This window comes from Dermochelys coriacea, chromosome 5 (genome assembly GCF_009764565.3).
Source record: "Dermochelys coriacea isolate rDerCor1 chromosome 5, rDerCor1.pri.v4, whole genome shotgun sequence".
Lineage (NCBI taxonomy): Eukaryota > Metazoa > Chordata > Testudines > Dermochelyidae > Dermochelys > Dermochelys coriacea.
Window position 1 is genome coordinate 89,458,893 of NC_050072.1, and position 242,783 is coordinate 89,701,675.

General features: G+C 42.2%; 3 protein-coding genes, 1 long non-coding RNA gene and 1 other non-coding gene across 22 annotated transcripts; 3 read left to right on the forward strand and 2 right to left on the reverse strand.

Annotated features, from left to right (window-relative positions):
• Positions 1-17,239: 17,239 nt before the first annotated feature.
• On the forward strand, positions 17,240-33,571 carry LOC122460390. Its single transcript, XR_006281666.1, has 3 exons — positions 17,240-17,539; positions 30,495-30,498; positions 33,561-33,571. It is a non-coding gene; the product is annotated as an uncharacterized LOC122460390 (long non-coding RNA).
• Positions 33,572-95,301: 61,730 nt separating this feature from the next.
• On the reverse strand, positions 95,302-95,461 carry LOC119856472. Its single transcript, XR_005293321.1, has one exon. It is a non-coding gene; the product is annotated as a U1 spliceosomal RNA (small nuclear RNA).
• An 8,807-nt stretch (positions 95,462-104,268) lies between these two features.
• On the forward strand, positions 104,269-183,921 carry CDC14B (cell division cycle 14B). 16 transcript variants are annotated; one of them, XR_006281686.1, is made up of 15 exons: positions 104,269-104,604; positions 119,178-119,271; positions 120,582-120,657; positions 127,292-127,384; positions 141,061-141,137; positions 144,815-144,881; positions 146,149-146,211; positions 149,446-149,533; positions 149,867-150,097; positions 151,978-152,116; positions 152,278-152,431; positions 153,217-153,317; positions 156,386-156,530; positions 178,952-179,017; positions 179,279-183,921. XR_006281686.1 is itself a non-coding variant. In XM_038401223.2 (15 exons), exons 1-15 carry the CDS (start codon positions 104,457-104,459, stop codon positions 179,316-179,318), a joined length of 1,554 nt encoding a protein of 517 aa, XP_038257151.1. In that variant the 5' UTR covers positions 104,269-104,456; the 3' UTR covers positions 179,319-183,921. The 16 variants fall into 16 exon arrangements, 15 of the variants coding, with proteins under 15 accessions (XP_038257151.1, XP_038257154.1, XP_038257152.1 ...); XM_038401223.2 differs by lacking the exon at positions 156,386-156,530 and adding an exon at positions 174,983-175,099; XM_043515186.1 differs by lacking the exons at positions 104,269-104,604; positions 156,386-156,530 and adding exons at positions 112,989-113,118; positions 174,983-175,099.
• Positions 183,922-191,722: 7,801 nt separating this feature from the next.
• Positions 191,723-215,403, reverse strand: HABP4 (hyaluronan binding protein 4). Of its 3 annotated transcripts, XM_038401231.2 has the most exons (8): positions 214,851-215,403; positions 204,694-204,844; positions 203,589-203,750; positions 203,326-203,397; positions 201,749-201,832; positions 196,080-196,248; positions 193,627-193,809; positions 191,723-192,270 (listed from the first exon to the last, which is right to left on the reverse strand). In XM_038401231.2, the coding sequence occupies exons 1-8, from the start codon at positions 215,152-215,154 to the stop codon at positions 192,214-192,216; spliced, it is 1,182 nt and encodes a 393-aa protein (XP_038257159.1). In that variant the 5' UTR covers positions 215,155-215,403; the 3' UTR covers positions 191,723-192,213. The 3 variants fall into 3 exon arrangements, with proteins under 3 accessions (XP_038257159.1, XP_038257160.1, XP_043371130.1); XM_038401232.2 differs by lacking the exon at positions 203,326-203,397 and having other exon boundaries at positions 214,851-215,397; XM_043515195.1 differs by lacking the exons at positions 191,723-192,270; positions 193,627-193,809 and adding an exon at positions 195,765-195,868 and having other exon boundaries at positions 196,054-196,248; positions 214,851-215,377.
• Positions 215,404-222,747: 7,344 nt separating this feature from the next.
• ZNF367 (zinc finger protein 367) lies at positions 222,748-236,355 on the forward strand. The gene is made up of 5 exons (XM_038403410.2): positions 222,748-223,524; positions 226,513-226,663; positions 231,554-231,673; positions 232,027-232,165; positions 233,632-236,355. The coding sequence occupies exons 1-5, from the start codon at positions 223,186-223,188 to the stop codon at positions 233,867-233,869; spliced, it is 987 nt and encodes a 328-aa protein (XP_038259338.1). The 5' UTR covers positions 222,748-223,185; the 3' UTR covers positions 233,870-236,355.
• Positions 236,356-242,783: the final 6,428 nt, after the last annotated feature.

Genomic DNA, 242,783 nt, shown 5'->3' on the forward strand with positions numbered 1-242,783 from the left:
TCAGAAACAACTCTGACATCATAATCAAAAAGGCTGACAAAGGAGGTGCTGTCGTCATCATGAATAGGTCGGAGTATGAACAAGAGGCTACTAGGCAGCTCTCCAACACCACTTTCTACAAGCCATTACCCTCTGATCCCACTGAGAGTTACCAAAAGAAACTACAGCATTTGCTCAAGAAACTCCCTGAAAAAGCACAAGAACAAATCCGCACAGACACACCCCTGGAGCCAGGACCTGGGGTATTCTATCTGCTACCCAAGATCCATAAACCTGGAAATCCTGGACGCCCCATCATCTCAGGCATTGGCACCCTGACAGCAGGATTGTCTGGCTATGTAGACTCCCTCCTCAGGCCCTTCGTTACCAGCACTCCCAGCTATCTTCGAGACACCACCGATTTCCTGAGGAAACTACAGTCCATTGGTGATCTTCCTAAAAACACCATCCTAGCCACTATGGATGTAGAAGCCCTCTACACCAACATTCCACACAAAGATGGACTACAAGCCGTCAGGAACAGTATCCCCGATACTGTCACGGCTAACCTGGTGGCAGAACTTTGTGACTTTGTCCTGACCCATAACTATTTCACATTTGGTGACAATGTATACCTTCAAATCAGCGGCACTGCGATGGGTACCCGCATGGCCCCACAGTATGCCAACATTTTTATGGCTGACTTAGAACAACGCTTCCTCAGCTCTCGTTCCCTAATGCCCCTACTCTACTTGCGCTACATTGATGACATCTTCATCATCTGGACCCATGGAAAAGAAGCTCTTGAGGAATTCCACCATGATTTCAACAATTTCCATCCCACCATCAACCTCAGCCTGGACCAGTCCACACAAGAGATCCACTTCCTGGACACTACGGTGCTAATAAGCGATGGTCACATAAACACCACCCTATATCGGAAACCTACTGACCGCTATTCCTACCTACATGCCTCTAGCTTTCATCCAGATCATACCACTCGATCCATTGTCTACAGCCAAGCGCTACGATATAACCGCATTTGCTCCAACCCCTCAGACAGAGACAAACACCTACAAGATCTCTATCATGCATTCCTACAACTACAGTACCCACCTGCTGAAGTGAAGAAACAGATTGACAGAGCCAGAAGAGTACCCAGAAGTCACCTACTACAGGACAGGACCAACAAAGAAAACAACAGAACGCCACTAGCCATCACCTTCAGCCCCCAACTAAAACCCCTCCAACGCATCATCAAGGATCTACAACCTATCCTGAAGGACGAGCCATCGCTCTCTCAGATCTTGGGAGACAGACCAGTCCTTGCTTACAGACAGCCCCCCAATCTGAAGCAAATACTCACCAGCAACCACACACCACACAACAGAACCACTAACCCAGGAACCTATCCTTGCAACAAAGCCCGTTGCCAACTCTGTCCACATATCTATTCAGGGGATACCATCATAGGGCCTAATCACATCAGCCACACTATCAGAGGCTCGTTCACCTGCGCATCTACCAATGTGATATATGCCATCATGTGCCAGCAATGCCCCTCTGCCATGTACATTGGCCAAACTGGACAGTCTCTACGTAAAAGAATGAATGGACACAAATCAGACGTCAAGAATTATAACATTCAAAAACCAGTTGGAGAACACTTCAATCTCTCTGGTCACTCAATCACAGACCTAAGAGTGGCTATACTTCAACAAAAAAGCTTCAAAAACAGACTCCAACGAGAGACTGCTGAATTGGAATTAATTTGCAAACTGGATACAATTAACTTAGGCTTGAATAGAGACTGGGAATGGATGAGTCATTACACAAAGTAAAACTATTTCCCCATGGTATTTCTCCCTCCCACCCCACCCCCCACTGTTCCTCTGATATTCTTGTTAACTGCTGGAATTAGCCTACCTGCTTGTCACCATGAAAGGTTTTCCTCCTTCCCCCCCCTGCTGTTGGTGATGGCTTATCTTAAGTGATCACTCTCCTTACAGTGTGTATGATAAACCCATTGTTTCATGTTCTCTGTGTGTGTGTATATAAATCTCTCCTCTGTTTTTTCCACCAAATGCATCCGATGAAGTGAGCTGTAGCTCACGAAAGCTTATGCTCTAATAAATTTGTTAGTCTCTAAGGTGCCACAAGTACTCCTTTTCTTTTTGCGAATACAGACTAACACGGCTGCTACTCTGAAACCTGTGATTAAAAGATAGGAAGCAAAGGATAGGAATAAATGGTAAGTTTTCAGAATGGAGAGAGGTAAATAGTGGTGTCCCCCAGGGGTTTGTACTGGGACCAGTCCTATTCAACATTCATAAATGATCTGGAAAAAGGGGTAAACAGTGAGGTGGCAAAATGTGCAGATGATAACTATCTTGAGTAGTTTTCTAAGTCCCAGCAGACTGAAGAGCTACAAAAGGATCTCTCAAAACTAGGTGACTGGACAACAAAAAGGCAGATAAAATTCAATGTTGATAAATTCAAAGTAATGCACATTGGAAAACATAATCCCAACTATACATATAAAATGATAGTGTCTAAATTAGCTGTTAACACACAAGGAAGATCTTGGAGTCATTGCGGATAGTTCTCTGAAAACATCCACTCAATGTGCAGCAGCAGTCAAAAAAGCAAACAGAATGTTGGGCATCATTAAGAAAGGGATAGATAATAAGACAAAATATATTGCCTCTATATACATCCATGGTACGCCCACATCTTGAATACTGTGTGCAGATGTGGTCATCCCATCTCAAAAAAGATATATTGGAATTGGAAAAGTTTCAGAAAGGGGCAACAAAAATGATTAGGGGTATGGAATGGCTTCTGTATGAGGAGAGATTAATAAGAGTGGGACTTTTCAGCTTGGAAAAGAGAACACTAAGAGGAGGTATGATTGAGGTTTATAAAATCATGACTGGTGTGGAGAAGGTAAATAAGGAAGTGTTATTTATTCCTTCTCATAAAACAAGAACTTGGGGTCACCAAATGAAATTGGCAGCAGGTTTAAAACCAACCAAAGAAAGTATTTCTTCACACAACTCACAATCAACCTGTGGAAATTCTCTGCAGAGGATGTTGTGAAGGCCAAGACTATAAGAGAGTTCAAAAAAGAACTAGATAAATTCATGGAGGATAGGTCCATCAATGGCTATTAGCCAGGATGGGCAGGGATGGGGTCCCTAGCCTCTGTTTGCCAGAAGCTGGGAATGAGCGACAGTGGAAGGATCACCTGATGTTCACCTGTTCTGTTCATTCTGTCTGGGGCACTTGGCATCGACCACAGTTGGAAGACAGGATACTGTGCTAGATGGAACTTTGGTCTGACCCAGTAGGGCTGTTCTTACAATACTTGTATGTCAAGTCTCAGCCTGCAACATATTTTAATTACCTAGATCATAAAATGGTTTGCTGTTTTTTCTCCTGCACTGCCCTTGATCTCTGTGCACTTTAGTTTATTCCTCATTCACACTCATATTCATGCCCAAAAACACAGTTGCAAACAGATTTCCATTGGAAAATGCCAATTAGTCCAACCCAAAGTATTTCATGGAAACCGTTGTAATGAACTGTAGTCAAATCACAGTTCCCTTGCAAACTGGTTAGGTTCCCTGCCAGCTTGTCTAGGATTCTGAAGTCTGCACTCTGGGGCTTCCATGCTCTCTGTGCAGAGCTAGGGTTCTAATGGATGATAACCAGACCCACAAGACATCACCCCTGATCCACTTCTTCCCTTGAGGCCCCACCCCCAACACTCATAGGGTCTTCACCAGCATGGCCGAGGCTCCCTTGCTTGCGACCTGTGGGATGCACAGAGCCATGCGCTGCAACAAGCTGCATGAGCAGCCTGGCCCCAGAGGCAGTGCTGCTGCACTGCCTCCTTCCTTCTATTTAGGGTTGCCACATTTTTCACGGATTAAAAACAAACAAAAAAAACGCCACAATGGATATCAGGGCTTGTCATATGGCACCTAGACACACAAGCCAAAACCCAGATGTCCAAGAGCTGGGAACCTGGCAGCCTTGGCTCAAGCTGTGGACCCATAGCAGGGATCCTGGAAGCCCTGAGACCCTCAACTGGAGCTGGGCCTCTCAAGCCTTCTGGGCTCCTTGCCACTGACCCAGAAGCCTGGAAAACTCCTGGGCCAGCTGGGAGTCACACAGCTAAGGGAGTTGCAGGCACAGCAATGTGGTAGCCTTAGGGTACATGGCCCCAGAGCAGTCCTCATGACGAGCTTCTTTAGAGCCCCAGACCCACCTCCCAACAGTGAAGCTGCAGGGGATCATATTTTGTTTCAGAAACACCATGTTTAGGTATCTCAAATGAAACTTTTTAAACCCTTGGATTTGTGACAAATTTCAAAATTTCCTGTAAAGATTCATTTAAGTTTTGGCCAGCTCCATAATAGACCAACAAATTCCCAAGCAGAGGTACCAAGAAATGCCACACTGCTGGTGATCTCATGTAGCCTCAGTGGTGTGATACAATTGCCAATGATGGAAATACACTGAATACCCAACCAGATCCCCTTAAGGACCTAGGCAGAGATCAATCTCGGTGGCACTCAATCTGTAAAGTGGCTGGATCCCCTTGGCATTTGCCAGGATCATGAGTTATGACAGACTGAAAAGGTCTTTCTCTATTTGAAAAGAAATAAAGAAGCTCCCCTTCCACTTTGCTAACCTCATGCTTTTGAGCAGTGTATAAACCCTACAGGACTCTACCTCCCATTATTATTTATCATTTGTATTACAGTAGTGACTTGGTCCCCTTGCAGTAGCGTAGCTGTGGGGGGGGAAACAGAGCAGTGGCCACTCCCCCACCGAGCGGAAGTGGCGCCTTTTTAATTTTTATTCACCTGGCAGCGCTCAGGGTCTTAGGTGGCGGGTCAGGCGGCGCTTCAGGTCTTCAGCAGCACTTCGGCGTCGGGTGCTTCACTCGCTCCGGTCTTCGGCGGCATTGCTGTGGGGGAGGGGGTGTCCTTCAGAGCCGCCAAAGACCGGAGCGAGTGAAGGACCCGACACGGAAGTGTCAGTGAAGACCCAGAGTGCCGCCGGGTGAATACTGGGGGGGGGAAGGGGCACCTTTTTTAAATCTCCACTCCCCATTTTCTCCACCTGGGTATGCCACTGTCCCCTTGTGCTAGGCACTGTACAAACAGATTAATAGACAGTCTTGCCCCAAAGAGTTTACAATCCAAGGGTTTGTCTACATTTACAGCAGTGCAGTGGCATAGCTGCAATGCTGCAGCGCTGAGTGAAGACACTACCTACGCTGACGGGAGAGCATCTTCTACCAGTGTAGGCACTCCACCTCCAAGACATAGTGGCTATGTAGATGGGTGAAGCCCTCCCATCTACATAGCACTGTCAACATCGGGAGTTCAGTGAGTATAACAGTGTTGCTCAGGGGTGTGGACTTTCTAAGATAGAACGTCGGAGAAGGGAATATAGTATATAAGCAGAAAGAATAAAATGATGGTTTGAAAGTCTCAGATTTGCATTAGTAGGCGTGGCATTTCCATGGATAATTTCCATTAAAGGTGGCAGTGTTGAGTGTCTCCATTAGCCAGTCTGTATTCACAAAAAGAAAAGGAGTACTTGTAGCACCTTAGAGACTAACAAATTTATTTGAGCATAAGCTTTCATGTTATTGGAGGAGTGGGATACTATTCAACATTAGTAAGTATGGCAGAATCTGGCCCATAAAGTGCAGGTATGGAATACTCTTTGCTGCTCAGTCATTTTATTGTAATGGAAGTACTACACTTTGTCACACATTCCTGTAGAATATGAATCCAGCTGCCCTCCATTTGAGTTCAGATTCCCATGCTATTCACAGCATTAACAGCTTAGCTGGAGTCCTGTCATCTAACCTACCAGGTGTTCCGACAGAGTGGCAGTTCAAAAGCGAAAAAAATATTTCTGTCAGTCACTCAGTAACACAATCCTGAAACAAGCTGTGTTATACAATTGGCACTGTTCAGATCTCTCCATTTCATTGGAGGGGACAACACTGAATACTTGCAAGTCACATGGAAGTCATGTTCCAGTTATTCTTTGACAAGTGCAGATTACTGTTTCCCTAAGCCAAGTTATGACATCAGTGGTACCTGCCAGAAATTATAGTGCAGCTCAAATGTGGCACTCCTCCTCCCTCTCCCCGCTACTGAACTGATTCAAAATAGCTCATGTCACCAGTCCCAAATAAAAATGAGTGACGGATGAAGAAATCTCAGTGGTTACTCCCACTGCCCACAGTGAGCCTCATACAAAAGAGGAACCTAGAGGTTAAAATTGACAGTATTCAATAATCCCACAAGAGAATCCATGTTTTGGCAGAAGAGGAAACTACTGTATTATAAAAGTAAGCTTTGATAATTTAATAGATTACATTTTGTATAGAGTAAAATATGATTTTCTCTTCATATTTTGATTTATTACACAACTGGATATATAAGCAAGTGCCATTTGCCTTTTTAGATACTGAAAAGTTTAATATTACTTTTTTCCCCTTTTCTAGGTTTGATTTTTTAAAATTTTATAGGAAAATAATGAGACTCTGCTCAATTGATAAAGTCTCAGATGTACTCTCCTTCTAATTTGTTTTTCTCACTTGTATTAATTCAGTTCCTTTGGGTTTTTTTATTTTGCTTCCTCATATAATATGTCTGTGTGTTATATGAGAACTTGTGTAGTTACTCACAAAAGAAAATCTGGAACCTTATAGATTTGTAGAGAGACACTTTTAACCTAAAGATGCATCCTACATACGTATATAAGCACATTTTAGATCCTTATTAAAAAACAGTTTTTAAAAAGTACATTAAGTGTACTATTTTAACATCTCTACAGTGCTGTATAAAGCTACATTTAGGCAAACAAATCTTACTTGATGTCACTAAAAGTAGAAGACTAATTAGTGCTTGATAAAGATGAGAGCTCAAGGGGATGATGTGGCTTGGGCCCCCCATCCCCATACAGCTGTCTGTCATCTTCAGTGGACTAGGTGCCTAGGACATTCCGATCAAAATAAGAGACCCTAAACATTCATATTCAATGTGCAATCAAACTGGTTGGACAGTCAAGCTGGTTGAAAATTTTCTGACTAAGCCTCTTTTCAAAAGGAAAATGCTTTTTAAGCCAAAATAAAATATTGTGGGAATATTTTTAGTTTGACCAAGGTTTTTTGTTTGTTTGTTTTCAACACACATTTTGGTAACAAAGCTCTCAATTTAAAAAAAATAATTTGTTTCACTTGGAAGGGATTCTCTCCTGCTCACTTCCCTCCTTTCCCCAATGGAAAAAAGAGCGAATGTATGATTTTCCCCTCATCAACACACTGTTTCAGCGGGGAAAAAAAGGGAAAATTTAGAACAAGGAAATTTTATTTTTTCCACAAAATATACTCCTTGCTGCATCAGCTTTATTGAATACACTAAAGCATTAATGAAAGCAAACGTGTTATGAGAAGAGTTTCATATATTATTAATTAGCAGATATTATCTATGTATTTTAATATAGGTCTCAGTTATGGGGGAAGTCAACTAGAAACATTCAAAAGATATATTTGTATGAATAACTGAGAGAAAAATTGATAAAAAGTTAAAATGTTTTTCCTCTGTTTTGACCAAAACCAGCTATTTTTGTTAAAAGCAACAACCAAGATTCATTCCTAGTTCTACAGGCTTCTACTGGTATAGACCATATCAAAAAGGTTCCCCCAATGATTGATCACCCACACACCTCACTCCACCATCCTCCCTGCAAAAAAGGAGAGAGTAAGTTGCAGTAGCAAAATACTGGTTATCAGCTCCCTTACACCTTAAAGGGGACCTGCAGTTACCCAAACTAAACCCACAAAATAGTAGGATTAGTGAAGGGGTGTGGTCAGGATATGCAGAAGTGTATTGATTTAACACCTTCCTGAAGTAGCTTTTGCCTGCAGACCAAAATTTACAGGAATAACTAAGCTATACTGACAAACATCTTTATACTGGTAAAAAAGTGTGGCCTCACTACAGGGTTGTACAGCTGTAATTATATCAGTTTCTAAGCCAGTGTTATGATAGTGGTACAAAAACCATGTGCAGATCTGTTTCCAGCAGAAATCAAAGTTGCTTCCAAGCAGAAGCCACAAGGGAGAGCAGTGAAAAACCTATCAATCTCCTTTAGAGTGAATTTCCCTGGACTACAGGAGACAAGGTGCAGGGATGCAGAGACTATCTTTACAGATTTCATGCTACATTTTTCAAGTGTGATTTGCAAACCTGATAGGACAGCTGTGCATTCCAGTGCACTGCACAACCCAATGACTTAAAATTTGACTGCATAGTTATGAGGTTACTCTTTTACAGTGACTGAAGTTATCCTTGCCAATGTGCTGAAATCTTATTCTGCAGTGCAGAGCCAAATGTAGTAAGTGACCTGTTTCAGCAAAAACACAATTTGGACTATGTGTAATTATTAAAATTGTGTTTTGCCAACCTAACTCACATGAAAAACAGGCTATTAAACCTCAGTGATGCATTTAGTATTATATACCTCAGACAAATATCTATTCTTATCTTTTGAGAGAAGACAGCAAGCTTAGAAAGATACTATTAAACGCAACCTCTTTCACGTATACGAGGAGATATATAAATAATGGACTCTTCCTGCTACAAGGGACACACAGACTAGTGGTCTCAAATATGTTCCTCACGTGAATAGATTTCAGAAAGCTCATTGCATGAATCTTCACTCCACAACCATCACTCACATCCGTCCCAAGCCCCCCCAATTAAAGTTCTATGGGCCCATGATAGTTTTATTGTTGTGTAATCTTCAGCTATTTTAGGTGCTATTTTACAGTTGTGTCTTTATAGGGGAAATCTTGTCAAATTAACCTTTAGCAGACAGAAATTTGATTCCTGACCTTTTCTTCCATTTCTCTGTTTAATGTTACATCCACTGCACATTTCAAAGTGCATAGGGCCATCTAAAATGAATCGGGGTAAAAAAAAAACCACATTGTTTCCTGGATTCCTTGCTCTCTTCTTACTCAGGCAAAACTCCCAGTGTCTGAGCAAATACTTCAGGATTTGGCCCATAATGAATTTGGATTCTAGCTGACTTCAGTTGAGTTACTGTTTATTAACCCCAGTGTACATTAGAGGAGGATTGGGCCCAAGAAGGGCAATTTTGACTTGGAGATGATTTAACTGCCTTGGTTCCATTTGAACAGTGGGGTACCCAGAGGCGATTAGGCAGAAAATGCATATCAGCAACTTGAGTAGAATTTGAAATGTTATAGTCAATTTTATAGAATTCCAGTGATCTATTAGGATATGTATTTAAGAAGTAGGAAACTAATGGTAAAAGGTTAATGAAGGAGCACTAAAGAATGTGGGTGTTCAGAAAAATCATTCCCATATGGAGCTACCTAGATAATCCAGCTGAACTTTTAAATAGACTTAGAGGGGAAAGGGCTATTATAGTGAATGTGTGACACCTACCCATTCTTCTGAACATGGGTGCTCCAACATCAATCCCACAGAAAGGGTGCTTTCAGCATCAGAAATGCTGAATGGTTAATACTGTGAGATGTTACGTTCCATATATCAATCATATAGAATATCTACAGAGCAATGACACCACAGCAATGCAATTGGGGTAATCACTCACATTAGAATTTGTGAGAAGTCAATGCCATTCACTACCCACTTGTTTTAGAAAGGAAAAATGTGTTAATGGGAAGTATTAACCGAGTAAATGCCACTGGCCAGCAGGCAGGCTCAGAATCACACATCAGAATCATGATGGATCACAGTTTTCAGAAGGACCCACTTATGTTGGAACCAGCATAACAAAACCTAGTGCCTCGAAGCTGGGCACCCAAAAAGGGAGGCATCCAAAACTGGCAGCTACTTGTGAAATATAAGACAGTCATTGGAGCATAAAGAAACCCCTTACTGATACCACATGAAGAGTTTCTAATGGATTTTTAAAAATCAAATGAAAGTTCAGTATGTTGCGGCAGAATCAAATGCGAGTCAAAGGAGAATAGCCTTTGGAGGGCAGACCAGCTCAGATAGTTCATCAGGGGACATCTGAGGAAACAGCATAATTATCTGAAGTGTCAAGTAAGTAGCTGCCACCGCTGGAAGAGTCTTTTAGTGTTGTAATGATCCACTCTGCTAAGGAGTAACTATGAGTAATACAATCATATTCAGTCTCTCATAACATATCACTGGAGAACATATTCTAATGTTTGCACGATACAGGTTTTGTTTCTTTATAAGATTATAGCATTAAAGATAGGGAAAGGGCATGTTTCATTGAGTCATTGATGTATGCTTGTTTTTTTAAGATGAGGCCATAAACTGGAGAGCAGTACAGTAACTCCTCACTTCCGTCTCAATTAACCTTGTTTCGTTGTTACATTGCTGATCAATTAGAGAACATGCTTGTTTAAAGTTGCGCAATGCTCCCTTATAACATTGTTTGGCAGCTGCCTGCTTTGTCCACCGCTTGCAGGAAGGACAGACCATTGGAGCTAGCTGGTGGGGGCTTGGAACCAGGGTGGACCAGCAGCCCCCCTAAGTTCCCTGTGCAGCAGCCTCCCAGCAGATTATCAATTGCCGGCAGTTCAGCTGTCCCTCCCACCACTGCCATGTGATGCTCCCGCCCTCTGCCTTGGAGCTGCTCCCAGGAGCCTCCTGCTTGCTGTGCAGGGGCAGGGGGGTTCATGTCAGGATGTCCCCCTCTCTCCTGCTTCTGCACCCCATTTACTCCATCTTGCATAGAGCAGGGGGGACACACGACAGGGCTCAAGACAGAGGGAGCTTCCTGGCAGCAGCAGCTGCCTCAGTTTGCTGATTAAATTAAAAGGCAGTGTACTTAAGAGTGGAGTCAGGTACTTAAAAGAGCAATGCACATCTCTCTCTCTCTCTCTCTCACACAGACACACAGGATGTGTGTCTCTATCTCCCATGCTGTCTCCCCTCCTTCCATTCCTGCTGCCTTGTAGAGTATGAGGCTACATTAACAATGAGTTAACCCTTGAGGGCTCAGCCAATTGCTAGTTCATCACTTAGTAGTAAGGCATCCCCTGGGAAATATCCCACCCTCTGACTCCTCCACCTCAACCAAGCTTCACAATCATCATCACTGTGCAGCCGATGAAATGAGCTGTAGCTCATGAAAGCTTATGCTCAAATAAATTTGTTAGTCTCTAAGGGGCCACAAATACTCCTTTTCTTTTTGCAAATACAGACTAACACGGCTGCTACTCTGAAATCTATCAGTATACAAGCATTCAGACTCACCCAGCAGTACCTCCTGCTGGTAAGTCTTGGGAATTAGCTCAATTTCCAGCCCAGAGCACCCTCCACAGGCCAGTGATCCACCTTACCTTTGGCTCCTGGTCCCTCCCAGGACCCAGTGCCCTTGCCCTGGGTGCAGCCCCCCTGGCAGTACCCCCACTCCCTGGGTCTCCCCACCCCAGGGAACCCTCACCCTCTATCCCCACATCACTTCAGTCATGGCTACTGCCAGTCACTGTCTAGCCCATGCCCTGGAGTTGACTGCAGTGTAAAAGCCAATCATCACAGGCAACAAGAGGTTTGGACTGGCTGCCTTTACCCACCCTCAGGCTGTCTCTCTGCAACCCCAATACCTATATGGGCCTGGGACCGGGACCGGGACCGGGACCGGGACCAGGACCAGGCCCAGCAGCCTGGGAAGTTGCAGGCCGAGGCCGAGGCCGAGGCCGAGGCCGAGGGCTCGGGCTCGGGCTCGGGCTCGGGCTCGGGCTCGGGCTCGGGCTCGGGCTCTTCCACAACCAGGCCTGTCTCTCTCTCCAGCCAGAGAGAGTCTGCCTGAGCTTCTCACTCCCAGCCTTTATAAGGGCCAGCTGGGCCCTGATTGGGGTGTGGCCCAGCTGTGGCTACTTCCCCACTCAGCCCAGCTTCTAGCCCACAGCCCTCTCCAAGGACTGGCTTTTCAGCCCTTCAGGGCAAGAGCAGGTGACTACCCCCCACTACACAGTATTAAATTGTTTGTTTAAAACTTATACTCTGTGTGTGTGTGTGTGTGTGTGTTTGTGTAGTCTTTTGTCTGGTGAAAAAAATTTCCCTGGAACCTAACCTCCCCATTTACATTAATTCTTAAGGGGAAATTGGATTCGCTTAACATCGTTTCGCTTAAAGTCTCATTTTTCAGGAACATAACTACAATGTTAAGCGAGGAGTTTAATACTATTGTGATAGTGCCCCAGTGAAACAAATTATTATTAAAAATGACATTATTATTGACAAAGTACTTTAGACAAAAGATGCTAATAAAACAGATGATTGGCCCCTCAGAGTTTACAATGAAACAGCTTCCTATATATCCTTCTGTGTCAAATGTTTACTCATCCAAGATTTCACAGAAGGGATAGATCCTAGGTCTTTCTTTTCCAAACCTGCAGACACCTCTTGACCTAGAGGAAAATATTTGCTTGCTCCAGTACCCATCAGGACCAGACAGTAGAGGACAACAAACACAACAATCAAGCTGGTGTGATGTTCCATCCCATAGATAATTATGCTATACATACTCACTGGCCAGTACATGCTCACTTCCCCACTTTCTGCAGTTAGACAACACTCATCCTTGGGCATCTAGACTTCTCAAAGGAAAATGATTGCATCTGGAAGTTGGTTTTCAGTCGTACTAGTTTGCCAACCTCTTTGGATGGACTGAGCATAGAGTTTGACCAAACTATTCATTATGATGGAATTTTCATAGCCAAAAAAAACCCAGTACCAAAGTCACCCCTCAGATCATAGGTTTAAAGGCCTTTTAAAAGATCTTTAGCATTAAAATGCTATGTTATATGGGAAGGACTTATACTTGCCCCTTTCCCTAACTTATGCCACATCTGATTGTTCCTTCCTGCTTTGTTGATCTACTAGTGGCAGCATGGCACCCTTTACAGGTCATCCAATAACTATACAATTCAGATTGGCCTTCTTTAGTGTAGCTTTATTAGATTTTCATAAAAGTATATTTATAAAGGTTGACACCTTTCTTAGAGCAGCCCCACAAATACCAACAAGGACCTATGAGGCAGTGGGGATTATCAGCCCCATTGTAGAAACCTGGGAAACAAACTCTATAGCTAGCATAGTACAGGTAAACGGTTGATGCAAGGGACTTCAGCAGCAGATGGCAACCAAGGTGCACACTGATCAAGATGAGACTATAATTAGTAACCCCAGGAGCATATTTTTCTCTCCCTTCCTCCCTTTCATCTCATGCACTTGATTCTGTGAGGGAACTGGGGGTTATTTAAGGAGGATGATATGTGGGATTCTGTTTCATGTTCGAGGCAGAAGCGTTACGTACTAATGAGATCATATAATGCATGGTGCAGTTTTTCGGTTCATTTCTTTTGGGAATAAGCAACTGACTGAGCGTAACTTTTCAAAGTATCATTAAGGCCTGATAACCCTATAAGCATTCGGTGGTATCAGTAGGTACCCTAGGCATGTTGAGAATTTTAATACCCACCAGAGTTTGAATATTGTACATTTAACAAGGAGAAATCTCCCTGCCTTCTGCCCTTTTTCTTATAAACTCATCTCTCTATTTTACCAAAGCTGTGTTTTTAACAGTATTTAAACTGGCATTTTGATAAATGAGAGAACAAGGACATAAGCTCCCTAAGGCTTCACACAATGTGTGCTTCACATTTTAGATGTATAATTCTCTGGCGCATTTTGTGCTTGATATTATTTGGAACAGTAACAGGAATTATTTGGAACAGTAACAGGAATTATTTAAAAGTAACACATACCCTACAGATCACCACCACCTATGATCTCTTGTAGAACCACAGAAGAGAGAGAACCTAATGGGTCTTTCCTCTTTCTCTAGCCTAGTCTTTGATGAGGGCAGCATTGTTTCCTGCAGAATATTTTCTAGTGGATTGGTCAGTACCATTTTAAGTGTCTTACATATTGGGGCCTCTACAATGTCCCTTGGAAGACTATTCCAACGGCTACTCATTCTGTACCAAAAATATAGGAATAGCATGCAAATAATTTCTAAGCACATTTCACTGTCTGATATTTTATTTCTAGGCAGAATAAGACTCAATTACCAATTTTTGTATGACTAGACTATTGCTTTATTGCATTTTATAAGAAAGTATCCAAAGTTTTTGCAGGTTTCAGAGTAGCAGCCGTGTTAGTCTGTATTCGCAAAAAGAAAAGGAGTACTTGTGGCACCTTAGAGACTAACAAATTTATTAGAGCATAAGCTTTCGTGAGCTACAGCTCACTTCATCGGATGCATTTGGTGGAAAAAACAGAGGAGAGATTTATATACACACCCAGAGAACATGAAACAATGGGTTTATCATACACACTGTAAGGAGAGTAAGTGATCACTCTCCTTACAGTGTGTATGATAAACCCATTGTTTCATGTTCTCTGGGTGTGTATATAAATCTCTCCTCTGTTTTTTCCACCAAATGCATCCGATGAAGTGAGCTGTAGCTCACGAAAGCTTATGCTCTAATAAATTTGTTAGTCTCTAAGGTGCCACAAGTACTCCTTTTCTTTTTGCAAAGTTTTTGCAATGTGTCATGTGCATCAGTTTAGAAGTTTTAACAAGGAAAGGACTTCTGACCTTTGGCTTACTTTTCAGAGAATGACTAAGACTATCAGCTTCAGACGCCCCGATATCTTTGTCCATGATGCAAAAGAACTGAAAAACTTTTGGGAAAAAATCATTGAAAAACACACTCAGCAACAACAAGGCGAAGACTCTAGATTAAGCAGAAGTGCCCTGAAGAAGTGAGTTGCATTTTTTCTTTTGTAAAGCATCTCGGTCATATTTCCACATGATTCATAATAAGGCAGACCATTACTAGTTTGCTTTATTCACAGCACACAATTTGCTGCTAGCTGTTTGGCATTTTTTGTCCCATATTTCCATAGCTCTCCTATGTGGAAACTCAAATGCCCCCTCACCCTTGGGCCCCTGGGTTATTCTTCAAAGGCTTTGGAGCACAACCACCTAAAAATTAAAATGTATTAATATTATAACTTGTGACAGCTGGGAAATAGTGAGATTTCTACCTGGAGTTGGGACAATGAGTAAATGAAAATTGTTAAATTAAAGGGATAGACAAACTGTCCATTAATAACTAGAGTAATAATGTACACTTCTATAGCACCTTTTAATGTATTTCATAGACTTAACATTTATGAAGCCCCACAGTACTCCAGGGACGGAGTATTATCCCCACTTTACAGCTATGGAAATTGAGGCACACAGAGATCATGTGACTTATTTAAGGCTATGTCTCAAGTCAGTGGCAATGCTAGAAGTAGAGAAACTCAGAAGCCTTGCTCCCAATGTCCTTTTAACTACTAGATAACTGTCCTGGTGTAAGATAATCAGGTTGTTGACAAAGTGAGAAACTTATTATAAGCAGTTAGACATACAGCATCCCTCAAATGACTAAAAATCTACAGGGTTACAGTTCCACAAAAAGGGGGCCATGCAGAATGAAACAGCTCCCACGGCAATCACAAATCATGCTATTTGTGTGGAAATGACATGGGTTTTTTTCTTCATTTGAGTTTTTTAAAAGTGAATTTTGTATAAAGAATAAGGTGCACAAAAAAGATATTTTATTTGCTGAGTGTTCCAGAGCAATTCTGGCTGCATCAAAATAGAACCAAGCAGGTCCCATTCAAGATAAGCTTGACCAGTGCCTGAGCTGTTCATAAACTGTTCTAATTCACACAAAGTTAGCTTCAGGAGGCTATGTACATTGATATTGCAAAATCTGCAGGGTTGCTGACTACCATAGCTGATATCCTGGAAGCATCAGCAGCTTTAACTGAAGATGAGTGTTCTCTCTGTTCCTTGGGACAGTAGTTAACAAGGAACAGCAAGGAAAATACTGTGTTTTGAATGACAAATTTTTTGGCTAATTACACTGATTTCTGAGAACCTGAATATGCTTACTTGAGAATGCCAATGTCAGTGTAGGACAGATCAATCTGAAAAGGTTAAACCATCATTTGCAGTCAAAACTGGAAACCAAATTAATATAAGTAACTGTGTAAAATATCCACAACCTTTACTGCTGGGTAATTCTGAAATAAAATTGCTAGCTGCTGTCCTTATTGATACATCAAATGTAATTTGCAAAAAATATCCAGTGCTATCTTTAGCTTCATGATGTGACATTTGATCCCATAGTATTATCTTTGTCAAGTGTTTGATACCCATCATTCCACTGGAAAACTACAATGGCAATAGATAACTTGCAGTGGTCCTTATGACATTTCCTTCCCTCTACACCATACTGAACCTTAAAACTCTGTGGCTTCTCTCCCTCATGACATCATTCCCTTCATTATATACATATAAGGTTTGATGACAATGAAGAAAAAGGATTTGATTACGTTTAAAGGTTCAGGACACAAAGTAACATCACAATTACAGAATGATATACATAGGCCTTTCCATGGTTCTTTTTTCTTCTCCAGTGCAGCATGGTAAATTATGTTTTCTCAGTGCAACTTTAAATTTGCATATCGCGTGACCTTACCAGAAAGAGTATTTCTGTGTGGCCTTGAGAATGCCCCAGAGGAGAAGGAAGAGCATTTCATACTAATGAGAGTACTTCAGCAGTTGTTTGACTCATTAGGAATCCAGGAATGTCACCCACTGTTGAGTGATACCATCATTGCCATCACCATGCTCTGTGTTCCTAAACTAGAAAGCCAGAGAAATGCCTACATGGTAAATAAATCTAAGGCAAGAGCCTTGGTGATGAAAGAGAGGAGAAAGCTTTGATATCACTAAAAAGATCTAGATACATTTGAAAAATTTGGCTCAACGCTTACTGATAAGAGTGTTTGTTCCTTGTTCCCAGACTCCGACATGAATGGACCCAGAAGCTGGAAGGCCGAATAAAAATGCTACAAAAGTCCTGTGGAGAGCAGGAAGCACAGATGTCCCTATTATCAGTTGAAACATTTCAGCCAATAGATAAAACAGCTGCATAAAGTTACTATTGGAAGATAGGTTTCAGAGTAGCAGCCATGTTAGTCTGTATTCGCAAAAAGAAAAGGAGTACTTGTGGCACTTTAGAGACTAACAAATTTATTTGAGCATAAGCTTTCGTGAGCTACAGCTCACTTCATCGGATGCATTCTACAGCTCACTTCATCCAATGCATTCACTGAATGAATCCGATGAAGTGAGCTGTAGCTCACGAAAGCTTATGCTCAAATAAATTTGTTAGTCTCTAAGGTGCCACAAGTACTCCTTTTCTTGTTGGAAGATAGGAAGTATTGGTCCTGATTCTGATTTCATGTATACCATTGTTAACCACAAGTAACTCCACTAAACTGGTGAGAGATCAGAATCAGGTCCATTGTTTCTCAAGAGCTCAGCCTGCTCCAAAAGCTACTGTAGGTAATAGTAAAACCCTGTAGAATTTCAATAAGTATTACAATGAAGATGCAAGACTATAGTACATGATTGCCAAGTATCATCAGTTCTACATGATATATCATTTTGATGCAGAAGGACTTAGCTTTGCATTTTGAAGTGCGACATAAACACACATAGGAAAGAAGATCACTTATTTAATGGGTTTAATACATTCAGATGCCTGGGGGTGAAGTTAACTTGAGCAGTTTGCACATTTCCACTTACCGAGATCAAGCATACTGTGCCTGACTTAATGTAGATACATGCTGTTCTGTCTGCTTTGATGAGCCGCCTGTGAAGTGAGATAAGAATTACTGTGTCAGCAGGTTAGAAGTAGCAAAAAAAATGGAATCAGGAAAAAAAGAATGAGCACTTTTGGTCAAAATACAGGTGATTTTCCAAATCTTCATTTTTAAGTCAAGGGAATAAAGGATTTTGGCCTTGGTGTGAGTTAGATAAGAACAAGGTTATGAATTAGCATCAGGAATGTCTGGGTAGGAGAGTAAAGAAATTGAAGTTTGAAGCAGAGGCAACAATGCAATGTATCACAGTATTCATGCTCCACAGCGTATCACTCACCAATCTGAGATAACGCAAACACTTGCTGCATTTTCTTTAAAAAGAAAAAATAGGACAGATGAAAGGTAGTGAAATATGGATTAATGATGCATAAGAATATTTCTGTAGCCACTCTGACACTTTGGCAATTCTTGGATTACTTCTTGTGCATAACAATCTATTAATCACAGGTTTCAGAGTAGCAGCCGTGTTAGTCTGTATTCGCAAAAAGAAAAGGAGTACTTGTGGCACCTTAGAGACTAACAAATTTATTAGAGCATAAGCTTTCGTGAGCTACAGCTCACTTCATCGGATGCATTTGGTGGAAAAAACAGAGGAGAGATGATGATGTTGGTGATGGCTTATCTTAAGTGATCACTCTCCTTACAGTGTGTATGATAAACCCATTGTTTCATGTTCTCTGTGTATGTGTATATAAATCTCCACCAAATGCATTCCACCAAATGCATCCGATGAAGTGAGCTGTAGCTCACGAAAGCTTATGCTCTAATAAATTTGTTAGTCTCGAAGGTGCCACAAGTAATCTATTAATCATTTCAATTCACTGTATTGACTGCCACTTGCTGGAAAACAGTGCACAAATGCAAAGAGTTACTTCTATAGCAAAGCCGAGCCTTATTCTCCTTAACCTTGCACCCTGTGTAGTCATTTACATCAGAACTAACAGAATGTAAATGTTACCAAAACCAGCATGTTAATGACTACAGCTGGTCAAAACCTGGAATATCTATTCCATGGGAAATGGACATCATGAAATTTGTTTTTGTTCTGAATTGGAACTAAAGCAATTTTTTCAAACTTTCCCACAAAACAACATTTTTGAAAAATATTGTTTGGGGTTAATCGAAGCATTCAGGTTTGATAAAAGTCTAACATGTCATTCAGATTTTGGCTTTTTATCTCATAATTTAGACTATAAAATAAAATAAATTTCAAATAAAGTCATTTTGAAACAAAACTCCCCAAATGTCCCATTTTGAAACACATTTTTCATTTTTTTAAACCAAATTTCGACAAAAACAATACATTCCGGCAGACAGTTTCTCTTTTGACAAAAGGTACATTTTCAGAAGGAAAATGTTCTGTCAGAAATTTTTTGACCAGCTCTAGTAGTGACTTGCACCAACTTTTTTACAAGGGTAATGCACTCCACAAAGTACAAGGCCCTCTTTTGGGCCCATCCCAACTGATATGTACTGTGATTGCATGCTTTTCAGCAGACTATGAACTTAAAAATCATCAATATGCTGAGTTATAATAAAGGTGTAGTTGCTTTTAACTGTGCAATATAAGTCTCCTCCTTGTGTGCTCATTTAACCCAAATACTTGTTGCATTTCCTTTCTTTTTTTTTAAAAAAAGGGATAGGCTAAATGAAATGTAGTGGAAAATGAATTAATGATGCACAAGAATATTTCTGTAGCCACTCTGGCAATTCTCTATTACTTGTGTAAATTATTAGGAACTCAGTTCTGTGTTTTGATTTAAACAAAATAACTTCCTGAGGGCTTCCTATTCCATTCTGTATAAATTCTTATACTGACTTCATCACCATCAATTTAAGACAACTTTCCTCTCGTATGGCAAATTAAACAGGATTTGAACCTGCACCCATTTACACACAAAAAACAAATTCCAGCCACCCTTCCACTAAGCTGCTATGGATGTCTATAGGAGGTGAGATCTGATAATCTATGAGAGTAGGATTCCCTTTCTACAGCCCTCTGTCCTGACTGGCCACTCACATTTTTATAATGTTGCAGTTCACTAACATTAATAGGGGTTATTTGCATCTTATATTTGGTGTGAGAGGAGAATCAGGCCCTTTGTGTTTATATAAGGTCAACTGATTCTTTTCTATTAAATTTCTTAATGAAAATATTTCTAATGTACACTAGGAGTTTTATTGAATTATATCTGGTTGCTTAGAAAGTTAATAGTAACATTATGTGAGGCAGCTGAAAAGACTAAATGAATGAGAGCAATCCGCACATTCGTTTAGGAATTCAGCACTCTCTAGAGAGTCCTGGAGACCCACATGATGCCCCTGAGCACTAGAGTTTCCATTTGGATCTCTGAGTGGGCTGAGGGATGTGTAAAATCATTTCTGTTGCAAGCAGATAGCATCATATTGATTACATATCCAAGGAGTCTCATGAGCATTGTTTATGCCAGCAAGTATACAGAATGTATTTCACTTGTGAAATGTGCTCATGATACATTCATTGCAGGAGAGTATGCACATAGCTGGCATGAAAAGCTAAAATCCTCCCACTTCTAGTCAAAATGCAGTCCTTTGGAGAATCTGAGTGTACATGCATTAGAGGCACTTATCTGTCCCAACACATTTTACAAGACAGCAGTATCTTAGCAACCCTACAGGATTGAGCAGCAGCTACTTTTAGCCACCAAATACATATGTTCTGCCACTTTTTTGGTGCTACTATACATAAGGGCCAGTCTGAGAAAAGAATCAAGTGCTAGAAATTATTAAATTTAGGAACCAGATGTAGCTTTACATAATGGACTCGGCTATGGACAAAACCCAAGGCAAAATGTTATACCAGCACTTTAGATCGTGCCCTCTGCTTTGCAATTATTAGCAAACATCTTTGAAAGCAGCAAGCATAGTTTTTGTGAAAAATTAGTCAAAACAATTCCAGCTGGAATGGACCATCCAAAAAATTGTGTCTCACTCATCTCACTCTCAAAAAAACCCAACAAAACACAAAAACACAGATTATACAACATGTGTAATCTGAGCCTAAAGGATTTTCCATTAGTTATATGCTATGCCTATAATTAAGGGCATCTACATGACATACTATTTCTCACTTGAAATTCCTACGTTCTGTTAGGATACATCTGCACTGCAGTTAAACACCCGCAGCCAGCCAGGGCTCAGGCTGCAGCCTGACTCTGGGATCCTCCCATCTCTCAGGGTCCTAGAGCCCAAGCTCCAGCCCAAGCCCAAATGCCTACTACAATTAGACAGCCTTTTACCAGAGCCTTAGCCTGAGTCAGCTAAGGGCCAGTCACAGATGTCTAATTGCACTGTAGACATACTTTTATTGACTATAGGCCTTATCCTTAAGCTATGTCTACACTAACCCCCAAATTGATGCTCTGGGGATCGATGCACCAGGGTCAATTTAGCAGGTCTAGTGAAGACCCGCCAAATCGACCGCAGATCGCTCTCCAGTCGACCCCAGTACTCTACCTCAAACAAGAAGAGTAAGGTAAGTCAACAGGAGAGTGTCTCCTGTTGACCCAGCGGTAAGTCAGCCTAAGCTATGTCAACTCCAGCTATGTTATTCACGTAGCTGGAATTGCGAAGCTTATGTCGACTTACCGCGCTAGTGTAGACATAAACTAAAAGTACTTACTACCAGACATTGACTTCAGCAGGAAAACTCCTGGCAGTAAGCATTACTTTAAGATGTGTTTGCAAGATCAGGCCCATGATAATCATTTTCCAAAGCAGTTCATTGTAGTATCAGAGAATTATAGCTTCAAAGGAAGAATTAGTAGCAGGAGCAGATGAACTCTCAAGAAATAAAGATCCAGTAAAGATATTATCTCACTCAATTTGTATCTCTAAAGTGTTTTTCTAAGAGGCATCAGTAGGTCTTTGAAGGAACACTGTTAAATTTCACCCAAAAATACAAAATCTGTAAAAACTCACTTTACTATTAATTCTCCCTCTCTCATATACACACACCCACACACAGTGGAAACTTAAAAGAAAGAAAGAAAGAAAGAAAGAAAGAAAGAAAGAAAGAAAGAAAGAAAGAAAGAAAGAAAGAAAGAAAGAAAGAAAGAAAGAAAGAAAGAAAAAGCTAAATTTCTCTCCTGTTGTGTTTACAACTCAACCACTGAGACCCTGTACTAAGATATGAGAACCTGAATGTGAAATTAATTAGAACCTGGCCAGAATGTAACTGATAGTCCATTCTATTATCCTTGAGAACAATGCAAAAAACAAAGTAAAAGAAACTCCTTAAGTTCAGTAGTGAAAAATAAGTTTTCAAAATTCATTTAGTTTGAATATCTGTAAATATAGGAAGATTTTTTTAATTAAAATAAAAAACCCCAACAGGTCATGTTTAACCTGACAGGCTCCTTTAAACATACCTTAATGCTAAAGAAACAGGTTTTCTACACAATTTTATTAACATTTTATTTTTGTCTGAAATCCCATTCTAGTTAAACTGTGGATTGTGCTTAGAGTTTTTGGGTACAAAGTTTGCATCTGTACCTAGCTAAGAGAACAATATCACCTGTGGAGTGATCACTTGCAACTTCTGAACATAATCTTTTGGGAAAGGACCTGCAGTTGCTCTAGTGACTTCTGAATCTTAAGTCATGTCTGCACTCCAGACACTGCAGTTAGTATATCACTTGTACGCATGCTTACTTGGCTTCTTGCATCAGCACTACGCAAACTCACAAAGAGTGCTTGTGATGATGCACACTGTAGTGCACTATGGGTAGATATCCCAGTGTGGAACCTGCCACCATCCAGCACAGCGTCTATTCAGAAACTTTTGGCAATGCACGGTGGGGCAGAAATGAGTCACGCAAGGTTGACTGGGAACAAGGGGTTAACTTGCCAGCATGCAACTGTCTCTATCCCATAATATCAACTATATCCCATAATTCTTGCATCTTAAAAAAAAAATCACCATGAACCCAGGAGGCTCTCCTCATTGTCACCATCTTGGACAGAAGCGTGGAGCCTGCACAGCTCTGTAGTAACAAAACCACAGCACAGAAAATCCTGTGCAATTTAAAAGCAAATACATTAAAAACTTAAATGAATGGAATAGAACTTACGGGGAAGAGCATTCATATCTATTTTACCTACACAAAGAGCAATCGTGGTTTTCACACATCCATGTATGTGAAGCTATAGTTGTCCTTAATGTCCCCAGGGTGGAGTGATGGGGTAGGGATGTGGCCCTTGATACCATGTAGAATGTTAAGGGGGTTTTGGGAGGTGCTGTAATGGATTTCTCCATGGACTGCAAAGGAAAGTGAACCTGTGATTGTTGAACCTGCAGGTCCACAAGAGTGTCTGCAACTAGCGTGGGACAGATGCTGGAGGACCTTAGGTCTGATCTACACTACAAAGTTAGGTCGATGTAAGCTACCTGGCATTGACATAGTTGTGCATTTATCTAAACTTAAGTATGTCTCCCACAGATATAAGTGCCCCTTTACAGCGACACAATAGCCCCAGCTCTCTGAGTGGCCTTGAGCCATGGTTGATGTACTGAGGTCGACAGCACAAGTCGAAATGCTGTGTTACCTACACAAACCCTAACAGTCCTCCATCACCTGTCCCATAATGCCCAACACTGACCACTCTGGTCACAGTTATGAACTCCACTGTCCAGGGGTTATGAAGACTGGAAGAATCCACATTGTCTCCCCCTGCACTTTAAAGCCCCAAGAGCTTTTAAGATGCATTTTCCTTATTGTCTAGCTTGGGGAGCATAGCTAGCAGCAATCCATCATTGTGTGCAACTGCTCAGCTGACCGTGCCGGCTACACACTCCAGAAGCACCTACTTTGGAGTAGACAGGAGATATTGATCTCCTGGGCCTGCAGGGCAAGAGGCTGTGCAAGGGCAGTTATGGACATCTTCAAGCAGATGCAGGGGATGCAGGAGAAGAGGTACAACAGGGACTCGCCAAAGTGCCATGTGAAAGATGAGTAACTGCAGCAGGCATATCAGAAGGCCAGGGAGGCCAACAGTTGATCTGGTGCTGAGACACAGGCCTTCCGTAATACAGAGAGGTGCATGCCATATTTGGAGACATGAGCACCACCCTATTCTCCATCATGGGTACCTCTGAGGATCTCAAGCCACAGGCCCCTTGTACAAACAGCAAGGACAAGGAGGTGAAGGAAGGATGGACCTGCAAGATGGTCTAGTTGTGCTGTGAGCCAGGACCTGTTTGAGACTTCCCCACAGTTCAGTCAGTCTTGGCAATCAAGCAAGGGCAAGCCCGATACAGGGGAAAGAACTTCAGGTAAGTGTGTAATTCTATTTCCCATTACAATGATGTACTACTGATGGTGCCCCCAATTTAACAGGATACAACTATTGACTTTTTCATTAATCTACTCATACTAGAAGTAGTGGTGGTGATTTGCTTTTCATTCTGCTTTTCAGCTGTGAACCAGTTTATATATACAGGGATGTCCCTTGAATGCTCCTTAGAGATCTCGACGAAACTTTCATGGAGATATTCTGCAATCTGCTCCCAAACGTCTCTAGGGATGGCTGCCTTATTTCTTCCTCTGTGATAGGACACTTTCCCACACCAGGCAACATTAGCTTCAGCAGGCACCATTGCAATACACAGGCTAGCAGCATACAGCCCCAGCCTGTGGAAGATGGTACTAATATTCAGTGCCATTGCCCTATATTCATAATTGCTCATTTTTATGAAGCTCCCTCCTCATTTTCCTCATTCTTGGCATGCCCTACCCATCATGGCTGGAGCTGCGAGGGGCACCATACACAATCATTCCCAAACAGAAGTGTCAATATGCATGTCTTCTTTAAAACTTCAGGGGAGCAAGGGAAGGGAGTTCTGAATCTTAAGTTTCGATTTCCATGGTGACTATATTGACAATGGTACTTCTCTGTTTTATCTTCAGCTGCTGCTGTTGAGGTCTTGAGGGGTTCCCCCTCCACACCTATGGAGCACCTGAGCCAGATAAGGGGAAAAAAAGAAAAAAGAGGTTTTCTTGGGATAACATGTTCAGTGAGATCCTATAAGCCAGTGCTGCATCAGACTGTGAGCAAAGCATCTGGAATGTGAAGCTAGCCAGAGGAGATAAGAGTACACAGGAGAAAGTCCCAGCAGGAAGAGGAGAGGGAGATGTACCAGGACATAATGGGGCTTGTCTGGCAGCAGACACAGATGCTGAACACTCTTGTGGACCAACAGGTTCAACAATCACAGGCTTGGTTCCCGTTTCAGTCCATGGAGAACTCCCTTACAGTTACCTCCCTACACCCTCCCTCAACATTCTATGGAGTATCAAGGGCCACATCCCTACACCTACCACTCCGCCCTGGGGGAGAGTGAGGACAACCACAGGTTCACATGCACAGATTTGTGAAAGCCACGGTCGCTGTACGGGTAGGTAAAATGGACATGAATGTTCTTTCACCTGTTAAGTTCTGTTCCATATTCATTTAAGTTTTTAATGTATTTGCTTTTAAAATACACCGATTTTTCTGTGCACTGGTTTTGTTACTGCAGAGCTGTGCAGGCTCCATGCTTCTGTCAGAGATGGAGACAGTGGGAGAGCCTCTGGAGTTTGTGGGATTTAAAAAAAAACCCCACGAATTAAAGGAATATAGATGACATTATGGAATGGAGACTGTTGCACGCTACAAGTTGACCCTTTGCTCCCAGGCACCCTTGCATGCCTCATTTCTGCCATTCATTGCCAAAAACTTCCCAAAAGACAGTGTGTTGGATGGTAGTTGGTTGCACACTGGGATACCTGCCCACAGTGCACTGCAGTGTGCATCAACACAAGCACTCTTGGTGAGTATGCGCAGCACCGACACAAGGAGTCAAGTATTCCTAGGCACAAGAGTGGCAGATTTTATGCCAACGTAACTTGTGTGGACCAAAGTTTGGAGAGTAGGTATGGCCTTACAGTTGACAGAAGTAGTGCAGTATCTACCCTTCTGCTGCATTGACCTCAGTATATCAACTAGGGCTCCATGCTGCTCAGTGAGGTGGTATTTACAACATCACCATAATGGGGCACTTACATTAGTGGGAAACAAATGTACGTGTAGACATATTAGCCGCTAGGCTGATGCAAGGTGGCTTACATTACAAAGTTAGGTCATTGTAGACCAGGCCTTGGTATGTTTTCAAGGTAATGCTAATTTCAGTGCAGTTCTAGCAGGGATTAATTTTGGCCCTTTGTACTGTGTTCTCAATTATGTGTACCAGCAGTTTTATATAGGGAGAAATGCTAGTAAGCGGAAAAAATGTACAATCAGTTTTACACACACAGGTTTCAGAGTAGCAGCTGTGTTAGTCTGTATTCGCAAAAAGAAAAGGAGTACTTGTGGCACCTTAGAGACTAACAAATTTATTAGAGCATAAGCTTTCGTGAGCTACAGCTCACTTCATCGGATGCATTTGGTGGAAAAAACAGAGGAGAGATTTATATACACACACACAGAGAACATGAAACAATGGGTTTATCATACACACTGTAAGGAGAGTGATCACTTAAGATAAGCCATCACCAACAGCAGGGGGGGGAAGGAGGAAAACCTTTCATGGTGACAAGCAGGTAGGCTAATTCCAGCAGTTAACAAGAATATCAGAGGAACAGTGGGGGGTGGGGTGGGAGGGAGAAATACCATGGGGAAATAGTTTTACTTTGTGTAATGACTCATCCATTCCCAGTCTCTATTCAAGCCTAAGTTAATTGTATCCAGTTTACAAATTAATTCCAATTCAGCAGTCTCTCATTGGAGTCTGTTTTTGAAGCTTTTTTGTTGAAGTATAGCCACTCTTAGGTCTGTGATCGAGTGACCAGAGAGATTGAAGTGTTCTCCAACTGGTTTTTGAATGTTATAATTCTTGACGTCTGATTTGTGTCCATTCATTCTTTTACGTAGAGACTGTCCAGTTTGGCCAATGTACATGGCAGAGGGGCATTGCTGGCACATGATGGCATATATCACATTGGTAGATGCGCAGGTGAACGAGCCTCTGATAGTGTGGCTGATGTGATTAGGTCCTATGATGGTATCCCCTGAATAGATATGTGGACAGAGTTGGCAACTGGCTTTGTTGCAAGGATAGGTTCCTGGGTTAGTGGTTCTGTTGTGTGGTGTGTGGTTGCTGGTGAGTATTTGCTTCAGATTGGGGGGGCTGTCTGTAAGCAAGGACTGGTCTGTCTCCCAAGATCTGAGAGAGCGATGGCTCGTCCTTCAGGATAGGTTGTAGATCCTTGATGATGCGTTGGAGAGGTTTTAGTTGGGGGCTGAAGGTGATGGCTAGTGGCGTTCTGTTGTTTTCTTTGTTGGGCCTGTCCTGTAGTAGGTGACTTCTGGGTACTCTTCTGGCTCTGTCAATCTGTTTCTTCACTTCAGCAGGTGGGTATTGTAGTTGTAGGAATGCATGATAGAGATCTTGTAGGTGTTTGTCTCTGTCTGAGGGGTTGGAGCAAATGCGGTTATATCGTAGCGCTTGGCTGTAGACAATGGATCGAGTGGTATGATCTGGATGAAAGCTAGAGGCATGTAGGTAGGAATAGCGGTCAGTAGGTTTCCGATATAGGGTGGTGTTTATGTGACCATCGCTTATTAGCACCGTAGTGTCCAGGAAGTGGATCTCTTGTGTGGACTGGTCCAGGCTGAGGTTGATGGTGGGATGGAAATTGTTGAAATCATGGTGGAATTCCTCAAGAGCTTCTTTTCCATGGGTCCAGATGATGAAGATGTCATCAATGTAGCGCAAGTAGAGTAGGGGCATTAGGGGACGAGAGCTGAGGAAGCGTTGTTCTAAGTCAGCCATAAAAATGTTGGCATACTGTGGGGCCATGCGGGTACCCATCGCAGTGCCGCTGATTTGAAGGTATACATTGTCACCAAATGTGAAATAGTTATGGGTCAGGACAAAGTCACAAAGTTCTGCCACCAGGTTAGCCGTGACAGTATCGGGGATACTGTTCCTGACGGCTTGTAGTCCATCTTTGTGTGGAATGTTGGTGTAGAGGGCTTCTACATCCATAGTGGCTAGGATGGTGTTTTTAGGAAGATCACCAATGGACTGTAGTTTCCTCAGGAAATCGGTGGTGTCTCGAAGATAGCTGGGAGTGCTGGTAACGAAGGGCCTGAGGAGGGAGTCTACATAGCCAGACAATCCTGCTGTTAGGGTGCCAATGCCTGAGATGATGGGGCGTCCAGGATTTCCACACACCACACAACAGAACCACTAACCCAGGAACCTATCCTTGCAACAAAGCCCGTTGCCAACTCTGTCCACATATCTATTCAGGGGATACCATCATAGGACCTAATCACATCAGCCACACTATCAGAGGCTCGTTCACCTGCGCATCTACCAATGTGATATATGCCATCATGTGCCAGCAATGCCCCTCTGCCATGTACATTGGCCAAACTGGACAGTCTCTACGTAAAAGAATGAATGGACACAAATCAGACGTCAAGAATTATAACATTCAAAAACCAGTTGGAGAACACTTCAATCTCTCTGGTCACTCGATCACAGACCTAAGAGTGGCTATACTTCAACAAAAAAGCTTCAAAAACAGACTCCAACGAGAGACTGCTGAATTGGAATTAATTTGCAAACTGGATACAATTAACTTAGGCTTGAATAGAGACTGGGAATGGATGAGTCATTACACAAAGTAAAACTATTTCCCCATGGTATTTCTCCCTCCCACCCCACCCCCCACTGTTCCTCTGATATTCTTGTTAACTGCTGGAATTAGCCTACCTGCTTGTCACCATGAAAGGTTTTCCTCCTTCCCCCCCCTGCTGTTGGTGATGGCTTATCTTAAGTGATCACTCTCCTTACAGTGTGTATGATAAACCCATTGTTTCATGTTCTCTGTGTGTGTGTATATAAATCTCTCCTCTGTTTTTTCCACCAAATGCATCCGATGAAGTGAGCTGTAGCTCACGAAAGCTTATGCTCTAATAAATTTGTTAGTCTCTAAGGTGCCACAAGTACTCCTTTTCTTTTTACACACACAGAGACACACGCAAAGCTTCAATTGACATGTTATATTATAAATATTGGGTATTGCTTTAGCAGTGGTTTTATTAGAGCCTATCTAGTGATAAAGCAGTAACTTATGAATTGAACTCCAAAGCTTTATAGATACTCTGCTTTCATTCAATACGTGTGATTGCTGATTTTGTTCAGATGGTCCTATTTATAACAACACTAACCACCACCAAAAAGTTAGCCCAACCAGCAGCAACAAGGGCAGCTTAATATATAATATCAGAAGCAGCAGTTATTATCCACCATCTCAAATGAACAGCTAATAACCTGGAACTAAATCCCTTCAGGCTCCATTTATGATATGTACATACTTCTGCTGGAGTGATGACAAAATACTCCATTTTCTCAGGACTAATGACCCTTCTATAATATGTACTTTGGGGCTGACACTCCTATGGAATGATTCGTGTGTCAACAAAGTAACAGAGTGCAACCACATTTGGAAAAAGTTTTATGCCTAATTACGGGCCTGGGATTTCAGCACTTCTAGCCCAGAATAGGCCCCTCTGGAGCTCTATGAAAGCCGTGCAGCATGGTTTTGGTCAAGCAATTCTCTGCAGCTGGTTTGTTTATTTGGTTTTGATTTGGCTTTTAAGGTTCAATAGGAGCTCAGGATGGAGGTAATTAGGGTGATCAGATGTCCCAATTTTATAGGGACAGTCCAGATTTTTTGGGGCTTTGTCTTATAGAGGTGCCTATCATCCCCCACCTCAGTCCCAGTTTTTCACACTTGCTGTCTGCTTACCCGAGAGGTAATGAATATGTGATACTTCACTGTGTAGAAATGAGATACTAGAGACTATTACGTTTTGTTGGTTCCAAAATGTACTAAAGAACAGTCTGCCCTCATTATAATGAACACCCCAAAAGACAGACTTTTTTCAGCCCAAAGCACCTTTTGAAGAGGATTTCAAGCCTAGATACTAGTATGTCCTACAGCTTCCTGACATGGATTTTGACAGTGATGGGTTAATATATTTAGCACAAATAAAAAAAGATTAATGATGCAAACAACCAAGTACAGCTTCAATTGTATTAGCTATAGTGTTTGCCTTACTAGAGGTTTTGGCTACATCTCACAGAATCATAGGGGCGAACAGGAGTTGTTGATTATAAAGATGCAGACAAAAGGGACATGATGTGCCTGTAATCATCTTGCACTAATCATGTCATATGCTTAGGACACCTGCTCACATGAACACTCTGTCTACTAGAAAATCTGAGTATATACTAGCTACCTCACCTGTAAGACAGCTTTGAAAAGTACAGTGTTAGTACAGCTAGCTGGGAACTGTTCAACAAAATATTTTTTCATATAGAAAACGCTGATTTGTGAAAAATGAACTTTTCTGGTGAAAGTTACCAGTTCTGATGGCCCAGGATGGAATACTGGTCTGAAAGAAACTCCCAACCCCAGTGGTTAGGGCACTCACATGTGATGTGCAAGACCCAGGCTTAAGTCCCTACCTGATTCAGACCAAAGACTTAAACCTGGGTCTCCCATATCTCAGATGAGCGCCCTGAATACCAGGCTACTGGCTCTTCTGGGAGCTTCACTTGTCTGTGAAAATTTTTGGAAAAAGTCTTGGTTTTGTTCCACATCCTAAACATAGAAATGTTGAAATCTTGATATTTTCATGAAACAAAAATCTTGTTTTACATCCAGCTCCAATATTAAGGCCAAATTCTGCTTGATTTTCAATGGTACTATTGCTAAAAGCCCAGCCAATTGATTTTGATTACACTTGTGGTTCAATATTAAAAATGTTCATGCGGCCAAATACCCAAGTTTAGGCAATTTACTGTCTTAAATGAATGGAATATAGTAGAAAAAGGAAGTATGCATACAAGGGAAATATGGTCTCAATGGATCCTCTATAAGGTGGATCAGTGCTGGGTCCAGAACTAGTCCATATTTTTCATTAAAGACTTAGATAAAAATTGAGGATGACACAAGCTCAGAAGGGTTGCAAGCACTTTAGAGGATATGATTAGAATTTAAGACAAACTTAACAAGTTAGAGAAATGATCTCAAATCAGCAAGATGAAACTCAACAAACAAGTGCAAAGTACTACACTGAAGAAGGAAAAAAAATCAGATGCACAACTACAAAATGGGGAATAACTGGCTTTGGAACTGGAAAATAGGAAACCTGTCAAAGGCAAGATACACTTTCTTTCTCCTGGTACAAGTTTGGAGGTATCTGCACAGGCAACTTGTTTGGAATGTAATATTCAAAAGAGAAATAAGGAAAGGTATACCATTTTACCAGAAGAATAAGACAAAAAGCTGATTGATAAAATTTAGTCCTGGGCCGGGGGGGGGGGGGGAGAGATGTACAGCATGCTTTTAGCTATGATATAAATATAGGTGTGGGGGGGGAAGTTATTTTAGAGCAAATCTTCTGTGTAAGGTACACCGTGTTCTGAGAGAAACAGCTTCCTGGAGAGAGTGGTATGGAATCATAAAAATGTAGGGCTGGCAGAGACCAGTGGCACATTAGCCCAAGCTTCTCTTCTCTGTTCTCATGGCATTCAGCTCAGTCCTGGGTAGCCCTCCTGGGTGTGTCCTTGCAGTATGCAATCTTATGGTGAGAGAGGGAATATGCAGGTGAGGCATAAGAGAGCAAACTGACTGAAACAAAAACAAAAGAGAGGAGAGTGCGAATGACTGTGGCAGGACATAACACTAGGATGCACAGGATGAGACACAAGGAAGCCTATCCAAAAAGGAGTGCCAAAAAAGAAAAGTTTTGAACCATTATTTTATACCCTTCTCTGTACAAAAAAAGGGCATCTGAGATTATGAGTCTGACTAAATGTTTAAAAGTGCTCTGGTTTGTGCCATGTCTTCCATATTAAAATTGCTCTCCGGTTCTCTTTTGCTTGAGTTATACAAAATTTTAAACAGAGAGATAAGAAATTAACCCCCAAACCATTGTGCAGTATTGCTCACCTCTACACATTCAAAGTCATGAGCCAGGCCCCCCAGAAAATCATGAGATGCGTGGGTTTTTTTTAAAAAAAAGCCAAACAGATTTAAAAAACATTGGGAGCTTTATATTAGCTTTCTGGTTTTTGAGTTTAAGGTGCCTTTGGGTCACATTTTCAGGCTTTTCCTGCAACCGTAAAGGCTAGAAGCTTAGGGCCAGATTTTTACTAGGCACATTGAAAGTCTCAAGGTGCTTATCTGGCCCTTATTGTCATGGCCCCAGCTACACGGGCACAAGTTAAGCATGGGTCCTGGATTGGAGGGGACTCAAGAACATGGTCCGACTCCGAATCCAGCCTAGCGGTTGAAGGCCAGAAGCAGCAGTCTGTACCAGTGTCGCACACTGTCAGATCAGCTCAGAATTGAGCTTGATTAACTGTACTAGGTCAAAGCCACGTAAGCCAGCCAAATTAGGGTTAGTGGAACTGAGGCAGGAGTGGAGCAGGGGTTCAGGAACCAAGGCCGGGAGGCAGCAGGAGATGGGCTTGCTCCTGACCCTTAGTCTCCTGCTCAAGTATCAGGACTGCTTCGCAAGGTCTGTTTGCCATAAACAACCAGGGATCCACCTAGTTGTACAGACACCCTGCAGGTGTTTTTCCTAGGCCTTAAATAGTATGCCTGGGCCAATCTAGGAATACAGTTTGCTCCAGTAGTCAAAAATCTCCCTGGGTGGGACATCCAGTGGTGCTTGAACCCATAGGGCTTATAGGCTGCAGTTTCCCACTTTGCCTGAGTAGTCAGGTTGCAGTGTGGACATGGCAGCCAGCAGCAGACCCAGGTTTCAGATCCTCACACTTGTGCCTTATTTTTAAATGAAAGCTGAGATTCTCATAAAATCGCTAGACTCCAGAGCTGGGTATTTAAGGAGGGAAACAAAAGTACCAAATACCACAAGTCATGATACAATTGCCAGACCTTCCAATATCAATTGAGAGCAGCATACCCACATGGAATTGTTCCATTGAAAATACCAGTTGTTACTTTTCTCTGATCCAAAGCCAAACTGTTCTAACAGCATCATCTTGTGACACCTTCAAATGAGGCGCACATTAGCACCAAGCTTGCAGATCTTGCTGTTACAATACTTACCTACTTCACGGGTAAGGCAGATTAAATGTTCTGAAACCACAACATACTACGAATTTTAATTAAATGCACTAGCTATTTGGACATGATGCCTTTCACCATCTCTGACTATCCAGGCAACCATCATCCACACCTTTGTTACCTTTATCCATGACTACCATTATGGACTGTAGAGCTACTGCTGAAGTCCACCTGGGAGATCCAATCAGTGCAGAACACAAATTGTGACCACCAGCTTGATCATAGCAAACATGAACATCTAGCACTTATATACACTGGTTCAGTTGGTTTCAAGGTGCTGATTTTTAAGCCCTGAATGATTTGGGGTGCAGTTATCTCCCAGCCTCTTAAGATTGGCTGGGAAACATTTGCTGCCAGAACCTACGTTAGAATACTTTGACACTAGTTCTAATCTTGTTTACACCAGTGAAAAAGCCTGTGCATTCTACAGTTACTCCTGATTTACACTTTTATGTGAAAGAAGACTCAGGCCTTTCATGTCAACTGGCAGGACTTTTTCAGCTGACGGCCTTGATCTTTGAAATTCTTTCCCTCTTGGTGTCTATCACAGCCCAAATGTAGTAGCCTTCAGACTACAGAGCAGGACATGAATATTTTATTCAACTGGCAGAGCAACAGCGCTACAGAAATTAGTAAAATAATAATTCACTGTCCACTGATCTATTTAGATAGCATGAAAAGAATCAAATATGGATAGACATTCTTCGTAGCTTTATGGCCCCTTTGACAAAATTCCAAAGATATGTTAAAATCCAATTTACACAGAGTGAGTTTTCAATAAAATTTGCATCAAGGAAAGGAGAAAAGCAGAAAGAACTGAGTGGTTCAGAAAGACCTCAAGTACAAGATTCAAAATAAGTTGCAGGCAAACATTTAACATCGCTAAGGTTATGTCTTCAAATCAGAGTTTATGAATATCCAGGCTGCCTCAGGGCATGGCTACACTGCAGATGTAGAATGCCAGGAGTTAAACCAGCCCTCTGAGACCGCAGCAGGGAAAGCGCTGCCGCGTGTTCCCACTGTCAGCTGCAAGCGCAGTGGCAAGGCCACATTTGCGGCACTTGCAGCAGCATTGGGAGCCCTGTATTATGGGCAGCTATCCCACAGAGCACCTCTTCCCATTCTGGCGCTGTGGCTTGTGGGAAGGGGGTGGGGAGTGTAGGGCATCCTGGGTCCTATCCCAATGTCCCATGATGCATTGTTTCACATCCCAGCAATCCCTGTGCTTCCATCCACATCTGGCGCCATCTTTCAATGGTTTTTGTACTGCGTGCTCTGTCTTCCCTTTCAGTCTGCTGGAATGGATCCCGAACTTGTGAGGAATATGCTGATGGGTCTCACCAGCATGTCACAAATTGAAGTCGAGTTACTCCTTAAGCTACAAAGTGACAGTGAGAAGTCCAATGATGTTGTCGACTCACATAACGCATAAAACACGAGATTGCTTGTGGCATTCACGGACATGCTCACCACAGTAGACTGCCACTTTGGGGCTCGGGAAACAAGCAGTGAATAGTGGGATCACATCGTCATGCAAGTCTGGGATGACGAGCAGTGGCTGCAGAACTTTCGGACAAGGACTTTCATGGGACTATGTGCTGAGGGCGCAAGGACACAAGATTGAGAGCTGCCCTGCCGGTGGAGAAGTATGTGGCTATTGCAATCTGGAAGCTGAGAACTCCAGACAGCTACCAATCAGTCGCTAACAAGTTCAGAGTAGGAAAGTCAGCCATTGGAATCGTGTTGATGCAAGTTTGCAGGGCCATTAATTGCATCCTGCTCAGAAGAACCATGACTCTGGGCAACGTGCGTGACATTGTGGCTGGCTTTGCACAAATGGGTTTCCCTAACTGTGGAGAGGCCATAGATGGGATGCATATTCCAATTCTGGCACCAGACCACCTAGCCTCCATGTACATAAATTGGAAGAGTTATTTCTCAATAGTTCTTCAGGGACTTGTGGATCACCATGGGCATTTCATGGACATTAATGCAGGCTGGTCCAGAAAGGTGCATGATGCACGCATCTTTCAGAAAACGGGCCTGTTCAGGAAGCTGCAAGCTGGGACCAAAAGATCACCATAGGGGAAGTCAAAATGCCCATTGTGATCATTGGAGACACCGCTTACCCTTTAATACCATGGCTCATGAAACCATACAAAGGGAGCCTTGTCAGCAGCAAGGAGCGGTTCAACAACAGGCTGAGTCAGTGCAAAATGACTGTTGAGTGTGCTTTAGGCCGTTTAAAGGGCCACTAGCGCTGTGTATGGGAAGCTGTAAGGATTAGGGATGCCTTGAGGGAACAATTTGATGCTGAAAGCCACCAGTAATGTTTGGTGCCCTGCACGGGAGCGAAGTGCAGTAGTTCCAATGCTAGAAGGCATCTGTGTTTGCTATGTATGTTGCACTGACTTGCAGTGCCTGTTGCTTTCCTGGGCTACAGTATCTTTTCTTAATGCAATAAAGAATGTTTGCAAAGCCAAAAACTTCATTTATTGAAAAGAAACAACTGCTGGGGAAACACACATGGCATGATAGATGTGTGCTATGTGGGAGAAGGGAAGGGGATGGGGTGGGGAACAGGACAATCACAGATTTGCATATGTCCTGTTATCATATTCAGCCTTCCTGTCTGGAATGCCATGCAATGAATGCTGCACTTCAGGCTAGCTAAAATGCATGGTGATGGGGGTTGAGTGCAGTGAGTAAGGGTTGTAGTTTGCAGGGCTGGGTGGTGAAGCTACAGGTAGTGGTAAGAAACCAGATGTTGGGGGAAGTGAGTTGATGGTGACTTAGGGGCACAAGGAAAAGAGTTTTGGGACAAGGGCTGCATGGACACAAGGGCACGGATCTGCTCCGTCTGCAGTACTACGAGTGCCTGCAGCGAGTCCGTTTGGTGCTCCATAATGCTTAGGAGCCACTCAGTGCTTTGGTGCCAGCAATCTGCATTCTGCTGGTGGAGCCTCCTTTTGGAGTCCCACCACTTGTGTACTTTTTGATTTTCAGTAACTTCATGCAGAAGGTCCTCCTTGGTTTTTTGCAGCTGCTTCCTGATTCTTTCCAGCCTTTCGGCTGTTGATAACAAGGACAGCTGGGAGCTCAAGGTTGCATCTGTAAAGCCAAAATACAACACTTAACAGAGGCAGCATTATTCGCACTAGATAGAGCAATGATTCGGCTGAACTTAAGACAAGCACAGTACACATAATAGCAGAAAGTGCCCATCCCAAAGCGAGTGCACATAACCCACAAGAGCCCCGAAATGGTGAGTCAGCACAGTGTCAAGGCGGACTGATTGTTTCAGGGCCATACTGTCCTCTGGGGTTCTGTGCCTTGGGGAGAGCCAACAGCTGCAGGAGGTCCTATACTGAAGACTGTCCCCACATTTTCCACAGGGTGAGTTAGTCCTGGAAGATATCTCGCTGCTGAGGATGACCTGGGAAGCAAGGGAGGGTCTTCTATTACAATGCGGCTTCTACCCTGGTCCTTATGCCACTAGCCTGTGTGCAGCAATGGTCCCCCTGTCCCTCATGGCACAGTGGTGCGGACATGTTAGCCTTACTGGGACAAGGAGCACAGTAGCTCTGCCAAGGAACCTGTGCAAGCGGGTTGCCCAGCTTCTGCATGAGACCTTTGATAAGATCAGAGGCCAATTACCGCAATGTGAGGGAGCACTTCAACGCCCCCTATTCCGCATCTAGGCATGCACACAGCCCTAACCCTTCTTTATGCAACCCTCCTTGCCCCAAGAGTCTGCACCAAACAACTATCTTCTAAAATAAAAGCCGCTTACCAGCCACCTCCTCTGCTGTTTGTTCTTCCACAAGCAGCATCCGCTGCAACTGGCTACCTTCCTCCTGGCTTGAAAACAGCTCCTGGCTGCATGCATCTGGCTCTGGGCCCCCCTCCTCCTCCTCTGCACCCTAGTTCCCGCTTTCCTCCTCCTGCCTTGTTAACTCTGGGCTGCTACGGCCTCTGAAGTGTCCATGGTGCTCTTCGGAGCGGAGGTGGGGTCACCCCCAAGTATCATGTCCAGCTCTTTGTAGAAATGGCAGGTCACAGGGGCAAAATTGGAACAGTTGTTTGCCTCGTGGGCTTTGCGGTAGGCATTCCGCAGCTCCTTTAATTTAACCCTGCACTGCACTGCACCCTGGTCATGGCCCCTTTCTATCATGGCCCTTGATATCTGCCAGTAGGTATCGTAATTCCTACAGTGAAAGCGCAGCTGGGACTGGACAGCTTCCTCCCCACAAACAGTGATGAGGTCCAGCACCTCGCCATTGCTCCATACTGGGGATCGCCTAGCACATGGAGGCATGGTCACCTGGGAAGATTTGCTGAGAGCACTACATGCCTTGCTGAGCAAACAGGAAGATGAATTTCAAAATTCCCAGAGAATTTAAAGGGCAAGTCTGATGGTTGGTCACCTGAGGGCAGGACAGTAGACCAAAGTGATGACCATAGTGGCTAGAACAGGTATTGTGGGACACTTCATGGAGGCCGCTCAGAGCACATTAATAAACCAGGGCGTCCACACTGGCACTGCGGCGCTCCAGCCGGGGCACAGCAAGCTTTATGCTTCTCGTGGAGGTGGAGTACCAGGGGTGCTCCAGCCGCAGAGTCCCGGCGCTCTACATGCCTTGCCAGTGTGGACACCTCAGGAGTTAGGGCGCCTGGGCTGATTAAATGTGCTCTAACTTGCAAGTGTAGCCAAGGCCCTAGACAATGCTTTAATGCTAGTACCAGTATAAAAGAATTATAAGCAGAGTGCAGCATATATATTTGCATGTATGCTTGCTAAACTTGTAATCCCAGTTTTGAATAAATTAGTTAGCACTAATCAGTTAAATCCTCATAAGAATATATCACTAGTTTCATGTTTATTTCCTTTCTCCCACTTGGAATCTATCTTGGATCACACATGGGGAGCAGGGAGGAAGAGAGGCCAGTGAAGTGGCATGGTTTCCGCCCTCAATTGAATCAAAGGCCACATCCTAGCGCACAATATACTCCATAACAAATACATTGGTCATAAACAAGCAAACCCCTCTCACTTACATTGCAATTCTCCCTTCCCCCGCAAATAACAAACAGCTGCTTCTTGCATGGCTGTGGTCCTGTTCCCCAGGCCCTTCCCCAAACAGGTTGATGAACTCCAGGCCAAGGCCATCCTCCAGTGAGTCCCTCTGGCCATGTGGTCTGTTACAGTTTCTCTATTCCCTCTGCCACAAGGGTTTCCTCTGGCTTTATTAGTCTGTCTACCCCCAGTCTAAAAATCAGACTGTTCTGCCTCGAAAGCCCATCAAACATGGCAGAAGGCTCCACGTTCAGGGTGGTGCTGAGAAGTTGGTCAAATTCCTCATAATAGGGGCAGGTTGACAGGGAATTTCCATTCCTGACTTCAGTGTCTTTTGCCTTGTGGTACACACCCTACAGGTTTTCTATTCTATACCTGCACTTAATTGTTATGCAAGACCTTGGTATGTACCTCTGCCCAGCTAGCAGCATACGGCGTTACAGAGCTCCTGGATGAAGCTCTGGAAAAGAGACTGTTTGAATTACATGACCTGTGCAGAGATGGAGCAGGTCTGTGGAACAAGGGATTTGAACACCAATCAGGTATATATAAATGGTTAGGTGGCTTCTAGTGCCTAGAAGGTGAGTAGGTAGAAGAGCAGGAAATACAGGGAATTCTAGGAAGGCACTGGAGGACTATCCCAACCCAAGCACTGTAACTCAGGCTATAGCTGCATCCATATTGCAAAACGGGCAGAAAGCAAAACCCAGGATCTAACCTATAACCCCAGCTGGGTAAGCAAATCCAGGTTCAAATACACATAAACCAGAATAAAAGTTTGTACGTGGACAGTAGGGGGGAAACAGAGGGTTGGGCTGAAATCCAGGTGAGAGCGTGAGTTAACTCTATGATGAAGACCCTAAAGAAAGGGAGCATCATTAGAACATGATGCTCACTACTACTTTGAGGGAAAGACAACTTTGCCCATTTTTTAAGTTTTGAGAGTTGAACTTTGTTTTGTTATTTATGGTTAGATCAATACTCCAATTTGCCACAATTCATTTTAAGATTTTGTTTTAAATGCATCTTTCTCCTAAACAATTCTAACTTCCGGAGAATGTGTCAGAGTTAATTTACCTTCTTCCTGCCACAAGGTTTTGCTTTCATCACACAGGATTTCACTATTCCTGATCAGGAATTTAAAAAAAAAAAAAAAAAATCTAATAGGAGCTGGCTCTGATTGGCTATAAAGCCCAGGAGGTGCACACAGTACAAGGCCTTTCTGAGAGGATACTACGATACTCTAATAAACATCTCCAAAAACAAAACAAAAAACCCCTAAAGGCACTCAAGAAAAGTATTTGTAAGATACCTTTTCTGTAGGAGAAATAAACTAAGCTGTTTACTATAGCACAGCACAGGGCATATTTGCTGCCAAGAGTTTTCTTGTTCATAGATTTTGTAAAAAATAGATTTCTCTGCCGTTTATACTCCCCTCCTTCACTCCCCATTCAATCCTTGTAAAAAGGTAGGGATTTAAAAAGTGAGAAAAACTTTCATCCCCATCAAACTTTCCATAAGTTTCTCCTCTGCACCCCAAAAAGTCAATTAAGATTCCAGCTTCTCTCCCATTTTCAACAATTATTACTTTGTCCCGCTCTATTCCCGTGTTCAGGTTAGCACATAGTCTGAACAGGTCACTTAGGCCAAAGTTTTCAAACATGACTGAAGCTAGGTATCTAAATCCATAGAGCCAAGCTATGCCATTTGGGAACTGGCCCAAGTGAGGATGGTACAAGCTACTCCCCAGAGTCCCCCTTTGAATACAAACTGCAGTTGTGCCTGGACCTTGTGAAAGCAACACAATGAAAAGATTTCAGAGTAGCAGCCGTGTTAGTCTGTATTCGCAAAAAGAAAAGGAGTACTTGTGGCACCTTAGAGACTAACAAATTTATTAGAGCATAAGCTTTCGTGAGCTACAGCTCACTTCATCGGAATGAAGTGAGCTGTAGCTCACGAAAGCTTATGCTCTAATAAATTTGTTAGTCTCCAAGGTGCTACAATGAAAAGAGACTCCTTGCATGCTCTTCTTTCTGTCTGTACTCCAATCTCACCACAGTAACATAAGGGCCATTCACTATATGGCCCATTTTTAGCTTGATATTTAGACAAAGTTTTCAAAGGGATTTAGTACCCACAGCTACCATGGGAGGAAAACAAAAAAACAAAACAAAAAAGCCACAGAGGAGCGGAGAGTATTTTCCACCTTCAGAGATCAGATCTTTTTATTTGGGTGCCTGTCTCCAGCACCCGAGTTGGAGAATGTTGGCTTTACCATCTCTGTGCTTCACTTTGTCCACTTATAAAATACAGATTCCAATCGCTGCCCTGAGGTAAAGTGTTCTTTAAAGTACTCTGGGGATCTCATACAAGTATATTTTGTATACTTATATAATACATTAATTGCTGCCGCTATTCAGAATGAAAACTGACCTGTTGGTGCAATGCAAGCAAAGTTTAATTACTGGTGTTACTAAATCCCATTCCCAAACTGATAAAGGAGAACCAGCCTAGCAAAAAAGAGGCAAGTTTGGTTGGCATATCCAGCACCAACAGCAACTTTTCTCAGCAGATAGACAAGGAGTCTTATTAATACACACTAAATGGCCAAGGAGCCAGTTAGCATTATTAGAAATAAATAAGGCTAAGTTTTTGTCATGGTTATTTTTAGTAAAAGTCACGGACAGGTCACGGGCAATAAACAAAAATTCATGGAGCCTATGACCTGTCTGTGACTTTTACTAAAAAGAACTGGGGGCAGGGCTAAGTAGGGAGGAGGAATGGAGTGCCATGGGCTGTGGGGGGAGGAATGATTGACAGGCTGCTGACAGCTGAAGCGGACGAAGTCACGCAGGTCCAGTAAAGTCACGGAATCCATGACCTCCAAAACTAAATTGTAGCCTTGGAAATTAATAACTAGAAATGGGAGGCAAGGGGAAGGGGAAATGTGGAAAAGATCTTAAAAAGTGTTAGAGCCTTCTAACTATCACTAGGAACGCACAGTAAGGAATAGAGCCCACTGCATGGCAATTGTACATTAATGAATGTTCTCCACTCATCTGCTCAAACACCCAGTGTATTTAACACTAGGAACAGATGAACTTTTAAAGCCAATATAGGATTGAGCGGTGCACACATGCCCATGGAATCTGCTTCATGGTGCATTTTAAAGAGTTTATTTCCTCTGTACTAAAGATAAATCAAGGACAAACAAGCTGGAAGACAGGGAATACTGCCACCGCTTTTGAAATTGAATCTCCCTGATGTTTTCATAACTCTACCAATTTGGGGGTGGGGAAAATTGCGTGGTTTAATTTAGGTTTGGGATTCCTCAGCAATGATGCCTTCCCATAAACCTGACTGGGAGGTGGGGGAGTGGAAAAGGGAGAAATCTTTTACTAGAGTCCTAAAAATAAAGTGTATTACACACTGTCCCACTATAGTACCATTTAACTTGTGTAGCAGATTCATCAACCCAAATATAAACAACTCTAAAAAATGGTGAGGTATTTTGACCAAACAGATGATTTGAAGGGCATGGCAAAGAAGCAATCTGAACAGCTGTCAAAAGGGCAGTCTTTCCACAATGTGGTTAATGTTCCACAAAGTTCCCCATTATGTGCCTGTAAACTGCTTTCCAGAGAGGCACTGCATAGTGATGTATTGTTTCCACATATCCATGCTCACTTACCCTATCATTAAAAATAACTTCAATAAGAGATGCAATTTTGCTTTGATCATGGAGAATTGTAATAGAAACAAATCCCATGCCCGTTCTTGTAAAAGCTTAAGTTAATCTACACAATGCGAAAAATTTATTAAATTAATGACTTCTACATTTGGCTTACCAGCCTACACCATGTTTCTCTGAAATACATTTTTATCCTTCAGCAATCTGGATCGTCATATCCATAAACCATTCCATTCTGTGCCTGTTAGGAAACTAAACCATCTAGAGTTTTGCTAATGCTTTCCATATTATGCATATTTCCTTTCAAATAAAGTTTCCTCCAGAACAGATTTCTCCTAACAGTTTTTGAGGCAATATTTCCAGAGCTCATAATTCAGCCAATATCCCACAAATTTAGGGATATAAAAATTAGCTGTTTAGCTAGCAGCAAAAGTTCCGCTTAGGGAGATTACAAACAGTAGCTACTGTCAAAGTTATATAGGGTCATGCATTTTCCTCCTATGTAAAGATACACAGAGGGGGAGGGAAATCACAAACCCATGTGGATTTTGATGTGAAACCACTGAATTAGATTCTGCTAATCTACCAACTGTCCTCCATCCTGCACACCCCCTCTACAGTACTAATGAGATCATGGTAAAGGAGTGAGACCATAAAAAGCTGTGAAGACCAAAGATCCATAGGAAATGCTGATCTCAAGTCTGCAGCTGCAAAGCAGGTAAACAGAGGGACTGAACCATTTCACCAGGCCCCTTCCAGCACCACCCTTTTGATAATGGCAGCATAACTGGTTTATAGCCATGCTGCCACGCTGTGCTCTGTGATCCCTCCCCTATTGGCTGTAGACTCATTGACTTGCATTAGACTACTTACAGTTCATGGAATGAATCACATATGTAAGTCTTTGCAGGACTGGGGCCACAGAGTGCACAGGAGAGTCCAGGTATTTTCCACATTAGCTACTTTTCATAACAGAGCGTGGGTAGGGATGGAGTGCCATGAGATGAAAACAGAGCCCCCATGAAGTCAATGGGAGTTTTGTCAGACTTCAGTGGAGCCAGGGTTTCACCCATAGCAATTAAGAATACCACTTAAGGAATGATGTGGTGTTAGGTTCAATAAAGGTTCAGGTTAGAGGATTGTAACCAACCCAGAATCTCTCACTATTATTTTGAGAGAAGACAGACAACTGCCACAGTTTCCTCTTCCCCCACACTGTTCTCTTTCTACTCTATCCCCGCTTCCTCCCACTGTCTGCTTCCACCGTCCCCCAATTCCTTTTTGTTGGCCAAAGGTGGCTCAATACCTCCCTTGAAGTTCAGAGAAATACCTGTCCATACCCCCAGAGGATACTAATGTTCTCTGTGAAGAGAAGATTGCATCGCACACATCAGGAATCCCAAAACGCCTATCGGAAAACCAAGCTTTTTTCAGGGGCTGGTGAAATTATACTCAAATCATTAATGTGATAAATTTCACAATATTTTATAGATAAATGATTCAACATTTTTTTTCATTCTTTCCCCAGTTGATAGATCTGAGCATATAATTTAGGAATAGACACCAGGGGTGAAAGTAGGCCGGTCCAGCATACTGGTAAGAAGTGTCTGCCGGTACCGGCCCATACGCAGCTGATGTTAAAGTGCTGCTGCGGCCCCAGGGCCTTTTAAATCACCAGGCCCTGGGGGCAGCTGCCCTCTCCTCCCCCATTAGCAGCCCTGCGATTTAAAAGTGTGTGTGTGGGGGGGGGGGGGGGGAGTGGTAAAAGGGGCAGCTGTCCTGGGGCCAGGTGATTTAAAAGGGCCTGGGGCTCCCAGCCACCGCAGCAGCAGCCAGAGCCCCGGGCCCTTTTAAATCCTGAGCCCCTGGCGGCATGGGCCAGGCAGCACGGATGGATTGGCTGGGGGACACTGACCCCAACTCTACTCCTTCTGCTTGAAGCCCCAGTAAGTCATCTGTGCTACTTTCACCCCAATAGACACCTATTGTGTGAGATGTCTAAAATACAAGTCAATGTTTCATGATTTGCCCAGCCAACTCACTTTTTGCAAGAGGACCCAAATACCATCCTGCTTTCAGAAACTGCTATTGCACCACCTATTGGAAATAGATGTAGAAATGAAAAAGAATCTTGGTCACTTACATACGAGTTAAAATGATTATTTCCTAGTGTTTGTTTTAATTATAATCAAGTGAAAATGTTTTACACATATAATTTTAATGTTTGAATAGTTTGTTTATGTAGAATTTTAAATAAATACATTAACTTAAAAATAAGTCACCCTAATGTGCAAAGTACTGGAAATTGATGGCGATTTGAATGTAACCCTGTAGAACTATGCTGATTTGTGCCAGTGTAGGATCTGAACAAAAATGTTAAGCTTCAGAACAAAGCGGATCCATATTGATATGAAGGATTTTGAGCTGCTCTATTTTGTTTCCAAGCACAGCACAGAAAAATGTTACTTTATCATCATCAACAGAGAATAGGGGGAAAACCAAAATAAAATTAAATTGGTAAGAAATAAGGTGGCAGTAGTAGACCATAACAAATACATATACTGCATATTTTAAAGATGATGGTTTATAGTTCAAAAGTCTGTTAATTTATCTGTTGACACACAGCCAAGGGCAGTGGGATAGTAGTTCTAAGCAGCTGAACCTATGGCTGGTGTGTTGCTGGGCAAATGTGGAGCGAGATTAGTTAAAGATCACTCCAAAACTGTAAAAAAGGGGTCAGCTAGTCCAAAAACAAGTGTGGGTCACCATAGATTTAGCAGTTATGATTGGTCAAGAACAGGAGTGGGCAAACTTTTTGGCCCGAGGGCCACACAGGGGTGCAAAACTGTATGAAGGCCAGGTATGGAAGGCTGTGCCCCCAAACAGCCTAGCCCCCATCTCCTCCCACTTCCCACCCGCTGACTGTCCCCCTCAGAGCCCCTGACCCATCCAAACCCCCTGCTCCTTGTCCCCTGACTGCCTCCTCCTGGAACCCCCCCAACCCAAACTGCCTCCCCCAGGATCCCACCCCCATCCAACCCCCCCTGCTCCCTGTCCCCTGACTGCCCTGGCCTAGCCACACCCCTGCCCTCTGACAGGCCCCCTGGGACTCCGCCCCCTATGCAACTCCAACTGTTACCTGGCCCCTGACTGCCCCAGAACCTCCCTGGATCCAACTGCCCCCTGCTCCCTTTCCCGACTGCCCCCCGGGACCTCCTACCCAACCCCCCACCTGCCGTGCATGCTGCCATCCCCTTACCAAGCTGCTCTGAGCGGCAGGAACTTGCAGCCCTGCTGCTTGTGCGACAGCGTGGCTGCAGGGGAGGGGCCAGGGGCGAGCCTCCCAGGCCAGGAGCTCAGGGGCTGGGCAGGACGGTCCCATGGGCCGGATGTGGCCCGTGGGCCATAGTTTGCCCACCTCTGGTCTATAAGTATGGACCAATCAGAGAGGGTCTGAAGGCGATTAGAGAATAGGTATGCTAATGGTAGGACTGAAAAATAGCAATTAGGGATCAGGCAGGCAAAAGTTGGTTGGTTAGGAGCAGGAGAAGATCAGAGAAACCTATAAGAGTAAAGAATAGCAAGGAAGAAGCATCTCAGATATAACTATTTCCAACCTCCTTTGAGTCAAATTCTGCCCTGATTTATTACTTAAAATCAAAGTGGGTTACACATTTTAAATCGGCATAAATAATAAATCCTGGCGCAGTCTGTAACCTTGACATCTCTATCTCACCACCTTTAGAACAAGATTTGTGAAAATCACTGCCTCTGCTGAAGTCCTCAGGTATATCTTCATCTCCTCTTGTCTTGACAATTGCAGCTTCCTCCTCTGTGGCCTTACCAAGACCCAGTTCCTACAACTGCAGCATAAATAATAAAAATGTGCAGCATTCTATTTCCTGATTTCTTCTCAGAACAAAACATGCAACTGTGTTGTTCCCATGTTCAAATAATTCCATTGGCTACTCATTCATTTCAGGAGCCAGCTCAAAACTGCCCAATTCTGAGAAAACTGAAATTCTCAGAAGCTCTCTCTCTCTATTCCCCTCCCAAGTCTTTCTGTTTAACAAGCACTGGCCTCTTCTCCACAACCTCACCAGGGCAGCTGTAAGAGCCTTCTCCTTACTAGAGTAACAGAGACCATTCATTTTGCCATATTTTTGGCATATAGTTCACATAAGACATGCTGCAGAGCCTAAAGTTGCATTTGCTGGTATTCCCTAGTGTGCTATAGAAAAGAAGTGGCTTACCAAGAAAAATAGCTTATTGCAGAAACATCTGCATTAGCTTAACTTGAAATATTTTGCACCTGGGATAAAAATAGAAGTAGGATGCTTGTCAAATATTTTTAAAATTTTAATCCTCAGATTTACGCCTGTCATCAGCCTGTAGGATAACTTGAGTTACAGCTTCTGGATTCTAAAATTCCTGTCTTGAATTCATTGGCTTTTTCTAGTATTCCACAGTATTATTTTTCACAAAGAATAGATCCATTGAAATGTTACTAACATGTGCAAGAACTGAAATCCCTTTTCATTCATATTTCTCATAAAGCGATTAAGAAAGTGACCCTGAGAATAGTAGTGTCTTGTTCTGTACCTGGTTTGCAATCTCCTTCCCTTCAAACAAGTAGCCATAATGTCATTTCATTCTTCTCATGTGCGGCTGCCACCAGCTCCTCCTTCTGCTAACGCATATCACTGCACACTTTTTGTTCTCTACTTTTTCCTCTCTTCCCCCAGATATCATGCTTCAGGCTTCTCTGGTTTGTAAGAGACTTTCCCCCTCTTATGCTTTTCTTTGGAAACCATCATTGTTCCCGGTCTTCTCCTGTGGCATACACTTAAAAGTAAAAGCGGGGAAAATATAAGTCCATTACCTCCTACCTGGGATAAATTTACAACGGATGATCTGCAGAACCAAGAGTAACATCGCTTTGGAGCAACACTGTGTAGTATCATGTTTGGATCTTGAGAGTGTAGATCAGATGTTGCCAGAGGGCACAGTAAATAAAAACGTCCTCTATTGGTTACTAAATAGAAGTTAATCTGAACAGAAACCCAGTAAAGTCAACAGGTTCCCCCTTCCCACCCCAGTTCAAATGCCACACACTTCCCATTTAATAGACATGCTTAGTAAGCATTTTGGATGGGTAATTGGTAACCAAAGTATTTATTTTCATTGGTATTCATTTACTTCTCACTTAATGGAGAAGATTCTTTTATTAACAGGCATTTGAGATGGGATTAGTCTGTTGGAGATCAGAACCCTACATGTGAGAGTCAATCTGAAGTTGTTCTTTTTTTCCTTCAGACTGCAGGTCATTTAGATGGCAGATGTTTGCTCAGATGGAAAATTAGAATCTGAACTATTTTAATTTTTATCCATCTTGAGGTCTGAGGGAATACAAGTATCAAAGTGATCTTCAGAAATAGGTAGCTTATTTATATCCCTTTGAGGAAGTTCATTCAAGAACCCTCAGAAGTGTTACATTTTAAAATGTTGACAGGAATAATAGAAGATATACAAACAGATTGTCAGACAACTAGAAATTAAAAGCAGCATTGGAAGTTCTAGATTACTTATTCTTATTAGCCAGCCTAGATAAAAGCCCTGGGGTAGAGAGAGAAAAGGACCAAAGTAATGTTGGAGGGACATTGAACAAGCTATAATTAAAGTTCTTCCACTAAAAAAATTTGGATGGATGGATAAAAATACTAAGACCTGAAGCCTTTTTAAATCATGCTAGGTTATGTCTGATTCTATAACCTGATTGGAATACGTAGACCAAATTAAAGCACAGATGTCAAGTTTCCACATTCTGAATCTTTCCCAATTGACCCAAATATTTGTAGAAAGCTCCCACTAACTATGACACAAGCTATCTTTTGATAAAGAATTTCAAAACTATCAGCTTGGCATCATATTACTAAGAATGAAACCATATGTCACCTAATGACTTAGAGGGGATATTGGCATATGGAGCCTTTCACATTTTAGCTGCCAGTTTGAATCTGGCCCATGTCAGTAATGACCAAAAATTGCTACCATCTGAAGGCTATTTGGTAGCCTGTGTGAGATGAGTTGACCATCTCAAGCCAATTCTTAGAATTAGGATGTCTATCACAAACCCACTACCATAAATGGCTCTAACTGGAACACTTGCTGGTGCTCTCAGTTGACAGGCCAAGGACTAAACAACCCTAGAGAGTGAGCTATCTTCTCATTTTTGTAGAAGCTGCCCCTCCAAACAAGGGAGGAGATATTAACAGGTCAAAGCCAGAAGTTTGCACTAGTACTGTCTATCCTGTAGCTGTAGTATGGGTGACATCTAGCCCTGGGAAAAAAATTTCAGCCAAGATTTTTTAGTTATTTTATTTAATTAGGCAAAAATGCACATTTGGCAACACCAAAGTGTTTTGCAAATTCATAGCAGTTTTGCAAAAAATTGTTTATTTTGGGAGGAAAAAAGCCAAAGTTCTGAAAAAGCTTGAAATATTTTGTTTTGACATTTAGAACCACACGATTTCATTGTTTGGTTCAAAGTGATTTTATATTGAAAATTCCTTTAATTTTTTTTAAAACCCCAAATGTTTAAAAATTTCTCTCAAAGATCTAAATACATTTCATTTCAGGTCAAATAAAACTGTTTGACCCAAAATGAATTTAAAAAATTTTGATCAATCAAAAATGGGAAAAAATTGTTTTTGTCCAACTGGCAATGAATTTTCTGACTTTTGAAAATTGCCAGTGAACTGGGAAAAAAAATCCATAATTTGCTGATTTCTAGTGAGAGTGCTAGACACTGAAGCTGTAAAGTCTGGAACTTTTCACAAGCACTAATATTCACTTTATTCCCCTTCCTTTACAAATAAAGAAGGGAACAACGTTACGAGTAGAAAAGATTAAAATGTTAGAACAAGCGTAGAAGGATCCAAAATTATCTTATTGTATAATGGGTTAAGAGAATGGTAAGTGGGTAACAAGTAGTTAACATCTTTTGAAATAGCACTCCTGAAGTAGGAAAGAACTGAGGGAGTAATGGCAATATGTCGATTGCTTTGGTAAAATACCAAAAGTTCTGAGAAAGAAATTCTACAGCCTCTTGTGGGAAAAAGTTACTGGAAGACCTATCCCAGATGATCTAGAATTTTCCCTGTTGAATATGACTGCTCAGTTCTCTTAGCAGAGAAAAGATTACCTATATATGGTATTTTTGCTAGTTAAATTTAAAAAAAACTCTTATGCCGATTTAAAAAACTCTCAAAACTGTTTTATGCTGGAAAAATCTGAAGAGAGGGATGGGCATATGCAAAATGCATATGCACTGGCTACTGTAGAACTAGGAAACATGGAGACCAGGTAGATGAACAAGTTAGTTTACACTGGGCCTAATCTTATTTCTAATGAAGTCAATAGGAGCATAGTCATAGAGATGGTCAAGAATGGATGTATACTGCAGAAGAAACTAGAAGACTATTTTGAGAACAGGGCTCTTCTTCCTGAAGAGACTGCTTGTGTGTCTCATAAGGTTTGTTTTGTGCTGGCAGCTTTTTTCTAGTCACAGCCTGTGAATCAAACATACATACCAGAAAGCAACACCGTTTAGTTAGTCCCTTTTGTAGCAATTATAAATCAATAGTTGTAGAAAAATATGTACTGTACCAAACAAGTATTAACCTGACAGTGTCCTTTTTAAACACTATAGATAGTCTAGTTATTACAGTAATGTAGGCCACCTGAAGCCTTCTTGTGCTGTCAAATGTTGCTTGGGGCACAAACAAGGCTCTGCCATCTGTCTATTCTGGGCCACTCTTTTCATGTCCTCTATGTGGTTATGTCCCATAAGTTTTCCCTCTCTGAGTAGTGTTTGATGGAGAGATTCTTTTAGTTGGCCCTTTTTGTAGTTTCCTCCAGCTGCCCAATGGCACACCTGCCAGGGCAAACACTCTGGGGCTTCATTCTTAACACATGTCCCAGATACTTCCACCTTTTTAACTGGATAGCTTTTGAGAAGGTTGAACTGTGATGAATCTCAGCATGTGTCATTCATTCCATTTAATACTGGCATGTTTAAGGCATTTGCTTTTGAATAATCTGAATAACTAAACGAGTTTATATTCATTAAGTCGATACATTGCTACATGCTTATTTCCTCTTTGCTACTTATGCTATTTACTATTTGCATTTCACTTGTGTTAAGCACTGAAGTGAGACTCGCCAGTTATATTTAGAACTTTTCTAGTCAGCTGGCATCCCTCTCTCTCTTCCATGCACTGACACAGAGGTTTTGTCTGGTTGCAAACACTGCAAGAGACGGTTTAAAAGTTTATAATCTTCATTTAAAGCATTTTAAAAGAAAATAAAAAACATGTATATTAGGTTTGGATTAACAAACAAACAAAAACACAAACTAAAGTTTGAGCCTAAACTGGCAATAATCTTTAAGAAGAACTATAATACATGAGTAGACCCAGTAGTCAATAAACAGAGCAATAGTGTTGAATAACGATACAGACATCTATATTTAAATGTAATAGTGTCTATCTAAACACTTGGGCCTCTACACAATTAAAAACACAGCAAGAGTATATATCCTTAGTGCAGTTAAAATACCAAAACAGTTTTTAAAAATCAGGGGAAATGGCATCATTCTGGGATAGGTAATTGAGCAGCATGATGGGTCTGGCTCAGCAAGAGTTTTCAAGTAATTGATTTTGGTGTGAAGTGCAGGGATTTTTGAATTTGTACTGGTTATGGCAAAAGGAAGACCATACTGCAGCTGGTAGTTGGACTGGAGGACTAGCAATAGAGAGCATGCTGTGTGCCTGGAAGAAGGCTTATCTCCCCTTTGCTGTACTTGGAAAAAAAGTAAAATATTTCACAGTAAGTAGGTGAATCATTGATAAAATGCACATACCCATCATTGATCAGAAAGAGAACAGCCTGCCATCCCTCCTTTACAGATGGGTTTGGTTAAATAGTCAAGCTGCTGGCTGTTAATGTCCAATCAGACTTGAACACAAATGTTCCATCCTGTAAGGTGGATTCCTACATGAAGGTGTGGAAGTGTATCTTACCTGTTTGAACCTCTGATCAGCAGTGACATGATTTTTTTTCCCATTGATACTGATATAAGTTAACTGGTTAATCCTTTTTCAGACTTCATAACAATGAGATCCAGTCACTATGTAGACATTAAAGATACATGTGTTTTAGCCTGAAATTAGACATGTCCTGTTTATACCTAGTCAGGAGAGAGGAAAAGTTGTTCAGATTCCAGGGTAACAAGTTAATGTCAGAAATTCCAGTATCTTGAACTTTTATCCGGACCAAATTTGGGCCAAAAAGTCAAAATATCAATTTCCCCCCACAAAACAGAAAGTTCAGAACATTTTTGTTTGGAAATGTCAAAGCACTTTGTTTTGGTGAAGTTTGACACGAAACAGAGTCCACCAGAGCCGCCAGAGTAGGGAGCTGTGGTTCAGGTGTCTATGCCCCTATTTTCTTCTATAAGATAGGAAATGTAATCCAGTCAGGGAGGCTATGATGCACCACAATGGATCAACCATGCAGTGCCTTATGGGAGAGCCTGGCCCACAGAGAAGAATGGGTACATAAGTAGACTGGATCTATATTTATGCATACAATCAGTAACTTGAGTACATGATGAAAGCTTAAGTACTGTCAAAGACGCCCCTGCCAAAAAAAAAATTTACTTTCATCCCCAAATTCCCTATCTGGGCTTCACAAATGACTACACACTCTTCCAAGACAAGTATATTTCCTAAGTTAAAAATCCTGTCCATTCTGATTGCTACATAGGTCGGTAAGCTTGATAAGAATGGTGTTGGGGAAACAAAGTACACTCTGTGTTTACCCCAATGTCATAAGGAGAAGAGACAGGGAAGAAAATTTAAGAGGTAAGACGACATGCCCATTATTATATTTCTAAAGCAATACAGTTTCTTTGTGTGAAGTTGTGTTGCTTAAGTTCTGCATTTACCCAGTTTCCTAGTTATTGATTAGAGCCTCTAACTTCTACAATTTTTACCAATTCATACAATGCATCTCTACCAACTTGATCAAGACTTTTTCATGCTTTGGAAATGTCCTTTTATATCCTTCTCAGAGTTTTATCAATTCCAATAAGCCCCAACTCTTTTTTTTAATCATAGACTCTTGAGATGTATGCCCTAATAATATTAGATTCTGGATACTGGGTATCATCTTTATTGCCATATGCTGCACCCTTTTCAAGGTAATAAATAGCTTTTCTGTGGCACGGAGACTGATACAGCACACAGTATTCCAGTTGGGACACAAAATTCTGATCTCCTTCACATCCATAAAGGGACTTTGTTAAGTTTACGCAGATTGAATAAGAACATAATTCGGCCTAGGGAGTCTTATAAAGATCTAGAATAATAGTATGACCTAAACAGTTGGTTCTCTGCTCTGTACTAATATAACCAGGTAAACTACAATGACTCTAGTAATGTTTTTGTTGCTTTCAGAGTGGTAGCTGCGTTAGTCTGTATCAGCAAAACAACGAGGAGTCTTTGTGGCACCTTATTTATTTGGTCATAAGCTTCCAGGGGCTAGAACCCACTTCATCAGATGCATGGAGTGGAAAATACAGGAGCAGGTATAAATACATGAAAGGATGGGAGTTGTCTTACTAAGTGTGAGGTCAGTCTAACGAGACAATTCAATTAAAAGCAGGATACCAAGGGAGGAAAAATAACTTTTGAAGTGGTAATGAGAGTGGCTCATTTCAGACAGTTGACATGTTATAGGTGAGTAACAGTTGCCACTTTTAGGTCTGTTATTGAGTGACCAGAGAGATTGAAGTTTTCTCCTACGCCACTAGCCATCAACTACAGCTCCCAGCTAAAACCTCTCCAGCGCAACAAAGATCTACAACCTATCCTGAAGGACGATCCCTCACTCTCACAGACCTTGGGAGACAGGTCCAGGGCCGGTGCAACCACTAGGAGAACTAGGCGGTTGCCTATGGTGCCAAGTGGTTGAGGGCGGCAGTGGAGCGGAGGTGAGCTGGGGCAGGGGGGCGCAGGGAGGGCTGCCTGCAGCAAGTAACGGGGTGGGGGGTGGCACACAGGGGAACCGCTCCCTGCCCCAGCTTACCTCTGCTCTGCCTCCTCCCGAGCACTGCTTCTCTTCCTCCAAGGCTTGCGTACCAAACAGCTGATTGGCGTCGCAAGCCTGGGAGGCGGGAGAAGTGGCTGTGTGCTTGGGGAGGAGATGGAGCAGAGGTGAGCTGGGGCGGGGAGGGAAGGAGCAGCGGGGAGCTGCCGCGGAGGGGGGGGGGGCTACCTGGGCTGAGGGGAGGGAGGGAGAGAGGGGGCGGCAGGGAGCTGCTGCAAGGGAGGCTCCCTGGGCCGAGGGGGGCAGCGGTGGGGAGCTGCCGCGGTGGGGAACTGCCACGGGGGGGCGCAAGGTGGAAGTTTCGCCTAGGTGTGAAACCTCCTTGCACCGACCCTGGACAGGCCAGTCCTCGCTTAGAGAGACAGCCCCCAATCTGAAGCAAATACTCACCAGCAAACTACACACCATACAACAAAAACACCAACCCAGGAACCAAACCCTGCATCAAACCCCGGTGCCAACTCTGTCCACATATCTATTCAAGGGACACCATTATAGGACTTAACCACATCAGCCACACCATCAGGGACTCATTCACCTGCACATCTACCAATGTGATATATACCATCATGTGCCAGCAATGCCCTTCTGCCATGTACATTGGCCAAACCGGACAGTCTCTACACAAAAGAGTTAAATGGACACAAATCTGACATCAGGAATCATAACATTCAAAAACCAGTAGAAGAACACTTCAGTCTCTGGTCACTCAATAAACAGACCTAAAAGTGGCAATTCAACAAAAAACTTCAAAAACAGACTCCAACATGAAACTGCAGAACTGGAATTAATTTGTAAACTGGACTCAATCTGATTAGGCCTAAATAAAGACTGGGAGTGGTTGGGTCATTACAAAACCTAAACCTATTTTCCCCAATACTAATTTCCCCCTACTGTTACTCACACCTTCTTGTCAACTGTCTGAAATGAGCCACTCTCATTACACTTCAAAAGTTATTTTTCCTCCCTTGGTATCCTGCTGTTAATTGAATTGTCTCGTTAGACTGACCTCACACTTGGTAAGGCAACTCCCATCCTTTCATGTATTTATACCTGCTCCTGTATTTTCCATTCTATGCATCTGATGAAGTGGGTTCTAGCCCACAAAAGCTTATGCCCAAATAAATGTGTTAGTCTAAGGTGCCACAAGGACTCGTTTTTGTTGCTTTTGTAATTTTACTGTTCACCACATTTCCAGGGAAGTTTTCCTTGCTAAAAATAAGCCTACCTTAAATGTTATTTGCTATCAATACTAACTGTTTGAAATACTCCACTGATATAGTGATGAACAAGCTGAGTATAAGTACACCATAGATCAAATTATCTACCTGAGATGGTGGGCATATTAAGATCACTTGAACTTCATTTGCATGATCATTCTGCAAACATATTTGCTGTGCTGCTGACTGAAGCATTTTGAAAGACACTTGAAATTGCTGTTTAAAAATAAAAACCACCACATTGCATCATTGAGTATGCAGGAAATGAAATGTGTTACCTCTTATCAGTTTCAAATTAGGTTCAGCACATAACTGTCTGAAGTGACCACACCTAGCAATAGTTTACATGCATCTCCCAAGTAAGCTTTTTAATCAAAAGTAATCTGGTGTTAAGCATATTAAAAAGCCTTTCATTAACCAGGGATGGGTTTGATTTATTCATACACTGTGCAACATATGTTGCTTATGCTGTGGTCTACAGCAAATAAGTGTTTCAGTTTCTGATTGATGTTTTGGCATGCTGCCTGTTTTCAGTTTTTTTATTGTGCAAGGTATGTATTACAGTCTCCGATTGCTGGCTTTCAGTGTTGCATGGGCCTCTTAACATTATAAAAGACACACCCTTTGAGGGGAAAAAAAAAAAAAAAAAGACATTAGGTGGCACAGGCAATTCTCTTTTACACTAAAGGTCTTTTCACACTGCTCTAGCAATTGTAGGTTACATTAACATCCTTTGTAAGTTTTCAGAGTGGTAGCCATGTTAGTCTGTATCAGCAAAAAGAACGAGGCGTACTTGTGGCACCTTAAAAACTAAAATTTGAGCATAAGTTTTTTCATGTTCTCTGTGTGTATATATCTTCCTACTCTATTTTCCACTGCATGCATCCGATGAAGTGGGTTTTAAGCCCACGAAAGCTTATGCTCAAATAAATTTGTTCGTCTCCAAGATGCCACAAGTGCTCCTCATCCTTTGTAAGGCCACTCTATGCTGCAAGAGTGGTGTAAAATGGTCTTTGTCATTAAGAATCAGGCCAAAAGGTTTAGTTAAATAAGATGTTTCACGCATGTGTGCATGCATGCGCACACCAATTTATGTAACATTAGAGTTCAGCAATAATTACAAAAGCTTTACATTTTATGCAAGTCAGCCAGTCCAACAAACACCACAACACATGCATATCCCACACTTCTAAACAGAAGAAGAATGGTCAGGACAATCAGTACAGCAGGACCGGGCTCTGTTACACACTTCCTTGGACATCTCATTTTGAACCAGATTTCTAAAAGTATTTTGGAAATCCCAGTAGATGCCTATCAGCATCTTTAGGTGCTGAAATCTCCTTCAGTGGGAGTTGGTGGTAGGTACTTTTGAAAATCTCACTAAGGTGCCTATCTGCATCTTTAGATACCTAAATGCCTTTACAAATCTGGTCCTCAAGTTCTGTGCCTCAGTTTTTCCATCTGTAAAATGGAGAAAATAATGGTTTCTTTCTCACCTGGTTTGTAAGCTCTTTGGGGAAGTTCAGATAGATAGACATACACACTATATATATATATATATATATATATATTTTTAGAGAGAGAAAAAAAAAGCCAGGCTCCATTTAAATCAATGGGAGTTTTGTCAGGGCTCTGGTGTTGGTTGGGTTCTCTAGGTCAGTAGTGTTCAAACTTTTTTTTTGGGGGGGGGGGCGCAGTTGAAGAAAATTTTTGATGCCTGTGACCCAGCAGAGCTGGGGACAAGGGGTTTGTGCGGTGGGAGGGGCTCAGGGCTGGGGCAGAGGGCTGCGGTGCAGGGGTGAGGGCTGCATTGTGGGGCCAGGAATGAGGGGTTCAGGGTGTGTGAGCGGGCTCTAGGCTGGCAGTGCAGGCTCTGGGGTTGGGCCAGAGATGAGGGGTTTGGGGTGCAAGAAGGGGTTCCAGGTTTGAGGGTGCTCAGGGCTGGGGATTGGGGCACGGACTTACCTCTGGCTGTTCTCAGTCAGCGCCACAGTCGGGGTGCAGAGGCAGGCTTCCCGCCTGTCCTGGCACCGCAGGACCATGCTGCACCCTGGAAGCAGTCACTCTGGCTCCTAGGTGGAGGTGGTCAAGCAGCTCCACGTGACTCTCGCCCGCAGGCACCTGCCCCCCACCCACTAGTTCCCATTGGCCAGAGCTGGTGCTTGGGGTGGGGGCAGTGTGCAGAGCCCCATGCCTAGGAGATGGGCCCGCTACTGGTCACTTCCAGGGTGCAGCACGGTGTCAGAAAAGGTAGACACTAGCTTGTCTTAGCTGGGCAGCACCGCCAACAGGACTTTTAACGTCCTGGTCGGCAGTGCTGACCGGAGCAAGGCGACCCAACTCCTTACATGCTGCGACCCAGTAGTGGGTTGTGACCCACAGTTTGAAAAACACTGCTGTAGGTGGTACCATAATACTAATTATAACAGCTTCATATTTTTATGCTTATCAAATCACCAGTCAAACTATAAACAAACATTCATTCTTGATTAGAAAACTCACCAAGACACAGTTTAACTTTCAATTACAGCTTTCATTGTAATACCTTCTGTGGGTATGCTAAGTGCCTTTCACAAATCAGAAACTGAAAGGTAGATGCTTTGATGCATTGTCAAACTCCCATGCATTGTATAAACTCATTATGTGCAGAGTACAATTAAGCAGAGCAACAGCATAATATGACTTGTTCCTTACTTTGCCAAAATGGGTAGAGTGAGCTCAACTACATGCCAGATGCACAAATGAAGTCTTTACAGATGTGTGCACAGTTCTTGAGCAGCCTTAGGCATCTGGGAGCTAGAGAGTCATCACTGAATAAACAATGATACTACTTTGTATCTAGATAGCACCTTAAAGTATTAGCTAAATACTCCTAACATCTAAGTGAGGTTGGGAAGTAAACTTAGATGTCCTAATTTCACAGAGAGGGAAACGAGCAGAGAAGTGATGTGACTTGCCAAAGCTACACAGCCTATCAGTTGCAGAGTCAGGATTAGAACTTAAGAATGTCTAACTCTGTACCTACTACTTATTTCTACAGATCAAGCTGTCTGTATAATAGTCAAGGTACTAGTAATAACTCACAACAGCTGCTAAAATGCCTTTAGAGGTACAAATTGAAATCTAGGATGTGGACTTGGGAGGAAGAAGGGAGGCAGCTGACCCACAGGAATACAGGAGCAAGGCCATTTTTAACAGAGCTGAAGAATACACTTGAGATGAGTATACAGCATCCACCATACTAAAATATTAGACATGACAAATGCACAGAAGACACATTATCCCTGGCATCCTTAACAAGTGTCCTTGTGATTTCAAGGGAAGGAATAGAAGCTGAGTTTCTTCTCTGCCTCCTGCATCTCCCAGCCCACACTCCCTTCCTGTATTACCCCTTCTTTCTCCTTCCCACCTGCTGATCTACTGTGCTTCTTTGGCAAGCAGCCTCTTGAGCATGGAGTTATTCTGGGTTATAGAGAATAGAGAGTTCCTACCTGTGAGAAAGTGGGTCAGATTGCTATGCTGGGAAAACCACGGTTCTGTCCTTCCTGATAACAGAGCTTCCCTTCTGCCCAGCCCAGGACCCCCAGAGACCTCCCTAAGCCCTAGGAAACTGGCCAGATTTGCAGTGGTTTACAATCTGCATGTGCGGGCATGTTCCAGTTCTGCTTTGAACTGAGATGGAACTGAACTGGAGGAGTGTATGATCTAACAACAGACAAGATTCACGTGGAACCTTATTCCTTCCCTTCACTGAAAGTAATGATCAACTGAATTACAAATAAAGACAGTCACACTTGTATTTGAGATGCAGGCTCATCTGTGTCAATGACATGATACTTGTATGAAGAAAAACACAATTATAGTGATAAAGAAAAAAGATTAATTTTACACACATTAATTTGGCAATATTAAAAACATTGTAACATTAAACTAAATATCAAGATTTATTGAATTCACAGCATTGCCATATGGAACATTTTTATATTCTATTCTGTCTACAAACTTTAAAGTGCATCTATACATTTATCCAATTAAATCAGATGGAAACCTAATCTTAATAAATAGCACCATCTAGTGGAGTCCTTTTCTGAAAGCATCCGATGAAGTGAGCTGTAGCTCATGAAAGTTTTTGCTCATATACACAGCTGCTACTCTGAAACCGGTCATAAATTTGTTAGTCTCTAAGGTGCCGCAAGTACTCTTTCTTTTTGTGAATACAGACTAACATAGCTGCTACTCTGAAACTTTTCTAGCTAGTATACTGCAAAGACCTCAAGGAGTGTTTATTTAGGAACAAACCTGCTATAGCCGATAGGAAAATAAAATATAATTTAACTGTTAATATTTAGTATATTTAGTAGCCTTAACAAAATTAAGTATAAAATGATCTTCTGTAGCACATATGCAACATAATATCTTGAATGTTGATTGCACAAATTTAGAATTTTAGTACTTAGCTCAGTTGGGTCTAGGCCTGGATAGCTCAGGGGATTAAAATACAAAACCTACATACCATAAGTATCATAATTAAAAATAATCCATGTTATTCAGTGGCATATGTGAAATGGGTCCAGTTTCTAGTTGACTGGGTATCACATGATAAATCCACAACAAGTGGCACTAACTGTCAAACACTGACTGGAGACTGAACTACTGTTAAACATACAGAAGTGGCCCTTCAGATTATGGTTGAATGAAAATTGGTGGGCCAGTGAGGGAAAGCCTGAAATGCTGCTGCTTATGCTAGATCAACTGTCCGGATACAGACTGAGGGCTTTGTTTTACAGCCCTGTCAATCCAGCAGCTTTCCCCAGTGCCAAAATTACAAAGAAAGTAACAGAACGCCACTAGCAGTCACCTTCAGCCCCCAACTAAAACCTCTCCAGCGCATCAAAGATCTACAACCTATCCTGAAGGATGATCCCGCACTCTCATAGATCTTGGGAGACAGGCTAGTCCTCGCTTACAGACAGCCCCCCCAAACCTGAAGCAAATACTCACCAGCAACCACGCACCACACAACAAAAACCACTAACCCAGGAACCTATCCTTGCAACAAAGCTGTTGCCAACTCTGTCCACATATCTATTCAAGGGACATCATAGGACTAAATCACATCAGCCACACTATCAGAGGCTCGTTCACCTGCACATCTACCAATGTCATATATGCCATCATGTGCCAGCAATGCCCCTCTACCATGTATATTGGCAAAACTGGACAGTCTCTACGCAAAAGAATAAATGGACACAAATCAGATGTCAAGAATTATAACATTCAAAAACCAGTCGGAGAACACTTCAACCTCCCTGGACACTCAGTTACAGACCTAAAAGTCTCAATTATTCAACAAAAAACTTCAAAAACAGACTCCAACGAGAAACAGCAGAACTGGAAACCATTAAATTAGGCTTGAATAAAGACTGGGAGTGGATGAGTCATTACACTAACTAAAAACTATTTCCCCATGCTAATTTCACCCCTACTGTTACTCTCACCTTCTTGTGAACTGTTTGAAATGGGCCATGCTGATTATCACTACAAAAGGTTTTTTTCTCCTGCTGATAATAGCCACCTTAATGGATTGGTCTCATTAAGAGTTGGTATGGCAACCCCCATTTTTTCATGTTCTCTGTGTATATATCTCTTCATCAGATGCATGCAGTGAAAAATACAGTAGGAAGTGGGCTTTAGCCCAAGAAAGTTTATGCTCAAATAAATGCGTTAGTCTCTAAGGTGCCACAAGTACTCTCTGTTCTTCCTTTAAAAATTAAGAATTTTAGTACTAAGAGCTATGGAGTTGTTTTTCTTGAAATCAATGAGTGCCTGACGGAAAAAAAAAAAAAAAGTCATACAATCACAGTTTAAGGCCAGCAGATCATCTAGTCTGACCTCCTGTATAGCACAGACCATCAGAATCACCCAGCACCCACACACTAAACCCAACAAACAAACAAAGTATAACAGTCCTCCGGAGACTACATTACAATGTGCCATAGGCAGAAAATAGGAGGGACCAAGGTGCACCGATACCTGAGGTCTCTGCAATGGCAGGGAAATGATTAAGTGAGATACAGCCAGATAATCCTGGCAAGTGACCTGCATCCACATACTGCAAAGGCCAATCTGACCTAGGGAAAAATTCCTTCCTGACCCCACATAATGGTAATCAGTTAGACCGGGGTGACCAAGCTGTGGCTCTGGAGCCATATGCAGCTCTTCAGAAGTTTATATGTGGCTGCTTGTATAGGCACCGACTCCAGGGCTGGAGCTACAGGCACCAACTTTCCAATGTGTCAGGGGCGGGTGCTCACTGCTCAACCCCTGGCTCTGCCACAGGCCCTACCCCCCACTCCACCCCTTCCCCTCAGACTGCTGTGCCCTTGCTCATCCCCCACCCACCCCCAGAGCCTCCTGCATGCCATGAAACAGCGGATTGGGGAGGGGAGGGAAGGGGATGTGCTGATCGGTAGGGCTGCTGGTGGGCGGGAGGAAACTACTGCTGACGTATTACTGTGGCTCTTTGGCAATGTACATTGGTAAATTCTGACTCCTTCTCAGGCTGGCCACCCCTGAGTTAGACCCTGAGCAAATGAACAAGAACCAGCCAGCCAAGTGCCTTAGAGAAAGAATGCTCAGTGCCACCTCAAAGCCCTGGCCCTCCCCATCCAATGTCCTATCTCTAGCCATGGCCATCCCTGATGCTTCAGAAGGCGATGATAAAAAACCCTAACAGAATATATTACCCTTCCTGACCCCTGCAAGCGGCCAGCTGAAATCCTGAATTATAAGCTTTTAGGAACATAAAATATAAACTTGAAGTAAGCACTAGAGCTATTGAACCTGCCCCCTACCTTTATAAGCAACCCCGCCATACAATCCCATTCATAAATGCATCCAGCTCTCTCAAAACTAATTAAGTTGCTTGTCCCCGCAAATCCTATTGGGAGGCGGATTCCAGAACTTCCCTCCCTTACCTGATGATTGGAAACCTTCTTCTAATTTCCAGCCTGAATTTATTCATGGCTAGTTTATATCCATTTGGTCTTGTGCCAACATTGTGCTTTAGCTTAAATAGCTCTTCACCTTCCCTCATATTTACAAACAGCAATCGTATGATCTCTCAGCCTTCATTTTGTTACACTGAACAAAGCAAGTTCTTCCAGACTGCTCATATAAATTAGTCCCACCATTCTCCTGATCAACTTAGCAGCTCTTCTCTGCAACTGTTGTAGTTTGAAGTCACCTTTCTTGGCCAGAATTGTACACAGTATTCCAAATGAGGTCTTACCAATGCCTTGTAAAATGGCATTAATACCAGTGGCAATCATAACAGAGAAAAAAAAAGTGTCACCTGTAATGTTTCTTATTCTTTGTATTGATCTTTTTCAGAGTAATTTCAGTCTATTTCCATTTAATTTAGGATACCCAACCTTCTTGTATAGAACTGATCAATAGACAAGGCAGGTATTCATCCTACTCCAAGAATCTGTAGGGATGAATGGAAATGCTATGAAGTGGTTCAGAGCCCTCCCACTCCCCTTCTATCTAACCCAGAGGGTGTTATGGACAACTGTTCCTCTACTTCCAAAGAGTCAGTCCTCTCCTCTACATTATTTAGCATCCTTCTGTGCAATTCAGAGAGCTGAGAAGTCAACAGAAGCTGAAGTGGCAGAAATACAGGGATGACACTCAGCTCTACAGCTCTTTTATGTCAGAGTTAAAAGGCATAATCTCCCAACTTTCACAGTGTTTAGCCAAAATCAATATCTGGATTAAGAACTAGCTAAAAGCTGAACGCTGAGAAGACTAAGTTGACAGGCAGCAGTAGTGAAATGCTAAATTGGTGGGAATGATGATCAGCCACCACCTCCAGGGGATGAGCAGAAAGGTCTCTAAACTGGTGACATTTCAGGACCAAGGATGCACGTGCTCCTCTGGCTGAGTGCTGGGCATGTGGCCACACAGAGAGGAGAAGAGAAGGCTGATGCCTCAGGCCTGCTACTATGTGGGAAAACGGTATTCAGAAATGTATGATGTGATGTGTCCTTGTAAGCCACAACCAGCCATGCACTGGGCATTTGATCTACAAGGTGATGGCATCAGAGGTGGCAAGAAGCAACATCTGTACCGAGAAGTGGCAAGAAGCAGCAGCAGCATGGGGATAATGAACAGTAGCAGCAGCAGCAGCAGCAGCAGCAGCAAGGGTGGTTGAGGAGCAGCAGTGCCACAGAAGGTGGTGACAAGCAGCAACACGAGAGCAGGAGGAAGGGGACACAGCAGCAGGAAACGGTGGTGAAGGAGAATGTGCATGTTGCCAATGGCACCAGAGTGAGTATTTATTCAGTGCTAGGCTGATGGTCTCATGAAAGGAACTAGGACTATTTAGCACCATGACATGGACTTCTGAGAGACCATGCAACTGCTGACCAGTCACAGATGGAAAGCATGTCTAAGCCTTTATTACTGAATTCAACCAAGCTCTGTCCCAAACAGACATCTAGTGGCTATTATATTGCCTTTGAAACAAAAAAGTCTTTCCTTTTATCATTTTAAAATTTGTCGACTTTCAATTTGTTCAGATTTTCCCTTTTTCTTACATTATGGGAGAGGGTATATGAGAGAGTGAGTTTTCCCCTCTCTAAAACAAGGTTTGACTAATGTATTTTTATTAAAGCTTCCTCTGCAAAGACAATGCCACTATTGGGGAGAGAGCTAATTTCTGTTTTGTCTCCTTGTCACAGAGTTTACTCACCATGGGGGAAACCACCTTGTAGCTGAATCTGGGGATTAGCTCTGCCCAGTCAAATGCCTTCTGTTTCTCACCGGTGCCACAGCCCCTCTTGGTCTCCAGGAGTCTCAGGGGCTCATCTTCATGGCTTCACCCTCCAGCCAGGTCACTATACAGCTTTCCCCTTCCAGGTTCATAACAGAGTCTCACTGGACCAGCTGTCCAGGTGCTATCCCAGGCAGTCCTCCAACTCAAGACTGTGCCACTTTCTCAGTAGCTGGTAGTAGGAAAACCTATGCTGGCCAGCTAATCCAGGTTCCAACCCAGAGATCCTACAGTCATCAGCCAAGGTCTACCATTTCAACTCTTGCTGCCATTTCCCTGTTCTTCTTCCAGCTCCAACCTCTGCAGTGTTCTAAGTAAACCCTGTCCCCAAGAGTCAGGATCAAAGGGCTTCTACTTTACCAGGCCCAGAGAGTGACTACAAACCTCCACACTTCTTGGCCATATAGAAGTCACTGCCTACTCCTGCCCAGGTAGGCTACATCTTCAATTACTGTTTCTCAGTTAAGCCTAAATTTCCCCCCAGATGCAGCCTACCACATAAAATAGCCCCTTCTGAGACACCTTAACCCCTTTAGGGATAATGTAGAGCGAATACCTCATCACAGTCATACATGATCATTAAAATCATCACCTCAGCTCTAATTGCAGACTCTTTACTGGTCATGATAAATAAGACAGCAATAACGCAGCTTGAGTTTCAGATCCTTGTTAGAATTTGCAGGACTAGAAGTTAGAAAGAATTACTGAAATTTAGCACACAGGAATGTCACTAAAACAACAAATATGGTACCCTATGTGACAGGGTCAGGCCAGATGGCTACAGGAGAGTAATCCTATTGGGATCTGGGCAGGCGAAGCCCGTCCACTGCTAAAGGATCCCCCCCCCAGCCTAAAAGGGGGATCCACAGGACATAGATGCCAAAAAATCCCAGGGGACAACTAATGAAATAAACAGGGACAGGAGTGTGGTCAAAAAGGGTCAAACGAAGGGAACCAGACGGGGACACCGAGCAGAGAACCCCGGACAGCGCCCACTGCTCCTCAAAGGCGTCAAGGGAGTCAGAGGACGCCGCCCAGAGGAACTCTGCCCGGATACGTGAACGGACCGAGGATCAGAAATAGTCCCCACAGTCACAGGAGACTCCATTGGCCAACCTCCTCACTCTGGCCATTTTAGCTAGGGCCAGGAGGAGGTTGACCAGGAGATCCTGTGACTTTGTGGGGGCCATGGATAGAGAGTGCATAGATAAGAAGGTGAGGGGAAAAGTGCAACTAAAAGCGTAATAAAATATTGGTGAGGAGCCAGAATAGGGGCTGCAACCTGGCACACTCCAGGTATGCGTGCACCAGGGTTTACCTCACACCGCAGAAGGGGCAGGTGTCAGGGATTGAGGTGAACCGTGCTAAGAACACGTGCTTATGGCTCTGAGAAGAAGCTGCTAACCGACATCCCCGGCGGGCCTCGGGACTAAGATGGAACATAGGCTGGCCCACCGGGGCTCCTCACTCTCCAAAGGTGGCAGGAGATCTCACCATTTTGTATCGGGGCGGGACACAAGGGTGAGGAGCACGAGCATGTATAGATGTTTTCTTGGTGTGGTTTGAAAGCTTACAGTGAAGGGGTGAGGGGGTCGGTTGGGTCCACGGGGCAGGGGTCCAATTAAAAGGTCCGGTGGGCCTGGGGTAGAGGATGGGCGGGGCGTGCCCTCGTGCAGGACCCAGTCGAGATAAACCCGAACAGCAGGAAGCAGAGCGGCCTTCAACCTCCTGAAGTATGCGCCGGGGAGTACAAGGTCTGGAGATCCCCATGCGCTGAGTGAGCGTCAGGGGATCCAGCCAGTCTCCCCGGTCATAGTCCAGGAGGTCTCTGACTCTTGTGACTTCTGCCAGGACCAGCCTCTGGTGCACCGAGCAGGACTCTGCCACCTGCACACAGAACTGGGGGTTATGTAGCAGGGGCTCCGTGAGAAGATCTGCCCCCTCGGTGGCCGCCACGGACCTGGTTGTTGAAAAGAGTTTCCAGGTCTGGAGGAGGTCCTGGTAGAAGACCGGCAGCCCGGAGAGGTCTCATGGAAGACCTATCGGATGGAGATAAAGGAGCTGCCGGTCGTATCTGAGCCCTCGGAAGCGGCGCAGGAAGGCGTGCGCCAGTATGCTCCACGCTGGACTACCTGCGCCATAAAGGAGCCTCTGCAGGGCCTGGAGGTGGAAGACATGGACCTGAGTAAGCGGACATTTCAGGCCCTGCCCTCCCTCCTCCAGGGGTAGATGGAGAACCTCTACAGGGACCCAGTGCAGTCCTGACCAAAAGAACTCCAGAATCTATGTCTGGAGGTTGACCAGGAAACCCAGAGCCGGGACCAGGGTGTTGAGCCAGTACCAGAGCATGGACAGGACTAGTTGATTAAGCACCAGCGCTCTCCCTCGAAGGGAGAGGCACCAGAGTAGTCCTGTCCATTTCCGGAACTGCTCTGTCACCCCGCCCTCTAAATTCTTCCAGTTCTCCGGCGGAGAGGGATGCGTGGCAGAAAGGTAAACGCCGAGATAGAGCAGCGAACCCGTGCTCCACCAGATGGCCTGAAGCGTGGGTAGGGAGGGAGCTTGCCTTCCACCAGTCCCCTACCACCAAGCCAGAGCTCTTGACCCAATTGACCCACGCGGAGGAGGCTGCTGAATAGATGGCCTGGCAAGCCTCCACCTGTGCCAAGTCGCCTCGGTCCTGGACCACGAGAAGCACATCATCAGCGTACGCCGACAGGACCAGCCGCAGCTCTGGCTCTCACAGCAAGCCTTTGGAGGAGACAGAAGAAGGGCTCAATCGCCAGAGCGTACAGCTGGCCCGAGAGGGGGCACCCCTGCCGTACTCCTCACCCGAAGCTGACCGGTTCGGTCAGAGTCCAGTTGAGCTTGACCAAACACTCCGCGGAGGCGTACAGTGCCCAGAGAAAACCCACAAACTGGTGTCTGAAGCCAAACGCTTGCAGAGTCCTCAGGAGATATCCATGATATCTGATCTAAGGACAGGAGGGCGAACGACAGACCATCCCTACACCCGAGTTCCAAAAGGTCCCAGAGCAGATATTGATTGTCAAAGATGCTGCGGCCTGGGACGGTATAGATTTGGTCTGGGTGGACCATGTCCGCCAGCATAGACCCTAGCCGCAGCAAGATTGCTTTTGCCGTGACTTTGTAGTCCGTGCTGAGGAGCGAGACGGGACACCAATTTCATAAATCGCAGAGGTCCCGCTTCTTCGGCAATAAGGCGAGTACAGCTTGCCTGCACGAAAGAGGGAGGACCCTGCTCTGCAAAGACTCGGCCCAGACGGTGACTAGGTCTGGGCCGAGGATGTCCCAGAACACGCGGTAGAACTCCACAGTCAGCCTGTCCATGCCTGGAGATTTATTGGTGGGCATGCAACAGAGGGCTTCTGAAAACTCTGCTAGAGCGAGAGGCAGCTCTAGCCGGTCTCGGTCGCCCACGCTGACTGTCGGGAGCTCCTCCCAGAGCATTCTGCAAGCGTTAGGATCAGTCGGATCTGGGGAGAAAAGGCTTGCATAGAAGGCTCTTGCCCTCCCACACATCTCTACCGGATCTGTGAGAGGGGGTGCCGTCTTCTGCCAGAAGGCAGGTGACATGTTTCTTGGCCCCCCTCTTTTTCTCCAGGGTGTAGAAGAAGCAGGAGCCGCAATCCATCTCCCGAAGGAGACGGATGCAGGATTGAACAAAGGCACCCCGGGCCCGATGGTCCTCGACAGCTCGGAGTTCCTCCCGCTTCTCCTGGCACACTCCGCAGAGGGGCGGACCCTTGGGGCTGGCGGCCAGACGCCTCTCCAGCTCTAAGACCTCCTGTTCCAACTGCTCTATTGCCGCATCCCTCCGTCAGCTGGTGCGCTGGGTGTAATCATAGCAGAAGAGCCAGGCCTTCCCTGCACCATCACTGCACCGAGGGAAAGGCACGCCGCTGCCCTCTCCAGGCCAGCCAGAACTCCCGGAAGGATGCCACGAAGCCTGCGTCCTCCAGCAAGCTGTTGTTGAAATGCCAATAGGCCGGCCCCGGCCTCTCCACGCAGAGGGAGGCCGTCACGGTGGCTAAATGATGGTCAGAAAATGGGGCTGGTCGGATGCTGGAGGAGTGGGCTTGTGAAAGATGGAAGCATGATAAATAAATGCAGTCCAACCAGGAGTGGCTCGACCAATGGGCCTCCACCTGGACAAAGGTGAACGTGGAAGTGTCATCCGGGTGGTGGTCGCACCAGACGTCCACCAGGGAGTGGTGTTCAACTATCTCCTGGAGGGCGGCGGCGGTGGCCAGGCTCTGCTTGGTCCCCGAGTAGTCCCGCTTCTCGAGGGTGATGTTAAAGTCCTGTCCCAGGACCAGGTACTCCTGAGGATCCAAGGTGCCAAGGAAGGTGGACGCCTGCTGATAGAATTGCAGCTGCTCCGGGCTCACTGCCGGAGCATACATGTTAACGAGGTTGACTACGAGCCCCTCCATGCAGACCCAGAGGTGCAGCAGGTGGCCTGGCACAGCCTCGGCGACCCCCAGCACCTTGGGCCGTAGGTCGGGGGAGAACAGGGTTGCCACTCCAGCCGTATGAACTGTGAGATGGCTAAAGTAGACCCTGTCCCCCCAATCCAGCCGCCAGCTGTCTTCGGCGGTCAGATCCGTATAGGTCTCCTGCAGGAAAACTACAGAGTACCCCTCTCCCGAAGGAAGGGGAGCACCTGGGACCTGCGGACACCCATCCTACAGCCACGGATGTTCAGTGTTGCGATGGTAAGAAGTGCCATGAGGCGGGCTGGGGGGGGGAGGGGGGATCCTCGCCGGCAGGGATGCTCGCGGCTCCCGATGGGCCGCGCAGCAGTCCGTGACCTACCCCGTAGGTGAGTAAGGAGTCACGGAAGAGGCGGACCCGCTGGTGGGCCGCGGCGCCCTGCTTCCCGGTCCTTTTATCCGCCCCCATGAGGGCCCTTGCGGCCCGGAGGATTTGATTAAAGTCCCCCCATCGCTGGAGAGCAAGCTGTACTTTGTTGCGGGAGTCACGGACGTCTTCTAAAAACTCCTGCAACTCCTCTCGCAGCGCATGGAGGGGTGGGGTTATGGTCTCCTGGTTACTCCCCGACAGGGCCCTTGGTACAGCCCCGTGGCCCACCAAGACAGGCAGACAGGGTGCGGACCTCCGACATGGCTCCTGATGAGTTGGCGCCACTAGGTCCGCCTCAAACCCTAGGGCGATAGGGGGCGGCGGAGGGAGGATAGCAGCCCCTGGAGGGTCGGGACAGGTAAACACAAAGGCCGCTCCCTGGGGGTCATCTACTGGAAAAGGGAAGGAGACAGCCCCAGGGGCAGCAACAACATCTCAGGAGGTGGACAGGATAGGGACAGGAGTAGGGGCAGGGTTAGAGGCGAGATTCTGGGTGGGGAGAGGGCTCTCAGTGATGCCGGGTGCAGGCTCTATGGTGGATTTGGCAGCCATGGCATCATCAGGCGGTGGACTCTTCTGTAGGGCCCCCTCCCGGGAAGGGGGTCAAATGCTCCTCACCAACGAGGGGTGCCCCTGGTGGCTCGGGTCCCGGCCGCGTGGCACTGGCCGTCGCCTCAACAGGCTCGGTGGCCCTTGGTGGGGTGCCATCTCCAGGCAATTGATGGAGAAGTCCAGGGGCTCCTCGGAGGTGGGAGCGGAAGTAACGGTTAGGGGGAGGGAGCATGGGGAAAGGGGGGCTGGAGTGAAGTCGCCCAGATCGAGGCCTGCTGGCATCGGGTCATCCTCCCCCTGGATGAGCAGGGTCAGACCCAGGGCCTCGATCTCCTCATATATGGACTGGAAATCATTTTCCACCACCCCGGAATTCTCCCTGCCGGCACCCGACGCAACGGTCGCCTCGGGGCACACTGACGTTTCAGATGGCGCCAGGGCAGGGCAGGCTCCCTTGCGGGCCTCGGAGGGGAGGGACTCCCGTGGAGGGAGATACTGCCTTCTAGTGCTGCCACATCTTCCCCAGCCGGCTCTGGTGGATGGAACACACCCGTGGGTAAAGCGGAAGGCTCAGCATCGGTGCCCCCCTTCCTGGTCTTCCGGGGGGCCTCTGCATCCGATGGGAGGGGCAGAGGCGATGGCTCAGGGACTTGGGGGGATAACAGTGGGGCAAGACAAGGGAGGGAAGATCTCTTGGGGCGGGTCCTCTCCCATGCCCAGCGGTGTCCCTGCCGCACCCTCCTCTACAGGCCCTACCAGATTGCAAGCAGCAGGGGCAGGGCTCTCCCGCTCATCTGGGCATAGTTGGGGAGGTGCCCTTTGGGCCAGAGCGGGAGCAATGATGGACTGGGAAGGAGGAGGGGTGATTTCAGGTGCCAGGCAGCCAGGGGCGCAGGTGATGATGGGGCCGGTGCCCTGCTGGGGCTCGGGGGTCCCGGATGCCCCTCCTTGCCGGGCCAAGGGGTAGCCCCTCCGGACGTGCCCCATCGCCCAGCAGAGGAAGCACCGGGCCTCCCCCGTGGAATAACGCACCCGGTAATGGGCCCCCTGGTAGGGGACTAGGAAGGACCCCTCCAGCGCCTCTCCGTCATGCACCGCCGGCGGCAGTAGAAGCTGCACTTGCCGGCGGAACGAGAGGACATGACGGAGGGCGGGGTCTTTGCAGCCCAACAGGAGAGGCTGATGACAGAGATGGGCTTCCCCAAGGTAGAGAGGGCGGGTAACAGGGTGGCACTGGGGAGAAAGGGAGGGACGGAGGTCAGGACCAGGTGGACGCCCAGGTCCTCTAGCAGCCCAGGGGGACAAACACACCCCCCACCACAAGGCCCTTCTCCACCGCCTCCTGGGCGGCGGCCTCCGATGCCAAGAAGAAGACGACCTTGCCATACATTTTGGAGGTGACCACAATGGCCGTGGGCCCCACCACCCTCGCCAACGCCCGCACATAGGTCTCCACGTGGGGCAAGGCGGGCACCAGGAGGCAACGGACGTCGTGCTTCCTGGTCATGGTGGGAAAGGGGCCCCGTCCGCTATAGATGGTAGTGGAGGCGGTGGGCAGGAGAGATGACATAGTGGCAGGCGGGGGGGCTGCCACCACCTGGGCGTACGCCCTGGGGGCGGGACACCCGCAGAGCTGGTGGAGGGAAAAGCGGGGAGGGACACCCCAGCTGGTGGTGGGGCCGGGGCATTGGGGGCAGCCCCTGCTATGGGGGGCTGGTCTTCTTAGCAAGGCCCTTCCCCTTCTTCTTACCCTGGCCCTTCCCACCAGCTGGGGGGGCTCCCCCAGAATCTGAGGGGGGAAGGACGTGGCAGCAGTGGAGGTCATCCTGGTGCCCATCGCTGCTGGTGCCCCAGCGGGGGTGATGGCAATGATTTGGCAGCAGCAGCGGAGGTAAAGGCTTGGGGGGGTGACGGAGGGGCAGGCAGGGGAGGGGCAGCTTGGGCTGCTGGAGGGGCCCCACCCATCTCATCCCCCACCATCACGAGCAGGGAGGGAAGGGGAGACACCAGAAGGAGGAGGGGAGAGGGGAAGCAGGTCGACCACTCCTCCCCGCTAGGCTGCAGGCAGGGGAGGAGGGCGCCAAAAGGGGTGGGCTAAACGGGGGGGTAATCAGGAGTCAGTCATTGACACGGGGTGAAATTCCAGCTCCTCTTGCTGCACTAAGAGAGGGGAGGATACAACAACATTGGGGTGCAGTGAAGAGGGTTGAAATTAAAAGGGGGAGTTGCACAAGTGCATGGGCACACGGAGCAAGGGGCTAAGTGGACTGGAGTTAGGGCAGGGAAACCAAGGGGCTAGCTTCAGAGGCTGGGGCGGGGCAAACAAACAAAGGCTGCAGAAGGAAATGGGTGGGGCAGGCAAACAAACTGAAGCTAGTAAGCGGGGGCTGGGGCATAAGGGGGGGCAAAAGCTGAAAAGGGCAGACGGGGCAGGTTGCAAGGGCAAAGCTGTGAGGTAGGCAGTCTGGGGGGGGGGCACGTGCACCCACATGCACTTGCACAAAATCTGTTTAGGCTGGTTGCTGCTTCTGGGCCAAAGGGTGGAATCAGGGCATGGCAAGCCAAACAAGCAGCTGAGTCCAGAGGCTGGAGCTGAGGCAGATGGTATACAGCCAGTGGGGGTGGTGGAGGGGGCAGCGGTGGTGGTAGTAGTGGTGGTAGGGGTTGGGGGGGACACAGAAATGGATCAGGGGGAAGCTCCATACCATACCCCCTGTGTCCCTGGAAACACAATCAAGACCCCCACCACAAGAGCACAGTTTGAAAGTTACTCAGTCTTAGGGCCCCCTCCACAGTGGTCTGCAAAGTCTCTAGGTGCTCCCCCACTAGTAGATGGTCCTCTTCTTCTCCTCCTCGGGCTTCAGCAGCTCCAGGTAGCAGACTCCACAGCAGCAGCAGCTCCAGGAACTCCAGGTGGTGATCCAAGCAGGCAGAAAGGACCCCTCTTAGGTGGTGGTGGTATCCACAGCAGCAACAGCTGGGGTCCCTCACTCTCCCCCTCTGGGGAGCAGGCCAGCAGGCCCCCCCCCCAAGGGGCTGCAGTTGGAGCAGTAGCAGCACCCAAGGGCAGGAGGGTGCAGCAGCCAGCCAGCAACCAGGTAGCAGAGAACGGGGGGGGGGGGCAGGGGGGAGAAGGGGTGGTGTCTGGCCTAGCCAAAGGAGCAGCTGGAGCAATAGTCACAGCAGGGAGAGCTTAGGGCCTAGTAGTAGCAGCAGCCCTCTCCCTCCTTCTTCCTCCAGGCCATAGGGATTCAGGAGTGTAATCAAAGAGAGAGTTCTAGGTCCCTGATTAAGCAGATCTCTTTTCTCTAGATAAGGGAACAGGGAAGGTTCCAGAACAACCAGGAACCTTCTGGAGACAATTAAGACAGACAGGTTGATTAGAACACCTGCAGCCAATTAAGAAGCTGCTAGAATCAATTAAGGCAGGCTAATCAGGGCACCTGGGTTTAAAAAGGAGCTCACTTCTGTTTGTGGTGTGCATGTAAGGAGCTGGGAGTAAGAGGCACTAGGAGTGAAAACGTGGATTGTTGGAGGACTGAAGTGTACAAGCATTATCAGGCACCAGGAGGAAGGTCTTATGGTGAGGCTAAAGAAGGTGTTGGGAGGAGGCCATGGGGAAGTAGTCTAGGGAGTTGTAGCTGTTGCACAGCTGTTCCAGGAGACACTCTAGACAGCTGTATTCCACAGGGCCCTGGGCTGGAACCCAGAGTAGAGGGTGGTCCTGGGTTCCTTCCCAACTCCTGGTCAGACACAGGAGGAGTTAACCTGGACTGTGGATTCATGAAAACAGCCAAACTGAGGGCTGCCATGAAGCTCCAAGGTGAGCAAATCTGCCAATAAGCACAATACCCACCAAAGCAGAGGAGGAACTTTGTCACGCCTATAATGTCAGGGATACAGAGTCAAGTGTTGGACATACTGCAGTGACAGGAGCTAGAAAAATAGATTACCCAAATAATTCTCTTCAGTATACCTGTGATAATATATTTCTCTGGTTCCAAAAAGCTATGTCTAAAAATACTAACCTCTTTGCAGTGTTCACAGAGCTTTTTCTTATGACCATTGTAGGTTATGTTGATAGATTAGATTTGTCATTGACAACACTTATATGCAGTGTTATTGTAGCTGTGTTGGTCCCAAGATATTAGAGAGACAAGGTGGGTGAGGTAATATCTTTTATTGGACCAGCCTCTGCTGGTGAGAGAGATGAGCTTTCAAGCTCCTCTCTCTCTCAGCAACAGAAGTTGGTCCAATAAAAGCTATTACCTCACCCACCTTGTCTCTGTAATTGACAACAACTGGCGTTCAAGTTTTCTTCCTATGTACAGCCAATTCCAGAATTGTTTTGTGCCCTTGAATTGTAGAGGCTACAAAATATAAAGATTCTTGGCTCTTGCACAGCTAAATAATTATCACTTATCCTGGCAACAAATACACAAAGGGTAAAAATCACATGTCCTAATCACATTTGTACAATATTAATTTCCTCAGTATACAATTCAGCTTTTAGTTAACCTTGAAACTCATACAGCGCAAGGGTCAATTATATAAATAGGATATAAAACTGAACAAGTCAGAACACGATAAGAACCCAGAAAAAGTTTCACATACTCAGAAAAAGTAATAAGCAAAACTGATTTATTAAGCTACCTGCCATACAGGGTTATATTTTACTGTAGACGTATTGTGTAAGCTAAAATATTACTGTATGTTATTGCAATGAAATAAGTTCAAATGTCCTGGAGCCAGTGTCCTGTGCTACCATACAAGAGCTCTGTGTTTGATTCCAGGCTCTGTTGTTGTTATTATTTATAACTGTAGTGCATAAGATCCCAAACCAAGATTGGGAGCTCCATTGCGCTATGAAACATAGCAAGAGACAGTCTCTCACTTTCTGGATTAGTATGGGTTGAGAGCACTATATGAACATAGATTATACTAGCATTTCAACACTGTTACCTAGGAGTCTAACGTTATAATGGGTAAACCATCTGTGTGTGAGAGAGAGAAAAAAAGTGGAGTGGGGGCGGTTACATTTAGATCTGGCCTCTCTGACTCCAGAAAATATTGAAAGGATTCTGTCTGGAAATCAGAAAGAGGTTGGCACTCAGCCCCACTCCTATTTCCGTGGCTTCCTAACAAGCATCTCAGTGAAGTGTGTTTATTTAAAATCAGCAAATTGAATTGAGATTGTTGTACAAGTACCCCTATAGGCCTGTAATAACAGTAAGTACAAACCATCACCAGAGCATGGCAGCCAGAAACAGAGTGGACCTAATCTGCCTTCAGCTACACTGGTGTAAATCCAGAGTACCCCCCCTTGAAAAATAGTGGAATTCCTCCAAATTTATACCAGTGTAATTGACAGCAGATTTGGCCCAGCTTGTTCAGTGGCCACCAGGGTCTAAAAAAAATATGCAGTGATACACAGATGTGCAGTGAAGTTTGAAAAACATGCTCTGTCTTTTTTGAAAGCATGCACCATGAATATTAAACAACCCCCTGCCATTGCTGCCAACAGCATTATGTTCTCTGTTACATGCAGCATTCTTCAGAATTCTAATGACAAGTTAAATTCTAACATAGAACAGGCAGGTAAAAGTTCAGGGAGCAGCGCCAAGATACGGTGTCTAAGGGATAAAAGACTCTTCCATAAATTTACATATTTCTTTCTTTTTTTGGTCTGGGAATCCAAAATAATTTTTTCTAATAGACCCCATCTTGTCTCTAAATTGGTCCATTTTTATCAGCATTAGAGGTTTTGGAGAAGGATTCTGATTGCCAGACTGTGCAGTTCCCTCAGGCCTATTTTGCTTTTGGGGAAAGGGAAAGGCTTGCTGTTCCACTACCCTCATAAAAGAATGGGTCAGCCAAATGGGTCATAAAGACAATATATGCATGGGGCTGCATGAAAATTGTGGAATCTACCACAATTTTCTAGTGACCTTACAAATGTGTTGTGAATGTCTTTGCAATTGGATTTCAAGGCAGTAAAGGGATAAAATGATGTTTAGAGTAAATGTTTAGACAGAAAGGTAGTGGTGAGAGAGTACTGTGGTGATGTGATAAAGGACTGTTTGAATGACTAGAAAGTGTGCACAATGCCCTACAGTCCTACCACTCATCTGCTAATTAATCTAATTTTTTATTTAGATCTTCCTGAAATATATTGTATCAAATACTTTATAATAGACTAAGAGATATGAGAGGACTCCATTTCTCAAAAATTCACCACAGCTTCCAATTTATCATTTTACAACAATGATAAAATTTAACTATAATTTGTGATTGTTCATCTGCTTGAAAGAACTCGTTTTTCAGTAGCAATCATCTTAGATCAGGTGTGGGCAAACTACAGCCTGTGGGCTGCATCTGGCCCACCAGCCATTTTAATCCAGTCCTCGAGCTCCCACTGGGGTGTGGGGTCTGGGGCTTATCCCACTCCGACACTCCAGCCAGGAAGCAAAGTCCGGGGCCCCTCCGCGCGGCTCCCGGAAGCAGCGGCATGTCCCCCTTCCGGCTCCTTTGCATAGGAGCAGTCAGGGGCCTCCGCTCCACACCCTGCCCCTGCCCCTGCCCCTGCCCCAAGCACTACCCCTGCAGCTGCCTGTGGACGGGGCAGTGCGCAGCAGAGCCACCTGGCCGCGCCTCCACATAGGAGCTGGAGAGGGGACATGCCGTTGCTTCCAGGAGCCATTGGAGGTAAGCACCACTCAGAGCCTGCACCCCTGAGCCACCTCCCTGGCACCCCAATCCCCTGCCCCAGCCCTGATCCCCCTTCAACCCTCCGAACCCCGCAGCCCCAGCCAGAGCCCTCACGACCACCTCCTTTCGGATCCCCTTCCTGCCCCCTGAACTCCTCATTTCCGGCCCTGCCCCAGAGCCCACACCCCGAGCCAGAGCTCTCACCCCCTCCTACATCCCAATCCCAATTCCGTGAGCATTCATGGCCCGCCATACAATTTCCATACCCAGATGTAGCCCTCAGGCCAAAAAGTTTGCCCACCCCATCTTAGATGGTAGCAAATTAAAGCTAACACTTTAGTTCTTTGTTAGAGATGGTGCCTTCTATCACTGTGGCCTGTGCTCCTGAAGGCATATCCCATGGACCGTCATTTCAATGAGTCCCAATGTAAATTTAAACCCTTGTTAAATATCCATTTCTAAATGTCACATTTGAGTGAATATTTGCTTGAATAAGCAACCATAAAAGGTATTTTATCTCTGTTGCACTGAAGAATAACTTAGGGATGCTTGCTTGAAAGGTAAATGCCACTGCACTGAAAGATCAAAAGTAGACTATGGAACAGCAAACATTTTAACACTCTAAGGATGCAGGGATTTAGGATCTCCCAACTGCACAAAACCATACAAGTTTTTGAATACAACAATGGAGTATTCAGCACAACTTATTCCTTATCCGTTCAAATTCTTCTCTATCTTGAAGAAAGCCAGTGTACCTTTGCAAAGCTGTAATTGTCCGAGTGATGGACTGATGCCCCAACAGTTGGAGGTAGACTCAGATTTTGAACACCCTAAACATGAGGATATCTAAATCCAGGGGCTCAATTTGGACCCATTTCTTAGTTATTGATTATAAGCTATTTGCAAGAAGAAATAAAGCTGCTTTCTAGAATGAACTTCTAGACTTCTTCAGACTTCTGACAGAGTGCAGTGCTCTGTCAATTGGGATGATGTAGCCTGCTCCGCACCCACCTCTCTCCCATAGTATGCTGCACACAGACCAGAGCAGAGAGGAAGCAGGGCCATGGCCCTACCTCCTCCCAATCTCCTCTGGGGTCATATGTTTCCCTGGGAGCACTCTGAGAGAATATCCCTGTGTTCCCGCAAGAGCAAAGACTGCAACCGTCCCTGGACTTTACATTGGGCATACAAGGGAAATGTGTGTGTTTGTTTGTGTGTGTGAAAGAGATCCACTGAATTCCTCCATGCCCCTGAGTTCTCATTCAAGGGCCAGGGGACTTTCTAATCCCGAGACATGATGGATCAACATGATTTCTTAAAAGGAACATAAAAAGGTTGCCAGTTAATTATCCTTGATATTCTTCTTCTTTGGGTTTATATCTCCCCTTTTCCAAATTAGGACAGCAAGGGCTGGGAGGGTTTGGAATTATTATTATTTATGCAGAGTATTACCACAATACTAAATTAACCATAAATTCCTTTAAGTCCAAAGGCCAAATGGTATTTTATATAGTTGCTGTAAACATGCCTAAAAAGGCTAAATAATAACCAATTTACTACATCCAAACAGTAACAAAACATTTATAAGCATTTGATCAAGATATTTACAAACAGGCTAAACCCAGCGGTGCTTAGAGCCATATTGGTCAGCTCCAATGTTGTCAAGCAGGTATTAGCAACACACCCTTTAAGAATTTAGTTTTTAATACTCTTTAACAAATAAGTGATGTCATTGCCACTTATTGACTTCAGTTAGAAACCAATTTGACAGTTCATCCTTATTTCCAGTCTTAATCCAGATAAGATTTACAACCGCCTTTCTTCCCAAAACCATTCCACCCTGTCTCCTCCCATCCTACTTGCTGACCAACAGTCTTTCCATTGCACCTGTGTTCACATAAGCTTTAACTTTGGCATGTGAGTTGGCTCATTTTAAGACAGATTCTTTCTGTCTTACTTAAAACCATCTGCAGTCAGATGGTCAGAGGCCTTATTTCTAGAAACTTTCCCTTATCCCATTAGTTATTCTTTAAACCAGAAATCCTCTCTACTTTATTCCTCCTGGCCTTATTATTTTCAAGGCCTTCCCTTCTACTTGCTAGTCCAGGCCTTTCTTTACAACACACACACATATATATATTTCCTTAACCAATTCTAACCAAAGTTAACCCTAATTCTTTAATTTTATATTTATCCTAAAGGGGGGTTATTAATTCTTTTTATAGATGCATATTTATGCTAATAAACTCTCCTGTATGAGTAATTTTATGACTCTAAGTCTCATTTTAAAAGATGCATTCTTTTACCTATTATCATAATACCCTTTTGGGAAATTATAAGCATGCAAAACATCCCAAGGGAAAAAAAGCACATCTCTTACGAACAGCTCCTGTCAGAAACCTTGCAGCAGACTTTCCACTATGATAACATATTGCAGATAAAAAAGAAAGGCGAAGTAAAAATGGAAGTTAATGATGCACACGGAAATTGTCATAGAAAACAGAAATCGGAATAAGAAAAAGCAGAGATGGTCTTTTGTTGAAGCACCATCTTAAAAATAAACCCAAATGCTGTTAGCTTTAACTGACAGGTTGACTGATTCTGGGAAAACAAGACATAAGAACATATAAGCAACAGTGTGCTGTGCTTCTATGACACCAAGTGGTTAACCTGCAAACTTGCATGCCAGTTATTATTCTGTGCTCCTGCACTATAGGCCAGTGACACAGCTCGGCATAGAGCCCAGGTCTTGTGAATCCCAGCCCAGTGTTCTAGCCACTAGACAATACTGTTTCCCCAGCCTCATAGCTGCCCCTGTCTGTCTCCCCAGATACCTGGGACCAAAGTTCTCTCTTCCAATAGACCACCAGCAAACAACAATTGCGATTCTTATGCTTATTCACTCCCTTTCACCCTTCAATGGGGTGTTCATTTATTTGTACTCAAGATAGTGTTCACTTTGGAGAGCAAAATCAATAGATTAAAAAGGAACAATCTCTTAGGAATCACACAAGCAGTCTGTGGCTACAATAACTGGCAACTGGCCCCATCCAGTTGTTTTTAAAAATAGCTCACAAAACAAGAGATTTTGTTTAAAAACTGTTTAAAATGAAAAGCTTCAAACCAAAATGACAATTTCTCACAGTGGGCCACAAATGGAAAGGGAAAGATTAAGTCCAGGGCCTTGAATTGGCCCTGGAAGTGAAACGGAAGCCATGGAGGACTTGGGTGATGTGTTCTCTGTTTTTTCTGCTAAGGAGGTGAACTACAGCATTCTACTGGTAGTTTCTGTGTCCACCATTAACCCCAGATATAATGAGTTACTGTACTCCTGTGTTGATGCAACGAACACAGATCACAGTGATCAAATTTTCATCCTAAAGAAATAGGCATGATTACCAAGCAAGCTGGATGTGAAAGAAACATTTCTCGCTCCTAATGCTAGCTCAGAGCCCTGGGTTTGTGAAAAATCAAGTAAGACTGCGCTGCCTTAGGCAGGCAGAGGGTAGATACCTTCAATGGAGGTCAGCCTCATGTCTGGATCCTTGAAGTATTTCTCTTCTCACCAGTATCACTGCAGTCCCACCTGCATCAATTGTGGCTGCTCTCTGTCAAGTTGCTCATCTTTAGCACGCAGTGGGACACTTTAGTGGAGTTGATTTCAAATGGATTAGATTTTGTTGTTACCAAATAAGAAATGTCATTGCCCTGCCTGTGTGTTTTCAGTTTTAAGTGTTTCCTAGAATGTAAATGTGGAATGTAAATGTGACTCTAGGTGAAACAAACTGAAATATAGCAGAGGACACAGTTTGCCAGTTAGGCATTGGCTAACAGTGGATGTCATATGGACCTGTATCACTGAAGTGAGAGTTTGTGCTTCAGTGAGGCCCAATAATTCTTCTAACAACCTGGTGTGTAGGGAGATTGCGCCTGCTCCCTTCAGCAGGCTGGTGGGGGGGTGGAGCCATGGTCCCACCTCAAACCTGCCCCTGTCAACTCCCTCTGAGGCAAGATGCAGCCCCACGTACACAATCAGTAGACTCTGCACTCCCCAAAGTGCAGGAAGCGAAACTGGCATTTGTGTGAGGTATGCATTTGGGGAGGCTCCATACACCCCAGTGCACTCCCCAACAGGAGGCCAGTCTCACTCTAGGCCTAAGAGTTTCATAAACTTTTATTTGCTCAGCAATGTTACTACATGTTGTAATTCTCCAGAAGAATGTATTACCTGGTGGAGTTTCTTCCTTCCTTCCTAGGAAGCAAACGTCACTGACATCTAGTACCATTTATCAAAAGCAGAATCAGTATCAAATTAATACCCTGAGACCATATTAAACTAATATCCCATGGTGTCAGGGTGAATGCAATCACTAGAAGTCCTGTCTTTCAGATGAGATATAAAACAACCTGAGATCCTGAGCACTTGTGCTAATAAAAGATCCCCAGGCACTTTAGATGAGGGCGCAAAGTTAGCCCTGAAATTTTGGCTAAATTACTTCTTTGCAATTGCATTCCATCAACCTAAATGAATACTGCATTCTTCTTTACTTCCCAGTTCCCATCGTACACTTTGGTGTAAAATTGGTGTGCACTATTAAACAGCTGACATGTGCCACCCCAGAGGTGGCTTCAGCAGTGAGTGGTTTATAAAATGCTATGGGAAGGAAAGAATAATGTAAATATAGCAGTTGTAGTAGTAAAAGGGCGTTATTCAACCTTTGAATGGATTCAACCTTGAGTAGGTAGTCCTGAGACCATGGGCCCCATTCATTGGGCATGAATGGAGAGAAGCCAAATGTGGCAGAATTAATTGGAGGTATTTGAAAGAGAGGGACTGCAGCATTGCCAACACCAAACACTCAAACATCATAAGTCAGCCCCCCACCCCAATGATCTTTTTAAAAAGAATACATGTTGGGTTCTTTATTTGCCTTCTGTTTTTGAGTCTTGAAGCTGCACTTGGGTCACATTTTCAAGATTTTTTCCATAACCAGGAGGACCGCCACATTTTTTCTCATTTAATGGAAGTTGTGATTCTCAGGTGATACTTGTCTCCAGGAGCTGGGGCTTTAAGTGAAACACCAGATCACAAACCCCACAATAAAATAATGAGAACTAGCAGCACGGTGACTGATGTGTCCACAACATGCTTCCTCTCCATCCCCTCCATTCTATAGAAGCCTTTTCATGTGAGTTTCATATTGTCAATGCTCCATGAAAATTTGGGAGCAGATGTTGATGGACTTAAGGAGTGGCTGTACTTTACAGCATGCTCCCATCCACATCTCATGAATGTCGAAGAGGGAGTTAATACACACTAACGGGAAAATGTGCACAGAAAATGGGGGATTACACTCCTGCAACATGTTGTCCCCTTCATTCTGACTGTACAAAAACCCTCTGGGGGATGCCATGGCCATGTCAAAACCTAAGGTGTAGGTAGCAAGGTGGTTCTTATCCCAGAATCTGTAGGGGAAATCACTGGAATCCTTCCAACAGGGGAATCTTTCTTTGTTGCAGGGGGCATTCCATAATACTGGCTCAGCAACCCAACTGCAAATCCCCCTTTCCTCCGTTCTCTTCTTCTGGAACTGGAGACAGTTAAATAACTCCCTCTACAAGACAATAACATTCAGAAACTTCCCAGAAAGAACAGCCTAATTCAGCCCAGGTTAGATAAAACAAAAAATGTATTTGCTGTAAAAATACACAGGAGAAAAACATGCCGAAACAAAAGAGAGATTTGTTTAAGTGACCTGCAAAATTTCTATGAAAAGCTGAGTGTAGAGTAGCTATTCCAAAAAACTATTCCAGAATAACTTCATGTGTGGACACTCTTTTTCTGGGAATAAGAGGGTCCTGTTCCAGTTTAGCTTAATCCACTTTGAAAGTAAATTTAAATAAGTGGGATTCAAATGTGTCAAAAGTGTTCACACAGAGTTATTCTAGAATAGTTATTGCACTTTAAATTTACACCCTAGCTTTCAGATTGTAGACAAGCCCTTAGCTACCAAGTTAGAAATTAGATGGTTACTGTGATTTAAAGCATGTTGACACAGAGACACTAGGAAAGTAAAAACAAATTAAATAAAGGTGTGAATTTAAAGCACATTGAACTATTGTAAACCCCTCTACGGATGATCTCTCTCTTTCAGAAGTAAAATGGCCTTAGTTCACTTTAGCTTTTAATTCACAAAGGTTGGAGGATCTGGCCTCATGCAGTATATTTATAGTATGTCTATGTTTAAATAAGAAATCTTCCTTCCATTTTCCGCTTCCTTCATAATTGCATTATTTGCTTCAACAAGGCTGTTAATCTGCTTCAAAAGATACTATTTAGCTTCTTAATGAAGATGAATTATTTATATAGTTCCATACTTTGCCCTATTTCTCAGTACTTTAATTAATCTTTCTTCTTGATACATATATTTCTATTAGAATTTGTATTTTTATGCGCACACACAATGCTAACAGATAAAAGGGGGAAATGCAGTAAATGCAAGTAAAATGTACATTTTTAAGTACTGGGAATCATGAATAAAATGCATTAACATATCAATGGTAACACACTCCTACATAATTGAAGTGTCTGTGAGTGATCCAATGTTATGTTTGTAAATTGGTAAAAGAGTCACTGATGTTAGCTATCCTGACTCACATATTGTTATTTTATTATGCCATGGTTCTTTATATTGAGTCAACTCGTACAACAACCTTCCATGCCTACCTCCAATGATTTCACACATGAAGAAGAACAGAAAACTAAAACAAGAAAAGAAAATTACAAGAGAATCACCAGGTTGATCCCACCCTAGTATCATATCACTTCAACCCTGCAAAAAGCCCTGTTAGAATCTGCTTGCATTTTTCCTGCTATGCCTTTATAAACTTATTTCCATAAACACTTACATTGTTGCCTTTAAATTGTTTCATACATCAAAATTTTACACAAAGCAATCTCTGCCATTTTTCTATATCAGTCTTTGACACTGGGATCATATAATTTCTCCATCTGAGTAGAATTACTCTGTTGGCACAAGAAAGAACAACTGATATCCACTGTTTAAAAATTCTTGTTGGAACCTTTGGCATTTCATTACAGAATGAATGCCTCATAGACATCCACAACAAGCCCCATCGACTTCTGTAGGGTTCTGCTTATACAGCATAATTTGCAGGATTGGGGCCTAAGTAGTTTTATAACAAAATTATCTGTGCCAATGCTGGCTACCCTTTAATTCTGCCAAGTAAAATTATGAAAAGAAGTAATAAGTTACCGTGCAAATTCAAACTATATGGAATCCCATTTAAATCAGTTGGAGATCTGCACAGAATTTGAACATATCTTGCTACATCTCCAGCAATCACCACTTTCCACTAATCCAACTCGTACTCACGTAGCCTCTCTTGAGGGGCTACAGACTCTGTTGCTGCTCTGAAATGGGAAGTCCCTCTAGCGCCAGGTGGGAAATGGAAGCAAGACCATCTACATGGCTTCTCCGATATGTATCCCATCCTACTTTCACCCCCAGTCTCTCTGCTAATGGTTCAGGCTACTACTACAGTTCTGGAATGGGGAGACCATCACCTGTAGGCCACCATTTTTATTCCATGCAGTTCATGACTAGATAATTCAAGTGAATGGTAATAGGAGAGAAAGTCCTTCACCTTTAGGCCACCACATTTATTGTTCATTCGGGAAGGGCACAAAAGTGAAAACTATACAGTTTATAGTACTGGGGTAAGCACATATATCACCCCATGCAGACATGTAATCAAAAAAGTTAATGGGGCAACATATTTTATTCATTTTCATTAGGGAATATACCTGTGTATAGTCTCACAGGTCTGTAGTCATTAAAGGTAGAAAAAAATCCCTGCTAGACTGGGCACTGGCAAAAATTCCACTGACTACAGTGGAAGTGGAATTGGATCCTAAATTAATTCCCCCAGCAAAGACAGGACAGGAGACATCTTTTATATTAAATTGATGTTACCCTTGCATATAAATTAAATTTTAAAAGGTCTTTTTAAAGCATTGATCTGTGCTAAAGTTAGCAAGAGCTTATGACCTCCAGCTACTGTATTGTACCATTCATTGGCCCCAGAAAGAGAATTCCTAAACCATAGCCAACCATCATAGCTGCTATAAGTAGTGGAACCACCCTGACTGAATCCATTACACCCAACTCTCCTTTATACACAGAAAATATGAATATGAAGAAAAATAGAAAAATTATTTTCTATGGTATGCTCTTCCAGTGTAGCCACAGGCAACATAGTATTGAGGGAAATCTGGCTTCAGATTACTTCACTGTGAGCAAAATACTTTCTCTTTATTGAAAATAATTACAATGTTTAACCTTTTTAGAAATGTATTATGTATTTGGATAATCAGACGCCAATGTAGGAGTATTAAATAAGAGGGCTAAATTCAAGCCAAAATAAGTATGTAATAACCAATCCCCTTCTACTCTTGTGCTTCACCTCATAATCCTTTAATTTAACTTACATTACAATTTAAATGTTCAGAATATTTAGCTTACTTCTAAAATCCCTAAATGCTAACCAGCCATATGACAAACTATCCAGTTACTTTGTATTTATGTTGTATCCCATTCCTCATGCCTTGTTTCTATTTAGTCTATTTCTTTCAGACACCATACATACCAGTAGCACTAGATTTTAAAAAAGTGAAATAGTTTCTCATCATGTAATTAACTTGATTCAACAGCATCTTCTCCTTTACATCCAGCTGGTCACCTCTGCTCCTCATTTAGAGCATATGGGGTGGGTAGCTCCATAACGGAAACGAAGGGAAAATTGTGAACTCTGATTAAGTACATTGAAGGCTGTGCTTATACTGTGAGATAATATCTGCATGGTGCACATTTTGCTTGATATTGCTATGTTTAGTTTTGCTGTGAAGTCTGTAGTTACCCCTAGAGTAACTACCACCAGTGTTAACATTGTGAAACCAAATACAGACAAGATCCATGGGAATAAAACTACTTTTCTCCACATATAACTATGATTGTTACCCTTTAAGAAAAAGATATTTTAATAGTGTTAAAATTATTGGTGCAAAGGAGGAGGTGACTAATTCAGACAATTCCTATTATATTTAAACACTCTCACTATGGGCCCAGTCATGTAGCCCTTATTATTATGAACAGTCCAAATAAATCAATGAAATAAGAATGAAACTCATAGAAATAAAGATTGCAAGTTCAAATAGCTTATCTGGAAATTGTTGGGTAGGGACTGAAAATGTAGCATCTCCTCAGGGATAATAAACGGAAAACTATATCAGGAGATGAGACTATTTTCTATCTGAGAGAGGGAGAGAGAGAGATGAAGCAGCTAGCTGCAAAGTGACATTTTGAAGGCTACAGCTGACTCTCTCTGCCAGTTTTAAAGAGCCAGTTCCCAGAACACCACGCTGGCAAGAAGCTTCTATCACAGGACAATAGGGGAGAGTTAGTAAGGAACATAAGAATGGCCATACTGGGCCAGACCAAAGGTCCATCCAGCCCAGTATCCTGTCTACCGACAATGGTCAATGCCAGGTGCCCCAGAGGGAGTGAACCTAACAGGTAATGATCTAGTGATCTCTCTTCTGCCATCCATCTCCATCCTCTGACAAACAGCTGCTAAGGACACCATTCCTTACCCATCCTGGCTAATAGCCATTAATGGATTTAACCTCCATGAATTTATCAAGTTCTCTTTTAAACCCTGTTATAATCCTAGCCTTCACAACCTCCTCAGGCAAGGAGTTACACAGGTTGACTGTGCGCTGAGTGAAGAAGAACTTCCTTTTATTTGTTTAAAACCTGCTATCCATTAATTTCATCTGGTGGCCCCTAGTTCTTTTATTATAGAAACAAGTAAATAACTTTTCCTTATTCATTTTCTCCACACCACTCATGATTTTATATACCTCTATCATATCCCCCCTTAGTCTCCTCTTTTCCAAGCTGAAAAGTCCTAGCCTCTTTAATCTCTCCTCATATGGGACCCGTTCCAAACTCCTAATCATTTTAGTTGCCCTTCTCTGAACCTTTTCTAATGCCAGTATATCTTTTTTGAGATGATGGGACCACATCTGTATGCAGTATTCAAGATGTTGGCATACCATGGATTTATATAAGGGCAATAAGATATTCCCTGTCTTATTCTCTGTCCCTTTTTTAATGATTCCTAACATCCCGTTTGCTTTTTTGACTGTCGCTGCACACTGCGTGAACGTCTTCAGAGAACTATCCACGATGACTCCAAGATCTTTCTCCTTGTTAGTTGTAGCTAAATTAGCCCCCATCATATTGTATGTATAGTTGGGGTTATTATTTCCAATGTGCATTACTGTACATTTGGCCACATTAAATTTCATTTGCCATTTTGTTGCCCAATCACTTAATTTTGTGAGATCTTTTTGAAGTTCTTCACAGTCTGCTTTGGTCTTAACTATCTTGAGCAGTTTAGTATCATATGCCAACTTTGCCACCTCACTGTTTATCCCTTTCTCTAGATCATTTATGAATAAGTTGAATAGGATTGGTCCTAGGACTGACCCTTGGGGAACACCATTAGTTACCCCTCTCCATTCTGAAAATTTACCATTTATTCCTACCCTTTGTTCCCTGTCTTTTAAGCAGTTCTCAATCCATGAAAGGATCTTCCCTCTTATCCCATGACAACTTAATTTATGTAAGAGCCTTTGGTGAGGGACCTTGTCAAAGGCTTTCTGGAAATCAAAGTACACTATGTCCACTGGATCCCCCTTGTCCACATGTTTATTGTCACCCTCAAAGAACTCTAAAAGATTAGTAAGACATGATCTCCCTTTACAGAAATCATGTTGACTTTTGCACAACAATTTATGTTCTTCCATGTGTCTGACAATTTTATTCTTTACTATTGTTTCAACTAATTTGCCCAGTACTGACGTTAGACTTACCGGTCTGTAATTAACAGGATCACCTCTAGAGCCCTTCTTAAATATTGGCATTACATTAGCTATCTTCCAGTCACTGGGTACAGTAGCTGATTTAAAGGACAGGTTACAAACCATAGTTAATAGTTCTGCAATTTCACATTTGAGTTCTTTCAGAGCTTTTGGGTGAATGCCATCTGGTACCGGTGACTTGTTACTGTTAAGTTTCTCAATTAATTCCAAAACCTCCTCTAGTGACACTTCAATCTGTGACAATTCCTCAGATTTGTCACCTACAAAAGACGGCTCAGGTTTGGGAATCTCCCTAACATCCTCAGCTGTGAAGACTGAAGCAAAGAATCCATTTAGTTTCTCTACAATGACTTTATCGTCTTTAAGTACTCCTTTTGTATCTCGATTGTCCAGGGGCCCCACTGGTTGTTTAGCGGGCTTCCTCCTTCTGATGTACTTAAAAAACATTTTGTTATTACCTTTCGAGTTTTTGGCTAGCTGTTCTTCAAACTCCTTTTTGGCTTTTCTTATTACATTTTTACATTTAATTTGGCAGTGTTTATGCTCCTTTCTATTTACCTCAATAGCATTTGACTTCCACTTTTTAAAAGATGCCTTTTTATCTCTCACTGCTTCTTTTTCATGGTTGTTAAGTCATGGATCTGTTAAGGAGCAGATAATCAGAAGGGGGGAACCCTTGGAAAAGGGATTGCAGAGGCACATCATTTTTGTACCATAGAAGAAAGTATTTTGTTACGATAATTTAAGAAATTATCATTCCAAATGTACTTTTAAATACTTAAGAAGCACATATATCTATTGTATCGATCTACATGTATCAGTAATGTCACATCAAAATATATATATATAGCTACTGAAAATGTAGGTTTTCATTTACTTAATTGCTCTTATTTTTATTAAAGACACTGTTAACAGAAGTCACTTAACTGTTATTTAGAGAATTACTTTTGTATTTAGTATGAGATATTTTTAAATCTAGGACTCCTAGGGCAGATCCACAAAGTTACTTAGGCACCTAAACCCCAGACTTTGGTGCTTTAGTCTTGGGTTTAAGTACTTAAGTTCCAGTTTTGACTCCACTGTGATCCACAAAACTCCCACTGAATCCTGTAAAGACCTAAACTCACTTGGTGCCTAAGTTTGCAGGGTAGAAGTTTCCTAGATGCCTATGTATCTGCCTCTGGGCATATGCACTACTGCCTCCTTCTAGATCTGATCACCTATCTCCCTGCCCAAACCCCAGAGCAATTCACACACAAGGGAAAGATAGGCATTTGTCCATCTAAATCACATTCAGGGCCCTGTCTGGTAGGCATGCTCAGAGGCCGCCTACCAGAGCGGGTCCCACTCAGATTTCACCTACCACAAGAGGAGAAGGCAATGTTGCCACCCACCTTGTAACTTTTAGCTCAGCAGTTAGAGCACTTGCCTCTGATGTGGGTCTATGGCGAGAAGAGGAAGCTTTGATCCAGCCATAGAAACTTTGACATCTATGAACAGATTGTTCAGTGCGTGAAGGAGAAAGGCTAAAAGAAGGACCAGCAACAGTGCCAGTTGAAAGCCAAGGCACTGCAGCAAGGAGTCAAGGAGCTGTGTATCAGAAGGCAAGGGAGGCCAACAATCAATCTGGTTTAGAGTTTCAGACCTGCTGCTTTTAGAAAGAGCTGCATGCCATCTTTGGTGGAGACCCCACCATGCCCCCAAGAGCTCTGTGGATACTTTGTAGGAGCCTCAGTCACAAGCCCCTGCCATGAACAGCAAGGAGGAGGAGTATGGGGGACAGGCAACCAGGGGATCCAGCTGCACAGCAAGCCAGGACATGTTTTTGACTCTATCTCAGTCCGGCCAATTCCCACAGTCGAGTATGGCTAAGCCTGATGCAGCAGGGGAAGGGACCTTTGGTACGCATGCAGTTTGCTTTGAAATTACAAGGATGGAGCCCCCAAAGTAGCAGGACACATCTGTTGATTTTCTTTTTTACTTGTGCGGAAGAGATAGTGAAACAACCAAGAGAGGTAAAGTTGCTATCTGCTTTTCATTCTCCTCCAGAGTTAGGCAGGGGGGCCATGCGGAGCAGTTTGTTTACGTGCAACGGAATGACCTCTGAATCCTCCGTAGACATCTTGATGAAACTTTCATGGAGGTAATTGGCAATCCTCTGCCAGAGCTTTCTGGGAAGCTTATTTCTTCTGCTAGAGTAGGACACTTTCTCACAGCACTCAGCAATTATTTTAGCAGGCACCATTGCGGCACACAGGATAGCAGTGTATGGCCCCGGGGAGCATCAAGACGCCAGCAGTAACTGTGTCAGGAGTTTCGTATCAGCTAAAATCACCCCCACCTGTGGAAAATGGGGTCAGTATTCAGTTCCATTGCCCTATAAACATATATTCATGCCTGTAAGCTATCCCCAACTATCCCTCTTTTCCCCAGCTCCCCTTTCCCCGGGCCATACTCACTATGGCCGTTGCTGTGATTGGCACCGTGCTGCATTGATCCCAAGGAGAAGTGAGAATGCAGTGCTTACAGCTTGTGGGGATCAAGAGGAGTGAGTTCAGTATCCTAAATTTTGATTTCTGTCGTGAATACACTGGCAACAGTACCTCTGTGTATTGTATCTTCAGCTGCTAGTATTGTGGCCTTGAAGGTCTCTCCTTCCACACCTGCAGAATGCCTGAGCCAGATAAGGAGGAGAAAGAAGAGTACTTGGGATGACATGTTCCAGGAGATCCTGCAAGCCAGTGCTGCACCAGAGAAGGAGCACAGAGCCTGGACGATCACCCTTGCAGACAGCATGGAGAAGGATAGGGTGGAGAGGAAAAAGGCACAGGAAAAGGATAGAGACATGCAACAGGAGATGCTTGCGCTTCTCAGATAGCAAACACAGATGATACAGACTTCAATGGACTTGCAAGTTCAACAATCCTGTGATCGCCTCCCTCTGCAGCCCAGAGGGACCTCCCTTTACGCTCTCTCAATATTCTACGTAATCCATTTACACTCTCTTGGTGCACTACCCCTACAACTCCACCCACAGGGACATTAAAGAAAACAACCGCTTCACACACACTAACCTGTGAAAGACACGGTTGGTGGATGTTTTCCTGAAATGAAAATGACTGTTCTTTTCCCTTCATAAGTTCTGTTCCCTTAATTTATTGAGTGTTGTTAAGTTCTATATGTTTTTTTAATTGTCTGGTTCATATTACATAATAAAATTCTATATTTTGGAACATAATTCATCCTTATTAGTTCACAACATATGCTGACTCGTGATGATCTGGTCTCATAGCAATCAATTTCCTGTTGCTGCACGGTGTCACAGAACCCATAAAACAATATTAATAGGTGCATTGACAATGTTATGTTCCTACATACACAGCAATAGCTACAAGATTCATTCCGAACCACAAAAGAGAAAGGCCAGATAGAGCATGTGAGTCAGGGTGCCTACGGCAGCCCTCATTAAAAATGCCAAGGGAAGGGCAGGCTGCAAAAAGGAGAGCAGATTCTCCCAAATACTGGTGGTTAACACTGAAGTACACTCACCAACCAGTCACAGGCTGTGCTTCTGATCCCCCACTCTTCTTATCAAGAAGCAAAAAAAGAAAAAAAGAAAAGAAATCACAGAGTCCCCTTTATTGCATTCCAGTTCTCTGGCTCCTAATCAGCACCTAGGATTCAGTTCAGTGAGAGTTATTTAAAAAACTCTGCTCACATATATAAAATGTTCTTCTGAACCCCAAAGGTCAGCCATATTACCATGTGTAGCGGGGTCATCACCCCACTCCGGCCTTGAAGGGGTTAAAACGGCCCTGGGAGAGGGCTACCCTGGGGAGCCAATAGTAAAAGCAGCCCTGGAGAGGGCTACAGCTGGGGGAAGAGGAGTGAGAACAGCTGGGGGAAGCTGAGTGAGTAGCTGACCACAGCTGTGACCAGCTCAATCAGGGCCCAGCTGGCCCTTATAAGAGGGCTGTGGGCCAGAAGCAGGAGAGTTTCACTGTAGCTCTGGAGTGGGAAGGGCTAGCTGTCTGGGAGCAGGGCGAGGGAGCTGGAGCTGGAGCTGGAGCTGGAGCCTGGTAAATCCCCAGGCTGCAGGCCTTGGTGAAGGCCCAGAAAAGTACTGGGGCAGCCTGGGAATAGGCAGAGGCAGCTGGTCCTAACCCCTTGCCATTGATGAGTGGCCATTACACTGCAGTCTGCCCTAGTTAGTGGGGCTTAGATGATGACTAGCAGTAGTCAATGAGGCAAGGTGGGTTTAGAAGGTTGGGAGTTCCCCAGGGAGGGGAGACCCAGAGCGTGGGGGTACTGCTGGGGCAGAATCCTAGGGTAAAGGGCACCAGGGTCTGGGAAGGACACGGATGCCAGCAGCAGGCGAGACACTGGCCTGCAGAGGGTGCGCCGAAGGCTGGAAATAGCTAATTCCCAAGATGACCAACAGGAGGAGCTGCACCAGTGAGTCCTTGCCTCGGTACACTAGGTCAATATAGGTTTGGATCTTACCCAAAATATCAGGCTGCCAGCCAATCCTTTTAGTGTATAAAACTAAAGATTTATTATAAAGAAAAAAGAGAGAACAAGAAGAGAGTTGTTAAATGATAAAGCATTCAGATACATACAAGCGGCAAAGAGTCCTGTGCCACCTTATAGCCTAACAGACTTATTGGAGCATAAGCTTTCGTAGGTGAATAGTGGGTATTCACCCACGAAAGCTTATGCTCCAATATGTCTGCTAGTCTATAAGGTGCCACAGGACTCTTTGCCGCTTTTTCAGATCCAGGCTAACACAGCTACCCCTCTGATACCAGATACATACTGAGACTTCAAAGTCCATATATCAGATTCTTAGCAGTATTGATGAGTTTTCTGACTTGAAAGTCCCACTGGAATACGCCCACAGCTTGGATGAGTCATTCAGTCCTTTGTTCAGAGCTTCAGTTTGTAGAAAAGTTACTCCAGAGTAATGCCAGCGAGCCTTCAAATGACCAAAGGTACAGTCTGTCATCTGCACCTGCTGAGCCTGTAGTTAAATTTTTCCTTGGTGCTGTCAAGGTAGCCGGTGTATGGCTTCATGAGCCATGGGAGCAAGGGGCAGGCTGGGTCTCCCAGAATCACTACTGGCATTTTAACGTTCTCAATGGTGATCCACTGATCTGGAAAGAAAGTCCCTGCTTGCAGCTTTCTGAACAGTCCTGTGTTCCTAAAGATGCATCTTCCCTGACCAGCCCATATTGCTGTTGGTAAAGCATCCCTGGTGATACACTAGTGCTTGCATTACTATAGAAAAGTAGCCCTCTCTGTTGATGTACTCTGTGGCAAGGTAGTCTGGTGCTACAATAGGAATATGTATGCAACCATTTGCAGCTGCTCCATAAATGCCACTGACAACCTTGAATTGTTTCTTTCTGTGTCCCACCGCACTCTAGCCCCTAAGAAATCATGTTTCCCATGGCTCTTTTTGCTGCTCTGCCAATACTGCAGGATCAGGCACCTCATAATCACAATAGAGTGCAGAGTGGTGCAGGATCCATGCTTCTGTCACAGATGGCGGGCAGCAGGGAGGGATCCATGGGTTTGTGGGGATTTTGAAAAGAGGCATGAAATATTATGGGGTGAGGATGAAATTATGGTATGGAGAACACTGCATTATGGAAAGTTGAACCCATGCTCCCAGCCACCCCTGCAGGACTTGTTTTCACCCTAGGAGGCATTGCAAAAACTTCCCTAAACACCCTGCGCTGGATGGTGGTGAGCTGCACAGTGGGATAGCTACCCAGGGTGTACTACACTTTGCATCAATACAAGCACTTCTTGTGTCAGCAGTCCACATGCTCACCAGAAGCATAGTGTGGACACGCACAAGTGATATAATAACTGCAGCGGCTATATGCCAGTGTAACTTAGGTCAACATAATTTTGTAGTATAGACATGGCAGGTAAAATCCCAGATAACATATGTGGAAATAATGTTGCCTTGCAAACAAGCACGTACCACATTAAGTGGATGCATTATGTTAATATTATAGGGAGTGGTGCTTTCTCTTAACACACTATTCAGCTGATACAAATGAAATATTCAGGTTACATATTTACATTGTTTCATTAGCCACTCTAGAATAGGTATGTTGTTCTACATCTGTGTGATGTTAGTTATTCTCTTCTCATGAATTCAGGAATCTGAATCTCCTATCCAAGGTGCAACACAATTCAACTGCTAATTCAGTATTTTTCATAAGTCACTCTGTTCCTCATTGGACATCAGTGTTCTCTTTTCCTTTAATTGATATGTGTAAAAACTTGTATCATTTGTATGGAAATGTGGGGGATTGGCATATCTCTTGAATTATATTTTGGGATAAACACAGAAGCACAGATGTCAAAGTGCTAATTATCCATTCTACTTAGATTTTAAAATGTGTTTCAAATTTAGGACAACATCGTGAACATCAATATGGCAAGTTGTACCTTTTAATGTTATTAACATTTCTATATGTAGAAGGTGGAAGGTGAAAAGAAAGGAGGAAAGGGGTTGGGGGAAGGAGAATGTCTCTAATCAAATCCATATTGGAATGCTCTATTGCAGGGGTGGGCAAACTTTTTGGCCCATGGGTCACATCGGGGTTGCAAAACTGTATCAAAAAAGCAAGTGTGAACAACAGGAAGCTGACACAAGCTTATGCTTATTCCTGTATCTGGCTTTAAAGAGGCACACCAAAACATGTTTATATAGTTCTAAATAAATATTTGAATTACAAGATCCATTGTTTACAATTACTTTTTTTTTTTGGTTTGCCACATCTAAATGGTAGCTTTTTAAAAACAAGGCAGTGGTGAGTTTTAAATGTATTCCCAATCAGATTGTCAGTTTTAAAATAGGTTAAATTTAAGGTCTAAATTGAATAATTGTATTCCCTTTAGCAGGGCTAAATCTCATTAGTACGTGCAGCAGTAGGTCCTTGCAAAAATATCGCTCGTTATTTCAATCAAAGCAGCAGAGGTAGTAGCACAATAGCATTTATCAGATGGATGTTTAGAATCTTCCTACAATGCCTGCTTATTTTCAGAATCCATTGCTTTCATTCATATAGATTGTCCTTTTTCATCCATGAACCACGTTTTACCTATTTAAAAATGAAACTGCAAATTATTTATTGATGAGCATATGCTCATTCTCCCCTGCAATTTCTGAACCTTGGACTCTGCTGTAAATTGCTCCTGTTTGTGCATATCTTACATGTTACATGCAAAATCTCTCTGTAGGTTTAAGCCTCCACAACAAAATGCAATTGTACAAAGCATGACCTGCTCCTGCATCCATTAAGGTTGTTGTCAGTCCCAGAATAAACTCTTCAGAGTTCTGCCCATTAAAATATGTTTGAAATTAAACAATGTTCAGTGATGAAAATGCAAAGCTTACATTAGAAAAATAAAAGGAGTACTTGTGGCACCTTAGAGACTAACAAATTTGTTAGTCTCTAAGGTGCCACAAGTACTCCTTTTCTTTTTGCGAATACAGACTAACACGGCTGCTACTCTGAAACCTGTCATTGGAAAAATAATGATTAATGAGCAACCCAATAGCCACAATAGGATTTCATCTCCTAGGATGTGAGGATTTTGTTTGTTTTTCAATTACCATTGTTTATAGTAACTGGATCAAATGTTTAAAGAGATACTTTCAATATGAAAATCTTGTCCTTGAATCACTCTTCTAGCCAAGCTCAACTCACTACAGGAGAAGCAAGGGTGGTTATGGGCTAACTTTGAGCTCCTATGACCTAGAGCTATCCAGGGGCCTATCTGGCACTCAAGGGGATCACCAGGTAGTAAGAATGCTACAATCAAACTCCCTTGCTCCCAGCAATGTTCCCTACACCTAGCCGGGAGAGGGTGTTTCTTTGATTCCTTGCCACCCAGGGATTCTACTACTGGGTTTCCAGATGCTTCACAGTCTCAGAACAGCTAAAAGCAGCTGTTGCAGATGCAGGGATTAGATCCCATATGTGCTCATCAAACACACTTCTGCCTATCTTATACCTGATACTTTAGATTATTAAAAGAGAAGGAATGTTAAATATCCAATTTCCTTGTCACAATTTATGCCCTCTATTTTCTTTTTGCATCATCACTCAATGAAACTGAAAATAGTTCCACTTTTCTTTGTATTTATTTTCACTTTCAAGTTCTCAGAACTGTAATGTTTTGGTTTGCAAACACTGAAGGGAAATTTTGAGGGGGTTCTTTTAACAGGTGCTTTCAATAGAATTTTTTAAAAAAAATCTGAAAACATTTCTATTGGTCTTAAGTTTCACTATTTTTACAAAAGTTTAAAATTGAACTACAACTAAGTGGACAGAGTCCCTTTAAAGTGGGTTTACTGTTTGTAAAATATGCTAATTTGATAGCACTGGAGACTGAATTCAATCCTTACAATTATGGTACAGCCAGTTATAACAATGTCAAATTCCCCACATTATCCCATCAGTGTCCTTTCATCCTGATTTGGAAGGATCATCTTTAAGTCAGTCTCTGTGTCCGTTCAGTCCTTTGCCTCTCTACTGAGTCTACACCAAAGTAATCAGCAAGGGCCAAGTTCAGTGGTTGTTAAGGAGACACCGGTAGTTGAGTTCAGTTTCCAACAAACTAAACTGGTTTCAACTAAAAAGAAGATACTAGCAAATATCCATCAAATAAATTGTTGTCACTATTGAAATAGGCCAGATTCCAAACAGTGACTGCGGGCTGACTGGCTTAACATTCCATTATTAATGTCCCGAGCAATCCAGTTCACAATGAACGAACCATTTTTTATTAATTTCAGTGCAGTGGCACAAATTCAACTTCTGTAAGAAATCAAATGCCACTAACAATGTCTGTTTGGCCTTCAGAATAAAGAACCATAGGTTTAACAGCAGTATTACAGTTCAGCACGCTAGTAAGCATTATTATGGTGTCATAGACATCTTTGTCTATGAGGGGGACATCTTAAAAGAGGCCTTGATCCAGCATCTAATTAATTTTGTGCCTGAAGTCAGATGCAGAGGAACATGACAGTATTTACACATTTAATTACATGATTTATGAGTGCAATCAATTAGAAACCTATATTCTATATGCAGTGTTGTTGTAGCTATGTTGGTCCCAAGATGTTAGAGACAAGGTGGGTGAAGTAATATCTCTTATTGAACCAACGTCTGTTTATTATTTCTCAGGGGAAAGTGCAAACACAATCTCCCACTACTACAAGTTATGCAGTTGAGTTTCCCACAGTGGGGGAAATCACAAGGGTCAGCACCCCTGGAATGCAATGGATGAACCTTATCTTGGGAAAACCACCTCATGATCATGGTATCTTCTGTCAGTCAGAGAGACAAACTTTCAAGCTACACAGAGCTCTTCTTCAGGTCTGGGAAAGGTACAAAGTGTCACAGGTAAATAAAAGATTGAATATTTTAAGGGACCATTTAAGGTGAAATGGCCCTTTAACACCCATGTTAACAACCCCCCAACCTCTCCAAGCTCATCATCAGAAGCATGTTTCCAACAGACCAGGACACAACTCAAAGCAGCACCAGACCCTGCCAGAACAACAGATGCAAAACCTGCAAATATTTTTCCACTGCTACTATGACCAACATCCCCCACAACACGCCTTTCAAGATCCACAAGTCCTACATGTGCCTGTCCCAGCATGTGGTATACCTCATCCAATGCACTAAATGCCCTAATAAAACTGTGTGTGTGAAACCAGACAATCAGTACTCTCTCGAATGAACTCACACAGGAAAATGAAAAGACAAAAGCACCATGTCACCTGTGGGTGAACACGTTTAACAATGTGATAACTCTATATCTGACCTCTCAGTCCTCATCCTCACAGGAAACCTGCACAACACTTTCAAAGGATGAGCCTGGGAGTTTAAATTCATGGTCTTAATAAAGACACTGGATTTATGGCTTATTACAACAATCTGTAACCCACTAACCCCTTTTTGTCAAAAGAACATAAGAACGGCCATACTGGGTCAGACTAATGATCTATCTAGCCCAGTATCCTCTCTTCCAACAATGGCCAATGCCAGATGCTTCAATGGGAATGAACGGGAATTATCAAGTGATCCATCCCCTGTGGTCCAATCCCAACAGTTCTGTGACTACAGGGGTGTTAACAGGCCATTTCACCTTGAATGGTACGTTAGTATATGTGCTAACTGCTTATGCTAAATTATCTGTTCTATCTTGTATTTAGCTGTGACGCTCTGCCTACACTTATAAGCTTGCAGCTGCACGGTGCTCATGTAACTGCATTAGGCTGATGGGAAAGATCTCTCCATTGACATAATAAAACCAGTTCAATGAGTGGCAGTAGCTATGTCAACGGGAGAGCATCTCCTGCCCATATAGCCCTGTGCACATGAGTGCTTATGCTGGCAAAATGTATGTCACACCCTGGAGCAACAAAAGTTTTCCCTGACATAAGAGCTAGTGTAGACATGGCCTTAGTACCTTTCCCAGACCTGCAGAAGAGCTCTGTGCAGCATGAAAGCTTGTCTCTCTCACCAACAGAGGTTGGTCCCATAAATTATCTCACCCATCAGGTCTAAATTCTTCATTTGTGCTTAAAGAACATTCTTTTATAGATTCATAGATACTAAGGTCAGAAGGGACCATTCTGATCATCTAGTCCAACCTCCTGTACAATGCAGGCCACAGAATCTCACCCACCCACTCCTACAAAAAACCTCACCTATGTCTGAGCTAATGAAGTCCTCAAATCGTGGTTTAAAGACTTCAAGGAGCAGAGAATCCTCCCTCAAGTGACCCGTGCCCCATGCTACAGAGGAAGGCGAAAAACCTCCAGGGCCTCTCCAATCTGCCCTGGAGGAAAATTCCTTCCCAACCCCAAATATGGCGATCTGCTAAACCCTGAGTATATGGGCAAGATTCACCAGCCAGCTACTACAGAAAATTTTTTCCTGGGTAACTCAGATCCCATCCATCTAATATCCCATCTCGGGGGATTAGGCCTATTTACCCTGAATATTTAAAGATCAATTAATTACCAAAATCACATTATCCCATCATACCATCTCCTCCATAAACTTATCGAGTAGAATCTTAAAGCCAGATAGATCTTTTGTCCCCACTGCTTCCCTTGGAAGGCTATTCCAAAACTTCACTCATACAAGTGCAGAAAGCTGAATGAGACTATCTTTGAATAAGGTTGTCACCTCCCTGGTTTTTAAATGGGTTACCTGATCTCCCAGTCTCCATCCTATCTCCCCACATTATAAACTTCCTCCCCTAGACACCACCTTCCAATTCTCACAACATTACAGGAGTGCTACCACACTTCCCTCACACTACTAGTCTGCTTTTGTGCCTCTGTGTCTTTTAACTGATGTCCTACTTGTTTGGAGGTTTGCGAGAGTGATGGTATGAGAATGAAGGAAAGAGATTGCAGATGGAAGACAGAGGAGTAATGAAAACAGGCAAATGATGTGAGAAGTTGGAACTCACATGAGGAGACAGAGAGGTACCAGATGAGAACTAGAGACCAAGAAGAGAAAACAGCCAGCACACCATCAGAAAGAGAAGAAAGACCACAAGGATGTGGTACAGTTTAGGATAAAGTTGTGAGTTGGTGGGATGTGCAATGACTGGGCTAAAATTTAGTTTGAAAAGGTGACAATTTTACTTTTGGAACTGATAATCCTTGCTCTAAAACCAGCTAGTTTCCCCCCTTACATAATGATGCAAAGTAATTCTACCTTCTGCAAGCCTAGAGGGTAAGGAACTTGAGTCAGAAATCAAATCCTTACATGGTAGAGCAGAGCATAATCATAGAGTCATGCTGCCTTGAGGGGGGACACGACAAAAACTTATGAATTCAAACAGAGTTTTTAAACATCAAAACTAGTACAGAAATTATAAAATAATTTGGAAAAAGGCCAATAAGAGTAGGACTGAAAGAACTAATTAAAACTTCAATTCTGCAAATTTTTGTGTGTGAGTGATTAACTGCATCCACACAAAGTCTCATTGACTTCATTGGAGCTCTGTGCAGGCACAGCAATCTGCCCATGCTGTTACCCTAAAATTTTAGATGCCAATGATGTTAACCTACAATGGCACTTTTAATTTAACCAAAGAACAACAAGGTTGTGGCCTGCCCTAAAGGAAATGCCAGGGTGTTACCAGGAGGCTTGTGTTCAACCCGCGGAAGAGTCCCCAGAGCAAGCTAGTTTTGGTAACCCCTGAAAGGACACAGATACAGCCTTCCGCTCAAGGATGAACACACAAGAGTAACTCTTTGAAAACAAAATAATTATTTATTTAAAAGAAATAAGTGGTTACAATGTACTTAATGAAGCAAGACATTATATGGAACATAGTAAAAATGCAATAAAATTACATTTAAAGCATCTTATAATGAGCGTAGCACTGTGAAATAAAGACACAGACTGCTTGCAATAGCTGACACCCCACCCAAAGAATACAGTAACTTCAATGTAATGTGCATATAGATATTCCCCTATAAACAAAGGCTTTTAGTTTTAGTGATACAATTTAACCCCATACTTAATACAATGTGGTATACACAACCTCTATATACCCACAAGAAAAAACATTACCATATTCACAAATTAAAAATAAAACATTTACTTAACATCAACATTGACTCTTAATATTAAACATTTAACATTCTGTAAATGCTGGCCAAGCAGTTACCAGATGGGTAGGGGAGATCTCCCTCAGGACGCAGGCATCCAGCTTTATTTGCAGACAAACCCATACACTCTTAAATAATAGATATAAAAAAGATCAGACTTATACGTCTTCAAAAGTTTCCCTCTGACTCATCTAATTGGTCCTTCTGCTCTGTCTGATTTCCTGAAGTATGTGCTCCACAGCTGCGCTGTTGCTCCGTCGGGCAGCAGATGCCCTGGCGGTTGCTGCTCTTCTGTTGCTGCTGGCAAGGTAGCTGCTAGCAGGCAGTTGTTCGTTGCCACAGCAACCTTAGAATTCTGCTGCTGCTTTTTCAAGTAGCTGCTTTTCAGGATGTTCAGTTCTTCTTTTCAGGCAGCTTCCATTCGCATGCAAAGCCTCAAACCTACTTCTTTTCAACCTGTTAGTTGAAAGTCTCCTTTGCCTAACCCACTACAGACTCAGCCTGCTGGCTGTCAGCCTTACATACTGGTTGCTCTCTCAAGGTCAGCTCCTCTCAGCCAATCAGCTGCTAGCTTTTTCCAGCTCCTCCGCATGACATCATACCTATTCTTAGGTAGGAATGCTCCTCCCTCTGACATCATCTTGGATTCTAGATGTTTTAAGTACCTCCCTCTGACGCCATCGTGGTTGCTAGAACTTTCCACTATCTAAATTTAAGCTATTATCCTTGTCTTCGCCATTTTGGCCAGCCATGTTGTATTTTCTACATTTAAACGATCAATTTCTACTTAATGAGAGCCTTCATCTTAAAACTAATTACTGTTTTATGCAAATCAAAGTATCCTAATACTGTCACCACCTTAATTGTATCAACTGGGAGAAGTGAATTTTACAGCGTTTTCAACTCCCTTCCAAGGTTTTTCTGCAAGCTTCTATTAAGATGCTGCAAGATATTTCAAAACACTCAAAGCAAAATTCTCTCATTACAGTGACCAATGAATGGCAAGACTGGGGCCCATGTTGACTGTAATGTGAAATGTTGTACAAAATCTGATCATAATTTTATATCGTGTACTAGTTCAACATTAATTTAAAAAATTGACCCAATGAATAGTGAAAAAACCAGCAAGAGACAGTCACCTCATACCCAGCAGATGGCAGAATACACTCAGAAAGAGGTTCTATAGTCCATCAAATGGAGATGGGAAGGGAAAAAAGGCTCTGCTTTTCAAAAACTGCACTTAAATTGTCTAAACATGTGTCACAGGGTGGCTGGTTCCTGTGATTAAAGCAGTCCAGTGCCCCTGTGCCAGAGGAGGTGCTTCTAGTTGAGCCAATTAAGGGAGTGGGACAACACCTGTGCTATAAAGGGTCTAACAATGGCTCTGTGAGAACAGAGCTTGAAGGGGGAAGGATTGCATTGAAGTTGTAGGGAGAGAGGGTTTCCTGTAGTGGTCCCTAAATGAGGGAGTTGGAGCTAGGTAAGACGATCCAGCTGTAAGTTTTGTTTTTCCTTTGGGAAAAAGCAAAGAAGGCAGCCCAAGCCTTGTGTTCTCTGCAGGGGCTCAGACAGTAGGAAGGGACAGCACCTCAGGGAGGAGGGGTTGTGCCCAGCTTTAGGCTGCGTGGAGCCTAGTTTAAGGATGGGTGGAAGATTTTGGTTTTGTGTTTGCTTTTCTGGAACTCTGTGTTAATAAAAACCAGACCCCAAGATGGGTTGTTATCGGATTACAAAGACTGTGTGGAGTTTGTTTAAGGAGCCCTGAAGAAGGGGAAAACAGAGGCAGGGCACTGTGGAGACATCTCTGGCTACCAAAGAGTGCTTATTTGGCAGCTACTGTGTAACACTGCACTTCTGTTTTATTTTTTTAAGCCATTTTAAGTGACAGATTTATTTCAAGGTACCACAAAGGGCAAGTAGCATGCATGGAAAAATAACTATTTTCAGCTATATTGTGTCTTTGTTTTCAAAATTTTAATTTTAAAACCACAATTTTAAAACATTATTTTTTGAAAATAGCGATATATTTGAAAGTCTCTCTTTTAAGAAAGAGGGTCACTTAATGATGAGGTAGTAGGCAGAAGATAGCTGCACGTCCCGATCAACAAAGCGTGGCCTTTACTCTCAGCTGCGTGCTGCAGGAATCACACAGGAAGCTTTCTTCACTTTGGGCCCAATTCTAAAAGGTGCTGAGTATCCTCAACCCTCACCAAGCTCACTTCTGACAGCCTTGCTTACACTGAGTTGTACCTTATGCTGAAGGTAGGCTCATTAAAACTAGTATTAATAAAGGAATAAGAGCAGCAGAATAAAGCCCCCATATCTGAATCATCCCACTACAGTCAAATCATGTAAGTGTTTGTAGGATCAGGCTCATAAATTAGGATGTGGCTATGGCTTTGCTAGCAATTTTAAATGAGCTCATAAACCTGCCAGTTCAACTCTCGCATGATATCACCATAATCTTTTAAGGTAGACATGCCATTACACATAATGGCCCAAACTCATCAGGGACTGCAGTTAGACTGGAAGATCTAGTATTGTTTTAATAAAAGATCTGATAGTGAACTGACTCCTTCTACCAGTTGTTATAAGAATTATTGCCTGAAGGGAATTAGAAAATATACAATGTATATAGTGAGTGGCCCTGCCTAAACCCACAGCAGCAAGGCATGGAAAGCAAACAGAAAATGCTGTTGAAGACAAGGGAAGATAATAAGCAAATGTACCCTGGAAAACTGCTATTTGAGAGCGTTCTTTTATTGCTTATTGTTCTGATCTCCTGAGTCAGCTGAAAGTACTAAAAATGCCTATGCTTTCTATACAACATCTTAAAATGTTAATACCATTACAGCTGAGCTGCACCTGTGTTGAATGCCTACCAAATATGCTTACATTTATTCCAAATGTAGATAGGGCCTTAGGGACTGGAGGCAGAATCTGTGTTGCATTTCTAGTTCACTCTCTCTGGCAGTCTGTGAGACCTTGAGTATTTTTGCTTTTAGGACAGGAAGCCAAGCCCATCTTGGTCAACCATCTGTTTGCCTGGACCACTGCTATGTAGGGGTTTCTTTTATGGTAGACTGGGGTCGCTGCTTGCATGGTCTATTGTGGAAAATTTAATTGTATACTTTCCAACCAGTGGAGCAAACGAGTTCTCCAAAAACTGAACAACAATGTGCAAGACACTAGGCCAACATCTAAAGCATCAATATACAAATCTTTGTAAAGCACAACTCAAAACCAATCATGCTACATTGCTTCAGATCCCTGCTCAGAACTATCACACTAGCTGACTTCCTCAGAATACTAAAATATACAAACTTTAGGCAGGCTTTATCAAATACAAAATCATTAATCATAAACTAGAGGTGGAAACAGGGAGACACAAAACAGACTTCAAACCCAGAGAGTTGCAGTGCAACCAGTCTAATAGAGAGGAGACTGAGAGGGAGGGACATTCTACTCCAATGTCCAAAATAGAATAGAGTGCAAAAAAGATATTTCTTCAAAACACTAAAAATGATTAAAGGTTTTTATGTAAAAGGAATGAGAGAAAACTGTGTCTAAACCTAGGAGAATGGACAGAGACAACAGAGATGGCATCACGATACATAGCAGCCTGTCTCGGGATTGAGAATGGACAGAATTGACAAACGGAGACAGGAAAAAATATCACACTTACACGGTGAAGCCTTATCCTGGGCAAAGTATACCTTCCTCTGACAGCTACCTGAGGAATTTGTCTCTTCCTTATGCTTTGGCAACAATTGTATAGGTTCTCATGACAATAAAATATTATTAAATGGAATTGAATTGCTTACTCTTAATGTATTGTAATAGGTACATTACAATTAAAAATAAATCTAAAATATCCTATTCCAACAAAGTCCATTTTATGTAGAAACAGATGTTCTTTTCATAATAGCAAGTTCCTTCCCCTATATTGCTGTGTGATAAACTGTGTGCCAGGTGGCTGGCACCCTCTGCCCCCAGAGATGGCTGAATCTCAGCAGCACAAGTATGTGTAGTCTGTGATGCTATTTGAAATTCTTTGGTATGTAAGGTGCTATATAAACGTAAAACATTATCTAGGGCACTCTAAGAAGAAAGTGGTTTTGTATGTGAGTGTGGATGTATCAGAGGTTATTATGAATTCTTTGAATTGTAGTGACACCCTATTCATTGACCAGGACCCTAGTGTACTAGGTACCATAAAAATACAGAATGAGAAAGCAGTCCCTATCCCAAAAAGCTTACATGGGTGTGTCAGGGGTATATGAATGTGTAAAATGCAGGGCCAGACCTAGACTAAATGGTGCCCCAGGCGAGAAGTGTCTTCAGCGCCCTCCTCCATTTGTTAAACTTTTGAATAATTTACAGCACCTTGAGCCCAGCCTCCCTCAAGCCCAGGACCCATGTGGTTGCCTGGGTTGACTGCCCCTAAATCCGGCCCTGGTAAAATGTGTGTGTTGCATGCTGGGCATGAATGGACGTGCATATGGGGCAGTATAGACAGACTGAATAGGTGTGGGGGGATATGTGTATGAAGTTATACAGTGGTGCTGGAACAATCTGTATAGCGCCAGGGGTGCTGAGAGCCATTGAACCCATATATGATGGAAACCACTTCAAGCCAACTCCAGCGCCTATGAAGAGGTGAGAGATATGTGAAGTTATATTTTATATAGGGAAGGGCGTATCTGAGGTGTATGTAGGCATGTATGGGAATGGAAGGAATGGATGTATGAGTGTACATGGGGATGGTGTAAGCAATGGTGTAAAGAAAGGGTGTATTTCAGTGTGTACTGGGATGTTTATATGTATAAGCGATAGGGTGATCATACATTCTGTTTTGGCTAGGACAGTCCCTTTTTTAAGCCCTGTCCTGGCCATCCTGACTTTTTTGGCAAAAGTGGGCATTTGTCCGGTTTGCTTTTGCCAACTTCATCAGCTGGCAAGAGCAAACGGGACAAATGCCCACTTTTGTCAAAAAGTGGGGTGCAGAGGAATGAGCAGGAGGGTGAGCAGAGATGCCAGCCCCACCTGGGAGCTGGGGGGAGGTAGGGCTTGAGCGAGCAGCAACGCCAGCCCCAGCCTTTGGGAAATATGGTCACCCCAATAAGGGAGCATAAGGTGGTCCATAGTGGTCTGTATGGGAATATATGAAGGTGAAGGAACTTTTTATTATGTGCGTATGGTGCTTGGCACAATGGCTTCGGAGCCTCTGAGCAGCCCCATATCAGAAATAATACAGAACAACACGCAGGGGTGTGTGTCTGTGGTGGGGGGATGTATGTGTAGGAGGGTGAAGCAGCACACAGCAGGGTCTGTCGGTGCAGAAGGCTGGCGCATGGAGCCACATCGCGGGGCGTCTGGACACGTGGGAGGGTCACACAGCTCTTTGCCCCTGGCCTATCCGTAATGATCATTTACCTCTATGACGTCACTTTACCCGACGCGAACTGGGCACGATGACGTCACGCCCCTCCCACCCAATCAGAGGCACAGGCAGGGGGCGCGAAGCCCCCGCTGCGGGGGAGGCGGACGAGAGGCGTCGGCAGCCGCCGTGGCTGGCTCGGGCTCTTTCCCCTCAGGCAGCCCGAGCCCCGGCCCGGGCGAGCGGGCTCAGCGCGGCGGGGATGAGCCCGGCTGCCTCGCCCCCCCCGTAACGGCGCCGCCGCCGCCGCCATGAAGCGGAAGATCTGGTCCGGGGCCCGGCGCCACTCGGCCCCGGCGCTGCCGGCCGTGAAGAAAACTCGGAGCGCGGCGGCTGCAGCCGCGGGGGTGGAAGAGGAGCCGCCCCCGTCCGGGCCGGCGAGCTGCATGGAAGTCACCGGTGAGCGGGGGCGCCGGGGGCGGGAGGCAGCCAGCGCCCGGGTTGCCTTGCCCGGGCAGGCATCACTGGCGCCGTGTGTGCGATGGGCAGCGGGAGCGTCAGTCCGGGGGGCAGCAGCAGCAGCAGCAGCAGCAGCTGCAGGGTCCGTGCGGCGGGATTGGCGGAACTTGCTCCTCCTGCTCCCCTGGAGGGTAGGCACCAGCCGGCTCTTCCCTCTCGCCAGGCTTCAAAACAATAGGGGAGAGCGAAACCCTTCTCCCTGCGTCCACCTGCCTCTCGCAGCAGCCTCCGCCGGCCTTCCCCGTGCACGTTACAAGTTGCTGGCAAACTTTATGGGAGCCGCCACGTCATGTGACGACTTCCATGGGCTTTGTTTTAAACGCTAGCCCCGGAGCGGGGGAGGGCTTGGCTGGTGGCACACGGGTCTCCCTGAAAGCGCAGAGAAAATAGGTAGGTCTCCCGCGGTCTGAAATGCCTCTACAGAGTGTCTGCCGTTTAAAAATCATTAGCAGAATGCGTTAACCATGCTTAGGAGTGGCCTGCTCGTCCTGTCTTGCCGTACTGACTTCAGTGTTGGGCTCAACAGAGAGTCAGGTGTCAAATATTCTGCGGGAAGTTCCTGGTTTTGCTTTTCCTGAGTCCTAAATGAAAGGAATGTCTGCAAGAAAAGGAAACTTTCTCTTTCTTCGCCTGCTTCTTGCTGCTGCTTTTCTTCTTCCCCTCCCTCCTCTCTTTTTTTCTCAGGGCAGCCTTCAGTACAGCAAAACAATGCTTTGTTGTCTTTTGCCCACTCACTTAATAAATGCTTGTCTGACTGGCTGTTGTTGATACAATAATTGTTTTACACAGATTTCAATTTTAGAAGTTTTTACCGTAGCAGACAAAAGCATCTCTAATTTAGCATTCTGATTCACATCACAGAAGTCCAGAAAAGCCTACCCTTAAAGGGTGGCACTAGAAAACAGCTGTCTTACACTATTTTATAGTACTGATGGAAAAGAAGAATGGAAATATAGTTCCATCTGTCAAACCTCTTAATCTTCTCTGTGAACATATGATGTGGTCTGTGATCTACGGCAGGTCAGACTAGATCAGTGGTTCTCAGACTTTTTGAATTGGCGACTCCTTTCAGACAGCAAGCCCCTGGGTGCGACCCTCCCCTTATAAATTAAAAACACACATATATATATCTATATATATAAAAATGCTCTTTTAAATGCTACATTTATAATCAAATTGTTTAAAATAAATCTAACATTTCTCATCACTTTTAAATTAAGACTAAAACACATTTTTATCAAATTATTATGAGCAGAAAAGGTTTTTTTTAATAGTTACTATTTAATACGGGGAGCGGGGCACGAAGAAACTTTGTCAGTATCACTTTTCACAGCAGACTTAGTGCCCCACTACCACGCTTACTTCTGAGCTGCTGCTGACCGCAGCATTGCCTTTAGAGCCGAGAGGCTGTGAAAAATGATATTAACAAACATACAACTATCACTTTCCGCAGCAGACTTACTAGTGCTCTGTGTTCCTTCTAAGGCAGTGATGGGCAACCTGCGGACCGCACGCTGCCCGTCAGAGTAATCTGCTGGCGGGCCATGAGCCAGTGTTTACATTGACCATCCGCAGGCACGGTTTCGCCATTCCCGGCCAACGGAAGCTGCGGGAAGTGGCACGAGCCACAGGGACTTGCTGGCCACCGCTTCCCGCAGCTCCCATTGGTCGGGAACAGCAAACCACAGCCACTGGGAGGTGTGGGCAGCCGTGCCTGCGGACGGTCAATGTAAACACTGTCTCGTGGCCCACCAGCGGATTATAATCCCTGACGGGCCGCATGCAGCCCGCAGGTTGCCCCCCACTGCTCTAAGGTGTGCACCTGTGTGGCCACACAAGAAAGCATCAAGAGCCACGCACCTAATTAGTGGAGCAGGGCAGGCATGCAGCCACAGGTAGGCCTGGACCCTGGAGAGGATGTGTAAGGTGGTGGGGGAGGGGAATAGATGGTGGGTGGAGACAGTGTGGGGTGGGAAGCTTGGGGCACTAACTGCTAGGGCGAGGAGAGATGCCTCTCCCCACTGACGCCTGCTCAATCTTTCCACAGTAGAACCACGCCAGTTTGGCTGGGTTATACAGAAGGGTAACAGGATTTGGTGCCTGGACATGTTCAATATCTCTAGATGAATAGGAAAAGATTCAATATTGTCCTATTCAGTTACTGACAGAGCCTGATCTGATTCCCTAGCAGAAAGTATTGTAATATAATCTTGCAAATTAGAAAACAGGCTTTTACAATTCACATGCTAAATGGCAGTTATCTACATAGCTCTTGTAACAGAAAATTATACAAGGCCCTGTATTACTTTTTGCTAAAAAGTAATAGATTAGTTAGAATGAATACATAGCAAGGTCAACTTCAGATGCAGCATCAGCAATTCTTTAGTAGAAAGGTACAGAAAGCTGCTTAAGTATGACCAGCAATTTAGGTTTTTTGTTTGTATTGGTGATGCACATCGGCACATTATCTCATTATTGGTGCTGGACATAACAAAATTCATTCTGCACATGGATGAAAAAAATTAGAGGGAACATTTCTAGTGCCCCATTGCCACCCTTACTTCTGGGCTGCTGCTGGTGTTGCCTTCAGAGCTGAGTAGCCGGAGAGTGGTAGCTGCTGGCCAGGCTCCCAACTCTGAAGGCAGCATCACTGCCAGTAGCAGCACAGAACTGCAGAAGTAAGGGTGGCAATGCCATGTCATGCCACTCCTACTTCTGCCTAAAGTTTGACCTTTGTGTTGGGGGGGGGTAAGGCAAACTTTAGGGTGGCTACAGCCCTCACAAGCCCCCCCTAGAGCTGCCCCACCTAGGTGTCTAACTGTTAAATTATAATTTTTATTTTTGCTGATCCCAGTGCTCTGATTGGTTTGGTTTGCAGTTTAACGCAGCTCTTCAATTGCTGAAAAATCAAGCCCTCTAATGTTGTCTTGGTCCCACTTTTTAGTCACAAGCCAACAAAGCTGCTTGCATGATACTACAATCTCCAGAGTCCAATTTCCTTAAAATGATGAAAATACAAATATATATTTTGTTTAGGATCAATGATTGCTGCATTATGTTTACAATACTTTTTGAAATAAATACACTACATTGCAGTGGAAAGGTGTGTATAATTTTCTGTAATGCTAGATTTAAATTATATATTTTATAGTAGTTGCTCTCTGTTTCATGCAAATACGCGTGACCTCCGTGTAATAACCTTGCCACCCCGTGAGAGGTTGCATTGTAATTGCCAGTTTGAGAACCCCTGGACTACATGAGCTGGTGGTCCCTTCCTGCCTTAAACTCTATAACTCTGTATGTTTTAAAAAATTGATATTTGGTCTTTGGAAAAGAATTAAAATCATGTTTTTTTCATAAAACAACCTAATTCATTGTCTGCCCTTTAATTTTGTGCTCTCTGCCTTACCAAAGAAAATTGTGGGTAAACCCCAGGCTCCACTCCCCTAGGCAGCTCTGCACAAACTGCTCAACTTGCACAAAGCCTCAGTGATTTCAGTTGTGCTTCGTTTTGCCTCTGTGGAGCAGCATGCGGGGTTTGGGTTGCTCTTTTCTAGTTTAAAGGGATGTTTGAACTCTAGTTAGTTTAAATTTTTTACTACAGTTGGGTATTGTAGCTGCCCTTGAGTCTCCTTTCAACTTTTGAGAATGATATGATTTACTTAAAAACAAACACAAAACCCTTTCCTCTTCCTGTGTGAAAGACCCATGCAAATAGGAAACTCTGTCTATAGAAGAGAGTAAAACTGAGAATACACAAAGTAAACAAACTGGAAAAAAAAGTTTTTCTGTTACAGTGATCTAGGTGGTACTCATAACAATAGCTGGTTTAAAAAAATAGACTGAGGTATTGTTTTTTCAATTAGTTGATGGCTTCTTTTAAATTAAAGCAAAGCTGGAAATGACGTATCAAGGTTCACACAATTTTATCATGGAAAAACATATAACATTTTGTGGACAGGGCCTGGTGGACTGAATATACAAACTCACTGTGCCAGACTCCCATTTTAAAACAAACCAAATAAATGGTGTTGTAAAGGAAAATAATCTAAAATAGTCCAATCTAAAATAAAAATATAAGGAAATTTATTGATACAAATAAACCTCTGTAGTTACACTGGTATAACTCCCTGTGTGGACACTTGTATTCCAGAATACTAGTGCCTTTTTCCCCTGGGTTTTTTATATTGCCTCCAAAGTGACATAAACTTAATTGGAAAATGCACTTTAATTCTGGAATAATAGTGTCCACACATGGAGTTTTAGCATAATAGTTCTGCTGGTAAATTGCCCATGTAGACAAGTGTTAGCAACTAGACCAGAGGTGGGCAAACTACGGCCTGGGGGACCTTCCCAGGAGCTGCTCGGCCCCTGGCTCCTGGCCTGGGAGGCTCGACCCGGCTCCTCCCTTGCTGTCCCCCCTCCCCCGCAACCTCTTGCCACGCCGCTGGTGCAATGATCAGGGTGGCGAGCTCCTGGGGCAGCGCAGCTGCAGAACCTGTGCTCTGTGCTGCACTGTGTGTGGCTGGCTCCAGCTGGGCAGCGTGGCTGTAGCGCCACCAGCCACCGTTGCTCCAGGCAGCGCGGTAAGGGGGCACGGAGCAGGGGGGTTGAATAGAGGGCAGGGGAGTTCGAGGGCGGGGGTGTGGATAGGGGTTGGGGTGGTCAGAGGGAGGGGAATGGGGGGGTTCCGGGGGCAGTCAGGGAGAATGGGGTGGTTGGATTGGGCAGGGGTCCCGGGGGGAAAAGTCAGGAAGGAGAGGAGGGGTTGGATGGGGCAGTCAGGGGCAGGGGCAGGAGGTCCGGGGGCAGTCAGGGAGGGGTGGATGGGGCAGGTATCCTGGGGAGGCCATCAGGGGACGAGAAGCAGGAGGGGTTGGATAGGGAGCAGGGGCTGGGCCACGCCTGGCTGTTTGGGGAGGCAAAGCCTCCCCTAACAGGCCCTCCATACAATTTTGGAAACCCAGTGTGGCCCTCAGGCCAAAAAGTTTGCCCGCCCCTGAACTAGACAACTAGCATTCCTACCATTTCACATGGCATCTCAATGCACAACCCTTAGTTCATCTAACTAACATCTAACATAGAAGATGTAAAGCCCCAATCCTGCAAATACACACACTGGTAAATGGGATTCTGTCCAGTCTAACAAATATGCTCTAAAGCATCTGTTTGCAAAATCAGTGCCAAAGTACTTGTGAACATTGCATGTTGCCTTCTCCTTCTCTCCTAATGCAACAGCTTTAAACAAACCTAAATATTTTTAAATACTTGTAATCTGTGGGTGTAACAAATCATGGTGGTCTGATGTCACGTACATGGATTACAAATTCTGTTGTGTATTATATTTGGGTATTTAACACTACAATCTATAAACATTATAGTACTTCAGTTATTACTAATAGCTCTTTGTCAGAATAAGCTTCAGTAAGTATTCTTTTAAAAATTATTTCTCATACACAGTTTTGCTTTTTTCCTTAACTCTCTCCATTGCAATCCTAACACTTTTTGAGATGTTTTACTCTGGTGGTGTAAAAAAAGGCACTGGATGGGAAAACACTGCAGATTTTCCCATATTCCTGTGAATGCATGGTAGGTACATGCCACATTCCGGGAATAACATCAAGGACGTAGGAAAATGATTGGCTAAAGAATACAATTCATTAAAGTTTCTGTTGTGCTGTATTACAGTGGATTTCAAATTTCGTCATTTTTTCTTCCAACTAATGCATGACACTCAGATAATGTGAATTTTAATTGCCAACACTGAACAAACTCATCTCCACTTATTAGATGTAATCTCCCAAGTCTTTCAAAATGATAGCTATATACAATGCAAATAAATTGTAGAGATCGTATTTAAGATGGGTAGGCAGTTTTTTATCTCCTATCTTTGGTATGTATGTTCTGTACATTTCTCTAACTATGCCTGAGAAATAAGATTCTAAAGCATGTTGTGTTGCATTGTAACTTTCCAACAAAATTATTTAGACAAGTTTGGTTACAATTTGCAGGAGATAATGCTGCCCGCTTCTTGTTTTATAATATCACCTGATAGTGAGAACAGGCATTCGCATGGCACTGTTGTAGCTGGTGTCGCAAGATATTTACATGCCAGATGCGCTAAAGATTCATATGTCCCTTCATGCTTCAACCAACCACCATGCACGTTCATTTTCATCATCTGAGTCAGATGCCACCAGCAGAAGGTTGATTTTCTTTTGTGGTGGTTCGAGTTCTGTAATTTCTGCATCTGAGTTTTGCTCTTTTAAGACTTTTGAAAGCATGCTCCACACCTCTTCCCTCTCAGATTTTGGAAGGCACTTCAGATTCTTAAACCTTGGGTCGAGTGCTTTAGAAATCTCACATTGCTGTCTTCTTTGCATTTTGTCAAATCTGATGTGAATGTGTTTTTAAAACAAACGTGCTGGGTCATCATCCGAGCCTGCTATAACATGAAATATATGGCAGAATGTGGGTAAAACAGAACAGGAGACATACAATTCTCCTTTAAGGAGTTTTTAGTCACAAATTTTATTAACGCATTATTTTTTAACTAGAGTCATCAGCATGGAAGCATATCCTCTGGAATGGTGACCGAAGCATGAAGGTGCATACAAATGTTTAGCATATCTGGCGCGTAAATACCTTGTGACGCCGGCTACAATAGTGCCATGCGAACGCCTGTTCTCACTTTCAGGTGACATTGTAAATAAGAAGCAGGCAGCCGTATCTCCCGTAAATATAAACAAACTAGTTTGTCTTAGTGATTGGCTGAACAAGAAGTAGGACTGAGTGGACTTGTAGCTCTAAAGTTTTATATTGTTTTGTTTTTGAGTGCAGTTATGTAACAAAAATATCTACATTTGTAAATTACACTTTCATGATAAAAAGATGGCGCTACAGTACTTGTATAAGGTAAATTGAACAATGCTTTTTCTTTTGTTTATCATTTTTACAGTGCCAATGTTTGTAATAAAAGTAGTATAAAGTGAGCACTGTACACTTTGTATTCTGTGTTTGTAATAGAAATCGATATACAGTATTTGAAAATGTAGAAAAAATTAAAGTATTTAATGAATTTCAATTAGTATTCTGTTGTTTAGCAGTGTGATTAATTACAATTAATTTTTTTAATCGCGATTAATTTTTTTTAGTTAATCACTTGATTTAAGTGTGATTAATCAACAGCCCTACTTTGGAGTTCTTTTACTTAGGATGGGTGTCAATTTTGTTTACGTTGAGAAATTTATTTCTACAGAGAAGTGCTGTAGGGTCTGCAATATACTCATGCTTTAATTCTGACTCTTTTTACTTAAGCTGTCAATTGGAATTTTCATGAAATATTTTGTTGGCTTAACATATGCATTGATGATTTCTATTTAAACAACATAATTCACAAGTCTGTCTTGATATTGTTGCATTATGGAGAAAACACAATTTTCTGGAATGATAGGAACTTTTTTTTTTACTGAGACTTGTGTTTTTCACTGTTGTTTGTAAACATTTTTCAGTGAGTTTTCATTATAAATCTCTCTCATTTTATCAGCATGACCTCATTTTCTTATGACTCTCTTTCAAAATCTTCCTTGATTTGAAAAAGTGGTTAAGGTTTTTGTTGTCTAATCCAGTGCTAAAAGTGTGGGAACTCTGTTCTCTCAGATTTACATGTCTGTTACATGGGAGCAGCAGAGAACAGGGACTATATATTATTTTAGGGAAGGTAGGGCCATGATTGTGGAACAGATCTCATCAGTCTGAGGAAAAAACCCTATTCATTTTCAAACAATGTGTTTAACTTTATATTTAATTTTTACCTGTGTCCTCATACTCTTGTTCAGAAAGTATGCTGATACTTGGTTTCTATCATGGTCATCAGTTTTATCATCTCTTGGCTTTGATTTCTGCAATGATGAGTGAGTTCTTTATGATGTAAGATGACTGATTGATTGAAAAACTTCAGTTTTATTTATATTAGTTTGGCATCACAGAGTGTTATACTTGTACGTTATCTATTGCATCTTTTTGATAACTGCTAGGTTTAGAAAGAATTGTTTGGATTCTCTGAACCCTAACTTTTAATAAATATTGGTACATAACTCAGATCTGTAAAACACTTACTACTAGCACAGAAAATTACTCTCAGACTTTATTCTTTATTATTTGGCGTATGCAGTCCAGTCAAGCCAACCCACACCATTGTTGATAAGAATGGTCAAGGCATGAAGACCTCTAGGATAATACTAATATTTATAATTCAGTATGAGCAAGACCATTTCAGATTTAAATAATTTAAGATTTGTTAAAGTCTGTAATATCTTTTTATATAAATACAGTCTCTTATGCATTTATATTCCGAGGGACTTGTTAGCTGCCTTACCATCAAGTTCAAGAACTTTCATTTTGTCAAAAGAACAAGTGTATCTTCACTCTTCAGACACCAGAACAGTCTCTCTGGTAAGAACAGGCATGTTTACTTGCTGTCTAATATTAAAGTGCTGCTGTATATTAGCTGCCTGTTGAATTCAAAGTTCTGTCTATAAAGACTTTGACTTGCAGATCTCTAGAGACCTCAGGATTGTTGTGGGTGATGGAAAGGAGAATATTTTTTAGGAAGTGCTATTCATTCCTTTTCCAGAATCAAGTAAATAAGATCATGAAGAGGAAGCTGCTGGTATCCTGCTGATACCCTGCATAGATATTTTCACAGCTCATTGCCTGCTTGTAGAGGCAAGAAATCAACCAGCCCTACTCCTCCATCCCTCTGATACAGGATTAGCAAGCTCCCCTTAGCTTCTGCCAGTGTAAAATTAAGCTTTGTTTTTCATCACAATAACTTTCTTTTTTGTTGAAATAATGTATATGAAAAATAGTTTCCAACAAAATGCTTGGCTTTTAACTTTTTGAAGATGCATGACTTTTTTATTTAAATAAGTGCAAGAAAACATACGTCCTTCTCCTGCAATCAGGACCCTTACAGAGCCCCACTGACTTAATTTCAGTTGTAATAATTTCACAGTGTGTATAATAGTGCTGTTTAAAAATGTAACAGGTTAATACTTGGTTACTGTAAAACAGAGCCAGAAATGCTTTTGAGGAAACCTGAATAAAATAGTTTTGTTGAGTAGTTTCTCATCCTGCTGACACTGTCATTGAGGCTAAAATACTCAGCACTGTAGTAAGATAGTAGTCTGAGAAGGCAAAAGTAAATAACCTAATTCTGTTCTGAATTATTTCATTTTATATTCCTTTCTTAAATTCCCCAGTTAAGGGAATACCTTAACAATATGAAGTTTATTTGCAGTTTTCTTTATTTTATGCAGAGTAGTTGTTGTGAGTACTGACAGCTTCTCTGGGTGATGGCATTTAATACACTCAGGTTTTATTTTGAGGCTGATGTGTAAATTAAGAATATCAAGCTTGTATTTCTTAATGTATTCTGCTGTTCTGAATATAGCAACAATTAAAATGATCCAAAGATAGCACTAAATAATAAATGGGTAACAGCCATTTAATAGTCAATGCATATTGTTCACCCATAATCTGAATCCCATTTCATATTAAACCATTACTCGGTTTAATATGAAACCATGTTAAATGGGATTCAGGTTTTGGGTGAACAATATACACAGACAAACTGCTGTTTCTACTTTATTTTGCACTACTATTAGATTTTAATTATTTGAAACATAAAAATCTGTGTTTTAAACAAATCATTGAGTCCTTTTCTTGATGGACAGAAAGGGGGAAAAAGCTAAGACAGCCAAATACTCTAATTTTTATAGGTTGTCAGAAGCTGCTTACACTGTTTTCAGTAAGAAAAACAGCATTTGTAATGCCAGTATTAGAGATTCTCCAGTCAATCTTTCTTTTAGAATTGTTTGTGGTATGAACACAAAGTTTAGAATTAACATATTATGAGTTAATTTAGGCTTAGCACTCTAAGTGATTGCATTTAAATAAGGTAAAACCGTTTTTTTTTCCCCCTTAATGTACAATAAAGGCCTGGTCTACACTTAACTTTTGCTGGCATAGCTATGTCCGTCAGGATGCGACTTATTTTTCCCTCGTCCCTGACTGATATAGCAATGCAAGCAACTATCCTAGATGCAGTTATACCAGTAAAAAAGGTGTATAGCTTATTTAATTCAGGAAACTAGTAGAACAAGTTATACCTGCAAAAGCACTCTTTTATTGGTATAAATTGTGTCTTCCCCAAAATTGACATTTAGCATAACTTATGGAAGACGTAAGCACTTTAAAAGAGTAATGTGATCCACATTTGATAGTGGATTTATTTTCTAGGCTAACCTAAGGGTTCGTTTCATAAGAACGGCCATAGTGGGTCACACCAAAGGTCCATCTAGCCCAGTATCCTGTCTTCTGACAGTGACCAATGCCAGGTGCCCCAGCGGGAATGAACAGAACGGGTAATCATCAAGTGATCCATCCACTGTTGCCCATTTCCAGCTTCTGGCAAACAGAGGCTAGGGTCACCATCCCTGCCCAATGGCTATTAGCCACTGATCCTCCATGAATTTATTTAGTTCTTTTTTTGACCCCTGGTATAGTCTTGGCCTTCACAATATCCTCTGACAAGGAGTTCCACAGGTTGACTGTGCGTTGTGTGAAAAAATACTTTGTTTGTTTTAAACCTGCTGTCTATTAATTTCATTTGGTGGCCCTTAGTTCTTGTGTTTCAAATGAAAGACCCACATTTTTAAACAGATGCCTAAAGTTAGGCTCATTAGTTCATATTTATATACCTAAACAAGTGATTTGATTTTCAGAAATGCCAAATCACTTATTTAGGGTGGGATTTTCAAAGAGGCTTAAGAGAGTTAGGCAACTAATGCTCACTGACTTTCTGCAGGACCTGGACACCCAACACCCTATAGACTCCCTCTAAAAACTTATCCTTATTTGCTAAATACAGACTACAAGAACCTAATTTAAAACACCTATTCTTTGGAAAATTTTGGCTGGAAGCTTTTATTTTGCTTGAGGAAATCCTACATTATTTCTTTTTTGCTGGTTGTTAGCATGGTTGGTTGGTTGGCTGGTTTTTTTAGGTTTTATTTTTTTAAATAAATTGTCTTTATGCATCAATAAATTGAACTGATATTCATCTAGAAACAAATCTATGAGACAACAAGTGGACATAAGAGAAAGGAGGCTGTTTCAGTCTAATTAATACGTTTTTGGCTGCATTGCCAACTAAGCTTTGCAAACTAATTGAGTGAATCATTATGTTGTACTAGTCAAGAATTCTAACAATGTCTGTGGATTATCATCATGAATGAGAAAACTAAATCTTTTGGATTTTGTAGTTTTAAAATAAATTCTAAAGCTGAGTAAAACAGATACTCGGCAAAGTTTTTTAGTGCAATTCTAAAATATATTTTTAAGCATTGATTAATACCTGTGATATTAGTCGGCAAACATATGGGTCTGAGCACTTCAAAAAATCTTGGCTGAGTGAAACAAGTCCTGAAAAAAACCTGTGATTTTGCTGCAAATCAGTTATGAAGCAAAAGTATTAAACTACATTACCCACAGGATTGACGCGATAGTCTAGACGCGATAAATCGACTGCCCAGCGTTCTCCCATCGACTCTGGTACTCCACCGGAGTGAGAGGTGCAGGTGGAGTTGACAGGGGAGCATCAGTTCTCGACTCACCGCAGTGAAGAGACTGCAGTGAGTAGATCTAAGTATGTCGACTTCAGCTACATTATTCATGTAGCTGAAGTTGCGTAATTTAGATTGATCCATTCCTTCCCCCCTCCCTCCCCCGCGTAGCCCAGGCCTAAACATTTGCCTGCATATGCAAGAGTGGCAAAACTTGTATTGTGCATCATATCTTCATATTCTTTCTGCTCAAGTGTACGCACTTTTTGGGTGACATTTTCAAAAGAGACATAATCACATCGAGTTTAATCCTGCTAGGTGCCTATTGCATCTTTAGGCACCTAACTATATTTTTTAATCTGGCACATGGGCTTCTAAATCACATGGATATCTTTGAACATTTTAACTCTTTTGGCTTGAAGATATCAAAAACTGACTTGTCATTTATATATGACTAGTGTTTAAAAATGCATATGCTGTTATGCTGTTCTGGAATAGTGCTTTGCACATTGGTGCATTTCACGGCTTCATTTGAGGATCAAAAATACTGGGGCTAACTTTGTACTCTCTGGCCAAGTGTTGGCTTATAGATTCCTTTCGTGCAGTTTCACAACACAACTAAAGATTTTGATGAGGCTACAGTAAATGAAGATTTTTAGCTCAAGATGCCCCTTCTCCCAGATCTGCCATGACTCTTCCCTTTCACTTTTCCTTCCACTCTTCTGGGAGTGTAGTTTAGGCCTGCCAGTCCCAGAAAAAGTTAGGAACTGGAGCAACTCCTCCTCTCCATCATGGGGAACAGGAAGGTTGGCTATGGTTCTTTTAGTAACCTGTCGATGCTGCTCCTTCAGGCGGCCACTGAAGAGCAACCATGAGGAAGAAGGCCCACTCTCAAACCAAGGAATTGGTGGGGCGGTTTCCCTTTCTTTTTGGACTCTTATCACTGTTCTGAGCGGAGCGAAAATGGCTTATGCGTAGTTTATTGTCTTTAACAATAGCCGCACCCTTCGTTGTGTTTGCAAGGCCCTGGGCTTCGGGACTTGGAGCGCGCCGCTTGCAGGGGCCACCGGAGGGGCCACCACACGCGGAGAGGTGCGCTGCAGGCAGCTGCCCAGCTGGCAGCGCGGTGGGTTGATTAAGGGGCTATAGCCACACCGTAAAGGTGGGGGGGCAGGCCCTCGTGTAAAAATAACACTCAAGGAGCGGCCTGCTGTCCTGCGCCGGCAAGGGGACCGCGCTCCCCGGGCACGAGCGCAGGCCCTGTAAAATGCCAGCCGCCCGTGCGCCGGAGGCGCTTTGCGAGGCGGGGCGGTCTCCCCTCCAGCCACAGCCCGCGGGGTGGGCCTTCCCCTCGCGAGTTGTTTTCTCCGCACGCCGGCGAGGAGCGGCGCCGCCCGGGCCCTGCTGCGCCGCCTGCCGGCTAACGATGCTGCACTGGGAGGACTCGCTGGCGAGCTCTGGGCTCACAGCCTGCGGGGGCAGCGATTGCCGAGGCTTGCGCGCCGCGCTCGGGGTTTCTCCCCAGCTGGGGCTGGGATTTGTCTTGTGGGCGCATCAGGCTCGTTCGGGCCCGAGGACGCTTCTGTTTGAATGCCCGTACGGCAGCTGCCGAGCCCGCCAGCCGCTGGCGACCCGCTCCTGGCCGTGGTGCCCGCTGAAGGAGCGCGGGAGGCGGGCTGGCCGGCCGGCCGGCGGGGCCCAGAGCGGGCACCCCGGGGCTCCCGCTGCATTTGGATGCGCCTTGAGGCGAGGCTGCCCTTTAATCTTTAAAACTCTGCAGGGAGTGGCGCTTTCGTTTCCTGAGCGCTGTCAGACTCCGGGGGCAAACGCGGCGGGCTGGTTGTGGGGGCCGGCCCCCTTTTCAGTGGTTGTAAGTGATGAGCGTCAGAAAGGAATCTCGCCCCTCTGTGGAATTCATCAAAGGTGAGCAACTTAAAGTGCCAGTTGAAGTGATTTTTTTCGTCTTTGGTTTGTTAAAGAAACAAGTTTTCGAGACTCGTTTTGCAATCGTGCATGTGAACAGGGGGCAGGAACTTTTACTGCACCGCTTCTGTCGCGTTCGCTTCTTTGAAACAAAACGCGTTTTCTTTTGTTGGAACTATGATGAATTCACGGAAAGTGGATTTGGGAGGCAGTAAATAGCAGCTGTCCGTAACTTCCTGGCCTTTTTCAGCCTGTTGATATTTTACCTAAGCTAGTTAAAAGTTAATATAAGTAAATCACTGATTGCGTAACAAATGCATGTGCATTGTCAAACAAAGAACTCTCACAGGAAGAATCCAAACTTGAGACCTTCTTTTTCTGTTTGTCGTTTATCAAATTTATTGTGCTTCACTTTCCTCTTTTGGTAACGTTTACACTGTCCTGGCACCTTCACCCGCACACCCCTAATAGATTGAAAATACCTTGTTTTATATTCCTATAATAAGCGTCCAAGTCATGTTTTTGTGTGTGTGGCTGGCTGGTTGATTGATTGTTTTCTGATTTCAAAGAAGAGCCAGGTTTGCTCCTCTCTGAATTGCAGTAGTCAATAGACGTGTGTATATAGACGCACCCAAAGTCTCCCAAATCAGCTATGGGAGGGCAGTCTGGTTATCCTCTGAACAACCTGTTTGCCAAAGGAAAGCCATAGTGAGCTTTTGACTAAATTACAAGTAAGTTTTAAACTGTTGGGTAACCAAAACCTAGCCTTTGAACTTAATCATTGTCTTCCTTGTTGCCTAGCACCTGAAAAATAATGTCCTCTAATCCGGAAACCCTGAAAGGAAAATTTGATACTAAATTGTGACCATTTAAAGTTATTGCATTTAAGAGCAACATTTCAAGTTTTCTGTGGAAATTTGTAATGTTAAGGGTAGTATTAGTTTAAAATCTCTTGCATTTCAGGTCGCCTTTATTTTGCAATTCTCTGCCAAAAACCAAAGAGTGGTGTTGCAAATACACATTATTTCTGCATAGATGATGAACTTGTATACGAGAAGTAAGTACAGTCCTTATTCTTGTATTCTACAGAACGTTGCAGTAAATTGGTAAGAAAAGCACTAATAAGCAAGTGATGTAATTCGTATTCTGTTTTTATTAGCAGTAGTTAAAACTTCTATACAGATTACAGAAGTTTATGTATGGAGTTTATTCTCAAAACTAGTATACTAGTCCCAGCTAATTTCACTTGCAATGGGACTTTATAAGTGAGAGGGCCTGGTGGCTCCCCACCAATTTCTGTCTTAAACAATTTCAGAACCTTTTTGTTTCTTACTTGTACCTTATTCCTACTGGAAGATGTCGGAATACTTTACAACAAGATAAAAAAAAAATTTAGAAGCATTAACTGAAATATTTAGCCAGAAGGAATGTTTCTAGTTGCCCAAATACCAGGGTAAAATATCTAAACTTCCTAGAATAATAGATGGGTCAAAACCTGGCAGTTGCTGACTCAGCACTTCATGACCCCGGCATAATAGCTACATTATGTACTCTGCAGTGAACTGCATCGGTCTTTCAGATAAGACCTTGACTTTTTTTATTATTTATTTTTATGATACTCTGCATGGATATTAAAGATCCTTTAGAACTTTTGGAAAAAAAAAATAAAAGTATCTTTAGTTAAAAATTTCTATGCTCACCTTACCCAGGTTGTGATGTTTTGTTCGTTTTCTGTATTTCAGTGGGGCTCTGTATACACAGTGGTAGAATGTTTTGAGGATTAATGAGTAAATATATAAATAATGTGAATCTGATAGCTTTTAAACATAGTGCCAGCAGAAGATTTTGGAATGAATTAATTAATTAACCTTGTTTTTGAATGGTGACAGGTTTCAGAGTGATAGCTGCGTTAGTCTGTATCAGCAAAAAGAATGAGGAGTACTTGTGGCACCTTAGAGACTAACTTACAAATTCGTTAGTCCCAAAGGTGCCACAAGTACTCCTCGTTCTTCTTGTTTTTGAAGGCATGTTTTTGCTCTGCCGTTAAAGTCAAGAGTTCGTAACGTGCCAAAAAAGTTATCTTACTGTGATCTTTCAAAAGTTTGCTCACTTCATCATTTCATTGACCTTTTAGGAGGTCTTGTGTGGAGAAGAAAGTAGAATAAATTTAAAAAATAAAGTTTTAAAAGCTGATGAAAAATTACAGAACTATACTTACGGTATACAGGATGGCAATTTCAAGAAGTTGTACCGAGTTTAATGTGCGCATTAATTATTAGTTTTCATGTGGTGCATGCAGATTTCTTTAAAATTATTTCTACAGAACGTGTCCAAGCAAAATGTTTTCTTTCTTTCCCTCCCCACAAGCTTCTACGCAGATTTTGGACCTCTCAATCTGGCAATGGTCTACAGATATTGTTGCAAGCTAAATAAGAAATTAAAGGTAAAAACTGTTTTGTACCAAATAGATATAAAATATTGGAATTGGCCCATTTGTAAAAATGGTGAGGTGAAAAAATGTTCCTTGTTTGAGAAATATCTTCAAATTGATATGTGGATTGCCATTCAGGCTTGTGTTTTGGATGTGTACACTAAACTGTATGTAGTATATATTTGTGTTCTCAGATTTGGCCAGATTATATTTTCGGGCGGGTGTGTGGGGTGGAGGGAAAAGACAAGGGAGTGAGGGATGTAGAGGAGGAGAACTATTTGCCTTTAGGACGTAGTAGTTGTACAGTAATTATTGTGAAACTTCAACTTCTAAGTATTGGTACTGTTAGAAACAACTAGAAGAAGTCTTAGTGGGCAAAGGTCTCTTTCAGTAGAAGGCCCCCTCCTCTGGAATTCAGTCTCCTTGGAAATCTGCCAAGGTCTAGTGAGTTTCAGGGCTCAATGAGAGGCACATTTATTTGATTTAACTTCTGTTTGATTTGTTTTAATTTGATTTTTTTAACATTTTTTGGTCTTCACAACATTTCTATAAGGAGCCACATTTGCTTTTTAAAAATATATTCAGGGCTCACTCCTGCAAGGTGACTGCGCACCCTTACTCCTGCAGTTGAGGTAGGGTGACCAGATCGCAAGTGTGAAAAATCAGGACAGGAGTAGGGGGTAATAGGTATGTATATAAGACAAAGCCCTGAATATTGGGCCTGTCCTTATAAAATCAGGACATCTTGTCACCCTAAGTTGATGTAACTTGCTGTCTCTGAGGAGGTGCTCTGTACCTTTCAGAATTGGGCTCTTGGTAGATGTTATGTTTTATAATATCTCTATAAATCAAAATAATGAAGTCTTACATTTTCTGTATCAATTCAAGTTATCCAATGCAAGTTTGTCAACCTCTAACAGAGGTTGGAATACAAAACGTGTTAGGCAAATAAAAATCTTACTTAACTTCATATGCTCTTTGCTTGTTCAAAAGTCCATTAGTCAAATCTTGAAACCCTACACTGAACTGCGAAAACTAGAAGTATGCAATACAATATGTCTTTAACAGAAAATCTTGGCATTTTGTGAATGTTCCTTGCTGTCTAGCACTGGTGTCAAACTGTCTGCTTCAGATTCATTATGCCAAATACACTACAAATGGGTAGTTTCGCGTAGCCATGACAATTTGCCCTGATTTTGCTTGAAAATTATTCCAAAGAAGTTTCTGTATTGTGATTTATTTTTAAATGGGTTGGTTTGTGAGAGCAATATACTTGAATGCTAGATGTTTTAAAGGGATGTTCAGTGCAGAACTCATTCTACACTGATCATAGTGGTATCTGAGTGACTTGTTTCACTTTTAAGCATTGTGGTATTTTTGGCTAACAGAATGGGCTGATAAGAGAAATTGTTCATTTGTAGTGCACATTTAAAACATATTGCCATCACTACATTAGTAAGGTTGTAATTTTCTATTGAAAATTCAGTTTCGTCTCCCCTCAAACAAGGCATATCATGGAGTTGGATGGGGGTTTATCAAAATTTGAGGTGATTCAAACACAAGTGGCTTCTGATTTAGGACTTCAAAAATATGGATGTAATTCATATTTTGAAAATTATTCTAAGGTTTCTGATCAAGCTATATCACAAAAATAGCTGCAGTAAAAATTTAGACTATTTTGAAAATTTTACCCAAAATCTTGTCAAGGACCCTTGGCTAAGACAAATCCTGAGCCCATCTCCCTTTTGAAAATGGGACTGGGGTGCTTATGAAAATTTTATCTCTAGTGTATAGGACTATGATTGGTAAGTGAAAAATGTTGGAGTAATTTCATATAGCTATTTTGAAATCTCGTATGGGTCCTAGTAGAGGTTAAAAACATTGCTAAAGTTCTGATACTCTATAGAACTCTCCCTTTCAGTGCATAGCTTCAAAATGTGAATTTGTAATGGGAGTTATTGTGTTTATGGCTACTTTTTCTAACTTTATGGGGGAAATCCCAGAATTCCTACCTCACTTGTTGTCATCACTGGTGTTGCTTCTTGCCTGCCGATATCCTCCAGTAACAGCCACCCAGAGCTGCTGTTTCAGTTTTTGTTTCTAGCAGTGTTCATTTTTTCCTTCATTCACTTTCTGTGGTGGGTAGAAGCTGCAGTATAATCTTAATCTCCTAAAATTTCCTTCCTATACCCATTCTAGACTTCATGGCATTTATCAGCAGTGCCACCAGTAGAAACTGCCAGCATTCTCCATCAGTATGTGAGCCAATACAGTTACCCTTTTCTATGTCCCCAATGTCCATAAACTTTCCTTGGAGTGAAAGTTTTGCTGAAGGGGAGGGAGGAATGTCTCCTCCAGCCAGGCAGTTTAAGAAATACTGGGAACATATTTGTGTAAACAGGAAAAGAGAGAGGAGCAGTGCCTGCCTCTGAGTCATGGGCAGTAGCAGCAGAAGACCGGTCTCGACAGGTCTGATAGACTTAAATTTTGCCAAAATACTCAGATGCAGGGAAGCTTCAGACTGCTAGCCATAAATAATCATTTTGTAGCCCTTGTTCCATTGAGTTGGAGAATCCAGTCTACATTATTCAACGTCTGTTATACTTACTGATTTGTTTTAATAGAGCACATACTTCTAACTTCCAAATAAGATTCACAGTATTGCCAACTTCACAAGCTCTAAAACTATGAAACAGACAAAAATATTCATATGACTAGTTTAAAAAAACAAGATTTTTTTTTTAAACTGGCATTGGATTTATGGTTTGTTCTCAGATATTTGAAATAGTGGATGGAATTGTCCCTATTTGTGTTTGCATATTTCAGGTGGGTATTCCTAATGTGTAATAAATACAAATTGGGAGACCTCCTTTTCTTTTTTGGCTGATAGGTGGGGCTAATCCCTTCCCAAAGTATTGTCCTAGGCTCCCTGCAGCTCCCACTGTCGAGTGGGCACTACCCTGCCTCATGCTGTGCATTCTCTGGACTCCCTTCAGGATATTAGGATTGCTAATTCCAAGTGTTCAAAAATCATGAGTCTGTCCCCCTACCCCCCAAATGATGAGCTTTTAATGAGTAAATTTGGGGTAGTTTGTTCTTGTTTCCTGACTTTAAGCCTTTAGGGTTCATGTTTTCAAGGTTTTCTCCATCACCTAGAAACTTTTTTTTTTTTAATGAAAAGCTGATTGTCTAATGTAATTTTTAGACTCAAGGAGCTTTCAGAGAACCCCCTGAAATATCCCAAGACTTGCAATTAAAATAGTGAGAATTAGCAACTTGGAGATGCTGCCCCTGCCCAGCTCCCTGTCTTTCCCTCTGTCCCCATGTATTGCCCACACACAATTTCCCTCCATATAGGATTTTGATGGTGGGAGACAGAAAGGAGGAGAGAGTGCAACTGGGCTAGAGTCTATGCCCGACAGGCTGGAGAGAAGGGGATGCGGGGACACATGCTCCTTGAATCCTTTCTCCCCCTGCCCATTGCTCACCATTGCTACGCTAACTGTTGGTGGGTAGGAGCTACATGTTGGTCCCGATCCAGCTCCCCTTTTCTTTCCCTGTATTCATGGACTGCTGCACCTGTGCTCTGCACAGACAGCAAAAGCAAAGACTAAAGACTCTGAAGAAGGTAGCAGTCTGTTGGGATCCTGGAGATGGGCGGGTGGACCCCGCCCACTACTAAAGGACCTCCCTCAGCCTAAGGGGAGGATCCACAAGGTCCGGGATCTCAATTAAGTACGGGGGACAACTAAAGCTATAACAGGGACGGGAGTGAGGTCACAGGGCTAAATGAAGGGAACCGGACAGGGACACTGAACAGAGAACCCCGGACAGCACCCACTGCTCTTTGAAGGTGACGGGAGCCAGCGGATGCCGCCCAGAGGAACTCTGCCGGGATGCATGAGACCAGGGAGGAGTGGAAGTCAGCCCCACAGTCACAGAGCACCCCCTCGTCTACCATCCTCTTCTTGGTGGTGTAAATGGCTACTTTGGCTCGTGCCAGGAGGAGGTTGATGAGGAGGTCTCCTGACTTAGTGGGTCCACAGATAGTGTGTGCAAAGATGAACAAGTGTGGGGAGAAGTGCAGCCGGAACCACAGCAGGAGGTTCTGGAGGAGCTGGAATAGGGGCTGCAACCGAAGAAGGCAGCAGTTAGAACAGCAGCCTCTGCTGGTGGCAGCTGGGACTTCAGCCTATTGCCTGCAGCTTAGGCTCTCAGCAGCTGTCTCTGGTGGATGCAGCCAGAATTGCAGCATGAGCTTCAGCTCATGTAGAAATTGTGAGCTGCCAGGAACTTGTGAAAAGGCAATGTTAATGCTGAAAAATGATGGGACTAATGAGAATGAACTGGCAGCACTGGATTCAAATACCACATTAGAAGAGAGGAGGAGATTGGGCAAGTATTCAGGGCAGTAGTTAAGGTTGGTTGTGGAAGCATAAGTTTGAATTTTTGGAGTTTTTGAAAAATATTTACTTGTATGTCTGTTTTAAAATATTACAACTTTCTAATTTTTCAATATCACATATTTAATATCAGTGTTGAAATAGTTAAAATAACTGAAAAAAAACCACCAAAAAGAATACAGTAGCTTTTCCTTTCATCATAAAATTACTATTTTTCATAATTAAAATTATTAAGGCTGTCGATTAATTGCAGTTAACTCACGTGATTAACTTTAAAAAAAGAATCACGATTAAAAAAATTAATAATGGTTTTAATTGCACTGTTAATAGAATACCAATTGAAATGTATTAAATATTTTTAGATGTTTTCTACTTTTTCAAACATATTGATTTCAGTTACAACACGGAACACAAAGTGTACAGAGTTCATTTATATTATTTTTATTACAAATATTTGCACTGTGAAAATGATAAACAAAAGAAATAGTATTTTTTCAGTTCACCTCATACAAGTACCATAATGCAATCTCTTTATTGTGAAAGTGCAATTTACAAATTTAGATTTTTTTTTTTTGTTATGTAACTGCACTCAAAAACAAAACAATGTAAAGCTTTAGAGCCTACAAGTCCACTCAGTCCTACTTCATGTTCAGCCAATTGCTAAGACAAGCAAGTTTATTTACATTTATGGGAGATAATGCTGCCTGCTTCTTATTTACAGTGTCACCTGAAAGTGAGAACAGGCATTCATATGGCATTTTTGTAGCCGCAATTGCAAGGTATTTACGTGTCAGATATGCTAAACATTCATATGCCCCTTCATGCTTCATCCACCATTCCAGAGGACATGCTTTCATGCTGATGACGCTCGTTTAAAAAAAATAATGCATTAATAAAATTTGTGACTGAATTCCTTGGGGGTGAATTGTATGTCTCCTATTCTGTTTTACCCACATTCTGCCATATATTTCATGTTATAGCAGTCTTGGGTAATAACCCAGCATATGTTCATTTTAAGAACACTTTCACTACAGATTTGACAAAATGCAAAGAAGGTACCAATGTGAGATTTCTGAAGATCGCTCCAGCACTCGATCCAAGGTTTAAGAAGTGCCTTCCAAAATCTGAGAGGGATGATGTGTGGAGCATGCTTTCAGAAGTCTTAAAAGAGCAATACTCAGATGCAGAAACTACAGAACCCAAACCACCAAAAAAGAAAAGCAACCATCTGCTGGTGGCATCTGACTCAGATGATGAAAATGAACATGCATCAGTCCACTCCACCTTGGATCGTTATCGAGCAAAACCCATCTTCAGCATGGATGCATGTTCTCTGGAGTGGTGGTTGAAGCATGAAGAGACATATGAATCTTTAGCTCATCTGGCACGTAAATATCTTGCAGCACTGGTTACAACAGAGCCATGTGAACACCTGTTCTCACTTTAAGGTGACATTGTAAATAAGAAGTGGGGAGCATTATCTCCTGCAAATGTAAACAAACTTGTTTGTCTGAGTGACTGGCTGAAAAAGAAGTAGGACTGAGTGGACTTGTAGGCTCTAAAGTTTTACCTTGTTTTATTTTTGAATGCAGTTATTTTTTTTGTACATAATTCTACATTTGTAAGGTTAACTTTCATGACAGATTGTGTTACAGTACTTGTATGAGGTGAATTTAAAAATACTATTTCTTTTGTTTTTATAGCACAAATATTTGTAATCAAAAATAAATATAAAGTGAGACTAGTACACTGTGTCCCGTGTTGTAATTGAAATCAATATATTTGAAAATGTAGAAAACATCTAAAAATATTTAAATAAATGGTATTCTGTTGTGGTTTAACAATGCGATTAATTGCTTGACAGCCCTAAAAATTATATTTGAAATATTGTAAAAATGTTCACTCTGTCACTCTCATTTAGAATGGCTTAACATGGTGCAGTGTAACTAGGTTTTCAACAGACTTGATGCTTTGTTATCAACCAGTACACTAAATCCCTGATCCTGCCTGGATGCTGAGCACTTCTCAGGATTGAAAATAGAATAACACATTTGATCATATCTTAACCAGAAAGGCATTGCAACCATTGGAATTAATTTTGGAAACCTTATTTCCAATGAAGCCAATTTCTGTGTGTAGTTGGCTGTTCTGCTGCAGTGATTTCAAACTTATTTTTTATCAGGCTGTGCAAATTTAAGTTCAAAGTGCCAAATTATAACCCTGTTGTTCATTTCTTGATGCAGTCATTTACATTGATAAGGAAGAAAATAATTCATTATACTGGCTTTGATCAGAAAAAACAAGCAAATGCTGCATTCCTCATAGGCTCTTACGCAGTAAGTATTTAACCTTTTACTATAAATTGAATTGCTAAGTTTTGTTTTTTATCATTTTCCCATATGCGGTCCTTGGAAATCTTCGTATTTTACTCTTATTTTAAAAAGTGGTGCTGGAGAGGGCTAAGAGTTTGACTTCTTGGTGTTACTCTTGACATTTTCTTTACTATAGAGATTACCCAAACTTTTTTTTTTTTCTTCTTCCCAACAAAGTGATCAATGTGACAGGAAAGGCCCCTAAGAGATTTTTATTCCTTTGCTGCACAAAAATCTTCTGGGTGGGTGTTTCTAAAATCCCTTAGCTGATATAGGTGCACAAATCTTATAAATTCTTTTAAAGTTGCTTAGGTTCTTTTGGAAAATGCACCTTCTGTCTTTTATTGCCAATATTTAATTTTTTTTAAAGAAAATTGGCTAATTCTTGATACCTTATCGTATTTCATCCTTTTTGTAAAGGCCAAATACCACCAAATGTTTTATTTCTGAGTTTATATGTTGGGAAATATATCTTCTCCAGCCTGTCACTTTCCTGACACAGGCCAGGGATGGAGCTTAGGGGAAGGAAGAAAAAGCCATATGTGGTGTGCTCAGAACAGATATAATATCCAGGGGTGTCGAGGGGCATGTAGATAGAGTGCCTGAAGATGCACTGAGTCAGGTGCTTGGCCATGTAGGGAAAAACCTAATAACCGATTGTGTTCATATTGCTCCATCTCTGAAAGACTAAGTTTGAAGCAATAAATTCAGAAATGTGTAGTGAAGGTCTAAAATGCAGAATGTTAGAAACGTAAAGATGCAACAGACTGTAGATTGTTAATATTGTGGTATTTGACTTGTGTTGCACCTTGACTGTACTTGACTTTTTCATTTCTCCTTGAACATTGACTAAAAATAAAGAATGGGGTGAAGGACCTGTGCTCTTCATCTTACTGGTAACTTGAGAGGGGGTTTAGAATCCATACAGTCCTGAGTCATTCCCCTTTAAGAGCTCTGGAGCGCTATAAAGCTCTTGCGTTCCTGAGTGTTTGAAACCCTGCTGCTGCTGGTTTGTGTTATGGAGTAGGTCTGTTTCCAGCTCTCCAGGGTCTTCCTGTTGCCTGTTCTGCTGTACTTTTTATAATGTCAAAATCTTCATTTATATGTGACAGTTTCTTTCAACTGAAACCACCAAGTGTTTAGAAATGTTACATTCTCATTGCAGCATTCTGAAACTGAATGGAAATGTGCAACATATTTTGCTTCAGCGTAATTGTTTGGAGTCAAGATACTAAAGCAACTGATTGGTCACAGTTTTTAAGCGAGGGGAAAAAATACCCAATCCTTAAAAGTAATTTGATTACTCTGTAGACCAAAAAGTAAATGTGGACTGCTTTTATTATAGAATGTTCCTTTTCTTCTTTTATTATTTTTTTTGTCCTGTGTGTAGTACCATGGAATCAGCATAGCCATGGTCATCCTATGCAGAACCCAAAATGCAGAAATAATAATCAGTGGCAGAGTAATCCATGATTTTAGTAACTTGTCGTAAACGATCTTTTTAAAATTAACTTTTAACAATCCTGCTCCTGATAATCCATTCAATTTTCCTGCCATGGCACCATACACCGGAGCACACAGTTGGAGGGGACTGTTTGTATAAACCTTCATAAATACATAGGGCCATATTTTTCTCCTCCCACTTGGATACTGGTGGGGAGGGCACTGATTACTCCTGATGGAATTCTGCACCAAAAAATTAAAAATTCTGCACATGATATTTTAAAATTTTACATATTTTATTTGTCAAAGTAGCACAATATAATCAGACCAGTTCAAATATTTTGGTAATTTATTTCAAAATACCTGCCAACAAGTATGTCAGTAACAATATGGACAATAAAAAAAGATTCAGGAAATGTTTTTGGCAAATAGATTACTTAATAGGCATATTAATATATAACTTTGAGTAATAATTCATTTAAACTACAATACAGAAACATATTTCCTGCATCCCTCAGAAACAGTACAAAGGCTTAGGGGAATCCGTGGTAATGGAGGAGCTGAGCAAGAGGGAAGCAATTGCTGGGAAGGAACCTGGGAGCGAACCTGGAGGTTTATTGGGTGTGGGTGGAAGAAGTATGAAACAGGTTTTTTTGGAGGTGGAAGGGATTGTTAGGGAGTTGGGAGCCTCCCATGTGCAGATCCTGGCTGACCCCTAGTGTCTCCATTCAGTCCTGCACATCTCCCCGCATCCCTACCCCCATTCAGCACTCGCCCCACTTTGTCCCTGGCACTATCCCTTCTAAGCCCCAGTCTGTGACCTCCCAGCATCCCCATGTGCCCCACTCTCTGTCCCCCCACATATCCCATGCCTTCTCACCTGGCCCCCAGAGGCAGGGTGCTGTGAGGAACCCAGCCTTTCCTCTCTATTGGCTGCTGAGTGCTACTGCCAGTGAGCTGGCTGCCGTCTGTTTTGGTGTCACAGCAGCCCATGGTGGGCGAAAGGCATAACTGCAGTGCCTCTCAGGCAGAATGTATTTTCTGCAGAGAAAAATAATCTGTGGGGGACATGAATTCTGTTCATGCGCAGTGGCGCAGAATTCCCCTAGGAGTAACAGATAAAGAGAATACTGCCTCTAGTGATATCTCCTTACCCACTAACCCCATAGATCTTCCATGGAGAGCTAGATTTGTGGACTGAGAGAGGGTTATGTGAAGATCATCCACACATTGCAGAGCTGTACCCCCAAAGGCAGACCTGTCATTAAACTACCTAGAAATTCATATGTGGAATCCCCCTCAGGTCTTTCCATTGTCTGTAGTGGGAACTGAATCATGCTTTAAGAAAAGAATGGCTAAGAAACTGCTTCAGTATGTATGATACATATATATTCAGAGAGACTTATTTAATTTGTAAAATATTTTGTGCTGCTTTTATTTCATTAGGGAAATATATGTATTTAAGCATGTATTTATTCAAATTAAACTTACATGAGTTTAAGTAATTAGGCCCCAGTGCTTAAATAATGTAAGTTCTTGCCTCTGGTAGTCAAGAGTATATTCAGTTATTGGGCAAAATTCTCTAAAGCTCAGTACAGAGAAGTGTAAACGGAATTAATGAAAAATTTAAGTTTGTATGTATATTTAAGCTTTCCAGCCCATTGGCGTATCAGTAATTCTCTTCACTGTTAGGTTGAAGATCTGGGTTTAGTTTCTTGCTTCCTAGGCTGTCAAGTTTGTGAGTCCTTCATGACATTTTGACTTCTGTCAGTTGAGTGGTATGAGGTGCCTGAAGGTATCTCATTTCTACAACCTGCTTCTGTTTCAGTTCTGGAAACATATTGGCCACACTGCAGATTGGGGAAGGGAGGAGTTTGGGTGGGAAGCAGGTGAAATTAGATAGGGGAGGAAGTCATCAGAAGATTCAACAGTGAAATGAAATAGGATTGTGGTTTTACTCTATGGGATGGAGAAGAATACAAACCAAATTGTGTTAAATTGTTACACCAATTTGCTGTTAAATAAGTCTGTTCTAAAATACAGAAATTAAAAAGGGTTTTTTTATTCTTCATGAGAAAGATCAAGGTTCTTATCATTTCACACTTCTTGCCAGTTCAAAAAAATAGAATTGAATGAACTGAAGAAGAGCTCTCTGCAGCTCGAAAGATTGTCTCTTCTGCCCAACATGAGTCAGTCCAGTAAAAAATATTACCTCACCCACCTTATCGCTATCAAATAGAATAGTCCCTTGTAATTAGGATTTTAAAACTGTTGTAGCTCTTAATTTGGAGAGTTACGGGGAACATTTTGGGGCCCATTTTAAGACTTACTTTTAGGGGAATGATCACACTTAAATGTTTTAATTTTAAGGAATTTCTTTTTAAGATAATCCATATCTCTGTATATGTGCTAAATAAAAATTGTTTATCACACAAAGACCTTTTTCCTGTTTTAGGGAACGGTACTGACATTGAATTTTTGCTCTTTTTTTTAACACTCAGAAAGCTGTATAAAAGGTGAGGTGGCACCCCAAGTTTATAATGCAGTAAATGTAAAATAATTAGTACTCCTCAGAGCCTGTCTGTCTAGGAACAATCAATAGTAAGCATTCAAGCGATAAGTCAGTACTATTAACTTGAAAGCCTCTTGCTTTGAAACCTGTTTGTCCTTAACGTTGCAACGATCAATAATTTGTTGTATCGTGTAATCCTTGTAACTTCCACTTAAGCAAATCAAGGCATACCATAGCAACATTTGTCATTGAAGTGAGGTGAGCTATACCGTTCCTGACTTTCTAAAGTAATTATGAAAGTCCTAGTTAACTGTTGTGAGACTGAGATCAATGATTTGAGCAATCATGATATTAATCATAATCATGAGCAAAGGCTGTTCCAACTCTTTTCTTCACCATTAAGTTTTTTTAATGTTTTACCCCCCCCCCCCATCCCTTCTCATTTAACAATTTTTTTTCCCCTCTAGTTTCCAAATGGGCCATCCAGCCTAAACGCTTCTTTTTATATCTACTGCTTTCTTCCAGGTGCGCCTCATGTGCCAGCCAGGCCTAACTCAAGCAGCCAGAACTCTTCAATGTAACATGATCTTCAAGACAAAAAGCAAAGTTTTTGTTTTTAAACAAACTCCTTTAAGATCCCAAATCTATAACAAAATGTAAGTGTCAGAGTAGCAGCCGTGTTAGTCTGTATTCGCAAAAAGAAAAGGAGTACTTGTGGCACCTTAGAGACTAACAAATTTATTAGAATTTAGCTCAAGCTGTAGCTCACGAAAGCTTATGCTCTAATAAATTTGTTAGTCTCTAAGGTGCCACAAGTACTCCTTTTCTTTTTGAAAATGTAAGTGTATTTCTATCACTACATTTACTCTGTTGTGATTTGGAATCTTAATACCTTTCATTTCTGGTTCTACCCTGCACTTTCTGTCATGTCACAGTCTGTTAAATTGTCATTGAAGTGATCAAAATGCACCAGAAGGGATACAAGCTTCTGACCATATGAGATTGGGGTATATCTCACATGATCAGCAGCACAGAACATGCATTTTACTCAAACACAAAGGCTGGGGGCTAAAAGTATTTGGTTTAATTATTTAAAAACAAAGCCAACTTTGTGTCATCCTTAAGGCAGAACTGTCTTTATCTGGAAGCAGTCTATATTATTTAGGCCTTGCTGTTCTACCAAACAGAGCTTCTTTGAGATGATCTATAATGGCTTCTTTTGATCCTCACCAGAACTTAGGTGTGGATGGAGAAAGCCACCTTCTTCCATCTTTGTGTCTGTACTCAGATAAACCAAATTTAACCTCCTGGGTTCCAGCCCCTCTTCCCTAACTCCTATCTCCCTTTGCTGCATTAATTTAGTAACAGTGTTTCTTTTCTCAGGCATGGCACTAATTATGTATTTGGAGGGCAACCCTCCATGGGTACCACCCCAAGAACTGCTGTAATTCAGGTCACCTTCTCCAGGACTCATCTCTGTACTTTGTCTGTTTTCTCATCTTCTTTCTTCAGGGTAAGCAGTGTTTCCTTCACCCATTCTGATCCATGGTGCTGTTCTGTTTTTGCTATCTCAATTTGAAAATGGCACACCTAGGAAAAACAGTATTTTGGAGAGAAGGAGGGAGCTGTAGGAGCAATAGCCCTTCTGTTTGTGATACTCAGTGCTCAGCTCCTCTTTTAGTGTTTGCACAGTGATTAATCTTTGGCTAAGGCTATATGGGGTGTATATGGAAAGGAATTGACAGCAGTGTATTTTCGGAGGGAGGAAGTATAAGACTCCATTACTTATCCTTCATTTAAGCAAAACCTGCCTTGAGTCTTGTCTTTCTCCTTCAGAATTTGCCCTTTACAACATTTCTCTATTCTGACTTATTTTAAAAAGTTGTAGAAAAACTGTTATCATAACTAGCATTCACAGTAGCAGTTTAATCTCACCTCTCTCTCTACCAGGCTTTTCCAGTAGCCTTGAAGTTTACTCCTTCTTGTACTTACCTGATTTCCCCTTCTTCCTTGGTAGAAGTAAGGCTGTGCAGGATGTGCTTGTACTTAAGACAGTGCTCCCTTCTAGTGTGTCCTCACTAGACTCTGCAGCTAATGGCTTTCTTGGGCTATCTTCCCTCCTCGCTTGCAAGGCTTTTTAAGATTCTTCCTTTTTCATGATTAACTCTTGAGTTTTTCAGAGATGGGAGGGTTTCTCTGCTCATGAATTTGTTTTGATCCACTTTAATTGTTTAAAAAAACAAATAACCGCTTATCTTTCATTGGCCATCTAGGTGTTTCATGACAACACAACAGATTTAACTCTGACCTTTCGGTTAATTTGATGTATTTTTTATCTTGATTCTGCTATTTAAATATTTTCTTGTAAGACATATGATTAGGTGGGAAATATTAGTTAATCAGCTGTTGAGAATCTTTTTTTGTAAAATATTTATATATTTTTGAGAAACCGCAATCATCCATGTAATAGAACTGTTCAATATTAATTTATGGTAAAATGTGTGCATCCGTGTGGACTTGCATTTGAGGCTGATCTACGTGCTATATATGTACTGTAGATTCTAGGTTTGTTCAGAAGTGGGTGATGTTTTTGTTTGCAGTTTACAGCTGTTAGAATTATTATTTTGGGTAAGTGTTAAAGCAGTTGTCATGACATAATAAATCTTACACTTCCCATAAGCATATTTCATTATTTTCTTGGTTTTAAGTGGTTGAATTTTGTAAATGATATGATTAATTTGCTATCTTAAGTAGATTTTAAAATTAAGGATTTTTTGTTGGAGGGGAGAGTGGAGGTGGAGTTTGAATGTTCAGAGTACTTTGAGTACTGTCTCATTTCAAATGCTATAAAAGTGTTTTGTATCACTAGAATACAGAGTTGGTTTGTTGCAATTTAACTGTTTTGAATTAGATTTAAGAAGGCTAATCTTCTGTAAAAGGCAAAGTAGCAATGTAAAATAATTTGTATGGTGACACTACAGAATGAGGTAAAATTCTTCTTTGATAACCCTGTGTAGTACTAAAGTTTAGGATGCCTCCTTCAGATGGAACTTTTTCCCTTGCTGTTATTAACTGTTTATCCCATCTCTCTTAATGTATTTAATAATTGCACTGTGGTTTGAACAATCTCTTGTTTAAAATTCTAGGTTATCACCAAGTTTTAGTAAAAGAACAATTCTTTCCTTCATCCCATGGTATATATTGCTACACATAAAGGTCACTTTCTAAATTTTCCTACAGAGCTCATTCTTCTTGACAGGAGAGAGGATATGCAGACTAGACTATCCATCCTCTTTTGTGTAATCCAACTGATGTCAATAGGATTATGTACAAGGGCAGGGATTTGCATGAGTTGTGTTTGTAGGTATCTGCAGAAAAGTATACTTATTTGGAAAAAAATCTTCTGTTCTCAACTCTTAACAAACTTGCACCCCATATTCCTTAACTGTAAAGGTAATTAGCTAGGGTGATATTATGCTCCCATTGCTAATTACAAGCATATTATTTATGTATTATGAGATCAGGATTTTTTTTTATGTATATAAAGCCAACAGGGAATTTTAGATCATCTGGAACAGTAGTAGTGTTTTATATATGTTGATCCATTGATGAAACTGCAATGGATTATTATGGTTGACTGAAAAATGTCTGTTCTATATTAATAAATTAACTGACAGTTACTTACCATATTTTTAAAAAAAACCTTTTGAACTGTGCTTTTGTATAACAGTAACCCCCAGTCTTTTGGAGTGAAACTTTTTCTGTGTATGCACACTCGCATTTAAAATAAATATAAAATATATGTATTGTACAGATATTGTATTAAAAGTGTTAGATAATGGTATTTTCCTTCTTTTAAAAACAAGTTTTTATTGAGCAACTAGCTGCTATGTGAGTGAAAGACTGTTTCCTGGAAAATGAATAGATTGATAACGAGAACAGTTTTAAGAAAAATTGGACATGTGCAATTTTTGTAGATTGTTTCCCATTTCATTTTTGGTATGATCTTGTATTTTACCAGCAAGATCTATTTGGATAGATCACTTGATATATTTGCTTGATTATTTGCAGCCTGTTCTCTTCTTAATATCATCTTCAATTTGTTGCATTAGTGAAATTAAAAAATTCACAAAAAGGTTGTGTGTGTATGCAAGGTGGAGGGAGGGCTTGCACCTGAATACTAGAAAATAACCAGGGGTTTTATTAGAAAAAGCTTACATTATGTATGCTAATAAACCAATCTCAACTTCAGGGTCTTTATCCCCAAAAGGCAAACCCTTTTCTTTGTTCCTTTTTTTTTTTTTTTTTGCCTAAGACCTAGTTCTCTGTCCCCTAAATTTGCAAAACGTGTTAGGAACTCTGTCTTCATCCTATACTACTCACGACACCAACACTTTAATCCTTTTTTTAATCTTGTACTCTGAAATCTCAGATGTACTTCTAATCTTACAATGTGTCTCTTAGGGCAGGTCTACACTCCGGGATTAAATTGACCTAAGTTATGCAACTCCAGCTATGTGAATAACATAGCTGGAGTTCACATAGCTTAGATTGATTTATTGCGGTGTCTACTACGCGCTGGGTTGATGGGAGAAACTCTCCTGTCGACTTACCTTATGCTTCTCGTTCCGGTGGAGTACCAGAGTCAACAGGAGAGCAATTTGTGGTCGATTTAGCGGGTCTTCACTAGACCTGCTAAATGATCCCTGGTGAATCAATCGCTGCAGCATCGATCCACGCAAAGTGTAGACATGCCCTTAGTTACCTTTTCTACCCTTACAGTCACACTTCTCTAGCTCCTTCGCCTCTTCCTTGAAGCAAGTACTTGTCTTCTGAAGAAATCTTCTCTCAGCTCCCACTTGCCTCCAACTATTGCCCATCTCCCTCTTCCCCTTTACCTTCAAACTCCTGAAGCAAGTGGTCTTTTCCCATTCACTAATTCTCTTTTCCAGTTCTTTCTTCAGTCCCCTGCACTCTGCTTACCACTTCATTCCAATGAACTTGCTCTCATTAAACTCTCAAATGACCTTTTCTTGATCAAGTCTCATGGTTACTTGCTCAAGTTCTAAAATTTCTCGGCCATCTTCAGATCTGTTGATCAATCTCCTCCACAATTTCTACACCCTGGTTTCTGCAAATCCCATGTTTCTTTAGATCATATCCTCAAACTCTTCTTCACTGTTCCCTTGGAACACTGGGATGCAGCTTCACCTCTCTCTCTTCCCCTCCCCCCCATCCCATCTTGTTGTCAGTATACTTTGGTCACCTCCTCTGCTTCCTCTACACTGTGCTTACTCCAGTAGATTCAGTCAACCGCTCTGTGCCAGTGATTCACAAATCTATTTTGCTACTCGCACCTTTCATCGTCTAGTTTAGTCTTACATGTTTACTTGTGTGGCCAAGATTTTCTCTTGAATGTTCTCTTGCCAACTTGAGTTTATCTTCCGTAAACCCTTCCTCTTCCCCTTCCTTTGTTACTGTTTACAGACCATCCTACCTGTACTCCAAGCTCACAATAAGTTCAGCATCATCTTTGTCTATACTTTCCTTTCTCTCCCATCTAGTCATCAGCAAATCTCATTGCTGCTTGCTCAACCATATTTCTATAATTTGACCATTAGTTAATATCTGCATTGGCAAGGCACCTCTCTTCGCTGTGACTACTATAACCTCCTCCACTGTGCAACTGCAAAGATTTTTTTTTTTTTTTTTTAAAAACATGTATAGCATTTCTTCGTAGCCTTCCATCTATGGTCCAAATTTCTTGGTCAAGGTATAGGCAATGTCCAGACTCCAGATAAAATAAGAATAATAAAAAAATGATAATAAGTAAATAAAAATGTTGGGGTCCATTCAGGAACTTCTGGCTGTCCGGATTTGGCACATGGTCCATTATTGACCACTTTGGTGTAAAGGCTGAGCCTCTCCATTTCCTTTAAAGCACCCATAACATCACACCTACTCACTATATATCCTGTACCCAAATTCTATGCAAGCCACTTTTTACTGATGGGTCCATGTTTCTCCTTCATCAGCACTCATCTTTGCAACTTATGTGCCATCTCTTACGTGTAGAGCAGTGGTCTCCAACCTTTGTACACACAAGATCACTTTTTGAATCTAAGTGCAACCCAGGATCTACCCTGCCCCTTCCCTGAGGCCCCGCCCCACTCACTCCATCCCCCATCCCTCCGTCGCTCGCTCTCTCTCCCATCCTCGCTCACTTTCACAGGGCTGGGGCAGAGGTTGGGGTTCGGGAGGGGGTGCAGGTTCAGGGCTGGGGCCAAGAGGTTCGGAGTGTGGGTGAGAGGAGGCTCCGGGCTGAGCCTGGGGCAGGGGTTGGGATGAAGGAGGGGGTGTAGGGCTTGGGTGCAGGAGCATTGGGGTGCAGGAGGGGGTATGGATTTCTGGCTCCGGGAGAGGGTTCAGAGCTGGGGCTGGGGTGTGGGAGGGGTTTTGGGGTGCAGGATGGGGGGTAGGGGATGCAGGTTCTGGAAGGGGGCTTAAGGCTGGGCAGGGGGTTGGGATGCAGGAGGGGCTATGGGGTGTGTGCTCCCGCTGGGCACCACTTACCTCGGGCGGTTTCCAGTCGCCATCACAGCAGGACTAAGGCAGGCTCCCTGCCTGCCCTGGCCCAACACCACTCCTGAAAGCAGCTAGCACACCCCTGCATCCCCTGGGGGGTGCACTTGGCTCTGCATGCTGTTCCTGCCTGTAAGCTCCCATTAGCCACAGTTCCCCGTTCCCGGCCAATGGGAGCTGCGGGGTCAGGCTTGCAAGCAGGAGCATCGTGCGTGGAGACCTGTGTCCCCGTCCCCCCAGGGCTGCAGGGGTGTGTTGGCTGCTTCCGGGACTGGCGTGGGACCAGGGCAGTCAGGGAGCCTGCCTTAGCCCTGCTGCGCCACCGGACTTTTAGCGGCTGGAGATCACAATCGACTGGTAGAGGCTCCAGGATCCACCAGTCGATCGCAGTCTACGGGTTGGTGACCACTCTCCCTCCAGAACATTCTCCCTCCAGAAGTTCATCAAGATCATTCCCTGTCTGCACAAGTTCTGAAAAACTCAGCTATTCTGTGAAGCTTCCGTCTACAGTGATTTGTGCTCCACACGGATTCGCTCTTTAGGTCTTGTCTACCCTGGAAAATGACATCCTGTTACTGTGTGTGTGTGTGTGTGTGTGTGTGTGTGTGTGTGTGTGTGTGTGCAAATATTACACGTCAGCCATAAATGTAGTTAAGGACTGCTGTGCTGAAAGTCATATTTACTGACATAATTTTAAAAACAACTATCCTTCTCTGTATGCTGAGCATTAAGATTGTGTGTTAACAATTTGTGTGTTTAAAATCATGCTATAACCATTTTACTGCTCAGATCAGGTCTCCATTTAAAACTTTTGCCAGTATAACAATGTTGTTTAAGGGTGTGATTTTTGTTGTTTTAAATAACACTTCTATACTGGCAAAAAAAGTGCTTTTGGTAGTATAGTTTATTTCATTTGGCAAATGTACTCTTTTGCTAGCATAAACTGCATCTACGCAAGGAAAATAGATGGTATAAGCTGCATTTCTACTTTTCTAGTGTAGACTATGCACTAGTGTAGCCCCTTACTGTTTGCTTGCACCTCTAGTTGCTATTCCTGTTCTGTGGGGAAGGGAATCTTGTTTTCCTAGTACAGTTGATGGATTGTAGAGTGCTTTGTGCAGCTTTTGGCACTATGTTAAAGGTTGAGAATAACTAGTGCTGCTGGATGTGTCGTGTCCATTTTATCAAAACATGCTTGACTATTCTTGGAATACAGCCTATACATCCAAACCATGTAATTGATAATTATGGTGTTAAACTACATCGTCCTCGGAATGCTAATTGGATAGACATCTGAGGAATAGTCCTTGAACAATATTTTGTACTTAATTTTAGTCTTTGTCCCTGGATGTTTGTTTGAGTAAAAGAAGGCAATTTTTTGGAGGGATTCAGAGTATTTAAATGACCAAAAGTAAGTTAAAATACATACCTGTTTAAAAAAGTTTTATTTTTGTGTCATCCTGCTACTAGCAATGTTAAATATTTTCCTGTTTATCCTCCTTGCAAGAGGAAAACCAATAAAAGTCAACACTTTATTTTATGTCGTTTTATGTTATGTCATTTTATGTTGTTTTTGAAAATGTTTCCAGCTTTGTTACCAACATGGTTCCCCTCACCCATGATTTTGTTTAACTTCAGATCTGGCTTTACAGCTGTGTAACTGTAATTACAAGGCAATGCCAGCTGCTGCTTTTTTTTTTTTTTTTTTTTTTAAAGAAAATATGCCTAGAAAAAGTCTTAAATGGTGAGGGAAAATTTTAAGTAGATACTTTTTTACTTTATTTCTGTCTAAAAACAAACAAAAATACTGTTGGGCAGAAATTTTGGGAAAAGTGGCTGTTAGCACAAGAAATGTGAATTGTTTGTCTAATTTGAATGATCTTAAAGTACTTTGTTTGTTTTTTAATTTGACAAAGATTTAGGAAGTAATTTAAAATGTTAAAACATCTCAACAATTTAAACATTTTTAAGATTTATACTTCAGTAAAGTACAGTGTTCTTATATAAAGTTTTTTCTTTATATTTAATAACATCATCCATACGAAACAATAGTTCTAATGAGAGATGGCAAATGTCCGTCACAAGGACTACTGTAAACACTCTGGCCTCATCTTATAGTTGGAAACTGACCCACTCCTGTCAACAGTGCCCTTTTAACCAGTGTTGAAAATGGTGTAACATCTAGTATATAGTATATAGACGGGACAAAATTGTTTTCAGCACAGTCACAGAAAGGATGACTGATTGAAAAAACAATTTATAGTACTTGTTCAAGAGAAACCATTGCTGAGAATGGCTGGCAGCTAGGGATCAATCTCCTGGTGCAGACAGCTTTTTAGACATAATCTGTAAGGAACTGGGGTCTTGGGAAGCTGGCATCCTTTGCTGATTTCTTTTAATAGTAAAATGTTTTCAGTACTTAGTACTAGATATATTTTGCTCTCATTATGTTCTTGGGGTTTCTTACCTTCTATTAAATTGTAGGCTGCTTATTTTTTTTGTGACATCTGTATTTAATTAGTGAACACTGCTTAACCTAGTGTTTGTTCAGTTTGTGCATTGAAGGCGATGCAAGATTTGGAATACTGTGATCTCCTACAGCTCCAACATTAAAAGGATCAGCATTCCCCCTTATTACTGTATAGCAGCTTTGCAGATGGGCAGCTTTATTGCTTTGCTAGTGCTGTAGAGGTTGTGTTCTCTTTTATATTTCTTTTAAATTTTAATCACTTTAAAGTTTGTACAAAATTGTCCAAGAATTTTACTATTGCATTTCGTACAATAGTGTCACAAAAGCACTTTCGCTGGGATCTGAAACTCAACACAAATCCTGATGTCTATACAATGGATGTTATGATTCATAATCTAACATTAATATTGGCCAGTATGTTATATAGTATATGCTTTGCTTCTGTGTACCACATAATTGTTTGCTTATATTCTTTTGTTCTTGATGCTGTGCTTATAGGAAAAAGACATTATCAAGCATATGGTATTTTTTTATGGCATTTAGTTTAATATTTTACAATAAACATTGAACATTATTAATGGGTAGCTTAAAGTTACCATTAAAAATTATTTTCTTTCCTTCTTCCAAAAATAGATAATATACTTAAGAGAATCACCTGAAGATGTGTACAGGCTCTTATTGGCTGGAAACATATCTTATCTTCCTTTCAGGTAAATATAAAAATGTTAGAATTCTGTGTGTCATGATCTCTGAATGGTGTTCAGAGGCACAGAGTTTGGGACCCTTGCCTATGACTGTTGCACATGTGAACACATTTGGCAGTCTCTGATGAAAACAAGGTCAGATAGTGAAGGGATATTGAAGGTCAGTACTGAGGTGTGCTGGCAAACCTACAGTATATGAGGAAGCTTACATAACTATTTACTTTTATTAGCTTTTTTTCCTCTTTTGAATTCATACTAAAAAGAGAGATTAGAACAGTTAATGATAATGAATTCTAAATTAATACCATTAGTCGCCCAGTCTGAATTCTCTTAACCTCATACTAAAATATCTATTTATATAAATATTTTGTGGTGACTGCAATAATTTTGACGCATCTTTTCTGTCACTTGCTGAACACGCTCCCCAAAAATAAATGCTTGATTATTTAGTACTTCTTTGTGTAAAATGAAATTTTTACCAATGAGGAAACATCTAAAAATAAATAAAAATAAAAAGGTTGCTTCACCTCTGAGGGGATATAATCTTAGGTATCCCAGACTATGGACTTCTTGTTGCCATTTTGTTTTTATCCAGTAGATAAACAAGTTTGATAGGTCCTTTTCATGAACAATTTTGTAAAGTTCTCCCAAGAACTAAAACAATAAGGCTTTCAAAAGTTAGATAAAACTATCTAACAATCAAACAGGCTTTCATAAAATGCAGGAAGTTAAAGGGAGAACCAAAAAACTCCAGTTTACTATCTTGACGTTTAGATTTATAGTGTGATCCGTTCACTCCTGACTCTAAAAGCAAGTGAGCATTTCTTATCAGAGCAACTGTCTCATGTTTTTCTCCCTTTTTTGGGAGCAGCAAGGTTTTCTGTAATGTCTTGGTTACAAGGTTTTCTCTAATGTCTAATGTTCTGGTATGCTCCCTTTCCCTTATCAACAGTAGTAGAGCTTTGGGAGCTGTTTTTGCCTGTTTTCAAAGTTCCAATAAATGGCAGTAATGGGACTCTTCTTGAGGTGCAGCTCTCTCTTATCTCTCTCCTCCCCACTCTTTTTAACTGTGATTTTTACCCTCCCAGCAGATCGTGCATCCATTTCTGGGAGTAACTTTTTAGAGTGCATAGAATAAATTCAGAGTTTATGAAAGTTGTTAGATAGACTTGGTGACAATGAATAGTGACATTATTTATCCATAAAATATGGAACAATGCAAGGTTCTCCAAGCTATGTCAGTGTGCTCTGGGATTGAGAGGCGTTCAGCCTTCATACCTGTTGAATCGTCCATGCCTCAGAGGCTGTCAAGAAGAGTGGTGATGTCAGTTGTGATTAGTACTGCAGAGAAACTTGTAGAAGAGACCACCTAATCCCCTATTATTTATTTATTTATTTTTGGTCTCATCCTCTAGTCACCTAAGATAGGTTTTACTATAGTTACTTAGTGCTACAGATACATATGGTGACTATAGAAAGACCAGGTCCTTTGTCTGAGGTGCTTGCAATCTAAATTGGATGACAGTGGAAAAATAACAGACTGAACTGGGGATGAGCGCATAGAAAAGAAGCTATTGCAGTAGACAACTGGCAATGTATTATTTTTCAAGGGAAGGTGATCGTGTTTGTTTTTAGAATTTATTTTAATACTTTTTTTTTAATCTCTCTATTTTAGTACCTTATTTAGAACATCAAAAAGTGTTTGTTTAGTGATGGGAAAATGAGTTAATTCACCCCGCTGACTTTTATTGTTTATTTATATTGCAGTAGTACCTAGAGGCCTTAAGCGTGGTCCCATGGTGCTAGGTACATATGTGTATGACAAAAATGGATCCTGCCCCAAAGAGCTTATAACCTAAGATGCAAAGGGATTTGGAGGAGTGTGAGGTTGTTTATTGTGCAAGAGGGGACCTTCCACAAGGGTAAAGGTGGTATGACGATAAGCATAACATAAGGGGAAATGAGAGGAGCTGAGTTCTGGCAGCAGCATAGCTGTGTACAGCCTTTGGAATGAAGGGTGAAATCCAGGCCCCATTAAAGTAAATGACAAAACTCCCACTGAACTCTGAGGGACCAGGATTTTGCCCATGGTGTTCAAGCCTGATGCAACTAGAAGGAGGAAGCCACTGAAGAGAATTGTGAGTTGAGATGGTGCTTTAGGGTCCTGTTCTTTTTAGATTATGTCCATACTGACTATTCATTAGCCAGTGAGAGAGGAACTGCTTTTTGCAATTAGATAATAGTTACTTGTGATCTTTCCTAATAGAGAAATTTATATTAAAGTCTTAGAGAAATTCTCTGTATCCTATAGTCAGTTTCCTGAATGAGTTCCTTTTCTTTCTGTTACTTCCCTTTCCCCTTCCTCCCCCCTTCACACTAACTCGTTAGAGGAGGGGAGAGTGCAGAGAGTAAATGCAGCCAGATCTCTGAAATTCTCACTTTTGTCATTTTTAGTCAGAATATTATAACAAAGTGTCTCTTTTACACATTAAAAAAAAAACCCTAAACCAGACACTACCTCACTCTAATGCCTCAAACAGCACAGTTGCTCGTGAGAGTCGCAGGTAATAAATCTGTAGCAACAATGAGGGATAGACATGACCATAGAGAGTGGTAAAGTGAAGAGAGACTTTAAATCAGTGACACTCCAAATATGTAATCCCATAGTGCATGATGAAGTAGACAATTTAAAGTGCTTCTTTCCATGCACTGGCAGAAATGGAGGAGAGAGGGGAGGAAGTGTTGCGTGCCACTATAAATTGCCATTGACAGCACCATTACTGGCTTTCTAAAATATTTGAAACCCAACAGTTATTCCACTAAAATATATAATCCTGAAATTCAGAGACTTTTTTTTTTAAAAAATATAATAGGAAATAGGGTTTTCCTACCTTAGATCAGTTCCAAGTTCATGGTTTCATCAGTTTCATTGAGTCATTTCTTTGTCAATAACTGACATAGTATCAAGAACATTCTATTCCTACATCAAGATGATTTAAGAAGAATGGCGGGGAAAAGAGCTATAATGAAAACCAGACTGTTATTTTTAAGCATAGTCCAGCTAAATATTTTAAATCTGTAAGCTTAGGAAAATTCTCTTTAAATATTACTATAGCTATTTCTTTAATCTTTTGTTTAGAAAAATTAAACTGCCATATATATTTAATATTTAAATAGGGAATGTTGGTGTTAGAAGTAATTTGAGTCTTATCCATCCACATATGCAGTGTTTTTATCAGATTCCAAAAATCTTACAATACACAAGGAATCGCAGTATACAAACTATTTTCTAAAAAATGTTTATTTTCAAACATCTTTCAGGAAGTGGTGATGTCCAAATTCACTAAACTGCCAAAGTCTTTTATTCCCAACAAAAACTGAAAGTGGCAGTTCTGTTGAAAAAAGGTGGCTGAAATAAACTTAATGTTGGATCGTCTAAGTGTTTTAACATAAGATACCAGTAAACCAATCAAAAATAAATTAAAACTTAAACTTCAAGGTTGGAAAACAGAAGAGTGTTTTAAAATAACTAATAATCAAATCTTTTTACTGCTGGCTCTTGAGAAATAACATTTTAATTCATTTAGTCTTGGATCTGCATGAGGGAACTTGGGCAGTTTTGCTTATGAAACTAGAAATGCTATCAGCTGTCAAAATTGATTTCACATGTTTGTGTGTTACAGGGATGCTTCATTTGGTACTTGCAATTTTCATCTAACATTGCTTGACTGCTTTCATGCAATAAATAAGGTAAGTTAAAATTATAATTTTTAGTGATACATTTGTCAGCTAATTATAATACAGCCAAGATTAGCTCATGAAACTAAGGGCCTTATTATTTGACCTTCACCACAGCAATGTGTCTGACTCTGCCTAGTCTATACAACTTGTATAGTAATTGAGCTCCTGTGACTGCTATCTGGGGAATCCAGTGAACATGTATAGGTGCGGTCTAGCACCCTAATATAGAGCAAGTTCTTCCCTTGATGGGAGTTACCTAGAGAAAATCTTAGCAGGAGCCATGGAGTCAGATGGGCAAAACTGTTCAGGCCAGTCAGTTTACCTCTAACACCCTGATATTAATGTGGAAATTGATAAGTGTTGGACCAAACAGTCCTCCATGACTGGTCTTCCAAACAGTCAGCATGGTAAATATTATAAAGGGGTTTTGTGTAACTTAATGATGACTGTGTAGGAGGGAGCCTGCGTAACTCTGTGGACTTATTGTTTCAACATTTGTTTCTGAGCTTGAAAGACAAAATACCTGAATCAGACAACTGGTTGCCAGGCCCCTTCATTCCTTCTGCACCACTAATTTAGTCATCCAAGGGTTTATTGCAACTCCTGAGTGTATCTACACTTGGGGGAGAGGGGCAGGCAGAAGTAGTAGTTGTGGCAGCGATCCTCAGAAACCTGGTCAGCTGACTCAGGCGTGTGCTATAGGGTTAAAAATAGCAGTATAGGTATTCCCTCTCAGTTTCTGAAACCTGTCACAGGGATTTGATTTAGGACCCAAGATGCAGCCGCAGCAGGAATGTTTGCACTGCTATTTTTAGTTCATGGAGCAAGCCTGGCAAGCCTGAATTAGTTGACTGGGTTCTGAGACTTGTTGCCATGAATGATTCTATGGCCAGATTCTGGTTTTATTTTTAAGTGAAATCAGAAAAGAGTGGGCTTGCTTATTTATCGTTAATTGTATTGATGTATATGTAACATGGACACAGGAATGGAGGGGTTTGCTTTGGACCAAGACTGAATGCTAAATATTTTCCACAACTCCTGCATTTTCACAAGTGTTAAAATGTTTATGAATTCAGTTGAGTTCAGTCCAATTAGTAGAGTTAATATAATGAGGAAATGTTACTCTGGCACAGTGGTGAAAAATAGATCATAGAATCATAGGACTGGAAGGGAATGCGAGAATCCACTGTAAGGGGTATGCAGAAATTTAAAATGGTGATGCATTTTGTGTTTTGATGAAGGTTCTTTTTGTTAAAAGTTATATTGTGGATTTTAGGCTTTGCGATATGGCTTCCTGGATTTCAGTGCTTTTGATGTAGATGAATATGAGCATTATGAGGTAAGTGTGTGGGGGGATAAACACTGAACTGTGACTTAAAAAACCTGGGGTCTATTTCTGTCCTGGTGGTTTACCTGGGGCTAGTCATTGCCCCTCTCTGTGCCTCAGTTTCCCCATCTTTAAAATAGGAATAATGATATTGATGTTCTTTGAGATGCTAAAGTGTGTTGAGATCTATTGATGACATATAAGCACTAGATGGTGGTAGTGTTACTCTTACTATAAATGCGAAGACAGTTTTTTTGTGATATGCACTATTGCTTTTGTCGCTGTCAGTTCCGTTTCTGCTTTTAAAACCGCTATTACCATACATTTTATTTAAGGATCTAAGAGAGCAAGATAGGTCATTTAAGTTTAAACACGGTGGAGTTAGAAGTCTGCATTTGTGGCTTTAAGCTCAAGAGATGAAAGAGCATAGGAAGTAAAGTGGAGTTGAGGTATCTGGAAAGATGTAGTTGGTTAAAGATACTTATTTTTCCACATCTGATTTTTAACCATTGTAGGATGATGATGATAAACTTCAGTTCAAATGGCACTTCTCAAAGGCAGGATCTTACTCTTGGAGAAGTTAATGAGCAATTTGACAAATTCTAGCTAATCACTAGGATCAGTTGGAATTCATTTAAAAGAAACGTAAGTGGGAAGTAATAGAAAGGTGACAAAAGTACAGACTTTAAAAAAAAAAAAAAAAAAAAAAAAGTAATAATTGATCTTGGGAATTCCAGACCCATGAAATTCACCTGCATTTATGGGAAATTCCTTGTGTGTAACTGTACAGCTAAACAGTCTACAACACTTGGATAAATACACTCTCTTAAAGGCAAAGAAGCATGGTATTGTTAGGGGCTTATTCCTTCACCCGCTCACTTCCCTGGTCCATCGGGTATTGTTGCTCTCTGTTCATGCAAGAAGTCCAAAGGTGCAAACAATTCGATGTTTATTGGGGTGAACTTCCAGCAAGCAGTGATTCAATTTCCTTCCTTAATGTCCCCCTTCCTAGCTCTGACACCACATAACCTTGCCTGTGTCACTGTTCCCATTCCCTCCCTTAGCAAAACATTATTCCAATTTTCCTATCCTCATTCCTCCTTTTCTTCCTGATTGACTGCTGACTATATAGTGAAACTTGAGTTCTGCTTAGCTATACCTTAACCAATCACTTTACTGAAATTTAACTAACCAATCCTAACATATTGTAACTTGATTATTTAACCAATTATATCCCACCACCTTAATTAGTTTACACCAAGCAAAATTAATTATGCAGCAGACAGAAACAGTCACAGAACCAGACAGAGATTATACAGACAAACAATAGGGAAATGGAGACTACAGTGAAAGACGAACAAAGAAATGAGGATTTCACATCCTAGCTATTGAAAAGTGAGTTCTTGCCAGACAGGATGCTATTAAACTTTGGCCTGGGCTACACTGGGGCGGGGGGCATTGAACTAAGATATGCAACTTAGTAGTAGAAGTATCTTAGTTCAACTTATCTGGCTGTCTTCATGGCGGCAAGTCGACCGCAGCAGCTCCCCCGTCGACTCCGCTTACTCCTCCTGCCAAGGTGATGTACAGGTGTTGATTTGGGGATCGATTTTATTGCGTCTAGACGAGACGCAATGAATCGATCCCCGATAGATCGATCACTCCCCGCCGATCAGGCGGTAGTGAAGACGTACCCTAAGTTTCCTTTTACATCTTCTAGGCACTTCCCTTTCTCTGGGAAGTGATAGGCATTATCAAGGAGGTGATAGGAATTATCAAAAAGAAAAGGAGTACTTGTGGCACCTTAGAGACTAACAAATTTATTAGAGCATAAGCTTTCGTGAGCTACAGCTCACTTCATCGGATGCATTTATCCGATGAAGTGAGCTGTAGCTCACGAAAGCTTATGCTCTAATAAATTTGTTAGTCTCTAAGGTGCCACAAGTACTCCTTTTCTTTTTGCGAATACAGACTAACACGGCTGCTACTCTGAAACCAGGAATTATCAAGACAGGATTGTATTCCTAACGGCCCAATAGCACCTTATTTCAGTGTGACTAGTTTGGAATGTGAGGATGTGACCAGTCGCTTCCCTGCTTATGGCTGCCTCTGCTGCTTAGCCAAAGGCCTTAGCCTAAGAACATGGCATCAGACTGTCACAGTAAGAGCAGGCCCCTTACACCGGCAGACAATGATTTTGATTCTTTCTTTTATACCTCTATAACTAGCTAGGTGATAAGAATACACCTAAATTCTTAGAGTATAGGCCTTTACAGACAGGCCTGAATATCTATATCCTAACATGTATCTATACAGAAAACTCAGGACTTGTTGGAGTTGCATGAAGTAATTACTAATCAAGTAGATAAAGGTGAAATGGGACAATTTACAAAAGCTTTAAAAAAAAAATCCAGGTGTGGCTCTATTGGGGGGGGGGGACTTAATTGCATCACTTGAAGTTTGTTTTAGAAAGAAAAATATTGGAGAGGTTGAGAGCATTTGGCATTTTATTGATGACGCAAAGGGCAGACTGGAAATGTGCTTACACTGACAGGGCTTGTATTTGGCTTTGTACTTTTGAAGCAAATATAGAAGGGGTGGGGCAAACTTTTTGGCCCAAGGGCCACATCTGGGTATGGAAAATGTATGGCGGGCCATGAGTGCTCACAAAATTGGGGTTGGAGTGCAGGAGGGAGTGAGGGCTCTGGGGTAGGTTCAGAGTGTGGGAGAGTGCTCAGGGCAGGGGTGTGGGGGGGGGAGGTGAGGGCTCCAGCTGGGAGTGCAGGCTCTGGGGTGTGGCTGGGGCTGGGGTGCAGGAGGGTGCTCTGGGCTGGGATCTAGGGGTTTGGAGGGCAGGAAATGGATTAGGGCTGGGGGTTGGGGCATGGAGGGGCTCGGGTCCGGGCTCTGGGCTGCGCTTACCTCATGCCGCTGCCGGAAGCAGTGGCATGTCCACCCTCCAGGTCCTATGTGGGGGCGGGAGCAGCGCGCGGAGGCCCCTGGCTGCCCCTAAACATAGGAGCTGGAGAGGGGGTATGCTGCTGCTTCCGGGAACCGCAGGAGGCATGTGGGGAGCGGCCACTGACCCCTGGCTGACACGCGGGAGCGGGGCAAGCTTCAGACCCCATTCCCCAGTGGGAACTCGAGGGCTGGATTAAATCAGCTGGCTGGCTGGATGTGGCCTGCAGGCCGTAGTTTGCCCTGAAATATAGAGATAATGGTAAATCATGCATTTTCTCTTGACAGAAAGCAGAAAATGGGGATTTTAACTGGATAATACCAAACAAATTCGTTGCCTTCAGTGGACCTCATTCAAGAAGTAAAACTGAAAATGGTATGCTTTGGGGACACAAACCCATATGCTACTACTATGTATTTGATTGATTTGTTATGTGTAACAGCAACTTTATCATTTTTAAAAAGTTGTTCCTCCGATGGTATGTTTTCTTAGCTTTTTTGGGGATAGAGTAGGGGAACGCTTGGCGATTAAAAAAGCCCAAGACTTTCTTTAGCCGTATTTGAATTAGACTGTTTCAAAATTGACTGAAAATGGAATTTTTCTATTGGACATAACTTTTAAAATAAGGTATTTTACATGTTTGTTTGTTTTTTGTTTTTCATTTGGATGTGCAATTTTCATGACTAGTTCCTTTGTTTCTGCCTGCAGGTTATCCCCACCATGCTCCTGAGGCCTATTTCCCATATTTCAGAAGACACAAGGTTACTACCATAATACGTCTTAACAAAAGAATGTATGATGCCAAACGATTTTCAGATGCTGGTTTTGAGCATTATGACCTCTTCTTTGCTGATGGAAGCATACCTAGTGATACTATAGTCAAAACATTCCTAAATATTTGTGAAAATGCTGAAGGTGTTATAGCAGTTCATTGCAAAGGTATGTTATAAGCATAGTTCATATTACAAGCTGGAGTTGAGAGTTGATAGCAAAGCCTATAGTTAGTTAAGTTTAACTGACACTTTGCATCATAAGCCTTTATTTCCAACTGATTATAAGTTAGCCAGACTGTAACCATTTTGGCTGATATCTTCCATGCTTGTTCTCTGCTTCAGCTGTTTGTGTGTTTGTGCAGATCTTTTCAGCTGCTTATGAGATTTGCAAGCCTATTTTTTCCTAGTGTCAATGTTAACACTTCTTTTTCCAATCATCTCCTTGCTTTTCAGCAGAAACTATAAATTTGGTACAGTGTTAGCTGCTTTTATTTTCTTTAATAACTAGCCAAATCTGGGTAAATTATAAGCCTTTTAAAATAATCATTTGAACAGATTTAATAAAGCTTTTTAGAGGTTTGCTGACAAAATACCTGAACATTCTCTAGCTCTACAGAGCACCTACATAACTGTACTGAGCATGTCCTCAAGCCCTATTCAGCCTTCTACAAGGTAAACATAGATGCCCAGATGAGACACAAGCACAGCAGAAATCCCTCCTGCCTTCTTTGTCCAAGAAAAATTATGCTGGTCTGGGAGCCAGGAGGAGACCTTCTGTTGACTGGAGGTGATAATTTTGTGTATGTCACACAGTGTTCATTATTGAGCAAGGCTTACATCCAACCTTACATTAGGAGCACATTCAAAGCACACATATCTAGGCTTGGAAGACTGAAATTTGTCTTGGTAAATGTTGGTTAACATTGATTTTTGCTATACTCACTCAAGCCATTGAAAAAATATTTCCATCGATGATAGAAATTTACAGATGGGCAAAGGAAGAAAAATGCTGCTTGAGAGCTTTAGAATTTGATTTAAGGATATTTACTATGTTTTGACATATGATATTAACAATTGATGTTCTGGCAGTTATAAAGCTTTAACTTTTTGAATCTCAGTATCTACTGTCGTCAAATATTTGTCTGACCTCCTCCCCTATAACTTTGCACAACTGTAAATTGATAAAAATTGAAAAAAATTATTAAGCATTGATTTCATCCATCAAAATTACGAAAAATAAAAATCTAATTCCTTCAAGTCTGTTTATATCAGTGCTGCATGATTTGCCTTTCCTGTCTATTCGCTTTTAGGTAGAGTTGAAGATGTTGTTGATCAGTAAATTCCTAAATAGTTTAGGACTTGATCACCAAACAGTCTCTCATCCCAGGCAGCAGTTGTGATCAGTCCAGGCACCTAAGCTGGAGCCAATTTCTCTTCCTTCACACACTTCTCTCTCCTCTTCCCTGGCAAGTTAAATTGGGAGAGGACTGTTGACAGGGACTTGGATTTGTTTATCCTTAGGGCATGCTGCAAAGCCCGTCTTTTTTTCCCCCTATAAATCTTGATAAGGGGATGCGTTGGTAGTTATCTTACTTTAAGGCAATTTTTGAGTTCATATTCTCTTAGTTGAGCATTTAATATTATGTTCATATGCAAATTTTATTTGTATATTAAAGTATTTTATGATGCATAGTGCTATAGACAACTGTTTTTATAATTTGTTCCTGTACATAAAAAGCAGCTGACTTTGAAAGGCTTGATTTCAAAAGCATATTTGTGATATACTGGAAAGTCACTTTCTAAACCTAAAATTGTAATACTTTTATTCAAACTATAAGTTACATTACAAATATTGGACATAATTTTTGAAAACACTGCTCCCTATGTAAGTTTGGCTAGCGATAGATTTAGTAAGATGGGAAATTAAACATTTGTCAATCATAGAAACAGCAATACAAGTGATTTAGTTTTAGTTCTTAAGATTTTAGTTAAAACTAAACTCTGTGTAAAAATATGTATATAAAAAGAATCTTGTATCTTACACAGCTGGTCTTGGCCGAACTGGTACACTTATAGCCTGTTATATTATGAAGCATTACAGGATGACAGCTGCTGAAACCATTGCCTGGATTAGAATAAATAGACCTGGCTCAGTAATTGGACCACAGCAGCACTTCCTTGTAGAGTAAGTAGACTGTTACTGTGTTAGAATCAATAATTTGGAAAGCTAATTAAAAACTGTATTTTAATAGAAAAATTAGAAATTGGTTCCTTTAAAAACAAAGCAAGCAACACTGCTAATTTCTGGAAAGTTATAACATGGTTATCTTTTCCATTCCATAATAGGAAACAGACAGAACTTTGGACAGAAGGAGATATTTTCCGTGCAAAGTTAAAGGGAAATCGTAAAATTGCTGTTACAAAAATCCTCACAGGAGTAGATGATATTTCAATTAATGATGCAAAAAACCGGAGAGCCAACAGAAAAGACACTGAACTGGTAAATGTCCTCATGTTCTGCTGTTGTAAATATTTTAACTGCTGTTGAGGACCTCTTAGGACGTGGACAAAGCTATGGGTACAATAAAGCTCAAGATGTCGGATTCTTTTTGTATGTTTTGCTATGTTCCGTTTCATACTAAAATATCTGGGGACAAAAAAATATGGACAGCAAGTGTGAAAGATGGAAGTGCATGCTGCAGTTGAAATAGGAGCATATTGTTATATTTTAAACTTTTTCATTCACTAGGTAAATATTAGAACAGACACAAATCAAGGTTTTGAAGTTCGCAAGCGGAAGTATCCTTGTTCTATTTCAAATATGCTTTTTTTTTTTTTTTAGTGTTGAAATCCCTTTTCCTACCATGACAACTGACTTCTAGAACACTGTCTGATACCTTTGTTTAGCCACTGGCATTCAGTGTAAAAGGAGATGTGGTGGTCTTTAAAAGCCAAGTATAAGAAAAGAGAGAGATGTGAATTCCAAGAAAGAATAGAAACCAAGATAATGCTATCTCTAAACAGCACTGTTGAAAATACTTCCAATATTTCAAAATCAGGTGGTACATTGATTGAATAGCTCATGAGTTAATGTTTGCACATTTAAATGCAGTAACTATGAGTTAGGGAAGATATAATTGTATTTATACAAGTAAATGTGCTTTAATTTACATCTGCAAATTTTGTTCTTGAAGAAGTGTGTGCATTATAATTTTTAAAATAAAACTGCAATATTAATGGGTAAAAACTTAAAATCCTTGTCTTACAATTTGTTTACTTATCCAGTACAGTGATGAAGATGATGCAAACTGTGTAACACAAGGTGATAAGCTTCGTGCCCTGAAAAGTAAAAGGCAGGCAAAGGCTGCAGCCACAGTTCCACTAACGTAAGTCAACTTTTTGTGTGTATAAATACCAAAAGAGAGAGGGGGAAGTGTCTTCCATTTTGCCCATTCTGAAGGTTCATTGGAAAGGCTATGCTCGGATTGATTAAAGGAAACATGAATTCATTGTAGGTTTAGTGACTGTTTGGTTGTTTTTTTTTGTTTTGTTTTGATTTTTTTTGGCTAAACAATGGTATTCAACTTTTCTCGTTCTCTTATCTGTTTCCTCTGTCACCAGAATGACCCACTGCCAGTATATGCTACATGTGTCTACTAGCCTTGTTGTGTATCTGCATGTTCTTGACAGCACAGTCTGTTAGAACACAAACACTTCCTTAAACTCAGTATCATGGTATTTTTAAAAAAAAAATAGGTCATTCTTTATAAGGTGTAGTGTTCAACTGACTCAATTTGTGTAGTTAATTTATTAAAATAAGTATAAAATAAATATTAGAAGATTAAACTATTTCTCTTTTAAATGTTTTATACTTTTAACTTCTATAGATTTTATCTTTCTGGGGTAAGATTCTTCCCTAGATGCTGCTAGTTTTATATGAACTGCTGGTATATGCCTAGCCAAGGAATAGTAAAACTTCAAGAGAACTCTCACTGGATAAATTCAAAAGGGGATGTGTGTACCTATGATGCTCCCAAGACACTGGTTACAGGCTAGGAAGAGGGCATTGCCCACAGGCTACTTATCAGTTGTTTCTGGTAGACAATGCAACATCAGATGCAAGGGAAGCAACATATCTACCTTGACCTTAGCATCTGTTGCTGACAGTTGCAGGATAGATAGTTCTCCTGGTGCCTTCACATCTAGTAAGAGAGAAATACAAGCGCCTCTGCAGCAGCAGGGGAACTCTTTTTTTTTCTTCTTCTTTTATCAAAACTAGAGAGACAATGGCCAGGGCTGTTACTATCTACTTCATCATTACTGTTAGATTTCACAGCCACCATGCCTCCTGAGCCCAAGAACAAAGGAAACTTAGTCTCTACCCTGGTTGTCTGTGCACCTAGGAGCTACATGCTGAGACCCATTGCCAGCTGCTTTTTTTTTTTTTTTTTTTTTTTTGGACTTAGCCTTCCTTTCTTCTGTTTCATATCACTGTGCTGTGGCTGGACTGACAAAAAAAAAAAATGGTATGAGTTCTACAGAAGACACACATGGTGATCTTTTCTGAATCAGAAAAGCAGGGAGCCAAATAGCAGTAAAAAATGTACATAAATCTAACAGTAAAGGAATATATCTTTAAAACACCCAAACTTGTCTGTCTTATCCATGTCCTAAGTGTATTTTCCATTACATTACCATAGACAGCTAATTCTGTATATCAAATAAATATTGCTTTGGTGCCTAGATACGATGGTGTTAAGTACCTTTATAAATGCATAAAAATATAAATATTTTAACTTAAGTGTAAATAAAGGATTTTATACAACAAAAATACATCTTTAGCTAACTATAGAATATGTTGTGAATAAAGAAGAAAATAAAAACTACAAAATGTTGCAAAATTAGGTCTAGAGCCAGAGTCACCTGACATAGTTAACTTAAACACAGCCTGTGCCTACCTCCTTCACACTCCAGTTGCAAGAAGACCGCTTTTCTAAAGTCAAATAACATAATAAATAAGCATTATCCCTCTCTCACATAACAAACTGCATCTGCAGAATCACCATTGGAATGAGTATTCATTGTGTGATACAGAACACGTTCATAACCATCATGTTGATTCATTAAATGTTTTTTTTTCTTTGCTGGTTTATAGGCTTTCTATTCAATAAGCTTGTAGAAAAAATCTTTTCATAACATGACTGTTTTAATCAAAAATAGTTAGGTTGCCTTTCCATAAGCTTAACTTAAAGGAACTAAAGCTAATAGTATCCTTATGTACTGTGCTTTGTGGTTAGAAAGAAAAAAATTATCTTAAATCCTTTATTCTGGGGAGTTTGACTTCCCCCTTCCCAATACCCTACATCACATGTGGTGGCAGTACATAGTGAAATAATTTGCATCAAGAAGCTAAGTGATAATATGTAATCAATTTTGTTACTCCCAAAATAACAATACTACAGAAATATTCTCTTGCTGTCCTAATCAAGTAGGGTGTCCTTCCAGATTAAATAGCTATTAGACTTTTTTAAGTTCAGATTCTCCTACACCTAATTAAGCCTTCTCATTTGAACAGCAAGGTTATTAGTAGGAAGAAAGCAGAATGTGATTTGTATTTCCTTAGTGTAAGACGCTTTGTTTACAAAAAGGTAGAATGGGGGGGGGATTAAGAGCTAGGGCTGTTATTTTCTTATTAAGGCACAGGGGATTTGTGTGTAATGCTCATTAGAGTTTATAAATGTTACTTGCATAAATCCTCTATGCCTTGATGAATGGATCCTTTGTATGTGTGTTATAGTTAGAAATATGTTGTACCCTGAGGTAACGACCTACTGAATAGTAGTTGTAATTTTGAATGTAGAAAAGCAATTGATCCTCACCATCTGGATATTTTGTATAATTCTGTTTGCTCTTTTAGTAGGTGGTTATGGCTTTGATATTACAACAACATACAGCTGTGAAGCAGAAGTAGTGAATCCAGTGGCTCACCGAGACTGAGCTGTAGCTCACGAAAGCTTATGCTCTAATAAATTTGTTAGTCTCTAAGGTGCCACAAGTACTCCTTTTCTTTTTGCGAGACTGTTTAGTTTGACTAGCCTGCATTGCTAATATGGTTGAAGAGAGGGCAACAAGTGTTTCTTGCTGTATTAAGCTATTTCAGAATTTTGTTTCTCTTTAAGATAGTGCAGTAGACTTTCCTTGGAATTGAAAGCCGATGTGGGGTTATTTCAGGTTCTCTCAAAATCTAGTTTAAGTTGGTCCCAAGTAACACATGGATAAAACTTTCCACATGAAATGGTTGCATGACTGTTGTAACAGTAGAAAGGGAGGAAATGCTTGGCCCAGTTTAAAGGATCATTTGCTTTTTTAAAACTTGTAACTGGCTAAAATGCACCAACAGCATTCCCGTTTGAATTTTTGTTCATCTTTTCCTCCCCCTCCCAACCCTTTCTAGATGGCTCCTAGTTATGCTGGTCTCTACACTGTGTAGCATTGTCATCTGGTGGATTGTTTGTGGCTCCCTTCTTCCCAGCCTGCTATTCAGTCTAGATGGTTTAAGAACATAGTAACCTCAGGACCCCCTGAGAAAGAGCCACTGTGTAAGTGTCCCATTCCATTTCTCTACAATAGTTCACTTTTTCTGTCCAATATATTTCATAACTGCATGCTTTCTTATTGGCTTTGTTGCAAGGGAAAATTTCATTGTTCTATCTTTTTCTAAGAAAAGATTCCTTGAGTGATTTAAAATAAAAGTAATTGTGTGGCTGGCTTGCAATATCTCTTTGAAAGATGCAGAGCAATTACAAGTAGGACAGTTCATAGTTCTGAAGTTTTCTTCTCTGCATGCTACTCCAAATATTCTGAAATATAAATTTTAAAAACAAATTACATTGTTTAAAGTGTGCTTTTTGTCCTTTGCCTATCGCATATGCATCTGGAGAGGTTTAGCTCCCATTTTAGTTCGGATTTCTTGAACTGGCTATGAAATTGCTTAGTTTCCCCACAGATGAGTTTGCCCATGTTAACTGCTTTAATACCTGGAGTTGGGATTTTCAAATTCTGGCAATAGATCTGGTTTTGCTAATGGACTACATTGTGCATACAACAGGAAACATAGTAAAACAGGACAAAAATCTTTTCTAAAATCTGTCTGCCATGGGTGTAGGCCTGCAGTATTTACTCCAGTCATGCATAATTACATATTTAGCCCTTTTGTATGATTGAAAAATTCATATTTTATTTAATAGAATTTTGTGAAGATAGTCTGTCCTCTCTGTCACTCAGATTGCAGTAGCCGTTTAGGTTTCTGCATGTTCATGCCTTGATGTTCCTTTGACTACCTCTTCTGTTAAAATGATCACACTGGTGAATAGCTCTTGCCAAAGAAACCTAGTTTTTCTTCTTCGAGTGATTGCTCATGTGTATTCCACAATAGGTGTGCATGCTCGCTACGTTTTTCCCCTAGCAGTACCCGTAGGGGAGCGCCCCTAGCGACCCCTGGAGTGGCGCATCCATGGCATAGTATAAAGGGTGCTGCGCACTCCCCCAACCCTCAGTTCCTTCTTGCCACCAGTGAAGGTGCATCAGAACTGCTCTGCTCCAGCTTGTCTGCAGCTTTCCTCTAGAACTTCTGTTCGTTCATTGTAGTAGTACCTGTAATTGAAGTAGTTAGATTAGTTTAGTTTGTGCCCCAGGCTTTAAGCTGTGCAACGCTTGTAGGCAGCCGATGCCAGTGAGTGATCCGCATGCAGACTGTTTATGCTGTCTGGGGGAAACCCATCTCAGCGATTGCTGGAAGATTTGCAGGTCTTTCATGCCTCGGACCAAGAAAGAAAGGGACATTCTGCTCTGGGCTATTCTGATGGAGTTGGCATTAACCCCAACACCAGTGCACCGCTCCAAGTTGGCACCAGGTACCGCGGTGTTGGTGCGCGGTGATCCCTCGGTGCCATCTACCAGTCGGCACCGCTCCCCATCTGCAGGGCACACCAAGAAGGCTAAGAGGCAGCTTCTCCGCCGCGGCACTGGAGCAAGACCCGGGTAGAGGCTAGACCCCTGTTGGGCAGTCCTCGGTCCCCATCAGCCTCCAGAACTCCAACTTAGGTCGAGTGGGGTAGCCCGGCCCATTCAGAGCAGGCTTGTCCAGATGCCCTCCACACCGGAGGCCCTGCATGCAGCCCGGGATTTTATGTCCCTGCCGGTACCAGGGGCACTGCCACCGCTGGCTCCCCGGTCCAGAGGCAAGCCACTGCTTGAATCTCTGCAGTCGCCCCCTGCTCGGTACCGTTCACGGTCGAGGGAATGTTCCCAATGCCGTTCGCTGATCAATGACCATCCTGTGCATAGTCCACTCCAGTCACCGTTAACCCCTACCAGGTTGTTTGGCTGGGTTCCGACTGACAGGGGCTCCAGGCATCACTCAGCATCGAGGAGCGGGCCCCATCGAGACCAAGACAGACAGCACCGAAGGTCCTCGTCTCCGAGCGGCTAATATAGCCAATCGCAACACGGGCGTCGATGCTGTTCCCATTCGTCGTCTCGCTCCAGGACCTTGCCACAGCACCGCTCCCACAGTCCCGGGCATCGATCGTCGGCGCCTCACCATCATGGATCCATCTGCCGGAGCCGATCACAGAGCAACTATCGACAGTACCATTCCTCCTCTTCGGAATTACAGTCTCATGGTCAGCACTGTTCCCGACGCCACCGCTCCTCCTCCTGGTCCAGGGATAGCAGTAGGTCGTACACCAGCCCAGCCTCCCTTCATAGTTGTCAATCGATGGGACAGTTCAGTAAGGCTGAACAGCCTGCTGTGGCACCAGGCTCCGTGGCCGGCACTATGGTACCAGTGGGCAGCGTGGCCGCCAACGCAGACCCCGGTGGGGGCTTGCTCCATAGTCAGAGCCTCAGAACATCCATTTGCCTCCCTTTCCCAACACCTCCCAGAAAGGAGTCGATGGGACATGCATCTTTGGTGCCGTGCCCAGAGGGCAACCAAGTGGTGGGTCCTCCGGTACCGGTGGGCACGCAAAGTGCTGCACCTGCCTCCTCACCCTTCCCTGATGAGGAGATTACGGCCCCTCCTCCCTCTGTCCCACAGGAGGACTCTAAAGCCCACCAGGAACTATTGAAAAGGGCGGCATCAAGCCTCAACCTTCAGGCCAAGGAGGTGGAGGAACCCTCGGAGTCCCTCTTCAACATCTTATTGGCCTCCGTTCCAGACAGGGTGGCCCTTGCACTCCATGAAGGGGTGGCAAAGATTTTGAACGCTTTGTGGCAAACCCCGGCCTCCCTGCCCCCATCTCTAATAGGGCTGAGTTGAAGTACTTTGTGTCCGCCAAGGGGCATGAATACCTGTACACCCACCCTGCTCCCTGGTGGTAGAGTCGGTCAACCACAGGGAGGGCAGGGTCAACGAGCACCCAATCTGAAAAATAAAAACTCAACGAGGCTGGACTTGTTTGGGAGAAAGGTTTGTTGGTCCTCAAGCTTCCAGTTAAGGGTGGCGAACCACTAGGCTCTCCTGGGTCGGTATGAGTTCAATTTGTGGGGCGCTCAACCCAAATTCAAGGACTCCCTCCAGGAGCATGACAGGAAGGAGTTCAAAGCTCAGGTGGAGGAGGGTACAGCAGTCGCCAGGGCAACCCTGCAGGCAGCATCGGATGCTGTGGGATACAACTGTGAGGTCCATGGCCTCCACGGTGTCCATGAGGAGGGCATCATGGCTCCTGCTGTCTGGGCTGTCCAGTGAGGTGCAGAACTCCTTGCAGGACCTCCCGTTTAATGGCAAGGCCCTGTTTGCGGAACAGACAGAAGTGAAACTGCACGACCTGAAAGATTCCTGCACTATGCTTAAAGACACTTGGCCTATATGTTCCGGCTTTGGCTAGGCCTAAGTTTAAGCCCCAGCAGGCTCCTAGCCAGGCCACTCACTCTAAATATGAACCTCCTTATAAAAAATCGGAGGACTATAAGAAATGCCTGCAGAGGCAGTCCCGATCTGCCCCCCAGCCTGGGTTCTCCAAGGGCAAACAGGCGGGAAAATGGCAGTTTTGACTGGGCGCCCGGGGGCGACCTGCCAGTTCATGCCAGGGATCCACCAGCAATAAAGCTTCCCTTCTCCAACCGGTTGAGTGCTTTTTTCCTGGAGTGGTTGCATATGACTTCAGACCGTTGGGTCCTCAACACAGTCTCCCAGGGCTACACCCTCCAGTTTACCTCTACCCCGCCCAACCACCCTCCGCCCTGTTCCTTCTGGGGGACCCTTTCACAAGGCCCTGCTAGAGCAGGAGGTGGGCAGCTCCTTGGCTTAGGAGCAGTGGAAGTGGTGCCAGCGGAGTTTAAATGCAAGAGGTACTACTCCTGCTATTTCCTTATCCCAAAGGCCAAAGGGGGGCTCAGGCCCATCCTATACCTGTGAGGCTTGAACCAATACATGGTAAAGCTCAAGTTTCTCATGGTCTCTCTAGCCTCCATCATACCCTCCCGGGATCCCAGGGACTGGTATGCCGCCCTTGATCTCCAGGACGCGTACTTCCATATTCATATATTCGAGGGGCACAGGCGCTTCCTCCATTTCATGGTTGGGCAGGAGCACTACCAATTTACGGTCCTTCCATTTGACCTGTCCACAGCTCCCAGGGTATTCACAAAGTGCATGTCTGTGGCGGCGGCCTACCTCAGATGTCAGGGGGGTCAGATCTTCCCCTATCTAGTTGACTGGCTGGTCAAGGGCAGCTCCCGGTCACACGTGTGAGATCATGTGGCGCTCCTACTGTCCACATGCGCCACCCTGAGCTTGTTGGTAAATGACACCAAGTCCATGTTAGTCCCAGTACAGCACATAGAGTTTATTGGGGCAGTCCTGGACGCAACATTGGCCAGGGCCTCCCTTCCACTGGACAGATTAGAGTCCTTGAAAGGGTTCATCGACACAGTCACAAGGTTGCCCGTGACGACAGCCAGAGCATGTCTCCAGCTCCTAGGTCACCTCGGCATGCACAAACATGGTTCACCACTCTAGACTCAGGATGAGGCCCCTCCAGCTCTGGTTGGCCTTGGTGTTCTCCCAGGCCAAAGACAGAATGGACAAGATCCTCACGGTGCCCAAGCCGGTGCTCGCCTTCGTACAATGGTGGCCCTCCCTGGGGAACATGCTCCATGGGGTCCTGTTCAGGGGCAGGCCTCTGTCGGTGGAGATGTGTCCAACGCATTGGACCTGGGGTGGGGAGCCCATGTGGGGGATGTTCAGATCCAAGGTCTGTGGTCTGCGCAGGACCTTGCCCTGCATATAAAAGTCAAGGAGCTCAGGGCGGTCCAGCTGGCATGCATAGCCTTCCGCTCGTACCTGGAGGGCAGAGTGGTCAGGGTTCTTGCGGACAACACAGCCTCAATGTTCTACATCAACAGGCAAGGTGGGGCCCACTCTTCTGCCCGGAATCCCTCAGGCTGTGGGACTTCTGTATAGCTCATGATATTAGCCTGCCACCTACCGGGCACCCAGAACTCGCAGGCGGATCGCCTGAGCCAAGACTTCTCTCCACACGAGTGGTCTCCACACCCAGAGGTAGTGCACAGACTTTTCCAAGAGTGTTGAACTCCCCAGGTGGTCCTGTTCGTGACCTGGCAGATCCACAGGGGCCCTGGTTCTACTCCGGAGCGGGGCTGGGAGTGGGCACTATCTCCGATGCCTCCTCCTATCCTGGTCAGGCCAGCTTCTCTATGCCTTCCCCCCCCGATCCCACTGATTGGCAAGGTCCTGGAAAAGCTAAAGATGGACAGGGCCCAGGTCTTCCTGATTGCCTCAGCGTGGCCCAGGCAACATTGGTACGGAACCCCCATGAGCCTGGCAGTTGCCCCGCTGTAGTCGTTGCTGTCCCGCCTGTAGCTGCTCTCCCAGGACCAGGGCCACCTTCTCCACCCCAACCTAGCGGCACTCCATCTCACGGCGTGGCTGCTCAATGGTTAGGCCGGGAGGAAAGGATGTGCTCGGAAGGGGTTCACCACATCCTCTTGGAAAGCAGGTGACCCTACACTCATTGAGCCTACTTGGTAAAGTGGTCTCGGTTTTCCTGATGGGTGGCTGAGCAGGGCGTTTCCCCTGTGGCTGCACCAGTCCAGCTCATTTTGGTCTACCTTCTTCACCTTGAAGCCCAGGGCCTGGCACCCTCGTCTGTCCTGGCGGCCATATCGGTCTTCCACCCACTAGTGCAGGGGCACACGGTATTCTCCGATGCTGTGACTGGCCGATTCCTTAGGGATTGGATCGTCTCTTCCCGTATGTTAGGCCCCCAGTCCCGCAGTGGGACCTGAACTCAGTGCTGGCCCGGTTGATGGGTCCCCCCTTTGAGCCATTAACTACATGCTCCTGGTCGCACCTTATGTGGAAGGTAGCCTTCCTGATGGCGATCACATCTGCTAGACAGGTCTTGGAATTCATGGCCCTGATCTTCAAGCCCCCGTACACTATGTTCCATAAAGATAAGGTCCAACTCTGTCCAAATCTTTCATTCCTCTCTACCTATCACATGGGTCAGAACATTTTTCCTGCTGGTCTTCTGCCCCAAGCCTCATGCGTCCGGATAGGAGCACCGCCCCCACAGGCTGGATGTGAGATGGGCTCTGGCCTTTTACCTGGAATGAACTAAGCCGTTCAGGAAGTCTTTGCAGCTGTTCATAGCCTCAGCTGAACGCATGAGAGGTCGGCCAATCTCCACTCAACGGCTCTCCAACTGGAGCATCTCATGCATCCGTACCTGTTATGACCTGGCAGGAATCCCTCCGCAGTTGAGTGTGAGGGCACACTCGACTAGGGCACAAGCCTCGTCGGCTGCCTTTTTAGTCCATGTCCCCCATTCAGGACATTTGCAGGGCTGACACGTGGTCTTCAGTTTACACATTCATCTCGCATTATGCAATCGTCTCCCAGACCAGAGAATATGTCGGGTTTGGCAGGGCTATGTTCTGTCCCGACAATTTGTGAACTCCTACCCACCTCCAACAGATATAGCTTGGAATCACTTATTTTGGAATACACATGAGCAATCACTCGAAGAGGAAAAGAGAGTTACCTTTTCTATAAACTGGTGTTCTTCGAGATGTGTTGCTCATGTCTATTCCACATCCTGCCCTCCTTCCCCTCTGTCGGAGTTGTCTGGCAAGAAGGAACTGAGGGTGGGGGGAGCGCCATGGGGGCGCCACTCCAGGGGTTGCTAGGGGCACTCCCCTACAGGTACTGCTCGGGGAAAAACTTGCTGCACTGGTACACGTGGCGAGCACGCACACCTGTTGTGGAATAGACGTGAGTAACACATCTCGAAGAACACCAGTTACGGAAAAGGTAACTGTTTTTTCACTTTGAATTTATGATCTTTTTTGGTGTTTTTTTTCCTACCCCTAAAAAGACCCCCAAGACCTCAACCTTTTGGATAAGTAAGGTGTATGCACCAGAGAAATTTTCCTGATAAATCCACTGCACATTCCTCTCCCTTTGTGTAAGTCTTGTCATTGTGGAGTTTGCTTGTATAGAGAACTCTGACCCAGCAAAAATAATTACTCTGGTAGCACACTAGAAACTTTAGTTGCTGATAGAAAAAGTGGGTCCAAAATGTAATATCCTAGAATGGTAAGCATAGTTTAAAACAATCTTCTATGCTTTCAAGTTAAACATGAAAGCTAAGCCTTTCAGGCTGCTGCTACTTTGGCCTCACCACAGTACCCAAAAAAGTAAGAATCTACTCTAAAGTTAAGGAAGAAAAATACCCAAGCAATAATCAGAGTCCTTAGAGAGCTGTCAGTTCTTGATCAGGTGGCACACCCTTATAATTGGAAATCCTAGCATCAAAAAAGAAAGACTTATCTTTTATTAAGGAAGAAAATTCAGACTAAAAATGTCCATCCACTAAATGAAGAAAATGGTGCCATCCTACTGTTAAAAACCCAATTGTCATATTAATCTTAGCTAGCTAAGATCTTCAGTAGTCTACAAAGAAGACTTAGGCAGAGAATAGGCACCCATTTAGTCACCTAAATAAATACCTGATTTTCAGAGGTTCTGAATTGAGATTAGTAGGAGCTACTAGAGTCTCTCAGTACTTTTGAAAACCAAGTCTTTTACTTAGGCATCTAAGTATAGATTTAAAAACTGGACTGTGAGCACCCATTCTTTTAAAACCTTGGTCTTCATTTTCCTATAGCATATAAGAAATCTCTACAAACTCTAGACGGTCCAGAGGAGAGATGCTCCTGTATGTGTCTTCCCAGTGAAGCTTGAAATTAAAATGTTTTCTTACCTTTGCTGATTTCCTGCCTTCATTTCATGTACATAAGAACAGCCATACTGGGTCAGACCAAAAGTCCATCTAGCCCAGTATCCTGTCTTCCAACAGTGGACAGTGCTAGGTGCTTCAGAGGGAATGAAAAGAACAGGAAATCATCAAGTGACCTATCCACTGTTGCCTATTCCCACATTAGCTTACTAGCATTTTAGGGGATTTTTAGAGTATTGACATACTAGTTGATTAAAAAAAAAAGTGTGAAGTTTGGATCTACCAGCCTTGCTGTTGTCCCATTTATGTCCAGTTTAACAATTCTTGGCTTGTTAAGGTGCTGTGTTCTAGCCGGAACAGAAGTAATGTCTTTGAATAATGAAGGTACTTCTGTTTAATATAGGGTGCCTTTTGAAAACCTGAGGTTCTGAGCAATGGAACAACAAAGTGAAGGTTCCATTACAGATTAATTATAAAGGGAGACCCCTTGCACTACAGTACAACTGCTGCTCAAATACAGTGTCCACAAGTCTAGAAGGATGTTGATAAATTGGTGATGGTTCAGAGAAGAGTCTTGAGAATGATTAAAGGATTGGAATGCATATCTTGTAGTGATAAGCTTAAGGAGCTCAATCTATTTAGCTTATCAAGAGAAGGTTAAGGGATGATTTGTTCACACTATTTAAGTACCTTTTTGGGGAACAGAAATTTGATAATAGGGGCACTCTTCAATATAGCAGACAAGTGTAACAAGAACCAGTGGTTGGAAGAGTTAAAGCTAGACAAATTCAGACTAGAAATAAGATGTAAACTTTTAAGTGAGAATAATTAACCATTGGACCAACTTACCCAGGGTTGTGGTGGATTCTCCAACGCTGGCAATTTTCAGATCAAGATTGGATGCTTTTCTAAAAGATATGCTCTAGTTCAACCAGAGCTATTGGACTTGAAGCAGGAGCTGATGCTGAGACGTCCTGTGTTATGTAGGAGGTCAGACTAATGTTCAGAAAGGTCTCTTCTGCCCTTAAAAATCCATGAATGTGTAAAATAATGGATGTGTATGTAACTGAGAGAATTGCACAGTTTCCTATAGTTAAGCTTTAGACCTAGAAGCAGGATTAAGTTTCTTATGGAAAGTCATCCTAACTTCATACTGTCATTGAAGAGCATATGTCCTTCAGATAAAATTCACAACCAACAGATGATCAAAATTGCTAATATATTTGCTTTAATGCTTTTTTCATATTTGCATATCTGTATTAACTGCACAAAACATAAAGTAGGTGTTAAGGTTACACAGTTAAAATATAAAAAACAGGGAATGCAAAAATTAAGATTCCTATAGTAATGTTAATTTGGCCACATTATGCATATTTAGTAATATGTTACATTTAGGTTCCTATCAAATTCACAGTCATGAAAAATGCTTTACGGATTGTGAAATCTAGTCTTTCATGTGCTTTTACCCTATAATACACAAATTTCATGGGGGAGACTAGTGTTTCTGAAATTGAGGCTCCTGGGAGTTGGCAGGGAGGGGGGGTGTTGCAAGGTTATTTTAGGGGCTTGTGGTATTGCCACCCTTACTTCTGCACTGCCTTCAGAGCTGGGTGGCCGGAGAGTGGCAGCTGTTGACTGAGGGCCCAAATCTCCAGACAGCAGCACAGACGTTAGGGTGACAATACCATACCATGCCATCCTTACTTTTGCGCTGTTGCTGGAGGCAGGTCTGCCTTCAGAGCTGGGCTCCCGGCCAGCAGCCACCACTCTTCCCAGCACTGCTACCCGCAGCAGCAGTGCAGAAGTAAGGGCAGCAATACCACAACCTCCCCTACAATAATCTTGCAACCTCCCTGCAACTCTTTTTTGGGTCAGGATCCCTACAATTACAATATGGTGAAATTTCAGATTTAAATAGCTGAAATCATGACATTTACAATTTTTAAAATCCTATAATTATGAAATTGGCCAAAATGGACAATGAATTTGGTAGGGCCCTAGTTATATTTCTGCTTTCCTAGCTAAGTGTGTACCTGAATTTCTGTATGTTTTACATTGTCCAGACCATAAAATATAAAGAACGTTCAGTGTGGCAAAGTTAACATTCAATGTGGGAACATTTACTCAGCTTCCTTAACTTAACCTTAGTGTTGCATTAGCCAATTAGTTTTTCTACTTATAGACTGACGTTGCTGGAGATGTTCTAATTTTATTTTTATTTAGGATGGGGAGATTGCTTTTATGCTGCTATAATGTTTTATTTAAGCCCTGCTAAGAGTAAAACAAGTTTCTCTCACTATTTCCTTTCTGTCGACACAAGCAAGACTAAATTCTGTTGTAACATGACTTGGCCATAGAAACATTTAAGAATGATTATTTTTGTGGGGTAGGCAGGGTCTATTGTTCCAGTTAAGCTTTGAAGTGATTAGTTTGGTGGAGAGGGAATGCCAGCATTCTTTACTGTTAGTATTGTTTGCTTGGAGACAACTTTCTTGCCAAACTGAATTAACAAAGTGTCAGCAGATCAGTTCATATTGTAATGATTGTACCAAAGCAATGAAAAGACACCATTTATATTTAATACGAAAGCTTAGAATTTACATAATGTTTAATAATGCAATATAAATTACAAAGAGACCTTACATTGTTTGGAATCTGCAGGTTTTTTTACTCACTTTTTTTTTTTTTTTACTCCAGAACTATCTGGGCCATTTTCTTCCATTACTTCGTGTATGGTTATGAGTTGTCATTGTGAATGTTTGCTTTGGTATTAATAGAGTAGTCCGTGTTAATTTCATTCCTCTCCTTTGTATGGTTCTCTGGGTAAAGTGGCTGCGTTCAACTTGGTGTGGTCTCCAGGCACCTGTCTGATTCCTAAATCAAAGTTTGGAGATAAAATATCTGCCCTGGAAATTTTTTTTTAAAGAACTGTATTAGAGTGCTAAGATGTTGCTAACTGACCAGCATTTCTGGTGCCAGCACAAGGGTCAGTCCCTGAGGCAGTGTGTAGATTTTGTGGCTTTCACTTTCCACTACACCCAAAGATTCAGAAAAGAGAGGATGCTGAAACATCCATCATCTGCTATCGATGGAGAAGGCTATGGGGCAAATATTCCTGCATCTGCAGAGGAATCATTCTGAGCATGGCATCTCAGTGAGATCTGGCGGTGGCTCCAAAGTAGGGGCAGACTGGATCTTTTACCTAACACCCCCCAAGAACGCAATGAAGGGTATGCACTTCCTCCATTATTTTTTTTAATATCCAGGGTGCTCATGAACACTAAATGACTCAAAGATTGAGTAACAGTAGTACCCATGATTTGTACCCATCAGTTCCTCTACTCAGATCTGTAAGACATCCAATTCTTCTTCTTTCTGAATGAGGAACTGAAATAGGGTCAGATTCTGTATCTGGATCATTCCCCAAAACCTTGATAGTTCATAGAGATTCAAGGCTGGCCATGCTGTCCTCAGGGCACCTTATTTCTTTCTGTAGTTCCTTGTTAGTATGGCTGCTGTAGAACTGAGCTGATAAGACTGCTTCTTGTAGCAACTGCCTCTGAACATGGAGTTGCTTTGCTCAGTTTGGAGTTGATGCATCTCCAACAACACTGCAGGATAGTTTTTCTTCCTTTGTCCCTTCCCAGGCATGAATTGCCAAAATGTGATACATGTTTTCATAGTTACAAATTCACGATGCGCAGGGAGTCGGTCTGATAGGCAGCTGGCCTAGTGGTCCAGCAGTGGTTCCATCATTCTTTCTGGCCTGATCATTCTAGAGGGGGCCCTGGCTGAGTCACCTGTAGAAGGCCTCAATCCCTCTTGAGGGCATCTTCCATTCCCCTTGGGTTCTATCACAGCACAGGTACAGGGGAAAGAGGTGGAGGGACCCAAGGCCCTAGAGGGGCATTACAATATCTGGACCACTCGCTGGTTCATCCCAAATTATACTCCCACTGATTTTCTTCCTACTAAGCTGTGGCTCCTTTGGGGCATGGTCACAAGCTCAGGTGTATCTGTTTGTCCCACTGACAGAGTAATGTTCCATTCGTCACAGTCTGTTGTGGGTTTCTAGCTCCCAAAGCGGGAGGAGAGAGAATCAGGATCCCTGCTCCCAGAGTAGCTTTAGGAATGCTGCAACTGCTGCTCTCACAGCTCCAGGCATCAGTCTGACTTTCCGCTGCAACCTGGTGGACTTGCCCCTGGGCCACCCAGGGTCCTTCTAAACTATCCCTCCAACTGGAGCATGCCCTGCAGCTGCTATGGGATGAAGCCTACCTCGCCCAATACAGCTCTGTGCCTTGCCCTGGTTTAGTGTGGGATTTGTTAAACACCATCACATCATAATAGAACAAATAGAAGGCATAATATACATAGGGGCAGCTCATTAATAATGTTTCAGTGAACAAACAGCAGTGGACTCATTTTACCACTTATTTACCTCTTCAGTATAGGAATTTTGCCAGAGTAGTTATGCATACAAAAAATACATATTTGATCCTTCAGTTACAGAATGTGGTGTTTTCCTTCAAATTAGTTAAGCAGAAAACTGACTGCTTTGGGCTTATCCACACAAAAAATTAATGTATTTGTTATAATCCTTAACCCCTTGTGTGCCCATTGTGGTAGGGAATGTCTTTCAAACTGTTTGTAAAACAGCCAGCACAGTGGGTCCAAAATCCCAAAATGGGCCTTTGGGCGCAATCGTAGTTTATTAATATAACTGTCATAGGAGGGCCCTGCTGCAGTACAGTTTTCCTCTGGTATGGTGAAAGCATGATTCTTTCTTGCATGTTAGACTTTATATGAATGAGAAAAAGTAGAATGATTAATTATCAGTTGTATAATGGCTGTAAAACGTGTATCTGTTGTATGGGTTCTTATGGTTTGTTTAGTTAGTGTTTAGGGTTTGAGAGTATAGTTCAGGGAAGTGTAGAGAAGAAGAGAGCTGCTTACCTAAATCACAGCAGGGGAAAGTGAGGATTGAGGGTTTAATTGTGTGCCTAGCACTAGCAAAGTAGTGAGCAATTCATAATTTTTGAAAATCTGTAACTAGAAATTCTTTGAATGATGGTCCCTATACATATTCCACTTGAGGTGCACAAGCATTCCATGCTCTGGAGATTGGAAGATTTTTTTGATAGCAGTGATTTTTTTTTTATTGCAGTGATAGCAGGGCCTGCATCTACGCCCCCATCCCCTGGTGCTCAGAACCAAGAGCATAAGGGATGAGGCGGGCCAACTGCCCTCCATTTTCTTTCTACTGCCCATGGTCTGAGATTGAACGCCTACAGCAGGGGTGAGCAAACTATTTGGCCCGAGGGCCACATCAGGGTTGCAAAACTGTATTGAGTGCTGGGTAGGGAAGACCACAAACAGCCTGGCCCCGGTCCCCTATCCGACCCCTCCCACTTCCCGCCCCCCTTGGAACCTCCAACCCCCCCTGCTCCTTGTCCCCTGACCGCCCCCTCCCAGGACCCCTGCCCCTAACCACCCCCTGGAACCCCATCCCCAATCCAAACCCCCCTGCTCCCTGTCACCTGACTGCCCCGACCCCTATCCACACCCCAGCCCCTTGACAGTCCCCCTGGGATCCCACCCCCTTATCCAGCTCCCCATCCCCTGATTGCCTCTCCAACTGCTATCCAACCCCCCCGTCCCTGATTGCCCCTCCAACTGCTATCCACACCCGTGCCTCCTGACAGGCTCCCTGGGACTCCCACTCCCAACCTTCCCTGTTCCCCGTTCCCTGACTGCCCCCCCAGGACTCTCTGCCCCCTTACCATGCTCCTCAGAGCAGCAGGAGCACACCGCCCGGCCAAAGCCAGCTGCGCTCCCTTGACTGCCCGGTAGGAGTGGTGGGCCAGAGTGCTGCCCACATGGGGCCGGGGGCGAGCCTCCCCGGCCGGGAGCTTAGGGCCGGGCAGGACGGTCCCGCGGGCCGGATATGGCCCGTAGGCCATAGTTTGCCCACCTCTGCCCTACAGTGTTTTCACCTTTTCTAGCATTCCTGCTTTAAATTAAAGTTTTTCTGTAGATGTACCTTTTTCTAGATAGCTAGTTTTAGTGATAGGGTTAGTAGGCATTTGGGGGCTCCCCCCCGGCCCTGTTTGAGGTACTTAGTATGCCCGAGATCCCTGTTTTCAAGTCCTGCATTGCCTGCCCTCAGTCCCTCCTGGTTAGTGACTTCCACAGTGCTTATTTGTATTCTTTGGGGAGTCCCACATCCCTTCCAAGTGCAATATTTGTCATTCCTTTCCTCTCCAAATCTGGCAATCTCAAGAGCTCTCGCACAGAAGATTTGTGACTGAATGCTTGATAACATCCCAGTCCTATCCTAGGGCATCGGTCCTGGAATCTCAGGACTCGTACTCCTTCAGCAAGCTTGAGACCAAGACAGAGACTCCACCTATGGTACTTAGAGACAAGATTAGCCCCATCAGAGGCTCCAGAAATCCTTTTGATGAGACCCTTGAGAGCTGTAAACCAGTTCTCTGGTCACGCGGCACCCAGGCTCCATTTGGTGGCTACTTAACCTGTTTCTTTCAGGTGTGGCATCAGAACATGTCAGACAGATGGTTCTAGAGATTATTAACACCAGCAAATGCTATACAATAGAATTTCTGTCAATCCCTATCTCAAAACCCCCTTTTCCATCCTTCTTCGTGGATTCCTCTCACAAGAGGACTCTTAGCTGGAGTTGGGAGTCTACCTCTTGACTATATGCTATAGAACTGGTCCATCCACAGCACAGGGGAAGGGCTGCTATTCAAGATACTTCCTCATACCCAAGAAGTAGGGAGTCTGGAGACCCATTCTGGATCTAAAACAACTGAATATCTTCATCTGCTGATCAAGATTCAGAATGGTCACCCTGGCCTCTCTAATCCCCTCTCTAAACAAAGACAGCTGATTTGCAACTCTAGATTTGAAGAATGCCTATTTCTACATAGACGTTCACCCAGCACACAGGAGGTTGCTTCGCTTTATGTTGAGCCTAGATCACTACCAGTACAGAAAGCTTTCCTTCCCTCTCTTGATCGCCCAAGGGTTTTCATGAAGGCACTATCTGTGGTGATACCATATCTGCATCACCAGGGCACCCCAGTATTTTCCTACCTCAACAACTGGCTGCTCATAAGTCAGTTATACTGGGAAGGAGGTACAGTTGGCGTCTCTATCCCTCCTTATCTTCCTTCAATCCTCATAGCTCTAAGGAAACCTAGAAATGTCCACTTTAGTTTCTGTGCAAAATATAGACTTTTACTGCAGCAATTTTTGGATTTGATAACAGCCAAAGCATACTTATCCCAGAACGGATTGCAAGCAAGCTCTGAGGGACCACATCGCCCAGCTATGGCTGAGCCCTCAGACAACAGTGCAGTCCTGCCTGGTCCTCCTAGGCCATATGGTGTCCTTTGTGATATCCTCCACAAGACTTCATCTGTGGAATCATCAGGTGTGGTTGCAAACGGTTTATGCTCTGAGTAGAGACAAGCTGGGCAAGCGAGTTTCAGTTCCTCAGAGTGTTTTCAAGGTCTTTGACCTGCTGGGAAAAGAGAGGCTGTGTGTGTAATGGTTACCTTTGTTCCCCCTCCACCCATGAAGAAATTAATTGCAGATGCCTTCCTATTGGGTTATGGAGCACATCTGGATGAACAGGTGGCTCTCGTTTCTTGGACTTGGCAAGATTCAAGCTTCACATGTGTCTCCTCCAATTGCAAGCAGTACTCAAAGCCTACAGAAGGCTTCTGCCTTTCATCCATGCCCTACATATTCAGTATGTTGGGCAATATGACTACAGTAGAGTACATGAACAAACATGAAGGAGAGCAGTCCACCACTCTTTGCATGAAGGTGATCAAGCTCTTGAATTGGTATATCTGACATCAGATCACTCTCTTGGCAGTGCACCTTCCAGGAGTAATGAACACTTTGGCAGACAGCCTCAGCAGGCAGTTCCAGAGACCAGGAGTGAAAATTTCACAGCTCAGTGATACAGAACATTTTCTGACAGTGGGGATTCCTGTTGTGGGTTGTCTTTTTGCACCCAGAAAACTAGAAATGCCCAGTCTAGTGTTCCCAAGCAGCTCAGGGTTACAATTCCTGAGAGGAGGCATTCCTAATAAAACGATCAGAGCCACTTATGTATGCTTTGCCACCCATTCCCCTCTTACCTCAACCTGGAGGAAAATCAAGCAGGAAAAAAACACTGGCTAATCTTTGTGGCACCCTGGTGGCTGAGGCAGTTTTGATTCACCAGCATCGTTCAGATGTCTTTCTGTCCAGCTGTTTCTGAACCAGCTGATTTAGAAGAAAGGCAAGACCACCCATCCAAATCCAGCATTCCTCAGTCTAAGCCTGGTATTTGGATGGATGATGAGCTTAGAGAGGTCAAGTTCAGAGTCAGAACAATCCATTCTCAATAATAGCAGGAAAGTCTCTCTGATGAAATGGAAGAAATTTTCTATCTGATGTCTGCATCTTCAGATACCTCCGAAGGGCTCGGAGATCCCTACCATTCTGAACTACTTCCTTTACATTAAAAATTTCTGATTTATTGCTCAGCTCACTGAAAGTGCATTTGGCAATGATTAAAGCCTTCCGTTCTGTAGTGGAAAACTGTTTTGGTCTTTATCCACTGTGAGGTTTTCAAAAGGCCTTGATAGAACCTTTCCTCCTAGTACTGAAACCTATGCCGATTTGAGTCTTCAGTCTCTCATTGTCTGCACTCATTAATCCTCCTTTTGAACCTGTAGTTTCCTGCTCCCTTCATCTGGCTTTTCTGACCAGTCACCTCCATCAGAAGAGTAGGTGACTTTGGATTCCTTATGGCAGACTCTCTCCTTACACAGTCTTCCAGAAGTATAACGTTTCTTTGACGTTACACCCTAAATTCATTCCAGATGTTTCCTCCAAATTCCACTTTAAATTAGGTCATATATCTACCTGTTTTCTACCCAAAACCTCACACCACTAGAAAAGACTGGAAGCTCCATTCTTTGGATGTCTGTTGAGCCTTGGCTTTCTACCTGCAAGACACAATCCTTCAGGAAATCTCTGAGACTGTTTGTTTGTTTCCTTCATTGAATAGATGAAAGGGGAAGTAATTTCCTCACAGACACTTTACAAATGGATTTCAGGTTGCATCCTGCTTTGCTGTGAGTTAATGGTGACACCTCCCCCACAAAGTAAGAGAGCCCACTTGACCAGAACCCAGGCTATCTTAGTAGCTTTTCTTAAGGATGTTTCCTTTCTGTAGAGCAGCAACATGTGGCTGTGTGTGTATCTTTTTGCGAGACATTATGCCCTGGTAAAAGCTTTTTCAGCAGATACGTCTTGCAATCTGTAGTACATCAGGGTCCTCACACCCTCCTCCTCAATGAGTAGTGCTTTTGAGTCCTCTCAATTGACCTATTCATAGGGACCATCACTCGAAGAAGAAATTCATATTACTTACCTTACAGTAACTGGAATTATTTAAGATGTGTGGTTCCTATATGTATTCCAGTACCTGTCGTCCTTCCCCTCTATTTCAAATCCTTTCCTAAAGTGATTTCTGGTGGTGTAGGAGCTGGAGAGGTGGCCTGTCCACACTGACCCCTTAAGCCTTGTGTTCAGACACAGACCAATGGACACTACTAATGAAAAATCTTCTGGTCTCGGGCACATCCAGTGCATGTGCACCTCAAGTGGACTACATATAGGGACCACACAAAGAACTCAAGTTATTGTAAGGTAAAGTGATGAGAATGTGTCTCATGTGTAACAATGAACTATTTCACTTCATGGACAAATTTGACTTACTATAGTTTCAGAATCTAGTTGGTTCTGTGAAGGCAGAGTTCAAATTGAGTTGGAAATGCCTTGCTAAAATGATTTAATTGATGTAATGAGAGGAGAGTCCCTCCTACCCTTCTGTTATATTATCATTATTATATATTAACTGAGAATCCAAAAGTGTGCTAGGTGCCATCTGGAGTAATATTTTTTTTTTAAGTCTGTCCCATAGTCTAAGCAGAAACATGGTGGGATGTGGGAAGGCAAAATAAAAGAGATAGGGAGAATGGGGGATTGCAAAGGGTACAAGTGACTTGATTTTTAAAGAGTGTTTTGTGCCTGTTGCTGCCAATGGCTCTATTGGGAGATGCTGGGTGGTCAGCATTTTTGAAAAACATGCCACAAGTGTGGTGTGGTCACTCCGTGTTTTCTAACAGCAAAATATGAGCATTGTCAACTAAAAACCGTCCGTGGTCAATGGTAACCAAGCTTTTTACAGACTGTGTTCCAAATGAATATGTTACGGGTTGGAGATTTGGACTCTGATCTTCAGGAGCTGTTGAAAGTTGTGATTCCTTTTGCATCAGTCGAGATGATGTTTGTGGGAAAATGATGTTTGTTTCTCTGTCAGGCTCTTCATGTTGCTCTTTTTTTCAGTACAAAACACTTAAAATATCAGTTTTTTGTTCACTTCATTTCTACCTTCTCCCTTCCTCCTGAAAAGGTAACAATGCTAAAAGAAAAGCACCTCACTTATTTTATATTCAATAAGATTGTCAAAGTAAGCATAAACTAGTAATACTGCAAGAATTTAACTTAATTACTAACAAAGCATTACCAGAGGAAGTTGTATACCTGAGTCTGCAAAAAACCCTTATTCAAGAATTATTTGTGGGATATATATACTGATGTATCTGTACTTTGTGCTACAATATTATATCCTCATCAGTTTTTTTCTGGAAAACTTTCAGGTTATATAATTTTCTTTTTCCTACTCTTTTCAGAGTAATTCTACAGTCCAGTGTTCAGAAAAGTAAAACGTCTGAACCTAGCATTTCTGGCAGTGCAGACATTAATAAAAGAACTACCAGGTCTGCTGCAAGAAAAAGCAGTTTAAAAAGGTGAGAGTTACTCTTTTGAGCTGGCATGTCCATTACTGTTGATGGACTTTGTCTGAGGGAATATTAGCCTCCTAGTGACAAGGAATTAATTAGAATATTTTTAAATGTATCCTGTAATGAGACTGTCTGAAGCTTTGAATCTCTTGTGTTATACGTTTGAGTGAATTCTGGAAACTGGGAGACTTGTATTGTGGTTATGATGTATGATTTAAGGATTACTGAATTTAGGAGTTTGCTGACTTAATAGTTCCCATCACAATATCTACAGGTATTATGAAGAAACCTCTCCAGAAACAAAGGTCTGTAGATGGTCTGCTCTACAAGCTCATGGGGAATTAAAAAAGTGGATGGTTTAGAACAAGAGTATGAGTGCCTTCTTGTGTGTAAGCACATGGGTACAAAGTATATTTACTTCTGGTAGCTACCACACGAGTTCTTGTGTCCATCCATGTCTAAAGCCAGTATGCAGACCTAGATCCTCCCAAGTTGTGCTGGAAATGAGCATGAGGTTCTAGCTTAGATCTGTAGGTTACACAACCATTAATTAGGGGAATTTAAAGCCATCGGTATGTTTTTTTTTTTTCTAGTGCTGTCCATTTTCACATTCACAGATATCAGTACACTGTGGAAGAGAGATACCAAATGTATATTTATCTTTTTTGGGAGTGAAACTGCCAAGAGGGCTTGCAACTTTCAGTTTGAAAACCAAAAGATCTAAGCAAATTTAAATCCAAATCACATATAACCTGTGGCTTATGTCATACAGCAGTTTCAAATCGTTTTTGATTCTTGAAAGTGACAATTTTTTGTCTTGTGCTTGTTGTGAATATCTTTTAATTCATCTATCAATAAATGCTGAAGAGCCTTGTTTTGTTGAGAGGAGTGAATCATTAGACTTGCAACTAGGTTTATGAATTGGTGTTTATATGCCATAAATACAAACTTAGTATGTGATATTGTTCCATAGAATTTCCTTTTCTCTTCTCTCCCTTCTGCCCTCATCCTTAAAGGGATATGGGAACTATTTTTAAAATAAAAATAATCCTCTGATGGTTGGTAAAAGATGGAAACACTGTATCAAATAACCTGCAGGACACTTCTAATGTAACATTGAGAGAATTTTCAGGGTATCATATACCATTTGATTCATATTAACAAATAGCTAAAAGCTAAAAACAACTTTTTTTTAACCTTACCTTAAATGACAGTTTTATGAAACACTATTTTTAGTTTTTGTATAATTGTTTGGTTTGATTAGGTCTCCTTGACTGCATTGTTTTTATAGTACTGAATTCTGTCCATGCTGACCTCTTTGGTTCTGGCTACTTCTTATATTCTTCATGCCTCTTCTGTTTTTGAGCCTCTTAGCTCTGTAGCTATTTGTCCGTTCGGTGACATACCTCTTATGAGTAGATCCTCCCTCCTAGAGAACAGCAGGCATTCCCCACTTCTTTTTTTTCGTTTGTCACAATGAAAAAGACCTTCTGATAAATTATTATATGAAGAAGTGCTGCCACTTTGGAGATATCTTTTACAAACCTGGCATGATGCCTCCTGACTCTGAGGAAAGACTTTTGCTCTTACAGATGAGGGATTCCTCAGTTCGTAAGAGCGCTAACTTCGTAGAGGATTTGTAATTTGGCTTTCTGACACTGCTTCTGAAACTTCTGCCCCAGATTTTTCACTTTAAACTGTATCAGATCATTTTTCTGATACTTAATGTTGAGACCATACTGCTTCAATCAATTGATGACCAGATCCTGCCATTCAAGATATTTCAAAGCAAAATAGTGCCGTCCAATAGTGTCACAATTCTGGAGCTCTTAGACATTTTTCCATCAAAAAAGGTTGCTTGGTTGCAGTTCATATACGCATCATGTGATTAAATGTATGCCCTCTCATGGGCATTATAAAGAATATCCTCCCTACAATATAGGTGTGTTTTTATTTACCTGTAGTCTCTGGAGAAATCTTATATGGCGCTTGATATTACAGAATGAGATGGCTTTTGCAGCTCTCCATTTGGTAAAGGATATGCACATCAAAATGGGTGACATCATGGAGCTTCCATTAGTGTATTCAAAACAAAACAAAAACTGGTTTTCCCATCCTTTTTGCCTGAAGTTTATTGAACTTTGTCTTAGGAAAAAAAAGTGGGTCACCCAAACTGACTGCATTATTCCCATTAAAGCCTAATAAATGGAGAGTAGAGGAGAACAATTCTGACTTCTGTTAATACTGTAGTATTGCTGTTAATCTAACTTAGCATGTCTTTTGTGACACACTATTATTTAATCTACGTAAACTTTTATCATCCAATATAAACCCTTTGATTCTTTGGGCATCACTGCCTAGCCAGTATTCTTTTATTTGGTGTCTGTATATTTTAATAGTCTTTCCTATATGGCCACTGTTTTCATTTTTTTCATTGAATCTCATTTTATATATAGGTATTGCACTGATTTCTTCAGCTTCAACAGTTTTGCTGTAGTTGAATCACAGTCTATGATCAAAAATTCATTCTTAACATTATATCCTCAGATTTGAGTCCTTCCTCATCCTTCAGATTGTGAAGAAATTGTTAAGTAGTTGGTCCAGAATGACTCATCTCCCAGAAAACATTTTATAATTACAATATTTACTTCAAGTTTTCTGATGAAATTTATGAAGCTATCTCATGATTGTTCAATCAAGCCAATATGTACAATATTCGTGCCTTTTCCTTCAGGTTACACTATATATCTACCAGTGTCAATGCCAGGTTGTCCAGAAGGAGAGGGGGTATTAGTACATTAATATGGCACTTTGTTTGAAGTGTGGATGGGAGAATGTAATGGGACTTCATGGGATTCATGTAACAGCCTAGGGTCATGATCTGCTCTGTGACCTTAGGTTAACTGACTTGGTCAATTGGCACCTCACTTTCCCCATCACTGTTGTATATTGGTCCATAAGTGATAGATCAGAGTTCACATTTTACAGTGTGCATTTATCAGATCATTTTATGGTGAAATTTTATCCTCTTCTCTCTCTCTTCCTTCCAAAATGCAGACACTCCTTAAATTCTTATTGCTAATCTGTTTAATTGGACCATTTACAGTAGAGGCAACATTTAATAATTATCCCATCTTGAAACAAAAAAACTGAAATAATCCTAATACTGAGCACTTAAACTGCTTTTCCTCTATTGAACTCAAAGTGCTTTACAGAGGTGGATACAGCATGTGTTAGTATCCCCACTTTACAGAAGACACACAGCAAGGCAGTGACTGAGCCAGGAAAAGGATCCTCGTCTCCCACCCCTCCCCCCCACCTTGTGACCTATCCAGTAGATGCTTGAGAAATTCCAACACCCACTGCATGAAGTAAAGAAACTAACGGAACCCTCTTCCCTTCAAAATGGATAGAAATTAAGCTATTGTCCCACTCATTACACTGTTAGCGTTCCATGTATTTAACAAGTTCTTGAGCGCCTTTGTTAGCAATTTAGAAGAGAGGAAATAGTGTGCGTATTGTGAGGATTTGGGTGGTTCAATGGAATTGGACTATAGAAATCATTATGCCAAGGAATAATTGTGGCCCTGTTGGCAGAAAAGGGGAAACGTATGCAACAATTAATTTATAGGTCTCTTAGCTTTTTTTCTCACCAGAGAAGCGTGTCATAAAAACTAACAGAGGAGTACCCTTAACCCAGTATGCTTTCACCATTGAAGGGAGCCATTAAGCAACATTCTCCTCCTGTGTTGCGATGGAAATGGCATGCAGCACACCAGAGCTTTATCAGTTTGTGATCTAATTCTATCTTTAAAAAAATTAATATTTCTTTTCCATTCTTTTCTACTTTTCCCACAGTCTGATACCTCAGAAGGAGAAAAGGAAAAGGAATGCTTTACAGCAAATGCGCTTAATGAAATTATGGTACTTTGAATCCTCTGCTTTTTCTTTACAAAGGCTTTTTTCCTACTATTTGTAATCAGAACAGTAGTCTGTGCTTTCTTTACAGTTGATAAAGTATTCTCTATAAAAGTATCCAGTCTTTAAAATTTTTCTTTGTAGTGTTATGCTTAACTTAGTTTACACTGGCAGAAATGTTTGAAAGATTTTTGCGCTTGCTTTGTTTTTTGAATTTCAAATCGGATGTTTTTTTATTCGTCATAAATCTGTGTTTTATCATTTCAGTGGTCACTCCATACCAAGGACCAGGACAGTGCTGCGTTAAGTAAAAAGAAGTGACTGAAGAGGATGCTGAAGGGGGAAAAAAGGAATATTGCTATGGAACTTGATTTCTTTGAAAGGAAAGACATTTTCACTGCAAAATGCAGCTAAGATTTAGCAGAAAAACTCCTCCTAATTCGTAAAAGAAAACGATCTGTTCAAGAAGCTTGACAAACAGTTCAGCTTTCTAATTCTAAATATGTTCTCAAATGTTTAAAAAAAAAACCTTGTAAATTTAGACTCAGGTGTAAATATCTAAACTCTCTATTATAAAGAGGGTTTACTCGTGGGTATGATGCATGTGTGTAATTGTGATGGCAATCACTTAGCTGCTGGCCACCATAAGATGTGAAGATGTGGTGGGAGCTTTTAAATATTCACTTTACTGTTGTCTATCAAGCTGGTCTCAGTCTCCAATACAGAGCAAAGCTTGGGAAGGCAAGATTTTATTCTCATAACATTGTACTTTCCTGTTGATTTGGATAGCCTTCCTTATTTTGTATGGATTTTTTTATGAAGCTGTAATGTTAAATACCTAAACTAATTACTGTACACCAAAGAGTGCTTTATTTCAAAGGGTTTTTTTAAACAATTTAAGTAAAAGCTGTTAACTGTTTTATTAGTAATAGCTTTTAGTTGCTCAAAAACATTGATTTTCGTACCAGAGTTTATAATTTTAAAGCAGCACCATCAACTTAGATTGCACTGCTAGCTGAAAACTTTTTACCTACTTGTGCTACAGGTAATACCTAAGGTTCTCAATCCTAAAGTTTATGCATCAGACCATGCTTTATGGTCATTGTCATGGTTTCTCTTGCTTAATCATTTCCTTCCATACTTGGGGGCAGGAGTGGGGAAGAGGGGCACTTCAAAAAAAAAAATGAGTTGTGATAGTAAAACCACTGAAATTGGCAGTGAGGAACAGATGTAGTCAGTCATTCTTTTAAAAATAGTTATTTCAAGGTTTCAGTGCTCCTTTAAACATCCAGGTACTTTTGGTTTAAAAAAAAAAAAAAACCCAACCTTAGATACCTAATTATCTGTTAAATGTGATTGTAATTTTTTAAAGGTGACCCAGGATTTGAAATTTTATTTATTTCCTTTTCAGTATCCTCTTCTAAATCAGAAAAGTTTTTCTTCGATTTATCCTATTATATTTGAACAGCTTATTTTCCCCCTAGTATCTTTGTTTGCCAGCATTACATTTCACATGTGCACACATCTTAGAATAGATCTGCTACTGCATAGCCAACAGTAAAAAGAGGTTTGTTTTCATGAGTCCTGTATGAATACATTCTGGGGAGGAAGGTTGAAATGTTACTCAACAGACTTTTTTGTCTTGAAGGAAGATCTACTTTGTTGCAGTGGGCGGGAATGTTCCTACTAAATTTAAACAGTGCTAGGCAAGGTTCAACACCTAGGTCTAATTTACATCCCCTGTTAAAGCATTAAAAAATCGTAATGGTAATTGAAAGGTGTTGCCTAGATAGTGTAAGTAACAATATGTTGACTTGACTAGCTTTTGATGTTAAAGGCAGAAGAGTATTAGTCCAGGATATGCTTACTTATTAAGTTAACGGAAGCAGTTCCCAAGTTGTTCTGACACTTTTAATTATACAAACTTGAATGTAAAGAATATAGAAGAAAAGGTTCTTCCAGAATAGAATCAAAACCTTGAACAGGTATTTAATATCCTTTTTTATATATATATAAGAAGAAACCCCTTTGAGTCCTCTGACTTTGCTCCTTTGCTTTGTACAGCTTAGGGACGCTTGTCTCCAGGGAAATAGAAATCTTTGTGTTTGTATTGCCTTTCAAAACAATTGGGAGTGAGGGGCTGAGCCACATCATTCTGGGGACAAGAGCCTTTCTAACTTTGTGAGGGGAGGAGGGACAAAATGAGTCCTTGGGTTTTTTAAAAATTCCCTCTCTGCTAATACAGCCCCTTTTTGTTTTGTTTTTTTATTTGGGGATAGAGGAGCACTCTTTACTCTGATCAAGAATGAGAGTCCCTGTGGTGCTAGACTGGTGTGTCCAACTTCCACCAGTGACCTTGAAGAGAGAACGTGCAGTTCATGATGAATTGAAAATGTGCTCCCTGAACCATCCGTATGGATTTTTTTAAAAAAAACCAAAGTGTGGGTGTGTCATCCCAGGCCCTGTGGTGGTTGCCTCCCCCATACCTCTCACTTCTGCAGCTGCAGCTCTTGGGTCAGCCTGGAATGCTCTGAGCACCTGCTTGCTGTGTTGCAGAGGAGAGTGTAGCTCTGGCTGCTCAACAGCCTTACTTCCTTGCTGAGCTCTTGGAGCCAAGGAGAGTAGGATAGGAAGTTAACTGACTCTGCCTCAATGCAGGGGAGCACCTAGTAAAGGGTGACTCCCCTCTGCCCTATCCTTTCCAGCAGCTGCCCAGGGCAGCCTAAGAGAGGGGGGAGATAAAGACAGAGAGACAACACTCAATTAAAACTCATGATTCTCTATCCCAATCCTGATCAGAGCCAGCCTGGCAGTTGCTCTTAACTTGTGCCAGCTAACAGTCCCAATGGGACTGTCTGCCTGTCGAGGATAGCCCAAGCATAACACACCCCGCTCTCACCCTTCCCAGCTCCCCCTCTTGGGCACTTCTGCCCTGCTAAAGTGGCTCCAGGCACTCCAGGTGGGTAGAATTCCCAGCAGGGACATTGTGAGGGATTCCGCTCCTTTTATTACCTGAGTGATTTTTCCCCCCTATTTGTAACAAATTTATTAGGCTCATCTTCATTATTAATATACAAAACAGAATGGTATTGATCCAGTGTGTGCATGGTCAAGAGACTGATGGTTTGTGAAAATGGTTAGAGGAATTTACTTGTGCATCCAACAACCAAGACTTATAATGCAAGGCAAGAGATTTTGCCTCCAATGTAACAACTGGCGCTCCTTGACCTTTTTCAAAAATAAAATGTTTGCCTCTACAGCTGAAAGGATTGGACATCACAGTGCTAGGTGCTGTACAAGTAACTATTTTTTTAAAATGTCCTGATCCTGGGAAGTCACAGTTACATTTTTTACAAGCCTAAACAGCTGAATGAGGGGAAGGTAGGGTGGTTGGGAGGATTAGTTTAATAAAATACAAGAAGGCTTTTGGACAGTAAGTAGTAGTTTTAACGTCCCAGCTGCCTACCCAGTTCTTTGCTTTTTAGGTATTTTCATCTTGCGTATACATTTGTGTTTTTACCTCAGCACTAGAGTGAAACGGAGGAGATGTCTGTTGTTGGCAAATATTGAACTGATTTGTTCAGTTAAAGTCTGCCTCAAAATAATTTAATGGGTATAAGTTGCTTATACATATGCACAGGTTGAGTTCGTACTGTCCACTGAACCTGAAAAGAATCAGACTAGGGTTTTTGTTTTTTTAAGAATCACCCCAACATGCAAAGTTTTTTAACAAACTTTGAAATTACATTTTTAAAAACCAGATGAACTTTTTGACTTTCAATTTTGTATAATTGTTTTAAACATCAAGTACTGATTTTAATTGAAAAACAAAGCCCGTCACAAATGTCTATTACATATAGTGAAAGTCTCTAAACAAAGTTTCACAGTTTTGTTAGGTATAAAGATTCTGGGCTACCATTTTTCTCCTCTATACATCTTACAGTTGTGGAGAAACACACAAATACTACTGCCATTCTTCACTTGAATATTCAAATCAGCATTGCTGTTTAGTGACCAGCATTACCTCCTCATATCCTATGTAATTTTAACATTTAGCTTGTACTTTCAATCTGACATTTTGCCTTGTATTTGCACCATATGTACCAAAGTTGTCTACATGCAATTCTGAAAGCAAGGGGAGAAAGCACTTCTTTTCTAAAGACTTGTGAAAGCGTGCCAAACGGAATGTACATGTAAAACACAGCTGGAGACCTTGAACTTGTGTGTGCTGAGAAGCTAGTTATCCCTGCCGATGCATTTATAATTCTGGGTGGGTGGCCTATAATTTTTTTCCCATCTGCCCTTTTATACTGAGATATATAGTGAAAATCCTACTTAAAATATATAGTAACTATTTGGGTATTTCGGGTCAAGTTGCTGCTTTTCAGCAAAGTGTCAGTAATTTATATTAAAGTTACTCCCAGATCTTGACCTGTTGTTCCGACTGTAAATAGGAAAGTGCTGCAGATGTGCCGCTGTTTTTAAAGACTGGACAAAAACTATTAAGCTAGGATTTGTATCAAATGTGACGCACATTCTAAGTGGAAGAAAAAACAATTTATGTTCATCAGATTGTTCTGCAGTTTTATATTACTGGTTTGCAGACTTTCATTTGTCTTGTGTACAGAGTCTGGAAAGTTCTTTAAAACTTACTGAATAATCAATACTGCTCATCCTGATTTTTTTTAAATTGTATATTTCTAATCATATTTTTTTAAATCAGATTGAATGACAGAATGGGAGTTTTATTTTGCTGAAAGTATTTTTAAGATAAAGCTTCATAATGTCTTGTAAACTTAGTTTGATATGCATTTGTCATTTGGAAATCTTGCATATTATAACTTGTTTTATACAAAATATTGAATAGTAATTGTAAATATGAATTGTGTACAAATAAAACTATTAACCTGATGTTTGTTGTTCCCAACAACCTCGACAATCCGATTAGTCAGAGTCTGCATTGGTGTGGGTGGCTTCCAACACTAGATCAACAAATGGTAACGTTTTTGTGACTATTCACTGAAGTGCATAAAATATTAATCATGCCTACCTGACCAACAAAATCAAAGTGCAAAATTGTAAGGGATAACTTTTCATTTACTAAAATAATTCCTAATTCTCATGAGTGATTCTTGCCTTGTTAAATATGTTTACTCTGTGAAGACACTTGTATATAGCAAGATTAGAGGAGTGAAATTCAAGAAGCCAGGCTTTTTATTTTTTGACTCTGCTACTGACTTTGCTTTGAGCAAATCACTTGACCTTCTTGTGCATCTTTCCCCACCTGTAAAGTGGGGATAGTACCTACCTTTGTATAGTGCCGCAAGATGGAAGAATAAAAGATAAAAATATCAAGTGAAAAGTATATAGTATCAAGTTTTATTGAAATGTTCATAATATAATAAACAAAATGTTGCAAAAAAGGGTCCAAAAAAGGGCAAACTTAAACTGAAAACTTAAAAATTTCACACTCTAAAATTCTGTATAAACTCAACAATGGCCAAGCTGGGCTAGCCTAAAGTCAATCTTTGCCACTGGTGGTTGCCTCTGTCAAACAACAAAAACACACGACTCAGCTAATCTGCAAACTTTTAAAACTCTTAACACACAGCCTCATCCTTCTTCCCAAAAGCATAAATAAACCTTCCTCCTGTCCGGTATGTTTCCCATGCATATATCATCATCCTGTTGGTCTTGTACAGCAAAATGCTAATCTTCACTTCTCACCCTTTTCTATTTTGAAATTGGTTAAAGATAATTATACTCTTATAAATAAAGGTTTTTCATGACCTGAATAAGCTGCATGCTGGAGAATTAACGAGTGTCACGGTCACTGTTCCCTCTAAGCTGTGCACATGCGCGCACACACAGATCTTAAGCCCCATGCACACGGCAAAACAGTGCGCGCACAAAAATTTGCACAGAAGCCATTTTTTGCGCACCCAGCCTGTCAAAAATTAGAGGGAACATTGCTCACTTAATAGATATCATTGTGTGTAATTGTTCTGAGCCTGCGTGTCAATCAGTGACGGCTTATCATTGCAAAGACCAACAGTCAGCAGAAACCCTTTTTAAAAAAAAAAAAAAAAAATTATACATAGTCCAGATCTCCAGGGAGGAAATGAAAATGACTGGCATCGCAAGGGAGAATGTGATGTCCTATCAAAACAATTTACTCTCTGTTAAGAGTTTGGCACTATGCTATGTTTTAAAAAAGCAGGGGGGTTATCTCAGGCCCAATGGGATAAAATGTTAATGAAACCGGTGCTCACTTTAGAACACTAAGTATGGGTTTGGGGTTTTGTCAAGTTGTTGCTGGCTTACTTCCACTGTAACCATGACAATTTTTTTTTTAACCTGAAGATACAGGAAAAAGGAAACAGTTAATGCATTTGAAACAAAATATTAAGTAAGGCTTTCATATTAACAATACCCTTTATTCCCTTCAGCTGTGAAGAGTTAATAAGAAAAATCCGTTTGACAGTCTTAAAGTTGGTATTAATTGTACTTTTTGGGGGGAAAGTAGTGAGATGAAATGGCCTAGAGTTACTGTTGAGATCCGGTTTTCTTTCCTTGAAGACAAACCAAGAAACACAAGAGAACAGAAAAGATTTAGGAAAAAAATGCAGCTCCTGCCTTTAGCATTGACTGTATCTTGCTGCTGGAGAGAGGTGGACACAGCCCACTCTTAACCCCTGCAGTCAGTCAAATTTATATCAGCACTGAACTGTTTATGGCATAGGTTTTAGTTGCCTCTCTGGTCAAACTACCAGTAGTGTCACTCAATGAGGTAAGAGAGAGAGGAAAGAAGAAACTAAGTGGGGAAGGAAAAGGATGCACAAGGGAGGTAGTGGCAACACATCTCACATTCTAGATGTTCAGGAGTCCGCCAAGGAAGAGGGTGATAGCACTGATTCCCTCTCTTTGATAGAGTAAGGCCAGCATGCATTTCAGGGTCAGGATGATGAGGGGCTAGTGGTGGTGGTATGTTCCCCAGGAGGTGGCAGATGCAATAAGGAAACTTGCTCCTTTCAGTCTAGCTGTTCCCCTGTCCCCCCCTCAAACAATATCCAAGAAGGGGTGACAACATCATTTACCCATCAATCGTAAACATTTCCTCCCATTTCTACAATCTTTTAGCTCTTTGACACCCCAGCAGCACTCCAGTCAGCTGGTGACTTCACCAGCAGCCTTGAATATTCTTTATCACCAGGTCTTTGAACCTAAACAATCCAGTTTGTAGCAGTATATTTGCCTCTGACATTTTTCTAACTTTTAAGAACAGTTGTGTTTCAGGCTGAGTTGGATTTCTGTTACTTTGGTCATATGAGAGTAGAGGCATCTGCACCATCACAGTCACCTCTGGAATTAAAGATTTTGTTTTGCCTATAGTTTCTATTTGCCAAAACTGCGAAGTCTCCACACTTGACAGTCTGTGCAGGAAATGGAACAGAATAAAATAGCAAAGGTGGTGTGGATTATCTTTCAGAGGCATTGGGAAACCTGTGGTCTTGAAAGAAAGGTGTTTTCCTGATTCCATATGGTGAGTCTTTTATCCTGAAGCATGAGGATGGAGAAGACATTTTTTCTCTAGTAGATGTAGGTGGAAGGTATCTGCCTCAATCATATCCCCCATACTGGTACATTCCACAGATTAACTGCACATGCTAGAAAGTTTGTTTTTAAATGACCAATTTGTCCCTTGGTTTTGTTTTTTTCTTTCCTGAGTCACCTAGCGTTGGATGCTGTCAGACAAAGGATGCTGTGCTACCTGGACTATTCAATTTAGCAGTTTTTATGCAGATTGTGAAAAGATGACAGTGGTTGCTTAAGAAAACATGTCAAAACCAGAAGCCTTGTGTTAATACCCTTCACCTGTTATATAGCTGAGGCTACAGTTACTGGAATTTAAATGAAAGGAAAACAGTGAAAGGAATTAACTACCATATATGTTTGTAGGGTAGTGGGGAAGTTGGGTGCTTTTTCTCCACCCTTATGGCAACACTTACCATTCTACTTTGTCACTGTGACAGGATTCTGGTAACTATTGAAAAGCTTCAGCTACTGCACGAAGTTTTCCTGTAGGGTGAATGTTCCATTATATGAATAATTTAGGATTGTTGCTGGGATGGTCTTCCTGCTCAATGGAAACTTGTCCTTGAAAATAAACTTCTACTCCCTCCACTGGTAGACACGCAAAGGGAAAAGGAACAGAAGATGTGCAGGACTAGCTGTTATTTTTTTCATGGCTATGACTGCCATATTAAAAAGCATTTGTCATGTCAGGGAAAAGCACCTTGGTCATACAGCTCAATCCAACCTAAGGCTTCTGAAGAGCTGGTAAATGAGATTCTTGTAAATTGTCACTCCAGTTCCTACTCAGAAGGACCTACCAGACATGCAAAGCATGAGGTGTACACACTGAAATGCAGGCCAGAGGTCTCATTTTAATTAACTAGTACTGTCTGTTGTGGGGCACAGCTGCCCAACACCACCTGCTAATTCCATGCCACAGTTTCCACCTCCCCAGGGTTTTGTCATGCCTGGCATTCACATTGTTCAGGCCTCAAGCTGGGTCACACTGAGTTTAATCTCCTTTTGGGGTTAAGACATTCACACAAAAGTCCCAAGGAAACAAAAGGTTGTTCTGAGTCTTTCATTTTAAAATGCATCAGAAGCGAGTTCCATGCTATCTCTACAAGTTGTACTTAAAACAAGGTTCCAATTGTGTGTTTGTCACAGAACACATTCACTAAAGCAAAACTACTATTTCTAAAGCTAACCATACCATGCTTGTCCAGCTCCTATTCATACGAAAGGAATCAATTCTTTTGAGGAAAAATTGTTTTCAGCATCACACAACCATGCTATTTGTAAAATAGGTTCTTCCTGTCTGTGAATATAAACTATGACTCTTTTTCTCCATCCCTTTACCCTCAATGTATCTGTGACACTCTACTAAGTTTAGATAATGTTCTGGGGGGAGGGAAATGGCAGGTGATTAGAAAGCTATGGAACAAGCTTTCCTGCTACAACATGCATCAGAACATTCAAGATTTGTCTTAAAATACAAGTCTAAATACAATGCTCTATACAGAATTCTATGTAGATTAGGCAGTCAGATCAGATCAAACTGTAGTAAGGCTGAAGCACCATCTCTGTGGATTTTACACACAAGCTTCTATGGTCTACAACAATTGCAATCAACTGTTTTCCAATCACTTGCAGTTTTGGAAAAGGCAAATTACATTGCCATTTAACAGCTAATCTCCCTTTCTGCTGCTCAGGCTGAAAGTGCAATGCTGGATTCCTTATCTTGCTCATAGAGACAGGATCCATCCTCTGGTTCTTTAGCCTGCAATACTTCCCTAACCAAGGGGAAGTCTTGGTTTGTAAAAGCATGGCCTTGGAAAGCCCAGAAGGGTGGGAGTGTCTGTCTTGACCAGACCACAGAAAGCTAAATGAACCACCTATTTATTACAGCAGCAGCTATGGGGAAAACAAACTGGAGGAAGAGAGAAGCTCTAGACTAAATGAACAAATCCTGGGTGGTGGTTTCTCTTCTACTCCATACAGACTCAAACCACCCTTCCCATCATGCACTACTGAAAAGTACTCAAATAGCATTAAGTGCAGACACTAACATATACCTGTCAGCTGCAGTTCATTCTCTCATCATCTCCCCAGCAGCAGAATTATGCATGGTAGGGTTTAGGTACATATACTGTCAGCTGTAAATTTATATTTGAGAAGGCAAGGTCAAAGAATGGAGCATCTGTGTAGTCATGAAATGCGCCAAAGAATTAAATGATGGCTAAGTCAAGAGGGTTGGATCTTGTAGTTTCTGGACCCTTTGCCACTCTTCATAAACAGGAGAAAAATATATGTAATAATTTTGAAAGACTAAGTCAATGCTGGCAGCAGGAAGGACTCTAGAAACAAATAACTGTTCTCCAGTAGCAGAACTGTGGAAGTGGGAGTTAAATGAATTAATCATTAATTTTTCAGGGCTATGATTCCATTGCACCTTTAGAAAAATAATTTTAGACCTAATGCAATTGTTCAAAGATAGTGAAAAAAATAATTCCAAATTACATTAATAGCCCTTTGGGTTTTGGTTACATTAACTTGCATGTGCTAAGCAGATTCCAGCATAATTAGAAGTTTGATGATAGACCTCAAAGAAAAACTCAACTGCTATAATGAAAGTGAGGTTAATATAGTATGTTGAATCTGCCATGCACCCATACTGAACCTATTCCCACCATAGGGGCAGAGCTGCTGTCAGAAGAGATGAAAATTCAAGGTCTTAGCTGGGAGTCCTCATTAGCATGCCCACTGTAATTTCTATAACACTGTTTTTATTCTTTGGCTCATGATCAGGTTCCTATTAGATATATATTCCGCCTGCTTAAAATCTTCCTTCTAGGTGCTTACAATGTGTCATTTTCTGGCCCAAACCTCTCCATAAAATTACTGTAGGATGTTAAACAGCTTTCACTGTTGCCATTGGAACACACCAGTGAAGCAGAAAGTGATCCCAGATCTTTCAGGGGGCTTTCTCCACAAACTGGATTTTCAGACCCTGCTGCAAGTCCTCCAGCAGAGAACACCTCAGTCTAGGAAGAAATCTGTTTGGAGGGTAGAGAGTGACAGCCAGCGTTTCACACCTGTTGCATGTGATGAGGAAAGTCTCCTTCCTAGGCATGTGGAGCAGCAAGCGTTCCCCTTCTGCTGGAGGAGGAGTGGGAGCAGGCTCAGAAGTCAGTGCTGATCAGCTCTACTGTACTTGCAGTAGTCTCAACTCTTCACCCAAACTTGTGTGTTCAAGTGGTTTACAACCTGGGTATGAAAGTCTGATCTCAGGCAAAGTTCAGCTGATGTTTCAGAGCTTAGAAGAAAAGATTTTCAACTTTTGAACTCAACATAAATGGGCCTGAGTATCATGACTTTGCTTTGCCAATGGAAAGTGTTGCTGAAACAAGAACACTGGAGAAAAGCAGATAGAAACAGAAGTCACAAGCCACACTCCTCTCTTCCACCATTGCAGAGGTGAGCTCTTTTTGGTCCCAGGCTGCTGCCCTGCATCTTCCTCCCCGCCAGCAAAATAAAATTAAAGGTTAGTTTACCCTCCACTTTTCCCCCTTTAAAAAAAAAAAAAAGCCAAGAGACACACAGGAGTTTGGTTCACCCTACTCTTACAGTGTCAGATTTGGCCAAGTTTCAGTTTTCATATGACTGCATCTTAAAAGCAGAACTCTCATCCAGCCCAGATTTTAATGATCAGCTGCTCAGTTCTAATCAATTAGATGATTTTTAGAAGGAGAGAGGTACTTTATGCCCACCTTGCAAGAGGTAGTAGTCCTTCCTCCCCTACTGTCCAGAACATACATGGGCAACTTGATTTGGAGTAGTCAAACAGGACTGAGGAAGCAATAGAACACTCTTCCGTTATCAGTTATCCATTTGGCTGTTAACTGTCTACATTTCTTTTTACCACATGCTGACAATAATGGCTGTGTAACTAAACAGAGTTTCCTGTATAATTTAAGCCTCTTGAAAGTTTCAACAAGCTATTTCATTTGCTAGGTTGAGAGGCATGACAGGAGCTCTTAAGAAAAAAAATTGTTGTTACATAAACACCACAATTCTTGTTCCATCTTCGCTGACTTACATTTTGCTCCAATACTACCTTACATTTAAATAGCTTACTCTGCCACAAGTACACACTAATTATGCTTTTGAGAATTCTCACCCTGCTACCTGCTCTCTTCAAATGCTGATAGATTTTACTTCATGCCTTGCCTTGTTCTGTTGCAGTTAGATGTGCAAGGAATGGGGAGCACGAAGGAAGAAAATTGCATGAGCGTGCAGTAAGAGCAGCTAGGAAAGGAACCCAGCCTCTGCAGGAATTCAAAGGCTTTTTCTCTGTGCCTCAGAAGCAGCAACCAGAGGTGGCTGGTGGTAGCTGCTCCTGTTGGCCACTAATGAGCCCCTCTTCTAATTTCCTTCCCTTGCCTTGCAATCAGTGTCCAAACACCAACTCTGCTTCAATGCAGCTTTAACAATTTATGTTCCTCTTGCAGCTCATATTTAAGCCTTTGCAATAGTTGTGTAGAAAAAAAAGGAAGGGATCACTTAGTGCCCAACTTGGGCAGCCACACTCAGATCTCTTATCCTTGGCATTAAAGCAAAGCCCAATCTCCCCCTCTACCCACACTCAATCAGCTTCCACATGAGTCAGTAAACTTATACTTAAAGTCTTAGAATTTACTTTAATGGGAGCAACTTCCAAAAGCTGAAGTTGCTTCTTAAAGCAGAGTTTTCTACAGCAAGGGATTGAACCAAAACATTTCAATTCACATTCAGCTCTTCCACATACAAGAAGTTGTGGTTAGGACCTGGCTATTCTATGGTACACAAGTAGGATTTCCATTTCTCACTCTACTAAAAAAGGACATTCAATTTTTTTAAAAGTGTAAATGTGCCGCAGAGAAGTTTTAAATTTAAATCTCTCCTACATTGTTGACATTGCTGTTTTTAGTACAAAAACAAACTTTTGGGACAAGCAAGTTTTAGCTTGTAGCTAATGTTGTAGCTGTAAGAGAAATGCAAATTAATATTCAGACTGCAGTAAAGCAGAAGCAGTCACACTTTGCTACTCCAATACCAAGGAACAATGAAGTGAGTGATAAGCACCTCACACCCAAACCAATTAGCAGTTTTCTTTATTTGTCAACTTATGAAAATTGCGGTATAACTGCTTAAAATATGCAAAGGTACATTTCACTCAATGGAGTAGGGAAAGCAGCTTTCAAGTGTCTACAAGGGTTTGCTACAGATTTCCAATAGCAGACCATGTTGTACAGCTCACATTTCACTGTGCTTTCATGGAAAATTCTAAATAATCTCTATATACACATTTTAAACACTGTACTCTTGAACTTTATTGAAATCCCTTGAGTATAATACCATAAGCCTTCACACAGTTATCCCAATAGGAGGTGCTGGAATCTGTTGCAAGATCCCAGTTCACTGATATCTCCAGAGCCCCCTTCCCTCAATACCACAGAAGTGCAATCATTTCACACAAGAAAAAAAAAATCTGTTTTTCCTTCAGACTCAGATGATCCCTTTCCACAGCAACATACAACTGGTCTCTTCACAGCTACTTTGAGATGCTGTCATTCAGGACAGTTCTTTCAGGCTAAAGCAGGAAAATCTTCAGGGTCATCAGGATTTGGAGCAACAATTTGTGTCTGCAAAAGGAAGAAGTAAGTTTAGAAAAATACAAATATCAGGGACACATCTGGAGCCTCCAATCTAACTCAGAACTAGTTCCATTTTATTTATTTGCTAAATTACATTAAGAGGCACTTAATGCTTATTTCTAAACTGTTTTGTATCCATCACTATTTCTACACAGGTAATGGACTTGTACCTGTCACTGTGGTATGGGGATAGTGACTGAAGGAGAAGTGACATCAGGTCCTAGCTACTGGAAATCTATAGACAGACACAGGAAGCAGTTCACCATTCAAAGTGAATGAAGTTATTTTAAACAATGACAAACTGAAGAGTTAATTTTTAGTTGTGTGCAAAAAGCTACAGTGATGCACACTTGATTTACTAGAGGTTTTCAGAATGTAGCTCTACCGAACAAAAGCACCAGAGGGATTAATTCCATGCCCCTTTTAAAGTTCCAAACTTTAGATGTGGCTAAATATTTTATCCTTGCTGAACTGAAAGAACTATGGGGATTTTACTTAAAAATAATAATAAAAAATAAAAATAAACCACCACCACCCACAACAATCCTCCATATTTGTTCACCTTCAAGCAATATAGGGTTGCTACCAGCCCAGGTATCCCCAGGACTGTCCCTTTTTTGAGATAACTCCCCCAGGAAATCTGTATGGGTGCTCAGCACACACTGCCAGCTGCCCAGTTTTATGGACTCGGGATCCTCCCACATGTTCTGGTTTTCATACCTAAACAGTAGCAACCCTTGGCAGATAGAACTGCTTCTTTCACAGTTGGTATGAGAATGGTTTTGAGTATGTTAAATCAGGGGATTCAGTAGAAAGTGGCAGGTACTATGATTAGTAGTTAAATTACTTTTGTTTTGAAACAATTTACCGTATCTGACCTGTCATTTATTTAATAGAGGGTTGTACCTCCTGTGTCTTAACCTGCAGGGTCAACATGCAACATTTATTAACTTCACTCTTGGTAGTCAGAGGAAGTATTAGAATCTTATTACACAGTAATTTTGCTTGAAGGCTACAACCTTTAGTAATTTTAAGTACAGAGTTATTTCCCTGATTTTATCAGAATTCTTTTCAGAAACTAAGTTATTTCTCCTATACTACTCCTTCTAGCTGTCATAAGAGTGACCTGAACTTTGACCCTTGAACATGAACTCTTCACAAATAAAAAAAGCTATTTGCAATCTGAATTGAAATTTCACCACATATAGCAACATACTATGGACTGAAAGCCTGGTAAAGTATTGTAAGCAAAACACTAAAGTCCTCAGCAAAAAAAAAAAAAAAAAAAAAAAAATCTCAAATTCTCATGTCATTTAGAAATGTATAGCCACAAAATCAAATTACCACCACTTCTGGTCTAGGCCCAGTATCTTCAACTCTTTTGACACGTCCACGACCTCCTCGTGTTCCTCTGGCTCCACGACCAGGACGAGGAAGATTCCCAAAGTTAATGTCCAGCTGAGAAGTTATATCATTAGCTGCTTTTCGGAAGATGTGGGAGTCATCCTCAAAATCCTCCTTTAACATCTAAAAGTGAATTTATCTGCAATTAGAATGCTGCTCAGAGCTTCAAAAAAAAAAATTACTATATTACAAACCAAATAGCACACCAGTAAAGTCAGACTTCCTGGATAGCCAGGAGCCCCTAAGTTTTGTGTGGCAGTAGGGGTAAGAAGGGAGACTATGACAGCTCCTCCAATCTCAGGCTAGCTCTACACTGGCTTGGGAGCAATTAAGCATAAGCACATAGGAAACTGCTATGCCAGCTCTATACCACCAGAGAACTCCCACACTCAGAAAATTCTCTGTGGCAAAATCTCTACAGTTCCAGAGGGACCACACAATCTGGCCCAAGTCATTTACTCTGAGATACCCTCTAGGGAAGGGCTGGAAAGGAATAACAATCGAACACTAAAATTTACTTATCAATTGCTACCACTGATCCATTCCATTATTGTCCTTGCTACAGTTATAGTTCTAGTATTACTGTAAAGGGCAACAATTTTTAACATTAAATATAGCTAGCATACTAAAATATTTTCCAAAATAGCCTTTACTATTTCCCCATATTTATTCCCCCCCCCCCCCCCACCGTTCCTCAGACATTCTTGTCAACTGCTGGAAATGGCCCACCTTGATTATCACTACAGAAGGTTTTTCCCCCCCCCCGCTCTCTTGCTGGTAATAGCTCACCTTAAGTGATCACTCATTACAGTGTGTATGGTAACACCCATTGTTTCATGTTCTCTGTGTATATAAATCTCCCCACTGTATTTTCCACTGAACGCATCCGATGAAGTGAGCTGTAGCTTACGAAAGCTTATGCTCAAATAAATGTGTTAGTCTCTAAGGTGCCACAAGTCCTCCTTTTCTTTTTGAGAATACACCGGTAGTGCATGGTAGTGCTACAAAGGTACAGCAAATCATATTCCCCACATACCCATTCTGATGTCTAATAGATTGCCCATGTTAAGCAATACTTGTACCAGACAAGTCACTACTCCTCTAGGGTCTCTTTTCTTGCCATACTAGGGCCCCTTTACGCTGCTGGCCATAAAGTCTACTGAGGAGGAAAATAAAATATAAGGCACATTCTTCAGATCCTGTGAAAGACATGTCCTAAACTCAGCAGGCTTGTAATTGGGGGGAAGTCTAAAGCCACACTAAAGGAACACAAATGTAGGATTGTAAACACTCTACTAAGTACAATCTGCCCAATAAATTATCACAGTCCAACAGTGACCAACGTATGCTGAATCAATTTTTTAATTCAGATTCTCAGTGTGTAAGGGTCTCAGTCAAGGATCAAGTCCCCACCATCATGCCAGATACTGAACACATACAGCGGCTTCCCTTCCCTGAAAAGCTTACAGTCTAAATAGGCAAGAATCTACGGTAGAAATCTGGTTCCACTGACATCAATGGGGCCGAAGATTTCATCCTATGCCTTTAGTTATAACACAGCGTAGTGGCTCTGAGCAGAACAAGAGAAAATCTCTCTTTTTATGTAAAATAAAACAAGCTCTCTTTAAGATCATTTTAAGAAGCAGAACCACAGTCCCCATAAAAATCATTCAGATGTTCTCAAGTGGTTCAGCGATAATTGTGATGCGATAGTGACCAGATTCAGGACAACTTGGTATGCTGATGACGCTGGGAAACTGAATTTCCAGTATACACAGATAAAAATTCATTAGTAAAGCGATAAGTAGGCTAAATACTGGATGTATCAAAATGTGATTCAACGTTAAAATATAAAACATTTAGTAAATGGAGTTCACTAGTGCCTACAATTCAGTTAACAGTATTGTACATGAGGTGGCACAGGCAAGGAGACAGACTTCAATCTCCTAAAACTAAGCAGAACTGAAACTTAACTTGGTCTAAATACAACTTGATAGGTCAAGCGTTCCATGCTCATAATACAAAAGGGATGCCTGGAGACTGGACAAAATGAATCCGATGGGTTTTTTTGCACACTATTACAGCAGCTTGAAATATGAATACTTATTTCCAGTTTGTTCAGAATCTGTTTTAATACAGGAGACACTGTCCTAACCCTGGGTGTCCGGGTAGAAAGCAGAATTTCATAGAATCATAGAATCATAGAATATCAGGGTTGGAAGGGACCTCAGGAGATCATCTAGTCCAACCCCCTGCTCAAAGCAGGACCAATCCCCAATTTTTGCCCCAAATCCCTAAATGGCCCCCTCAAGGATTGAACTCACAACTCTGGGTTTAGCAAGCTAATGCTCAAACCACTGAGCTAATTTAGAGAATTCTAAAGCAATGCTTACATCATCTCTATACTTTGACTTGTGAATCACCACTGCTTTGGAAGGAACAGTGGATTCTGGCTTCCGGATGTTGAATTCAGGCTTTGGTCGACTCTGTTGCTGCAGATTTTTCCATTCATCTAACGTCATTTCTTGAGCTACTTCTTCCACTGGCTCCCCTTCAGAAACTCTAAAGGTTTATAGTTGTAAAATAAAAACCATTAGCTTTGACATCCAGGAAGAACAAAACAAAGCTGAAGAAAGACTACTTGGCTAAGTACAGTATTTTGAATGCTTCAGATTCTCTGCCATCTCTGAATTGTATTTGAAGAGCTTCAATACTAAAGAAAATAAACCTGAAGCATAGACCCGGTTTGGCCAACGTATCTGGCAGAGGGGCATTGCTGGCACATGATGGCATATATCACATTAGTAGACATGCAGGTGAACACGCCTCTGATGGTGTGGCTGATGTGGTTGGGTCCTCTGATGGTGTCGCTAGAGTAGATATGGGGATAGAGTAGGCAACGAGGTTTGCTACAGGGATTGGTTCCTGGGTTAGTGTTTCTGTGGCGTGGTGTGGAGTTGCTGGTGAGTATTCTCTTCAGGTTGGGGGGCTGTCTGTAAGCGAGGACTGGCCTGCCTCCCAAGGTCTGGGAGAGGGAGGGATCTACAACCTATCCTGGAAAACGATCACTAGCAATACCACAGAAACCAATCCCTGCAGCAAACCTCGTTGCCTACTCTGTCCCCATATCTACTCCAGCGACACCATCAGGGGCTCATTCACCTGCACATCTACTAGTTATATATGCCATCATGTGCCAGCAATTCCCCTCTGCCAGGTACATTGGTCAAACCGGACAGTCCCTACGTAAAAGAATAAATGGACACAAATTGGACATCAGGAATGGTAACATACGAAAGCCAGTAGGAGAACACTTCTATCTTCCTGGACATTCTAGAAGAGATTTAAAAGTAGCTATACTTGAACAAAAAAAACTTCAGAAACAGCCTTCAAAGAGAAACAGCAGAACTAATATTCATTTGCAAATTTAAAACCATTAATCTGGGCTTGAATAGGGACTGGGAGTGACTGGCTCATTATAAAAGCAGCTTTGCCTCTCCTGGAATTGACACCTCCTCATCATCTATTATTGGGAGTGGACTACATCCACCCTGATCGAATTGGCCCTGTCAACACTGGTTCTCCACTTGTGAGGTAACTCCCTTCTCTTCATGTGTCAGTATATTTATGCCTGCATCTGTAATTTTCACTCCATGCAGCTGAAGAAGTGGAGTTTTTACCCATGAAAGCTTATGCTCAAATAAATCTTAGTCTTTAAGGTGCTACCAGACTCCCTGTTGCTTTTGTGGATACAGACTAACACGGCTACCCCCATATACATTATGCACACTGAAGATCTACTTGAAATGGTGTTCATACTGTTACTTCATCCTCCTGCTCTCCACTCCTACCCATTTATTTTATCCGGCTGTTGAATGTTTTCATTAACTGAAGTTAAGCTCCTGAGTGCAGCGATTGACCATTTACAACATGTTTGCACAATACCTTGCAGAGTCCCGGAGTGGGGCCTCACGGCAGGACTGTAATAAAATAAGTTTGTAATTCGATTAGTTTGGTATCCCTGTATACATTTAAGAGACTTTTAGTAATGCTGCACATTGTTTTTCAATTTTGCTTCAGTTTCTCTTTTTTTTTTTTGGATATAGCCCTTTACTAAGCATTAGTTTAAAGTGTCTTTTCCTCTTGGTTGCAGAGAGATTGCTTTGTTTGAATGAACAGTAGTATACAGAAGGGATTGCAGCTGGAATCACAAACATATCTGCCTTCATAGCACATTACCAGTTATAAAAGTAGCCAGGGACAAACCTTAAGAGATGGTAAACACTAAAAACATGGGTTAGTTTGGTGACAGCAAAAGTTTTATTTCCTTTACCTTCAACTGAAAAGAGATTCAACCTACATTGTGTAACTAGCTGATGGGGGGGGGAGAAATCAGAAAACCACAGCAACAATATATTTTAGTGCCAAAATTAAGATAATTAGCCAAAGGGTTAAAAAGAAGGTTAATCAAGCTAATAGGCGGTTCCTGAAGGCCAACAACTCTGATAAGTGAGACATTCAACACTATCAGTTTAGCAAACAAAACAGAAATATATTGAATGAAATGCTAATGAGGATTTGGCTAAACCTATAGATTAGCTTTATAGAGCTATTAAAATGGTAGCCAGATAAACGGATCAGCAAATTAGATGATGGGAATTGAAGGTTTCCTGAAGAAAGAATGATCAGAAGGAAATGTAGAACCACTAGTGGTAAACAACTATGAATTTATTAAGTGCCAGAGAACTGAAAAAGGACCGATTTAATACCAAGAGTAAGTAGCAGATCAAGGAAATAAATCTAATCTCAATAAGAGATAAAATAAGAAAATAGAGAAATATATCTGTAATTACTACTACCTACTACTCAAAAAATGCTTTAACAAGTTCCTAAACCAAGTGTGCAGACAAGTCCCATAGAAGTCTTCCAGGTAATTGTAAAAATGGGACTGTAAAGACAATTGGGACCAGTACTATTTTTATAGTTTAATACATTAATGACATCCTGGAACATGTTCATACTACAGCATGCATATAGCTTAATAGTGTGCACACTATGTTAGGAGAGGCTGCAAACAAGAAGCTAGAAAAGAATATAGACAATTCAAAAATATGGGCAAATAGAACTCAGATATGGTCACACTTCGATAAATAGAAGATAAACTATGCTGCCTGGCACTAGTATAAAAATGAAAGCTGAACAGTAACATGGACAAGGAACTAGTGATGATGGCAGAAAAGTTATATACTGGCTTGCAGTGCAATACTGTTAAAAACCTCCCAGGTTATTAAATGGAAGACCAGGAAAGTAACAATAACTCTTCAAGCATCACAAATGCTATCCCCAATTTCTGGGGTCTTTTTCCTAAAAGGATCAAAGGGAAGGAATGACTAAATAGTTAGAGCTTTCAGATGACACTTGAAACAGAGTGCCTGACTGCAAGTGGTCATTAAAAGAAAGCTGGAATCACTGAACTCAAGTCGTCAAAATTACCTATTTAAGTCTGGGAGGGTTAAAGCGATTTTGGGGCCCCTGTTGAGTTGAGCTGAGTTGCCTGTCCAGGAGGCCTCTGTTGCTACTGCACTACCTCCAAGAAGAAGGGGGGCATTAGGCTCACAGGAGTCCCAAAACAACTCAAGTCATTTTAAACAGACTAAAACTAGGTTTCAGAGTAGCAGCTGTGTTAGTCTGTATCCGCAAAAAGAAAAGGAGGACTTGTGGCACCTTAGAGACTAACAAATTTATTTGAGCATAAGTTTTCATGAGCTACAGCTCACTTCATCGGACTCAGACATTCTTGTCAACTGCTGGAAATGGCCCACCTTGATCATCACTGCAAAAGGTTCCCCACCCCCGCTGGTAATAGCTCACCTTACCTGATCACTCTCGTTACAGTGTGTATGGTGGTACCCATTGTTTCATGCTCTCTGTGTATTAACCTCCCCACTGTATTTTCCACTAAATGCATCCGATGAAGTGAGCTGTGGCTCACGAAAGCTTATGCTCAAATAAATTTGTTAATCTCTAAGGTGCCACAAGTCCTTTTCTTTATTCTATTCAACTAACTCCTGCTTCCGAACAGCAAAGGTCATAAATAAAAACACTGTCCCAGTCTGACTTTGTGCAAGAGTGTAGGTGTTAGATATTCTGAATAAATTCAATCCCTAATTATATATTCTGCCTCTATTAGATACGGCACTTAGTTGCTCTTCTAAAGCGTGGGCTCATTGTGCTGTTATCTTCCCACCAGAGGTAGCCACAGTGAGGCCCATATATTTAATACGTATTTAGTTTGCACACAGTTTTGAGAATTCTCAGGATGAGAGTCATTTACACTGATGTAAGGTAGCGTGCCTTTCACAGAACCTTTGCATATACTGCTATCTTCCAGATTGCTGTGGACTTCTCCTACATCTAAACTCTCATCGAGGAGCAAAGTTTCTAGCCTTCCTGTCGGCAAGGAAAGCCTTAGCAGGGTAAGTAAATACAGATTATTGATTCTGCAGAGAATAGTCTGAAATAGCAACAGAGTTATAAGATCACGCATGTAATAGTTTCAAAATTAAAAGCCAACCGGGTTTGCCCACTTCAGTTGGGTGTACTTTTCATGTCTCTACGTTCAATAGAAAACTGAGATTAGAACACATGTACTTACAAAGAAAGAGCTAGGACAGCTGGATTTGATTTTGATTTCAACTACCATGAAGAGGAAAATCATGCGAGACTCTGAAATATGACCCAGGACACTCAAGTAAAAAGGCTTAACCGCTATTTATAATATTTAGCTCTGTTAAAGTGGTACAGTGCATACATAAGAATTAAGTTCTATGCAGACTACCTTCACTGCCCACATGATTTAAGTCTGCTGAAAACTAAGTTTCTGGAAACTCAACATTTTTAACTCAAGTTTGTCCAAGAGACCCTCCTCGCCACCAGTTACTTTAAACCCAAATATGTTAATTGCAGAATTGAAAAATTAGATCAACTTAGAATCTTCTAAAATATCTCCAACTTGAACATGAATGTACATAAAATCATAGTGAAGTGGCTGGCAATAACTAGATGCCTTCAGATTTTGTCTAATGGCTTACCCAAACACAGTCAGTTAGATTCTTCCCAACTTCAAACGTAAAGGAATGTTGGCTGAAATGTTACTCCTTACTTTGATGTCACCACCCCTTCACAAGTTATTTGTGTTGGTAGTGTTCAAGTTGGAGATAGCTAAAAACAGTTGAGTCGATCTAATTTTAACTTGATAATTAAGATCTTTTGAAGCAAAATTAATTTTCACATTTGGACACTGATCAGAACCAATGACTGAATATCAGGATGCAAACATCCATCTCAATTTACCTTAGTTTTAAGAAAAAATGCAACACTCTTTCCAAGCAGTCATTTTTTTAAAATTGGGTTTGGAGGAGGAAGACCGTTCTTGGTCCCATATGAATCTCAAGGGAGAAGTTTCTGTTATATAGGAGACACCTTTGATTGACTAATTCATAAGGGTATTTTCTGTTACTGTATTTCAAATCATATCATCACTATGTGGTTCCACAAGTACCTTGATGAGGGGTTGCTTTACAAGTAAGATGTCTGTTGTAATATATCTAAAAATAAGCTAGGAACTAGAACACCATTATATCAGTTATATTCCTAGTAGGGTTTAAGAATAACTTAGAGAGCACTCTCTCTCTTACTAAAATACAAGTTTATATGTTACAGAAATTTATCATCTAAGTTACTGAGATGGAGGGGTTTTTTTTGTTTGTTTGTTTTTTTAAACAGGTCAATAGTGCCACTACTTAGAATTAGTATGTACATCTTGTAGCATCTGAAGGCCTCAACTGGGATTGGAGCCCCATTTTGCTAGGAAATAACTTTTCTGTAGGTATATATTTCCATTTTAAAACATTTATATGGTGCCAAATGTCTGCTAAGTGCTTTACAAACACATTGAAAGGCATGGTCTTGGAATGTCTCCCTACACTAAAATCAAGAACATTGGCACTGGCCAGTTATTTTGTTTGCATTTTAGAATTAAGATATTCAGGACGGACTGTACTTGGTCAGGGGTTCTCCTTCAGGTGCCCCTTGGTGATCCTCTGTTTCTGCAGTATCTTCCACAGGAGCAGTCTGTTCCATCTCACTGCAAAATAGAAAAGCCACCACATATCTAGGGCATACTGAAAACTTACAGATCAATAGTCCCCATTCTTTGTAAATGTGCATATTTCACGACCAACTGAAGATAGTACCCTTTCTGGAATTGTCTAGATCAGAACTCTTCTGGGATCATAAGAATTCCCAATCTACTGATCACCCAAAAACCACAACAAAACCATTAAATGAGACTAGTTTAGTGTGCTAGTAATACAAGATTATACAGTGGGAAGCACTGGAAATCCTTGGCTGGAGGAAGTGGTATTCACAAATATGTGAAAGCCAAAAGTGTGCATGTTCTCGATAAGAGAAAATCAGACCTAATGCCCTTACATGAATTTTCTAGAATCATATACATCTGCCTCAACATCTTGCGGCCCTGATTTCCACAAGTTAGTTGCGTGCTGTGTAATATGTAGCATGCCCTAATAAGCTTTAAATTTCATTTTTAAGTTTCAATAGGTGTTCCCTTGTTTTATGAGGAAAAGGTAATCTAGATATACCCAACTGACCTTCTCTACACTGTTTCATATACCTAGTTTCATTTTTAATTCATTTTTATTGACTTTCAAGAGCACTTGGAATGCCCAGATGACCTACATGCTTTTGAGAGACGCACAAGGTAAGTGAGGTAATATCTTTTATTGGACCAATTTCTATTGATGGAAGGTACAAACTTTTGAAAGTTTTACCCTAAGTAAGCCTTTAAGATTACCCAACTGATTTATTGTAAATTACAACTCTATCTCCCATTTTTAACCCTTGAAAAACTTATTTTAAGTTCAAATTATAAAAACATGTATTTGTGAGCTACTAAGGTGTTTATATATGAAGACATAGCATGTTATTTAGATAATGTAATGAGTAAGAATATAATTTAATAGCCATTAAAGAGACTGCTATAAATTAGAAGTTTTGCCTCTCTTCTCCCCACGGTAAGCCAGTTCAGGAGGACTCAGATAAGCAACTTAGTCCTGCTATGTCCCCTTGGAGGAAAGCTGTCTTATGCAGTTACCAGAAGAATATTTAGTTGAAACAGAAGCACACCTCCAGCTGTGTCAAGGGGCAGAAAAGGCAGCCTCTGGTCCTGTTTCCAGTTCAAGGCGATTTCAAACAGAACCACATAAAGAGTACAGAACAATTTTTAAGACCTAGATACTTGTTAACATTGTAGAATTCTCTTTAAAATTTACACAGGCCAGTCACAGTACCAAGCCCACCATTTACTAAAATAGGAAAGCCAAGTATATTTCACTCTAGTCAAAAGATGACTTGGCCTTAGGCAAATAGATACTTTGAAGCCTGCCATAAACGAAGAATCTCCTTTAGGCTAGGATCTACTCAGTAAGCATGAGCAAAGGGGCCATAGCAGTTAAAGACAGGATGAATGGATAAAGCTTGAAATAAAGGCAACTGTGACCAAGCCTATTACTTTACAGAAATTGTTATAAACTAGAATGGGCACAAATTTGCATATACCTCAGATCATCTTTAACTGTTCCCCAGTTCCGAGCTCCACTTCCACCCCTTTTGTCTTCTGTTCTGATTCCTCTAGAGACAGAAACAGTATTCTTCAAATTAAGAAATTCCTCCCTCATTGATGTACCAAACCAAAAGCAGTATTAAATTGTTGAATATATTCCTTTCCCACTCCAACCCTTAAAAAAAGATATTGAAATGTCTGAGGTGTGTGTTTGTTACCAATATATTAGATGAGAGCAGTATATACACAAAGCACTTACGTTTTATCACTCCCACTCTGTCTTTCAAATTCCCGTTTCCCTCTTTGGTCATAGCCATTAATACTTCTGTTCATCCCACTACCTCTTCCTCGGCTTCGCATTCCACCTCTTCCTCCCCCACGACCTCTCATTGGTCTTTCCCGGTCAAATCTGTCAACTGGCCTGAAAGACAAGAAAGATTTCTAGTCAGACTACTTCTACATAAAAGTTAATAGGGGAAAAATCTGGTGTCACAGGGATGCTTTAGTGTAGTTGTGATAATAAATCAATTATTATACTCACTATTTCTAGAAGTTTTTAGATCACATCTTACACTACACTGATCTTATTCCCAGACTGGTGCTCTTTGTCAGGATTAAAAACAGACAGAAGCTAAATGTGAGCAGAGTTTAAGGTCCGTATTCTTTTATCCTTATGTCAGTAATAGTGACTGTATTAATTGTTTGCTTTTTTCTAATTATTAGGCACTACTATTGCCCTCATATGTTAGATTTGCATGTAGCAGGGTGTATACCAGGACTATAAGAAACTCAAGAGGAGTTCTAGTACAAACCACCACACACAAAACACAGCCATTGCTGAAAACAAGCATTGACAAGTTGTACATCTGTTATTTTTAGCTACGTGCTAGTTGTATACATTTGGGCAGAGGTATTTCATGGAGATACAATAAGTGAGTGTTGCCCCAGAATTTAAGGGTTAAGGGAATTTGGTTCAGAGTCTATGGGGCCTAGATGTACAATTACTTAAAATCTGGTTGGTGATGTTAATACCCACATGCTGAAGTCATGAAACATTAAGTGCTATATGGCAGACACTGAAACCAGACTTCTAAACCAATTGCTTAGCTACCAAAAAAGCTTGTATTATTCCGTTAGAAATGTAACTGACATGAAGACACCAGACCCGTACAACATTCTGACTACTGTATAAATACAGGATAATTTACTGGAGGACTGATAGATTCTTTGTCATATCAGTCTTTATACAACCAAAACTGGGCTACCACACTACTAGGTGCTAACTAAATAGTACTCCCTAAAAGCCTCTCAGGACACCAAATCCTTCATTGAGGGCCACCTTGCATCTTCTTAGAAATACATACTTTTCTACTGTGAACTCCACTTGTCTCTCCTTTTCATAGGGACGGTATTCCCTAAAAGATGGTCTCCATTCAGCTTTGTCTTGTTTTACCTCCGTTCCCCTGTTATCATTCCATCCTTGTTGTTCTCCCCTTTTAGGAGCTCGCTTCTGACCTGCACACAAAAATATTGTGAAGAGTCTAAACGTAAGCAGCATTAATAGATTTAGTTGCAATTATCGGACTACGGGCTCAAAAAAGATGACTATGCCACCATATACAGTCCTCTAGTTTTGCACTCCTACCAGTTTACTATAGGCCAAGCTGGCAGTTGTTGGCCAAGCTGCGGTTAAGGTTGCCAAACACTTCCTACCATAAAAGATCATATTTTCTGTTGCTTATAAATCCAAACTTTAGCCATTCAGGTTGAAATTACCATGCCAGACATCTGCCCCAGGCTGAAAATTCTTGAGTGTTTTGGCTAACATAGTGCAGCCATTTCAGAAAACAAGATTAGGGAAAATACCTCATTTTGCTTATGTTAAAAAAAATATTACAGGAACTATATCTCCTTCTGTGGCCACCCAGACAGCAAAATGGCAGAACAACCCGACTGGAACACAGAGGGATGAGGAATGGGAAGAGGGGGAGCGAGGCTGCTGCAGGAGCCAGAGGATGGGGAACAGGAGTCAGGGAGCTGGATGTAAATAGGAACAGAGGGGGACAAAAACAGGCAGATTTATACCCCTTAGAACATATTCTACCACAACCTGCAACTGAACCCAGGAGTCCTCAGCGTCTACCTTCCTCTACAATTTGTAAACAGATGTGAAACCCACTGACAAAGTGTCATCTCTTTCTAGCGGTGGTCCATAGAGAGTGACAATTACTACTGCTGTATGCAGTGTTGTTGTTGACATGTCGGTCCCAGGATATTAGAGAGACAAGATGGGTGAGGTATCTTTTATTGGACCAACAGCTACTGGTGTGAAAGACAAGCTTTCGAGCTTACACAGAGCTGAAGTAGAAACTATGTGAAAGCTTCTCTCTCATGCCAACAGCAGTTGGTCCAATAAAAGATATTACCTCACCTACCTTGACTAATTATACTGCTATCAGTTACTCTGTTAGTTTAAATGGAAGAAAGTCTGTGCAATGGACCTAACCTGCTGATGAAACATGTGGGTGTGATTATGATGCCATATGATTTTTAAAAAAAGATTTTCTTTTCTAAATTAGGAAATTACATGACAGTATGTAAAGGTTGCAAAGCCAAGCACTCAGGAAATGGTAGAACTGAGGTTGCCCAAGCAATCATAACTTGCTCTCCTTTTATGTATGCACCACGATACAGTCTTTAAATTACATGATCCCATACTGTTTTTCTCATAGGACCCCTACCTTACTCAGTGCACAGAATGCATGGCGCTCTCGAAATGAGTAAAGCGCTTGTATATAGGATCATTGCCTTAATTGTGGCAGAAGTTGAAAGGTGTGTAGTGAATGAGGCAGGCGATCACAGAAAGCGAAAGGATGGCCTTGTAGTTAATGCCACCTTTGAGAAATGAATTCTATCCCTGCCTCTGCCATTGAATTCCAATGGGTTAATAGGCAAGTCACTTCAACCAAACTTTTTACAGTTAGCCACTAGTGGTGTCTTTTTTTGAGTGCCCAAAACATGACCGAAGGCCCAGATACACAGATGTGTTGAGCACACAAATGCAACTGAAGACAATGGAAGATGAGTTCTGGTCATATGAAGAGCTATAAAAACCTTAAGTAATCTTAAAACAAATCAGAGCATAGGTGTCTCAAGTTGAGCCTCCAAAATTAGTGGTCACTTGGCAATTTTGGCCTCTTGTGTTTCAGTTCCCTCATCTATAAAATGAGAGTAATACCACTACTGAATCTAACCTGGATGTTGTGAGGATGAATTCATTAATCTTTATGATGCACTCAGATATCATGAGATCTGTGACACATGGCCAGAAAGGGTTAAGCGGCTCACAGGCTAGGTTGACCCAGGTTCAACCTTTAGAGACATGTTAGAAGAGTATGTAAATGGTAATTAGGGTCATTCCATGTTAAATATGCTAGAACTTTGAAATTCAAAACCTGTATTATTTGAGAATTAGAGGTGATACTAATGCATGTGTTTACTTATATCTTGTTAGATGTTAGCCATGTAAACAGACAGTTCCTGTCTATTAATATAGCTATTGACTCAGAGATCAAAAGGGAATATTAATATTTAGATGAATCTTGGGTGAAAATGTCAGTCTATGTGTCAGTCTGAAGTTTGTGGTAAACTGTATATGAACTGCTTAATGCATAATTACCTTATGTTAACCATGTTATTCATTACCAGTGATGTTTAGGAAATAGAAGGTTACTGCAAAAGCCTATCATTCAAGAGGCTGCTAGAAAACTATGTAAAAGACTCTTGGGACCTGATCCTTTGATCTCAGATCTTGATACTTTATACAGGGGAAGCTTGAGTCCATAAGACTGAGATCTTCAGTCCCACCTGGATAGCCGTGGATATGAACATTGAACTATCACCTATGGACTAATTCTGAAAACTCTTTGCAACTACTAAGCTCACCATATCTACTATGAAACAGATATCAGAACTGTACTCATGTCTGTATGTATATTGATCTTTTAAGCAATACTCACTCACTCTTCTTTTTAAATAAATTTTAGTTTAGTTAATAAGAATTGGCTGTAAGCATGTATTTGGGTAAGATCTGGAGTATTCGTTAACTTGGAAGGTAATGTGTCCAATCCTTTGGGATTGGTAGAACTTTCATATTTGACTGGGCTGCCTGGGAGGCAGCCAAAAGGCTGGACTGCTTTTAAGGGAACAGTGTTTTGACTTCTGGTAATCAGTAAGGTATTATAGAAGCTGTTTTGTGCTAGATTTATCAAGCCAAGTATTGGAACATCCACCAGCTTTGGGAATTGTCTGTCCCATTCTTTGCAGTTTGCCCTAATTGAGTAACCTCAGTGTGGCCACCCCCTGGGACCCTGGTCACAAGGGCACTATAGAAACACACAGAGAAAATAATGGGTTCAGTGTAGGGTTTTCCATGACAAGTGTTAAACAACAACTGGGGATGAATCAATGAATGAGGCAGGGAACCTGTGGAAAAGGTCATATATGATCAAGTAATTCAGGACTTTCACAACACACGCACAGGAGGGGCCTGAATTAAAGTTCCACAGGCAACATCTTCATCAGTTGTGGCTTATTTAAGATATTCACATATCCCTCACTAACTTCCACTCTCTCACTTTTGGGCAGCTAATGTATGCCACAAATTTATGGGATTCCGGGAGTTTACTCAACCTTCCATAAAGGAAATATAATGCAGGTCACTACACTGAAAAATTACTATCCCAACTTAAACTGAAAACTCCAAACAGGTTAGCCTTAGAGCAAACGTTTTATGTAGTATCATTCCTACAGAATTGGAAACTAAAGCAATTTAAAAACAGTATATAAATCATTCTGCCCATTACTGAAGTGCAGCCAACAGATTATATATAACATTATATAAAACAGTAAGTGAAGAACACTATTGATTTGAAACCAAAAAGGAAAATGTAGATATGCAGAATATATTTAGTAATGTTTAAATGTGACCAGAAGCTGAGGTTAACATCCCTAATCTAGTCTAAATTGGTTGCTAATAATAAGACAAGTGATCAGAGCCACAATATTACATCCCTCCAACAGAGCAATTCCATCATCAAACTTAACACAGGGCCCTATATACATGATTATGACCATATAAATTGTCCTGCCCATATATCTCAATTTGCCACAAACATGAAAACGGATTCTGAAACAGTTAAAAACTTAGCACAACTAAGAAAAAGTCACTAGCTTTGTGTTATGAAGGTTAGCTGTCAAAATGTTAACTGATATTGTGATATTTGCATGAGTATGTAGTAGCTGTGAACGGGGTCAGCTGACCCATTCATCCCACTGGACTGTTGACATTGAAGCCTAATGTCAACACTTAGCTTTTTTCACTGACGACTATTTTTGAAGAAAATGTCAAGCTAACATACTACATGCAACAGCAGTGAAGTAACAGATACTGAGAATGAGTAGTGGGGCAGCTAGTTACTGTAAAAAAAGGAATTAAAAACCACTGACTAAAGCCTTAAATGCCTTGTGGTTATCAAAACACAAAACCAACATCCACACTTAATAGGTGTCCCAACCCCTTCCCATCCAAATATTCCCTACACAGTTGCCAAAACATCCAGCTATCATACCTCTCCCTCCTTACCCCCCAAGTCTTGAGTGCTGTTTATTTTCAATATAAAAATCTGTGGCACACAAAATTGAAAGTTTTGTGAGAGCTCAAAATACAATGAATTTAAACATCAAAACAAGGTTACTGTCCTGATTGACTAGAATTGGGAATGGGAGATGGTGCTCTATAATTCAAAGGTCACAGACACAAGATATGGCACCATACAGGATATTAATTCATTAATGACTCAGGAAGAAGTACGGTTGTAACCAACAGAATTTGCTTTTCATTTTTCCCTTAAAAAGGATAGAAAATTGCATAAAAGAGAACTATTTTTGATATCTATTTCATACAATATAAACACACTGAACTAAATGGAGATAGACTTCCACCTTGTGATCTTGTGCTTTCAATATGCCAGCATTTTGTAACAGAATCACCTACAGCAGGTTCCCCCTATACAGCCTCATGCCCATATATCTGGAATAATTATACTGAAGTTAGTCATTAAAAGAAGAGACACTGTGGTTTTCACAGCTATCATGATATAGGATTCTTCAAAACATTCAATATCTTACTACCCACTAAAATGATGGATGATAATACAATTAATCTTTTAGCAATCAGGGATGATGTCTAAACTACACCATCTTCAAAGTGTACATGCTAAAGATGGGAAACAAATCATCTAAAATGTTCATGATAGGCTTAGAGACAAACCGAACAAAGCTTTTTATTACTGCAAGATCAGCAACTTTTATTTGCCTGGACTGGTAGAAAATGCAAGCTCTGCATTTCACTGGGCCCTTTCAACAAAGAGCTGGCAAATGCAATTTGATGACTGTTTTAAGAATGGGTGAGTTGAACTAACATCAAGAGACAATTACAAAAGCTATAATACCTACATTCCATACCTCTCCCCTCGCTCTACCACCACACACAAAAGCAGCTCAAAAACCAAAGAACAAGGCATTTGCAAACAACAGTAAACATCCACCACTATTTTGAAAGAGTAAGGAACCACCAGAACCTTGGTAGTCTGAAGAACAGAGATCTATTTTAAAAAAAAAAAAGTAAGGTCAATTAACTATTGACAATGGTACTGTTATTATTATGGTCTCATCTAATTAACAACAAAGCCTAGGGAGAGCATTTTCTGGATTCAGAAAGAAAGATTTAATATTGAGCTGTGCAAGGCCAACACCTAACAGACAACTGGACTTATGACTTCCATTTGCTTGACAAACTGCTCACTTTCTGATGAGCTCCATGATTAAGTGGGAACTCGCTTAGGAATAAAAGTTGAGAACCAGGCAAGACAAAGAAAAAAAGGCAGATGATTAATAGTAATATGCAAATACAACAAAAGCTCCATTCAAACCACAAAAAAAATTATATTGAATAATATTACATAGAACTTTTGAGCAGAGCCTGATAGCGGGACAATTTTACTAGTTGAAGATCTGAAGTCACAGGATGTCTAGATGAGTGAAATTCAAATCTTTCTGAAAAATGCTGAATGTTATATTCAGGTTTTACATGTTGCAAGGAACAGCTCTTAACTAGCAATTTTTTTGTAGTCAAAGTAATCCATATAATGAAATAACTATAGCTACTATAATGAAAATTGCACAATAGTACTTTAATTCTAATACCAGAATCAGTCTTGGCTATTCAAGTACTTAAGCTTTTAATTTGCAAACAGTCTAGTAACAAGTCCCTTGAAGTCTATTACAAGACAATTCAAGAAAGCACCTCACTTATTTTTAAAATAAAGCTGTACCCTTCAACACATGTGGGGATCATTAGAGAATGCTACAGTTTTGCCAAATTCAGCCTGCAAGGAGTTTAACAAGCTCGTGTATTTTTTTCTACCAGACTGGTGATGCTCTGGATCCTGTACTGGGTCCAGCAGGATGCTTTCAGTCAAACTGCATCCAGGAAAGGCTCCTAAGAATTCTAATTGCTTTTTAGGGACAATTTTAGATTTTTTGTAGTTTATCATGAACCCTAATGTTAGGAACACCGCGATGTTGATATAGATCAGTCATCGAAAACTCTTCAGAGTAATGTCCTTAATCAGTCAATTGTTCAATTAAGATACCATATGCCCTTCCTGCCTATGCAGATATGCTTGATGGTAGTTGTGGCCTTTCATGAAAGCATATGAAGCCAACACCCTCCCAGAAGACAAGTCACAAAACTGGAAGCAATGTTCCTCAAGTGCAAATCAGATTATGGCTGTATATATGCACGTAGAAATACTTCCTGAGCACTGAAATTAAGTCCAGAACGCATTGTCAGCTGCCTTGCTCTTACACAGAAGAGGCATGGCCACTCTCAGAGAGTGACCATCTTCAACTTCTCTTTGACAACATACTGATTTAGTTCCCTGAAATCTAGGGTGGGCCAGAGATCTTTTGTCATTTTGATTAGCAGGAAATATCTGGAACAACTAATCACACACTCCCTGCTGCCTTTTTCCTTTTGTCTGGTGGCAGGCTGCCAAAAAAAGATTGGCTTTTTGGATGTTGAAGCAGCAGAGAGCATTCAGGGGCAAAGTAAGGAGAAAAGATACCTTGACAGGCTTCTGAAAACCTGATGACATCCCACTAATTGATCAGGAGCCATGCATCTAAGGTGACTGGAGTACAGCAGGAGGTAAAAAGCTCCTCATCCGCCTCAAACAGGATGGTCCTGGCACTGAGTCCTCTCAAATCATGGAGGTTACAAGACTCTCTTCCCCTGCCCTCCAAAAATAAAGGAAAGTAGGAAGCGTATGATCATCCTCCATGGAGATCCTCAATAGTGGATATATTTGGAATCACTGCTGGGGCCTCAGACACTGGTGCACCTCCTGTGGCATGTAATAGTCTAGTCTCCTGTGGGCTGTAGTATCTTGGTCTAATTTCAGTTGTTGGTTCTAGTGTGCAGCTGCTGATGGTCTGTGGAAGTCAGACTAGATTATCTGCTGGTCCCTTCTGGTCTATGGCTCTGGCTCATCTGAGCTCAAATAGCAGCCCTCTGCACCTCAACCCTCAGTCTCACCCAAATATCTGTAAAGAGTTTAAGTAATAAAGCCTTGGAGCACTAATAATGCCTTGCAAAGCACACTCTGCACCATAACCTCTGGTGCAAGAGGCTGATGTCCAACATGGAGCTTCCTGTATCACAAGCACCAAATCCCAGAGTGCAATGTTAGCCTGCAGGGTGCGAGAAAAATTGTACTAGGGCCCTATCAAATTCACAGCTGTGAAAAAACACATCACAAACTGGGAAATCAAATCTACCCTGTGAAGTCTAGCCAGTGGAGAGCCAGGGGCACCCCATCAAGGGCTCCTACAGTTCACTGGGTTCCAGCTGATAGTCTGCAGGCTGGGGAGGCATGGGACTTCCTTTTCCCCTGCATAGTCATGCTCAGTGGGGAGATCACACCCAACTCCAGGTACCTCCCCTGGCTGCAAGAAGCTCCACGGCTGTGCTGCCTTCAGACCTGGACTCTGATGGCAGCAGCCGCGGAGCTTCCTGCAGCCAAGAGAGGCACCCAAAGTTGGGTATGATCTCTTTCCCAGCCCCAAGATCAGCCATGCAGGGGAAGAAGAAGCCCTGTCCCTCCCCAGCCTGGCCCAAACTATCAACTAGGAGCCCACAGCTAGGGCTTTCCCAGCAGCTTGGGGAAGATCAGACCCACCTCTGAGAGCCTCCTTCAGCTGCAGAAAGCTCAGTGGAAAGAGGAAGTCCCATCTCTCTCCAGCTCGGCCAGGATTAGTAGCTGGACCCATGGATGGTAGGCACCCCCAGCTGCATGGGGGAAGATCAGACCCACCTCCACGAGCCTCTTCCAGCTGCAGGGTGCTCCATGGCTGCTGAATTCAGACTGCAGCTCTGAAGGCAGTGCAGAAGCGATGGTGCCATTCTCACTGTAATCTCTCTGAGATTCTACTGATGCTTCATCGGCGCTCAGGTGGACATTGGCCCCCAGAGCATTTTGGTCAATTTCAAGGCAGACAGTGCAACAAACATGGTCACACGTCTTCAACGCTGTTCTACCACAGACAGGGTTTGAAGTTGCAGAATGGCTTTCCTTCCTCATTAGATGTCATACTTGAAAAGAAAACAACTGAAAAGAGGGATTTGTTGTTTATCCTTGACTCGAATTATGCTACAGCACCAATGCAGGCATGAAACAAACAGATCTGATTTCACAAAGCAGGTGCTGCTGTGCTCTTGAAAAGTCTGAGTCAGCTCTCTAGCACCTCGGGTGTTGATGCACCAAAACAACAATCTTGGGAGCTTCAAAGAACTGTGGGGAGACTGCAAAATACTAAACACTGGCCAAAACAGATGCTGAAACACTGAAGACAAGCACCACACAGAACTACCCCATGGTGTTCAGTTTACTAACCCCTCAGTCAACTACTACTACAGTACTCCAAAACATAAAGAATCCATTGCAATATCTAGAACCAGACAAATAATATTTACATTTGCACAGCTCACTTTGTACTGGAAACAAACCACAGCCGTGGAAAGCCTATATCTAAAGTTGTTCCATACATAAGGTGCTCAGGTACTACAGTACTGAAAGCAGTATAAAAACCTATATATAAAAGAATAGTGATCTTTCAGATGCACACTGTTCTGGCAGGAATTCTGCAACACTGGACTTAAAAACAGAAGTGACATCCTGGCTCCATTAAGCAGTTCACATTCAACTGATGTTATACGTCTGCAGTCTGATTATAGGATCCACAAATACTTGTGGTCAACTTTGTTGTTTAGTAACACTAACCCTAGTCTTCTAAATCACTTTAGAGACATCAGTAGTTTCTCTTTATTAAATTAGATCCTTAAATCACTGAGGTGTGTTTCATCATCATCCAGGCTCACCTCCCAAATGCTAAAAAGTAAAGACAACCAACATAAATGCTCAATCTCAATGTCACTACTCTCCTAAATTATTTTGGCTCATACACTTGAAACAAACAGTGTTACTTCTACTTATTTTAGTTTCAGTGCTATTAGAGTAGTTTCACTGCATTTCTACTAGAGGCACTCTAGCCTTCAACAAAGAAGTGGACTTGCTTATAAAATATAAAGGGTTTAAGTCATACCACCACAGTTTACCTGCTACCTACACAATTTTCGTGTCCAGAACATGAAAATAAAAGCATTAAAAGTATAAACTCAGTTGTACACAAATTTTAGCCCTAGCTGGTTCACCTACCGCTGAACAACGGTATAACCTCATTTCCAACCTCATTGTTTTAATGCTGAAACAAGATAATCACTTGATCGTGTATCTGGACTTAAATGTAACCTCTTTAAAGTCGGAACCAGCTGATAGGCAAGTTCTTTAGATCTCAATCATCAAGAGATGATTGGAGGAGAAAAGCCTGGGGGAAGATAAGAGGGAGGGAGGGAGAAGCCAGTGCTGTGGTTCGGGTCAGGCAGGGCTGGAAGTCAGGCAGTGCGTTGTAGGCAGCTCGCCAGACTCACTAGGTGACATGGGCCCAGTCACTTAGCCTGGGCACGGAACGGGAGGACGCGGACTCCTGCCTACCTGCAGTCGCTGAACCCGGCAACGCGTTGAACCATTCTCAGGTCAACGGCCAAGTGCTTCCCACCCTCTCCTGGCCAGGGCAGCACCCCAGGCTCACAGCTACTCTGAGAGAGACTCCCCGCGTTCAGCTGGACGCTGCTAGCACAGGGCCAGGCGGTAGCCGCTGCCAGCCCCAGCCCTAGCCCTGAGCAGCAGGAACCCGCCCGCCCACGCACGCACCTCGCGCGTCCTGGCCCGCCGCCCAGCCGGCCCCAGTTCTCTCCGCCCCCCCGCCCCCCGTGAAGAGCTCAACCGCCGGCCGCGGTGTGCGCGGGCCGGGCCGGGCCGGGCCGCTCCGCTCCCCGTACCCGGCTGCGGCGGGGCTCCAGGCGCCGCGGGGCTCTCGGGCTGCAGGACCTTGCGCTCTTTCTGGGACTCCCTCTTGCCGGCGGCGGGGCCGGGTCTCTGGCCGGGGCCGGGTTTCCTGCCGCCAGCGGCGGCGGCGGCCTCATCGCGCTTCCTGCGCTGCTGCTGGCGGCGCTCGGCCTCGCGGAGGACGTCGAAGGGGTCGGACTCATCGTCCAGCAGCTGATGGAAGCGGTTGGCGACGGCGCAGCCGAAGCTCTCCTGCATGGCGGCGGCCACCGGGCTGCCCAGCGCCCCCTTCATCATCGCCGCGGCCGCCCCGCCACCTCCGGGCGGCGGCAGCTGCGGGCGCTCCCAGCGCGCAGGGCGAACCCAACCCGCGCGGCAGGGGGAACAGGGGACGAGCGCAGAGCCGGGCCCGGCTCAGCAGGGCCCAGACAACCACGCCATCGCCGCTCGGCCCTTCCCTCCACCCCGAGAGAGCGCCGAGGCCCAACCAAAGCACTAGCACGCCCGGCGGCCCGCGCTCACAACCAATCAACGCCTTCAGCCGCGCCCCCTCCGAGCTCAGACAACCAATACCAGCCACGGCAAGCTCTAGCAACCAATCAACACATTGGGTCCCACCTGCTGCGTGCCGTGGAAGCCAATCAAATCCGTAGGATGCCCCCCTCCCCGTCAATCACACGCCACCGACCAATGAAAGTCTAGCGACTATGTCGTCGCGGCAGGTAGTTTTGCCTCAGCGGCTCCATTTAACCATTTCCCCCCCGCCCTAGTGGTAAATCGTCTTATTAATTATTTATGACGTTTTTAATTATTCATGAGCAGAGGTGGCCCGGACGGGGCTGGGTCTGGACAGGCAGCGGGTGGTCTGAGCACAGAGCACGGAGCGTGGGTGGGGGGTGCAGGGCATGGAGTGGCTTTCCGTGGCCCCATCTCTAAGGCATGGTGTAAACCTAAAACCGGGGGAGGGGGGGACGGACGGGACTTTTTGGCCCGATGGCCACATCGGGGTTGCAAAACTGTATGGAGGGCCGGGTAGGGAAGGCTGTGCCTCCCCAAACAACCTGGCCCTGACCCCTATCCGACCCCTCCCATTTCCCACCCTCTGACTGCCATCCACAGAACCCCGACCCATCCAGCCCCCCCATTCCTTGTCCCCTGACCGTCCCCTCCTGGGACCCTCCGCCCCTAACCGCCCCCCAGGACTCCTCCATCCAGCCCCCTGTCCTCTGACTGCCCCGACCCCTAACCACACCTCCATCCCCGATAGGCCCCCAGGACTCCCACGCCTTTCCAACTCTCCCTGTTTCCCGTCCCCTGACTGCACCCCCAGAACCTCCGCCCCATCCAACCGCCCCCCGGGACTCCCACACCTATCCAACCGGTCCCTGTCCCCTGACTGCCCCCCGGGTCCCCAGCCCCCTAACCGTGCCACTCAGAGCAGTGTGAATGGCAGCCGTGCCGCCCAGCCGGAATCAGACGCGCTGCCCTGCAGGAGCGCGCAACCCGCCGCCCAGAGCGCTGCCAACCTTGTGGCATGGCTGTGAGGGAGGGGACAGCGGGGAGGGACTGTCCTGCCCAGCAGGGAGGTCAAGGGCTGGGCAGGACAGTCCCACGGGCCGCCATAATTTGCCCATCTCTGACCTAGGTCAATCTAGCTGTGTCTCTCAGGGCTATGAAAAACTAAGGCACCATAGTTAGGTCAACCTAGCCCCCATGTAAACGGAACTAGGTGCAATGAAGAATTCTTGCATCCACCTACTACCGCCTCTGGAGGGGATAGTTATACTACTGCAACAGAAAATCCCTTCCATCCATCTCTGAAGTAAGGGTCCGCATTAGAGCGGAGCACCACAGCTGGACCACTGACGCTGTTGTTGTATTCAGGGCCGGATTTCCAATTAGGCACAGCAGGCACGTGCCTAGGGGCATCGTGAAGTTAAAAATGGGTTAAAAGTTTCAATTATTATGGGAAACACGAAGGTCAGCTGTAGGCAGAGGGGGTGCTGAAGATGCTGTGCCTAAGGGGGCATAAGGTGTAAACCTGGCCCTGCTTCTAGTGCAAATGTACCCTCAGTAATAATAATTAGTCTGGTACTAAACTGGTAGAAGGTTGATGCTGCTCATCGTATAGTACATTATACCCAGTTGTATAGAAACTCTTTCCTTAACCTTTGTATTAGATAATTTTAATATTAGCTTTAATTAAAAAAATTATTCCTGTAAGATGCCATAGGTAAAAGGGGGTGTAACCTTTGCAAAGGTCAAAACAGAAGACTCTAGGATATCCTTTCAGATTAACTAATGAAATAGTACACATTAATTGAAGTCAATGGAGTTCTGTCCAATCAGACTATGGTTGAATTTGTCTGTAAAACATTTACTATTCCTTTTCACTTACACATATTAAAGATTATGGTGCCAACAACTGTAGCAGAGTGTAAAGCACAGGCATTTGTAAAATATTACTTGATTAGTTTTTCTTTACACAATAATCCCAGCAAGCTGGTAAATGTGCAGACTCAATAATGAGAAAATAATGCTATTATTACTCAAGAAATCAGTTGTTTTGCTTAGAGGACGGTTGGGGGAAGCAGAGGGAAAAAGAATGCCTAAAAGTTGTTCCTTGAAAGTCTAAAGGCTTCTGGTTGAAGTCTTCTGGATATCTTTACACAGTCAAGTTAAATTGACCATAAAACTGAAGGGCTGAAATTAGAGGTTAAAAGGAAGAAATAGGGATTCCTGATAAATATCCTGGGAGGTTGACCAAAATAGTGTTTTCTCCACCTGTCTTGTGAGGAACTCGGAGGGCTTGACTTGGGCTAGGTAATACCAGATTGGCGACCTTGTTTTTAGACTGACATCTCAGAATTGCTTTCTTTTTGGGATTGTCTACATAGAGAAATTAACCAGACTAGCTACTGGATGTGAATAAAGATAAACCTGAAAAAAAAACCAACACTTTTTCTGGAATAAGAGTGTCTACATGGGGAGCTATTCTGGAATACCTATTGCACTTTCAGTTCCCCTACCTTATTCCAGAGTAACCTCCCCATATAGATAAACCATAAATCTCCTGCCCTTATGTTTTCAAAGAAAACCATGAAAAAACATAATCTGAGTGCAAATCAGTGCAGTGTTCATTGTCTGCCTGCATCTGCTGATAGCATGAAAGAATAGCTCTAATGGGGTGTTGACTCAAATGCCCAATAATGAAAATTTAAATGTCAACTTTAACTATTTCACTGCAAATCAAAGCATATATGAAAAAAGAGGAAGAATCATATTATTGAAGTTTGCACAATTCACTATAAATGTAATTTTATTTTCTTAAAACTTGGGTAAGTACTAGCACATTCTGTCCTGTAGTGCTAATAAAACAGATTAGAGAAGAAAGCATCTAAACCTCACCATGAGGAAGGCAATGCAGCAGAGAACCACTGGGCATCCAAGCCTTCCCAGACCAGCATACTGGCTGCCCTCACCTGCATTTACAAGGATTGATTGAAAAAATCATATAAGTAGTCATGGAAATGTTTTAGTACACGTTGCATGTTTTATTCTCCTAATAAAATCACCAACAAGGAATACAATTGGAGATGGGCCCAGTGGATCTGAAAATTTCTCTAAAGTTTGGCTTTGTTTGGATCTGAGTTTGTGAGTCATTCTGTTTTAGAAAAGTGGCCTCCCACAAAGCTCAGATCTGATGCTGAGCTTCATTGCCCTTTAGGGTTCTTTTAATGTGGGGTTTTTGGTTCAGAGTCCCTTTTAAATAAAAAAATACTAGAAATAATCTTAGGAGTAATTATCAAATATTATAAAATTAATAGAGGTGGCATAGCACCACATAAGCAATGAAAACTTGTATCCCATGAAGTTGATGGCAAAGCTCTCATGTAGTAATTGTGTATTGTATTCAAAATCGGAGAGAGAGAAAGCTGAGTTACTGTACTGTTAGTACTTCTGTGGTGCATTTTAGATCCCTGCATGGGACTATTCTTTAATCTCACTCCTGCTATTGTTGCAGCAGGTAGTGTGGGACACATAGGATCCCAATCCCACTGCAGGGCTCTACACTCGTCCCATGCAGGGCTCCAGTACTAGCCTGCTGCCTATAGCCTGTCTGAAAACCTTGTTCTCCCCCTCGCATTCATCATCCTTACATTCCTAAACATGGCTCACGTACTGCATGTTTAAGAGGTGTTGTTTTTTTTTTTACTGCTCACAGTAATTTCCATTTGGCTGCTGTCACGCTGGCAAGTGGTACAAAGTCCTCTTTGCGCTGCAAAAGCAATTTGATACTCACTGTACTAGTTGAAGGAAGAGTGTAAATGGGCCAACAGTGAGGGATGTTGGCAGAGCTTAAGGAAAATGGCATTAGTACTATAACTTTTTTGTTGGGTAACTGTTTCTGACAGATATGGCAATATCCTGAACAAACCTTCTTAAATTAAGTTAAACATTATTGAATTAAGTATTTTTGGAACTCCATTGTATTAAAAATGCAAATATTTATGTATTAGTGTGACATTGTATGAAACTTCTTTAAGAGGAAGACAGAATTAATACAATATATGGGAAGTACCGTGGGCAGCAGAAAGTGAAAAGAGACTGGAACAAGAAGGCAAGACTGAGCAGAAGGAAGGAGGAGATGGGGTGCAGCAGAATTCTGGACCCCCCCTTAACAGACATTGAGTAGGGAACTCATGGAGTGAGGAGGACACTGTGGCAAGAATGTGTACAGGTATTGTTTTTTTTCCCCACACAGCTATGCATCTCTTATTCTTGCTGCATAAAGTATGGCTGGTTTAGAATTTTTTTTTTCAGTCTGTATATTTTTGCTTTAGCTATCACATGTTCCTGAAGATTTAAACCATACACCAGTTTGCCCACAAAGTGGAGCTCTGCCTCTGGGAAAGGGAGTGCTTAAGCTACTGGAATGTAGAGGATCAGCACTGGTCGTAGGGCCCTAAGGCAGCTGGGCTGTGAGCTCCCACTTCCAGCAGGGATACCCAACAGAGAGAGTGTGCCAGAAAGACTAATGGAAGAGATGACTGAAGCCTGCCCAGACAAAGGGAGCTTAAAAGCATATGGGTCCAGTGTGTGGGAAGTGAACCAAACACAGCAGCCTAGTGAGTGTCCAGAAGGGGGAGTTTGACCAGACCTATGACAAGAGTAAAAAAAAAAAGAATGCAGTTATCCTTTTAGGTGTATATTGGATAAATTCAAATATACAGGTGTATCTATTTCCAAATCTTTTCTCTTCATCTGTTAAAAACATTTTCTAATATTAATGCTGATTTTTTTATAAGCTGGATAGGTAGTATTTATTCTGTATTAAACATGAACAAGCTTCACAGGTTGTCTTCATACTTCTCAATTTTGAAGCCTTAAAAAAACACACACCACCACACACCTCAAATGGATAAAGTAAAAGCTGATAAAGGCCCTGGGTCTGTAATGCAATCTGCTCGTGGGACTGCTGGATCCATGTGAAGTAGTATTAACTTCAATGAGAATCTTTTGGGATGTAAGTATCCATGCTAGCAGATGCTCAGATATGTTGGCAATGGTTAGATAGGTTCAACTAATTTTTTTTTTTTTAAAAACACATGGTATAATGCTAAATTATCCAAGAGCAATTTCACTATCTATTTTCAGACAATTTATTGCTACCATTTACATATTGGATGAAACTTGGAAATCTTTTTGGTTACACAGAATCATGTGCTCTTGTAAAGATATAAATTAGTAATAAAATTTCTGTTTTGGAAAACCAGATGTGTGTTATACATGTGAAAGACAAAGATCCCAAGTACTTCAATCAGTGCTGGAGAACTTCTATTCAAAACAATAGATTGGACACATCTACTGATTACTCCATATTGCGGATGGAATAAGTAACTGAATCAATAACAAATTGGATTAGAACCCTTCAATATGCTGTTACTGGGAAGATATATCAATGGACAAATATCAAGAAACTAAGGCTGCAGCTATTACTCTGCAAAATAACAATGCAAGAAATTGGCTACATGCCTAGAATTTTTAAGCATCACAGAATGGAACAAACTTGTCTGTACATTGATTAGGGTAGAAAGGTTAACTCAGCAAATTTTCTTGATACAGATTACAAATGATGTTCACCTTAGTGCACATGAAACTGTTAATGTGTAAGGAAATCAAATACTAATACAATTCTATTGCAGCTATAGGTTACTTCTGATTCAGTACCAAATAAGAGTTCTGAATAATTTAGGATGCTCTAACTACAGTTTTCAGAGTAGCAGCTGTGTTAGTCTGTATTCGCAAAAACAAAAGGAGTACTTGTGGCACCTTAGAGACTAACAAATTTATTTGGAGCATAAGCTTTCGGTGAGCTACAGCTTATGCTCAAATAAATTTGTTAGTCTCTAAGGTGCCAGAAGTACTCCTTTCCTTTTAACTACAGTTGTACATCCCAGTGGCAAACTGTCCCCCAAGTATCACAAGGGCTTGTTTCTAAAACTGACATGCAGCACTTTAAAAAACGCATGTTAATTGAAACTGATTAAGACAGGGCATCTGATATGTAGTATGTAGGAAGTTATCCTGATTGGAGCCTTTAGATGCTATTGCAATATGAACAGGAATAACTTTAAAATGCAATCTCTGACTGTTGTGAGAGATTTGACTTTTCAAGCTGAGAGCACAGGGTCTTCACAGGCAGATTTTTCCCCCCTCCTTTTGATAATGCTGCTTTCATAGGACAACGGTTCTGACACTTCAAAAGCACACTCCCACTTCTTCATGGAAGCATCTACAACGACTGGGCAGTTACCATCAACCAGTATACCGATGGTAACTATTTACTCATCTAGTTAAAATGCCTAATTTTGTTTCAAATGAAGCCCTAACAGCGTTGTAAAATCCGCCCTCCAGGTCTCGGGGCAAACAGACCACAACAAACATCCCCTTGGGGAACTTAGTCTTCCAATGTAGGCAGAGCGGAGAAGGACAGCAGTCCCGGCCGGCCCAGCACAGCCTGCCAGGGCCTCCTCGTCAAGTCACGGCCCCCAGCGCGGAGAGAATCAGGGGCGGGTCCGGCTCGCCTTGTGTAATGAAAGTCAGCTTCAGCCTTGCAGGTTGCAGAGAAAAGCTTGAGAACGGGCCCGACAGATGAACAGCGCGCCCGCTGTCCTTGCTACGTCTCCTCCCGAGGAGCGCTGGTCACTCTGCCCGTGCCCGAAATCAGCAGACGCGGCCACCCCCGCAGCACAGGGGCTCTATGCAGGCGGTGGCAAGGCTGCCCGCCGACCGCTGGGCCGGGTACGTCCCGGCGCCTGCAGCGGCCCACGGGCCAGTCGGTGCGTAGCCCAGCGTGGGAGAGCCGGGCTGCGTCCGCAGCAGCAAGCGGCACCTGGCAGCGAGCGAGGCGGAGGTGGAGCCTGGAGCGGGCGGTCGCTGGCTTAACAGTGCCCGGGGGAGGGAGAAGGAGGAGCCGCCACAGGCCCCAGCAATACCTCCGCCTAGCCACTTTAAGATGAACAGGTGACCCAAAGCAAGAGACGTCATAAATGGTGAAAGCGCGCGGGAAGCTATCTTCTGCCTCCACGATTGGCCCAAGGAATAAGACAACAACAGCGCCCGCCAAACTCAGCAACCCGCCCGGCCTCTTTACGGCCCACCACACTGCCACGATAGCCCCGCCTCCTTCCTTCAGCGGCCCAATCAGCACCCGACCAGCCCCATCGGAGCATCGCCGCCGCTGGCCCGCGATCCCAAGAAGTTTCGAATTCTGTTGGCCGGAGAGCTCCCCCGCCAATGGCGGGGCCTGGATGCCAGCGAGCTCCACCCACATCCCGCCCCCGGGGGCGAGGCCGACCATTTTCTTACAGGTGATTGCTTGAACTTGGCTGTCACTCCATTAAGTATCAACGAGATTCGGTGATTGGTTCCGCCCAGGCGCGAAATGTAACGCGGGAAAATCTTGGGCTCGGCAGGGGCCGGGCTGCCTGCAGGTTCGGAGGGGTTGCGGCGGCGGCGGCGGCGGCTCGGGCTCTGTTGTGACCGAGGCCAGGTTGGGGAGCCGACACCGCTGCAAACGAGAGAAGCGCAGGTGTGGCCCCTTCTCCGCGGGCCGCTGCTATGGCCGGCGGCCGCCGCTGACACTGCGGCTCAGCAGGTCGGCGGCCGGAGCGGGAGGGGAGACGCTGCGAACCGGAGAGGACCGGCCGGCGATGAGTGGCTGAGGCGGTGACAGGCGGCCGTAGGGTGAGATCTCGGCGCCCGGGAGAGCGGGCCTGAGCCGCCACAGAGATTCCCCGCCCCGCTGCCTGCGAGGGGCTCGCGATGGCGGAGAGGCCGCCCCCGGGCCCCCCGGTGATCTTCTGCCAGGACTCCCCGAAGCGGGTCCTGGTCTCCGTTATTAAAACCACCCCGATTAAACCGTCCCGGGGGGGCGAGGAGCCGGCGCCCCCACCGCCCGTCCCCACTAGCCCCGGCTTCAGTGACTTCATGGTGTATCCCTGGCGCTGGGGGGAAAACGCGCACAACGTGACCCTCAGCCCCACGAGCGCCGCCGCTCCCTCCTCCGTCCAGCAGCCTCGAGGGGGGGTGGTCAGAGCCTCCAGCGGGGAGGATGAGGAGGCGGGCAGCCCAGATAGCGGCGGCGGCGGCAGCCACCTGAAGGTGAGTTCCGAGGGAGCATGCCAGGGAGCTGGGCACGATGGGGTTAAACCCTCGCCGGGCCCATGGGAACTTTGGGCCAGAGCGGGGATGGGGGAGGCGCCGCCGCCGCCGCCGCCGCGGGGCGCTTGTGGGCACTGGGGAGGGCGGGCGCCGGGCGTCTGTCGCGTTTAAAGGGTGAATCTGTGGCCACCACCCCCGATTTAAAGTGAAGTCACTTCCGGGTGCAGCTCGTGCGCCGGTGACGACACATTCGCGCGCCAAAACTATGCCCGCCGGACGCTCGCTCGGCGTTTGCCTGTGTCATATGCTGGCTGGGAAGGGCGCGACGGCGCTCCGGCTCCACTTTGTGCGCAGGCGCGGTGCGGAATGTCAGTCTATAAGCCTAGGGTCCCGCGGCGGGCGGGGCTGCCTGCAGTCTGGGCGTTCGGGGGCTGGGGCGCGGAGATCGGGGCTGGGAGCAGAGCTGCGGGGAGCGTGGCCCAGTGACTTGACGCCCCTCTCAGTAAACGCTCGGGTATGGGGGTCGTTACAGTGGTAGAATTTCACCTGTTTGCAACACGTGGCCCTTTGCAGCCTCTGCAGTGCAGCCCCACCCCGCACGCTGCTTCTGTACATCCCATGAAGTGAGCCGTAGCTCACGAAAGCTTATGCTCAAATAAATTTGTTAGTCTCTAAGGTGCCACAAGTCCTCCTTTTCTTTCTCTGTGTAAATGCTCCGTAAGACGCCAGCTGTGTCTCGCTGATTCCAGATCACATGCTCAGCTTCCAAATAAAAATGCTTCTCCAAACTGACAACCCGGCAAAGCCAGCCTGGCCCTGAGAGTCCAGTTGTGCTCTTACTTCCCACCCTCAGCCTTAGTAACAACTGAATCTGTATGGAAGGTAATAATCTCTGTTGTACTGCAACCCCAGCCAAGGTGTAGAGTGTGAGGAGGTAATCTGGTCGTCCAAACTTCCTCTTAACTCATGCTTGCAGTTGAGGAAATGTAAATATTTAAATACATGATCCTTCTGCAAATCGGCTGGTTGGCTGAGTTCTTTCAAGATTCAGGCTCCTCTAAAACCATCTTTTACTTCATTTAGATCCCAGTGTTAAAATAGGAACCTCCAAAATGCGCATTACTAAAAATACTACAGTGATAAAAATCAGAGGGCTAGCCCTGTTTAGTCTGGATCTGTAAAAGCAGCAAAGAGTCCTGTGGCACCTTATAGACTAAGACACATTGGAGCATAAGCTTTCGTGGGTGAATACCCCTTTCCTCGGATGCATGTAGTGGAAATTTCCAGAGGCAGGTGTAAATATGCAAGCAAGAATCAGGCTAGGGATAAGGAGGTTAGTTCAATCAGGGAGGATAAGGCCCTCTTCTCGCAGTTGAGGTGTGAACACAAAGGGAGGAGAAACTGCTTTTGTAGTTGGCTAGCCGTTCACAGTCTTTGATTACAGCAACTCTTTGCTGCCTTTAGTGATAAAAATGTAAATAGTAACTTAGCTGAGTTGTATAAGTCTCAGAACAATGCATTCCAAGACTTCTTGTGTATTACTTGCATTCATACAAATGCTATTGCCATGTCTTTTCTGGACCTGAAGTTTAAAAATGTGCTCAAATCAATCTGTTAGCTGACAGAGGACTATGCATGATGTAGTAGTTCTCTCTTTCCTTTTCACAAGTGGAGCTGTTCAGTTCTGACAAATGTTGCCTCTTGTTCTATTATGCCAGTCTAACTGATCCAAAGTTGGAATGGCCTTTATACTTTCAATTATAAGTTCATGGTGTCAATAGTAGGGAAAGGGAGAAGTTTAGCGGGAGGGGACTCTCAATCCTGAAAAAAGAAAAGGAGTACTTGTGGCACCTTAGAGACTAACAAATTTATTTGAGCATAAGCTTTCGTGAGCTACAGCTCACTTCATCGGATGCATTTCGCATTTTTGCGAATACAGACTAACACGGCTGCTACTCAGAAACCTCTCAGTCCTGACACTCCCTGAGATAGGAGCTAGGTAACTTAGTCTAACGTATTTTAAAAGTTACAAAAAAAAGTTTGGCTCTTTCCAAAATATTCTAGAATATCATATAATAGTCTTCCCTCTGCCAAGATGATAGTGCTGTGCAAGTGGGTTTCATCATGGGAGGTGAAATCAGTGATGTTTTTATTTACACTGTGTTCCTCAATCCTTGAACAAGAGTACTCAAGCAGCACACAGGCAATCCTCCTTTTTCAGGAATCTAAGCCCAAACACCAATGCCTGGGCCAGAGTTGCTCCCTGGAAACCAAGAATTTACTTTCCTTAAAGAGATTAAGGCGGAGAACAAATTGTGCTGCTGCTTGTAGTGGCTACCCCAAAAAGAAATTACTTCACCAATTTAAAAACAATGTAACATTTATTTGAAGATTGAACAGAGCTCATATGCTGAGAACTTTTTTTTTTTTTTTTAAACTATGTAATAGCCATCTGGTGACTTCTACCATAAAATAATTTAGAGTGCCGGATATACCCAGACTTCGTATTTGCTGTGCTTTTATGATATGCTTATTTTTAAACAATAAACTGGTTCAAGAGTTAATGTTAAATCGAGGTAATCCCTGGGTCCAGCTCTTTCACCTGTGTGTGTGTGTGTGTGTGTGAACTTGAATGCTATTGTTGTGTTTATGCAATGACATGTTTCTAGTATCTAATTACTTGTGTTCTTTAAAAATGACATTTAAGCTGGAGCCTTGTGATTAACTTGTTTTCAGGGAAGAATAGTTGCTATGGATTTAAATCTCTTGATGTGGTTCTTTTAAGGTTTTGTGAATAATTACGATGGAGGAAAATAAAAGGTATTAAACAACTGTATTTTCCTGATGTGTTGGTACATACTTTCGAGAAACAGAAAGTTTCTGTTTAGAAAAGCTTCCCTTGGACTAAATCATTTGTGTCTGCAAGTACTATATTGATATTTTTTAAACAAACTGCACAGTTTCTTAACAGTGTGGGTTTTTTGATAGGATGGTATTAGACGTGGCCGACCAAGAGCAGACACAGTGCGAGATCTAATAAGTGAGGGAGAGCATTCATCCAGCCGAATCCGTTGTAACATCTGCAACAGGGTGTTTCCACGAGAGAAATCTTTACAGGCACACAAAAGAACTCACACTGGTAAGTGAAAGGAATGTGATGTTGTGCATAGAAAAAATATTTATCAAGTAGAAGTTCTTCCATTCTTACAATTAGTATTCTGGTCTCATTATTGAATGGACTACTTTTTTCCCTGAGGTCTGTTAGTTTGGTCAAGACCTTTTTATTTTTTTTTAATTTATCTTTGTGTAACTGCTTGTGTTTATACTGGAGTAATTGTGGCAGAGCAACCAGCATTGCTATGATAAAAGGAAACATTTAGAGATGGTTTCCCTCTGCTTTAGTTACATGTTACATTTAGTAACTGAAAAAGAGAAGGAGGATTTTTTTTCTTGGTTTTACTCTATATATGACAGTACTTTTCACTTTCTTTTCTCTGTTTCCCTCTTGTGTGGGTCTTTTACACAATAATGGAAAGGTGAGTGCAGAGAAGGAAAATGTTAATAAATCCATAAAAATTGAAAGGGGAGCTTTAGGCCAGGTATAATATTTTGAGCTTAAAAAAAAAAAATTGACTAGATTTAAATAGACCCTGCCCCCTCTCATTTTCTTCATTACCACCCCTTCTTTTTGTGTTTTATTATTTGATGATGTAATATGTTTCTGGATTAAATTTAAGGATAAAATTTCTTCCTAGGAGTAGTTATTTAAAAATTATGTAGTTAACATGCATTTAGATCAGGGGAGATCAGATTTTTTTTTTTTTTTTTTTTAAACTTTATCTAGTGATGAAGTCTAGATGCTCCGTTTTGCTCAGCTCTTGCTATTAGGGGGAAAAAACTGCTGACTGTCTTAACACAGACCTTTGACCACCTGACTAACACCTAACTGCATCTTTTTGGGGAAAAATAATGTAAGAGTGTTACAGAAAACTGGCTAATTCTTTGTTAAAACATTTATGTATTGACAAACTGGACCCATCTTGCTTTTGAAAAGCAAGATTCATGTTCCCTTATACTAAGCGTAATTGAACAGATTTTTCTTATGTACATGACATATTCTGCAATAAAATATCACAACACTTGATAATACCTTCAAAATACCTGTGGTTTATTTTTCTGGATCAAATAAGGCAATTCTGCCTGCCTGCCTGCCTGCCTGCCGGTATTAAACACCAATTTCTCTATTCTTTTTTGGTCATGCACAAGATGTCCTTGTATTTCATTTTCCTCGGTAATGTTAAACTTCTATCCCTGAAGTGCTAACCGCTTCAGATTGTCTTAATGGAAAACTCGTTGGGTAAGATACATCCTTGGTGGTGATACTCTATTGACTTGTGTAGATTTACTACAGTACTAGATTTGGCCAGTTAGATCTCACAAAAAGACTGTTTGCCCATTTCATTTACTTTTGAAATTTCCGTGTAGAACAGGAAGGCAGAAATTATTAGCTGTATTTATTATTTGCACATTTGTCTTCAGCTGACCTAATATTCTGCCTCTAAATCCTGATGTCCTTTCTTAGGCAAACTCCCATTGACTTTAGTGGTAGTTTGCCTGTATAACTGAAGGTCTTAACACTTTTCTGTGGACAGCAAGCAGCAAATAGCTGGGAAGAGAAGAAAATCTGAAGTTCTTTTTGCAGTCTTCCTGGAACTGCCCCTCCTAGCTCTAGCTATTAGGGCTCTGTAAAGGACAGAAGCCTTCTTGGAGCCATTCTACCATTGGTTGGGTCGCATATGACTGCTTAGTAGTAGCTGCCAGAGGCTTTGGAGAGGCAGGAAATGCAGCTTCAGACTGTAGTATTGCTTCCCCTAAACTTTCACAGTGAAATTTGAAGCAGGGCAAGGTTCATCACCATAATGAGTAGCATATTGCCAACCCCATTCACAAGTCACTATTATTCTTCATCCAAATCCATATCAAGCTCTTGCTTCTGTGCAAGTCCAGGAAATGCTAAGTGTTGTGGAGGCAACAACCCCATTTTCTCTTGGAAAGGGTAGGATCTGTGGATTTCTGTGCATGGATCAAGGGTGATCTGGCTCCATTTATGGACCTCAGGATTTGGCCGTAGGCTAGGGACTTAGACCCAGATTCCCAAAGGTATTTAGACTCTTAACTTCCATTGTAATCAGAGCTTTATTTCTGAAATGTTAGCAATCCTGTTTCTTTTGGCCAAATAGTATTTGTTTAGTATCACCTAGTGGTGGAATTGTGAACAGTACTACAGATTTTGAACATAACTTCAGCCAAGTGCCGTCCTTCATGTACTAGACAAGAGGGGCGGCTCCAGCCTCTTCCCAGTGCAGGGCTGAGGTGGGCTAGAATGAAAATTGGGAGGGTGGGGGCACTATACATGCTGTGGGCACACATGCTTATTTATTTTTTAACAATATGCACTTAAATGTGTGTTTTATCTGTTATCCTCCGAAGGGGAATAAAAATACACAGATTGATTGGTTTTAAACTTCATCTATAGCAGCTCACTTGTGCAACAGTTATTTACAGAAAACCAATAGGAAAAATAATTAAGCCAATAAACTAATAATAACTAACAAATGCAAACTTCTGGGGAAAAAAATCACTGGTTAAATAATATTAATAGCTAATTACTTTAAATTGGAGAAAGTACTGTATTATATTTTAAAATTCTGCCATTTGCACATGGCAGAGTAAGATATTTGGAGACTCGGAGCCATGATATAACTCATGCTGCAGTCAATCTGGAGCAGGGGGCCTCAGTGCGAGAAAGAGAACTGAACACACAAGTGCTAGAGAAGGCATTACCTGGACACCTTCTGCTCTGTGCTCAGTCTTTAGCAGCAGCAGGAGGAGGAAGTGGGTGGGAAAGAGAATGGATGCTGGGTCTATGTGGCTCCTGAGCCCCAGCCAGTTTGCAAACCGAAACGTCGTCAGCCTAAGCCAGAGCATGTGCAGCTGCAGCAGGCATGTGGCAGGGAGCCACACTCTGGGGATGTGAACCATGTAGGGAGAAAGCAGAGGTGCCATTTCAGATGGGGGAGGGGGACTTTTACTGTGATTCCAGGGGCTACTTAAATACCTGAATATTCCAGGGTTTTTTTGCAGATAACTTTAGAAATGAACTGATAGGAGCAGTGTATCTAATTCCTATATAAAGAAAGAAAAACGTATTTAAAAACCCCTATTAAAGCCATATTTTAAGTTTAGAACAATCAGGAGATAATACAGCAAGATAATCCCAAACTTGAGGTATACATTTTGGAGCCTTAAGACCGATATCAGAAACACAAGTTAGATGCTTTGTATGCTATGTTTAGTAGAGATAAATAAAATTGTCTTATTTTCTCTAAAAGACATACTCTGTGTTACTGCCGTTATCTACTCTATTTTAATCAATTATTTTTTACTCCACTAAAACGTATTTAATTTTTAATGTGATTGGTTTTTTCCTTTTATTAAGGACAGGAATTTATTTTTCTAATTATTTTGTCATTTATGTTTACCGATCATGTATGTGACTCACTAACATTGGACTCCATTACTATTAGTATCAGACTTGGAACTGCATTTATTTTTGTACACATTTTAAGTTACTTTACAAATATAATGAAAATTGAAAAAAGTGTCCATCTGCACAATGTTTAAAGTTATGAGTTCAGCTAATTTTTTTTAAACTTGTACTGCTAAAGTGAGTATAAGCTAAATTTACATTCTGGAAGGACGCTATTTGATTGTACCACTTTAAATAATTAATGACACAGCACAATATGGTAAAAGTAATGATAATTACTCCAGCCAGGGCAGATTAGATATTTTAGAACTCACTACTCAAAGGATTAAATTTAAGCATAAGAGAAATAAAATTATGAAATGCACAGTCCAGTCAAAAAACTAATTTAACAGTACTGTAATCCTTAATGAACTTTGAAAGAATGAAATTACAGAGAATATATGTGCATTGTGCGTTTTGACAGAAAGTACTAAGAAATAACAATAATAGTGAGTCTGTGTGTGTGTGTTTGTGTGTGTGTTGGAGGGAGTATATGAGAGACTGTGTGCCTGTGAGTGTGTAGTGCACTGTCTCTTTAAGCTGAACACTCGAGCCTGAACAATTGTTCAGTGCAGCAGCTGCAACTCCCACTCCTGACAGAGGCACCGGCACAGACAGGCTCTCTGTCCCCCCAGCTCAGCGGAGATCCACTCAGGCACAGCAACCTCTAACATTGGGCAAGCTCCCACAGAGTCCTGCCAGCCATGGATCAGCTTCCCAAAGAAGGGGAGACTGTCAAGACAGCAGCTGGGTGGCTGGAGATCGTTGGCTGCTGGTCAGGTGCCCAGTTCTGAGGGGGGGCTAAGCCAAATTTTGGAGTGGCTGTAGCCTCTGCAAGCCCTCCTCCTGCTAGACAAAGATTAAATCAGTCACCCCATAATATAAATATTTTTGTGCTTATGCAAGAGGATTTCTACATTTTACCACAACATAATCACTTCTGCTGTATTAGGAACACTCAAATCCCTGTTTTGTTTGAAAATTACTTCTGTTATAAGTAACACCTAAGACTGTTGCAACTGAAAGTTAATAGAAAATATTTTTTCTGTAGTTGCTGTTTACTTTGTGTTAGCTCAGTTTATTATTCCTTTATATTGTCACTTTGTTTCTCATTTGTGTCGGTCTTTTTACATAGTAACATGGGAAAGGATGTGTAAATTGCAAAATATCATTGTAAAATCACAACTGTCGAGAACTAGGGCAAGTGTAGCACCTAAGACAACTTAAACACTAACTCAGTTGACTAAATTTCAATTTGATGTCCTTGTGGAAGTGGATTTTTACTGTTTCTGGGCTATGATTATTTTTCCACAAAGAATTCGTTTTTTCATCATTGATTTAGGGGATCCTCGGCAGAAACACTGAGCCATGGACAATCACTAAATGCTGTCCAGACTTTCTGAATTTATAACTCTTAAAATTCTACTCAACCTTTTTTAGGTGAAAGGCCTTATTTGTGTGACTATCCAGATTGTGGAAAAGCCTTTGTTCAGAGTGGGCAGCTCAAAACACACCAACGTCTTCACACAGGAGAAAAGCCTTTCGTCTGCTCAGAAAACGGTGAGCCATCAGAAAATAACTGGCAGTATTTAAAGCATGGGCAAGTTTGGCAGTAGTATTAGTACTACCATCCACATGTGCCCTGGATCTCAATTTTAGATAATCTTTTAAAAGGGGGGAAAATAAATCTGTGTGCAACCACATAAACATTTGTCAGTTTAAAAGCAAAGTTCTTAAAAGTATAAGCAGATTGTTTAAACAATTACTTAATTTTTTGATTATAGGGCATTCTATGGTGAATTGAATCCAGATTTTAGAGCGGGAAGAGTTTAATTTAATTTAGTTTCGTAAATTTTGGGCTTACATGTTGGACAACTGCTTTTCTTGATTATTGTCCTTCCTTTTTTATTAAGGATGTTTAAGCAGATTCACACATGCAAACCGTCATTGTCCCAAGCATCCCTATGCAAGACTGAAGAGAGAAGAACCCACAGGCAGACTGAGTAAAAAACAAACAGCTGACAATAAAGCTGTTGCTGAGTGGTTAGCAAAGTAAGTTCTCTTAAACTGTGACCATCTAGAATTATTTATTAAGATGCTGAGAGCACTGAGGTTTGAAATGTCAGTAGAAGCCAAAAACTTTTACACTCATGGTGTCTTTTGTCATCTCAGTCTATTTTTAAATTCCTGTTGAATTATAATACTTTTTATACAACCTTTATGTGAAACAATTTTTAAAGACTCTCATTATTATTTCTCTGGGTCTTATTCACCTTGCAGTTCTTGAATGTATTGATTCCTTCACACCTGTGCCACAAGAAAGAGTTAATCTAGCAAAGGGCGTATCCATAGAGCCTCTAAGAGAATTAAAATTGTCATCAGTATCAAATATGGACTTGGTACCTTTCACTGGCACAACCATCCCAAATCAAACCTCTTCTTTTAGGCACTTGTGACATAGTTTCTCAGGAAGCTCTTAATATTCCCTCCATGGTTACACAGATGTCTCATTTTGATGAATGTGCTACTGCATGCTGTATAAAAGCATTGTACTCCAAAGATGATACAACACACTTCCTCTGTTCTTCATTTTCTCTTCAGGTTGAATGATTCAGCTGTTCCCTAGTGTGCTATTTGTTTAAATTCCAGAGGTTAGAATTAACTTCTCTAGTTGTAGTTGGTTTTTTTTTTTTCCCCCTTCTCTATATGATTCTCCCTTTGAGTGGCTCTCTGCTTATTACAGCAGCTGTTAATATAGTGCTTTCCTTTGGTACTGCAGTGTTCATGCTGTTAAATATGCATGTATGAGGGAAGGTGGTGGTAGATGTAATAAGAGCTGACTGACTCTTTGGAGAGAGAGAGAGAGAGAGAGAGAGCGAGCGAGAGGGAGATATATTGGTCGGTCTTGTAGTGGACTGGGACTTGAGATTTGAATTCAGTTCCTGACTTCGACAGACTTCTAAGCTAGTCATTTAATCTTAGTTTCTGGGACATTAAAATTTCTATTTGTAAAATGTGGATAACAATACTCCCTATCTTCCTGTCTTTGGAACAGCGTACATAGGGTTTTGGTGGATCCTCCATCACCAGCAACTTTTAAATCAAGATTGAGTGTTTTCTAAAAGATATACTTTAGTTCAAACAGGAACTATTTCAGGGAAGTTCTCTGGCCTGTGTTTATTAAGGAGATCGGACTAAATTATCACAGTGGTCCTTCCAGGCCTTGGAATCCATGATGGAGGTGTGGGAACAACATGTAGAAAGGATTTCGGGAGGTGTGTGTGTGTGTGTGTGTGTGGGGACAGGGAGCTGAATACCACATCATCTTCCTGAGGTGGAAAGCTTTCTGTTAGTTTAAATGCCACAAAATAAGGGCTGAAAAATTAGCAATTGGAATGAAATGAATGCTCCAATCATGTTTTAAGATTCTGGTTTGGAAGATTCTTGTCAGCTTTCAATGAAACTTGTTGTGCAAGTTGGATGATGCTTATAAACTATGTAAAACTTTGACTTCACAGGTATTGGGAGACAAGAGAACAGCGCACACCTACTTTGAAAAGCAAAACAGCTCAGAAAGCTGACCAGGAACAGCAAGATCCCATGGAATATCTTCAGTCTGATGAAGAGGATGATGAGGAAAAAAATAGTGCTCCCTCAGCTGCCCGCCGTCGTCTTCAGGAGCAGCGTGAACGCCTGCATGGTGCACTGGCTCTTATTGAGCTTGCAAACCTGGCTGGAGCACCACTGCGACAGTAGTGTAGGAACTGAATCTGCCAGTATATAAAATGTACTGCCTGGTGGTACTTAAACAGTTAGATCCTGGGCATAAGCTAAGCACCTTATTTGCTTGTCATAGGCTGCTATTCTGTAGAATTTATGAAGAATGTTGTTGCCTCACAAGATGGGGTGAGAGAATTGCACTTTTTTGTATGGTAAAAGACAGATGTAAAGTTTTTAAGTATTTTGTAAATATGGGACTGCACAATGCAGGGTCGACAAATTGCATATTGTGGAAAGTTAGATTTTTGCAAGGTTAATTCATTCATTTGAAGCAGTTTTCACAGGAAGCACTTTCTGAACATAATCCTTGTATGAATAGGAGAATTGTATAGTTAACAAGAGGAGGATTATTTATCTGACTATTTAAACAAAATTACATTTAGTACGTTTGATAATACTGTAAGTAGTGATGCAACCAAGTCTTTAATGGCAATATATTTTACCTAGTATCACTGAGAAGAGGGCAAAGGTTCTAACTTGTGGTGGGGAAGAAACTGGTTATGTAGAAACTATAAGAGTTCAGGATCTTCACTGTGACTGCCGACTGCCCAAAGTATGAGACTGACTTCGCTATCGTATTTTAGACTTGAGATTTCAGTAGAATCTCTTGGTCTGAGTAGCACTTGTTATTTCTAGCACATGATGTTGGGAACTTTTGCACATTGTCAGGCTTATTTGAAAATGAATGATTAGTCTTGCAAAGTCTAGACATAAAGGTAACAATTGGTAATATTTCTCAGATATTTTGGACCCTGTAATGAGATTTGGCACTTGTTTTGTTAATAAAGTGGGTATTTACAGGGTGGTATTGATTTGTAGTAAACTATTTAGACCTCTTATTAGCTAACACTAAGTTTTAAAGTTCTGCTTTTATATGACTATTAGCAAATAGAAGCCTCCATATTCTTTTGTTTTAAGTGCATAAAGCCACCTTATTGCTTTACTTCAGGATAAGATGTCAAGTTTGTGTTCACTAAGTGTAGTACAGCTATCAGTTAAACACTGCAGAAGAATATTTGCTGTTCAACTAGAAAATAGGCTTCCAGAGATAGTTGCAAGTGTGTTTAAATTGTATGGTTTCATATATCTTTCCCAAATAAATGAAGTTATAGAGCACTGCTTAGTGATCTCAAGCACAAACTGAAAAGTAAGGTTAGCAGTACATCCTCATCACCTCATGTTTTATATTGGTTTTATCTGACTTACAATACAACAGGCTTGTCTCATGGTCTTATTTTGCCTTTCTTTTGAGCAGCATATAACCAGAGATGCGTAATATGCTAACAGATGATAAAAAAATTTATTGAATTGGGCATGCTCCTGAATATACCTTTTTTTTTTTTTTTTTTTTTTTTTAATGTTGGGCTGCTGGTTTAGTGGATAACTGGATTTTTTTTTTTTGTTATCTTCCAAATTTGACCACCTGCTCCTGTAGTTCATAACGTTACCCAGGCTATAGACTCCTCCCTCTTATCACAACAAAACCAGAAAATATAGATGTGAAGGGAAGCCATTTTTTCTGTTAGTGTGAGAGGGAGGAAAAAGTACTCAAATGACTTGAGAGAGTAATTTTTTTTTAACTGATTAGATGAGGACAGATGTTTCAGAAATATAACATGATTATAGTAGAGAATGCAACTCTTGAATTCAGTTTTTCTAATTACTGATTCCTATAATGGCATGAATTTTATTAACCTGGTACATGTCTACAATTGTGTTGGTGCACTTAAGTAAACAAAGGTCAGAAAGATTCTAACTTTTAAGTGGATGTGATTTTTAGATTTACCAATGCAGTTCTTAATTTCTTGTGTTCATTTCCTTGTTAATTTATTTGGCCTCAAGCTTTTTAAAAAAAAAAAAAAACATTAAATAAAGTAAAATACTCTTCTGTGGCCACCTGGGATATTCTAACTACATACAACTACTTGGCAATTCAAAGGCAGTAGCTGTAAAACCTCTAAAACTAACAGTGTTGGGCCCTAATCCTTCAAGTGGCTGGACGTGGGCAGACCCCCTATGCATGCCCACATGGAGCACCACTGACTTTATAGGCATTCCATGTGGGCACAGGGATCTGTTAGTAGCCAGTTGCAGGATCAGGACCCTGTATTGGGGTTGGGGAGAACCCGTTTCCCCAATCAATCTATTGTAATAGGTTCGACACATTTATAGTACTGGAAGAAACTTTATACAAATTATTCAGTACATTGAATTTGGTCTAACTAGATACGTTCAAGCAGCTTAATCTGTTTTGTGTATGTTACACATTTTGGGAAAATACCAACTAGAATTGTTTGAGGTGTTGAAGACTGCTTTTGGAGTATTTTTTAACATAATTTTGAAATGTTCTGTGCTGCATAAGTGTCAGTTGTAGTTTGGCATGATTTAACAGCAAAAGAGTAAAAGTGCTGTAATTTTCATAGGTGCTCCAAATAAAAGTTGGTTTAATTTTAAGTTTAAAATCCAAGTGTTAGCAGTGGTAATTTTTGACCATGTTTTTAACTGTATTGTGTCAAGCTAGTTGCTCTTGACTCCCACAAGTTCAATCACTTGAACATATCAGCAGGGTGGATTTGATTTAAATCAAATCTATTTAAATCACTAGTCAGGAAGATTCAATTTAATCATGTATTTCTACATAAAAGTGCATTCTTATTGGTTGTTATAACCTTAATACATATTCCTCACAATTCTGAGATTGATGTAGGTTTCATTTTTAGGAGGTACACACTATACACTTCTAAAGTGATTTATTTTGAAAACTTTTTAGATTAGTTTTACAGCTATATCAGAAAATGAATGATTGTTTGGTTATTTCATTTACCAAAGGTAATTGAAGAAATCTATGAAGTCGTTGGGAGGTGAACTATCTCCAATTCAACAGACTAATCAATATTTGGAGGATTTTCTTACCATGCTGTATTAGGAGGAGAACATCACCAGACAGACATTTTAAATTGCTTTATTTAACTAAAACAGTGTTATGTATTTTTTTTTTCTTCAACAGCAAGCATAGAATTTTAACAAAACAAGCATGTGGATTTTTGAATTTAAACATTCAAGTTTTTTTAAATGAGGTTTGTTTTTAACTAAAATAGTTTAAATGAAATATTAAAAAAACCACACAAACAAATTAAATGGACTGTCAGCTAAATCAACATGAAACTTAAACTGGCTTCTGCAGCAAACTCCGTCATCTTCACCTTCATTTTCCTGTTCATAATCTGGAAAAGGGAAAAAAAAGCTTTCCTGCTTTTTCGGGTCCCAACAGATTTTTCTCAATTTGGAATGAATTAGTCCAAAGGAAGAAAATATTCTTTCTATACTGGTAGAAGAAGAAACTGCTGTTAAAAGTGAGATTATCACTTCAACAGTCTCTGAATCCAAGTGCTTAAGTGACTTCCACTAGTTCACTGGTTTGACTTTCTTTAAAACATCAGCAAACATATTTCCTGAATGGTTCTTATTCCCAATCTCCGTCTCTTTTACGGCCTGCTGCTATTATAGGTTTTCCTTCTAGTGAGAACGGTATGCTAGATCTCAAATCAATGAAGGCTACACTCAGAAAGACCTCAAGACTCCTGGAACATGCTGCTCAAACGGTTTCACTTTTGTTTCTACTGCCTGTCCCTCCCTTCTCACGTTTATCCCGACTTCTCCTTGTCCAGATCTATTCTGCCCCAACAATCTTCTATTCATTGAATTTTTTGAAATTTTGCACTTTTAGAGAGAGGTAAGAGATTGATTGTGTACACAAATTTGCAGAGGGACAATAGGGTTGAGGTCTGTTATTTGTCACCTATATATTATTTTAAAACATTTTTGCTGTTAACAAGTATGTTATCTCTGGAGACATAAATCCACAGTTTCAGAACTGCAAAACTAAGCATCTCTGATATCTTCTAGACTGAGCACTGAGTCCTATTTGGTAGATAGAAAGATTAACCTAAATACAGTAATCTATACAGAAGCCCCTGGAATCCCATAAAATTGGGTCCCTAATCCATGAACTATTGAAGCTCATTTACAAACCTTTTCTAATTCTGTAGTATGAGAATATATTCATGTAATGATTTTAAGAATTTATAATCCGTATTCCATGATGAGATACATTATAGCTCAAAGACATTGCTAGATAGGTTTTTTTCCCTCAAGAAGCATTTTATCAAAAAAATCCAATTTAAATAAAAACTGATTTTTTTTAATAAAAAAAACATTGATTTTTATCCACCCTGCTTATTAGTATTTTAGATTAAGGTAAACTATGGACACTAGAAAATTAATGATATACAACTGGAATTGTCCTGCAACATTGTCCAGAATACTTAAGTAGCAAGACTGGTTAATAACACAAACTATAATTTCATCAGACTTCTATACTTGGCTCTCTGAGGGGACAAAATTGGTAAATAAAAGCATTGTTAAGGAAAACAAAATATTTTTATAAAGATAATTTCCTCTCCTGAATGAGCAGGAGGAAAATTCGTTACCTTGAAGTGACTTTTTGTAAGTTATTAGGAAGAGTGGCAATTGGCATGTGGCCTACCCACAAGAAACTGAATGGAGATCACAGAAGAATCTGATAGTAACCACTCGTATACCCTACTGATCAAATCCATAGCTGAAACAATTACCTAAAATGAGCAATCTGCTTAGATTTCTTACGAGGGGGCAGAACCTACCTAAAAGTCTAACCCTGGAATTTGTGTACGCTGTCACTTTCTAACAGGTGCTCTTTTGTGAGACTCTTGCATTCCTATACAACAGGCTGTACAAATACTGTACAGGAAATTGCAGAATTGAATCTTATTTGCATGTCAGTACCACCTGAAGAAGAGCTCTGTGTAAGCTCAAAAGCTTGTCTCTTACTCGCAAAAATTGGTCTAATAAAAGATATTAGCTCACACGCTTTGTCTCTCTAGTACCACTTAATCACATTTGTGAAGGTACTGATACAATTTAGCATTATCAAATGCTTTACGTGGAGGAAAGAGTGCATGTAGATGAGCAGAGCAGTATATGAATGTCATCAGCATATTAACAGGTTTCAGAGTAGCAGTGTTAGTCTGTATTCGCAAAAAAGAAAAGGAGTACTTGTAGCACCTTAGAGACTAACAAATTTATTTGAGCTTAAGCTTTCGTGAGCTACATCTGATGAAGTGAGTTGTAGCTCATGAAAGCTTAGGCTCAAATAAATTTGTTAGTCTCTAAGGTGCCACAAGTACTGGTTTTCTATCAGCATATTAGCATCATATACCAGCACCCCAACAGACAAGATTTCTTTCATATCAAATTAGCAAGAATGAAAGCCAAGAAGACTTGGAGATTTTGATTAAGTGCAATATACATGTTACACAATGAAAGTGGCCTATGCAGTTATACTGGGGATCAGTTTGGTAATGCAGAATGACGGCCTTCTGAAATAAAAGGGCTTTAGAACAAAGACCAGGGTAGCCCACTGAAGCAGCCTGTAAAGAAAGTCTGTTTCTGCAGACCTGGCCTCTATTCACACTGTATTTTGAGGCAGCTGGTGGTATCACTGCTTTATTACATTAAGAATTATAAATGTTTTGGTTTACCTCAATCTGTGCTCAGGGTAGTGAAAAGACTACCAATGAGAACTTTTTTTAAAAAAATTGAAATTGCTCATTAAACATATCAAAAAGTAATAGTAAGTGTAATTACTTTTTGGGGAACAAAGTATCTTTGACCTTTGAGAAGTATGACCATATCTACCATAAGAAAGTTGCACTGATTTATCTTAAAAATGTTTTTAAACTGATGTAGTTAATCTGGTGCAAAGCCCCATGTTGATACTCTTATTTCAGTCTGAGTAGTTCATTCTGATTTAACTTAAAACAGATATTAAATAAACTTTTGCTAAACTGAAATAAGTGTCCCACACGCCGCCTTGATTTAACTAAGGGCATGGCTACACTTGCAGATGTAGAGCGCTTTGAGTTAAACCCGCCTTTGGAGAGCGCAGTAGGGAAAGCGCTGCAGTCTGTTCACATTGACAGGAATAAGCGCACTGGAGTGGCCACATTTGCAGCACTTGCAGCGGCATTGGGAGCTGTGCATTATGGGCAGCTGTCCCAAAGAGCACCTTTTTCCCATTCTGGCACTGTGGCTTGTGGGAAGGGGGTGGGGGATGTGGCTTGCATCGGTTTGCATCCCAGCAATCCCTGTGCTTCTGTCCACATTTGGCACCATCTTTCAATGTTTTTTGTACTGCGTGCTCTGTCTTCCCTTTCGGTCTGCGGGAATAGAGCCCGAACTGCTGAGGAGTATGCTGACTAGTCTCGCCAGCGCGTCGCGTTTGGCAGTCGAGTTATTCCTTATGATCCAAAGTGACAGTGAGGGCTCTGACGATATCGACTTGAGTAACGCATACGACATGAGTTTGCTTGTGGCATTCACAGACATGCTCACCACTGTGGAATGCCACTTTTGGGCTCCGGAAACAAGCACTGAGTGGTGGGATCACATCATCATGCAAATCTGGGATGACAAGCAGTGGCTGCAGAACTTTCAGATGAGAAAAAACATTTTCATGGGACTGTGTGAGGAGCTCACCCCCGACCCTGCGGCACAAGGACACGAGATTGAGAGTTTCCCTGATGGTGAAGTGGGTGCAATCTGGAAGCAGACAACGCCAGACAGCTAACAATTAGTCACTAACCAGTTTGGAATTGGAAAGTCGACTGTTGGAATCGTGTTGATGCAAGTTTGGAGGGCCATTAACTGTATCCTGCTCAGAAGAACTGTGACTCTGGATAACATGCATGACGTTGTGGCTGGCTTTGCACAAATGGGTTTCCCTAACTGCGGAGGGGCAATAGATGGCACACATATTCCAATTCTGGCACCAGCCCACCTAGCCTCGGAGTACGTTAATCGGAAGGGGTATTCCTCCATGGTTCTCCAGGTGCTTGTGGATCACGTGGGCACTGCATTGATATTAACGCAGGCTGGCCCAGAAAGGTGCATGACACACGCATCTTTTGGAACACTGGCCTGTTCAGGAAGCTGCAAGCCAGGACTTTTTTCCGAGACCAGAAGATCACCGTAGGGGAAGTCAATATGCCCATTGTGATCCTTGGAGACCCCGCTTACCCTTTAATGAAACCCTACACAGGGAACCTTGACAGCAGCAAGGAGCGGTTCAACAACAGGCTGAGCCAGTGCAGAATGACTGTGGAGTGTGCTTTTGGCCGTTTAAAGGCCACTGGCACTCTCTGTATGGGAAGCTGGACCTGGCCGATGACAGCATCCCTGCTGTTATATCCGTGTGCTGTACCCTCCATAACACTTGTGAAGGGAAGGGTGAACGATTCACTCACGCATGGAACTCGGAGGTTCAACACCTTGAGGCTGAATTTGAACAGCCAGAGAGCAGGGCTATTAGAGGGGCCCAGCATGGGGCTACAAGGATTAGGGATGCCTTGAGGGAGCAATTTGAGGCTGAAAGCCCCCAGTAATGTCTGGTGCCCTGCACGGGAGTGAAGTGCAGTGGTTCCAATGTTAGTAGGAATCTGTGTTTGCTATGCTGACTTGCAGTGTCTGTTTCTTTTCTGGGCTAAGGTATCTTTTACTTTATGCAATAATAAAGAATGTTTTCAAATCCAAAAAGTCCATTTATTGAAAAGAAACACAACTGCTTGGGAAAGAAGAAAGGGCAAGGGGGTGGGATGGGGAATGGTACAATCACAGATTTGCATATGTCCTGTTATCATACTCAGCCTTCCGGTCTGGAGTGCTGTGCAATGAGTGCTGCACTTCAGGATAGCTATACTGCATGATGATGGGGGTTGAGTACAGTGGGTAAAGGTCATAGTTTTCAGGGCTAGGTGGTGAAGCGACAGGTGTTGGAGGCAGCTGGTGGCGGTAAGAACCCAGATGTTGGGGAAAGTGGGTTGGAGGTGACACGGGGGCACAAGGGAAAGAGTTTTGGGACAAGGGCTGCAGGGGGGCAGGGAGGGGGTTGGGCATAGTAGTGCTCCACCTGCATGGCTATCAAGTCCACTTGACACTCCATTATGCTTACCAGCCAATCCGTGCTTTGCTACCAGAGCACCGTGCTTTTGTGCCAGGGCACCTCATTCTGCTGGCGGATCCTCCTTTCACTGTCCTGCCACTCCTGCACTTTTCGATTTTCATTATTTGAATGCTGCATTACTTCATGAAACATGTCTTCCTTGCTTCTATGTGGCCTCTTTCTGATTTTTTGGAGTCTTTCGGCCAGTGATAACACGGATGGCTGAGATCTCAAGGTTGCATCTTTAAAGGCAGAATGCAACACTTAACAAAGGCAGCATTGTTCACACCAGACAGAGCAATGATTCCCCTGTACTTAAGGGCAGGCACAGTCTATATAACAGCATAATTTGCCCATCCCAAAGCGATCGCACATAACCCACAGGAGCACCAAAATGGTGAGTAGGCACAGGGTCAAGCATGACTGATTGTTTCACAACTGCACTGCCCTCTGGGTTTCTGTGCCTAGGGGAGAGCCAACAGCAGCAGGGGGCCCCTATACTGAACACTGTCCACACATTTTCCACAGCAGTTCATCCTGGAAGATATCTCGCTGCTAAGGGTGACCTGGGAAGCAAGGGAGGGTCTTCTACAATGTGGATTCCGCCTTGGCCCATATGCAGCTTGCCTGTGTGCAGAAACGGTCCCCCTGCCCCTCAAGGCACAGTGGCGCGGACAAGTTACCCTTACTGGGACAAGGAACACAGTGGCTCTCCCGAGAAACCTGCGCAAGCGCATTGCCCAAGTTCTGGATGAGACCTTTGAAGAGTTCACCGAGGCCAATTACTGCGATATGAGAGAGTACATCAACGCCCTATTCCACTTCTAGGCATGCACGCAGCCCTAACTTTCC

Coding starts and splice junctions, on each gene's coding strand:
- HABP4 (XM_038401231.2), bottom strand. CDS start 215,154: ATGATGAAGGGGGCGCTGGGCAGCCCGGTGGCCGCCGCCATGCAGGAG. Junction 203,751..204,693: donor GTGGAGTTCACAGTAGAAAA/GTATGTATTTCT, acceptor CTTGTCTTTCAG/GCCAGTTGACAGATTTGACC. Junction 203,398..203,588: donor CAGAGTGGGAGTGATAAAAC/GTAAGTGCTTTG, acceptor TTCTGTCTCTAG/AGGAATCAGAACAGAAGACA.
- CDC14B (XM_038401223.2), top strand. CDS start 104,457: ATGAAGCGGAAGATCTGGTCCGGGGCCCGGCGCCACTCGGCCCCGGCG. Junction 104,605..119,177: donor GAGCTGCATGGAAGTCACCG/GTGAGCGGGGGC, acceptor CTTGCATTTCAG/GTCGCCTTTATTTTGCAATT. Junction 175,100..178,951: donor AGAAAAAGCAGTTTAAAAAG/GTGAGAGTTACT, acceptor CTTTTCCCACAG/TCTGATACCTCAGAAGGAGA.
- ZNF367 (XM_038403410.2), top strand. CDS start 223,186: ATGGCGGAGAGGCCGCCCCCGGGCCCCCCGGTGATCTTCTGCCAGGAC. Junction 226,664..231,553: donor ACACAAAAGAACTCACACTG/GTAAGTGAAAGG, acceptor AACCTTTTTTAG/GTGAAAGGCCTTATTTGTGT. Junction 232,166..233,631: donor GTTGCTGAGTGGTTAGCAAA/GTAAGTTCTCTT, acceptor TTGACTTCACAG/GTATTGGGAGACAAGAGAAC.